The 219,669-nt window shown below is 45.3% G+C and overlaps 1 protein-coding gene and 2 long non-coding RNA genes across 10 annotated transcripts; 1 reads left to right on the top strand and 2 right to left on the bottom strand.

Moving 5' to 3' along the window:
• Positions 1–7,582: 7,582 nt before the first annotated feature.
• STON2 (stonin 2) lies at positions 7,583–192,234 on the bottom strand. Of its 6 annotated transcripts, none has more exons than XM_086319352.1 (8): positions 192,095–192,234; positions 184,821–185,014; positions 143,107–143,385; positions 139,041–139,334; positions 110,043–110,237; positions 25,636–27,474; positions 16,738–16,940; positions 7,583–14,827 (listed from the first exon to the last, which is right to left on the bottom strand). In XM_086319352.1, the coding sequence occupies exons 3-8, from the start codon at positions 143,192–143,194 to the stop codon at positions 14,744–14,746; spliced, it is 2,703 nt and encodes a 900-aa protein (XP_086175478.1). In that variant the 5' UTR covers positions 143,195–143,385; positions 184,821–185,014; positions 192,095–192,234; the 3' UTR covers positions 7,583–14,743. The 6 variants fall into 6 exon arrangements, with proteins under 6 accessions (XP_086175478.1, XP_086175480.1, XP_086175476.1 ...); XM_086319354.1 differs by having other exon boundaries at positions 139,050–139,334; XM_086319350.1 differs by lacking the exon at positions 184,821–185,014 and having other exon boundaries at positions 192,095–192,233.
• On the top strand, positions 62,294–63,757 carry LOC147363908 (uncharacterized). Of its 3 annotated transcripts, none has more exons than XR_015133905.1 (2): positions 62,294–62,420; positions 63,584–63,757. It is a non-coding gene; the product is annotated as an uncharacterized LOC147363908 (long non-coding RNA). The 3 variants fall into 3 exon arrangements; XR_015133906.1 differs by lacking the exon at positions 62,294–62,420 and adding an exon at positions 62,714–62,845; XR_015133907.1 differs by lacking the exon at positions 62,294–62,420 and adding an exon at positions 63,046–63,152.
• A 25,225-nt stretch (positions 192,235–217,459) lies between the features above and the next one.
• LOC147363906 (uncharacterized) lies at positions 217,460–218,168 on the bottom strand. The gene is made up of 2 exons (XR_015133903.1): positions 218,038–218,168; positions 217,460–217,772 (listed from the first exon to the last, which is right to left on the bottom strand). It is a non-coding gene; the product is annotated as an uncharacterized LOC147363906 (long non-coding RNA).
• Between the last annotated feature and the right edge of the window lie 1,501 nt (positions 218,169–219,669).

The raw sequence follows: 219,669 nt of genomic DNA, 5'->3' as shown, positions 1-219,669 counted from the left end.
GTTTTAGCCTCTGTGAGACTGTGCCTTTTCTTGCTTCTTCTGTCTGCCCTCTGATGGATGAGGCTAAGGGGCTTGTGTAAGCTTTTTTAAATTATTTATTTTATAATTGAAGGATAATTGCTTTACAGAATTTTGTTGTTTTCTGCCAAATATCAACATGAATCTGCCATAGGTATACATATGTCCCCTCTTGAGCCTCCCTCCCATCTCCTTCCCCTTCCCACCCATCTAGGTTGTTAACAGAGCCCCCATTTGAGTTCCCTTAGTCATACAGCACATTCCCAATGGCTATCTGTTTTACATGTGGTAATGTAAGTTTTCCATGTTACTCTCTCCATACATTTCACCCTCTCCTTCTTCCCCGCCACGCTCTATGTCTGTTTTTCAATTGCTTCCCTGTAAATAAATTCATCAGTACCATCTTTCTAGATTCCATATATATATGCTAGTATATGATATTTATCTTTCTCTTTCTGACTTACTTCATTCTGTGTAATAGGCTCTAGGTTCATCCACCTCGTTAGAACTGACTCAAATGCATTCCTTTTTAAGACTAATATTCCACTGTGTATCTGTACCACAGCGTCTTTATCCATTCATCTGTTGATGAACGTCTAGGTCGCCTCCATGTTCTAGCTATTGTAAATAGTGCTTCAGTGAACATTGAGGTACATGTGTCTTTTTCAATTTTGGTTTCCTCAGAGTACATCCCTAGTAGTGGGATTGCTGGGTCATTGGTGGTTTTATTCCTAGGTTTTTAAGGAATCTCCATGCCATCTTCCATAGTGGCTGTATCAATTTACATTCCCACCAACAGTGCAAGAGCATTCCCTTTTCTCCACACCATCTCCAGCGTTTATTGTTTGTAGAATTTTTGATGATGGCCACTCTGATTGGTGTGAGGTGATATCTTGTTGTAGTTTTGATTTGCATTTCTCTAATAATGAGCAATGTTGAGCATCTTATCATGTGTTCGTTAGCCATCTGTCTGTCTTCTTTGGAGAAATGTCTGCTTAGGTCTTTTTCCCACTTTTTAATTGGGTTCTTTTTCTGGTATTAACTTGTATGAACTGTTTGTATATTTTGGAAATTAACCCTTTGTCAATTTTTTCATTTGCTATTATTTTCTCCCATTCTGAGGGTTATCTTTTCACCTCATTTATAGTCTCCTTTGATGTGCAAAAGACTTAAGTTTAATTAGGTCCCACTTGTTTACTTTTGTTTTTATTTCCATTACTCTAGGAGGTGGGTCATAGAGGACCTCGATTTATGTCATCGAGTGTTCTGCCTGTGTTTTCCTCTAAGAGTTTTATAGTTTCTGGTCTTATATTTAGGTCTTTAATCCATTTTGAGTTTATCTTTGTGTATGGTGTTCCGAAGTGTTCTAATTTCATTCTTTTACACATAGCTGTCCAGTTTTCCCAGTAGCACTTATTGCAGAGGCTATCTTTGCCCCATTGTATATTCTTGCCGCCTTTGTTGATAATAAGGTACCCACAGGTGTGTGGGTTTATTTCTGGGCTCTCTATCTTGTTCCATTGATCTATATTTCTGTTTTGATGTCAGTTCCATACTGTCTTGATGACTGTAGCTTAGTAATATAGTATGATGTCAGGAAGGTTGATTCCTCCAGCTCCATTCTTCTTTCTCAAGAATACTTTCACTATTCAGGGTCTTTTGTGTTTCCATACGAATTGTGAAATTTTTCATTCTAGTTCTGTGAAAAATGCCATTGGTGATTTGATAGGGATCACACTGACTGTAGATTGCAAGCTTCTTGATGGGATGGATTGGCCATGGGAAAAACCAGGTCTTGCTCTGGTGTACAGGGCCTTGCTCAGTAAAGCTTTAATCCAATTATCTGCTTATGGGTGGGGTTGCACTCCCTCCCTGGTAGTTGTTTAGCCTGAGGTGACCCATCCCTGGGGTCTTTGGGCTCTTGTTGTTGTTGTTGTTCAGTCACTCAGCTGTGTCTGACTCTTTGTGACCCCATGGACTGCAGCATGCTAGGCTTCCATGTCCATCACTACTTCCTGGAGATTACTCAAACCCACGTCCACTGAGTCAGTGATGCCATCCAGCCATCTCATCCTCTGTCGTCCCCTTCTCCTCCTGCCCTCAATCTTTCCCAGCATCAGGGTCTTTTCTAACGAGTCAGCTCTGCACATTAGGTGGCCAAAGTATTGGAGTTTCAGTTTCAGCATCAATCCTTCCAATGAATATTCAGAACTGATTTCCTTTAGGATGGACTGGTTGGATCTCCTTGCAGTCCAAGGGACTCTCAAGAGTCTTCTCCAACACCGCAGTTCAAAAGCATCAATTCTTCAGCCCTCAGCCTTCTTCACAGTCCAACTCTCACATCCATACATGACCACTGAAAAAACCATAGCTCTTACTAGATGGACCTTTGTTGGCAAAGTAATGTCTCTGCTTTTTAACATGCTGTCTAGGTTGGTCATAGCTTTTCTTCCAGGGAGCAAACATCTTTTAATTCATGGCAGTGATTTTGGAGCCCAAGAAAAAAAAGTCTGTGACTACAGGTTCTGTGGTAGGGTTGATGGTGAACTCCAAGCGGTTTATGCCAAGGGAGCCTTCCAGTGCCCCCGTCCCTGTGGTGAGCCCCTGCCGACCCACACATCCACAGGAGCCCCTCCAACACTAGCAGGTGGTTTTGGTTCCGTCTCCTGTGTGGTCACTGCTCCTCTCCTCTGGGTCTTGGTGTGAACAAAATTTTGTTTGTGCCCTCTGTGACTGGAGTCTCTGTCTCCCCCAGTGCTCTGGAAGACCTGTAATCAAATCCCACTGGTCCTCAAGGCCAGATTCCCTGGGGATTCCCAGTCCCTTTGTTGGATCCCCCAGGCTGGGAATCCTGATCTGGGGTTCAGAACCTTCACAACAGTGTAAGAACTTCTTTGGGTATTACTATTCTCCAGTCTGTGGGTCACCCACTCAGCAGGTATGGGATTTGATTTTATTGTGATTGCGTCCCTCCTACCGTCTTGCTGCGTCTTCTTCGTTGTCTCTGGACGTGGGGTACCTTTTTTTTGGTGGGTTCCAGCAGCCTCCTGTCCATGGCTGTTCAACAGCTAGTTGCAATTTTGGTGCTCTGCGGAAGAACACACATCCTTCCACTCCCCCTTCCTGAACCGGATGTCTGTGGTGGGCCTAGACGTTCACGTACACCCCTGGTTGTGGCCTATACCATGCTCCAGTCACTGCAGGCTGTCTCCATACTGCCAACCCGAGTTCTCTCCCCAGGTGCGGCCTCCGAAGCCTGAGTTTCAGCGCTCAGCCCCTGCCTGCTCCAGCAGACACAGGCCCGAGGCTCAGCACAGAGTGACGGCCCAGACCGTGTGTGTAGGTCTCTGTTTTGCTTGCCGCAAACCAACAGCTGCACTCTCCTCCAAACCTTTGCAGCTTCCTGTCTGTCCTGCTTTGTCTTGAGTACTCTTTAAGTTCATCATTTTAAAGTCTCAGGAGAGAATATATTAGTATATACTTGTTAGTTTGGTAGCAAAAGAAAGAGCAAGTTTTGGATTTTTTAAATGTTAGGTTTCTGATAGGCTACTGGCAAGACTTGCAGGATAAACACACTCAGGTTCAGTAGGTCTAAATTGTTGATTCTCCTTTGCCCCAACATTCAATCTGGTCACCAAATATTTGTATCCCTTGCACTGAGCATTTCTTTTTTGCATTGCAGTTGTCATCCCCTTATTAGATGTAATTATTAAGAGAGTGAAATTGAGGCATAAGTTTTGTACTGCCTAGTGTCATGTATGGATGTGAGAGTTGGACTGTGAAGAGGGCTGAGCGCCGAAGGATTGATGCTTTTAAACTGTGGTGTTGGAGAAGACTCTTGAGAGTCCCTTGGACTGCAAGGAGATCCAACCAGTCCCTTCTAAAGGAGATCAGCCCTGGGATTTCTTTGGAAGGAATGATGCTAAAGCTGAAACTCCAGTACTTTGGCCACCTCATGCGAAGAGATGACTTACTGGAAAAGACTGTGATGCTGGTAGGGATTGGGGGCAGGAGGAGAAGGGGACGACAGAGGATGAGATGGCTGGATGGCATCACCAACTCGATGGACGTGAGTTTGAGTGAACTCAGGAGTTGGTGATGGACAGGGAGGCCTGGCATGCTGCGATTCATGGGGTCGCAAAGAGCTGGACACGACTGAGCGACTGAACTGAACTGAGCAAACTGGGAGAATTCAGCATTCTTGCAGCATTTCTAACAGCAGTAAACCTCTGAGGTGCATAGAGAAAGAAAAGCAGCAGTAGATTTCCCAGACTGCAGAGGCTCAGAAAGGGAAAGAGAAGTTGACTTCAAGAAAGTCTTAACTAAAATACAGAATGAATTTTAGTCATATTCAGTTGCATGTTGATTACACTTGCTGACTCATTTTGGTTTAGGTGCACTTTGGCCATATACTGAGAAAGCAATAATAGCTGTTGCTTTTTAATGAGGAGGATAAAGCCAATAAATATAAAATGTTAAAATGCAGCAGATCAGCATTAAAGGCAGTAGAAAAGATGTACAATGGGGGCTTGTTCAAAAAGAGTTCAATGTGGGAAGAAATAACTGGAGACTGTCCCAGTTTCTGAATTATATATATATCCTTTTCTCTGCTACTGTCAGCAGATTAGTTTGGGCTTCTGGGACTTTATCCCTATTGGTGAAAAGAAGAGAAGGGAGGAGAGCAGAGGGGGCTAAGAGAGAAGTCTTGACCCCTGGGTCCGCTCTTGACAGGTAGAGAATAGATTTCATCCCATTCTTTTCTGTTGAGACCTAGACTGTGTTTGGGAAAAGTACCTGTATTTTGGTTTTAACTCCTACTGAAAAATATTATCTGTAATTTTGAGACCTCTAAATAAAAATCGTGAATAAGTTCTCTTTGAGATCTAACACATAATTCTCTTTGGTATGGAAAGATACTTCAGCATCTTTTCTTGGGTCCATAACAGGATGTGATGGAGTGGAATTAAAAATTGCCTTGTGTAATAAAGTGAAGTATAATGGATATACTTCTGTTCAAGTTACTTGGTCTGCCATTCCACTCAGTGGATCTGTGAGGCAGATAAAAGATGCTGTCAAGCCTGAAACAGTCAATTCACATCGCTAAACTCAGGGAATAATTGTGTGACTCATTTGAATGATTTCTCCACATTGACCGTGAACTGGAAGGCACTTTTCAGGGGGCTGGGATTTTGGGTGGTGATGATTCGGGTGGTATCCTCCATGAAGAAGCTGAAAAATTAAGAGTCACAGAGTGACTTTCATTAAAGACTGACACCCTAGTCTATTTTGTAGACAATTTAAGTGATTTTCAAGAGTGTTGAAACTTCAAAACTTAATTCCCACTTAAGATGGGATTTTAAGAAGAGTTTTCAGTTCTCCCTTGGCAGTGAAACAGTAAGTCTGGGGACTTGAAGGATTGGTGCCTTTACTCAAGCTAGAGCTAAGTGAGAAAGATCTTTAATAAGAATTCCCTCCGTGGGTTATTGGCAATGAACTTTAGAAACAGGGATATGTGATGCTTTGTTTTAGGTTCTTTCCCTGCTGTAAATACTCACCATTGATTTTAAACTAAAGTAAGCATCAATTGTACCACCAGCCTTGAATTATTAGTGCCTTGACGCATGGAGAGAGGGGGCTGCCATCATTAAATAAGATCTAAAATACTTGGTACAGGTGGTGTCACCAGAGTATAAGTACTACCTAAGTGTTCAGTCATGTTATTATGTCTAGGGAGTCAGAAAGTGCCCATCGTGGAGGAATACAGAGCACACAGTAGGAAGTGATGAAAGAGGAGCTGAGAGGAGTTTAGAGTGAGAGCTGACAGGTGACACGGAAGACGTTTAAATCCTCGTCTTCACTTCCTCTCATTCCCAGCCCTTCCTCCCCTACATCCTAAGGAACCCCAGGAAGCATACTTGGCTCCCAAAAGTTACTTGAGTAGTTGCTCCACTTGGATATTAAAAGAAAGGGGGATTTTAGAAAGCTAAAACCTTGTGACAGCACAGGAACTAGACAATTAGGTCTCAACATTTGCTCAAGAGGACTCTGGGCAGATAGGAAGGGAAGGATAAGGGGAAGGAGTAGAATATCCACAATCTAAGAAAACCTTATGCTCCTATTTGGCTTTTCATCCTATTGTATACCTGATAAGTTACTAATATAAATTACTTTTGCGCCGACTAGGCTATGAAACTCTGTGTGTTCTGTTCAGGATAGAGTTTTCTCAAAGTAGGCACCACTGAATTGGCCTGAGTTCTCCCCTTGTGGATAACTGTATTTTGCAATAAGATGTCTATGGTCTGTTTGAACTAAACAAAACACAGATCTCTCTTTCTTGTTTACACCAAAAAAAAAAAAAAAACAAACCAAAAAACCACCCTTTATTTTCCTTGCCTTTAATCTTTCCCCTAGACCAAAACAACCTGCATGTTGCAGACAGATTAGTCATTCCAGAATAAAGCTTTCTTGGCAAGATCCTCAAGTGGCTCCATGGCATTTACGAGACTGAGTCCAGCCACAAGCTGGAGGCCAGCTCTCCCACAGCTGGCCCCTCTGTCACTTGTACCTCTTGGTGTGCATGAACCCCTGACCCAGGTGAGGCTTATCTCTTAATCCAATTATGTTTATATTTGCTTCTTCCCAACTCTAAACCCCTGTTCTCTTGCCACTGAATTCAATTTTATCCCCACCTCCAGGCCTCACTGAAAAGCCGTCTTTCTTATGAAAACCTCCCAAGTATTTTAGTCCATAATGATTTTTTTCCCTGCATTTATGTTGACATTAGTCATTTGGACTCATCAGTGAATTAAACAGTTTTTTGTTGAGTGCTAACAATATGTGTGGATGTGAGAGTTGGAATACAAAGAAAGCTGAGCACAGAATTGATGCTTTTGAACTGTGATGTTGGAGAAGACTCTTGAGAGTCCCTTGGACTGCAAGGAGATCCAACCAGTCTATCCTAAAGGAGAGCAGTACTGGATTTTCATTGGAAGGACTGATGTTGAAGCTGAAACTCCAATACTTTGGCCACCTGATGTGAAGAGCTGATTTGAAAAGACCCTGATGCTGGGAAAGATTGAGGGCAGGAGAAGTGGACGACAGAGGATGAGATGATTGGATGGCATCACCGACTCAATGGACATGGGTTTGGCTGGACTCTGGGAGTTGGTAATGGACAGAGAGGCCTGGTGGTTCATGGGGTCGCAAAGAGTCGGACACAACTGAGCAACTGAACTGAACTGAACAATATGCCAGGAACATAATATAAATAAGTGTGTTATTTGATTATATTCTGTTTTATATTTCTCACTTATTTATATATGTATTTTCTTACTGCCAAAAAAATCCCTATAAGAACTGTTTTCTTACAGAATTAGGCACAAAGTAGGAATGCAGAAAATATATCTTGAATTCACTAAAGTATATTCATGATAAACAACTTAGGATACAAATCACTTGGTTACTTGTCAACTTATGATCACTCACTGTATTAACTGGGTGATGAGTCTTAATAATAAACATTTTTTATTATGCTTGATCAAATTAAATCTTGCATCGTGACAGATTTTGTTTAAAAGTTTTTATTAATAGGTCTTTTTCATAGCTCAAAAAGGGGGTTACAGATGATAATCAGCAGAACAATTGAAAACAAAACCTCACCTCCTTAGAGTTAGCCAGTGTGTAGACTTTATTACATAGGCACATATTTTTTTAAGTAAACTTTTTACATAAAATAAATCACAACACTGAATGAGGATGGATGATGAAGAAAGAAAAACCCAAGCCTTGGACCAGCTGAATCGTTCACTGGGACCCTGGGTCCCTCCATCCTGACATATTGAAATTCACGATGAGCATCACAAGTGGAAAGTGAGGAGGGGGCGCTCTTTTATCACTTCCAGGCTTAACACACTGGTTGTTTCATTTCCTGAATACGGTAAACTTTCTCTAGGTTCTGTTGGCAGGCTGACACAAAGGTTAAATGAACACTGACTCAGAGTGAGAGCTGTTCATATTCTTCCCTCTGCTTCCTCAGTACTTCAAAACCCTTAGACGCTCTGGTCCAACTAACTGCTTGCTGTCAGGACCTGAGTGCACATCTGCTTCCCCAGAGCTGCTCCCATTGGGAACCACATGAGGACACTGACCCTGAAGCACACGGAGGCAAGACCGTGGAGCTTAAGGCGTCAGTCACAGTGCAGCTAGAGGGAGACTGCAGCCAGCGCTGAGGGCTCGATCTGAGGCAGAAGATGGGGCCGGAAGGAGGAGGAGGCTGGAATTTCTTCCTCTGGCTGGCTGGAATTAAGCCATTACATTTGACCAACTCTTAGTACTAGAAACAAAATCATACTAACACATACCACAAAGGAGATGCTACTGTGTAGCTTGTATGTGGTTTTAAAAAAATTAATAGTTATATTTTCCTGTTACTAAAAGATCGGATAGGGAGGACCGGCCCTTTCTCTAGTCTGGTTTTGCCATAACTATGTGACAGATATTCCCAGAATCTTTCCTGTTTTTTCTTCCTTCGATCTCCAAAGTCTTTTATATAAAAGGACATATTTATAAATTGTTGGTCAGCCTTCCATATCTTGGAGGGTTAGACCTACTTCTGTTTCGGGTAGTATCCAAATCCTGTGAAGTCCTCTTCACCCTCACACCACTGCTGTGCTGGATGATGCTAGGGGAACTTCCGGAGCAGGGTGCCAATGAGATTACAATCCACCATGTTTCTCTGTGTTTTGAAGGCAGCTTCTAAATAGAGGGTTGCAGGGTCATGTGGGCAGACGGTCAATGATAGAGACATAAAAAGGGGAAAGATGGGCCAGCTGCTTTCCCCAGTATTCAAATCCTAAACTTCCTGCTTCTCAAGACTGTATGAAGAGTCCTACTGACATGGAGTATGACCAACGGTGGCACCAGAGCACCGTTTATGCAAGTGGAGCTGGAAAGGACCTGCGGGAACAATTAGTCCGGCGTCTTCACTTTTTTAGCTGAGGTTTCTGAAACCCAATTGGAAAAATAGCCAGTGACTTGCCATGATGATTTTCTCTATGACCGTGTCCTTTAAAGATTCCTAGAAACCCCGGTTCTCTTTACATCAGCAGTCCGCAGTGTCCTTAGCTCCCATTACAGAACTGGCTGCTGGGACAGAACCTTGACCAAATACTTGTTGAACTCAATTACCTCTATTGTTTACCCCTGCCAGGCAAACTTAGTATTCCTGGAGCTCCTTACTTTTAAGGGATGACCTCTCATTCACATATTTTGAGGTTTGGTGGCCAGTGCTCTATTTGTCATTTCTCTGTACTTTATATTTTTTGATTCTGTTCTTTCATAACTTTTCATTAAATGCCATTATTATTTGCCTCTCTTCAGGCACTACCAAACACATTACTATGGATATTTTCTGCCTTTACAGGCCTGGAATATTACAAATTCAGAGATACTTTTTTTTTTCCAGTTGTTAAAAGAACTAGACTCTTAACCAGACTTGCTAAGGCACCATTAATAGAAATGTAAAAATTCCATTTTCCTGGTTTAGTGAATACATGGGAGAACACTACTGATACACACATTTATTTTCTACCTTGTTGACTGCCTTAAACATCTCTTTCACTTTTAATTCCTTAAATACATAAATATGAGCCACAATATCGAAAGCAAGTTTCATTTACAAAGAACATAATTAAGAAATGAAGAAACGGTGACTTGTAGGGAATTGGCACTTAAAGATTGGTCATGTTTAGAAAACATGTTTAGAAGTTGGTGAGAGTGCTATGACTAATTTCATAAGAGCTGTCACGGTTCGGATGACACTTATTAGTGAAATGTTAAGAGATAATTCCTTTATTGGATGATATTTTTTGTGGATTTAGTTTTTTGGCCAGTTTTGTTTGAAGTTCCTGTTGCATTTTTAACATGGCCTACACTCTAGATATGCCAGAATTAACTTACAATCATCATTCATAGAAGAGTTAAAGTTACCATTCCCAACGGAGAAAATTTTAAAAAGTAGGCTCGATGGCAGCGCTTCCTATTCACATCAACTTAATATTTTCAAGAGTTGGAGGAAAATTTCCGGATCATTCTGTTTTCCCACCACCATGAAACTTACAAGATTTAAAGCAGTTCTGAAATCCTGATGTTACTTGACAAGTTTCAGCTTACTGTCTCAGGCCTCCTTACTATCAGGTCTCCTTCTTACTATGATAACAAAATAAACAGCGACACTGGTGAGTGGTTACTGTTAGGGAAAACGAAAGACCTAGCACACGAGACTGCCCACGATTCTAGCAAATGCTTCCTTCTCCCACGGACCATTCGAAGAGACAAGGCTCGGGCTCACAGAGCTCTCTGACTTGCCGGAACAAAACTGAATCAGTAATCCAGACTATTGACAGCATCTGTGCTGCTGTTATCTTTGGGCACAAAAATGTTTTTCAATATGAATAAGGTTCACTGTAGTTTAAATTCAGCTGCACATTAAGTGCTTAAGTGCTCACAGTTATTAGTTGACAGTGGAGGCAAGAAAAGAAATTACTTAAGTGCTCCAGGAAATGAAAGCGTGCTTGTATGCTTTAAGGTTAATGATGTTTGATGATAAGGAAGGGTTAGGTAGTCTTGGAGTCTCAGGGTCAGTATTCATTCAGCAAACATTTACTGAATACCTAATAATTTTTCTTTATTACATAAATATGTTTGTCCTATCGGCATGGATTTAAGGTAGCTGAAATTTATTATATTCCAAGTTTGGTGCTAGATAGTAGAAAGAAAGAATAAGATACATTTCTTGCCTCCACGAGTCACATTTCTTGGGAATGTGAATTTCTGGGGACCTACTGATGCTAAAGCCAAAACTCCAATAATTTGGCCACCTCATGTGAAGAGCTGGCTCATTGGAAAAGACCCTGATGCTAGGAGGGATTGGGGGCAGGAGGAGAAGGGGATGAAAGAGGATAAGATGGCATCACCGATTCAATGGACATGAGTTTGAGTGAACTCTGGGAGTTGGTAATGGACAAGGAGGCCTGGCGTGCTGCGATTCACGGGGTCACAAAGAGTTGGACACAACTGAGCGACTGAACTGAACCGAACTGATTTCCAGTATACTCTTGCCTGGAGAATCCCATGGACAGAGGAGTATGGCGGGCTACAGTCCAGGGGTTGCAAAGAGTCAGACACAAATGAGCGGCTAACACTTTGAAGCTCCTGCCCTCATCTATAAGATCTGAAAAGAAATTACTCTCATTTCAAATAAGAAATATTTTACATTAAACAACATTCTCAGGAATTCCCTGGCAGTCCAGTGGTTATAACTGAAAGCTTTCAATGTGGTGACCCAGGTTTAATCCCTAGTCCGGGAATTAAGATTCTGCAAGCCACGCAGTGCCCCCCACCTCCAAAATAACGTTCTCAAGAGTTATGAACCCTGAAAATAATGCAGGATGGTCAGGGCAGGTGGGGGGCGGGGGACAAAATAGAAAAAAAAAAAACAACTGTCCAGATTATATTTAAGTGAAATACAAAATTTTGATAAGACATAACTAGTACTATGTTCACAAGAGTAAGAGTGGCAAAGGGGGGGTTAATGGTCTCCCCCCAAAGTACCTCATATTCTCTTGTCTGATATATCATAATGAGAGCATTTCTTATCTTCCTTTACTATGAAGTCATAAAGCAAGTCACCAGCCTCAAAAAAAAAAAAAGCACAGCTCTTGATATCAAGGGACATCTAATTTATGTTCTAATAGTAACAGTCTGTGTACTGGTAAAATGAATTCACTTCTAATATTTTCACATTACTGGTAACATAGAAAAGGAATATTTGTGGCTATAGACACACAAAATAGAAATCCAGGGTAGCAAACTTACAATCTGCCTATCAAAAAGGTATTTCTCCAACTGTGTTTTCTATGTAGGCTATTAACAAAACTACATAGAAACTATGTCTAAAAATAAGTAGTCTTACATTTTGCAATTCCCTAAATGCTACCCATAAACAATTTCTAAAATACAGAGGAAAAACAAATCTGATGAAATCAAGATGTTAAGTTTTTAAAAATGAATGATAATTTGAATGTAGATAGCATGGAAGGAAGTTTTCCAACCCTTGGTTTTAAAAAAAAAAAAATCCAGGTAAAGCACAAAGGCAATGAGAATTAACCAATAGGAAAAAAGGCTCCAACCACCAATACGTACGCGATGCCAGCAGGTGAAGCGGAGCTCTTGAGAGGGTGCAGGGCTCTAAACTTGGGTAAAGAAGGTGTTAGAATACGCTTGACCTTGACAACTCTTCCAGCCATCTCAGTGCTCCTATGAGGAATCCTCAGGCGCTTTTAGCACAACGGGGGAAGGGCTATGCCTTGGAGTCCCCCCACTTGACAAAGACCTCTAGAGGAACCCACCGTATTTCAAAGAGCATGAAAAGCCACTTACAAACTAAAACCAGGTAGAGTTAGAGTCCTATTACTGCTGAAACTAAACATCTATGTAGAAGGTATCTTGGTAAGAACCTTGCCTACATCCAATCTTAGAGTCCCTTTCATGGCATTTAGGAGAGATGGGTTATTTTAGCTTTTGCTTGGGTATCTATAGCAACTGGAAATTCTACTAGTTGAGTCCATTCCTCTTTAGAATAACTCCTATTACAAGGTTCTTTCTTGTGTTGAAGCAAACATCTGTCATCTATTAAGCTCCTCTTTTTGCCCTTTGAAGCAACACAGGAAAAATCCAGTTCCTCTCCCCTTTTATAGTTCAATGGAGATTTCAAGGCAGCTATTATATCATCCTCTCTTTTTCCCTTTGCAGCTATATCTTCTGTTCCTCAGGGGAACTATTTCCTGGTTCCACATATAATCAGACTCTTCATGGTCCTGGCCACCTGACTCTGGATGCAATAATTTATTAATGTCTCTCTTAAAATGCAGTTCCCAGAAGGGAACCCAGTCCTCCATGCAGATGTGGACTGAGCTGTGCCGCATGCAGGGCTCCCTGGATTTCTGTCACCACAGGCCGAGTGTGTCCGTTTAGCCATGAGATACCCCTAACTCAAAGCTGGACTCACATTTCCCTACGAAAACATTCCTACAAAAACTGCTGTGAAACCAGGACTTTCTAACACCTTTCCCATTAACACACACATCGTACACACATAGGTGCCCTCATCTATACTCAGAAGGTTGCATTTAAGAAACTCAGAATATGGAAGTCTCTCGTTAATGCCTGTTCAATTTTATCCTTTTAGTTTCAGTCTTATGTTCACATATTTCAAAAATTATAATGATTTCTGTATCCCAATGTCAGTACATAGTTAGAATTCAGTGAATATTCATGGGATGAATTCATCCTGAATCTACTAGTCAACAGACTAGATATATGTGTCTACTTCTGGGTCATCTATAAATCTGATAGGTGTACTTTCTGCCCCCCTTACTCTCTTCTTCATCAGAGAACTAAGAAGGCAAATAAAAGCTGCCTTTAAATTGTTGAGCTAGTATCCCCTTTGGGATGCGGAGGTACAGAATGTGAGCAGGAGCAGATAAAGAGAAAGAATACTGAGTGTCCTAGATCCTTGGAATCAGGATTTAAGGTTCCCAACATTAGAAAAATATGGCTTCCCCCTATCTCTACCCTAGAGTCTTCTGCCTTTCAGATCTATTAGAATACTGTGATTATCAAACTGTGGATTTTTAGGAAAAACTCATACAAGCTTAATTTTGAAACAGCTTTTAAAATGATCTTTTCAAATTACATTTCCTGTAAAGTCTGAGTTAGAGACACACAGCTGTCTATTGGCTATGAGGTATAAAATGGAGTTCCCAAAATGCCCTTGACAAATGCCTGAGATAATATGTATCCATTTATTTCAGGAGTCAGAAATGGCATATATTTTTCAGTGTGAATTTAGAAAATCACTGAGCTTGAAGCTGTCTCCTGAATTGAATATTATCTCAAAATGAACGTTCCTTTTCCCCGGAATGAAGAAAAATAGCTCAATTTTGCTTTCCCTTCAACAGCCACTCTGCAGAATACAGGGCTAATTACGGAATTTAAAAGCATCCTATTGTGCCCTTTTCCCCATTGTCTATTGTGACCCAGGATGGTGAACCCTGGGACTGACACTTTAGAAAGATGGAAAAAGCGTTTCAATCTCGAACCCGGAAGAAAACATTTCAGAAACGTCCTTCTTGCATAGTGCTAACGTTTGAAGCACGGAGACACCCATGAAAGGTCTAGCAGACCCAGAGAAGAAATTGGTTTTGTACCTTTTGTCATTTTTTCTCTAGAGGGAATGATGGAGGTGGAGTCTTGGTTAATTAACTTCTCAAGAAACTGTTTTCCAGAAATTGATTGACAGATGAACATCAGGAAGGAATTGCACCAATGCTGTAGGGGGCGGCGGGGGTGGGGGGGTCTTTTCCTGACTATTATCAGTCACGACAAGCAACACGCAAGAGCCGTGAGATAAGCAAGAGTGGAGATGAGGCTTAATTATACGGTAAGCTCCACAGGCCAGGGGACCCGAGAGCTTCAAGCATAGTCAGAGCCTCTCTCAGGCAGCCACCTTAGGGTTCCTGTTAGAATACAGGTAACTGCAAACAGGACACTCTATACCCTGTTCCCCACAGGGAGGAGCCATGCTAGGTACTGACTTGAATTTCAGCTATTCAGGAAGACATCCTATCGGGCTGCTTGGGTCAGGAACCCCTGCAAGACAGGCTCATCACTGGACCCCGCACTCCTTGGGATTTTCCATGTCGTCTCCTTCCAAGTCCAGCTTCAAACTCTTTTTTTGCTCAATTTCCACCTGTCAAGGAATAAACATCGGAGAGAAATAATCAGAAAGAAATATCAGGAAAACATCCCAACAACTAACCAAAAGAGAAAAACCTCACTAGGTTCTTTGAGAGTGCTCCTTATAGTTTGGTTAATGTTCTGGGGTTTAGCCACACCAAGCTACTGGGCCTGTGTACATCATGGCTTTGAATGTGCACATGCCCTTGGCTTGGTCTGGAATTGCTCTCCCTCTCAGTCCACCTGGGAAATCCTTCTTTGCCTTGCACAGTTGCTCAGAGTCTCCTGTAAAGCTATTCTTGACTCCCCAGGTAGAATCAGGTGCCCCCCTGGGTATACTTCCCCTGCACCCAGTACACTTGCCCAGCCCCACCACACCACAGGCTCTGTAAGACAGGGCAGGCCCTTTTTAACTGTTAAACCCCAATAATACAGGCATACACAAAGGTTTATCAAATGAATGGATTTCTTTGCAGTTGGCTGTTTACACTCTCTATGACTTTGTCCCTTTAAACAGTCTGCGGAGAATTCCCTGGCAATCCAAAGGTCAGGACTCTGCACTTCCACTGCAAGGGGCACAGGTTCGATCCCTGGTCAGTGAACTAAAATCTTACCTGCCATGCGGCACAGCTAAAAAAAAAAAAAAAGTGTCCAATAGTATTTACAGTTCTGCCTGTATCTTTTGCAGAATACTATAGCTGTTAATTATAAAGGGACTAATCAATTAATCTTGTCTTGAGAGTGACACAGCTCATCCGAAGCCTTTTGAGAAGTCAGGCAGGGAATCTTTTGCGTTACGGAGCTTCATAATGAAAGCTGCTTCCCTCAATACCAATATTTATAATAATGAGGGAAAGAATTCAAGACAAAACAGCTGACTATGGTCATGTTTGAAGTGCTGAGTTTTTTTTTTTTTTTTCCTGGCCACAAGATGGAGTATTTGTTCTTTTCGGTAGTTGAATGTTTTGGATCACACAACTAAGGAAACATTTAAAGAACAATTAAACGATGGTATAAATCTAAGCATGTTATTATGAATAGAAAATTATTAAACCACTTTGCCAAATCCTTCTTCAGTATGTCCCCCCCTCCCCATTTTCCATCCCCTTTGGCATTTAATCTCCCGTGTGTGTACTCAGTTGCTTCAGTCGTGTCCGACTCTTTGCAACTTTATGGGCCTTAGCCCGCCAGGTTCCTCTGTCCATGGGATTCTCCAGGGAAGAATCCTGGAGTGGGTGGCCATGCCCTCCTCCAAGGGACCTTCCCAACCCAGGGATGGAACCCGAACCTCGATGTCTCTTGCATTGGCAGACGGGTTCTTTACCACTAGAATCTCTTCCTACTGAATCTCTTAACTCCCCAGGATATAATCACTCTTTATGTCAGAACTCTCCAGCTTCACGGCCCCCTATGCAGCCCTGATCCTGTTACTACTATAAAGGTTTGCTTGGCTTTTGAGATTGCTCTGTTACAGCCCAGTGACCAGGTCAGATGTGTCTTAATGTCACTCAGATCCACTTCATCAACATCTGCAGCTGAAATATATGCTTAGAGTTAGCATTTTCCTGAGCCTGCCTGCACTTCCAAGCCCACTCCACTGCACATAAATTATATGATAAAAGAGTAATAATAATCCCCTTACCCCATGACTCTTTTGTTGTTGTTCATGACAACTGAGACATTATATCCTCCTCTTTCATTAGCCTCTATTTCTCTTTCCAGCCTTTCTGTTGCCCACGAGCGGGATTATTCATTTAGCTCGGAGCAGACTCAAGCCCAGCTATGCACGGTGGGCCACCTCCACGGTGGCCGGAGCGCCCGTCTGCACCCCGGGCGGGCATTGCTAAAAGGAATGGGAGCAGGGAGCGTTTGGGGGTAAATAGACAGACTTGGAAGCATTAGCCAGATGCCCCCCGAGGCTACCTTGTAGCTGTAGTGTGCGGAATAATTGACCCACTTCCTGACGTCCGTCTTGTCTTCCACTGAGATGGATCTCACAGCAGCTTTGGAGGCAGACGTTGTAGGCATGCTGAACTCGACGTTCACATGATTGGCAAATCTGGAAGGCACTTCCCGGTCCGAGCCAAGTTCAAGGTGGCAGAAGAAACAGTGTGGGTGACCAGAAGCTATAAAAGAAAAACAAAGAATCTAGGGTTCGGGTTCTTTGGCGAAGAAATGGAAGGAGAGCCTGAGCAACAAACAAAGGAGGCCTGGCAGCCTTTCAGAGGGTCCAACGCTGAGCAGAGGACTGGCCTCGGCAGAAACCACACTGCGTGTATATGCCTCAGACCGTTGGATGTAACACTGTCTCATTTTGGTAGCCTGGTATCCTAGCAATAAAACGCGGGACCTGGGAAATGAGGCTCACTCCGCCTGCTCAGGTCAGAGTGCCACGTGAACACAGCACAAATACCAAGAAACAGAGATTGTAGATTGGCAGAAAGGAACAAAAGAGATCAGCACTTAGCACCTAATAAAACATCCAAGACAGCCACCTGGAGCAAAATCATCAATTTCTCTTGAAAGCTGAATTGAATTTTCTTCATAGCCGTTCATTTTTTTTTTTAAATGCTTTTGGCATGTTTTCCAGGTGAATGAAATATGTAAACAACAAAGCCCTTAGAAACTGCACATAAGCATTAGGGAAGCATGGTTTCCCAGCTGTCTCCCTAGGAAGACATCTTTCCCAGTGGTCAAGAATCTGCCAATGCAGGAGACCCGGGTTCCATCCCTGGGCCACGAAGATCCCCTGGAGGAGGAAATGGCAACCCACTCCAGCAGTCGTGCCTGGGAAACCCTGTGGACAGAGGAGCCCGGTGGGCTACAGTCCATGGGGTCCCAATGAATCGGACACGACTGAGCATGCAGTCATGCCCATGGAACACCCGAGCGAACACAAGACTAACAGCCAGGACCTGTTAGTCCTGGATTTGACTTGCAACTCTTCTAAGTGTGAGGACCACACACCCAAATCCTTTGTTCTCTCCAGGCTTCTTCCTCAAGGATGAAGTGCAGAGTTGGGGGTTGGTGGGAAAGGGTGAGCTGAACAAGGCCAGGCATCGGCCCTTACTGCTATTTAACTCTGTAAATCTGTGGCTGGTTCTGCCGTATCTGGAAGGCAAACTTATGGTCTGATTTTCATCTGAAGATTGTTACCAGATTATTTGAGGCAGAAGAGCCAGAGCTGAGTTCCCTGCCTCGCCACGGACGCGTCGCCGCCGCCACTGGTCAGATGCGGCAGGAGGCATTTTCTGAGAACCCTGAGCCAGGTTGTGAGCAAAGAGTTTGCTGCAGATTCTCTCACTGCATCATCACAACCGTCCTCTGAAGCTGTGCTTTGTTTGTACAGATGAGGAACTAAGGCTTCGGGAGGTGAGCTTGGCCGCCCAGGATCATAGTTAGCAAGTGGCAGAGCCAAGAAAACTGGACCTAGCGGTCCGCCTCCCAGACGCTCTTAACCGATTTGTCTCTGTGACAGCCTCACAGTCCTCAGACCTCGGTACCAGGTTTGCAGGGTGACAGGGGTGGAGAAAAAGCCTTAAGGACCCCGTAAAGCAACTCACTAGGGATAAACAGTGTGCCTCTGACTTCATGATGTAACTGAAACAGCCCTTGGTTATCTGAGTTTCCCCAAATAAACAATTCCAGTTTCCTCTATTGGTCTGGGCAGGACTTTTTAATCTCGGAGAGTGAGGACATACACACCCGCTCTCCAAGGAAAACATTACGGAGTGAAGTATTTGTTTTGCTCTGTTTCACAAATGTAACACATTTCAGTGGTTCTTTCTAAAAAGCAATACTTAAGAAAAAGATTGCAGTTTTTTCGGAAAGGAATTTAAGATACATGTAGTAGTAAAAATTACATTATTTTAAAATGAATTGATTCAGCTTTTTTTAAACTGTATAACCACAGATGTCATTATACAGCCATCACTTACTGAACTTTTATTATAGGCCACAGACTGTGCTAAACACTTAAAAGCATTATCTAATTTCATTCTTATTAATGAAATAATAATATTAATGAAATAATAAGGGTATTAATAACGCTGTTTCATAAAACAGGAAACTGAGATTTCTCTGAAAGGTTTAAGTAAATTGACTGAGGTCACAGCCATTAAACTGTAGAACTGGGAATAAAATTCATATCTAAGTGCCTCCAAATTATGTCCTAGACTCCTCTCAATATATTGCTATTCAGATCAGATCAGATCAGATCAGTCGCTCAGTCGTGTCCGACTCTTTGCGACCCCATGAATTGCAGCACGCCAGGCCTCCCTGTCCATCACCAACTCCCGGAGTTCACCCAGACTCACGTCCATCGAGTCAGTGATGCCATCCAGCCATCTCATCCTCTGTCATCCCCTTCTTCTCCTGCCCCCAATCCCTTCCAGCATCAGAGTCTTTTCCAATGAGTCAACTCTTCGCATGAGGTGGCCAAGTACTGGAGTTTCAGCTTTAGCATCATTCCTTCCAAAGAAATCCCAGGGCTGATCTCCTTCAGAATGGACTGGTTGGATATCCTTGCAGTCCAAGGAACTCTCAAGAGTCTTTTCCAACACCACAGTTCAAAAGCATCAATTCTTCGGCACTCAGCCTTCTTCACAGTCCAACTCTCACATCCATACATGACCACAGGAAAAACCATAGCCTTGACTAGACGAACCTTTGTTGGCAAAGTAATATCTCTGCTTTTGAATATGCTATCTAGGTTGGTCATAACTTTCCGTCCGAGGAGTAAGCATCTTTTAATTTCATGGCTGCAATCACCATCTGCAGTGATTTTGGAGCCCAGAAAAATAAAGTCTGACACTGTTTCCATTGTTTCCCCATCTATTTCCCATGAAGTGGTGGGACCGGATGCCATGATCTTTGTTTTCTGAATGTTGAGCTTTAAGCCAACTTTTTCATTCTCCACTTTCACTTTCATCAAGAGGCTTTTGAGTTCCTCTTCACTTTCTGCCATAAGGGTGGTGTCATCTGCATATCTGAGCCTATTGATATTTCTCCCGGCAATCTTGATTCCAGCTTGCGTTTCTTCCAGTCCAGCGTTTCTCATGATGTACTCTGCATAGAAGTTAAATAAGCAGGGTGACAATATACAGCCTTGACGAACTCCTTTTCCTATTTGGAACCAGTCTGTTGTTCCATGTCCAGTTCTAACTGTTGCTTCCTGACCTGCATACAAATTTCTCAAGAGAGAGATCAGGTGGTCTGGTATTCCCATCTCTTTCAGAATTTTCCACAGTTTATTGTGATCCACACAGTCAAAGGCTTTGGCATAGTCAATAAAGCAGAAATAGATGTTTTTCTGGAACTCTCTTGCTTTTTCCATGATCCAGCAGATGTTGGCAATTTGATCTCTGGTTCCTCTGCCTTTTCTAAAACCAGCTTGAACATCAGGAAGTTCACAGTTCACATATTGCTGAAGCCTGGCTTGGAGAATTTTGAGCATTACTTTACTAGCATGTGAGATGAGTGCAACTGTGCAGTAGTTTGAGCATTCTTTGGCATTGCCTTTCTTTGGGATTGGAATGAAAACTGACCTTTTCCAGTCCTGTGGCCACTGCTGAGTTTTCCAAATTTGCTGGCATATTGAGTGCAGCACTTTCACAGCATCATCTTTCAGGATTCATTACAAGGTAGACAGAGGAGTTTCTTAATTCAATAGCAACCTCAACAACAGTTTTATCTCATTGCCCTTATTTACATATTGTTGGAACATTGAAAATCATAACTTTCCACAAAACTGACCCTCCTCTTCTCACCCCACCAAAGAGTATTCACAGCAAATTCTATGAAAACAACAGTCTTTCTTGAGTTCTAGCATCAACCAATGGATGCTGGGGCTCGTGGACAGACGTGCTGTGTGCTCAGCTGTGTCTGACTCTGACCAGCAGGCTCCTCAGTCTCTAGCCTACCAGGCTCCTCTGGCCAGGCAAGTTTTCAGGCAAAAATACTGGAGCAGGTGGGTTTCCCTGGTGGCTCAGCCAGTAAAGAATCTGCCTGCAATGTGGGAGACCCAGGTTCAATTCCTAGGTCTGAAAGATCCCCTGGAGAAGGAAATCGCAACCCACTCCAGCATCCTTGCCTGGAGAATTACATGGACAGAGGAACCTGGCGAGCTATAGTCCACGGGGTCGCAAAGAATCGGACATGACTGAGTGGCTTAAACTTTCACTTTCACTAGAGTGGATTGTCATTTCTTACTCCAGGGGATTTTTTCTGACCCAGGGATCAAATCTGCGTCTCTTGCATCTCCTGTATTGGCAGGTAGATTCTTTTTTTTTTTTTTTTAATATAAATTTATCTATTTTAATTGGAGGCTAATTACTTTACAATATTGTATTGCTTTTGCCATACATCAACATGAATCTGCCACAGGTGTACACGTGTAACCCATCCTGAACCACTCTCCCATCTCCCTCCCCATACCATCCCTCTGGATCATCCCAGTGCACCAGCCCCGAGCATCTTGTATCATGCATCAAGCCTGGTCTGGTGATTCGTTTCACATATTATATTATACATGTTTCAATGCTATTCTCCTAAATCATCCCACCCTCGCCCTCTCCCACAAAGTCCAAAAGACTGTTCTGTACAACTGTGTCTCTTTTGCTGTCTCACATATAGGGTTATCGTTACCATCTTTCTAAATTCCATATATATGCACTAGTATATTATATTTGTGTTTTTCTTTCTGGCTTACTTCACTCTGTATAATAGGCTCCAGTTTCATCCACCTCATTAGAACTGATTCAAATGCATTCTTTTTAATGGCTGAAGCAGGTAGATTCTTCACCACTAATCCATCTGGGGAGCCCAACAGATAGGGAAGTGCAATTTTGAAAGCTAGTATAGTTTAATTCATTGGAATTAAATTAAAATTGAATTCATTGACTCATTGGAAAAGACCCTGATGCTGGGAAAAACTGAAGGCAGGAGGAGAAGGGTTCGACAGAGGATGAGATGGTTGGATGGCATCACCGACTCAATGGACATGAGTTTGAGTAAACTCCAGGAGTTGGCAATGGACAGGGAGGGTTGGCCTGCTGCAGTCCATGGAGTCGCAAAGAGTTGGACAAGACTGAGCGACTGAATTGAACTGAACTGATAGTTTAATTCACAGTAATGTACTAATTAGCTCACAGATTATGTCATCTTATTCAATGACGTTGAGAAAATTTAACATTAAAATTCAGCCTGCTATTTCTCATGGAAGGGGAGCCCTACTGGAATTGTTTTCTCTTTATCTGATCTAACGAGAACTGTAATTCCAGCAAAGAAACCTACCTGTGCAGGACAGAATGTTTTGTTCCCCGGCAGACAGCCTGGGAAAGCACAAAACTTGTTCTGAGTGCCTTCTAGGAATCAGGAACGCCCTTGGGGTTAGAGTGAGAACGCGGACGGGCCCCGCCAACGGGAGCCATGTAGGAATCTAGTGGGGGGCTTGTTAGCCTTTTGCTGGCTCGTTGGGATTGCCCTGCTGTGGCTGCAGGCTTGGGGTGCTGGCAAGGCCTGGGATGCCGGCTTGGCCATAGCTGCCTCTCAGCCTGACCATCCCGTCTCCAGGAGCTAGGGTTACAGGGCCACCACAAGTGGGATACACAGGCAGAGGTTCAGTCGTCTTCCACTGCAGAGACGTGAGGATTCTGACAAATAATAGCCTTACAAAGGCACCTTCCCAAAGCTATCTCTAGACTGAGACAGAAGAGCTCAGAAAGGCGACAGTTACTAATAGGTCATCACCAACTCTCTGGGTTCATGGGTGGAGCCCCGGATGGGGAAGGCAGGGGGCTCAGAACACCAGCAACGGTAAGACCCTGCAGTCTGCCTAGAATTCAGATCCTGTACATTTCCAGTTGCCAGAAATGGGGTGCTATCAATTTCCTGAACCGATACAGAAATATACTGTTAGCCGAAGTAAAATAAGAAGTTCTCGGGGCGGGGGGGATTTCACTTCTAAAAACATACAACCATGACAGCAAATCAGTAATTGAGGAGGCGGCGGGGGTAGGTTTAAGTGAGAAACATCCCCAGATATTCTTGCCATGTCGTGTATTTTAACAATCGTTCACAAGTAAGGTGCCAGTAACCCGGAAATAACCTACTCGATATATAGGCTGTACTGACCTGGCCTTGAGCATGCTGAATACTTCCTGCCGTGGGAAGCCTTAAGGAGACTAGTTGCTGTTGCTTGAGGACGATGTATTCCCTATCCTGTATCTACTCCTTTTTTAATCTGGTAACAATCTTCTTTTTGTTTTTTTTTCTTCTCTCTCTCTGAGAAATACTCTTCCCCAGCACGGCATCTCGGGAGAAGGAAATGGCAACCCACTCCAGTACTCTTGCCTAGAGAATTCCGTGGACAAAGGAGCCTGGTGGGCTGCTGTCCACAGGGTCGCACAGAGTCAGACATGACTGAAGCAACTTCAGCTGCAGCAGCAGCAGCAGCAGCCCACTGTGTGTCATCTTGGTGGTCATGTCAGTCACGACCTTCAAGCCTTGGGAAGTGACACGAAACGGCTTGCAGTGGTTTGTCCCAACGGCTGCTGCCTGAGGACACCTCCCAGGGCTCCTGCCTTCCAGAATTATCCTTTCTGAAGCCTGCTTGATCCTCTAGTTCTCCGAGACCACCTGTATCTTCCGGTCTCTCTCTTTTTGCTGAAAGAAGCCAGTCAGTCTCTGCTGCTTATAAAGCCCCTCATGTGGTACCTTTCAATATTTGAGAGAAGGAACTTTGAAGCAAAGGAGGTATGTGAGGAAACTGCAAATCCCTGTGCTCATAATGGAAGTTACTTCAAGTTTGTGTCTGTTTTGTATGACCTAGCTAGAGGCAGCGGGGGTATCGAGAATAAAAAAAGACCCTGGATGTGATGGGTCAGGTCACTCCTGGTCCTTAATTTTCTTGTCTGTGGAAGGAAGAGGTTTGCCTAAGTCATCCCCCAGGTCCCTTCCAGCTTGAAAATCCAGTTATTTCATAAGGAAGTGACCTGAATCCAGGCTTACTAAATTGCAGAGCTGAAAATCCCAGTAAACAGAAACCAGAGGCCCTGTTTTTTGTGATGTCACCCCTCCAGCAGGTTAAACAGCGATTTCCCCTCTGTGACCTTGGTTCTGTTCTCAGGGGGCATCTGTGCCACAGGAGAGGTGAGAGGTGAGGGCCTCTTCTCTCTGCCATCAATTCAGATGGGCCAAGACAGAAATCCCGGTGCTGTCAGCCAGGTGATACCGTGCTGGCCTCAGAGAAGTGAATGAGCAGGCGCCGAGAGGAAGGCTTTAAAAATCCTGCCCGTTTAGCAACAGGGTGTCCAGTCCAGCCTCAAACACAGAAGCCCAATTGTCCCTTCAGTCTGCACCACTACACCAAGCGTCGACACAGAAAGCCCTGGTGTGTGTCCCCCGCCTGTCTCGCTGGGGGAGCTGACATGATCGTATTGCCTCTTGGCTTCATGTCATATGGCATCTAGGGTAAAACACAGCCACTCCACACTCCCAACAGGAAAATGAAGACTCTAATTATGTTGTTAGGATTTAACAGGGAGAATGGAATAAAGAATATCTGCATAAGGGAAACTTTAACCAACAGTTTTCCCAAATATTTGTTGTTGTTGTTGGCCACAATACCCACTTTTGTTTATTAGAGATGAGAGGTGGTTTCAAGGACCATGGGTTTTATTGCCTGCCATTGGGATCGCCCAGACTTACTCTAAGAAATAAAACTATTAAAGCTGGTTTGCTCACTCCCGAGTTTTGTCATTCCACCAAATCTCACCGGATCCAAGAGGAAAGCCATTGCCTTTGGGCTCACCCAGGCAGACAAGCACCCCTGCTCACTTGTGTAGGCCAGCAAGGGCTGGTGAGCTGTCTCCTTTGATCAAACACTCCTTCCCTTACTTTTTGTCAGAGTTCCAGTCCTTCTGGACTTCATGTCCTGGCTGTCTTCAGTCTGACCAGAGGCCCCTTCTCTCTCTCCCTTTCTCTCTCTCTCAAAGTCGCTCAGTCGTGGACGAGTCTTTCAACCCCATGCACTGTCGTCCAGCCTTCTCCATCCGTGGCGTTCCCAGGCAAGAATACTCAAGTGGGTAGCCATTCCCCTCTCCAGGGGATCTTCCCAACCCAGGGATTGAACCCAGGTCTCCCCCATTGCAGGCAGACTTCTTTACCATCTGAGCCACCAGGGAAGCCCCCGGAGGCCCCTTCCCCATACCCAAATCCCAGCTCTAAGCTTGGGACATTATGATTGACGGGCCTTGCACAGGATTGCTGGAATCATAAATCCAACTCCCCGCCTACACTGTACACGATTGGCCATCACCTGGCCCTTTTACCTGCACCCAGGCAGGGAAACCTGGCGTGCAGCAGCCCGTGGGATGGCAAAGAGCTGGACATGACTCAGCAACTGAATAACAACAACAGGATGCAGATGTCTCTTCAAAACCCAGAAGCCTTCTAGGGTCTGAAAAAAAAAAAATAGCTTCCAACACCAGCTAAAATTTTGAGTCAGAAAACAAATTCATAAGCTGTCTTAGAAATGTGCTTGGCAACTCCGCTAAGAAGAATAACGCATTGTTTCAGGAAAGAAGTGTGAAGAAGGTAGGGGAATAAAAAGATGGAGTGACCTGGGTCATGCAGGTTTGTGACTTAACCTCACTCAAATAACTTGTGCTTCCTGGCCGTCCATTCCCCTGACCCTGCCCACTACCATTCCCCTCACATAGCACAAAACCAGCACTTTGCAGGGGAAGAGAAAGCGGGCACTTGGATCCCAGCTCTTTCGCCCTGTGTGGCAGCTCTCAAAGAAGATGGAACTCTGCCTACCTGAGTTTTTGTCGGGCAGTCGGTTTATCCTCCACACGATGGCATTGAAAGCGTGCTCGTACTTGGCAGTCCCCAGGGTGACTCTCATGACCGGCTCAGAGCCGGAAATGCTGGCTGAGCCAAAACTTGCCCCCCGGTTCACTTTGGCTTTCAGAGACTTCTCCCCCAGGACGCTTTCCCTGCGGAAGTTTTTCACCCACTCGCTGGGCACGGGGTAGCGGACCATCACATTCTCGCAGGGGACCTGGGTGAGGGGGTCCCAGTTGGAGGAGAAGCCCGCCGACATCCTCAGCCAGCTCTGCACCTCCACCTCCGCCCCGTGGATGCTCGCCGCCGTCCTGAGCGTGAAGGGCAAGGTCTTCTCAGCGAACACGGTCCGGAACCGCATGAGCTCGAAGCGGCAGGCGTCCAGAGGGTTGAAGAGGATGACGCGCGAGCCGCGGAACACGTCCTCATCCACGCAGCCGTGGAAGCGGCACTCGTGGAGCCGGATCCACTTGGTGGTAGTGGTGGGCACGATGTCCTGGCGGGACACCACCTCGTTCCCTTTGACCAGGACGTCGTTGAGACCCAGCCGGCACTCGGCCAGGCCCGAGAGGAAGCTCAGCACGTGGATCCGTGTCAGGACACGGTGCTGGAGGATCTGGTTGTCTCCCTTGCTCACGAGGCCAGAGAATTCATCTTGGACGTCCACCGTCATCTCCTCTTCCAGGTAGTTCAGGCCGACCGTGCTCAGCTCCGTTGACAACACCGGCAGCTCCATGAGGCGGTCCTGAACCGCACGGATGAAGCTCAGGAAGTCCTCGTAGTTGGTGGTGCCCAGCTTGATGACTTGCTCCCTCTCGGCCAAGTGGGCCACGGCGGGTTTAGGCTGGTACTTCTTCTTCTCCTTGTAGGTGACCCGGTCTATCCGCAAGCTGTGGATCCTACCATTCTCGTCGTAGTTTTGGAGCCGGGGTTCAGAAATCTCATGGTACATCTCCAGCTTGAACTCACGGAATGGCCTCTCCAGGCCCTGCTCGTAATACAGCTGCAGGTAACCACCGTCCGTCAGTTTGATGTAGATGGGTCCCCAGTGCCTAGAGGACATGATGTTCTTCTTCTCGGGGATCCTAAGCATCATGGGCCACCCATCCCTGGGTGGGGACTGCTCGGAGCCTGCTGGGTGGGCATCCAGTTCAGCCCAGGCGGCCGGGTCATCATCAGGGAGTGTCACACCACCCAAGTGGTCGGAATCCTCGATTTGGAGCCTCTTGAGTTTTTCCACAGCATCCGAGCGTGACTGGTTTCGGCTCGAGTCATCAAAACTGATGGCGTCCCGGTAGACGACAATGAGGGAATCTCTCTGGCTCTTGCCTAGGGTACTGGACACAGAACTGCTCTGGGCTCGCCTCTCCTGCTCCTCAAAGAAAGCCCGGAAAGGGTTGATGGGGGAGGGCTGTACATCCTGTAGCGTCTCATTCAGAAAAGGATTGGTGGCCCGCCACGGTGGAGCCTCTGGCACGGCAGGCGGACGGCTTACGGAGGACACGTCTAGCTTCTGAACTTTGGAGAAGTTCATCAAAGAGCTCTTGGGCCGTTCCCTCTTCTTAAATGACCCTGTTGAGTTGTAAGGTCCATCTGGGGTCACAGAGGCGAGAGGCAGTGTTTCTGGCTTCAGAGGAGACGTGATGGGGGACAAAGGGCCGCTGACTTCATTGTCATCAAAAGTGACCCAGCTGGGGAAACGCGCAGAGGTCACTGGTGTGGTGGGGTGCCCGTTCATGGCCGGGCTGCCGGCCTGCCAGCTGATGGCCTCCATCTCTACCTCTTCATCCTCCTGAAGAGAGGAGGAATTGTCTGAAAGGAAAAGGAGAACATGTGAGGGACTGCTGTTCAGGGCCTCTATGAGTATGGGGACGAGGGAGTTTTGCTAGAATTTTAGCTGGAATCCAGTAAATTCCTAAGCAGTTCATTACCTATCTCAAGTGTTTAGTCTGGCACAGCTCTTAACAGTTTTGTAGTAAGCACACCAGAGAAAGTAGAAGTCGCTCAGTCGTGTCTGACTCTTTGCAATGCCATAGACTATACAGTCCTTGGAATTCTCCAGGCCAGAATACTGGAGTGGGTAGCTTTTCCCTTCTCCAGCGGATCTTCCCAACCCAGGGATCGAACCCAGCTCTCCCACATTGCAGGTAGATTTTTTACTGTCTGAGCCACCACAGAAGCCCACTAGGGGGCCATACCTTAAATGCAGTAAGAATGCAAACGTCAATACAGAAGCACTGAGAGAACCCAGGTCCGTCACAATTTAACTCTTATACATTCTACTTTATTTTATAGAAGTTTCTGGAATAGGTTTCTTTTTTCTTTTTGACTCTAATGTATGTACTCTTAATTTTTAAAAATCAAAACCACCTCTTACATAAAATGATATAAAGCTGATCACATTGAACAAAACAAGCCATATGCTCTAAGTCATGATATGACTGTGAACAATGTAATTAGAGGGATTTTTACCCAAATGTGATCAATAAATACTAAAGACAAAATGCTAACATCCTTAATATGAAATAAGTTTCATATACAAGTGAATAAGAAAATATAAAAACTTGAAATAAAGGCAGAGGACAGATAGACAACCCAGGAAAGAGAAAGCAAAAATGTCTAATAACTACGTGGGAAATGTTCAGTTTCACTAGCAATAAGAAAAATGAAAATTAAATTCCCCCCAAATAAAGTGAAGATTTTCCAAGTTTTAGTATTTGATGAGGGTAAGGGTGCTATAATATAAACAGTAAATAGATCCTCAGTGGGACCATAAGTTGCTACAAATTCTCTGAAAATGGTTTGGCCGTTTGTATTAAGGGTCTTACAATGACTTAGTAATCTTACCCTAAGGAAATGAATCCAAACTGTGAACCAAGTTTGGGGTGAATGTTAGGAAACTGAGGCACACAGTGGAATAACACACAGCCATTAAAATGTTTACAAGTCCGTAGAAACATAAGAAAATGCTCCTGATATTAATCTCTTCTTTTTTCTCTAAAATATTTTTTCCATCTTGGGGTTTATTTTATAAAGGACAACAAAGACTATTATAAATAAAACTCCACTCTTGCAGAGCCTTCAAGGAAGGAGCTGCAAAGTTGAGTTTCAAGGCAGGAAAAATCCACACCTTTTCAGTAAAGACCCTGTGCATCTGCTGTGGTTGTGCAAAGGGAGAGGGGTGTGGGGCCTTTACAAAGCCAGGAGTGGATTCTGATGAAGGAATGTCCAGGAAAACAAATCAGTGTCTGGCACAGAGCCATTGCTCAGTAAAGGGTTGTTGACTGAATGAGTGAGAAAAGAAACTCTGCTCTGGAGCAGTTGTGTTCTCTCTGTCTCCTTAGAAATGTGTATCGGGATCTCCATCCCACCCACCGTCTCCACCTCCAGACATTTGGACTCAAAGAGAAATGAATATTCAAACAGTTGAGTTTTCTTACCATCCTGCTAAATCTTCATGAATATCATACCCAGCCACGCCAAATCAGCAGTGTGACATATAATTAGACACGTAATTACACATGGATGGGATGGCTACCTGTCATCCATCTTTCAAAGTATATTTATTCAAACAAATAGTGATTACCTCTACTGAAAGCATCAGTTTGAAAATGTAAGCTGAATACATGCGCGCACACACATACGTACCCACACTCACCCTAGAAATAAAATGAGCAAAAAGTATTTTCTGTATGTACAGCGTCACAAAAGAATTTCAAAGCATTTTAAAATTAAAGAGGAGGCTCTCCTTCAAATTAATGATTAGTGTAGTTTGTAGATGTATAAGTGATTTATTTTCTGGAAAATGAAGGGAAAAGAATCAGAAAACAATCAAGGTTTGTAGGACATATTTTACTACTACTACTACTACTACTATTGTTATCATTATTATTACAGTGAGGTGGTTGTAATGAGGGCTAAAGGGAACAATGTAGCCCTAAGTAAAATATAATCACTTCCTTGAAATAGTAACTGAACCTCCCTAGGGAAGGAGATGTATCACAAAATGTATCACTTTCTAATGAAGCAGCTCTATGGAGCTTTTGTGGACAGTATTTTCACTCAGACAGTCTGGTGCTGACTCACCCCTTGTACCAGGGATATCCTTTCTGCCTTGGAGCTCAGGACTACTCCCAAGCTTCACATGTACCCTAAGTCCTTTTTGCTTGGAGTGGATTCAGCCAAAGCTGTTTATTCTTGCTGCCAAAGGGTTCTCTTCTGTTGGGAATTTTGTCCCCAAAATAGCACTTACCATCCTCTCCCAAACTGAAAAAAAAAAAAAAAAGGAAAAAAAGGCCTTTGTCTCCACTGAAGATAATTTAACTTTCTTACAGTAAGTCTTAGAGTTTTAAGCCAAGTTACTTGAAATCACACCAAGTTCTAGACAGTTTTGAAGCATCAGACTCAGAATACAATTTAAATGAAGTTATCTTTAAATTTGGGGCTTCCCTGGTGGCTCAGACGGTAAAGAATTTGCCGACAACGCGGGAGACCCAGGTTTGATCCCTGAGTTGGGAAGATCCCCTGGAGAAGGAAATAGCAACCACTCCAGTATTCTTGCCTGGAGAATTTCATGGACAGAGGAGCCTGGTGAGCTACAGTCCATGGGGTCACAAAGAGTCAGACACAACTGAGCGACTAACACACACACATCTTCAAATCTGGAGGCAAACTTTTTAATTAGATCAATTTCTAGAGATTCTATATTCATTAAATAGTATCAAAAGACTGTTACAAAGCTACCTCTTCTTTGGCATCTTCATCTTCCATGATTACAAACTGTTTTAAAAATCCATCTTTGGGGATGGTGGTAGTGTAGTAGGTCAAATTTCTGAAAATGAGAATTTGGTTTTCTACAAAATCATTTATAAGGAAAAAATAATAAAAGCATTTTTCTAGATGAAAAACAAAATTGGTTCATAGTTCACAGAGGTGAACTATGGTGGTTCATATTTTCATATGAAAATAAAGCATTTCTTGAAGTGAACCTAAGGACTGCCAAATACTATTTTTAAAATTCTCCCCTATTAACACAGAGTTCTCTTCCCTGCTCGGGAAGATCCCCTGGAGAAGGGAACAGCTACCCACTCCAGTATTCTTACCTGGAGAATCCCATGGACAGAGAAGCCTGGAGGGTTACAGTCCATGGGGTCACAAAGAGTCGGATACGAATGAGTTAAAGAACACTTTCACTTTCTAAATATCCACTAATAGGAGACTGGTTATATCCACTGTTATATCCTTAAACTGGAATCCCATCAGTCATGATGACGCTGTTGATGATGTTAACTCACATGGAAGCTGATCATGATATCTATATTACTGAGTAAATAACAAGAGCCCACAATGTGGAGTCAGACTGCCTGGGTTTCAATTCCATATCCATATATAAGCCATATAGCTTATTAGCTATATGGCTTCGGGCAAGTTGTTTTAACTTCTGTGTCTCCACTTTCCCATCAATGAAACTAGAAAAATATTAAATCCCACCTAACAGCGTTGCTCGGAAAAATTAATCCAGATGTTAGAATTGTGTTTGGTAAACATTAAGTGTTCATTAGACATTGGCTGCTATACCTACTGTTGTTGCTGCTGCTAGAATGATATATGCTCATGATATAAAGTATATAAACACATTAAAAAGCTTTTTGATGTGAAAACAAATATGTGGGGTAAGAAGTGATTTTTGATATTCTAAATCTGTAGTCTTTTTGTCTTTCAAAAATGCTGTATTGCTTACAAAATAAAGAAATACCAAAAGGTCAAAATGTATCTTTATGCCTCCCACTAACTAACCTTAGAGAAAGAAAACCAAGAGCTTTGCTGTAGTCTGTGTTGATAAAGCCACAGTTAGATCTTTCCTAAGACACTTGTGACTGGTGTGGCTGGTATTGGAAACAATCGGGGGAAGGGAAAGTCTGGCAAATTTCTCCACTAAGAAACAAGCAAAATGAAATCTCTTCAGAACAACACTATCATCCACAATTCTGTTTTACTGACTTATTAAAATATAACCAAAATCCAGCTTCATTTTACTTACTCTCTTTTCCACTCGCTACCTCCAAATTACTTTTAGTATTATGAGTTGTTGGTGGTGGTTTAGTAGCCAAATCGTGTCCAACTCTTGTGACCCCATGGACTGTAGCCTTCCAGGCTCCTCTGTCCATTGGGATTCTCCAGGCAAGAACTGGAGTGGGTTGCCATTGCCTTCTCCACAGGTGTTATGAGTTGGGCTGCTGCTAAATAAAAGCCATGGATGAGGGTTAGGTTTTCATCCTACATCACAGGGATAATTTCCAGTACCTTTCCAGTAGTCATGTGTGGATGTGAGAGTTGGACTATAAAGAAAGCTGAGTGCCAAAGAATTCATGCTTTTGAACTGTGCTGTTGGAGAAGCCTCTTGAGAGTCCCTTGGACTGCAAGGAGATCTAACCAGTCTATCCTAAAGGAAATCAGTCCTGAATATTCATTGAAAGGACTGATGCTGAAGCTGAAACTCCAATATTTTGGCCACCTGATGTGAAGAACTGACTTATTGGAAAAGACCCTGATGCTGGAAAAGATTGACGGCAGGAGCAGAAGGGGACAATAGAGTATGAGATGGTTGGATGGCATCACCGACTCAATGGACATGAGTTTGAGTAAACTCCGGGAGTTGGTGATGGACAGGGAGGCCTGGTGTGCTGCAGTCCATGGGGTCGCAAAGAGTCAGACACGACTGAGCGACTGACCTGAAGTGAACTGAAGAGCTTCCTTAGTGCCTTTACCAATATAAACAAAAAAGAAATGGTGGGCCCTTTTGATGTTAGTCCACAATCGATTTTAAGTTCCCCAAAGATTAAATTAATTGATTACAATGGCAATCAAAACCACCAAACTGCAGAAAAAGTAAGCTCTGTGGGGGAAAAATGTAAGGTTATATAATATTTTTGAAAAAAGCAGATGAGACTTGCCATCTTCCTCCCCCATTTGTTAACCTAATTTATTAAATGCAATGACAAGTGCAAAACACTTATTGAGAGCTGTCCCTTGGAATTTATGAGCAGTGGCAAAAACAAACAGATTACTGCAGTAACAGTTACTGTTGCACAAGAGCATGTACTGCATGACCAGCCTTGGATTATCAGTGGGCACCTAAATATTTGTGTGTGTGTTCAGCTGCCAAGTCGTGTCTGACTCTTTGCAACCCCATGGACTGTGGCGTGCCAGGCCTCACTGTCCCTCACCATCTCCCAGAGTTTGCCCAAGTTCATGTCCATTAAATTGGTAACACCATCCAACCATCTCATCCTCTGTCACCCTCTTCTTCTGCCTTCAATCTTTCCCAGGATCAGAGTCTTTTCCAGTGAGTCAGCTGTTTGTATCAGGTGCCCAAAGTATTGGAGCTTCAGCTTCAGCATCAGTCCTTCCAATAGTATTCAGGGTTGACTTCCTTTAGGACTGACTGGTTTGATTTCCCTCCTGTCCAAGGGACTCTCAAGAGTCTTCTCCAGCACCAGAGTTCAAAAGCATCAATTCTAGCAAGAAGAGGAACATAGAATTTTCTGACTTGAAGGGATTTTAGAAATAAGAAAACCTGACTCCTTCATTTTGTTGAGAAAGCTGACACTCAGTGAGTTTAAGTCAACTGCCTAAAATGAAACTGAAAGTCAAGTCCTAATTTTAATATTCAGTAACTCTGGTATTGTCTTAACGCTTGTTCATTAAGTTAAAATCTGGTTAATTTACCTTTGAGATTGGCAAGAGTTATCTCGACACACAACTTTTTAGGAGCACTGTTCAGCGGGAGAAAAGAAGTTAAACAATGACTGACATTTCCAGAGGGAAGCCTTTCGGCATGAAGTCAGCCCCTGATATGTGAAGGTGTATGGGTGAGAGAAAGGAGTTATTCGTTTAAACCTTATCAGGGAAGCTTCTTAACTTGGATAAAATAAGCTTAGTCGTCGCAATACACTGATAAAAAGGGGAGTCAGAGGGTCTGAGTCTGTTTATCTGTCCTTAGCATTCTTAGCATTTATTGTCCTGGAGAGGGGATGTTTGGATGCTGGTCAGAGATATATCAAAGTGAAGAAGTGAGTTCATCAAACTACCACTTACCACCACTTGACAGAATCTCTATCACTTCACACTAGGTTCTGGTTTTTATTCAGTGAACTGAACTGAACTGAACTGAAGAGGGACTAAGAAGCAGTACTGAGCACCTTCCAATGACTGGTCCAGCTCACAGGCCAACTCCCTCCCTGCTTATCAAGATGGGCTAACATATTTCATCACTTTTTTTCCCTCATAAAAACAAGCATCAGACTTTAAGTTTGATGAATGGCCCAGGAACATCCCCAGTATTTTGGGTGTGCCTACCTAGTCTGTTGGAGAAGGTGCTATCACCCCACTCCAGTACTCTTGCCTGGAAAATCCCATGGATGGAGGAGCCTGGTAGGCTGCAGTCCATGGGGTTGCGAAGAGTCGGACATGACTCAGCGACTTCACTTCACCTAGTCTGTTCTAAATTTTTAAAATCTGGTTCTAAACATCTGGGCTTCCCAGGTGGCTCAGGGCTAAAGAATCCACCTGCCAATTAAGGAGCCACAGGAGATGAGGGTTCAATCCCCGGGACGAGAAGATCCCCAGAGGAGGCAAAGGCAGCCCACTCCAGTATTCTTGCCAGGATAATCCCATAAACAGAGGAGCCTAGAGCGCTACAGTCTACAGGGTTGCGAAGCATTGTACACGACTGACCACGCACGCACGCATGTCTAAACATTTCCTGGTTTTACCATTACCCATTTCCCCATGCATCTTCAACACTCAGCACTTTGGATCCGTGCTTTTGGCTTCTTCCTCTAACAACTAAACTTCCAACTCAACTGGCTCACCAGTTCTCTGCCTTAATGTGCCTCTCTGATGTCGGCTTCTCATGTTGTCTGAGACGAAGGCTCTAGTCTCCAACACCCACCTGGGCAGAGATCCCACTGTAACACCTTGCTGTTGTCTGAAGGGGCCAACTTCAGTTCCCCAGCAGAGGTCACAGGCAGGGGAGCAGGGCTAGATTCCAGTATCTACAGTAAACTGAAAAACTGGCAATCCATTTTACAAATTAGTCTCTTAACATTTTAAATATCAGGGCATCTCAGAGACTTAACTAGTGATGCTACCTGATGACCTAACCTAATCCGTGTTTTACTTATTTTTCCATTCCATAGTGAAAAAGCCTCCTGCATTTCTCTCCCATCTTAAACTGTTTTCAGAGCCCACCAAAGAGGAGCGAACTGAGAGGAGTTTCCAGGGTCTGAGCCCTTTTGGACAGTCTGTGAAGCTCTCTGCTTACTGACCCATCACAATCTTCCATGTGACAAAGTAGTGGAAAGGGCTCTTCTGGTTCAGGAGCTAAAAAGAAAAGGAGCAACGTCCTGGTGTTACTGTCAAGGAGACCATATAGGCGGGGCAAGAGAAACGAAGGTGTCCATCCTGACTCTGGTTTGAGCACAGTTCTGTCCTGCCAGTGCCAGGCCTGGGGACCTGGGACAGGACTACCTAGAGGGGCACTGGGCAAGTTCCCACACGCCTTCAGTGTGGTCAGGACGGATCGCTCATCAGGACTGCCTGCGTCGTTGCCATCGTGGGAGTCTCACCTGTGTGTGTCCCCACAGCCTCACACACGATTCACCTGGTCACCACGTGAAGACACACCCCAGTCACGAGCCAGGATGCTCATAAGCTCCAAGGGACCACTGAACCCACAACGGGGGCAATGGTGCAGTCAAGGTCCGGACTTCAGTGAAAAACTAGACATCCTAAAGCAGTGTTAAAAGGGACTGAACCCTGCTGTTACATTTGGTCAGAGATCTCAGTGTCTAACAGCCTCACCCCTCTTATACAAACAGGTAAAAACCAGGTGTCAGGTTTTGTAGGTTGCTCCCCCAATCCTGGAACTTCTTCTGATGAAGGTAATGACACACCTCACCACATTTACCATGTCTTACTGCAACACTGAGAAATGGAGAAGGTCCAGATCTGTGAAGAATTAGGGAGCACCCAAAGAAAGCTGAGCGCCAAAGAATTGATGCTTTTGAACTGTGGTGTTGGAGAAGACTCTTGAGAGTCCCTTGGACTGCAAGGAGATCCAACCAGTCCATCCTAAAGGAGATCAGTCCTGGGTGTTCATTGGAAGGACTGATGTTGAAGCTGAAACTCCAATATTTTGGCCACCTGATGTGAAGAGCTGACTCATTCGAAAAGACCCTGATGCTGGGAAAGATTGGGGGCAGGAGGAGAAGGGGACGACAGAGGATGAGATGGTTGGATGGTATCACCGACTCCTATATGCAGTAAGTCACTTCTTTTCAACTGAATTTGGAATAGTTTGATTTCATTTCAGTACTTGTCCAGCTCCCTTTTAGTCAGCAAGATCAAAGGAGACATTCTTACAGACTGGTGGTAGGTGCGACTTATAAACTGTAAGTTCAGTTCAGTTCAGTCGCTCAGTCATGTCCGACTCTTTGCAACCCCATGAATCGCAGCACTCCGGGCCTCCCTGTCTATCAACAACTCCCGGAATTCACCCAGACTCTCGTCCATCGAGTCAGTGATGCCATCCAGCCATCTCATCCTCTGTCATCCCCTTCTCCTCCTGCCCCCAATCCCTCCCAGCATCAGAGTCTTTTCTTCTTGCATGCGAAGAGTCAACTCTTCGCATGAGGTGGCCAAAGTACTGGAGTTTCAGCTTTAGCATCATTCCTTCCAAAGAAATCCCAGGGCTGATCTCCTTCAGAATGGACTGGTTGGATCTCCATGCAGTCCAAGGGACTCTCAAGAGTCTTCTCCAACACCACAGTTCAAAAGCATCAATTCTTCGGCACTCAACCTTCTTCACAATCCAACTCTCACATCCATACATGACCACAGGAAAAACCATAGCCTTGACTAGACGGACCTTTGTTGGCAAAGTAATGTCTCTGCTTTTGAACATGCTATCTAGGTTGGTCATAACTTTCCTTCCAAGGAGTAAGCATCTTTTAATTTCATGGCTGCAATCACCATCTGCAGTGATTTTGGAGCCCAGAAAAATAAAGTCTGACACTGTTTCCATTGTTTCCCCATCTATTTCCCATGAAGTGATGGGACCGGATGCCATGATCTTCATTTTCTGAATGTTGAGCTTTAAGCCAACTTTTCACTCTCCACTTTCACTTTCATCAAGAGGCTTTTGAGTTCCTCTTCACTTTCTGCCATAAGGGTGGTGTCATCTGCATATCTGAGCCTATTGATATTTCTCCCGGCAATCTTGATTCCAGCTTGTGTTTCTTCTAGTCCAGCATTTCTCATGATGTACTCTGCATATAAGTTAAATAAGCAGGCTGACAATATATAGCCTTGACATACTTCTTTTCCTATTTGGAAGCAGTCTGTTGTTCCATGTCCAGTTCTAACTGTTGCTTCCTGACCTGCATACAGATTTCTCAAGAGAGAGATCAGGTGGTCTGGTACTCCCATCTCTTTCAGAATTCTCCACAGTTTATTGTGATCCACACAGTCAAAGGCTTTGGCGTAGTCAATAAAGCAGAGATAGATGTTTTTCTGGAACTCTCTTGCTTTTTCCATGATCCAGCGGTTGTTGGCAATTTGATCTCTGGTTCCTCTGCCTTTTCTAAAACCAGCTTGAATATCAAGAAGTTCACGGTTCACATATTGCTGAAGCCTGGCTTGGAGAATTTTGAGCTTTACTTTACTAGTGTGTGAGATGAGTGCAATTGTGTGGTAGTTTGAGCTGTAAACATAAGTTAAAACGGTGGTTTAGCCACTACGTCGTGTCTGACTGGTGTGACCCCATGAACTGTAGCCCTCCAGGCTCCTCTGTCCATGGGGTTCTCCCAGCAAGAATAGTGGAATGGGTTGCCATTTCCTTCTCCGGGACATCTTCCTGACCCAGGGATTGAACCTGGGTCTCCTGCATTGCAGGCAGTTTCTTTACTGAGCTACCAGGAAAGCTCCTAAATTAAAATAATCTGTTAGAAAAACAACAAACAACTAATTCCTACCATGCCAATAGATTTATTCTAGCAGGTAGAGATCTATTTGTACTCTCGGACCTGTCAAGCTTTTTGGAAGACCTCAAAGGCAAATGGAGTGTAAAGCTCCTCCAGATGATTTGCACCCACACTCAGCGTTTTTCCTGGCTGGCCCCAGTACCCTCTTCATCCAGCATATGAACAGCAGGGTCCCCTGGGTGGACACAAGGTCTATAATAGAAAACATAGCTTCAGGGTGGTTTATACTAATGCTGCCTTGAGTTCCTGGCCCCATGCTCATCCTCACCACTTAATCTGTGACCCTGCAGAGAAGGTAAAGGACTTTGATGTCAGACTGACATGGCCTTGCTTTGGAAAATTGCAATATTGGGCATGTTACTGAACCTTCTCTAAGCCTCATGTTTATCAACTCTTCAAGGGAATTAACAGTACCCACTTTGTAGTGTTGTGAGGGTAAATGAGATCAATTAAGGACAGTGAATTTAACTAGTCCACAGCACAATAAATGTTAGCAATCATGATAAAAATATGTAAATATTATCATTATTTCAGAGTCCTTAAGCAAAAAAAGGAGTGAGTTGGGGGGGAAGCAGGGAGAAACAACTGCCTTGGAAGTTTTATCACTATCAAAGGAAAGGGGGGAGTGGAGAAAAAAAGAAGAATGTTTGTCTCGGGCTACAATTCCATGAATCTGAATCTTCCCACAATTATTGCAAAGGCTTAGGAATTACAAGAGATGTGAGAGTCTGCATTCACAAAGCCACCTTGATTATCACAAAACAGCGCTAGAATCAGCTACATAAGGGAAGTGCGAAGTCATGAGTGCACTTTGCTCAAGACAGGACACAAAACTTCCTATTAACCCTCTAGTACTAAGAATTGCCTTTGCAATTGCAGGCTGAGTCTAAGATGTTTTAGTGTTCCAGGGCAGCAGGCCCCAGAGAGGAGGAGTGCACCCAAGTATGTACACAGAATGAGCCACTTGGACATGAGAAGAAAAATACCAGAACTTCTGTTTTTGTTGACTTTTTAACCCATCCTTTAAACATTTCTATTTTTTTGTTTATATTAGAAAACATATACTAAAAATATCTAGTATGTTTGTAATTTAGAAATACATTTATAATATAGTATATTTATAAATATACAAATATTAGAGGTTCATGATCAAACCTTTGGAGAGACATGACCAAACATTTAGAGAAGGCTGGATCAGTGCACTAGGCATATTTTAAATACTTATCATGGGTGCACACACACACACACACACACACACACACAGATACCACCTCTTCCCTGTCTCCGTCAGAGTGGGCTACTGTAATCAGAAATATGGTCTTGGTTGTCAGTCAAAAGGGAAAGGTACTTTGGCAAATAAGAAGGATGTATTACTCTCTGAAGCTCTCCTTTTGTTTGGGCAATAATTGAATCGTAGATGCTCCAGCTCCCTGGTGGTGCTAGCAACCTATATCTTAGCCTTTTCACGTTGCATAGAACCCAGTTAAGCTTGACTTGATCATCACCCACCTTGCTCTCTAGGAAGTTTTAAAACCAGTCTTCCACCTCTTCAAAATGATAAAACTCATCTAAACAAATAACTGTTGGACTTGCTGCCAGGGCAACAAGTTCAACCTCACTATCACAATACTGGTCTTTTGATGTCTCTCTCTTGGCTATACACTTAGTGCCCAATAAACATATAGCAATGCTAGAAAGAGGGGCTGTCTCAAAAGACACTGAATAGCCAAAGCAATCTTGAGAAAGAAGAATGGAGCTGGAGGAATCAATCCTCCAGACTTAAGACTGTACTGCAAAGCCACCATCATCAAGACAGTTCAGTACTAGAACAAAAACAGAAATAAAATGTAGGGTAAGGGAGTTAGAGAAGGCGAGGTTCAGACAAAGAACAAGACGAGCACTTTACGGGAACAGATCCCCTTTAATGAGGCGAGAATGCGCAGCAGTCAGATTAGTGAGCTGCTGCACTAACCCAAGAAAAGAGTAAGTATATATAGGCATGTATGTGGAAAGCTACTGTCTTAAGGGGGCCTGTTCTTCTCCAAGGTTGTTCAGAGTAGTTATCTCTTAAACGGCTGGGGCAAGGAATTTTGGAGATCGGCCAGAGGCTGGACTGTGGGAGCTGGGCGTAATCAGCCTTAATGTCCAATTTTTTTTTTCGGTTGAGAGAGTTCTTTGTTTTGCATAGAATGGTGAGGAGGACCTGGAGGGGAGTTTTAACTCCAGGCTATTTTGAGCCATGTAACTTTCCTTCTTATAAACCAATGGAACAAGATGGAAAGTCCAGAGATAAACCATACACTTATGTGTACCTTATTTTTGACAAAGGAGGCAAGGATATACAATGGGGCAAAGATAGCCTCTGCAATAAATGCTGCTGGGAAAACTGGACAGCTATGTGTAAAAGAATGAAATTAGAACACTTCTAAACACCACACACAAAGATAAACTCAAAATTGATTAAAGACCTAAATGTAAGACCAGAAACTATAAAACTTTTGGAGGAAATCATAGGCAGAACACACTATGACATAAATCACAGCAAGATCCTCTATGACCCACCTCCTAGAGCAATGGAAACAAAAATAAACAAGTGGGACCTAATTAAACTTAAGAGCTATTGCACAGCAAAGGAAACTATAAACAAGGTGAAAAGACAATCCTCAGAATGAGCGAAAATAATAGCAAATGAAACAACAGAAAAGGATTAATTTCTAAAATATACAAGAGCTCACACAAGTCAATACCAGAAAAATAAAACTCAATCAAAAAGTGGGAAGAAGACCTAAACAGACATTTTTCCAAAGAAGACAAACAGATGGCCAATAAACACATGAAAAGATGCTCAACAGCACTCATTATTAGAGAAATGCAAATCAAAACTACAATATTACCTCACACCAGTCCGATTGGCCACCATCAAAAAAATCTACAAACAATAAACGCTGGAGAGGGTGTGGAGAAGGGAATGCTCTTGCACTGTTGGTGGGAATGTAAATTGATACAGCCACTATGGAAGACGGCAAGGAGATTCCTTAAAAACTAAGACTAAAACCACCATATGACCCAGCAATCCCACTACTAAGCATAAACCCTGAGGAAACCAAAATTGAAAAAGACACGTGTACACCAGTGTTCACTGCAGCTCTGTTTACAACAGCTAGAACATGGAGGCGACCTAGGTGTCCACTGACAGATGAACGGATAAGGAAGCTGTGGTACGTATATACAATGCAATATAACTCAGCCATAAAAAGGAATGCATTTGAGTCAGTTCTAATGAGGTGGACGAACCTAGAGCCTCTTATACTGAGTGAAGTAAATCAGAAAGAGAAAAACAAATATTGTATTCAGTTCAGTTGCTCAGTCTGACTCTTTGCGACCCCATGGACTGCAGTACGCCAGGCCTCTCTGTCCATCACCAACTCCTGGAGTTTACTCAAACTCATGTCCATTGAGTCGGTAATGCCATCCAACCATCTCATCCTCTGTCATCCCCTTCTCCTCCCACCTTCAATCTTTCTCAGCATCAGGGTCTTTTCAAATGAGTCAGTTCTTTGCATCAGGTGGCTGAAGTATTGGAGTTTCAGCTTCAACATCAGTCCTTCCAATGAATATTCAGGACTGATCTCCTTTAGGATGGACTGGTTGGATCTCCTTGCAGTCCAAGGGACTCTCAAGAGTCTTCTCCAACACCACAGTTCAAAAGCATCCATTCTTCGATGCTCAGCTTTCTGTATATCCAACTCTCACATCCATACATGACTACTGGAAAACCCATAGCTTTGACTAGATGGACTTTGTTGGCAAAGAAATGTCTCTGCTTTTTAGTATGTTGTCTAGGTTAGTCATAGCTTTTCTTCCAAGGAGCAAAGAAAGAAAAGAAAGATAGCACTAAGTCATCTCTGACTCTTGCAACCCTATGGACTGTAGCCTGCCAGGCTCCTCTGTCCACAGGATTCTCCAGGCAAGAATACTGGAATGCATTGCCATTTCCTTTTCCAGGGGATCTTCCTGGTCCAGGAATTGAACCTTGGTCTCCAGCACTGCAGGCAGCTTCTTTACCAACTGAGCTACATGGCAAGCGTCTTTTAAATTCATGGCTGCAGTCACTATCTGCAGTGATTTTGGAGCCCCCAAAATAAAGTCTCTCCCTGTTTCCATTGTCTCCCCAACTATTTGCCATGAAGTTATGGGACCTAGAGCTACCAGGGAAGCCGCAAATACTGTATATTAACACATATATATGGAATCTAGGAAAATGCTACTGATGAAGGTATTTGCAGGGCAACAATGAAGACAGAGACATAGAGAATAGACTTATGGACACAGGGGCTGGGGAAGAAGGCTAGTGTGGGATGTATGAAGAGGTAACGTGGAAACATACATGACCATATGTAAAATAGACAGCCAGTGGGAATTTGCTGTATGACCCAGGGAACTCAAACCAGGGCTCTGAAACAACCTAGAGGGGTGGGTTGGGAAAGGAGGTGCGAGGGAGGTTCAAGAGGTAGGGGACTTCCCTATGGCTGACTCATGTTGATGTTTGGCAGAAACCAACACAATCAGATCAGATCAGATCAGATCAGTCACTCAGTTGCGTCTGACTCTCTGCGACCCCATGAATCGCAGCACGCCAGGCCTCCCTGTCCATCACCAACTCCCAGAGTTCACTCAGACTCAACGTCCATCGAGTCAGTGATGCCATCCAGCCATCTCATCCTCTGTCGTTCCCTTCTCCTCCTGCCCCCAATCCCTCCCAGCATCAGAGTCTTTTCCAATGAGTCAACTCTTCACATGAGGTGGCCAAAGTATTGGAGTTTCAGCTGCAGCATCATTCCTTCCAAAGAACACCCAGGGCTGATCTCCTTCAGAATGGACTGGTTGGATCTCCTTGTAGTCCAAGGGACTCTCAAGAGTCTTCTCCAACACCACAGTTCAAAAGCATCGATTCTTCAGCGCTCAGCCTTCTTCACAGTCCAACTCTCACATCCATACATGACCACAGGAAAAACCACAGCCTTGACTAGACGAACCTTTGTTGGCAAAGTGATGTCTCTGCTTTTGAACATGCTATCTAGGTTGGTCATAACTTTCCTTCCAAGGAGTAAGCGTCTTTTAATTTCTGTAAAGCAATTATCCTTCGATTAAAAATAAATAAATTTTTAAAAAAGATTAATAAGAGGGGCTGTCTGTGAGATCCTGACCTATGCCAAAGTCACCACTAGCTTTATAGAAAATGTCTTTGAATTAATGCTTTAAATCTCTTATTGTTCAAACAACAGGTTGACACTATGGTTTTCAATGAAGTTTTAGAGGAAAAGTCAATCCCCATGGTTCAGAGGGGAAGAACAAAGTCAATATAGTGAGCAATATACAGGGAAGGAACATTGTATTGTTACCTGTCCCCGGCATCCCTCCCCTGATACTTGGGGTAACAACATCGCAGATGAACTTCTCTCCTCTCATGCAGGTCTTCCTGGAGTATCAGTCAAGGTACTCCACCCAGGATGCATATGACCCAGGTAAAGTCAGAGTCTTGTTGGAAATTTTGAATGGACTAACTCAAGTGCAGGAAAATGGTGGGGGCTGTTATTCAGATGGACGCACCCTGAAGAGTCTACACGGAGGTCCTGACCATCTGTTGTTGTTGTTCAGTCGCCTGGTCATGTCTGACTCTTCCTGACCCCGTGGACTGCAGCACGCAGGCTTCCCTGTCCTTCACTCTCTCCTGGAGTTTGTTCAAACTCATGCCCACTGAGTCGATGATGTCATCCAACCATCTCATCCTCTGTCGTCCCCTTCTCCTTCCACCTTCAATCTTTTCCAGCATCAGGGTCTTTTACAATAGTTGGCTCTTTGCATCCAGTGGCCAAAATATTGGAGCTTCAGCATCAGTCTTTCCAACGAGTATTTGAGATTGATTTCCTTTAGGATTGAGTGGTTTGATCTCCTTGCTGTCCAAGGACTAAGCTGCCCATCTGTGGGAGACAGCAAAAATGGCCACAGAATCTTTTCTCTACCCATGCTCTCAGGCAGCCCCCGCCCCACTGACTTTGAGACAGAGTACACAACTTGTTTTATTCTAGATCAAATACCTTGCTAGCAGAGAACTCAAAAGTGCAGTGAGCTATGACTTGTCGTCTTCTGCTCTACTTGGAACCCACAGATCATCATTCGAATGAGGCTGCAGGTGGATGAGTGGCCAGGTGAAGAAGTTACCCAAGTCAACCAGGCAACTGACTACAGACGCATGCGTGACCCCCTAAGGAGATGAGTCAACTCTGCTTAGACAGAGAACTGCTCAAGCTTGCCCAGATTGCCAAGTTGCAGAATCTTGAGCTAATCTTGAACAAACGGCTGTTTTGCGGGGAGGCACTAATTTTCAGGGTGCTTTGTAACACAGTAAAAGCTAACACAGCAACTTCCAGGATTTGAGTTTTTAGCATTTCTTCTGATTCTGTAAACAACTATATCCTTAAAATAAATTCCTTTCCTTTAAAGGTAGTCAAGTTGGCTGCTGCTGCTTGCAGTCCAAGCTCCTTAGCCGCCAGGAGGAAGAAAGGTGAAAAGATCTTTGTTGGAAACATGGGCGGATATAAATTCCTAGAATCTTCCAAATGTGTCTGGCTATTGAGCAAAAGTGTTTCCATTTATTGCTTCTATCTCCTTACTCTTTCTGCAAGGAAGTAGGACAGTACTCTTCTTGTTTAAATAATACAAGACACATACCTTCAAACTCTGCAAGTTTGGAGGAAAGGAGTTTCAAAGGCTCTTATCCCTAAAATTGTCATCTTTGGCCCTGGTCACACACAGGTGGAGGATAGATCCTGACTGCCCTGTCCCGTGGTCAAGAGTATGGACTCTGGCTCTAGGCTGGCTCCTATCCTAGCTCTGTGACCTTGGACAAGAGCACTAGTTACTACTTAGTGCAGCATGACAAATTCACAAAGCCTCAGTACCCTCAACTGAAAACGGAGGTCATAATAGTACTGACCTCTTAAATTGCGGTGAGGACTGAGTTAATGTATTTAAAGTTTGCATAGCAAATATTATATAAGTATTAGGAGGATTATTATCACAATACTCCTTAGGGTCCCAGTACCCTTGGGAAAGATTTTGAAAAGAGACACTTGGCACTGCGGGATCTTTGATAAAGCCCCACCACAGAAGGGTTTTCTTCTAGCCCTGGCTCTGCCACAAACCCCCGGTGGTCTTAGGCAAGTCTCTCGGTGCCATTTCCCCCTCTAACGTGGATAAATATAATCCCTCTTCTGGGTTGGAAGCAAACATGAAATAACACATGGGAACAGGCTTCTACACACCCAAAAATGCTCGACCCTGTTTGGGAAGGCCTGTGATTGCTTTTCAGATAGCCAGGTGGTTTGAGGTTCCAAGTGAGCCCTGTAGTCCCTCATGCTGTGTGAGTGGATCCGAGGTGGGCAGTTATTGCATTTTTTAGAAACAGAAGACCACGGACATGCAGAAAACAGTCTTGGATTAAAGACTTATTTACAGGACTCCCCTGGGGGTCCAGGGGTTAAGAATCCACCTGCCAATGCAGGGTGCACGGATTTGATCCCTAGTCCGGAAGATCCCACGTGCCATGGGGCAACTGAATCCACAGGCCATGACTACTGAAGCCTGAGCACCCAGAGCCCATGCTTGGCAACAAGAGAAGGCACCGCAAGGAGAAGCCCACACCCCACAACTGGAGAGTAACCCCTGTTCGCCACAACTAGGGAAAGCCCACACACAGCAACACAAACCCAGCCAAATAAATACATCTCTAAGAGTAAATTTTTATAGACTTATGTACAGAGACATTAAACTCAAACTTGTGTGTTGAGAGACTCAGTTGCATATCAGATCAAAGGGGTCCTGGACTTTTCAAAAGTCTCCGAGAGACCAGTGAGTGTTTCTGAGCAAGGACATGAAATGAAATAAGCAGAGAAGAGGAGAAAGTAGATGAGCGATCACACTTTCACACCTTTATACCCCTTGAACTGACTTAAGATGCCCCTTAAGTGATTTTGCTCCCCAACTGTGCCTGGGACCAGGGTTGAGTGTTCTTTACCACCACTGGGGACAATGCAAGATTTAAGGCCCACAGAACTTAATGTACTCACATTTGAGTTCATTTTATTATTTTTTAAATGTTTATTTTTATTTATTTATTTGGCTATGAAAGTGAAAATCGCTCAGTTGTATCTGACTCTTTGCGACCCCATGGACTATACAGTCCATGGAATTCTCCAGGCCAGAATACTGGAGTGGGTAGCCTTTCCCTTCTCCAGGGGATCTTCCCAACCCAGGGATTGAACCCAGGTCTCCCGCATTGCAGGCAGATTCTTTACTGGCTAAGCCACCAGGGAAGCCCTTATTTGCCTGTGCTGGGTTTTATTGTCGGCATGCAGGATCTTTAGTTGCAGCATGCGGGATCCAGTTCCCTGACCAGGGATCGAACCCAGGCCCCCTGCATCGGGAGCACAGAGTCTCAGCCACTGGACTGCCAGGGAAGTTCTGTTCAATCTGAGTTCAATTTAAAGCACACCAGTTTTATAAATGTTCCAGCCACCAAATCCTAAAGCAAATAAAAGTTTATTTCTATAATACAAACAAGGCGAAATTTTTGATAATTTTAAGGAAGAAGTCGTATCTTAGAAAATTTGGATGGTGCAGAAACACAGACAGTTAAAAGCACCCAAATCCTGCAGCCACCTGAAACGATCGACGTCACCATCACAGCATGCTTCCTCCACGCTGGGCACTCTGCTCTGACATGTTCATGAACACATGCCTCTCTACAAAGCAGGGCTCATTCCACACATGCAGTTTTAGGGTCTAGGTTTTTTCGTTTAACGTTCTCAGATGAGACTTTTCATGGGACAATACTCACAACGAGTACGTGCCAGTAGTCTGGCAGGATCTGACCGAGCCGTTAGTATGAGCGTTATGTTTGCTACAAGGGTTTGGAATGCAGAGCATGCAAGTATATTCATTCCAGTCCCTAAATGCAATGTCTCGCTGCCTCTGTAGGGAGGCGCAGGACATGTGAAAAGTAATAAGAAAGTATGACACTGCTTGAAGGGTGATCAATGCTGATGATTTGTTTCAGGAAGTAAATGTGCCTCCTGTTGATAGTTAGGGGCTGCAGAGATGAGGCAATGGGATCAGGACTATTTCCAAGCCTGAAGCTTCTAGCCTGGCTGTGACACAGAGAAATGTTGACAAACATCTGTGTCTCACTTTGTAAAAACAGGAACTTTTCTGTCCTCACTGGGGGCCTTTCCTGGGGGTCATAATGAATTTCCTCTGCAGTTGGATGCACAGCCAGCCAACCAATACATGTGGCTGGGACTTCCTCAGAGATCCAGGGGTTAAGACTGAGTTGCTTCCACTGCAGGGGACACCGGTTCAAAGTCTGGTTGGGGAAAAGAAGATCCCACATGCCTTGCAGCGCAGCCAGAAAAATGAAAATCAAACAAACAAACAAAAAAATACACGTGGTAACTTGTTACAGTGTTGTGGAATCCGGAGTCGCAAAGCACACCTTGGAGGACACTCAAGACAGTGGAGTACAGTTTATTACACCAGGGGGTCCAAGGGGAATCAGTTCCCAACAAGGACCCTGATGTTTCTGAGACCCAGTTTTATACCCCACACTACGTGACTGATTACATGTTAGCAACCTCTTCATTGTATATTACTGAGTTTTACATCATGTAGGTGCTAGGAGAACAAGCAATTAAGGTTTAAAGCGGGGAACAATGATTATACATCAAGGGGGGATGTCTCCATGGTTAATCTAGCAGGGGCAGCCTGACCTCCACTAGAAATCCCTGTTTGTTGTCTGTAGGGGAGGAAGTCTCCAGGAGAGCTGGTTTTCACCAGCAATGGTTTCCTCATTCTTGGGCAGGGTTTAGGCCCAGTTCATATCCTGTCTTTAAGATGGATGACAAGCTTCAAGGTGGACTCTCTCCTGCTTTTCTCACGCTGACCCCAACAATAGCTTCTTTGCGTATATGAGAGAAGTTAAGCAAAGGACCTAAGTCCAGAAGCATGTTGCAGGGATCACAGTTCCCCTACCAGGGATTTGAACCCACATCCTAGACAATGAAAGTACAGAGTCCCAACCATTGCACTGCCAGGGATTTGCCACTATACAGTCTATTTTCATTATTACTGATAAAAGGAAAAGAAAGAGGGCACTAATTTCTTCTTCTTTTGAGGTTTTCTTTCTTTCTTCTTCTTCTTCTCTTTTTTTTTTTGCTTAGTATAAAAGTTTTAATTTTAACAATCAACATAAAGCAATGAAAATAACTAATATTCACTAGTAGGCGAATCTGCAGGGACATCTGTAGGGGAAGGCAGGTACATTAAGTATTGATCAAAAATCAGAAACACTTCCTGTATCAGGAACCTATGATTAAGAAAGAAAAGGAAACAGGACAATGTCTTAGAATGGCTCCTTGCGGGGCTGGGCAGCTCTGGTGATAAAACTACTCTACTGGCAGGCAGGTGACAGTTCCCTTTCTGGAAAGGGAGATGAACTCTCAAGGGTTTGTAACTCTCCAGATAATGACTTCCTGCTCCACGAAAAACAAAGCCCAGCCTCTGGAAATAACGGCCTGTCTCTGGTCCCTGTTGTCTATCCTGGGGCTTCCAGTCTAGGTCTGGTCTGAGGGAGGCTTCTCAAGCTTCAAGCCTCCAAAGCTTCCCTGTTTCAGAGACACACAAAGATACCAGGCTTCAAAGCCAAGGTTAGAAAGAGTCACCTCTGGGTGAAGTCACCCTGGGCTCAGACTCTGTCTGCTGGAAGTCATTAAACACCCAAGCAGGCCTGGAGTTCCTGGTCTATACTTCTATTCCAACACCCACAGGTGGGACCTTTGTGTTTATTTTCCAAATATGGTCAGTAAGTTCCTGGAGAAGAGAGGCTACATAAAAGCCTTTTGGCAGGGGGAGGAAGCTCCCTAGTGGTCCAGTGACTAAGACTCCGAGCTCCTAACAGAGGGCACCTGGGTTCAATCCCTGGTCAGGGAATTAGATCCCACAGGCCGCAAGTAAAGATCCTGTATGCTGCAACTAAGACCCAGAGCAGCCAAATGAATAAAAATAAGCTGTGCGGTTGTTTTTTTTATAAAATTTTTTTGAACTGAATTGTACTGGGGACTTCATCTAGGCACCCAACATTGGGACAGAGGGAAAAATGAGCATCTCCTGTAATTACATGGTAAAAAAAAAAAAAAAGACCAACAAAGAAGCATTTAGTCATCCATTACTAATGGTTTGTGAATGTGCTGCTCTCAGAAATTTAGGAAACACCCAATACTAATCGAAGGTGACTTGGGTATAATTTCAAAAAGATTTGATAGGAATGGGTCTAAAGTTTACTATCCATAATCTAATTACATAGAAGTTTAAAAACTTTTTTTTAACACAAGTAATTCATGTCCATTGAAGAAAATTCACAAAATACAGAAAAGTGAAATAATAAAAAGCATCCAAAGTCCCACCTTTACCATCAAAATAGAAGACATCTGTGCTGTCATGAAGGCTGATGAAGGAGAAACAGAAAATTCCAGCCACAAGTGCTCAAAAGTTAACTGTCATGTGATGCTAAACCTGCATGGCACTAGGAGCTGGTGGTCATGTTAATACACATGCCGGGAATCTGTCCTCTTAGGCAACTCCTCTTCACTTCGCAGGAATATTATGAACGTTATCCACATGTGCAAGGGATAGTGTTGTGCAAGAATATTTTGCAGCATCACCTCAATAAATTAAGAAAAAGTATCTAGTAAAATGTAAGACCCGTTAGTGATAAAAACTTTCAGCGTGCTAGGAATGGAAGAGAACTTCTCCATCTGATAAAGCGCATGTGTCTTAAAAAGACCAGCTAACTTCACATTGGTGGAATACTGAATGCTTTCTTCCAAAACTCATCACTTTATTCAGTATTGTATTGGAGCCCTTAGGCATTGCAACAAGGTAAGGAAAGGGAATCAAAGAAGCTATACAAATGGCCATATAACACATAAAAACGTGCTCAACAGCATTAGACACCAAGGAAGTATCTTATGATGAAGCTACAGTGAACAACAATGAGATGAAGCAACAATTAGATACAACAATGCGATACAACAAGAAAGGCTTAGAAAATGTGAGAACACTATTACAGCGATAAACATGAACTATTTAGACATGCAGAAACATAACGAATCATTAAACCGCTATCTGAATCTCAAGTCACTATCACACCATTGCTCACCTTGGTTTCATTCATTCATTCAATCTCATACCAACCCTATAAAGTAGATACTATGACCCCTATTTTAATAATGAAAAAGATTCACAGATGAAAAGCAATCCCCAAGATTATGTTAACTCATTCAGTATTTATTGAGCATATGATTTGTGCAAACAGGCAGTGCCGCATGCGCTGAGTGTATAATGTCAGCAAAAGTGAGCCCAGTTCTTCCTCTACACAAAACAGCTAGGAAATGTGATGGGCCTGTCATGAAAAAATAAGACACTGTCACTACCTTTAAGGAGCTCAGAGTCTAACTGTACACTAGAATCTACCACAGTATTGTAAATCAACTATTTGGTGGTGTTGTCCAGTCTCTAGGTCATGTCTGACTGTTGGCAACCCCATGGACTGCAGCACGCCTGGCTTCCCTGTCCTTCACCATCTCCTGGAGTTTGCTCAAATTCATGGCCATTTAGTCACTGACGCTACCACCTAACCTTCTAATCCACTGCTGCCCCCTTCTTTTGCCTTCACTCCTTCCCAGCATCAGGGTCTATACTCCAACTTCAGAATCTAGGAGAAGAAACAGGCAGATAAATAAACAATTACAATGCAGTGAAAGAAAGTGAAAGTCACTCAGTCGGATCTGACTCTTTAAGACTCCATGGACTATACAGTCCCTGGAATTCTCCAGGCCAGAATACTGGAGCGGGTAGCCTTTCTCTTCTCCAGGGGATCTTCCCAACCCAGGAACCGAACCTAGATCTCCTGCATTGCAGGCGGATTCTTTACCAGCTGAGCCACAAGGGAAGCCCAACAATGCAGTGAAAGCAATTACAGATCAGCACGAAGTGCTCGTATAGTATACGCAAAGTGCTATGTGAAACCAGAACAGGAAATGACGGATACTTCTGCGGGATTCGTTGAAGCCAAACTGGCAAACATTTGAGTTGATAATATAACAACAGACAGAATGCCTTCAGGCCCTGAGGAAGAGCTCAAGATTTGTAACTGAATACACCTGGCTAAGATGCCAGCTCAGGATTCCCATGTGTGAAATGTGAGTTTCCAAAAATTTGAAAGGTTGTGTGAGAACTAAAAATAATACCTGTAAAGATCGAAGTACATACATAAGGAACTCGATTCATAGTATTAATGGCTTTTAGTTTTTGAACAAATCACTAGTGACAGTCATCTTGCTCACAGACATCTCCCATTGTAAACATGTGTCATTCCCAAAAGTCTCAGCTCCCAATACAAGAATGATTCACTTTCTGAAGCTGCAAAGCTTAAGTTGTTGTTCAGTCACTCAGTTGTGTCCGACTCTTTGCGACCCCATGGACTATAGCACGCCAGGCTCCCTGTCCATTACCATCTCCCAGGGTTTACTCAAACTCATGTCCGTGGAGTCGGTGATGCTATCCAACCGTCTCGTCCTCTGCCGAGTGCCGCTGAATACTGAGTCATTTACAGAGAAGAGCTCCGAAGTTTTGTGCAAGGCTGACTGTCTCTTTATTGCCATTTCCAGTCAAAGCAGAATGGTGACAGCGAGAGGTGACCACGGTGCCCAGCTCCCTTCTGACTACATGAGTTTATATGCACACAGTTGACAAACTGATGCAGAAGGGTGTTTGCATGATTTAACTATTCGAGCAAACCCTGAACAGCTCTACCAGGAGCCCAGCACCCAGAGACAGAGCTGGCTCGCACTGTGCCACAGATGGGCTGTGGGTGATGCTGGGCAAATTATGCAAGCTATCCAAGCCTCAGGTTCCTCACCCATAATGTGGGATAATGATGCCTGGAGGATGTCATGAGAGTTAAATGATGTAGACAAGAGCCTGGCATAGTCCCTTGTGTGTAATGAACACCTAGTAAATGGCTATTTCTGTTACCATAACTAACGGAACACATGGTCATCCACAGTGTGGGGGAGCCAAGGAAAAAATATATTGGGTTGGCCAAAAAGTTCATTTGGGTTTTCCTGTAACATGTTATGTTAAAATCTGAACAAATTTTTTTTGCCAATTCAATACTATGCTGCCTTGATTGTTTTGTTAGATAGAGGCCATGATAAATAGCCTTTAGCCTGTGTACATGGAGTTGAGTGAAGGTTGCGTGTGTGTGTGTGTGTGTGTGTGTGAGTGAGTGAGAGAGACAGATGATGATGAGAATGAAAATGTGAGAATATGTACCTGGTGAGTAGAGGATACCAGAAGAGAAGGGAGGAAAAGCTTTCAGAAGAAACATGCACATATTTTTACTAGACTATAAGCTATTTGCAGGCAAGGCCTCTGCTTTATTTTACTGCACGTGTGGCCCTGTTTTTGTCACTACTGCATGCTCCATCAGAGTCTGCTGGAACGCCTGGTACCCAGCAAGCACTCAGTAGACAGCTCCTGGGCCAGGCACTGCCCTCCCACTTGCAGGTGTGGCTGTGACTACACAGGAAAAGGAAAGCAGCAGTGGGGGGGGCACCTGTCAAGCAGTGGCTCTGATAAGCAGAAGTGCCCTTTGTCCCCGGAGTTGAGTCACTGCACCACCACTCTGTGCACTCTGGCAGGTTCCATTCACGCCAACAATGACATGAGGTCATTCCCCCAACAAAGCAATAAACCCCAGGTGGAGGCCCCAGATCTTAATGCAGGAAATGTCAGCCTCTACCCTAGGGAACCGATCAGGGGCATGAAATATTTTGCCATTCCACCCTGGAATAGGTATCGCACATAACCTGCTCCCAAATCCTCATGACAACCCTTTGGGAGGTTAACAGTCCTAGCTTAGAGGTGAAGATCCCCTGGAGGAGGGCACAGGCAACCCATTCTCCAGGCATGCCTGGAGAATCCTATGGACAGAGGAGCCTGGCGGGCTGCAGTCCGTGGGGTCACACAGTCGGACACGACTGAAGTGACTTAGCACCCATAGGTGAAGAAAATGAAATTCACAGAGGTTAAGTAGCTTGCTTGAGGTCAAATATCCACCAGGTTTCAAAACCAATGCCTTTTACATATACTTGAAGGAGAACACACATACAGAAAGGTGCACAGGCGTGTACAGCTCCATACATTTTCACAAACTGAGCTCATCCGTGTAACCAACACTCACATAATAAACAAGTCATCTGCATCCTTTTTCTTCACTCCCCCTCCATCGGCAGCCACTACTCTCACCTCTCTGTGAGTTTCACCCAGAACACTCTATGACCATCTCTTCTTCCAATGAATCCTTAGGCTTTTCTTATGTGTACCTCTCATCTGGAATTTCCCAATACTCCCTTGTAGTGTCAACTATTTATTCTTTTACCCACTTTTTCTTTTCTAATTACTACTATAAACTCCTTGAGGCCAGAGTTTTTATGCTTCTTGCTGCTGCTGCTGCTGCTAAGTCGCTTCAGTCGTGTCCCACTCTGTGCAACCCCATAGATGGCAGCCCACCAGGCTCCCCCATCCCTGGGATTCTCCAGGCAAGAACACTGGAGTGGGTTGCCATTTATGCTTCTTGACATGCCCCCTAATACATTTGAAAGTGAAAGTGAAAATCGCTCAAGTCGTGTCTGACTCTCTGCGACCCCATGAACGATACAGTCCATGGAATTCTCCAGGCCAGAATACTGGAGTGGGTATCTGTTCCCTCCTCCAGAGGATCTTCCCAACCCAGGGATCGAACCCAGGTCTCTCACATTGCAGGCAGATTCTTTACCAGCTGAGCCACAAGGGAAGTCTTTTTTGGTATGGAGCAATTACTCCACAATCTATGTACCTGACAGTTATTGTCTGTACATCTGACACTGTTTCCAGCACTTTATCTGATCTCATTTAATCCTCCCAACAACCCAATAAAGTAGGTGCTGCAATCATCTCCCTTTGATGGACGACAAAACTGAGGTACAAAGAGGTAACCGGCCCAGGGTTACACAGGTAGCAGGGAATGGAGTAAGGTTCAAACCCAGGCATCATTACTCCAGGCCACACGTGGACTGGAGGCCTTTCATTATCCTGGTCCCCTTTCGTAAATTGTTTACTGAACAACTGAGAAAGAAAACCGCATAAATCACACACTTAAAGTTCCGCAAGTTTTCACAAAGTGAACGCACCTGGGTAATTCACACCCAGATCAACAGACAAGGTGGCCAGGAGCCCAGAAGACCCCTTCATGACCCGCCTCAGTCACCCCCAGGTTACCTGCTGTCCTGACTCCTAACACATTAGGAGTTCACCTGTTTTTAATTTCAATTCTAAAAAATGCATTAGTTTACCTGTAACTATATAACTGAATTACACAGTACGCCTCTTTATAATCGTGAGATTCGTTCATTTTGCTGCACGTGGTTTTATACAAACACTAATTTGTATTTCTGTGATGTATTTAATTGCGTGAACATGACATAATTTATCCATTCTGTTAATGGTGTTAATGGACAGTTAACAGACTCTAGATTTGAGTACCTATAGCTAGTGCTTTTATGAACACTCCTATACATGACTTTTGGTACATATATGCCTTTTTAGCATACATATCCAAGAATGGAATTCTTCTGTCATCAGGAATGCAAGGTGACCATGGCAACTGACATTCTCGTTCACAGTGTTGGAGAGTTCCGGTAGCTCTACACCTTTGCCACTGGCACTATTATTTTCGGTTTAGCTATGCTGGTGGGTGTGTCACGATGTCACATTGTGGTGTTAGTTGGCCTTTCACTGATGACTAATGAGGTGATACAACTTTTCACGTGTTCGTTGGTCATCTGGATATCCTGTTTTGTGAAATAGCTTTTCAAGGCTTTTGCCCACTGAGTGATCTGTGGCTTTGTAGAAGGTGATTTGTAGAAGCTTTATGTATTCTAGATATGAGTTCTTTGTCAGCTCAGTTCTCTATTGTAAATACCCTCTTTCACTCTGTGGCTTATCTTTCTCTCTCTTACCAGGGTCTTTTGATTGACAGTCTTTATACTAATGTAGTCTAATTTATCAGGCTTTTTTCCCTTTATAGTTAGTACTTTGGGATCTTGTTTAAGATGCTTCTTTTGGCCATGCCACATGGCATGCAGACCTTAGTTGCCCAACCAGGGATAGAAGCCATGCCCTCTGCAGTGGACCCCCAGGGAATTCTCTAAGATGCATTTTCTAGGGACTGTCTCATCAGATTCACTGGTAGGACTGTCAGTAAAGGTACATTGCCTTCCTATAGCCACGTGAGTTAAGCTCAGCCACTGTAAAATTCTTTCACTGAAATTTAAGTCTTATTTGAAAATAAAATTGAAAATGGTTGTCATTCATTCATCATGATAGTAGCACTGGAAGAAACATCTGCAAATCCTTTCCAGAGACCCAAATACTATTCCAACTACTGCCCTTTTCGGGTCTGGCTTTTCAGCTTGATTTCTCAACCTTCCCTTCAATTCTGTGAACACAGTCTCTTGTCCCATATCTTTTCAACAAACTCTCCTTTTTTTATTTCTAAGTAGCCAGAATCTACTTCTGTTGCTTGCAACCAAAAAATCCTATTGATTCCTTCTTTCACTTTCTCTATGTTGACAGTTTTTCTCTATTTTTATATATGGTACTAAGCACAGAAGCACAGCTTGACCACTCACACACACTTTCATGATTTCAGTATAACTTTTCACAGCTTTTTGAAAATATTTATTTATTTGGCTGCAACAGGTCTCAGTGCAGCATGTGGGATCTAGTTCCTCTGCTGCTGCTGCTGCTGCTAACTCGCTTCAGTCGTGTCCGACTCTGTGCGACCCCACAGACGGCAGCCCATCAGGCTCCCCCGTCCCTGGGATTCTCCAGGCAAGAACACTGGAGTGGGCTGCCATTGCCTTCTCCACTAGTTCCTCTACCAGGGATCAAACCCGGGCCCCACGCATTGGGAGAGTCTTAGCCACTGGACCACCAGGGAAATCCCAGTTTCAGGACAATTTTTGAAGACTATGAGCTTCCTGACATCCCAGAGCTGGCTCTGACTTGACACTCACCACGGTAGGAAAAACAATGGCATTTTCAACACATTGGCTCTTAGGGAAATGAAGAAGGGGAAATCTAGCTAAAACTGGATGTTCTCCAATAAAGCTGACAATAAAAAGGTACAATAGGGCATGGACCCCTTAAATTATCGAGCAAAGGCAGCCCTGCAGCTGTGTCTAAGCATGATAATTGCTATCTTTTCTACTGGTAGCTATAATAACGAGCACTGATAATTTAAATGGAAGAGCAAACAATACTGTGGGTGGAATATTGTTTAAATAAGGAGCACTTCTAAAAATCAAATTTATCCTGAAAAGCCAATCTATAGGAACACTTATTACCGGAAGGGTGTCTGGGGAATCATCTCAAAGATTGCTCTCTTAGACCCTTCACGTTTCACAAAATATGAACACAGGCCAACATTAACAAGAGAGATAAAAAGAAAAAGAAATAGAAGTTACAACTCCAAATAAATCTAAGATGGTCCAGGCATCGTGCATGCTAAGTCACTTCAGCTGTGTCTGACTCTTTGTGACCCTATGGACCACAGTCTGTTAGGCTCCTCTACCCATGGGATTATCCAGACAAGAGTACTGGAGTGGGCTGGCATGCTCTTCTCCAGCGGATCTTCCCAACCCAGGAATCGAACCCATGTCTCTTCCGTCTCCTGCATTGGCAGGCGGGTTCTTTACCACTAGTGCCACCTGGGAAGCCCCAAAGATGGTGAGCCATACATGTATTGCACTGACGCAATTATAACATTAGGTGTGGTGGGTTTCATCTTCTGGAAGTGTTTTCAGAAGCTGTGGTGGTATCTTCAGCATGACGCAAGAGCTGGCATACCTTTATTACTCAAGGTCAACTGGGTTTGATTTTGCAAGACAATCAAAACTCACTTGGAGTGAAAGCTAGTAAGTAAATTTCTATAAATCTCTCTTCAAAAAAAAGAGAGAGAGAGATAATACAACATAGTAGTTGAGAGTACTGACTTTTAGAGAAATCTAGATTCTAAATGATACTTGCTGGTATGATCTTGAATACAAACAGCCTATTTGAGCCTCAATTCCCTTATGCTTAAGAAGGGACTAACATGGAATAAGGATATACTCTATAGCATAGGGATATATAGCCACTATTTTTTAGTAACTTTAAATGGAGTATAAACTATAAAAATATTGAATCCCTATGTTGTACACCTGAAAATAATATAATGTTGTAAATCAATGATATGTCAATTTTTTTAAAAAAAAGAAGGGACTAACAGTCTATCTGATTGATGGGTGTGACTGGTAAATGAGATCATGCAACTGAAGCTATTACAGCTTTAGCTTTTATTATTACAACTAAGGAAGAAGAATGACTTTTGCCTGTGGAATGTAAATTGATTCTGGAAGAACTTCCCAAACAGAAGTGTATGAGTTTTACACATTAGCATAGTCATTTGTGAGTGTCAAGACTTAAACTGTCTCTGAATTTATGGAATGGAGCTCAGACCCAGAAATGTCTTTTTAAAAGAACTTACAGAACATGATCACAGGGTCCATGTCCTACCACAGCTGGGGTATTTATTCATAGGTGTGCTTCCTGGTGTTTGACAAGGCCTAGCCACTCATGCTCTGAGTTCATCATTAACAACCCACGGGAGGTGAAGGGGGCCATGAAGACAGGGTGACCTGGGGGCAGGGAAAAATGAAAGAACTGATGGAGGAAACAGACATTCTCAAGGGACAGTCAGACTTACCTAGAGACATTTGTCTATGTTTTCCCCATAGACATATACTCTGAGAAACTCTGGAAGGATTCAGAGCAAAAAACCCCCCTTAGATAGGCAAAAATCAGAATTTCAAAATTCAGAAGGGCTGGTTTCTAGGGTAGTGCTTACCAGGTAGAACAGGCGGATCTTCTAAAAGGAAAGCTTTATTTGATTCAGCAACGGGCTGAGCGACCTTTCCTTATGTTTGCCTAAAACTTCTGCTCTGCCTAGCTTCGACAAGAATAGAAATCAGTCATCAAAACAGCCACAAAATTGTTACCTTACCCCTGAGCCTCAGTGTCCATATCCATAAAATGAGACAACTCATACCTACCCTCACAGTCCTGTGCAAATTAAATGAGAGGTCATGAAAAGCATTCATTACAGTGTCTGGCACATAGCAGTTGCTTAATAAGTAACAGTTATTACTATTATTGGTTTTAAACAAACAAAAAAAGAGCTGCTAAATATTTGGATTCCGAACTATTAGGAAGATAATAATCTGTAGGTTCAGGGAAAAATTAGGTCTAGTCTGGATAATCCTAGAACTTGCTGAATCTTGGTTTGAGCTATCATAGCCTGAATGTATATTTTCTCAAAATACATTCTCTATAACTTTTTGTTTCTTTACATATATCACACAATTTTACTTAAGATAATTTTTTTAACCACTTAATCAATTCTAAAACTATTCATAAATTTCTGGGTCTCATGCTCTGCAGATCTGAGCCTTTCCTGGAGTTGCAGAGCTGGAGAACGGCATTCCACTGTGAAGCGTGCTTTCAATCAACCCCTTGGACCGTGTATGGAGCTCAGGGATCTGGATCTTCTCGGATCATGGCTCTACCTACAGGCACAGTCTGTGGAGGAGATACCCTTTAGAGGGAAAAACAGGAACTGTTCACGTTGTCGTGCCTGCCACTGTCACATAACAGACAACGTGCATTTCCTATGGAGAGTCAGGGATACCGTACCAAGGACAGGAGGAGACTGGGTCACAGGGGGTGTTGTTTTGTTTGTGAATCCCCCACACTGATGACCACGTGCACATTTCAAAATGATGACTCAAATGTCCCCGGTTACTCCGGAAGGGCAATAAACCGAGAGGCCCCGTATTCAGGGCCTGAATTGGGGTGGAAGACCTGTCCTTCAGCCACTCAGAGAATTCATCAAGTGCCCATGGGCCTCAATCTCCACACCTGTGAGTGAAGGGACTGCATTAGATGATCCAGAATTTGTCTTGTCTTTAAAACGCAAAATTCATCTCCATTCTTCTACTTTTTCATTGTGAAAGAAAACAGGGTAAGCCACCTCACTTCCACTAGAATGAAGGATATGACATTGCTTTGACGAGACCGCAAATAAAAGACGTGATAAACTGTGGATTCGTGTTAAAGAAAGAAATACACACAGTGCCATCCTGCAGTTGTTAACAGAGAGCTGTCTGCTTACCATATCACGGGCCTGCTTGTCACATGCTCTTTCTCTCTCGTCTATGGCAGTGATCGAAAAATAGTTCTGAACTCTCAAAATGGGTCATTTAATTTCCATTTAAGAACTGTCAAGACTAACCAGAGCTGCAGACAGTGCACCTCCATGGCCAACAGGTGGGTAATGGCAGCCTCAGGGGCAGGTGGTGACGTCTAAGTTATACAGACTGAGAAATCCAGTTAGTGTTATTCACTCAGTTCTGTCCAACTCTTTGTGACCCCATGGACTGTGGCCTGCCAGGCTCATCTGTCCACAGAATTCTCTAGCCAAGAATACTGCAGCATGCCCTTCTCCAGGGGATCTTCCCGACCGAGGAATTGAACCTGGATCTCTTGCAATGCTGGCAGATTCTTTACTGTCTGAGCCACCAGAAGTCTCAGTTTAGTTCAGTTCAGCCACTCAGTCGTGTCTGACTCTTTTCGACCCCATGAACCGCAGCACTTCAGGCCTCCCTGTCCATCACCAACTCCCGGAGTCCACCCAAACCCATGTCCATTGAGTCGGTGGTGCCATCCAACCATCTCATCCTCTGTTGTCCCCTTCCCAGCATCAGGGTCTTTTCAAATGAGTCAGCTCTTTGCTTCAGCTGGCCAAAGTATTGGAGTTTCAGCTTCAACATCAGTGCTTCCAATGAACACCCAGGACTGATGTCCTTTAGGATGGACTGGTTGGATCTCCTTGCAGTCCAAGGGACTCTCAAGTCTTCTCTAGCACCACAGTTCAAAAGCATCAATTCTTCAGCATCAGCTTTCTTTATGGTCCAACCCTCACATCCATACATGACCACTGGAAAAACCATAGCCTTGACTAGATGGACCTTTGTTGACAAAGTAATGTCTCTGCTTTTGAATATGCTGTCTAGGTTGGCCTTAACTTTCCTTCCAAGGAGTAAATGTTTTTTAATTTCATGGCTGCAGTCACCATCTGCAGTGATTTGGGAGCCCAGAAAAATAAAGTCAGCCACTGTTTCCACTGTTTCCCCATCTATTTGCCATGAAGTGATGGGCAGATGCCATGATCTTAGTTTTCTGAATGTTGAGCTTTAAGCCAACTTTTTCACTCTCGTCTTTCACTTTCATCAAGAGGCTCTTTAGTTCTTCTGCCATAAGGGTGGTGTCATCTGCATATCTGAGGTTATTGATATTTCTCCCGGCAATCTTGATTCCAGCTTGTGCTTCCTCCAGCCCAGCATTTCTCATGAGTCTAATTGCCCTCTAAATAGCTAAGTATCCAGGTGTTGTCCATGAGCTAATTGTGGCTAACATTTACTGAGTACTTATTAATACCTGGCCTTAAATCCATGAGCTAAATGTATGTATAAGTAAGTTTATGTATGTATGTGTGTGCATATATATAAAATCTCATTTTATGTTTGATTATCACACTTATTTTGTGGGCCAGGAAACTAGAGCTATGCAGGCCCAGGGTCCTGGCCATGCTACTCAACCCAACTGTACTGACAGCTGGTGAACACGGTGGCGATGAACAGGACATCTCCTGCTTCCTTCCTTGTGTGCCTTTTTTCCTGGCCCAGTAATTCACATCCTTTTCTCTCAAGTCCTGAGAGGTTGGATGACTCAGGAAGGTTGATACTTGATCTACCCTTAAACTTTTAAAAAGTGCCCCTGAACATGAAATGGTTAAACAACTAGCTCTGTCAGCCATGATCAAGTCAGCTGGTGCCACTGATACCCCTACAGGGCTTGCTATGTGTTGGGCATAAGTCTGTGTGTTTGGGTTGAACAGCGAGCACATGTAAAGCAATGGTCAATGATCTCTGCCTGCTTGCCTCTCCTCCCACCACCCTCCACAAAACTGGAATTAAAAACCCTGATACTCAGGAGCATCAAATGTCAAGCACTGTTTCTAATTCTGGAGGGGCAAAGGAGAAAAGGCTGAAATCTCTCTTATTGGAATTAAAAAAAATTATAATTTTTAAATTTCTACCATGTGCCAGGCACTGTGAAAGTGCCTTTTCAGGCTGGTCTTCTTTGCTTCTCACACAAATCCTGTGAGGGTGATGCTATTACTGACGCCACATGAAGAGGAAGAGAAAGAAGCAGAGAAAGGCTGAGTAACACGCCCATGTGTCCAGTTAGGAAGTGCCAGAGCTGAGATTTAAGAGAAGCTGAAAACGTTTGTAAAGAATTTTGTCGGGACTTCCCTGGTGGCCCAGGGGCTAAGAATCTGCCTTCTAATGTGGGGTACGTGGGTTTGATCCCCGGTTGGGGAACTAAACTCCCACGTGCTGAGGAGCAACTAAGCTCATGCACGCAGCAGCAACTGAGCCGGCAAACCACAGCTAGAGAGCCTGCAGGCCGCAGGGAAGATCCTCTGGCTGCAGCGAAGACGAGATGCAGCCGAATACATAAATGAATAAATACTTTTTTCTTTCTTTTTAGAAAATTTTGTTAAAGTGATATTTGTCCTGACAGCTCTTTAAAAAAAAAAAAAAAAGGTAAATCTCCAGGAAACCCAAGAGATTGCTTATAGCTGACCTTCTCTGAAACAAACTGGCCAGGAGACATCAGATAGTAAAGTACCCTATCCCCACAGATTATCCTTGCTGTGTCTATTCTTGTAAATAAAGGAGTGGGCAATTTATATTGCCCAGGGAGACATGAGAGCCTGATGCTTGGCTTGGCTGCATTTTACTCCAACACAGTTATTTCCTGGTTTTTGGCCAGCACAGCATACCATACTGTCTCTGCTTAACTATGTGAATAAGCAAAGTGGATGTGTGTGTGTGTGTATAGTGTGGTGTGTGTGTATGCGGTGTGTGTGTGTGTGTAGTGTCTGTGTGTGTGTGTGGTGTGTGATGTGGTGTGTGTGTGTTTGTGTCTTAGGCAGCACAGGCACAAAGCCCACAGGCACACCTTGCATTCTTGGCTGGCGTTCCTTCCTCCCCACGGAGAAGAGAGACTCATGGTTTAGTCCTTCCTCGCTTCCTGAAATGGCTTTGGGAGGAACAGCCGGGTTGGGGTCCACGCTCCCAGCTGGACCGAGCACAGCGCAGCCTGTTAATTGCCTCTGTGTCTGGGCGCTGGGGAGAAAGGGAGGCAGGTGCAGCCACACAGGGAAAGGCTGTCCTCTGCCAGTAAAGGGGGCCTCTAGGCGCAGAACCGGGAGAGGGACTACCTGCCTTCACCTGCCTGTATTCTCTCTATATATACCTCTTCTCGAAAGAAACTGAAGCTGCTTTGGCTTTTTGAAGCTACTAATTTCATGCTTCCTACCAAAATTTAGTAAGTAAAACTCCCCTAAGCCCCTTCCCCTACAAATTGCAAATTCACTGAGACCAAAAGGAGTTGCATCTTCTAATTCAATCTCTTCCCCTGCCTCCTGCACCTGGCTGACTGATGAGCATCCATTGCACCTCCCAACCTAAGGAATTCTTGCTCTTCCCTCCTGGCATCATCTAGACCTGGCTTGCTGTTTAAAGTCAAATTGCTCCTGGCTGTTTTATTGTGTACTGGCTCGCTCTGTTTCACAATGCAGAGGCCTGTTATTGATCACAACTGTATGGGTTTACAGGAATCCACCAATCCTTCTGAAAATTAGTATCTTTCCGGTAATTAAAGCAAAGAGATTTCTGATGTCCAGTCAACTTTTTGTGTATTCGTAATCACCTTTTGTTGCCAACTCTCCATACCATGACTCAACACTTCGGGTAAGAATTCTATTGAAGAAACATGTCTTTGCTTGTAAAGCCTGGCAGTCAAAAAAAGAGGACACTTACCAGCAAATTAATTAAAGAGACACAGCTGAGGTTTTCACTGCCCTTCTGGTCTCTGCCTCCTCTTCCTCTTCATCTCCTTCTCCCTCCCTCTCTTTCTTTCCTTCTTTTTTTTTTTTTTTTTTTGGCCACCACTGCCGTTCTATATTGTTGTTGTTGTTTAGTAACTATGTTGTGTCAGACTCTTTGCAACCCCATGGACTGTAGCCTTCCAGGCTCCTCTGTCCATGAAATTTTCCAGGTAAGAATACTGGGGTAGATTGGCATTTCCTTCTCCAGGGGATCTTCCCGATCCAGAGATCGAACTGGTGTCTCCTGCAATGGCAGGCAGATTCTTGACCGATGAGCCACCAGGGAAGCCCTCCATTCTATATAAGTAAGTAAGCGTTAGTCGCTCAGTCGTACCCAACTCTTTGCGACCCCATGGACTGCAGCCCACGAGGCTCCTCTGTCCATGAGATTTTCCAGGCAAGGATACTGGAGTGGGTTGCCATTGCCTTCTCCATTCTATATACTATCTTCTAAAATCTCCTTTCAGAGTCTTGGTTCATTTCATGGATTCTGACACAAGAGACTAATTGGTCCAGTCGAGGAAAAATAAAGTCTATTGAATGAATACACAGATCAGTGACAAGAACCCAGGGTTTTTTGTTTGGTTTTCATTTCTTGCAGCATATTTTGGGTGTAGACTGGGATGATGCTAGAGAAGAGGAAAAGCGAGAGCAAATCTGAAGACCCTTGAGGGCAGAGGCTGATCCAATCACTTCTCACGCTCCATGGAACCTGTCAGCCACACAACAGTATTCACTGGGCAGCTTCCACGTGCAGAACCAGCGGTGAACAAAACGCACTGGGTACATGCCTCAGAGAGCCCTCAGGCTCATACCAAGAAAGAAAATTAAATGAGAAAAATAAATAAATGGGTAATTACAAGCCACGGTAAGTATGGTGAAAGAAAAGAACATACCATCAGGGAACATGTGCCCGGGGCCTGATCTAGTCTGGGGGTCAGTGACACTGAAACAGAAGCCTAAAGTCTGAGCAGGAGTTAAAAGAGTTGCAAATTATAAGACAGTCAACAAAGCAAAGGGCTTTTCTACTTCTAAAACAGCTGCAGTACCACTTCGTGTGTGGGAGAGACATGAAAGAAATGTTAGGAATGTCGTCCAAATCTTTTACTTTACATGTAACAGAGTTAAAAATCCCTGTATGAGCTGCCCAAGGCCCCTCCAGCTAGGACAAGACCCCAGGCTCCTGGTTCCCAGCCCGGAGCTCCCTGGAGCACCCTGTGACTACAGCAACAAGAAGAGCAGTTTCAGTGGCCACAAAGGACTTAAAGGCTACTGGAGTGGGGAGCCTTTCCCCTCTCCAGGGGATCTTCCCAACCCAGGGATTGAACCCAGGTCTCCAGCATTGCTGGAGTATTCTTTACCAGCTGAGCCACCAGGAGAGCCCAAGAATACTGAAGTGGGTAGCCTATCCCTTCTCCAGAGGATCTTCCTGACCCAGGAATTGAACCAGGATTTCCTGCATTGCAGGCAGATTCTTTACCAGCTGAGCTATGAGTGAAGCTAAACACAGTTACGGCCAGGACTCTGAGATGTAAAGATCAAGGGCTTATCCCATATTCAAATGGTATGTAGTGGGTTCTCCTGAAGAAGGAAATGGCAACCCACTGCAGTATTCTTGCCTGGAGAATCCCATGGACAAAGGAGCCTGGCAGGTTACAGTCCATGGGGTCATAAGAGTCGGACATGACTTAGCAACTAAGGAGAGAGTGGGTTGGGAATAAAAGGTTTTTAAGCTTTTAATAAAAAAGGGATCAGTGCTGCTTCTGAAGAATGACTTGATATGGGATTTTTTGTTTTTTGGGTTTTTTTGACCAAAAGGTATTTGTAAATCAGGAACAAAGAGTGAGCCAGGCAGATATCCCCATCCGCAAGCAAAGTGCAAACCAGGGGTGGGAGTGATAACAGTGGTAACAGCAGTGTGGCGACGCGATAAATCAATCTGAAGTGACAGTTAAAGTCTAGAGACTTCATCTATCAGCCCAGCGAGAACTACAATTAGCCCTAAACTCAGATCACCCCCACCCCCACCCCCAGATGGCAAGCATCACCCCGAGTGACACATGGGGCAATTTTCAGGTGCCTGTGAAGCCTCCTAGGAAGTCAACAGCACCTAAGCACCTTTCTCAGCAGATTCTGTTTCCTTTCCTCTCCGTGACACCAGGGGAAAACAAACGTCACCACTTATCTTTCCTGATTGGCTTGAGGAGAGCTCTCAGAACAGAGGTCTCATTAAAAAGGGGGAAAAAAAAGATTCTATTGACGAGAGATTAAACCTCAATTCTTCCCGCTGCCTCACACCTCTTCAAGGGACAAGAGATTGGAACTGTTGCTCCAATCAAAACAAAATCTCTCTCTGCCTTTCCGTGATTCTTAGCCCTTGCTTTGTGTTGGCCTCTTGGTCTCTGCCAAAAAGCTGCTTCATCGAAACATCGCAGAGAAAAAAAGACAAAGCCGTTGTCCCCTCCACCAGACAATGAAGTCGCCTGCACTCGGCCATCTCCGATGTAGGCAGAAGACAAGGCCCGGCAGAATTCTCAACCTGTTGCTATAGTAGCAGAAAGAATGTGATTCCAGCAGCTCTGCAGAGAACCATATCCAAATCCCACCTGCTCCCAAAAAGCACATTAACCCTTTGCTGGCCCTTTCCAGGGGCAGAAACACCTGGAACGAATCCTAAAGTTTTCTAGGAGCTGGATGTTACAATCTTAACATTCACTCACACATTCATTTATCAAATGGCCATTTATTTTGATTCCTTTAGGCTGGTTCCTAGGTTTTCCCTGGAAAACCATACAGACATGGCTCTTGGCATTATGCAAGAGGGTGGAACAGGATATTAAATCACTGCTCAAAGAACAATATACTCTGCGGCAACAGGGTTACAAGGGAGACACCTTTTTCAAAAAAGCCATCACCAGAATGGAAACAACCTACCCAAGAAACTAGCTGGAACATTAGTTGTAGCTGCTGCTGCTGCTGCTAAGTCACTTCAGTCGTGTCCGACTCTGTGCGACCCCATAGACGGCAGCCCACCAGGCTCCCCTGTCCCTGGGATTCTCCAGGCAAGAACACTGGAGTGGGTTGCCATTTCCTTCTCCAATGCATGAAAGTGAAAAGTGAAAAGTGAAAGTGAAGTCGCTCAGTAGTGTCTGACTCTTAGCGACCCCACGGACTGCAGCCTACCAGGCTCCTCCATCCGTGGGATTTCCAGGTAAGAGTACTGGAGTGGGGTGTAATCGCCTTCTCCGTTAGTTGTAGCAGACCCTATATATTCGAGACGACTGCAATTCTTTGATAGTTTACATGTGTTGCTTTGACAAAAACACCACTAGCAAGGCACATCTCAATCACATCATGCCTCCTAAAAAGCATTAGTTTAAATGAGCTATTTACTCAAATCAGTTGTCCAGATAGAATAGAAACTATTCGTCAGAGAACACTGCAAGCAGTTGCTGAGCTGTCACCTGGGAACAGAAACAGCAGGTGAGGGCTCAGAAAATACACAAAAGAAACACTGTCCTAAGGACCCTGGGAGCATCCTATCAACAGCCCTCATCCCAATTTATTTCTGGGATCGACAGAGTAACAAAGAAACCTCAGGAAATACAATTTAGAAATGGCCTCTAATCCAGCTTACTTTCTCTAACCTTGTGGTGTGAAATCTCATGCCACTGAATACCTTCCTACTAGACTTGCTTGTTTCCCATGGACAATAAATACCAGAAGGGCAGGGTTTCTTAGGAGGATAAACTCTGTAGGTAATGATATCCTTATATGTATTTTTGTGAAATGAGGCAGCATGGAAAAATCAAGCAAAAGCTGAAAAACCAAGAAGACAGGTTACTAATCTTGGCTGGCTAGTAAGACATGGTCTCAGGGAAGTTACATAAACCTTTGTACCTCAGTTTCCTCGGAGGTAAATTTGATACACTACATGGATCCAAAGGCACATGGATCAGCAGCAGTGCTGGAAATAAAGTACTCCGTCATTACGCTTAGTAACACTGTAAAACGGGCTCCCCAGGTGGCTCAGTGGTAACCTGCCTGCTAATGGAGGGGAGAGACACGAGTTTGATTCTTGGGTTGGGAAGATCCTCTGGAGAAGGAAGTGGCACTGCACTCCAGCATTCTTGCCTGATAAATTCGACGGAGAGAGGAGTCTGGTGAGCTACAGTCCATGGAGTCACAGAGTCAGACGCGACTGAGCAACTACACCACCACCACCACCCTGTAAAACAGGCTCTCTGTCCTGAGAACCTCAATCATCTTTTAGAACCCTGGCTTCCTATCTGAACCAGACGCACAGGTACAAGTCTTGCACAGAACACATCAGGGAAAACGGACCATCAAGGAAGGGTCCTCACCCAAATCTCATTTAACCACTGCATTGCTAGAGAAGGGTTTAGGGATATAAAGAAAAGAATGTTACCCACCATTCCAGTTTTATAAGGATCAAGTAACTGGTGACCACTGTCTTCCACCAACAGTGTGCCCTGAGGGGAATTCACGGTGGAGTAAAACAGGAAGCATTCTGGGCTTTGGATATACCAGCCCCTAGATAAGATCCATAGAGAAGTAAAAAATTCAGTGACTCCCGGATTCCTGCATCTTGCCACACATAGAGAAGCACAAAATCACTAAGTTAAAACCATTAGCTTGAGACGTGTGTTCTTTGTGATTAGCAGTCATCATTGGATGTTTGACTACACAGGCTTTTTTTTTTTTTCCCAGCAAAAATAAAAAGATTCATATATATTCTGGCTCCTCCTTGACCTCTTCCGAGTAGTTCCTTAGAGATATCTGAGAGGCTGTCTCCCAGGCTAAGGTAAGGTCCCCAAATTAAACTGGAGTCACCACTTTTACAGGGTGCACTTTCATTTCCGTCGAAAAGCAAAAGGTCCTAAGTGTTCAGACTACACGGAAACCTGGTCTAAGAGAAAAAGTGACGATAGCAAAGGGATGTGTGAGGTAAAGTTATGACTCCACTCAAACAGTGCCGTCCTGGAAATCCATGGCCAAGCCCAGTGACCCCCCCCCACCCACATACCCCTTTGCATTTTGGACGACAGAGCAAGAATGGAAACGCAGGCATTTTGTTGGAATTCCGGTGCCATGTCTGTATCTGTCAAGTTTGAAGTCCCTGCAGGAATTCCTTCCCTTTAAAATTCCATTGGCTAGATCCCAGTAGCAGAGAGTCTGATGCTTACTTCCACATTACAAGGAACCGGCTGGTTCCAGGAGATGGACACTTTCTGCCTCCTGTTACTCTGACATCCTGCTATGACTCCACCAGCTTTTCGAAGCAGGCAAAAGGACACACACACACACACACTCACACACACACACCACTCCCCCACTAAGGAAGCTTAACTGTAATAGTCCTGATTCGTCACCCCTCGCAGTATCCCTGCCCTTTGTCCCATGACTTTACGGTCTCTCCCTGCCAATATACTTTTCCCCACCCTTTGACGATGGACTTGGCGATTTGACTTACATTGCTCTCCAGGAGGTAAACATTAATGACATAACCAGAAGACTGAAATGAGTGTGCTCGCCGTGGTTTGCACTCTTGTATCTCTGCCATCGCCATGAGAAGAGCGTGCCCAAACTAACAGCTGGTTCCAGGGGGGAGGAGGAGGCACACGGAGAATAAAGCCATGCCCGAAGCCCAGACAAGATCAGCTGATTCTCCACACCCCAACCTACAGTCATGGGGTTAAAGCATACTGTTGTATGCTGCTGAGATTTTGTGGTTGCTTGTAACACAGCATTAGTACATCAATAACTAACTGATATATCCACCATAGCAAAAATTAACCTGCAGTTTATGAATTAAAAGTTTGCTTTTCACTTTTTGCCGTTTCCTTAATACATAACAAGTCATGGATCTCTGATTTCTCCCATTACACTAAAGCAGGGTCCCATTACATCCCCAACACCCAAGATTTATGTGCATGAAGTCCACACCACGTTCTAAATCCCAGGGGCTACACGGATAAACAACACGCAATTCCAGCCATCATCAGCCTGCACCTGTGAACTTTTCCCCATGTAGGCTCAGGTCAATGTTCTTTTGCTCAAAGATGATTATAAGGTTTACTTAAGCAGCTGGAAGTACACCGAGTCAGTGGTGAACTCTGAACCACTTGAGTGTTCTATGCCTAAGCACAGGTGATCTGGAATCATAACATCTTTCAGTAATGGAAGGAATTGACAAGACCACTGGAGAGTGGCTTTCAATATTACCCAATCACCAGAGCTTCTAAATTACAGATTCCTAGTTCTGATCTGTAGATATTCAGTTGACTACTGTGGTACAAGGCCCAGCTGGCTGTGTTGTTAAAAAGGTCTCAAAGTAACGCTGACAAAGATAAGAATTGAGACTCCCCCCATCCCTGCTCCCACACCTCATAAAACCCCTCCCTCCAATGACTGAATCTCTTATGTTGAGTCTCACTAAGCATTTGTGATGACAATAACAGACCCAAAAGTGGACACTGAGGGACTGTTTCCAGAGGACCACATGCATCCACCAGTTAGTGTTAGCATAATAAACCATCCCACAACTCAGTAGCCTGAGCTACTACTCATGAACTATGAACCTGGATCAGTTTGCCTGATCTCTGCTGGACCTGCTCATGGGTCTAAGTCAGCTTGGCTGGTCTAGGATTGCTTCATCCACATGTCTGGTACAAGATCACTATCGGCTAGGGTGACAAGGGTCTTAGGGCCACAGCAAGTGAGTCCAGGAGTGTCCCTGTGGTGACTGGGCTGGATTCCAGGGAGCAAGCAGAAGTTTCAGTAAGCTCCAGGAGTTGGTGATGGACAGAGAGGCCTGGCGTGCTGCGGTCCATGGGGCTGCAAGGAGTCAGACCTGACTGGGACTGAACTGAACTGAAGCAGAAGTGTGTGAGGCCTCTTCAGACCTAGGCTGAGGACCAGTACACGAGCACACCTTTCCTTCTGCAACGGTTATGGCCTAAGTCACTTCGGAAGCCAGGCACAGACTCAAGGGCTGGGAAAACAGACTCCACTGTTTGATAAGAGAAGCTTCAAAGTCACATCACAGGGACTACATCCAAAGAGGGAAATAACTGGGGCCATTATTTGCAATCACTCTATTACACAACCTAATGAGAAAAAACGTTGGCTCCAGCCAAATGGGGCTTCCAAGCGCGGGCCGAAGTTTTCACCTTCATCTCACAATGTCCTAAAATCCCCAGGTTGAAGTTCCTTCTGACGTTCCTCATTTCTATTCCTGCCTGCAGATGCGTGCGCACACACACCTTAGTCCTCAAGATCTTGGTCTCAAATGAAAGCAAAAGTAATCTATTTACTCTCATCACATTTTATTTTATCCTTTGAGGCTTTTAAAGATGAGGCTGGGTGGCGTGCTACCCTCATGAGGATTTGCTCAGGGCAAGTCTTTCTGTGACACGTCTTCCTCGTTTAGGACGTCCGTACAGATGAAAGGTGAATGAATGATCACCAGGGTTACAGCCTCCAAAGGACCCCGCAACATTAACATGAAGAGCAGCAATGCACAAGAAGTATTACAGAAAAAAGGAGACACCCGAGAGCAGCAAATGGCCTTGAGGAGCAGGAAACCGGAGCTCCCTGAAGATTACAGGCTGAGGCTAATTATATTTCAGCCCCCAGCTGCTGGCGAAGCCCTCTTCATTCCCACTTCCCCCCTTGGTTACCCTTGCCCTGTGACCATTTAAGAAATGCACTAAACTACAGCGTCTGAGCTACAGTTTTTCCATTAGTCATGTATGGATGGGAGAGCTGGACTATAAAGAAAGCTGAGTGCTGAAGAATTGATGCTTTTGAACTGCGGTGTTGGAGAAGACTCTTGAGAGTCCCTTGGACTGCAAGGAGATCCAACCAGTCCATTCTGAAGGAGATCAGCCCTGGGATTTCTGTGGAAGGAATGATGCTAAAGCTGAAACTCCAGTACTTTGGCCACCTCGTGCTAAGAGTTGATTCACTGGAAAAGACTCTGATGGTGGAAGGGATTGGAGGCAGGAGGAGAAGGGGACGACAGAGGATGAGATGGCTGGATGGCATCACTGACTCGATGGACGTGAGTCTGAGTGAACTCTGGGAGTTGGTGATAGACAGGGAGGCCTGGCGTGCTGCGATTCATGGGGTCGCAAAGAGTCGGACACGACTGAGCGACTGAACAACAGTGGCTGAATCCACAACTGTCTTCCCTGACCCCGCCCCTCATGTGTGCAGCAGCTATTAGAGCATCCCTACCATTAAGGTGCTGCTTTCTGTGTTTTAGAAAAATTAGCACGACCTTTCGGGGCACTCCACTCAACTTCTCTCCACACCTGCTTGTGAGGTCTGGGGCAGCGGGAGGTGCTAGAGAAAGGAACTGCAGAAAGCAGAAAACATAGAGTGGCTGGGGTTAGGCAGGGCCTGAGGCTCTCTGGGGAACGTGGGGGAAAGCTCAAGGGCAAGGCCGGCTCAAGTGCATGGTTTGGTTCCTGTTTAACAGAGTCATTTTTCATGCTGCCTGGTTGGAGCACTGCTTCAAAGACTAAGAAACAGGAGAGGATGAAAAACACAACGAAAAAAGCAGCGAGAAATTCATCATAAAGATGCCTCAGAAGATACTGCACTCGATCTATGAAGAAATTCTAGTAAGTTCTGAAAACGTTTAGAACAGGACTTCTATAAGAAGAAATGTTGTCTACAGTCTTCAGATCTGTATTCTATTCCTGAGCACTGAATCTGGGAGAGGAGGAGGTTTGGTAAGAATGGTGACGGTTTTATACCGTAACACTTAGCATCCAAAGCACAAATGCCTAGGAGAGCCAGAAGGGCTGCAGCTTCTGCTAAGTCCACAGGTGGCCTGGAGGAGCATCTGTTTTTTTGATCACGACTGTAAAGAGTCACACGCTGAAACCTTGCGTCACGAGGTAAAATCATCATAAAGGTACCCAGCCTCCCCCATCTCTTGCTCCCTTGGCTACAAAGTAAGTGGCATTCTCGGATGCCTTCTATGGGCTGGTTGATCGGACTGCAGTCAATCTGTGCATTTGATTAATTAGCCAAGGGGAATCCGGAACTGTAAAAAAGCAAACTAAATGGCATTATCACCACAGGAACATTGATAATGACAATGATGACAAATCGCTGATTTCTGTTCAGCAAAAGCCATCCTGTACTTTCTGAAACATAAAAGAGGGGTATGCTATCTAAGGAGATATTCACCCTGTCTGTGCCCCTCCCTACTTCAACACACACACACACATACACACACACACACACCCCCCAACTTCACCCCCTTCCGGGTACACTACTTTTCAGGACTATTATTCACTACTGCTCTAAAACCCTAGACATGCTAAGTACAGGGTGCTCCTTATAGAGAATCCTTCAGTTGCTTGCAGAGCCAAGAAAGAACCAGGGCTGCATTTGCAGACACCTGGACACCAAACTCTCACATGTGTCTTGGAAGTGCTTCTGGCTTGGGCAATTTCTATTGCAGTTTCCCTTGCCATTCTCCTACAAAATCACTTAGCTCATCATCTCCACACTCTAATTTAATCATGGTATAACTCCTCATGGCTATTAAAAGAACAGAGCGTCTCAGATATACTGGTGAAGTATCAGAGCTTCCCAGGTGGCTCAGTGGTAAAGAATCCCACTACCAATGCGGGAGATGCAGGAGATGTGGGTTCGATCCCTGGGTTGGGAAGATCCCTTCGAGGAGGAAATGGGAGCCTACTCCAGTATTCTTGCCTGGAGAATTCCATGGACAGAGGAGCCTGGCGGGCTACATTCCACAGGGTCGCCAAAGAGTCGGACACGCCTGAGCACGAAGCACGCCCAGTGTAGTATCAAATTCACGTGACACTTACACAAATGTTGTCTTTCCGACAACATTTTTCTTGAAATCTCCTTAGGTATTAAAGTTCAGGCAAGGCAAGGACCCAGAGGCAGCCGTTTCATTCCTACGCATGCCAGTGCAGTCAACAGCTTGTGTTCAGAATAAATATTTGGAACTCAGAAGCCTGTGAACAATGCAGCGCTTGATTGCTCTGAATTACTCTCACCCCCAGCAATCGAGGGAGAAGTCCTTGGCACCAGCTCCATGCAAAAAAACCTGCTTCCCAACCTCCTCCATTTGCCTCGAGACTCTCCCCTCACAGACTTCTCCTCACACCACACAAAGGTCTCAGTTTTCTCCCCGAAATACCACATGAATCCCACATTGAACATCTGACTTCTCTCTTCCCAGAGCACCACAGACTTACACTTCCACGTTCAGATATCCTTAACGAGATCGACTTATCTTCTAACCCTTTGACCGACTTACCTTCTAACCCTTTGACTCAAACCTTTCTGCTGGCATCTTTCATTCAATACTGAAAATACGGCTTTCTGTTTACCAGGTTTGAGAGGAAATGTCATTTGGTCTATTTTAAAGCTATGCTAATGATTCAGCTACATTTCAATGAGTCAGGGGTGCCCACGGGATTAAAATGCCCACAATTCTTACCTGCCTTTCCTTCTCCAAAAACCTATTTGGTAAGCAATGCCATTTTCTTTCCTACGGGGGCCAAAAGGTAAACTCAACTAACCAGAAGTAATAAGAAGGTGAAATGTTGCTCAAGGCCCGGCTATCAGATTACAAGTTCTGATAAACCCTGCTGGGAGGACTTGCCTTTGTCTTGGGACCACTGAGAATGAGCCAATCAACCAAACCAAACAACTTCGATTCTATCTGAAACTCTCCCATCTTAAACACGATGGAAAAGGAAAGCCAACACCAAAAGCAAATATGATGAATGAAGTGGTCCCACTGCTGGCAGCCCTTACCATGGGGGGCAGAGGCCCCCTGCAGACCCTTGCTGGGGCTCAGGCTCCTCGTGGGGTGCTGGAGGGTGGCGAGGGGTCCAGACGTGGGTGCGGGAAGAGGTATGCCGCATGCATGCTGGAACAGGACTCCCTGCCTCCTGCCTGCTGCCTGTCTGCCACTCCGTCCTCCCGTCTGGGTGGGAAGGGCCAAGAAGAAAAAAAAAAAAAAAAAACCCTGCAGGTTACTCACTGGCCTTCCCAGGCGGGGCGGGCGCACCCAGGAGGAGGGAGAGGCCAGGCACAGACAGGGAGGGTCTTGGAAATATTGCTTCTGATTTCCTTTGTGAATACTTCCTGAACTTCAAACTCCATCTGCACAAGCCTGGGTACTCGGGGAAGCAGATAACACTTGGGAAGTTAGATTCCAAAAGCTCAGTGCAAAGCTTACTTTGAGAAGGCCAGGCTTTTGTGCACATACTTTCACATGGAACCCTGTAATTTGTTTCTCCTCTGTCTGAGCATCAATCCTAGCACAGAAAATGAGAGGAAGGGGGCAACCTCGGTGCAGGGGCCTGGAAAGGCCATGAGTGGGAGAGCCTGGATGCAATTCAGAGAATGAATTTCTCTTTTAGGCTCTCAGTTTCAGAAAAGGAAGATTCCTTGCCTTGTATAAGAGGCACATTCTTGAAACGGGTATCAGAAAATCAAGATTAAAGGAATGGAGGCACATGGAAAAGGCAAGAACTTGTTACCTGAGAGCTTGGCTGTTGATCAGTCCTGAAATGAAGTCTTTCATAAATGGGAGGGATCCTGCAGTTGACCGAAGGCTTAATTTTTTTATATACCATTTCCAAAACTGATGTGCCATGAAATGTACTTCTGCAAGATACTAACAGGTATAATAAAAGTAAAAAAACCCAAAAATGTGCTGTACAGGTTTCTTTACTGTTGTTGTTCAGTTGTTAAGCTGCGTCTGACTCTGTGATCCCACAGACTGAAGCCCGCCAAGCTCCTCTGTCCATGGAACGTCCCAGGCAAGAACACTGGAGTGGGGTGCCACTTTCTTCTCCAGGGGATCTTCCCGACCCAGGGATCAAACGCAGGTCTCCTGCATTGGCAGGTGGATTCTTTACCGCTGAGCCACCTGGAAAGCCCGAAGCTCCTCGAAACCATTGCTGCTAAGTCGCTTCAGTCGTGTCCGACTCTGCGTGATCCCATAGATGGCAGCCCACCAGGCTCCCCCGTCCCTGGGATTCTCCAGGCGAGAACACTGGAGTGGGTTGCCATTTCCTTCTCCAATGCATGAAAGTGAAAGTGAAGTCGCTCAGTCGTGCCCGACTCTTAGCAACCCCATCGACTGCAGCCTACCAGGCTCCTCCGTCCATGGGATTTTCCAGGCAAGAGTACTGGAGTGGGGTGCCATTGCCTTCTCCACTCACAACCTTTAACATGCAGCTATTGTGAATCTCCAAGATCAGGACTTAAAGTGTCAAGTTTCATTTTCCAGATGTTTTCTACTTGGGACCAGGAGGTCTTTGAGGTTCGAGAAATACAGAGATGGATTACTGGCATAGTTTTCGTCTGAATGTTTAAATCCTCCCCAAATTCACATGCTGGAATCCAACGCCCAAAGCGATGGGGTTAGGAGGTGGGGCTTCGGGAGGTGATTAGGTCGAGGGTGGAGCCTCGTGAATGGCACTGGCGATCTCTGATAAAGGAGCCCTTCCTCCACGTGATGATACAACAAGAAGTCTGAGACTCGAAAGAGGACCCTGACCTGATCTCAGCCTTCCAGCTTCCAGAACTACGAAAAATAAATTTCTGTTGCTTATAAGTCACTCAATCTGTAGTATTTTGTTATAGCAGCCTGATTAGACTAACACACCTTCCTTTTTCTTTTTTTAATTTTTTAAACTTAGAGAAAAATTCAAGACAAAACATTTCAAGCAGTCTGTAAGGATATAAAATAAAAAGTAAATATCTGCCTATTCTAACAACCAGCCACATTCCCCAGAGGCTAGGAATTTCTTATGTATCTGCTTCAGAAATATTTATGCATGTAAAGCACACATAAATAGCCTTTTAAAAATAACACAACCAGAAAAATAACACAACTGGAATTAAAGTATACAGTATATTTAATTTAATATTAAAGTATATTAAAGTGCTAAGGTGTGCAGCAGTCCATGGGGTTGCAAAGAGTTGGACAGGACTGAGCGGCTGAACTGAACTGATGTGTTCTTATATTTTCAGGATTTTCCATAATAGCACACAGAATGACTACTAGCAAGTCAGAGTCAAAAAAAAAGTCAAAGGTAGATCTATAACATGGGAATCCTGCTTTACTAAAGGGTCCCTTACGTGGGTCACAGGACACTTTGTGACTCAATGTCAGAACGCCCACTTCCTTTCCCTGCTGCTGCTGCTAAGTCGCTTCAGTCATGTCCGACTCTGTGCGACCCCAGAGACGGCAGCCTACCAGGCTCCGCCGTCCCTGCAATTCTCCAGGCAAGAACACTGGAGTGGGTTGCCATTTCCTTCTCCAATGCAGGAAAGTGAAAAGTGAAACTGAAGTCTCTCAGTCATGTCTGACTCCTAGCGACCCCATGGACTGCAGCCTACCAGGCTCCTCCGTCCATGGGATTTTCCAGGCAAGAATACTGGAGTGGGGTGCCATTGCCTTCTCTGACTTCCTTTCCCAGCTCTGTCTAAACCCCACACGTGACACCTGCGTCCAGAATGGAGAGGACCCGAAGACTGAAAACACACTACCAGTCACTGCGAGGATCAATAACAGTGACAACGGCACCTCAGCTGCCACTCTGCACATTTTTTAATGCTTTGCACTTGTTAATTTCATGAAGCCTTACTCTCAACAATCTGATGAAGCGGGGCTATTACTAACCCGTTTCAGATTGAGACAGCCATCTCAGAGCGCACACCCAGCACACAACAAGTGCACAGTAAGGGCTGGTCCAATGTGTTCTCAGTGGACTTAAAGGTTCTTTCTTCATTGCAAGAGAATTCAGGGATGAAGCTAGGAGGCTAAGAAAGTGAAGTGAGAGTTGACTTAAGAAAGAATAGACCCTGAGACAGAGAGCAGGCGGAACAGAAGAGGAGCTGCCGCCCTGGGTTTCTTCAGCAAGCCGGTTATGTGGTTCAGTTGCTCAGTCATCTCAGACTCTTTGTGACCCTGTGGACCGCAGCATGTCAGGCCTCCCTATCCATCATCAACTCCCGGAGTTTGCTCAAACTCATGTCCAGTGAGTCAGTGATGCCATCCAGCCATCTCAGCTGTCATAGTCAGCATCAGCTGGTGATGAGGGGCATGCAAATGAGGGGGCGGGATAGTCACTGGGGGAGGAGGAGTTTGGGGGCTGTAACTCCTGATTTTCATCCCAGCTCCAATCTTTCCAAGGGGAGGAGGGGCTTTGTCCTTACTCAGATCAGAAAAGTCACCACTTTGGTGCATGATGAGTGTTTCTTATCTGTAAGGCTAATTTTATTGTAATGAGAGCATCACAAACAACAAGTTACATTTGGATAAGAGAGATTCCTGACTTTTCCCGCCTTTCTTTGTCCACTTCCAGGATACTTATCAATCAAAAAATGTGCAGCTTCCTGTCAGTCTGGAGGTTCCTGTTTTTCTTTATCTACCCAAGGACCCTGGCTATTTACAAAATGCCGTGATCTCCCGTCACCTGGTCCCTGGCCCCATTTCTCTGCTCGTACCTAGCTACCTGCTGTAAGGCCTGAAGTTCTATCCAGGAAGGAAACACGATGTTGGCAACCCTGATCTTTGGCACAGCACATTCCTCACGGTGGTACTAGAAAGTGGTGCCCATGTTCCCTTAGAGATAATGCAACTGGGAGTTCCATTCCCAAACCTGCCTCTGGCTTCCTATTCACGCCAGATATAAGATCTGGTAAAATGAGAGATACAACAAATCTCATTTGAATAGCAGAATGATGTTCTGTGAGCTCAGAGATTCTGAGAGGTTAGCCTCTACGATCCTTCCTTTTTACTGATCAGTGAATGAAATAACATTTGGAAAATGTGTGGGTCACCTGTGGCTGACCTAAACCTGTGGATCAGGGTTGCCAACATCGTGTTTCCTTCCTGGATAGAACTTCAGGCCTTACAGCAGGTAGCTAGGTACGAGCAGAGAAATGGGGCCAGGGACCAGGTGACGGGAGATCACGGCATTTTGTAAATAGCCAGGGTCCTTGGGTAGATAAAGAAAAACAGGAACCTCCAGACTGACAGGAAGCTGCACATTTTTTGACTGATAAGGTACTGTGGGCACGTACCTTATTATATTGTCTCAGTCATAAAACAATGCTTAAATGTGCACAGGGACACCAAGATATTCTATTGGTATCGCACACACAGAATATACGGTATCACAAATCTGACATAATGTTAGTACACAAGTTAGAACAAGCATCAAATATTTACTTAGAAATAGCTTGTCTCGCATTCTTAGAATTTAAAGGTCACTTGAGAAGTGATTTGACCGATTCGTTTCTCTTAGAAAAACTGTCTAGGGATATCGGGAATCAAATCTCCTTAACTCTCTGAATCTATTTTCCTTTAAAAGCCAGAGACCTTCAGGATCAGTCCACTGGGTTCTTCTTCCCCTAGGACAGCTACAGAAGCATCCCTATGGTTTGGGACATCACTCTGGGCCTTAGCTTGATTCCAGGCGCTTGGATCTGATTCTCCTGCCAATCTCTCTCTCTCTCTGTTCCCCATCCTCCCTTCCCAGCAGGAAAAGCCTTGAAGGTGAGCTAAGTCTCGGAGAGGCCAGCAGAAAGACGGGAAGAAGAGGAGAGACACAACTGGCTACAAGCGATGCATTTTCCTCTAAGGGTTAAAAGAAAAAGAAGGACAAAGAGCCTAGCTTCTTCCCTCCTCCCCTTTGACTCTGACCCAATGCTAGACGGTCGCTTTCAGCAGGGTACCCAGAAGATGGTAAGGAGCTTATGCATTTGGGGCCACCTGTCCCTACCCTGCCCTACAATTTAGCATCATTTTCATGCCCAATGCAGTGTTTCTTATCCTTAATTATATTCAGCAAAGACTGTCCATCCAGAAAGAAGTCCACACCAGCAGAGGTAGCACAGCCCTCCTCTGACAGAGGCATGCATTTAAAAGACAGAAATGTTTGCTTTGGCTGGTGCAGGGTCAGGAGGGCTGTGGGGAAGGAGCCTTCTTGACGGCACCAGAGGCAGGGCTTGGGCCCCAGCTCAGCTACGTTATGCTCTGGTCCCGTTACAGGCGGGGACTCAGCTTCTTGGTCTCTCAGGTAAGGATAATATTATCTACTTCACGAGCCTGTGATTGAAGATTAACCAAAAGAGTACATAAAACGTTCTTTAAACAGCAGAGTTCCAGGTAACAGCATGAATACCGGGTAGTGACCATCGCTCTAAAGGCCTCGGTGGTGGAGCATGACGATTGCTTTAATAGAGAAATAATGTTTCTGTGGTTCATGACCCCTCAGCCCGGGGTCTACTCAGCTGCTGTTCCCAGGTCCATCAGAATAACTAGTAAATGAACACAACTCCAGTAGGAAATGGACCAGCTTATTTTCATGTGGACGCTGATTTTTTTTTTCCTTCATCCTTTTCGATTTATCAGCTCTTCTGAACTACTTCCTTTTGGCAGAACTATTTTTAAATCTTTTTTTATGGAAAATTTCAAACATACACAAAAGTAAGAGAGAAAAGTCTAACAAATCGCCACGTAGGTACCACCAGCTTCGATAATTATCAATGTATTCAAATGTCCTTTTACCCTACCCGAATGGAATAAGCAAATTCCAGTATCATATCATTTTATTCAAAAACATTTCTACATGTATATCCAAAAGATAAGGAATAGGTTTGCAAGCATACCCAAAAATGTTACATCAGAAAACTATAATTACTTAATATCTAGTCAGTATGAAAATTTCTCCAAATATCAAAGATTCTTTGGTTCCTTATTCAAATCAATCCTGTAATTAGTTGACAAATGTTGCTTTTTTAAATATAAAAGTTCTTTTTTTATCTTTCCATCTTTATTTTCTTCCTGGCAATTCATTAAACCTGGTTCTTTTGTCATATAGATTGTCCCACAATCAACATTTTGATGATACTGTGATTTAACAAGTTCCTCCACCTCCTGCGTTTCCTGTGAATTTATAGTTAGATCTAGGGGCTTGCAAATATTCAGATTTAATTTCTGGATAGGATATTAAATTGATAGGTGGTCTTATGTCCTTCCATCAGGAGGCAATTCATATCAACTACCTCTGGTTTTGTGAGCTAAGCAACCATTGAGAATCAGGGCCTAGTTATACCTGCATAGAGATTGGAAAACGGTGATTTTTTTCCCCATCATTTCTCACATTACTACTTCTTATTAACTGGGTGCTATTATTATTAAAGGTTTACATTTGCCAGAAAGTATATAGTTCCCACTTCTGCTTTTGGCCATGAGGTGTTATGTTAGACAAAATATCAGTTCCTTTCTATCTACATATTTTATTAAAATCCATTATACTGAAAAGATGACCTAGTTTTAAAAATACTCTATTCGATTTCTGGGGAAACAACTGGGAATACTATCCAGAAACCTTCACTCCAAGGCAGAGAAAACGCAAGCCCACAGCAACCATTCAAGTTCAAGCTCGATTCTTGGCAGCATATTTTAGTCAAAGTGTAACAGTTTAACACCCAGTTTTTTCATCTATAAAATAGGGATATAATACCAACTTTGTGGATTTTGTGAGAATCCATGATAAAGTATGCAAAGAGCCTGTTCCAGTGTCCAGAAAAAAAAAAAAAACAGTAGATGCTCCACAAAATGCAGTTACTACTGGTTTCAGCTCTGTCTCCCCCAGACCCAGCACAGATTCTGGCCAAGAGGAGTCACACAATAAATGCTGGATAAATAAATAAAGGGCTGCTGGGCTTACTCTGTCCCACGTTGATGATGGCTTAAAGATGCTGAGAATATAGAAATGAATGAAACAAAGTCTCTACTCATTAATTTACATTTAATTGTGTGAAGGAATGGAGATGGGCATTATTTGCTCCAGGATAATTATCCCAATTGGCTACTTAGAAAATAAGTACTGTTGGTAACTCACAGGGTGGGGCAAGAGAGCGGAACAGGATCGACTCAACTACATCACCAGACACATGAGAAGACATCAATTTTCTCCATCAGAATGATAAACCAGTACTATTATTACCTTTGACTTATGCAGTAGACACTTATCTAGCACACTGGGCTCAACTGTATCTTCCCAAAAGACAGGCTGATGTCCTAACTCCCAGAACCTGTGAATGTGAGCTTATCAGGAAATACAGTCTTTGCAAATGTAATCTATTTAAAATGAGGCTTCCCTGGTGGCTCAGATGGTAAAGACTCTGCCTGCAGTGCAGGAGACCGGATTTCGACCCCTGGGTCAGGAAGATGTCCTGGAGAAGGGAACTGCTATCCACTCCAGTATTCTTACCTGGAGAAGTCCATGGACAGAGGAGCCTGGAGGGCTACAGCCCAAAGGGTAGCAAAAAGTTGGACATGACTGAGTAACTGACACTTTCGCTTTTCACTTTCACACTGGACTAGAGTGGGTTTTTAATCCAGCCACTGGTGTCCTCACAAGGGACAGGGAAACTCGGATACACAGGGAAAACCATGGAGAGATAGATTCAGAGATTGAAGTTATGCTGCCATAAAACAAGAAAGGCCCAGAACTGCCAGTAACTATCAGAGGCTAGAAGAGGCAGGGAAGGACTCTTCCTTGCAGTCTTTTGAGCGAGCACGTCTCTCCTGATACACTGACCCCAGGTTTCTAGCCTCCAGAACGAGGAGAGAATGGATTTCTCTTGTTTTAGGACACCCAGCTTGTGGTAACTTTTTTGGGCAGCTCGAGCAAGCTAACACACCCAGGAAACCCAACCAACGATCTGGACCAGTCAGCCTACTTATGGCTCCAACCGTTTAGTGGAATAAAGAGAGGCGAGGAGAAGGGAGGGGGTCCTGGACAGGAGAACCGGAACCAGTTTTAGTCCATCTTACATCAGCGGGGCCCAGGACTGACTCATCGGAGCTGTGCAAGTACCAACAGGTAAGCCTGCTTTACCTGAAAAGCAGGGAGACAGAAGCCACAGAACTTGCTGACATGGATACCTTGGGAATGAGACTGCTCTTTGTGAAGTCTGGCAAGGGAGATACTGATGGCCTCTTCCACAGGATAAAGGGGGAAACACAAACACTTCAGACACCGCGGGAGAAGCCTGTGTCCCAGGCACCCACCTCTCTACCCTGACGGGTCTCGAGAAGGCTCGATGGCCTAACAGAGAAGCTGCCAAGCGCTCCCTAGTTACCCAGCCCCTGCCACCTGAGCCCTGAGCTCTGAGTGCCATGCGGAGCCTCTGCCACCCACCCCCTCACACTCAGTGCAGTAAAGAACTCAGCCTGGGAGAGGTGCTAGTCTGGTGCTCTTTATAAAGTCCTTATCTGGATACTGGGCTTCCCTGGTGGCTCAGCTGGTAAAGAATCCACCTGCAATGAGGGAGACCTGGGTTTGATTCCTGGGTAGGGAAGATCCGCTGGAGAAGGCACAGGCTGCCCACTCCAGTATTCTTGGGCTTCTTCTGGTGGCTCAGCTGGTAAAGAATTCACCTGCAATGCAGGAGACCTGGGTTCAATCCCTGGGTTGGGAAGATCCCCTGGAGAAGGGAATGGCTACCCACTCCAGTATTCTGGCCTGGAGAATTCCATGGACTGTATAGTCCATGGAGTCGCAAAGACTAGGACATGACTGAGCGACTTTCACTTTCGCTTGTCTGGATCCTGGGGTAGGACCAGTGGCCTGGCCATTCACAAATGCCTTTGCAGCCCCCTTTCTGTGCCAGCTGCTGGGCTCGATGCTGGAGTCTAAGAACGAGCTACCACTTCTGATAAATCAATTATCTTAGGGATGAGGGATTCTCAGTGGGTCAAGAATCTGCCTCCAATGCAGGAGACACAGGAGACACAGGTTGGATCCCGGGGGCAGGAAGATTCTCTGGAGGAAGAAAATGGCAACCCACTCCAGTATTCTTGCCTGAAAAATCCCATGGACAGAGGAGCCTGGCGGGCTACAGTCCTTGGGGTTGCAAAGAGTCGACACGACTAAAGTGTATGGGATTAGGTATGGCTCCTTTTCTTCCTCTTACACTCTCTTTTAATTTTATAATAATGTTTTATAATGAAATACTTAAAACTCTGATCTAAGTTTAAAAAGAGATGTGGGAAAAGCTACATGTATGTGTATATATGAATGTAGTTTATATATCATACATACATATCTCCCCCTACACACACACACACACACACACGTGCACAGGCACACATGCGCGCACACTGCTCAATCTCCCCACAAGGCACAGCACTAGGAACTAGGAAGCCAGGGCCTGCCCTCCGGTCCACCCACCCCCACACCACACTGCCTACCACTGCTTCGCAGCACATGAGTCAGTCCTTAATTGGTGGCTAATTATCTCAAGTGTGCCAGTCTTATTTCCCCAGACGAGCTCCCCGAGGGCAGGAATCCCCTCCTTTCAGCCCATCTATTAGGACCTGCTCAAAAGCCCACCAGGCCCCAGGATTAGCAGGCCTTACAGACTGGACGATGCAATAGACATCTCTGGACATTCCTGGAAAACAAGGACGAGCTGCCTGGGGATTATATTTGGGCAAGGAAGGAAGCAGAAGAGAGCGGGCCTGAGAGCTCTGCTCACATGTAGGGTCTGCTTATTCATGACCTATCCGTTCACCATATGGCACCACCAAGACCGCGGTGTAGAACAGGCAAACAGATTAAGAGAGAGGCACCTGTGAGGCACCAGCACCTGGGGAACAGATGTGTGTGCATGCACACGTGCACATGTGTGTGCATGTGTGTGTGTGCGTATACACATATGCACACTGGCATGTGTGCATGCACACGCATGCCCCCTGGCATGCATACAACACTGGGAGGCTACAGCAAATAAAAGCCTCTGTGGTGGGTTCTGGAATTGTATTGCTCCTTCATGATTGCCATGGGTGCTTTGGAGGCCTGCTGGGAGCAACCAGGATAATTTAGTCCCAAATGTCTTTGGAAATGTGGAGTACTACGTGCCAGCCATGGTGACTTAGTGGTAAGGAATCTGGAAGAATCCACTTGCAATGCAGGAGACACGTGTTTGATCCCTGGGTCAAGAAGATCCCCTGAAGAAGGGAATGGCTACCTGCTACAATATTCTTTCCTGGAGAATCCCATGGACAGAGGAGCCTGGCGGGCTCCAGTCCATGGGGTTGTCGAGTCTGACACGACTGAGTGACTACAACAACAACCACCCGTGCCAGACTCTGAGCTAAGTCCTTTATGTCTGTTCCTTGATGTGTCCCATTCAGAGGCTCTGCCTCCGGGTACTACTATCCCTGTGCCAGTGGCTGGGAAACTGCCGTGAAAGCACAGGTCTCCTGTTTTGGTGACACCTGCATAGATTTTCTCGGAGAAGGCAATGGCACCCCACTCCAGTACTCCTGCCTGGAAAATCCCATGGAAGGAGGAGCCTGGAAGGCTGCAGTCCATGGGGTCACTGAGGGTCGGACACGACTAAGCAACTTCACTTTCACTTTTCACTTTCCTGCATTGGAGAAGGAAATGGCAACCCACTCCAGGGTTCTTGCCTGGAGAATCCCAGGGACAGGGGAGCCTGGTGGGCTGCCGTCTATGGGGTCGCACAGAGTCGGACACGACTGAAGTGACTTAGCAGCAGCAGCATAGATTTTCTGCATGACCGCAGTTCAACACTACCGGGAGGGAGGGAAGAGGAAAGTACTAAGGGACGTTGTGAGTCCCAAGCCCTTTTTCTTCTCCGCTTGCGTCCATCAGGCAGCAATATGAGCGAGGAGCTTTGACCAGAGACCCTGAAATGATTCCACAAAGCCATCTCCATGCATCTCTCTGTCCTTGAGCAGAAGGGGAAAGAGAATCTCCCTGAAGCTGCTGAAGGAGGGTTAAAAGCGTATGACCCTATATTCGAGACAGCAAAAGAGACACAGATGTAAAGAACAGACTTTTGGACTTTGTGGGAGAAGGCGAGGGTAGGATGACTTGAGAGAATAGCATTGAAACATGTATATTATCATATGTGAAACAGATCACCAGTCCAGGTTCAATGAATGAGACAGGGCACTCAGGGCTGGTGCACTGGGATGACCCTGAGAGATGGAGTGGGGAGGGTACGGGGAGGGGGGTTCAGGATGTACACCTATGGCTGACTCATGTCAATGTATGGCGGGAACCACTACAATTTGTAAAAATAATTAGCCCCCAACTAAAAAAAAAAAACCTGCATCCTCCTTCCTCTCCATACAGAGCGGCTACTGGAGGTGAGAGCCATAGAAACCAAACAAAAGGCGCCCAGGAGCCACATATCCTCGCCCGCCTGCTGCCAGCCGCTGTGGGAAGGGGAGGGGGCGGCTCTCCTCAACAGCTTAATGCAGATCGGGGCTGTCATCTTCCCAGGGAACAGACTCCACGGCTGGCTGAGAGCGAGCAAGTGTTATCCTCAGGCAACACAGCAGACAGATTCTCTTTTGAATCCAAAAGTCAGCAACAGAATGGATCACAAACGTGTGGATGAGGTTCTAACCCCCCCACCTAATCTAAGGAGGCTGGGTTCCTCCCAGAACCGGCCCCATCCACCCACCCATCCTCACCCCCACCCCCAGTCTCTCAAAACCAGGCTCCCAGCAAGTTATCCCATGTCACAGCGGGAAGGGGCGAAGCTGGGGGTGGGGCGGTGCAGGCGGCTTTCCTGGGTTCCAGCCACAGACGGCACTCTCAGGCCACGTCCCCTGGGGTCTCATGGTAATGGGCGAGTCTGTCTGACAGCATCTATTAGCAAATGAGAATATTCAGCTTGCTGTGCAGATTTAAGAAGATTGTGAAAAAAAATCACAATCACACCCTAAAATGTCCAAGATGCTAAGTACATCAATGACCCAAAAAAGGCAAGTACTTTGCATACATCACAAGCAAGCACTGCGTTTTAACCCAGCAAAGAAAACAGAGCCATTTCCTTGTTGGGCTTATTTTATTTATACCCTTTAAAATCGCTCTTCTGGGGATATAAATTCCATGAAAGAAGTCATCATTTTTTTTGGACATTAAACATATTTTACTGCTGAGGTCTCCAAATGGGCTTGAGTGTATTAAACCTACCTCAGTGCCTAGGACTTCTTTTGTCATCTTTGTAGAACTAAGCTGAACAGTAAGCTGTTCAAGTAAACAGCTTACAGGTCAACTGTTTCTGGGACTGAGGCTGCCATACAGAAAACAGATGATCTATCCTTTATCAATCCAAGGCATGGTGATAATAACTATAATAATAATAATCACTATATTATTATACTAGAAGAGCTGACAAGAAGCACACCTATAGTATCAAGCACTTTTCTAAAAGCATTAAGTACATTTTTCGGCCCTCTCATCAAACCTATGAAATGATTAACACCACTATGATTGTTCTGTGGTTTCCCCGTGACTCAGCAGTAAGGAATCTGCCTGCAATGCAGGAGATCCAGTTCGATCCCTGCATTGGAAAGATCCCCTAAAGGAGTTCACAGCAACCCACTCCAGTATTCTTGCCTGGAGAATCTCATGGACAGAGGAGCCTGGTGGGCTACAGTCCACGGGGTCGGACACACACAGAGCTGGACACGACTGAAGTGCCTTAGCAATGATTCTTCTAATTTCGTAGACAAAAGAAACCGAAGCTCAGGAAAGTTAAGTGTCTTGTACAAGGTCAAACTGCTCATAACTACAGAAGCCAGTGTTCAACCCAAGCAGTTGGTTGCCAAAGGACTAGTGGGCAGATAGCAAACGTGGCTTGAACATGGAAGGGGCTGCCTCTCTAGGTAGAGCATCCTTCAACGTGAGGTGTTCAGGCAGTGACCGCTGTACCAAGGACCCATATACACACTGCTCAATATAAAATGGAGAGCCAATAGGGACCTACTGTATGGCACAGGGAACTCTACTCAGTAATCTACAGTGACCTATATGGGAAAAGAATCTAGAAAAGAGTGGATATATGAACATGCAAAACCGATTCACTTTGCTGTACACCCAAGACTAATACAACATTGTAAATCAATTCGTCTCCAATAAAATTTATTTTTAAGAGCTTCACTGAGAACATGGGCTAACTACCCGCTCTGGTCCCTGGTGATACTCAGTTCTTCACATTCCATTACTCTGAGCTGTTAAGTAGTTACACTGAGTAGGTATCACTATGGCCAAGCTTCAGATGAAGAAATAGAGGCTTGGAGGCATTAAGTGATTTCTTAAAGCTTGATCACTGCTAAGTGGGAGAGTGAAGCCTCCAATCGAGGTCTTCTGACTCCTAGTCCAGGGCTCAGTCCAGCACGCCAGGGATCCACATCACTGGAGGTAACATGAAGGGGAGGACGGGCCTGGAGAAAACCTAGTCAAGGGCCAGAGTCAGCAGTACACATGCACGGCCTGGGCAGAGGGTGGTGGAAGTGCACTCTGGAGGCTTATTTAAAATGTGGGATGGTGGCAGCCCACAGTGGCATGAAAGTGACCCAGGGGAAAGGACATGATGCCCATCCTTCCAAGGGTGAGGAACTTAGGATCACAGAGGAGGAAGGGAAGCCAGACAGCTTTAGGACAAGAAAGTCAAAGGAGCAGGTCTTCCTCAGAGGCTAAAGAATCTGCCTGCAATACAGGTTTGAGCCCTGGGTCAGGAAGATCCCCTGGAGGAAGGCATGGCAACCCACTCCAGTATTCTTGCCTGGGGAATCCCATGGACAAAGGAGCCTGGAGGGCTACAGTCCATGGGGTCACAAAGAGTCAGACATGACCAAAGTGACTTAGCACCCATGCAAGTACAAGGAGCACAAAAACGGGTAGAGAAGGTGAACTATTTTCTCACTATCAACAAGAGTTTGAAAGATACAGGTGACTGAGGATGGAGCATGTGCTCAGTCACTCGGTCGTGTCTGACTCGGGCTCCTCTGTCCATGGAAATTTCCAGGCAAGACTACTGGAGCAGGTTGCCATTTCGTACTCCATGGGACCGTCCTAACCCAGGGGTCCAACTCCCATCTCTTGCGTCGCTGCACTGGCAGGCAGATTCTTGACCGCTGCGCCACCTGGGAAGCACAGGATGGAGTCAATGAATGAGGAAAAGGCGGAGCGGGGCAGAGGGGCTCTGGCCTCAGACGGATGACGAGTGGCAGCGGGGATGGGGGAGGCGGGGGATCTCGAGGGGTGGGGCTCTAAAAGGAAAGGTGTAGCTGCTGCAGAAGCTGGGGAACCTTCCCAGGGTTCCATGTCCTAGTCCCAAAGCTCTCACCAGAATATTAGTATGAGGATGGGAGAGGCACTGTGAGTTTTAGATGAGACGACATGTGTAAAAGTACCTGATGGTGCCTGGCAGAGAGCAGGGACCTGAGAACTTTTTGCTGAAATTAAAGCTGAGTCCTGTAGACCTTCCCTGGTGGCTCAGATGGTAAAAGCGTCTGCCTACAATGCGAGAGACCCGGGTTCGATCCCTGGGTCGGGAAGATCCCCTAGAGAAGGAAACGGCAACTCCCTCTAGTACTATTGCCTGGAAAATCCCATGGATGGAGGAGCCTGGTGGGCTACAGTCCATGGGGCTGCAAAGAGTTGGAGATGACTGAGCAACCTCACTGTCTTTCAGTTTCACTTTCCTGTAGACCTTGGGAAATTTTCTCCTCTCTGTTGGCTTCCGTCTTTTAGCCAAATACTTACCGTGTATACTGTTACGGGCACTGTGTTTGAGGTGATCTGAGAATGACTCGATGGACGTGAGTCTGGGTGAACTCTGGGAGTTGGTGATGGACAGGGAGGCCTGGCGTGCTGTGATTCATGGGGTCGCAAAGAGTTGGACACGACTGAGCGACTGAACTGAACTGAACTGAAGAATGAATCAGATATTGACACAGCTTTCAGTCTCACTGATAGAGACTATACTGCAAACTGATGGTCAATATTCACTTGTTCAGCAAATAATTACTGAGCATCTATTGTGTGCCAGGCACTTGGTGATGTACCAGTGATGACAGAAAGTCCCTTCGAACAAGGAGCTCGTATGCGGCTAACAGACGATATCAGAAACAGACAAATATCAAGTGAGGTTAAGGGCAATGGAAAAATACAAAACAGGGTAGGAATACAGAATGAAGACCGGAGCACAGGAGGCCCTATGTCACATGGGGTGATCTGGGGAGGCCTCCCCGAGGAAGCAACTGAGCAGAAACACGAATGCAGTAAGGGAGGGAGGTGTGTGACCATCTTGAAGAGTGGTTTTTCCAGATAGAGGGACTAGCAAGAGAAAGAGTCCTGAGGCAAAGAACAGCACATGAGCCAGTTCTGTATGAACATAACAAAGCAGAAAGGAGTGAGGGATCCAGTGGAGCTGCTGTGGTAGAGAAGTTACTCCTGCTGGGGGAGTGTTGGTGTATTTCGGGAAAGCATGATGAGGAACCAAGGCAGGCTTCCTGGAGGTGCTGACGTCTGAGATGGACCTTGATTGAGGGACCATATGGACCCCTGGCAAAAAACACTGACAACCAAACCCCAAAGAGAGGAAAACAGAGGATGTGCATGGGGAACAAAGAAGCATTTGGTTTAGACGGACAGTGTAACTGATAGAAGGTGGTGGTTGACAATCAAGCAGGAAAAGTAAGACCAAAAAATGGAGGGAGAGAGAAAGGGAATCATACTTTATACGATTTCACTTAATTACTATTTACTTCAGTAAATAATCATTTTTTTCCATTAGATGAAACAAATATTTCTCTTAGTAAATAGCTCCCAATACACACTGCTGCTGCTAAGTCACTTCAGTCGTGTCCAACTCTGTGCAACCCCATAGATAGCAGCCCACCAGGCTCCCCTGTCCCTGGGATTCTCCAAGCAAGAACACTGGAGTGGGTTGCCATTTCCTTCTCCAATGCATGAAAGTGAAAAGTGAAAGTGAAGTTGCTCAGTCGTGTCCAACTCTTAGCGACCTCATGGACTGCAGCCTACCAGGCTCCTCCGTCCATGGGATTTTCCAGGCAAGAGTACTGGAGTGGGGTGCCATTGCCTTCTCCGATACACACTGCTAAGCTCATTTAAAGATGACGAACTGTGGGACTTCCCTGGCAGTCCAGTGGTTGAGACTCCTTGCTCCCAAGGCAAGGGGCAAGGGTTCGATTCCTGGTCAGGAAACTAAGATCTGAGTTCCTTACGGCTCACAGCTCCACCAAAAAAAAAAAAGACAACCTGAAGACAGGTTAAACCTGAGACTGAGCCATGGATGACAGAGTAAGGAGGTCAGAGTTCAGGCAGGGAAGTCCTAGAAGGTTTGTGAACACAGGCGGCACTGTGCCACCCTGGGGTGAACACAGTGCAGACTGAGGTTGCAGGGTCAGGGACAAGCAAATGATGGTACAGACCTCAGACTACCGACTTCCGGGATTGCCTTCTTTCTTTTGAAGAGTTGGCCCTTCCACATCCCCGGATGAGAAACAGATATGGCGCTCGGACTATACTCATTACATCACATCATTTTACACATGGTATTTTAGCATCCTTGGGTTTTTGCATCCACAGGGGCTCCCGGGGTCCCTGCAGAGATCAGGCATGCAAGCATGTATGCTCGGTCGTGTCCAACTCTTTGTGGCCCCCTGGACTGTAGCCCACCAGGCTCCTCTGTTCATGGGATTCTCCAGGCAAGAATTTGGGAGTGGGTTGCCATTGCCTACTCCAGGGGATCTTCCCAACCCAGGGATCGAACCAGCATCTCTTGCAACTCCTGCCTTGGCAGGTGGATTCTTTAACCAACTGCGCCTCCTGGGAAGCCTGCAAAGACGGGGGGGATGACGATATTCCCAAGGTCACAGGGCACAGTGATTGGCCTATATTAAGTTTCTAGTACCTGATTACTAGCCCACCCAATAAGAAGTTCGGAAACAAGAAAAGCACAGACCTGCGCAACCTAGTCCTCTTTTTCTTGTGACTCATATTCTGGGTGACACACTCAGGACCTGCCCACAGAAGGCTGGGCATTCTGAACTTTTTCTAACTGTCACAAGGCAAAGTGTCAAGAAGGTCCTCAAACTTTGAAAACTTGGATTTGGGGTTTTTAAAAAAAACAAAATAATACAAATTGTGGTATATTAATAATATAATTAAGCACTACTCAGCAATAGAAAGGAATGAATTATTGATACATGCAACATGGATGAACCCCCAAATAATAATGTGTGAGACAAGCCAAATTACAGAAACTGCGGTACGATTCCACTTAGACAAGATTTTTAAAAATGTAAGCAAGTCTGTGTAGGCAAAGTAAGGGGTGCCTGGGGCAGGACTTGGGGGTGGGGACAATTAAGGAGAAAAGGAGGATTACAAATGGACACCAGGAACTTTCGAGGGTGGCGGATGCATTCATCATCTTGATTATGGTGATGGCTTCACCGATGTAGACAAGTGTCAGAGCTCATCACACTGTACCCTTTTAATGTGTTTCGTTTATTGTATGTCTATTATACCTCAATAAAGCTGGAGGAAAAACAGAATGTTCTGTCTGCGGATCTTAAACAAAGCCCCTATAATCAGGGGAGAACTACACATTTCCATGAACTTTGTGGCACAGATCTTGTGTATTCACGAACAGCTGTGTTCTCTGCTTTCTGGGCACGAAGCGAGACCACGTTTTCCAGCCTCTCTGGCAGGAAGGCATGGCCAGGCCTTGAATTCTGGCCGGCAGATTGTGCACGCCCACCTCCCACCCACCACCTGAATGGAGGAGACTCTGAGGGCAAGTGGGTCCCCGAACTCTGGAGCACAGCACCCTGTCACCAGTACCCACGGTGGCGAGAATGAGAAATAAACCTGAACTCTGCTGAGCCACTGAAATCTTCAGAGATGCTACAGCAGTTAGCCTCCTCGCCAAGGCATCATATAAATTACTTAAACATCATGAACATATCTCAATATTTGACATAAAGTATATAAAATATATATGACACATAAGACAAAATATATCATTAACACATGTATCGTACAATACATGCATGCGTGCTCAGTCACATCTGACTCCTTGAAACCCCACAGACTTTAGCCTGCTAGGTTCCCCTGTCCGTGGGATTATTCTGGCAAGAATACTGGAGTGGATTGCCATTTCCTACTCCAGGAATATTCCTAATACCAATACTACTATTGGTAGCTGAAGAGAGAGCAAATCATTGGAACTTAAGAAGCCTTAGTTTTGCCCTCTGTGAAAAGGCAGGACATTTTTCTTCTTATCTCATGGACTATAATAAAGAGTGAATAAATTTATATATGTATTTGAAAGCTTTTTGAAAAAAAGTATGTTTTTCACCTACAATATAATTACTTTAACTGCCATTACAAATGTCCGTATTTGATAGCCTTAGGACAAGCTCACGGTATTACTCCTATCCAGGACTAATTTGTGACTTTTCTTTGTTCCAAATCAGATAGTCTCAGCTCCAGCAAGTCCCTCATATTTGATATAATCTGAGCAGCCAGAGGACGAGATGGTTGGATGGCATCACTGACTCGATGGACATGAGTTTGAGTAAGCTCCAGGAGTTGGTGATGGGCAGAAAAGCCAGGCATGCTGCAGTCCATGGGGTCACAAAGAGTCGGACACGACTGAGCGACTGAACTGAACTGAACTGAGCAGCCATGACCTGAAAACCATTCACTGGGATAATTCTTAGCAATAATAATAATGCTAAGCAATAATGTTAGCAATTCAGGAACAGCAGTGAGAGCAACTGGGTGCCTATGGGGCCCAGATGTGCCCAGTCACCCGCTCTGCTTCAGAGGGTGCCCCCAGACCCTGGGTTAGACCTGGTTTTGGTGCTTTCTCTGGCTTCAGTTGTCCCCACACTCCAGCTTCTAGACCACAGTCCACTTACCCAGGACTCTAGAGTCCTTTGCCTAGATAGCCATGGGCCTGCTCTCTGATCTCTTCTCCCAAGATTTCTCAACTCCCAAGATTTCTTCCAGACTCTTCCAGGTAGCACTAGCGCTGCCATGGGAAAGTGAAAGTGTTAGTCACTCAGTCGTGTCCAGCTCTTTGTGACCCCACAGACTATGGCTTGCCAGGTTCCTCTGTCCATGGAATTCTCCAGGCAAGAATACTGGAGTGGATTGCCATTCCCTTCTCCAGGGCATCTTCCCAACCCAGGAATAGAATCCAGGTCTCCCACGTGGCAGGCAGATCCCGTGCCAACTGAGCCACCAGGGAAGAACTACCATACGTACAATAACAAAAAGTTCTGCCTATAATACTACATTTCAAGCAGGTGAGATCAGACATCTTCATCGAATGTCACCTCTTCATTTTGGAATTAGTGATCTCAATCTAAGTTACACCATTGTAACAGACAACTCCAAAATACTGTGGACTTATAATTATGAAGATTTATTTTTCCCATAACATCCATCGAGAATTAGCTAAGCTTGGTCCACATCCTTCTGAGGCTCAGGCTGAAATGCAGCCCCATCTCATCTGAGCATTCGTGGGAACTGCCCAAGCAGTTCTGATGCAGGCCCATGTAACAGATATCCAAGTATCTCAGAGCAAGGACCAAGCTAAAACTGTTTTAATAAAGTATGTCTCATCCTCCATGACCAATGCATGTTCATACCAATCCAGAAGGCCAAGATGGAACTGTGACTTCCTAGCCTCCTCAGAGCATGACACAGAAACCTCTCTGTGCAGCTAGAAGAGAGCCCCGGCCGGAGGGTCCTTCCCTTCTCTCTCCCCTCCCCTAGCCTCCTCCATTCCCCACTGTCCTCAGCTCCAGGCTTTATTCCCAGCCCCTGCAGGCCTAGGGCTACACATGCCCACAGTGCGGGCTGCATCCGGGCACACAGATCTGGAAAGAGATCAGAGAGCAGGCCCACGGCTATCTAGGCAAAGGACTCTAGAGTCCTGGGTAAGTGGACTGTGGTCTAGAAGCTGGAGTGTGGGGACAACGGAAGCCAGAGAAAGCACCAAAACCAGGTCTAACCCAGGGTCTGGGGGCACCCTCTGAAGCAGAGCGGGTGACTTTGACAAAGGGAAAAGCACATGGAAATTTATGCTGGAAATGTGACTTCTACCTGCATTGCACTGGTCAAGAAGCAGGTCCCGTGGTCAAGCCTGACATCAATGGGGCAGGAATATCATCCTGTTGCAAAGGGGCCTCTGTCATGGGGAGGGATCAGGAATGTTTTGGCCACTGATACAGGCCAACTTTGTTTTTATTGCATTTTGCTTTATTGCACCATACAGAGGTTTTGTTTTTTTTTAACAGACTGAAGTCTTGTGGTGCCCCTGCGTCTAGCAAGTCAATGTTCCAATAGTATTTATTTGCTTACTTTGTGTCTCTGTGTCCTGTTTTGGCAATTCTTACAATATCTCAAACTTTTCCATTATTACATGGTTATGGTGGTCTGTGATCAGTGATATTTGACATTACTATTATAAGTGCAGATGTGGTGGAAACGGCAAGAGAACTAGAAATGGAGCCTAAAGATGTGACTGAACGGCTGTCATCTCATAATAAAACCTTAACAGGTGAGGACTTGCTTCTTATGAAGAGCAAAGAAAGTGGTTTCTTGAGATGGACATTCCTCGTGGTGAAGATGCTGTGAAGACTGTTGACATGGCAACAAAGGATTCTGAATATTAGGTAAACTTAGTTGATAAATCAGCGGCAGGGTTTGAGAGCACTGACTCCCATTTGGAAAGAAGTGTTACTATGGGTAGAATGCTATCAAGCCTGCTATAGAGAAATCATTTGTGACAGGAAGAGTCAATCAATGTGGTAAACGCCATCGCTGTCTTATTTTAAGAAGTTGCCAGAGTCACCTCAACCTCCAGTCAACATCGAGGCAAGACCCTCCACCAGCAAAAAGATGACAACTTGTCAAGGCTCAGGTGTTGATTAGCATTTTTTAGCAATAAAGTATTTTTGAAATTTTTAATCTTTTATTAATCTGGCTGCACCAGGTCTTAGCTGTGGCATGCAGGATCTTCAGTCTTCCTTGAAGCATGCAGAATCTTTAGTTGCAACATGCAGCATCTAGTTCCCTGACCAAGGATTGAAGCCAGGCCCCCTGCATTGGGAGTATTAGCCACTGGATCACCAGGGAAGTCCCCCAAAAGTATTTTTTTAATTATGGTATCTATCTTGCTTTTTAGACATAATGCTATTGCACACAAAATAGACTCTAGTATAGTGTGACTATAACTTTTACTATACTAGGAGACCAAAAAATTTGCATGATCCACTTCATTGCAAAATTCACTTTACTGTGGTGGTCCGGAAAGGAACCTGAAATATATCCAAGGTCTTCTTTCTTTAGACATCAGTTATTGCTGTCATTGTTGCTGTTATTGTTGCTGTTGTTCAGTCACTAAGTCATGTCTGACTCTTTGTGACCCCACGGACTGCAGCATGCTAGACTTCTCTGTCATGCACTACCTCTCAGACTTTGCTCAAATTCAGGTTCATTGAGTCGGTGATGCTATCTAACCATCTCATCCTCTGCTTTCAATCTTCCCCAGGATCAGGGTCTTCTCCAATGACACCAGACACCATTACTGAGGGTTCAAAGAAGGTGAGCAAAGCCCAGGGGTTGAAAACAAGGATTAACAGCTTACAACTGGTTGCTTTCTCAATGCTTAATGCCTTGCCAGAAGCAGACACTCAGTGTAAGGGAGGTGGAGGGGGGGTGGGTACTGAGATATGCCAAAGTGGAAAATGCCCCCACAATCCCAGCATCCTCTTTGGGAAAAGGACAATTACTTGGCAAAAGGAAAGCAGCAAGTCTCCCGGGATACATTCTGGCTCAAACTAATAATGTGTTGCTTGAGGCAACCAATTTGTACAAACAAACCAACCCTGAAGAGGAGGAGGGGGAGGCCCTTCATGAAAGTAACCCTGGCACTGGCTTCCTGCCCCATCCAGCCCTCTCTCTCACCCCACCTTCCCTCCCACCTCTTTTCAGGAAAGCATTTTATTCCTGATTCTAATTCTGCAGGAAAATGCCATAGACACAAGTGGTTTCCCCAAGCATGCTGATGAGCCCACCCTTCAGTCAGTAAGAAGAGAACAGATAAAAGAAACTGCCTTTCTCTAAAGGCAGTTTACACAAATTAGCCAGCAACATAAAGTGGGACTTCTTTGGGGTTCCATTTAGCCGTTTTTCCAAAACATGAAAGAATTTTCCTCCCAGAGACTCAGTCTTGGATCTAAAACAAGAGGAATTCTGAGAACCACTTGATATTGCTACCATCATAATAACTACTCCTTATTTTATTCCAGAAACTTTCTGTTCCAGATCTCGTGGAACCTTCAGAATAAACCTGCAAGCTCAGAGTTATCATTATTATTTCCATTCTACAGTTGAGGAAACTGAAGGTCACTGAGGTTAAAGAATCTGCCAGATGTCACAGAGCAGAGAAGCAGCAGAATTGATGTTTGGTCTGTCAAACTCAGAAGATTACGGCTTTCCATTACACTATATTTACTTCCTGCAAAGAATAAGCAACTAGCATTATGCTAGTGAGAAATCAAACACAAGTGCGTGACAGCAAAACCTGAAATTCTAGCCTCCTGTCCAAAGCAAAAGAGGCTAGCACTCAACCCCTCAAAAAACCAGCCTCCAAACGAATGCATATATCATAAAAGAAATTTTAAAATGCTCCAGTAACATGTCTAATTTTCTAAAAGGAAGTATTTTCATGCTTATTTTTTCTGATTTTTAGAATTATCTATGGTTATTATAATCTAGATCCTCCAGAAATAAATGTAGTAAGGAATGGAAAGTCCACTACCCCAGTATAACCAATATTAGCAGTTGGGGATATATCCCATTAATATTTTTTCTATATAATTAGAAATATACATACACACACACAAATATAGCAAAAGTATATATACAGACTGGGGCTTCTGTGGTAGCTCAGTCGGCAAAGAATCTGCCTACAATATAGGCGACCTGGGTTTGATTCCTGGGTTGGAAAGATCCCCTGGAGAAGGGCATAGCAACCCACTCCAGTATTCTTGCCTGGAGAATTCCAGGAGCAAAGGAGCCTGGTGGGCTTCAGTTCACAGAATTGCAAAGAGTTGGACACGACTGAGAGACTAACATATACATATATAGACCAGTATAACAAAATAATCATACATCCTATTCTCTAGCCTGCCTTTTTCAATTAATATAATTGGAACACTTCCCATGCCTGCATAGCATTTCACATTGACATTTGGGCTTTGTTTGTTTGCTTTGGCTAATACAAATGGTGCTCCTTTGCACATATAGGCACATATCGAATTATTTCCTTGGGATAAACTGATTGTTAAAAAGTGACATTTAAATTGACATCAATAGCGAGAATGCCCTCCAGAAATGTCTTTCTGCGATCCTTGTATGCAAATTCCCAGCTCTCCACTGCCAACACGAGATACATCCAATCATCTGAACTTTACCAAGCTGATGGACATCATTGTTGATCTGCACAACTGATTATAGGCATCATCATCTTTTTGCATAACATCCGAATTTCTTCTTTTGTGAACTATTATATTTACTTTTGAGTTGGCATGTAAGCCAATGAGTCCAGCAGGATAAACCAACCCCTTCATGAACGAGCAAGCCATTCAACAGGTAAGCAGGCGAAAAGGTTGACTGAGGGGTTTATGAAGCATAAACTCCTTTCTCTTTACTATAACTACGGGAAGTGGGCCTTAAGTGGAGTGTCGGAGCCCAAAATCCAGTTTCCATAGCAAGTAGCATGGGCAGTAATGACTCCAGGAAGACGATACAGGACAGGTTCGTAACGTCAATCTGCCTGCCTCGGGCAGGGCAGGGAGAGGACTTCTTCCAGACTGTGCTTGCATAGTGTTATGGCCTGAATTATATATCCTCCTCAACATTCATATGTTGAAAACCTAACCCTGAGTACCTCAGTATGTGATCTTTTTTGGAGACAGAACCTTTAAAGAAGTCTGTGTATGCGTGTTAAGTCACTCAGTCGTGTCCACCTCTCACAACCCTATGGACTGTAGCCCGCCAGGCTCCTCTTCCATGGGATTCTCCAGGCAAGAATACTGGAGTGGGCTGCCATTTCCTCCTCGAGGGGATCTTCCTGACCCAGGGAGTGAACCCACGTCTCTTATGTCTCCTGCATCGGCAGGCAGGTTCTTTACCACTAGCACCACCTTTAAAGGAGTAGCTAGGCTAAAATGAGGTCATTAGGATGGGCCCTAATCCAGCATAACCATCCTTACAAGAAGAGATCAGGACCCAGACAGACACACACACACACACATACAGGCAACACCATGTAAAGGACCGGGAGAGAGGCTTCAGAAGGAACCGACTCTGCCGATGCTTTGATTCTGGACATCTAAGCTCCAGAATTGTGAGGAAACAAACGTCTGTCGTTGAAGCTGCCCAGTATGTGGTAACTGTCATGACAACCCTAGTAAACTAACAGGCCTGGCACCCCACCCAAGACTCAGGAAAAGCCACGTGTCCACTTGACAGCCGACGCACACCCTGGGGCTGCCACTGTCAGGAGGGCTGACATCTTGCTGCTGTTTATAATGCCGTGTAGAGCGCGTCTCTGTGTTTCCAAATGAACCACAGGGTGGTGACAGGAATATGTTCTGGAAGCTCATGGCAGATGTGAATTCTCCCAAGGACAGCTGCCCTTTTACAGCAGTATCATCCATTTCCTCACTTGACCCAAGCTACGTTGCAAACTCATTGTCTCCCTTGAAATGAACATGAAAAATTAAGCCCCATTTTTTGAAGAAAGTCTATTTTAACTAAGAGTCATCTCCGACTCTTTGTGACCCCATGGACTATACAGTCCTTGGAATTCTCAAGGCCAGAATACTGCAGTGGGTAGCCTTTCCCTTCTCCAGGAGATCTTCCCAACCCAGTGATCGGACCCAGGTCTCCCGCATTGCGGGTGGATTCTTTACCAGCCAAGCCACAAGGGAAGCCTCAGAATACTGGAGTGGGTAGCCTATCCCTTCTCCAGAGGATCTCCCCAACCCAGGAATTGAACTGGGGTCTCCTGCATTGCAGGCAGATTCTTTACCAATTGAGCTATCAGGGAAACCCCATTTTAACATTAACCAGGAGCTTTTCTAAGCTCTGAGAAGTGGAAGGAAGAGATGGCCCCAAGGCAAAGTCAGGTGGGGGGTAACAGATCTGTAAGAAAATCTCAAAGAGAAGACAGCCAGCAGGTTATTGCCAAAGAGCCCCCAAGATGAATCACAGAGACCAGACCATGTCCCACCCAAACCTCAGCACCAGGACATATTTGCTTGGGAGTCAAGAGACCTCCTATGGTCACAGCTCATTAAGGTGTCAAACTTCCCATTAAGGGAAAAATCGCCTTCTTGGATCTCAGGGCTTCCATCTCCACTCGTTCCACAGGGTTTAAATTTTTAGGAGTGAACTGAAGCCTCAAGAAAGAAGGGTTCACTGTTTAATTCAGGAAAAGGAAGAAAAGAAGGGAGGGAAGGAGGGTGCGAGGGAAGAGATGAAACATTCAGAGAGAAATAAAAGGAAAAATTATCGTTATGCCTGGCCAGTCTTTTAGAAATTTTTTTTAAATTTTATTTATTTATTTTTGGCTGTCCTGGGTCTCTGTAGCTGTGTATGGACCTTCTCTAGCTGCAGCGAGCTGGGGTCACCCTCCAGTTGCAGTACTCAGGCTTCTCCTTGCGTTGGCTTCTCTGTGTTGCGGAGCGCAGGCTCTAGGGCAGGGGCTCAGTGGTTGTGGCACACAGGCTCAGGGGTACCAGAGCAGGTGGGATCCTCCAGGACCAGGGATCGAACTCATGTCCTCTGCAGTGGCAGGTGGATTCTTAAACACTGGGCCACCAAGGTAGTTCTTAGGTTTTCAAACGAGTCACAGAATGGGCGAGAGACCAGGAATGACAAAGCCTGACTCTGTTGCTAATACTTTCTAGGCTTTGATTTTCTTGCCTGTAAAGTGGGAGAAATTCTACTAAATAATCTCTGACATTTTTTCTAACTTTAATGGCTAAAGAATCCAAACCAACCCCTATGATTCCAAACCAAACATGAAGACATCCATTTCCAGAGGCTCAGGGCTAATAACACACCCTGGAGAGGGCCCGTGTGCCAGCCACCATGGTTTGAGCATTTTATGCCCACTGTTATTTTGTTGAGTTCCAGTTAAAATCTTATTATCAGGGAAAAAAGCAGAGCCTTCCCTCTTGGAAGCCTCACTTTGCTAGGTGTTGAATGGTTTGCACAAAAGCTTTAGTGAGCAATTTCTATCTTAAATCAAATTAGTGGTGTTAAATCACTCACCTGGGAAGCTCCTTAACAGGGATGACACCATCCTTCACAGGTGGATCCAATAAGCTTATATTTAAAATAGTGAGTAAATTAATTCAAACCTGTGGCCAGAGGAACTCACTTCTAGTGAGTAAGCCAAAAATCTCATTCAGGTTTTTCTGGAACATCTAGCAGAAAACCCAAACAGACTTTTTGGCCAACCCAACATTTTTCTTAATTTCTTTTTCTAGACTTGAGTATCTGGGACCAAAGTATTTTGAGGCAAGTTTCCCCACCTCCCTACCCCTGAGGTTGTAGGCAAGGGCATAATGCTGATGCAATGTGGCAAAAAAGGAGAGAAATAATGAAAAACATGCATCGGATGCCTCCTTCATTCCTGCCATTGTGCTGGAGACCAGACTGTAGGAATGATTCAAACATGGAAACATCCTTGTTGCCCTGGAGGACCTGAGCCTGTAGGGAAATGACTTCCATGCAAAGATCCCTCTACCAAAGGTAGAAGAGACGGTAGACACACGGGGGCCTAAAGTAAAGCTCGGAGAGAACCCGCTTGGGGTGGCTTTGTTGGAATGCCATACTTAGCACAAAGTAAGGACTTGGTGTGAAAAACCATCACTTGAGTTTTATTTTAAACCAGGAGTAGGTTTGTCATATTGGGGGGGAATGAGCTATTCAGGATAATAATCAAGAGTGGAGGCATGGAGGTGGAACCATGTGATGGGGACTCTGTCCCTTCTAAACCCTAAATGTCTGTTTTTAAAAGTGTTGCCATTTGTTTATTTATGGCTGCCCTGGGTCTTTGTTGCAGTGCACAGGCTCTTCAATGCTGCGTGTGGGCTTTCTCTACTTGCAGTGAGCAGGGCGGGCTACTCCCAAGATGCGGCACTCGGGATTCTTGCTGCTGTGGCTTCTCTTGTTACGGAGCACGGGCTCTGGAGTGGACCCAGTAGATGTGGCACATGGGCTTAGATGCCCCGTGGCATGGGGGATCTTAGATCCTGGACCTGAACCCATGTCCCCTGCACTGGTAGGTGGATTCTTCACCACTGGACCACCAGGGGAGTCCCCTAAAGGTCTTTTGAATCTGTTCAGTTCTTAACAGGGCACTAACTGAGCTCAGGGCACTAACCGAGTTCACTGCCCTAGTCCAAGCCACCATGTGTGTTACCTGGATGACAGCAGAATATTAATACCACCATTAATACGGCCACTAATACAGTCAATAACTACCACAGTTTCTAAGTTGCAATGAGATACATGATACTTTGAGATAATCTGTCTTATAAACTTATAATGTGTGAATATCTATGATTTCTGTGGATGATTAAGGGGTACTGCAAATGCTACTATAGTTTGCTCCCTGCACTAATAAGTGAAGGAAAGCCTCCTTTTACTAACCTCCCTTGAGGTGAGAGACAATAACAACCTGTTATCCAAGGTCATGTGCTCAGTCGCTCAGTCCTGTCCGACTCTCTGCGACCCCAAGGACTGTAGCCCGCCAGGCTCCTCTGTCCATGGGATTCTCCAGGCAACAACACTGGAGTGGGTTGCCATTTCCTCCTCCAGGGGACCTTTCCAACCCAGGGATCAAACCCGCATCTCCTGCATTGCAGGTGGATTCTTTACCACTGAGCTATCAGGGGAGCCCCATCCAAGTTCATGGACTCTTTCAATTCTAAGTGGTATCTAGTTTAGATCACCTGTTTGGCACTAGAGGAACACAGCCTCTTAAGTTCTGCCCTGTAGGAGTGGATGCCATGACATGGTCCTTGCAGAGAGCTCTGCTACAGGACGGGCGGAGCTGCACAGCGTCAACAAGCCTGGACATCAATCCGAATTCTGTCACTTAACTAATGTGTGCCTCTGGGTGTCGTCATCTGTAAAGCTGAAGATCACAACAGTACACAGAACACTTCAGAAGGTAATCAATAAAAGGCACTGCAGTTGTCACTTCCTCTTCAGGACTAGTGCATTAGCAATTCTAAAAGGGATTTGCAAAATCTCTGGTTGGAGGTCACAGTTTTTTGTTTTTGTTTGTTTACCAAGTAGTTGTCAAAGATCTGGTTTAGATCATCTGTATGGAGCACAGCATCTAAAACTCTGCCACTCCTTCTCAGATTTTGCTTTACACAGATGGTTCAATAGTCACAAGGACTGTCACAAAAACACTTTCCCCAAATCACCTTCTTTGCACTCTGACATATTCTGGGTAAGTGAGATTCTGAGATACCAAACAGAGAGACAATCCCCCACTGCACACATATACATTCACATACAATTTAAAACATCCTTGTTGTTCTTTAGTCACTGAAGTTGTGTCTGACTCTTGCAACGCTATGGATGGTAGCTCACCAGGCTCCTCTGTCCATGGGATTCTCCAGGCAAGAATACTGGAGTGGGTTGCCATTTCCTTCTCCAGGGGATCTTCCTGACCCAAGGATCAAACCTTCGTCTCCTGCATTGGTAAGTGGATTCTTTACTACTGAGCCACCTGGGAAGCCCAAAAGGTGATAATAAGATGCAAATAAGAAAACAAAATGAATGGATACCACTGGATAAATGCCTAACATTTGAAAACACAGGGGAAAAAGTCATCTTTTCAGACTAGCTGTAACTATTTGTTCTCTTTTACTTCTTCCCTGTTATGAAGTTACACTTCAATTAGCAAATACACTTAAGCCTAGATAATTGGAGAGTAGGATTGGGAACACAGGCCGTCCAGCCCTTTATCAGAATAGTTAATTTATTCTACGAGGATCCACTGTGTAATTTCAATGTGCCAGGCACACTATGGGAACATAAAATGAATAGGATGTGGTTCCAGCTTCCAAAAAGGTCTCAGTCTAGTGGGGACTCCTGAACAAGTCATTGCCATCCGGTGAGATCGACCCAGAGGGAGGTTTGTACACGGTCCCTGGGATGTAGAGGAAGCAGTGCCAGGCCCCAGGAGGGCTGTCTGCAGCCCCTGTCCACACTCATTGAACCCACAAACACTAGCCTCTCATTCCCAGGAACCAGGTGGGGAAAAGGAGGAGAGAGACTGGGACTGAATCCCAACGCTACTCTTTAGAGTCATGTGTCTTTGGCCAGATAATTTCATATCTTTAGCCATGTTTCTGCATCTATAAAATGAAATAGTAATATCTACTTCAGTTCAGTTGCTCAGTCGTGTCTGACTCTTTGCGACCCCATGAACACCAGGCCTCCCTGTCCATCACCAACTCCTGGAGTCCACCCAAACCCATGTCTATCAAGTCGGTGATGCCATCCAACCATCTCATCCTCTGTTGTCCCCTTCTCCTCCTGCCCTCAATCTTTCCCAGCATCAGGGTCTTTTCAAATGAGTCAGCTCTTCGCATCAGCTGGCCAAAGTATTGGAGTTTCAGCTTCAACATCAGTCCTTCCAATGAATATTCAGGACTGATTTCCTTTAGGATGGACTGGTTGGATCTCCTTGCAGTCCAAGGGACTCTCAAGGGTCTTCTCCAACACCACAGTTCAAAAGCATCAATTTTTCAGTGCTCAGCTTTCTTTATAGTCCAACTCTCACATCCACACATGACCACTGGAAAAACCATAGCCTTGACTGCTGCTGCTGCTAAGTTGCTTCACTCGTGTCCGACTCTGTGCAACCCCATAGACGGCAGCCCACCAGGCTCCCCCATCACTGGGACTCTCCAGGCAAGAACACTGGAATGGGTTGCCATTTCCTTCTCCAGCCTTGACTAGATGGATCTAAAAGATTGTAAAGATTAAATGTGTGTATATGTGTGTGACATACTAGATTTTCTGTAGATGAAAATTATTTTCCGGCACATACTAGATGCTCTATAGATAAAAACTATTTTTAAAGTTATATATAATAATCCTTTCAAAGGCAAAAATTTGCCTGGAAATTATCCATTCTTCATAGACAGATGTCATATATCTCACTCTTCTCTATATTTGCGATGACAGGTAAAACACCAGTTTTACTCAAAAAGAAGTTTGTGTTTCTGAGAAACTTTTGAACCTCTCTGGAGAAACTTTCAAAGAAAGCAATCATCAAAGTTTTAAAACACTGATTTAAATCCAAAATGTACAACCTAATGGAAACAAACCATAGCACAGGGGGGGAAAAAAGGTACAATCTGTTTGTAAGCCAAATACTAAGTTACATCTTAAAAATGCATTCCAGTATACACTGTGCGTCCTAAGTCGCTTCAGTTGTGTTCAAGCCTGTGCGACCCTATGGATGGCAGGCCACCAGGCTCCTGTGTCCATGGGATTCTCCAGGCAAGAACACTGGAGTGGGTTGCCATGCCCTCCTCCAGAGGATCTTCCTGACCCAGGGATTGAACCCATGTCTCTTACATCTCCTGTATTGGCAGGCAGGTTCTTTACCACTGCTGCTGCTGCTGCTAAGTCACTTCAGTCGTGTCCGACTCTGTGCGACCCCAGAGGGGGCAGCCCACCAGGCTCCCCCGTCCCTGGCATTCTCCAGGCAAGAACACTGGAGTGGGTTACCATTTCCTTCTCCAATGCATGAAAGTGAAAAGTGAAAGTGAAGTCGCGCAGTCGTGTCCGACTCTTTGCGACCCCATGGACGGCAGCCCACCAGGCTCCTCCATCCAAGGGATTTTCCAGGCAAGAGTACTGGAGTGGGTGCCATTGCCTTCTCTCTTTACCACTAGGTGTACACAAATACTGTTTGATTCTACTGATTCTACTTATATGAGGTACTTAGAATAGTCAAATTCATAGAGTCAGAAAGTACAGGGGTGGGGAGGTGGGGAGTTGGTACTTAATGGGGACTGAGTTTCAGGTTAGGAAGATGAAAAATTCAGGAGATGGATGACGCTGAGAGTTGCACAACAATGTGAATGAACTTCGTGCCACTGAACTGTACAGTTAAATATGGTTAAAGCAATATGTTTTATATCATGTGACTTCTACCCCCTCCAAAAAAAATTTTAAAAAGAAGAACATCAAGGATCCTGGGCATCCTAAAAACAGAAATGGGGACAAATTTATATTTGTTAATGAAAGAGAAAGGCTTTCCTGATAGCTTCCCTGGTGGCTTAGATGGTAAAGAATCTGCCTGCAGTGAGGGAGACTTGGGTTTGATCCCTGGGTTGAGAAGATCCCCTGGAAGAGGGCATGGCAACCCACTCCAGTATTCTGGCCTGGAGAATCCTTGCAAAGAGTTGGACAAGACTGAATGACTTTCACTTTCAATGAAAGAGAAAAAGATGTAGTTTGTTTAAAAGTATGTTCTACTGTCCTTTAATGTTGAGGAGACTAATGCTCAAGAGGAATATGAGTTATCACTGATATTTGTAGCTGGGTAAAGAATTTCTAAAATAAGTTAACTCATTTCGTCTTCCACACAAAATATATTCAAGGCGAAAAGAAAATCATAAAATACAAATATGCCTTAGGAATAACCAGAATCGTGGACTTGGCTGATGGCACAGTGGTTAAGAGTTCGCCTGCTAATGCAAGGTCACGGGTTCGATCCACGTGCTGCAAGCGAGCGGAGTCCGGGAGCCACAATTAGAGAGTGCTCCCCACTCACTGCAACTAAAGAAAGTCTGTGCGCAGCAACAAAGACCCAGAGCAGCCAAAAATAGATATATAATAAATCAAAAATTAAAAAAAAAAGAATAACCAGCATCCCCTGTAGCCCCATCATGCTCAATGATAATCACCGTTTACTGGGACTCTGGGCCCCTGAACCTAGTCTTCTACCAGCGGCAGCAGGATTATGAGAAAGCAGGCAACAGAGAAACATGTTACATCCTGCAAAGAGCCACACGGCCCCTGTGATGTTTTCACATCATCCTTAACCAGTCATTGAAAACAGAAACTTTCTGAGCATCTAAGAAATGCTTGTCACAAAAAAGTGAATTATCCAGTCCAAAGCTTTCTACCCATCATAAACATTTGTGTCTGAGAAAAGAAAAAGTCCAAAATCCCTGGGGATATCCTACTGCTCTGGCAGAATTCCACTGTGATCAGTTAAATGCAAATAAATCAAGAACATCTGGTCTACATTTATTTTACAGCCCACAAGGGCTTTAAATACAAAGAATGTTTGGCAAAATGTAGTCTTGAGTCTATTGAATGAGAATTTTAAAAAAGGCCAAAAGGTATAGCAGAGCGTGAGACAAAGGAGAGCGACCTTTGTAAATCCAGAGAAGTTTGTCCAAGTATTTCCTTCTGGTTTCTCTGGATTCCCAACACTTTAGCAATGGCATGTGCTTCCAGCACAAATCTGCGAATTTATGTATGTTTGGGTTTCTGTACCTTGAGATCTGCCCAGGTAGCCAGGTAGGCACTATGGGTGAATGTAAGACCAAATTTATTTGAATACATATATAAACATAGGTGTGTGTACATATACATACATTGTTGCTGTTTAGCTGCTGAGTCGTGCCAACTCGTGACCCCACAGCCACCAAGGAAGCCTGGATATACATGTATACACACACAAATATAAATTATACATATATGTAGATCCATACATAAACATATATCATTTCAGGAGGCTTCAAAATCTTTAACAAGCTAATACATGCTATGACTCTATCTTTAATAAGCTAATACATGTTACGACTCTCCGGAGAGTCCAGCATTCTGGCTTTTCTTAGGCTTCTGCATGGGACACACTTGGGCTTCCCTGGTGGCTCAGATGGTAAAGAATCTGCCTGCAATGCAGGAAGACCCGGGTTCAATCCCTGGGTCGGGAAGATCCCCTTGAGAAGGGAATGGCAGCCCACTCCAGTATTCTTGCCTGGAGAATTCCATGGACAGAGTGGCCCAGCAGGCTACGGTCCATGGGGTCTCAAAGGGTCAGACACAACTGAGCAACTAACACACACACGTGGACACACCTGGGAGAAATGCTGGACTCAGATCCACGTGGGATACAGATGTCTGGGATGCAGAGGAGTCTCACCACCTGCAATCCTACTCCTTTCATCCAAGGAGCCATTCAACAGACAAGGAGTAAACACCTGCTGTGTGCTTCACCCAGCATGACACGCCTCCGTTTGCACACAGGACCGAGCACTCTAACCGCACGCTAAAACAACACCTTTCCTGTGCATAAAACAAAACCAAAATGCAGACCCACCACTTGGCGGCAGCCTGTGCGACGGCGAACGTTTCTGTATTTTCTCTTCCCTGGGTTGCCATGGACTTCTGAGGCAGAAGGCTGATTTTTTATTTCTTGGCCCCTCTATTTATCAACTCAGGTAAAACTAGCGGCCTTACAGAGGTACTCTGACCGCTGAAGACAACAGGGTGTGCCTGTCATCTGGAGGAAGGGGACCCTGGGGAGACAGGGTGTTACTGGGGGATCTGGCCTGTTCCCACCCGTGCCATCTGCACTGGCAAGTCGAACCCCAGAGCAGACATCCACACGGCTCTCCAGCTCTGCCCTCAGCCTGTGATTTAACCAAGGTGAGGGGATTTGGGGAATGTTTGCCTTCCTCCTTCTAATTATCCCCTTGGTGAGAAAATGACAAGAGAGGGGTAGGCTGATCACAGAGTCTCTCTTCCACAATTACAGTGGGAATCGGGGGCTGCCTGGAGTCGCTGCCAATCCGCTACAGAACAGCTGCCCTGGGGGGCAAGGAAGGGCCAAGGCTTGCTGCGGGGGGTACAGAGCAACAGAGCCAAAGTAAGCCGGCCGGGCCCACCCGGGGCCACCGAGATCCCACTCCACACAGGAGAGGGACCACGAGCATCAGCCTCGCCCCATCCCATTCTCCACTTGTTCACCTCACCCCTCACCCAAAGCCATTCTCCACCCACCAAGACCTGCTGCGTGGTCTGGCGGCTGACCGCTACGAGCTTTGTGCCCTTTGGTTTCTGATGAGGTCTGCCGATGGGAGCACCAGCACAAGTTCGGGGGGGTTATTTCCCTCGCCCTCCCCACTTCACCGAGCCCCTGGCAGGGGTGCTATTCTTGCAACCTATGGGATAGTCCCTGTCTCGTGACTCTAAGCTCTCGCTGCCTCTGTAAGCAGTCCTTGCATTAAACTCCCTTCAGATGAACCCCTTTGAGGGCACCATCCATTTCCTGCCAGGACCCCGACCAAAAGACACGGGGGTAGGCCTTCTCTACAAAAAGGTAGATACTGAACATAATTATAAGCTTTGGGGACTGATGAGCAACATTCAATTCAGCCTAGGACTCTGATCTTCATCATCTGAACCTCTAGGAATGAAAGCAATTTTCACATAAGAGGAGACTGAAAAAATTCAACCTGAGGCCAGCGATTTTGACTCTTCCTGCAGTGAGGAGCCCACCTCTACTTCTTTTAAGCAACCAGAACCCTGGGGCAGGAGTCAGAGGAAATTATCCTCGATGAGCCTTTATTCTGTGTCAGGCATTGTGTAATTGTTATACATAAACTGTCTCACTTGGAATGAGTAGTAATTTGGCAGAGGTAAGTACTATTCTTATGGCCATTTTTCAGATGGGGAGACTGAGTCCTAAAGCTATTAAGAATCTTGCCTGAGGTCACAACGGCCGAAGGAGGATGCAAACCTGAGCAGTCTGACTCCAGCGTCCGTGTGCTCTTAGCAAATACACTGCATGCCTCCTCCTCCTGGGGAAGGCTGGGCCAGGAGATTGGGAGCAAGGAGAAGCGAAGGGAGCCAAGCACAGCCGCAGCTTCTGACTTCCCATCCACGAGATGGTCCCATCCATGAAATGCTTCCCATGGGGGAGATGGGTGTGTATTCTAGCCGCAGACCAAGACACAGAGCATCAACCAGAACTGAGAAAATGTCAGAGCAAACAAAACACAATAAAGAACTGTGGCTTCTTCAGAAAGAGATCATCATAAACCAGGATTCCTTGCAATATTATCAAATACCAAACCAAATCCTGTCTGAACCCTTTAGTCTGCAAGAGGGATCACTCTCTCCACTTGTGGAAACCCCCAGGAGCACACAGCATGATGGCAAATGTTACCCCAAATTTGAAAACGGATCCAGAGACACATTCCCAAAGGACAGCTTTGAGAAGGAGAAACAAATATTGCCAGACATGCTGGGTAAACTCATCCACAGAGAAACCATTAGTAACTCTATCCCTTTCAAAGGAAGGCAATCCCTGGGGCCAAATGGCCTAAACCCTAAGCACAGGCAACGTCCTTCCAACACTGTTGTAAACCCAAGCCACAATCCAGAGCGTAGGGACAGGCCGGCAACCTCTACCTGCAAAGCCAGCAAGCATCCACCTTACACACCTACCGGAAATGCTATAAATGAGAACATGGGATGTTTCAGACTGATGCACAGCTAGCTCAATATTCAGGCACAAAAGAGTAAACAGACAATGAAATTATCTGCAGCCTAGACACAACGGCTGCAGCCCGATTCTCATTCCGCTTCACATAACGTTGACTTTTTTCTCTGCTTAAATCTAACCTCCCTTTGCAGAACAGGGGAGGTGCGTGGGTGGTGGGATGAAAGCTTCAGCCTTGCGCACATCACACACCGTTCAGTTACCCAAGGAGAAAACAAGCCGACACGGAACTGTGCTTGAACAGAACAGTCAGAAGACAGCCCCTTAAGACAGCATGGCAAATGGTTTCCCAGGTGTGCGAACCTGCCAACCAACCAGCCAGTCTGTGCGCGTGTTTTCCCCAACACAATTCTGAAACACTGAGGGCACTGGCTTTCTCCACTGGATTACTATGCCTCACTTCATTCTGCAAACAAAGCTGGCTGCAGAGATTTGATGAGAGGCAACCAAAAATGCCGTGCAGAGCCCTCTGGCCTGGGGCTCCCTCTTACCTGTCGAGTCGGCCCCGGAAGCCAGGCCACTCTGCTCCCCAGCACTGACGAGCTGCAGGTCTGTGTACGAGGGGCCAAAACTAGGACTGCTGGTGTCTTCAGAATGTGTGGTCCAGCTGCTCTCGGAGGGCAGTGGGCATCTCCCCAGGGAGTTGAAGGAAGGGCAGGTCCAGCAGGGCATGGCCAGTGATGTGGCTGGGGACAGACCGAAAGCATGCAGGGTAAACAGCTGCACTCTGCTCATCTTTAGCGCTTGTCTGACTTTGATGCTGCTCTGATCCTATGACATCTCAACAATCATACAGGGCAAAGAAGGAGAGGGAGTGTCACTCCTGACACAGACAGGGAAAACTAATTGACCGAGACCCCACCAGCGAGTCAGGATCAAAACTGGTGCTATAAGTAAGGTCTCAGCACCCTCAAATAAAAAATTAGCTCTTCAAAGAACATGTGTGATTTTAGGCTCTACTTGTATTTCCTCATCTTCTTTAAAATTTGTCTTGGAGTATAGTTGCTCCACAATGTTGTGTTAGGTTCTGCTACATAGCAAAATGAATCGGCCATGTATCCCCCCTGCTTCTGGATTTCCCTCCCAGTTAGGTCACCGCAGTGCGTTAAGTAGAGTTCCTTGTGCTATCCAGTATGTTCCCCTCAGGTGTCTATTTCACACATTAGGCTTTACTTAGATTTCTAACCTAGGCTGCAGCTTCCTTCAGATCCAAAGTGCACGCAGTTTCACCCTTACCCTTACATTTTCCTCCATTTTTAGTGGCGCGCCAACAATCTCAAGAAAACTCACCAACCTGCACTGCAAAATTAGAGCTAGATTGGGTTAAGGGACAGGAACTTGAATATCTATCTATGTATGCGCCTAGGAATGCGATATGTGTCTGCTTGCCTTGAGTTTGACTGTAACTGGAGTCTGTAGTCTGTTACAAATACAAATTGAGATCTACCAGGGCTGCTGACCTGCTGGACGATGAAAAATACCTTTAATGGGGAAGTGCACAGGATCTGGCTTTATCTCTGTAACACTACACACTGAATTCAGCAAAAACCATTTTGCAGAGTCCCTTTTTTGAGTTTTCTGATGTTCCTAAGTTGTTTTTGCTCAATTGGCCATCACATGGCTTCTCCATGGTGTTTCCTGAGAGGCTTATTGCAAGTTTACTGACAAATACTGAAAGCAAGTGCTGAAAAAACTGAGGACAGGGAAGGAAGACTGAAAAAGAAAGAAACTCAGCTTAATGACTTTGACGTTCATTGACACTGTTGAACGTATCAATGCTTCCTTCCTTTTTATTGCTGAGCAGTCTTTCATGGTGTGGATGTACTACAGGTAGTCCCACCATTCATCGGCCAAAGGACACTTGGGCTGTTTCCAGTCCTTGGCTCTTATAAATAAAGGTGCTATGAACATTCATGTACAGATTTTTGTACAAACATAAGACTCAATTTCACTGGGATAAACACCCAAGAGTACAATTTCTTAGATATATGGTAACTGCGTGTTCGGTTTTATAAGAACCTACCAAACAGTTTTCCAAAGATGCTGGGCCATTTTACATTCCCATCCGCATACATGAACGTCTCCTTATTTTCTTAACAGGGTCTTTGCAGAGCAAAAGTTTTAAAAGTTTTACAAGTCTTTAACCAGCAAGAAAACAATATAGCATCTATAAAAGCAACACAAAATAGGAAGCATCTGTAGTACTAAATTTAACAAAAGAGGGGCAAAGCCCCAGAGGAGATACTTGTAAAGTTAAGAGACCACTGAGAAGACCTACATAGATGGAGAGATTCTATATTCATCGATTGAAAGAACTGAGGATGAAAAGATGTTTGTTGTTCTTATTTTGTTGCTCAGTCGTGTCCAACACTTTGTGATCCGATGGACTCCAGCCCGCCAGGCTCCTCTGTCCATGGAGTTTTCCAGGCAAGAATATTGGAATGGGTTTCCACTTCTTTCTCCAAGGGATCTTCTCCACCCAGGGATTGAATCTGTGTCTCCTACATTGGCAGGTGGATTCTTTACCACTGAGCCACCAGGGAAGCCCTTGTAAAAGATGTTAATTCTCCCTAAATTGGATTATAGAATTTTGCACTCTCAATCAAAATCCTAGCATGGCTTTTCTCCCCTCCTAGTAAGCAGAATCACATGATTTAGATATGAATGAAATCAAAATTTTAATAATACAAATTCATTGTAAATACACATTAAAATAAATAAAGTGATAGAAATAACATAGAAAAAATGCTACTATAAGAAAAAAATTAAATTAGACTCCGACTTCACACTATATAGAAAAATCAATTCTAAATGGGCTGAATGTCAAAGTGTGAAAGCCTACATAAGATGTTCTTTAGAAGGCATATATTGGGTTGGCCAAAAAGATCTATTACAGCTTATGGAAAAATCCAGCGGATGTTTTGGCCAGCCAAACAGCTTAATGTGGTCATGATTTCAGAGGTAGTAAAAGATTTTCTTTACCGAGACCAAGAAAACACCAAGCATAAAAGAAAAATAAACAAATTTCATAGCATTAAAATTAAGTACTTCTTTTTACTAAAAGTCACATAGCACCCCACTCCAGTACTCTTGCTTGGAAAATCCCATGGATGGAGGAGCCTGGTAGGCTGCAGCCCATGCGGTCGCTAAGAGTCGGACATGACTGAGCGACTTCACTTTCACTTTTCACTTTCATGCATTGGAGAAGGAAATGGCAACCCACTCCAGTGTTCTTGCCTGAAGAGTCCCAGTGACAGCGGAGCCTGGTGGGCTGCCGTCTATGGGGTCGCACAGAGTGGGACACGACTGAAGTGACTTAGCAGCAGCAGCAGCAGCAGCAGCACCATAATGAGTAAAGGGGACTTCCCCAAAGACTGAGCAGGTAAAGAATTTGCCTGCAATGCAGGAGACACAGGAGACTCGGGTTTGATCCCTGGGTAAGGAAGATCCCCCGGAGAAGGAAATGGCAACCCACCCCAGTATTCTTGCCTGGGAAATCCCAGGGACAGAGGAACATGGCCGGCGGGCTACAGTCCATGGGGGGTCACAAAACAGTCGAAAACGACTGAGCTACTAAGCACACACGAAGCGTAGAAAGACTCCCCACAGGGCGGGAGATAATATCTGCTGCACATTGTGTCCGCAAGGAACTCCTAGAAATCAGCAAGAAAAAGGGAAATACCATCAAAAAATACTCTCCAATAGGCATTTTATGAAAGGAAAAAACTAAATGGAAAAAAAAGGAAAAAAAAACAAACTCAACCTCATTAGTAATCTAGGAAATGCAGATTAAAACCACATGAGCATTCACTGGTCTTCGCCCTTCCCTTCCTCCCTGTCTCCCTGTGACAAAATTAGTGAAACGTGCCTAACCCGGTATAGTCAGGGCAGTGGAGCCACGGCTGCTTTTCTGTGTGGCTGGTAGGAAAGCAAACTGGAAGCACCGCATAAAACACGTTGCTGTTAAAGTCATCTGATCGATTGGAGGATAAACACACCCTGCAGCACAGCAGTTCTCCTCAGATGTTTTTAAACAAGAGAATCACTTGCACTTGCACGTGTTCACTAGGATAGGAAGGCTCACTGAAAAGGCAAAATGCATGTTCACAGAAACACGTTCATAATTGCTCCAAAGTAGAATAATTCTAATATCCATCACACTGCACAGGTAAATGAACTGCGGAATATTACTAAGATGGAATGGGCTTCCCTGGCGGCTCATTTCAGTTCAGTTCAGTTGCTCAGTTTTGTCCGACTCTTTGCGACCCCATGAATCGCAGCATGCCACGCCTCCCTGTCCGTCACCAACTCCCAGAGTTCACTCAGACTCACGTCCATCGAGTCGGTGATACCATCCAGCCATCTCATCCTCTGTCATCCCCTTCTCCTCCTGCCCCCAACCCCTCCAAGCATCAGAGACTTTTCAATGAGTCAACTCTTTGCATGAGGTGGCCAAAGTACCGGAGTTTCAGCTTTAGCATCATTCCTTGCAAAGAAATCCCAGGGCTGCTCTCCTTCAGAATGGACTGGTTGGATCTCCTTGCAGTCCAAGGGACTCTCAAGAGTCTTCTCCAACACCACAGTTCAAAAGCATCAATTCTTCGGCACTCAGCCTTCTTCACAGTCCAACTCTCACATCCATACATGACCACAGGAAAAACCACAGCCTTGACTAGATGAAACTTTTTTGGCAAAGTAATGTCTCTGCTTTTGAATATGCTATCTAGGTTGATCATAACTTCCCTTCCAAGGAGTAAGCATCTTAATTTCATGGCTGCAGTCACCATCTGCAGTGATTTTGGAGCCCAGAAAAATAAAGTCTGACACTGTTTCCACTGTTTCCCCATCTATTTCCCATGAAGTGATGGGACCCGATGCCATGATCTTCATTTTCTGAATGTTGAGCTTTAAGCCAACTTTTTCACTCTCCACTTGAGGCTTTTGAGTTCCTCTTCACTTTCTGCCATAAGGGTGGTGTCATCTGCATATCTGAGGTTATTGATATTTCTCCCGGCAATCTTGATTCCAGCTTGTGCTTCTTCCAGTCCAGCGTTTCTCATGATGTACTCTGCATAGAAGTTAAATAAGCAGGGTGACAATATACAGCCTTGACGAACTCCTTTTCCTATTTGGAAGCAGTCTGTTGTTCCATGTCCAGTTCTAACTGTTGCTTCCTGACCTGCATACAAATTTCTCAAGAGGCAGATCAGGTGGTCTGGTATTCCTGCCCCAACCAGTAATGCTGAAGAAGCTGAAGGTGAATGGTTCTATGAAGACCTACAAGACCTTTTAGAACTAACACCCAAAAAAGATGTCCTTTTCATTATAGGGGACTGGAATGCAAAAGTAGGAAGTCAAGAAACACCTGGAGTAACAGGCAATTTGGCCTTGGAATATGGAATGAAGCAAGGCAAAAACTAATAGAGTTTTGCCAAGAAAATGCACTGGTCATAACAAACACCCTCTTCCAACAACACAAGAGAAGACTCTATACATGGACATCACCAGATGGTCAACACCGAAATCAGATTGATTATATTCTTTGCAGCCAAAGATGGAGAAGCTCTATACAGTTAGCAAAAACAAGACCAGGAGCTGACTGTGGCTCAGACCATGAACTCCTTATTGCCAAATTCAGACTAAAATTGAAGAAAGTAGGGAAAACCACTAGACCATTCAGGTATGACCTAAATCAAATCCCTTATGATTATACAGTGGAAGTGAGAAATAGATTTAAGGGCCTAGATCTGATAGATAGAGTGCCTGATGAACTATGGAATGAAGCTCGTAACATTTTACAGGAGACAGGGATCAAGACCATCCCCATGGAAAAGAAATGCAAAAAACCAAAATGGCTGTCTGGGGAGGCCTTACAAATAGCTGTGAAAAGAAGAGAAGCGAAAAGCAAAGGAGAAAAGGAAAGATATTCCCATCTGAATGCAGAGTTCCAAAGAATAGCAAGAAGAGATAAGAAAGCCTTCTTCAGCAATCAATGCAAAGAAATAGAGGAAAACAACAGAACGGGAAAGACTAGAGATCTCTTCAAGAAAATTAGAGATACCAAGGGAACATTTCATGCAAAGATGGGCTCGATAAAGGACAGAAATGGTATGGACCTAACAGAAGCAGAAGATATTAAGAAGAGATGGCAAGAATACACAGAAGAACTGTACAAAAAAGATCTTCACGACCCAGATAATCACGATGGTGTGATCACTGACCTAGAGCCAGACATCCTGGAATGTGAAGTCAAGTGGGCCTTAGAAAGCATCACTACGAACAAAGCTAGTGGAGGTGATGGAATTCCAGTTGAGCTATTTCAAACCTGAAAGATGATGCTGTGAAAGTGCTGCACTCGATATGCCAGCAAATTTGGAAAACTCAGCAGTGGCCACAGGACTGGAAAAGGTCAGTTTTCATTCCAATCCCAAAGAAAGGCAATGCCAAAGAATGCTCAAACTACCACACAATTGCACTCATCTCACATGCTAGTAAAGTAATGCTCAAAATTCTCCAAGCCAGGCTTCAGCAATCTGTGAACCATGAACTTCCTGATGTTCAAGCTGGTTTTAGAAAAGGCAGAGGAACCACAGATCAAATTGCCAACATCCGCTGGATCATGGAAAAAGCAAGAGAGTTCCAGAAAAGCATCTATTTCTGCTTTATTGACTATTCCTGGTGGCTCAGCTGGTAAAGAATCCACCATAATGCAGGAGACCCCAGTTCAATTCCTGAGTTGGGAAGATCTGCTGGAGAAGGAATAGGTGACCCACTCCAATATTCTTGGGGTTCCACTATGGCTCAGCTGGTAAAGAATAATGCGGGGGTCCTGGGTTCGATCCCTGGGTTGGGAAGATTCCCTGGAGGAGGCCATGGCAACCCGCTCCAGTATTCTGGCCTGGAGAATTCCATGGACTGTATAGTCCATGGGGTCGCAAAGAGTCGGGCACAACTGAGAGACTTCCACTTTCACTAAGATGGAATACACTGCAATAAACACTATACCCACAGGTAATGAAACGGAAAAACCTCATAAATAAAGTGTAAAAGGAGTCGGCCACAGAATAATACATACAGTATTGTTCCACTTACATAAGGTTCACAAACAGATGAAACGCAATTCTATCATTTGAGATGCATGTGTAGGAAAGCTGTTAGGAAAAGTCGAGCAGTTATCACAAAACCCAGGGAGAGGGTGACAGAGGACAGAGGGAAATGGATGACTAGAAAAAGGATGTCATGATCAGTGGGGAAGCAGAGTGCTTCTGAGCGATGCCAGTGTTCTATTTATTAAACTGGGGGGTGGGCTGTACTATCGTCCTTTGTAATTTAACACACACTTTAAACGTGATCCTTAGTGTTTACTCAGTAGTTAATAAAGCTTATTAAAGCCACATATCAAAAGACTATTCAAGAAAGGAATCTAACTATTCGTATTTTCACATTAGCTCTTCTTTCTTCCTTTATGTAGCTGCACCTGGTCTTCGCCGTGGCACGCGGGATCTTTAGTTGCAGCATCTGAACTTTTAGGTGTGGCATGTGGGGTCTAGTTCCCTGACCAGGGATCAAACCCAGCTCCCCTGCATTGGGAGTGTGGAGCCTTAGCCACTGCACCACTAGGGAAGTCCCCAGATACAGCTTCTTTACATTTGTTAGCTAACACTCTCAAATTTCCCTCGAAAGAAAAACTAAGAATAATAAAGCTGGGAGAAGACTCTTGAGAGTCCCCTGGACTGTAAGGAGATCAAACCAGTCAATCCTAAAAGAAATCAACCCTGAATATTCATTGGAAGGACTGATGCTGAAGCTGCAACTCCAATACTTTGGCCACCTGCTGCAAAGAGCCGACTCATTGGAAAAGAGCCTGATGCTGGGAAAGATTGAAGGCAGGAGGAGAAGACGCAACAGAGGATGAGATGGCTGGATGGCATCACTGACTCAATGGATATGAATTTGAGCAAACTCTGGGAGATGGTGGAGGACAGAGGAGCCTGGCGAGCTGCAGTCCGTGGGGTCGTGAAGAGTCAGCCACGACTGAGTGACTGAAGAACAAAAACCAAAGTAGCTGGGAGAGGTGATGTCTCTACATCCTACCGTCTGTTCTCATTTGATCTCATACATTTTATTTATCGGCTTAGCAAATTTGAATATATCATGGTGTCTAGTTTCTGGATTGAATATCCTCAGGCCACATGATCAGTTGAACAGTGAGAGAAAGTTCTCAGTCTGGAGTTGACTCTTCTCCCAGAGGAAGACCAGACCTCTGACAGCCAGGCCGGTGAGCAGCAGGTTGCTGTCATCATGATGCTTCACATCTGATTTGCAAGGAATACAGAGAAACAAAGACAGAAATCTGCCTTCTCTCCTTTCCTATGAGGTTGTATGTAATGACTCTGGGTCCAGACTGCTTGCTGCACACAGCCCTGTAGCCTGGGACAAGTTACTCAATACATCTGTTCTTCTTTGTTTTCACCTGTAAAATGGAGCAGAAAACAGGGCCCCCCTCATAAACGGATTAGGCCAATACTGATGAAGCACTTGGCAAAATGCTTGGCACAAAGGAAGTACTCCAAAAGGGTGGTTAGTCGCTCAGTCTTGTCTGACTCTGTGCGACCCCATGGACTGTAGCCCACCAGGCTCCTCTGTCCACAGAATTCTCGAGGCAAGAATACTAGAGTGGGTTGCCATTCCCTTCTCCAGGAGATCTTCTGCACCCAGGGATTGAACCCAGGTCTCTCTCATTGCAGGTGGATTCTTTACTGTCTGAGCCACCAGGGAAGCCCCAAACAGCGTTAAGTGGTAGTTGCTACTTCCAGACATAAACTTATATCCAAATTTACTTGAAATCTTAACTGACATCTCTACAAGTTGGAAACTAAGTTCCTCTTCTCCCTTCCACACCAGCTCGCTCTCCCTTTCCGATGTTCAGAAGGACACCTTGATTCTTCTCACCTTTGGCGCCTCACAGCTTCTGTTAATGTTACCTTCAAAGGACACTTGGAATCCAATCACTTCCCACCGTCTCCAAGCTACCACCCCAATCCCAGACCCCATCCTCTCCGCGGTCATCCCAGTGGCTGTCCTTGGTCTCCCCACTTCCACATTTACCCTCCTCCTCAGTCTGTTCTCCACATAAGAGCCCCCCAGTGTGAACAGAATCACCTGTGTGTGCAAGCCTAGGCTGCTCACATCTCACCTCAGGTGCAACCCCTGCCCCCCTCCCCACATACACACAGCTTTCCTCCTCACCCACAGTCAAGGTCCACGTCCTCACTGTGCCCTTAAAAACCTACGCCATCCAAGACCCCACAATTTCCCGACTCGCTGCCTTCTCGAACTTCTCCCCCATTCATTCCACTTGAATCACACAACATGAACATGGCCACCTCCCCAGGGTCCCATCGCTTGTTGCTCCTTCCTCCTAGAAGACTCCTTCCCCAGTTTCTGCAAGGCTCAGGCCTCACTTCCCTCAAGTCTTCATGCCAAAGCTACTGCTCAGAGTAGCTCCTGGACCTTCTGTAAGTTTCACATCCTCTCTCACCCGGCTCCCTTTCTTTGCCTCGTTTTTCTCCTCTTCCCACTGAACACGTTATCTGACACACATTCATCTACTTCTCGATCCAGTTTCTGCTGTGGCTTCCCCCGGCAGAATGGATCAGGCAGGACTTCCTGCTGTATCCCCAGTGCCTTGAATAGTGACTGGCCCAAAGTGGGGGCCCAAAGCTCCATTGGTTGAATAAATAATAGACAAGCTGTCAGGGCTTCCTTGATGGCTCAGCAGGTAAAGAATCTGCCTTGCAATGCAGGAAATGCAGGAGAGGTGGGTTCGATCCCTGGGTGAGGAACATTCCCTGGAGAAGGGAATGGCAACCCACTTCAGTATTTTTGCCTGGGAAATCCCATGGACAGAGGAGCCTGTGGGCTACAGTTCATGGGGTCCAAAAAAGTCAGACATGACTGAACAGGGCACAACAATAAGTTATCAGCTAAAACAATTCATACAGCAAATACTCTTCTCTCTTTTTATCCCCTGGGATCCTGAGCAGACTAAAATTTAAAATACTTATACACACTTTGATGTCATGTGCTTTATTTATACTTTAATGCTTACTCAGTTCAGTTCAGCCGCTTAGTGGTGTCTGACTCTTTGGAACTCCATGGGCTGCAGCGCACCAGGCCTCCCTGTCCATCATCAACTCCCCGAGTTTACCCAAACTCATATCCATTGAGTCAGTGATGCCATCCAACCATCTCATCCTCTGTCGTCCCCTTCTCCTCCTGCCCTCAGTCTTTCCCAGCATCAGGGTCTTTTCCAATGAGTCCGTTCTTCACATCAGGTGGCCAAAGTATTGGAGCTTCAGCTTCAACATCAGTCCTTCCAATGAACACCCAGGACTGATCTCCTTTAGGATGGACTGCTGGTTGGATCTCCAAGGGAATCTCAAGAGTCTTCTCCAACACCACAGTTCAAAAGCATCAGTTCTTCGGTGCTCAGCTTTCTTCATAGTCCAAATCTCACATCCATACATGACTACTGGAAAAACCATAGCCTTGACTAGATGGACCTTTGTTGGCAAAGTAATGTCTCTGCTTTTTAATATGCTGTCTAGGTTGGTCACAGCTTTTTTCTTCCAAGGAGCAAGCATCTTTTAATTTCATGGCTGTAATCACCATCTGCAGTGATTTGGGAGCCCCCCAAAATAAAGTCTGTCACTGTTTATTTGCCATGAAGTTATGGGATCAGATGCCATGTTCTTAGTTTTCTGAAAGTTGAGTCTTAAGCCAGCTTTTAAACTCCCCTCTTTCACTTTCATCAGAGGCTCATTAGTTCCTCTTCGAATTCTGCCATAAGGTGGTGTTATCTGCATATATGAGGTTACTGATATTTCTTCCAGGAATCTTGATTCCAGCTTGTGCTTCATTCAGCCTGGCATTTCACATGATGTAGTCTGCATATAACTTAAATAAGCAGGGTGACAATATACAGCCTTGATGTACTCCTTTTCCTATTTGGAACCAGTCTGTTGTTCCATGTCCAGTTCTAACTGTTGCTTCTTGATCTGCATACAGATTTCTCAGGAGGCAGGTCAGGTGGTCTGGTATTCCCATCTCTTTCAGAATTTTCCACAGTTTATTGTGATCCACACAGTCAAAGGCTTTAGTGTAGTCAATAAAGCAGAAGTAGATGTTTTTCTGGAATTCTCTTGATTTTTCTATGATCCAATGGATGTTGGCAATTTGATCACTGGTTCCTCTGCCTTTCCTAAAACTAGCTTGAAAGTTCATGGTTCACATACTGTTGAAGCCTGGCTTGGAGAATTTTGAGCATTACTTTGCTACCATGTGAGATGAGTGCAATTGTGCGGTAGTTTGAGCATTCTTTGGCATTGCCTTTCTTTGGAATTGGAATGAAGACTCACTTTTCCAGTCCTGTGGCTACTGCTGGGTTTTCCAAATTTGCTGGCATATTGAGTGCAGCACTTTAACAGCATCATCTTTTAGAATTTGAAATAACTCAACTGGAATTCCATCACCTCCACTAGCTTTGTTTGTAGTGATGCTTCCTAAGGCCCATTTGACTTCACATTCCAGGATGTCTGGCTCTAGGTGAATGATCACAATATTGTGGTTATCTGGGTCATGAAGATCTTTTTTGTACAGTTCTTCTGTGTATTCTTGCCACCTCTTCTTAGTATCTTCTGCTTCTGTTAGGTCCATACCATTTTTGTCCTTTATTGTGCCCATGTGTGCATGAAATATTCCCTTGGTATTTCTAATTTTCTTGAAGAGATCTCTAGTCTTTCCCATTCTATTGTTTTCCTCTATTTCTTTGCACTGATCACTGAGGAAGGCTTTCTTATCTCTCCTTGCTATTCTTTGGAACTCTGCATTCAAATGGCTATATCTTTCCTTTTCTCTTTTGCTTTTCATGTCTCTTCTTTCCTCAGCTATTTGTAAGTCCTCGTCAGACAACCATTTTGCCTTTTTGTATTGCTTTTTCTCGTGGATGGTCTTGATCCCTGCCTCCTGTACAACGTCACGAACCTCCACCCATAGTTCTTCAGGCACTCTATCAGATCTAATCCCTTGAATCTGTTTCTCACTTCTATTGTATAATCATAAGGGATTTCATTTAGGTCATACCTGAAAGGTCTAGTGGTTTTCCCTACTTTCTTCAATTTCAGTCTGAATTTGGCAATAAGGAGTTCATGATCTGAGCCACAGTCAGCTCCCAGTCTTGTTTTTGCTGACTGTATGGAGCGTCTCCACCTTTGGCTGCAAAGAATATAATCAATCTGATTTCAGTATTAACCATCTGGTGATGTCCACGTGTAGACTCTTCTCTTGTGTTGTTGGAAGAGGGTGTTTGCTATGACCAGTGTGTTCTCTTAGCAAAATTCTGTTAGCTTTTGCCCTGCTTCATTTTGTACTCCAAGGCCAAATTTGCCAGTTACTCCAGGTATCTCTTGACTTCCTACTTTTGCATTCCAGTCCCCTATAATGAAAAGGGCATCTTTTTTGGGTGTTAGTTCTAGAAGGTCCTATAGGTCTTCATAGAACTGTTAAACTTCAGCTTCTTCAGCATTACTGGTCAGGGCATAGACTTGGATTACCATAATATTGAATGGTTTGCCTTGTAAATGAATAGAGATAATTCTGTTGTCTTTGAGATTATACCCAAGTACTGTATTTCAGACTCTTCTGTTGACTATAAGGGCTACTCCATTTCTTCTAAGGCATTCCTGCCCACAGTAGTAGATATAATGGTCATCTGAGTTAAATTCACCCATTCCAGTCCATTTTAGTTCACTGATTCCTAAAATGTCAATGTTCACCCTTGCCATCTCCTGTTTGACCACTTCCAATTTGCCTTGATTCATGGACCTAACATTCCAGGTTCCTATGCAATATTGCTCTTTACAGCATCGGACTTTAATTCCATCACCAGTCACATCCACAGCTGGGCACTGTTTTTGCTTTGACTCCGTCTCTTCATTCTTTCTGGAGTTATTTCTCCACTTATCTCCAGTAGCATATTGGGCACCTACTGACCTGGGGAGTTCATCTTTCAGTGTCCTATCTTTTTGCCTTTCCATACTGTTCATGGGGTTCTCAAGGCAAGAATACTGAAGTGGTTTGCCATTCCCTTCTCCAGTGGACCACATTCTGTCAGACCTCTCCACCATGACCTGCCCATCTTGGGTGGCCCCACACGGCATGGCTTAGTTTCACTGAATTAGACAAGGCCGTGGTGCATGTGATCAGTTTCTAGAACTGCCATAAGAAGTTACCACAGACTTCACTGCTTAAACAACAGGAATCAGTTTCTCTCACATTGTTCTGGAGGCAAGAAGTCAGCAAAACTGGTTCCTTCTGTGTGCTGGGGGGGAAGACTCTGTTCCAGACCTCTCTCTTCGACTTGTAGATGGTCATCTTCTCTTTGCATCTCTTCAGATGACAAACCCCTCACTTATGTGCATGTCTCCAAATTTCCCCTTTCCATCAAGGCACCTTTATTCCCCTTTCATCTGATATTCCTTGTCCTGGGTTGCGTTCTCTGGAAGCAGCTGCTGAGATGGTATTAAAAGTTTGATATGTGTCTTAGAGAGTAATACCTTCCGGAATGTTTTTTTCTGCTCATCATCCTCTGAGATTTGAAGGCGGCCTGGGCAGAGATGCCAGGTCAGGAGAGCCAAGGTTACCCCTGCTAGAGTCTTCCACTTTCTGCTTCTAGTTAGATGTTCACTAACTAGGGCTAAATGATTTCTCCAATGTTGTAAACACGGTCATCCATGAATACAAAATAGATCTCATTTAACTCTTCATTTGTGGCTTTCACAGCTTGCGATACAAAGCAGTGGCCCCAGGACGGGTTCAGAGAAGCTTTGGCTCACCCCAGAAGGCTTCATGGGAAATAGGCTGCTGGACTGTTAGGTAATCTCAGCTTGGGGAGAAGAGGGACTGTGTCCAACTTTCTTATAATTGCATTCCCAGCACCTAAATATGCTTTGCATGAATGAACTGGTTAATTGATGCATGCTTGGGCAGCTGATTGTGTTCTGTGTCCCAGACTGAGGGTGGATGGGTCACATGGCCCCCTGGGTGAGTTAGCATATTCTCTGGAAGAGGAGAACATCGGGGTTGTAATACAATATGTACATGTTATGCTAGGTGTATATGTAATATGTGTGTATGTGCATGAATGTCAGTGTATATGTTTTATGTATGTATGTAAATGTACATTACTATGTGTATGAGTACATGTTAGCTGCATATGCTATGTCTGTGGATCTATGTGTACGTATGTGGTAGGTGGGTATACATACTGCGTGCACAACAATGGAAAGCAAACAACTAATGATACCAAAGCAAAACAAAAAAATCACTTTCCTGTGATTTACCGAAGACGGCATCGTTCAAGTTCCACCTAACAGCTCATTAGCCACATAAACAGGAGTCCTTCTGCAGTAGATTTCATGTCCACCTTTTACCTTTTCCTTCATTTATCCGATAAATACAAAGAAGGCCGCTACTAAGTTCCATGGACCATGTTCTGGGATAAAGAGTAAATGAGACAAAGTCCCTTTTCTCTAGTGGGGAAGACAGACAGTAAACTCATAAGCACACAGCCTAATTTCAGGGAGAGACATGTAAGGGCCTTCCCTGGTGCTCCAGGGGTTAAGAGTCCGCCTGCCAAGGCAGGGAACATGGGTTTGATCCCTGGTCTGGGAAGTTCCCTCATGCTCTGGGGCAATTAAGCCCGCCTGCCAGGACTACTGCGGCCCGCGCGCCTTGAGCTGGTCTCCGCAGCACGAGGGACCACCGAAAGAGAAGCCCGCAGACGCAACCAGAGAAAGCCCGGCACGACTACAGGGCACGGCCAAGAAAGGAACAAATACAGACTTACAGAAAGCAAACGAGGGCCTCACTTAAAAACAAAGGATGAAGAAGCAGAGAGGGGCTGGGGGGCGGTGGTGCTGAGCAGAGCTCGGAGAGAACTTCGAGAGAGAGCCTCAAAGGCTGAGGGAGCCGGCAGGAGCGGAGAGGCACTCGGGGGAGCAGCGGGAGAGGCGACAACCGGAGCAGAGCGGAGTTCTGTGGGGACGCGCAGGCCCTGAGGGAGGCGGGCTCGGTTAATAAAATTCATTCCGGAGAGCATCCCGGGTCTGAGGTGGAGTCCCGGAAGGTCATGAATTACCTTTACAAGCAGAGAAGAACCATGCAGGGTATTAAAAGAAAGCGAGACCCAGAGCCGAAATACACGCAAGCCTTGCGGGGCGCCTGGCCTCCATAGTCAGCAAAAGGCTGGGATCTTATCCCACCCCCGCCCACCACTCTCCCCCAACAACCTCACAGAAACTAACCGCTGGGCTCCTCTTCTTCAGGACTCTCAGCTGCCTCCTTCTTACATGGCTGACATCATCTCTGGTCCTCCCCCAAACAAGCGGGTCTTTCTCTGGTCAGACAGTTAGCTTCCCTCTGCTCCCCCAGACACAATGGGAAGGCCTCAGTCCAAGCTCTGAGGGAAGACATTTGAAGGACAGGGGAAATAAAGGTTCCGGAAATCAAGGTTTTTTTTTTTTTTTCCATGTTCGAAATTATGCATATCCTGCAGGATCCGCATAATGGGTCCAATTCAGCCTCGTGGCCTTGGCCTTGCCACAAAATCACTGTGTCCCTGGAAGAAGGTCAGTGCACAACACGATGAGTGAACAGGAAGCTTCCTGCAGATAATAGCGCCTTAATTTTTTTTTTTAATTTCGGGGATGAACTTTGCTCTTTCAACTTGGCTGCATGCATTTGCAAATGTATTCTAAGCACACCCACACACTTGAAAATGCACATTGGCCTTGTCTCTGAGACAATCTGTGTAACAATTTTAGGTGACAGCGAAGCTGACATCTACATTCCTCCTGGTGCGTGGTACAATTTAGAAGTCTGAGGAGGTAAAACATTAAGTTAGGAAAATTCTGTGCAACTGGCCCACTTCAGAAACACTACTGCTAAAGCACAACACGGGAATAAAACACACCTGGTGTAGATCCATTTTCAAAAATGTTTCTTTGAGAGAAAAACATAAAGATTCAATTTTGATTTGAACAGATCCATCAGAATCTTTTTTTTAAAAAGCACTTTGGTTCCTCTCATGGTTTAACAGAATATCTTTGCATTTACTTCAGAGTTCAGCAAATGAGTTTTCAGTTGTTTGTTTTTTTTTTTGACATTTTTTACCATGTAATTCAGACTGATCACACAGCATTTTCAAACCGGAACAATATTTCCAAGGTGTGAACAGTATTCCTACGCTAATTTAAGTCCAAAGTGTAAGTGTTCCATGGGTTTCCCTTGTGGCTCACCTGGTGAGGAATCTGGCTGCAATGCGGGAGGCCTGGGTTCGATCCCTGGGTTGGGAAGATCCCCTGGAGAAGGGAAAGGCTACCCACTCCAGTATTCTGGCCTGGAGAATTCCATGGACTGTATAGTCTATGGGATAGCAAAGAGTCAGACACAACTGAGTGACTTTCACTTTACTTTAAAGTGTTCGACGTTCAGTTCAGTTCAGTCACCCCAGTCGGTGTCCGACTCTTTGCAACGCCATGAACTGCACACCAGGCTTCCCTGTCCATCACCAACTCCCAGAGCTTGCTCAAACTCATATCCATTGAGTCGGTGATGCCATCCAAACATCTCATCCTCTGTAGTCCCCTTATCCTCCCACTTTCAGTCTTTCCCAGCAGCAGGGTCTTTTCCAATGAGTCAGTTCTTTCTTTGCCTCAGGTGGCCAAAGTATCGGAGTTTCAGCTTCAACATCAGTCCTTCCAGTGAATATTCAGGGCTGATTTCCTTTAGGATGGACTGGTTGGATTTCCTTGCAGTCCAAGGGACCCACCACAGTCTTCTCCAACACCACAGTTCAAAAGCACCAATTCTTTTGCATTCAGCTTTCTTTATGGTCCAACTCTCACATCCAAACATGACTTCTGGACATTATTTGTTCTAATAAAAAATCTAAAGAGAATATTTTGAAAGTGAAAGAGGAGAGTGAAAAAGTTGGCTTAAAGCTCAACATTAAGAAAACTAAGATCATGGCATCCAGTCCCATCACTTCATGGCAAATAGATGGGGAAACAGTGGAAACAGTGGCTGACTTTATTTTGGGGGGCTCCAAAATCATTGCAGATGGTGACTGCAGCCATGAAATTAAAAGACACTTACTTCCTGGAAGAAAAGTTATGACCAACCTAGACAGCATATTAAAAAGCAGAGACATTACTTTGCTAACAAAGGTCCGTCTAGTCAAGGCTATGGTTTTTCCAGTAGTCATATATGGATGTGAGAGTTGGACTATAAAGAAAGCTGAGCACCGAAGAACTGATGCTTTTGAACTGTGGTGTTGGAGAAGACTCTTGAGATTCCCTTGGAGATCCAACCAGCAGTCCATCCTAAAGGAGATCAGTCCTGGGTGTTCATTGGAAGGACTGATGTTGAAGCTGAAACTCCAATACTTTGGCCACCTGATGCCAAGAGCTGACTCATTGGAAAAGACTCTGATGCTGGGAAAGACTGAGGGCAGGAAGAGAAGGGGACAACAGAGGATGAGATGGTTGGATGGCATCACCGACTCAATGGACATAAGTTTGAGTAAGCTCCGGGAGTTGGTGATAGACAGGGAGGCCTGGCGTGCTGCAGTCCATGGGGTTGCAAAGAGTCAGACACAACTGAGTGACTGAACTGAACTGAACTGAAAGAGAATATTTGGGCTTCCCAGGTGGCCCAGTGGTAAAGAAGTGAAGTGAAAGTCGCTCAGTTGTTTCTGAGTCTTTGCAACCCCATGCATTATACAGTCCATGGAATTCTCTAGGCCAGAATACTGCAGTGGGTAGCCTTTCCCCTCTCCAGGGGATCTTCCCAACCCAGGGACCAAACCCAGGTCTTCTGCATTGCAGGTAGATTCTTTACCAGCTGAGCCACAAGGGACGCCAAAGAATCCCCCTGCAAAGGCAGAAGATGCAGGAGACTCGGGTTCATTGCCTGGGTCAGAAAGATCCCCTGGAAGAGAAAATGATAATCCACTCCAGTGTTCTTGCCTGGATAACCCTGTGAGACAGAGGAGCCTGGTGGGCTACAGTCCATGTGGTCACAAAGAGTAGGACACAACTGAGAACACACTCACACACACACACACACACACACACATGTACACAAAGAGAATATGTATCAACATGGCTTGAGCCAAACTGATCTTAAGTCAGATATGTGAATTTCACATTGGCCTTCACCAAATTTCAGGGGTTTTAACAGAGGAAACAACTTTTCCAAAAGATTCAAGAGGCATGATTTTATATGCCCTTTCATTCCTAACATCATCAGGTCCAGGGAACTGGTGCCCATTCTTTTTCCTGTATATGTGTTTTTAGAAAGGCTCCATATTTTATCTATATTTTTTATCCATATTTTTCTGAAAAAGATCACACAGCCCCTTTTTCCCAGACCAACCATAATGGCACTCCACATTCTGCCCTCGCTGATGTCCAAAGAAAGTCGTCTCCTTGATGGATTTAAGCGTTTCTGGACCTGTTTTCCTTCTAGCTGTTGCTCCTAGTTATTCAGTCACCCTTGGTACGCATCAGTGGTCAGTGAACAATGAATTAAGTGGCCAGGTCACCAGGGTGGGGACACACCACTCTCTGGCTCCTCTGAGTCCCCAGTGCAGCTTCTGGCATTCAAATGCCACAAAAATAAGAGATTTACCACTACTGACAGTCTCTTTGTCCCTTCCTTTCCCTGCCTACAGCCTCCTGCATTTTAATGAAGGCAAATTGCACATTCTCCTGCCAGGCTAAAATCCAATGCCCCCTTGGCTTTATTCTTAGGTGGCACCGCTTAAAAGAGAAATTCTTTTGTGGGGTTTTGGGAGGGTTTTTTTTTTTTTTTTTTTTTTTGGTTTTCATCTCTCAGGAAAACTGTGGAGGTGCTGAGGAGCAGGGACCGAGGGAGAGGAAAGAGTGTCCCAGGGAACATTTCTCTCCCTACAGACTCCCCTGTGATTGCTTCTTTCCCAGCTTCTCTTTGCAAGCCAGGATGTTAAGGTAAGGGACAAGCTGGTGGAGTAAAGCTCCATTTTTTTGCTTCCAGGAATCCAGGCACTCATCAGTTCTCCTCTGTCACCCCCCCGCCCCTCCCCCACCTATTTCTCTGAGGCCAAGATCATCCTTTTTCTTATAAAAGTATATTAGTAGAGAGGTCACATGGGATGAGTCCAAGACACACATTTTTCCATTTTTTCCTGACACAAAGACAGCAGATTGGAAAGTGCTAGGCATTTGCTAGAAGCAAATAGAACAGATGTTAAGGAATAAAATGAGAATAAACTGAGAAACTACAATCACATTATAGGTAAGAGTCAGTTTCCATGGGTGATGCTTATGTGACTGGGAAGAGGGCTGAAGTCAAAAAATCAGTTTCCATGGAAACTTTGTTCTTGTGGAACGTCACACCCTGCCTGCATGCGTGGGGCTGTAAACTTTGGAGGTAAAGCATTGTGGCTACCACAGAACATGCACTTAATAAATGGCCTGCCCTATTAGAGGTGCTCCCCTAGACCAGCTTGACTTACTCAGCCTGCCTCCACATAGAGAGGAGGGGTATAGATGTATACTTATGGACACTTGCTCCTTGGGAGAAAAGCTATGACCAACCTAGACAGCTTATTAAAAAGCAGAGATAGATATCACTTTTCTGACAAAGGTCCATATAATCAAAGCTATGGTTTTTCCAGTAGTCATGTATGGATGTGAGAGTTGGACCATAAAGGAGGCTGAGCGCCTGTTGGGGGCCAGAGTGAGGTACTCCGCCCGTGACAAAGGTCATGAGGAAGGAGGCTCGACATACGCAAAGGCGGGATCGAGCCTCAGGAGTCCCCCTGGAAATCCTCGAGCGTCTACCCCCATAACCAGAGCCTGCCTACTTTACTACTTTGTGCTCTTACCTACACCTCTGACTTTACGGGGGGCTGTCCCCCACCACCTCTTTCGGAGAAGGAGTTAACCTAGAGCTCCAGTCAATAAAAACTCTTGGGTGTGACAAGAGTGTTTTAACCTACAAACTCCTCTGAAGTTTCTCTAGCCTGCCTGACAGGCTCGTCGGGCCACATGTGATTGCTCACAGCCTCCCAACCGTGAGAGGCACGAGATGCTTTAAACCCTCTAAAAACAGGTTCTTTAGAGAAGTTAGAAAACTATAAGTATAGTGGGCTAATTAGAAATTGTGTTGGTGAAGGGTTTTTCATTTGTTGAGCCGATGTTTGTTGCTAAGTCTCCATATCCCCTGCCCTTACACACATTAATGAATATATAGAAGGAATAAGTATTAACCTTTGATATTAATCATGTTAGACCTTAGGCTAAGTAAATTCTTTCCTTAACTAAAACCCACTACACCCTCACCCTGTAGGAATGTAACTTTATTTGGGTGTAACTTTATTTATCTGTTTTGAGAATAATCAGCCCTGGAGAAATAAGTGTCCTGATTGACTGACCACTGTCACAAGGAGGTCGTAAATTGTCAGCAGGCCCCCCTGGCCAGAAGATGATGTAACACCCCTAAGACCTCTGTATACATTTGTCTGAAGCACCTGACTTTAATAAAAGTCAGGACTGCTGTCCCCACGTGACTTTTGTATAACATCTCAGTGTATAAAAACAGACTCTGGAAAATAAAGAATTGGGATCAGTTTCTCGAAATACTGGTCTCCCCATGTCGCTCTCTCTCTCACCCTGGTTGAGTCTCCATCTGGAGCGCGGAACCCACCATGCTTACTAATTATGCCTGGGCTTCTAAGATCCGACCGGGGAGGCCTCAGTGTCTCCTCTCCTTCGGGAGAACGGAAGGACGCCTGCGGCCTATGTAAGTGGTGCAAACTTCTTGTCTTGAAGTTTTATTGGTCTCCCGCGTAAACCAAGCTACTCAGCCTCTTTTCTCCACTGAATTTTCCTACTGAGCTATCCTCATCCTATTACTCTTTATATCTTTGATAAAATATTTAAATAAATAGGTCGCCGACGCCGTCCCCGCTTCGAATACCCTGGATCAGCCGGGGCAGGACCCCGGCAAGCGCCGAAGAATTGATGCTTTTGAATTGTGGTGTTGGAGAAGACTCTTGAGAGTTCTTTGGATTGCAAGGAGATCCAACCAGTCCATCCTAAAGGAGATCAGTCCTGGGTGTTCATTGGAAGGACTGTTCCTGAAGCTGAAGATCCAATATTTTGGCCACCTCATGTGAAGAGCCAACTCCTTAGAAAAGGTGCTGGAAAAGATTGAAGGCAGGAGGAGAAAAGAGGGTACAGGATGAGACAGTTAGATAGGACCACCTATCTGGAGATAATGGAGAGGAGGAGAGAGGAGCCTGGCCTGCTGTGGTCCATGGGGTTGCAAACAGTCAGACATGACTGGGCGATTGAACAACAATGTGGCTGATTCACAATGTTGTACAGCACAAACACAGCCCTGTAAGCAATTATATTCCAATAAATAAAAGAAAAGGCAAGAAAGTTAAACAAGAGATTTTTTTTTTTAAGTTAAAAAAAAAAGAAAGAAAAGTGGAGGGAGGGAAAGAAAGGGGGAAAATATTTTAGAAACTTGGTATTTAAAGTAACCATGGCTGCTGCACCAAAAACCTGGTGTGTTCAAACAGCAGAAAGTTGTTCTCTCATAGTTCCAGAAGCTAGGAGACTGAACTCTGAATCACTGGGCCAAAGTTAAGATGTCAACAGGGCAAGGCTTCCTCCAGAGGCTCGAGGAGAGAATCTGTTCCTTGTGTCTTCCAGCATCTGGTGGCCACTGGCATTCCTTGGCTACAGCCTCCTCACTCCAGTTCTCAGGGCCAGCATCTTCAAATCCCTTTCTGTTCTGCCTTCACACTGCCTTCTCTATGTGAGCAACATCTCCCCCATGTCCCTCTTATTTATGTATGATTATACTGCGGACCCACCCAGATAATCCAACACAATTTCCTTATCTCAAAATCTTTAGCTTAATCCATGAGCAAAAATCCCTTCTACAAATAAGACAAGGTTCACAGGTTCCAGGGCCGAGGACCTGACGGCTTTAGGGCCCACTATTCAGGCTACCACACCAGGAAAACTCAGTATTACCCAACGAACAGAGCCAGCAGCAGCGACTACAAGAAGTCTCGGTCTGTTTCTATCACGGTGAAGATACTTGCTGTAAAACACGGCACCACTGTCGTGTAATGCCTACAGTTAATGTATGTGATGTTGCTGACATAGCACAAGTACCAGAACCTTTTGGATTCAAATTAAAACCTGAGTTGCTCAACAGCCTCCAGGATGGAAGCTGGGGAGATGTCTGCATTATCTGTGTTGAGTGCGGTGAAGCCTCACTTCTCCTGCAAGTACCCTGACCTGAGCTCTACCAACCCCTCACTCTTCCTTACTGTTAAACACAGCTTATGTGAGGAAACCCATGAAGGAGCTAGTCTAGTCGGTGAGGCTAGTTGGGGTAATAGGGATGTACCCAGCAATCCTTTACTTGGTAGGTTCCTTGATGGGCAAGAGAGGGCTCCTGGATTTTTTTTTACTTTTTATTGGAATATACTTGCTTTACAATGTTGTGTTAGTTTCTGCTGTACAGCAAAGTGAATCATCCATACATATATATATCAGTTCAGTTCAGTTGCTCAGTCATGTCTGACTCTTTGTAACCCAATGGACTGCAGCACACCAGGCCTCCCTGTCCATCACCAACTCCCAGAGCCTACTCAAACTCATGTCCATTGAGTTGGTGATGCCATCCAACCATCTCATCCTCTGTCGTCCCCTTCTCTTCCCACCTCAATTTTTCCCAGCATCAGGGTCTTTTCAGGTATGGTAGTGATGGTGGTTTAGTCACTAAGTCGTGCCCAGCTCTTGCGACCTCATGGACTGTAGCCCGCCAGGCTCCTCTGTCCATGGGATTTTCCAGGCAAGAATACTGGAGTGGGTTGCCATTTCATTCTCCAGGGGATCTTCCCAACCCAGGAATCGAACCCAGGTCTCTTGCATTGCAAGCAGGCAGATTCTTTACCAACTGAGCTATGAGGGAAGCCCTCATACATTCCCAGTGTATACACATATCCCCTCTTTTATAGAATTCCTTCCCATTGAGGTCATCACAGAGCACTAAGCAGAGTTTCCTATGCGTAGGCTGTCATTAGCTATCTATTTTATACATAGTAGTATATGTATATGTCAATCCCAATCTCCCAGTCCATTCCACCTCCCCTTCCCCCACTTTGGTATCCATAAACTTGTTCTCTACATCTCTAGTTCTGCTTTGCAAATAAGTTCATCTGCATCATGTTTCTAGATTCCACGTATAAGCAATATTATACATTTGCTTTTCTCTTTCTGACTCACTTCACTCTGTGTGACAGACTCTAGGTCCGTCCATGTCTCTGCAAATGACCCAATGTCATTCCTTTTCGTGGCTGAGTGATGTTCATGGCAGCACTACGTGCAATATAGCCAGGACACAGAACCAGCCTAAATGTCCACCAACAGAGGAATGGATGAAGATGTGGTACATCTATACAAGGGTCCTTGGATTTACTACCATTTTCTTTGCCGCCCTGTGGCTCTGCACAGTCCTCCAGGTACTTGGGTCTCTGAGCTAGAAACACGGGCTGAGGCAGGCCTGATCCTACACGTCCAGCCTCACATCTGCTGGGAAACCAGTTGATAAGACTCTTTCTGCAGAGGAGAGTCCCACCTCCACAGAGCTCAGTTAAATGTTCATCCATGGAAACAGATGGAATTAGTAATGAATGTCTGAGCCAATGTTCTCAGGCCAAAATTATGCTTTCAACACATTTCAAAGTTGTCATTTCTTGATTCGTTCTCTAGTAACATCAATAAATCCCCTGTCCTTAGTACAATGCAAGGCTAGCACAAGGGTGAGGCAAGGGAGGCACTCACTGTGGGTGCAAAATTTAAAAGATAACTTAAATAATTCAGTAATTAAATAATATTTTAAATGCAACATTTAAAAAATATAGACTCAGCCAACCGCAGCCTATAGGCTAGCTATCTATTTCTGTATGCAGAATTTTACTGGAAAAAGAGCTAGGATTAGGGTGGAGTATGGCAGTCATCCAGGTTTTAGTTGGATTTTGTCTTTAGTCTTTAAAATGCTGATATTTTGTTCATTAAGGAATTTTTTTTGCATTGTTTTTTACTTTTTCAAATAATTTTGGCTTTTAAATTTATTTTTTTAATCACAATATTTTCAAGCCTAATTTTTTCAAGATAGCTATTTTTCTTAAGACAACCATTATATCTCGATACAGAGCACAAATATTTTATATATATTTCCCAATTTATCACAGAGAATAGTAAAAAGATGTACTTACAAATCCAGATTCAATAAAATTAGTCTTTACCACTTTGCCAAGGATATTAATGAAATTAACTTTATTTTTTACTATATGTACACAGTAGCCATAAGTTTATTTGCCATTACTTTTATACTATTAATGCAAATGCCAATATAATAAAAAAGGCAAAAAGCATCTTAGACTTCTTATGAAAATATTTTTGATCCTACACATCCCTTGATAGGATCTTAGGAAAACCCAGAGATCTATAGATCACACTTTGAAAACTGCTGACTTAAAGGATAAGGTTTTAATGATTTAAAGTTAAAACCATTAAAGGTCAAAACCATTATCAATAACGAGCTAAGGTCCTCAGTCAGATGGGGGCAACATAATTATGACTAACTCCAAAGTTAGCTTTGCAGAAACAAGCCGAGAAGAGTTAAAGTAAATTGATCCATCTGTCGTATAACCAGTTCTGAGCAATTAGGAAATCTTTAAAGCTCAAGGTATGCACAAGATGTGAAAGAATCTGAATGCTTTGAAAATAATCAGTGATCAAGCCGGCAGGGCCATTTTAGGGCAACCGAGCAGAGAAAACTGCCCACCGCCTTCGTTTCTCGCCTCTGCTGTCTCCTGGGAATGAGGCAGCAAAGGAAACTATCTCAGTAGCAGGAAGATCGAGGCAAATATACCACACAGGGCACCCCTAGGCTGTTCAAAGGTCCTGGAGCCAGTCTGCCTGGTGGGAAACTCTCTTGCCACTTCCTAACATATAACTGTAGGCATATTCCCAAACCACTATCTGTCCCAGTCTCCTCATGGGTATTCAGTTCAGTTTAGTCGCTCAGTTGCGTCTGACTCTTTGCGACCCCATGAATTGCAGCACGCCAGGCCTCCCTGTCCATCACCAACTCTCGGAGTTCACTCAAACTCACGTCCATCGAGTCAGTGATGCCATCCAGCCATCCCATCCTCTGTCATCCCCTTCTCCTCCTGCCCCCAATCCCTCCCAGCATCAGAGTCTTTTCCAATGAGTCAACTCTTCGCATCAGGTGGCCAAAGTACTGGAGTTTCAGCTTTAGCATCATTCCTTCCAAAGAACACCCAGGACTGATCTCCTTTAGAATGGACTGGGTCTCCTTGCAGTCCAAGGGACTCTCAAGAGTCTTCTCCAACACCACAGTTCAAAAGCATCAATTCTTCGGCACTCAGCTTTCTTCACAGTCCAACTCTCACATCCATACATGACTACTGGAAAAACCATAGCCTTGACTAGACGGACCTTTATTACAAATATAATATTAAATACCTTCCTCCTATGACTCTTGTAAATAGGTCATGAGATGATGTAGAAAAGCACTGAGCACAGTGCCCAAAAGAGTAAATATTTAGTAAATGTAACATTAAAAACAAACCTACTGGGACTTCCCTGGCAGGCCAGTGCCTGGGACTTCACCTTCCAACACAGGGGGTTTGGGTGTGATCCCTGGTTGGGGGACTAAGATCCCACAGGTCTCATGGCCCAAAAAAGCAAACGTAAAACAGAAGCAATACTGTAACAAACTCAACAAAGATGTTTAAAATGGTCCACATCAGAAAAAAAAACAACTTAAAAAAAAAAACCTTCTGTACCAATTCATTGCCCTGTGTTCAGTAACTTTTCCCCACCAGCACAAATGCTCAACCCATTGTCTTATTGGTGTTAGGTGTTCTGTAAAGGTTAAATCCTCCTTCCAGCCAGGTTGGGAAGCCTGTCTGGACCTGTCATTTATTTCATCCATGCTGCTTTGAGCATCATGGGTTTTTCACCAACAATTCACTGAGAAAAATGATGCTTAAATACTAAAAAATATACTAATATGCAAATTGTTATATAGAAATGAAAATTTTATATGATAGAATCATGCTTGATATTTGTTTAATGATGTTGAAAACCCATGTGAAAAAGGGATTGTTTTAAAAAATCCAAACTAGCAAAACATTTAATCCATCATGAGAAAAACATCCCTTTTTCTAGGTTTCTGTGGTAGAAAAAATGTTTGCTCCCCTACAAACATGTCTACATCCTAATCCTCAGAACCTGTGACAATGTCCTCTTACATAGCAAGAGACTTTGCAGAAGTGATTAGGTTAAAAAACCTGGAGATGGGGAAATTATCCTGGATTATCCTCGTGGGCCCAGCATCATCACAAGAGCCCTTAGAAACAGGAGAGGAAGGCAGAAGTCAGCCAGGGGACGACCTGACGCCTGAAGAAAAGCACAGAGAGAAGCAACACTGCTGCGTTTGGAGACTGAGGGAGAGGCCACGTGCCAGAAACACGGGCAGCCTCCCGGAGCTGGAAAGGGCAGGTGAACAGAGGCTTCCCCAGGGCCTGCTGAAAGGAGCGCAGATCAGCAGCTTGATTTCAGCTCGGTGACATCCACGTCAGACTTCTGAGCTACAGAATTACAAGACAATCAAGCCGTGTGGGCTCCTATGTATAAAATAGATAACTAATGGGAACTCCACCCGGTGCTCTGCGCTTAGTCACTCAGTTGGGTTTGACTGTTTTGCGACCCCCTGGACTGTAGCCCGCCAGGCTCCTCTGTCCATGGGATTCTCTAGGCAAGAATCCTGGAATGGGTCGCCAGTCCCTCCTACAGAGGATCTTCCCGACCCAGGGATTGAACCCAGGTCTCCTGCATGGCAGGTGGATCCTTCACCGTCTGAGCCCCCAGGGAAGCCCACACTCAGAGCACTTTGCTGCACCCACGCTTGGCGATCTGCGGTGACCTAAATGGGAAGGAAATTCAAAAAAAGAGGGGACATATGTATGTCCGGCCGATTCACTCTGCTGCACAGCAGAAACTGACACAGCAGTGTAAACAGCTGTGCTCCAGTATGTTTTTTTTTTTTTTTAATGTGGTACATGTATGCAATGGAATACTACTCAGCTGTAAAAAAAGGATGAAACATGCCATGTGCAGCAACATGGACGCAACCAGAGATTATCGCACTAAGTGAAACAAGTCTCAAAGAAAGACAAACGCCATAGGCTATCACTCATATGTGGAATCTAAAATATGACACAAGTGAATCTACCTACAAAACAGAAGCAGACTCCCAGGCACACAGAACAGACGTGCGGTTGCTACGGGGGAAGGGGAGAGGGAGAAGGAAGGACTGGGAGTTTGGGATTAGCAGATGCAAACTGTTAAATTTAGGATGGATAAAAACAAGGTCCTACTGTACAGCACAGGGATCTATATTCGATATTCAGTGATAAAACACAATGGAAGACAATTAAAAAAAAAAGAATGCATAAAAATAAGTATGTGCTGCTGCGAATCTTGTTATAAATAATTTCAGACATAGTAAGTAAATAAGTTGTGTTGGTTAAGCCACTAAGTTTGTGGTAATTTGTTATAGCAGCAAATAGAAAGCTAATACAGTCCTGAAGGTTATCCCACATCCCCCCTGGCAAGCTTCAGCGCCCAAGAAAATAAGTAGCCAGCTCACCAGGGTGGGAACTAACCAGTCCCCTGGCTTCACCCAGCTTCCCAGTGCAGCTTCTGGCCGTTCAAATGCCACAGAGTCAGAGACTTGACCATTCATGACAGTCCCCACTCCTGAAGATTTGGAGTCTTAAGGTGTGGGATACAAGAACATCCACGTGTAACTGGTGACCCTGATAGAGATGGTTAGCGGTCCACACTTTTAGAGACATCCGTTTTACTCAGAGGGAGCTTACAAGTTAGGTGCTGAGTAAATACAATTGCAATCCGTAATAGATGAATCCATACGCATCCTTCCAGGGAGAGATGAACAGCCAGGAACAAAGGTATGTGGGGAGCGAGCTCCGCCCGTGGCAAAGATCATGAGGAAGGAGGCTTGACATACGCAAAGGCGGGATCAAGCCTCAGGAGTCTCCCTGGAAATTCTCGAGCAATCTACCCCCAAAACCAGAGTCTGCCTACTTTCTGCTTTGTGCTTTCACCTACACCTCTGACTTTACGGGGGGCTGTCCCCCACTACCTCTCTGAAAAAAGTTAGCTTACAGCTCCAGTTAATAATTCCTGGGTGTGACAGTGTTTAACCTACAAACTCCTTTGGAAGTCCTCTAGCCTGCCTGAATAGGTTTTTCCGGCCACATGTGATTGTTCAGAGCCTCCCAACTGTGAGAGGCAGGAGATGTTCTAAACTGTCTAAATACAGATTCTTTTGAGTAGTTAAAAGATTGATTAGAAATTGTATTGGTGAAGGGCTTTTCACTTGTTGGGCCAATGTTTGCTGCTAAGTTTCCATATCCCTTACCTGCTGTGTCCCTGGCAGTGTATTGATTAATATAATTGGTGTAAGTAGTAGCTTTAATGTTTGTAACCTGGGACCCTTGAGTTAATTCTTTTTCTTGTTGTAGCCCACCACACCTTTGCTCTGTAGGAATGCAACTTTATCTAATGCTTTTGGAGGGTGGCTCCTGACCAATCACCTTTAGAGAAAAATAAGTTTTCTGAAGAAAAGGTCTTAAAATGTTAACAGGCCTCCGGGCCAGAAGATGATGCAAATCACCTAAGCTTTTGCATATGATAAGTTTGCAGGAAGAAAGCCTGGCTTGCTGCATGACTCTACCCCTTCCCCCATTATCCTCTATGCATAACTTAAGGTATAAAACTACTTTGGAAAATAAAGTGCGGGCCTTGTTCACCGAAACTTGGTCTCACCGTGTCGTTCTTTCTCTTACCTTCTGGCTGAATTATTCAGCCTCTTTTCTCCACTGAATTTCCTTACTGAGCTATCCTTATTCCATTACTCTTTATATCCTTAATTAACGTTTAATTAAGCAATTGTCTCCTGATCTTCGCCTACGCCGTCTCTCCTTCGAATACCCTGGATCAGCCGGGGCTGGTCCCCGGCAAAGGTAAAAGGCTAGAAATGGCCCAGAACACATAGATCCTTCCACAAGGTGCAGAGTCAAGCCCAAGGAGACCTCCGCCTGCTGTCTCCTAGGCAGCCAGGCTCAGGGCCCTGGAGCAGGCACAACAGAATCCTGGCAGCCCCGCAGACCTCTCTTGGGAAAGTATCCCTGGGAAAGCATCCACAGACCTCCATCCCAACCCTCCCCAGCCCCTCACCTGGCCTACCTGTCCCCCCTGCTTCTTTAGGAGGTGGTGATGAGCTGGCCCAGGGTGCATCGTCTTCAAACTGAACCCAGCTGCTGATGGCCGAGACCAGCTCAGGTGGGCGCTGCTCGGGGCTCCCGGGAGGGGAGGCTGCTTCAGAGATGAGGCCCAGCTTTTCGGAAGAGTCATCATGCTCCGAGTGGGAAAGGTCCTGAGAGCCTCCATCCAAGGCATGATGCTCCCCAGAGGAGCTCTCTGACTGGTCTGAGGAAGAGGATGCTCCTGGGAGGTGCTCTTTGGGGCCCCCTGAAACAGATACCAGAAACTGCCATCACCTCACAGGTGGAAGGTCACTCTAAGAACTGTCTCGTGGAGGAAAAAAAAGAAAAGGCAACGGTGATCAAAGGACTCACCATGACAGGGTGTGAGAGCAAAGAGACAGCCGTGCCCACCTGCTTCTATGCTAAAGTGTTTTCCTAAAAATGTATGAAAACTACACCCTAGGATGTGGTGCTGGAGAAGACTCTTGAGAGTCCCTTGGAGACAAACTAGACAAACTAGACTCTTGAGAGTCCAAGGAGACAAACTAGTCCATCCTAAAGGAAATCAGCCCTGAATATTCATTGGAAGGACTGATGCTGAAGCTGAAGCTCCAATATTTTGGCCACCTGATGAGAAGAACTGACGCATTGGAAGAATCCCTGATGCTGGGAAAAATTGAAGGCAGGAGAAGACAGAGGATGAGATGGCTGAATGGCATTACCGACTCTATGGAGATGAGTTTGAGCCAACTCTGGGAGAGAGTGAAGGACAGGGAAGCCTGGCATGCTGCAGTCCATGGGGTGCAAAGAGTCAGACATGAGTTAGTGACGGAACAACAACAAAGGTTGTCCTAACAGTCTCCATGCAGGCTAAGACTGGGAGTCTGGTCTGGTTCACTATTCTTATCCTACCATCTACTTCAGTGTTTGTGGCGGGGGGGGGGGTCACACACAAAAAATTGTTGTGAAGGCCAAGCAAGAAATAGAACTAGGTCAAATTGAAAAGCAAACGGCAATAGGGATTGGTGGAGACTGTGGCTCAACAGGCAACCTTCTGTCTGGACTAAAAACACTCAAGTTCAAACTGTACAGTCCAGAGGACATTCATTTGTGGGCCACCACATGCAAACTCTCCACCAACGACTAGTTCAGTATGGCACAGAGACCCTTCCTCTAGCTTTGTTTCACTTTATTGGTCCTAGAACAGTTAACAGCCTTCAAATATTTGTTTTTAAATAATACAATTGACCCCAATTGTGGTGGTGATTACATAAATCTATACAGGTGTTAAAATTCATCAACTGTAGACTGAAAATGATCAATTTTACTGTATGAAAGCTTTGAAAAATAAATGTACTGATACGAAACTGCTTTCTCCCATCACTAGCCAAACAAACTGGTCCACTTGAATGTAATCAAAGCCTTTAGATGAGAGCTGTCCCAAAGAAATAAAAGGCAGGCCACATACATAATTTAAAATTTTCCAGTTCAGTTCAGTTCAGTCGCTCAGTCGTGTCCGACTCTGCAACCCCATGAACCGCAACACGCCAGGCCTCCCTGTCCATCACCAACTCCTGGAGTTCACCCAAACCCATGTCCATTGAGTCAGTGATGCCATCCATCTCATCCTCTGTAGTCCCCTACTCCTCCTGCCCTCAATCTTTCTCAGCATCAGGATCTTTTCAAATGAGTCAGCTCTTCTCATCAGGTGGCCAAATATTGGAGTTTCAGCTTCAACATCAGTCCCTCCAATGAACACCCAGGGCTGATCTCCTTTAGAATGGACTGGCTGGATCTCCTTGCAGTCCAAGGGACTCTCAAGAGTCTTCTCCAACACCACAGTTCAAAAGCATCAGTTCTTCGGTGCTCAGCTTTCTTTATAGTCCAACTCTCACATACATGACTATTGGAAAAACCATAGCCTTAACTAGACGGACCTTTGTTGGCAAAGAAATGTCTCTGCTTTTTAATATGCTGTCTAGGTTGGTCATAACTTTCCTTCCAAGGAGCAAGCATCTTTTAATTTCATGGCTGTAATCACCATCTGCAGTGATTTTGGAGCCCAGAAAAATAAAGTCAGCCACTGTTTCCACTGTTTTCCCATCTATTGCTAAATTTTAAAATTTTCCAGTAGCCACATTTAAAAAAGAAAAAGAAACAGGGGAAACTATTTTTAATAATGTATTTCTACTCAATTTGTTGAAAATGTACAATTCCAACATTTAAGTGATAAAAAATTGTTAATGAAACATTTAACTAGGTCCTCGGAATTTAGTGTGGATATTTCACATTTCTTGAAGTGACAGTGTTAGTCGCTCAGTCATGTCCAACTCTTTTGACCCCATGGGCTGTAGCCCACCAAGCTCCTCTGTCAGTGGGATTTCCCCAGGCAAGAATACTGGAGTGGGCTGTCATTTCCTTCTCCAGAGGCTCTTCCTGACCCAGAGGTCAAATCCTGATCTCCTGCATTGCAGGTGGATTCTTTACCATCTGAGCCACTGGGAAAGCCCAGTTTATAGTGCGTCTCAATTCAGACTAGCCGTGTTTTAAGGACTCCATAGTCACATGGCTAGCAAGCTGGACAGCACACCTGTAAACCCTGCTTTCCAGGTGCTGTAAATGGAGCTGGGATGATTCAGGTGGCAGTAGCAGTGGCCATGGAACAGAACCAGCTGACAAGGCTCCGTAAAAAGCTCCTGCATCCTACCTTGATCTTCATCCTCGAGCACAGTTCCACAGAAGTCAACCTGGCCACCTTCACCATGATCACAAGTGACAATTACTGAGTTCTCTGCATTGCCCATCACTGTTGTAAGTGGTTTTTTAATATGTTAATCACTTAATCCTCACTGCCACCCTCAGGTCGGCACTGTGATTATCCATATTGCTCAGATGAACTATCACACAGAGAGGTAAACAAATCATCCACCCAATTATCCACATCCATGATGGAGCCAGGATTTCAGCCCAAGGGATCTGGTTCGAGTGCCTGTCACTCTTTTTGACAACTATCCTTTGAAAACTGAAACAATCCGAATGGCTGTGGAGAGTAATAACCAAAAAGACTGAGTGTAAAGTACTTGGTAAATAGGAAGTTTATATTCAGGGCTTCCCTGACAGCTCAGTTGGTAAGGAATCAGCCTGTACTACAGAAGACCCTGGTTCGATTCCTGGGTCATGAAGATCCCCTGGAGAAGGGATAGGCTACCCACTCCAGTATTCTTGGGCTTCCCTTGTGGCTCAGCTGGTAAAGAATCGGCCCACAATGCAGAAGACCTGGGTTCGATCCCTGAGTTGGGAAGATCCCCTGGAGAAGGGAAAGGCTACCCACTCCAGTATTCTGGCCTGGAGAATTCCATGGACTCTATATTCCATGGACTTGGTAAATATGAAGTTTACGTTCATTGAAAGAAAGCAGCTAATACTTCTGGTTCTTCCAGGTCTTTGGGGGCTTCTGGTGTTTCCAGGTCTTTGTTTGGGAGCTCTGAGATTCCTCAGATGCTTCCTTTGAGCCTCTTAAGTGAAAAACATCTGCATCTGAGGAAGGTGATAAACTGACTTTTTCCTTATCAATATCCCACTGAGGACTTCCTGGTGGCACAATGGATAAGAATCTGCCTGTCAATGCAGAGGACACAGGTTTGATCCCCGGTCCGGGAAGACTCCACATGCCATGGAGTAACTAAGCCCGTGCACCAGCACTGCTGAGCCAGCACTCGACAGCCTGCACACCACAGCTAACCAGCTTCCGTGCTGCAATTACGGAAGCCACACGCTCCGAGGGCCCGTGCTCCACGGCAAGAGAAGACACCACAGTGCTAAACCCACACACTGCAGGCTGATTGAGAGAGTGGCCCCCGCTCGGCACACCTAGAAAAAGCCCATGCAAAGCAACCCAGACCTAGCACAGCCAAAAAAATAAATAAATAAAATGTTAAATAAAAGATCCCCTGGAAAGAACACTCCAATAGAAGCCACAACACACAGGTGTGGTCCTTCGTTAATTTCTCCACGTAGGCAATGAAAGCTCTCCTTACCCTCAGAAGGGACGGGAAAGAGTGGCTCCTCATTGAAGGAGACCCACTCGGACTGGTGGGTGGCGATCACATGGTCCAGGGTCGTCATGCTAGGAAGGTGCTGGGCATCTTCACACTGCAGGCCTCAGGCAGACCCCAGAGCGATGTCTGGGGCTGGGTGGGGGTCTGGGAGCACAGTGGAGTGGGCCTGGGGTCTGTCGTGGGGTCTCGCAGAGAGCAGCATGCAAAAGGCGGACAGAGTAGCTTCTCTTGCCTTTGGCTAATCTGCCAAGCAGAAATCTGTTTAAAAAAAATAATAAAAATTAAAAGGGGATAACCATCACATTATAACCAGTCCACACAGATCTGGGCTTGCCACAGTGTCCACCAGAAGACCCGGGTCGTTTCCAACCTATTTCCCTTTCTCTGTCCCTGTCTTGCCCTCACTTCTCATGTAGAAATATCTTCCATGAGCACGGAGATCTCTGCATGTACCTTCATATCAGATTTACAAATGTTGTTGCCATTGTTCAGTTGCTCAGTCGTGTCCAGATCTTTGCGACCCCACAGACTGCAGCACGTCAGGCCTCACTGTCCCTCACCGTCTCCCAGAGTTTGCCCAGATTCTTGTTCATTGCATCGGTGATGCCATCCGACCATCTCATCCTCTGACACCCTCTTCTCCTTCTGCCCTCAATCTTTCCCAGCATCAGGACAGATTTACAAATAAGCACACACATTTTAGCAAACAGATTCTCAAATGTTCCCAATTACTATATTTTGAAAATAATTTTTATCTATAATATAATACCATCATTGTAAAACTAATACCAGCATTTTTCAAAGAGCTTTCACTTTCCTTTACCAGATGGCAAAATAAAAGCACGTTCTTTCCTATTAAATCAGCGTAGTTTCTTGCCTTAGGCAGGTAGCTCTTTGCAAGCCTGATTTAAACCTTTGGCAGAAACCCAACCATCTCCAGATGGTATCTCTGAGCACAATTTACCAGTCAAGAAAAACAGAAATGGATTTATTTTGTTCATTTGGAGTAAGGGGGTAGGGCATATTTGCTTTAGTGGAAAATATGAGTTAAAAAAAACACATTTGCATTCTAGGTCGATTTGAATTAGCATGTAAAAGGGTAGCCTGTACTCATGGTGCAATTATGTTCCACGGAAGGATACTTAATAGACTTCTAATATTGTTTGTACTATTAATGACTTTTTTTTTTACAACTTCTTTTTTTTTTAATTGGAGCGTAATTGCTTTAAACGTTGTGTTGGTTTCTGCCATACAACAGTGTGAGTAAGTGCACACATGTCTCCATGAGCCTCCCTCCCACCACCCCCATTCCACCCCTCTAGGCCGTCACAGAGCACTGTGTGCTCAGCTCCGTGTTACACAGGCAACTCCCCCCAGCGATCTACGCTACGTACAGTAATGTATATATTTCCATGCTACTTCCCCGACTCATCCCACCCTCTCCTCCCCCACTGCTCTCTTGTTTGTGTCTCTATTCCTGCCCTGCAAATAGGTTCATCTGTACCGTTTTTGTAGACTCCATATATAAGCATTAACATATGATATTTGTTTTTCTCTTTTTGATTTACTTCACTCTGTATCACAGGCTCTAGGTTTATTCACCTCACTAGAACTCATTCAAATTCGTTTCTTTTGATGGCTGAGTAATATTTCATGGTATATGTGTACTCCAACTTCTTTATCCATTCATCTGTTGAAGGACACCTAGGTTGCTTTCATGTACTGGCTATTGCAAGCTGTGCTGCAGGGTGGTTTTATTCCTATTTTTTAAGGAATCTCCACACTGTTTTCCATAGTGGCTGTATCAATTTACATTCCCACTAATAGTGCAAGAGGGGAATCTAACTCTTGATCTTGCACTGAATTAGTAAAATCTGAAAATGCAAAATTAATGTCATTAATTAATCCCCAGAATTAATACAAAATTAATGTTTCCACATAAGAGTTACTATCCACCTTGAACAGTATCAGTTCTTATTAACTGGATACTCAATATCCATTTTAGTCTAGAACAATTTAACTCATAGCCTTCTAGCTGGTGCACGATAGAAAGAAAATGTTGAAATTTTACTACAGGTTATTACCTGCAGTAAATATTCTATGCTGAGGATAACCAGAACAGAAAAGTTTAATAGCTTTTGTATTTTTGGTAATTACAACAATTAATTTTGCTGCATGATACTTCCTAAAATTAAATAATGTTTCTTATAGAATCTATAATTTTCAGAAACCTATTTTCATACCATACTTTGATTCAATAGAACTGTAGTTGGGTAAGACAGGTTATTACCATAATTCTTTCACAGATGAAGAAATGTGGGCTGAGGGAAGGTAGGCGACTTATCCAAAGCTTCTGTTGTTTTGAGGCTTTTGTATGGTACACTAAGATTCCTCAGATGTTGCCTCCAGGTTTCTAAGTGGAAGAACTCACATATCCTAGGATAGTGACATAGATTCTTCTTATTCCACAGTAAGAGACCACCAAAAATGAGTCAAGTAGAGGTCACCACAAGCAGGTGTGTTAGATGCTCCAAGCTAGAAAGTGACGGATGCAACACTTGAACCCAGGTCTTCTGATGCCAAATCACTCTGATCTTTGGGTCACAGCCACAGAGAAAAATACTGGAAAATATATATATAGACTATCCCCCAACTGAAGCACTCTAGAGACATCAATTCCAATGGAACTATAATGAAATGATTGGTAAAACTCCTCACTGGACATCCGCGAGGGAATCCAAGCTGTGCAGAGAATTGAAAGTTCTCTTTCAAGTTCTTCTCCTAAGATCCTTACAAGTCATGGGACCAGACATGTGCAAAGAACCTGGAGAATGACTGCTCCAACCAGATCTCACCAGATAACCATGTAGAGCTCACAGACCCAAAGAGCTGAGTCTGGTGGGCTTCCTCCATAAGCCTCTCTCCAGCCCGTCAAATGCTAGCATCGCTCAGTGTGGTAATGGCTGCAGGCCAAGCTAAGACAGTAAAATTGCAGAGTCAGATTCCCTCTCTCCAACAACAGCAGCGTGTAAACTAGCTCCAACAACGACCACCACAAAGCCACAGTACAAATCCACATGCTGACACACGCGGCCTCATAGCTCAATGGGGAAAATATGCCGTCCATCCCGTGATGATGAATCCCGTGAAATTCACGGATGAAAGTGGGTGGGTGAGGGGAAGCAGAGAAAGACAGGGAAAAGGGTGAAGATAATGGACAAAACAGCTAGAAATTTTAGAACTCAGAGATTTTAAAGACCAGTAGTCCAGCTTTCAACTTCTACAGATAAAAAACAGACAAACAAACAAAACAAAACAAAAAAACCAAAACTGAGGCCCAGGGAAGTCAGGCAGAACAACAACAGAGACTGAGATAGGCTGGGGAGTCCCACCATCTGGATTTGAATCACGTATAGTCTGTAAGCCTCAGCTCACCCCGGTGCAGCAAGAAAAACAAAACACAGCAATAGTGTAAGGATTAAGTAAGATATCAGACATCGAGTGTGTAGCACTAGTGCTAAAGAATGCTCTGTAACAATGGTGTGATCATAGCAGGTGAGTTTCCAGAAGGTTTACTGTGTGCGCCAGGCTCTAATGCAAACTCTTTAAAAATGCCAGCTATGGCCATCACTACGCTAGGTAAACGACTTGCACAATGGTTCACTGCTTACTAGTGGAAGTTTTGAGATCAGAAAGGAAAATTCGTGAAACCACCCCATTTCTGTCACTGACCCGTTCAAATTTTATAATGATTTCCCTTTTCAACTCCTTCTTACAGCAGTTCTCCCAGATGCTAAGTGGAGTCAAGCACAACACCCTCTTCCCAGATGCAAGCTCATTCTGGCTGAGAAACCAAGACACCTACTCAGAAGTATGAACAAAAGAGGAGCCCCCAAGATTTATCTCCCCTTTCTAGTCCATCCCAGATCCAGACTTGAGCTCGTTGCAGATCATAAGAAGTCTCAAGAAAGCCTGAGGGACAGCACTGAGTACCAGGAACACCCTATCCTAACCCTGTAAAATCGATTCTAGGTGTCTGCCACAAACCAGCCACATCTGGGGAACCCTGAGATGCCTGACCTTCAGGAGAGCTGGGCGCCCCCAGAGGAACCTGATCACCGTGAGGCCACATTCAGACCGGAACTGGCTTCTCTGCAAAAACCTCACCCCATTTTTAGAACATGAATCATGAAGTGAGGCTTAGACTCACCACAAATGAGCAATGACTCACCATCAGCAACAGGGTTGACCAAGAGCCACTCAAAACCTCACTGAAGTTTCTGTGCTGCCATTGCAGAGAGAAGCTTATTCCTCAACTTCCCTAACAACACTCAAATGTGGGTGTGGAGAATGCAGTTGACGGAGAAGATGACGGCCTGAGAAACAGATCCGCCTTATGGCAACCTCTTACTATGCATTCATGAGCCCTAGGTGTCCAGAAATGTATTAGGCACTGAGATACTGAGAGATCAGGCAGCTCGCAATCTAGCTGTAGAGGTGAAGATGCTCAGAACAGCAAACACAACAAATCTGGGAGTAACTGCCTGCTGGAGGACACACCGGAAATGCTGCAAAAGTTTGGTCACAGAGAGATCTGCAAGGGCTAGAACCATCAGGGATTGAGCAGGACTTTGGATTTGAAAGATATCCTTGGCTGAAAGATATCAGGGTTTCCCTGGTGGCTCAGATGGTAAAGAATCCATCTGCAATTCAGGAGACCAAGATTTAATCCCTGGGTAGGGAAGATCCCCTGGAGACTAGGGAATGGCTACCCACTGCAGTCCTCTTGCCTGGAAAATTCCATGGACAGAGGAGCCTGGTGGGCTACAGTCCATGGGGTCACAAAGAGTCGGAGATAACTGAGCAACTAATACTTGCACTTTTTTCACTTGGCTCTGAACCACCAGAAGGAAAAAGTAAGGACACCCTTGGAACAAGGGTCAGCCTAAGTAACAATTAAGAATCAGACCTTCGTGGGGCTTGTTTCTGGGCCAGTGAAGAAGTCAGTCTGATGACAACTGGGGAAATGTGGGGAGAAAGGACCGATGGATCTTAAATCTGAGAAGAAGATTTCAGGGGGCCATGGGAAGCTTATGAGTAGAGAGTGACTCAAGAAATGTGCTTTAGGGAGATGGACAAGCCTTCACTGAGCAGGAGTCTGGTGATGGATGCTACCAGCTGCACCTGGACCCCAGTGTGTCCCACAAAGCCGGGGGTCAGCATCATTGGGAACATGTACAGGGTACTGTGCGGAACCCCACTCTAGGGCCTGACAGTACCCGGGAGAATGAGAAAGCATCGGTAGACCCCAGTAGCTTACAGGAGGTTGTCATTAATGACAGTGATGTTAAAACAATAAACTTCCTGGTGGCTCAGAGGGCAAAGAATCTGCTTGCAATGTGGGAGATCCAGGTTCGATCCTTGGGTCAGGAAGATCCCCCGGAGAAGGGAATGGCCACCCACTCCAGTACTCTTGCCTGGAGAATCCCATGGACAGAGGAGCCTGGTGGGCTGCAGTCCATGGGGTCACAAAAAGTCAGACACGACTGAGCAACTCACATGTGTCTACAGGTTCTTTAACCTATTGTGACAAGTTAGCCATAAAACACTGACAGCACCCGGGCAGAGAGTTAGGCTGTTAAGAGACCATCCAGGGCTTGAGTGGTAGGTGGTCACGAGCTACATCTTAAACGAGAAGGGAGGGATCTAGCCAAATAAGCAGAGGGGCAAAGGCATTCGGGGAACAATAGGCAGAAATGGCATGTCCAGGTCACCATAAGTCAGGCTCTGTTCATCTGAAGAGGGTGGCACTGAGTTGAGTGCACTAGGAAAGGAGGGGCTGGAACAGTGACAGTCCTGAATTTCAGAGTTTGAACTCTTAAAACTACCTTTTCTGTTTCCACAGCCATTGCTGTGGTTCAGCCCCTCAGTCTCTCATTCAGACAATTACCAGTCTCTTATCTATCTCCTTCCCTGGTGGCTCAGCTGGTAAAGAATCCGCCTGCAATGCAGGAGACCTGGGTTCGATCTCTGGGTTGGGAAAATCCCCTGGAGAAGGGAAAGGCTGCCCACTCCAGTATTCTGGCCTGGAGAAATCCATGGACTGTGTAGTCCAGGGGGTTGCAGAGTCAGACACGACTGAGCGACTTTCACTTTATCTATCTCCCTGCCTTTAGCATCATCCCCTCTAAACCTGTGGTCCAACCTACTATGCCAGTGTGGTCTGCCTAAAACCTGAAAATGCCCACGCCAGAGCTCTGCTTAAAATTAAGTCCTCAGGGGCTCCCTGCGGGGAGCGAGCTCCGCCCGTGGCAAAGGTCATGAGGAAGGAGGCTTGGCATACGCAAAGGCGGGATCGAGCCTCAGGAGTTCCCCTGGAAATTCTCAAGCATCTACCCCCCAAACCAGAGTCTGCCTACTTTCTGCTTTGTGCTTTCACCTACACCTCTGACTTTACGGGGGGCTGTCCCCCACTACCTCTCTCTGAAAAAAGAGTTAGCTTACAGCTCCAGTTAATAATTCCTGGGTATGACAGTGTTTAACCTACAAACTCCTTTGGAAGTCCTCTAGCCTGCCTGAATAGGTTTTTCCGGCCACATGTGATTGCTCAGAGCCTCCCAACTGTGAGAGGCATGAGATGTTCTAAACTGTCTAAATACAGATTCTTTTGAGCAGTTAAAAGATTGATTAGAAATTGTATTGGTGAAGGGCTTTTCACTTGTTGGGCCAATGTTTGCTGCTAAGTCTCCATATCCCTTACCTGCTGTGTCCCTGGCAGTGTATTGATTAATAGAATTGGTGTAAATAGTAGCTTTAGTGTTTGTAACCTGGGACCCTTGAGTTAATTCTTTTTCTTGTTATAGCCCACCACACCTTTGCCCTGTAGGAATGCAACTTTATCTAATGCTTTTGGAGGGTGGCTCCTGACCAATCACCTTTAGAGAAAAATAAGTTTTCTGAAGAAAAGGTCTTAAAATGTTAACAGGCCTCTGGGCCAGAAGATGATGCAAATCACCTAAGCTTTTGCATATGATAATTTTGCAGGAAGAAAGCCTGGCTTGCTGCAGGACTCTACCCCTTCCCCCATTATCCTCTACGCATAACTTAAGGTATAAAAACTACTTTGGAAAATAAAGTGCGGGCCTTGTTCACCGAAACTTGGTCTCACCATGTCGTTCTTTCTCTCACCTTCTGGCTGAATTATTCAGCCTCTTTTCTCCACTGAATTTCCTCACTGAGCTATCCTTATTTCAGCCTCTTTTCTTCACTGAATTTTCCTACCGAGCTATCCTTATACTATTACTCTTTATATCCTTAAGTAACGTTTAATTAAGCACTTGTTTCCTGATCCTCGCAGACGCCATCCCCGCTTCGAATTCCCTGGATCCACCGGGGCTGGACCCCGGCAGCTCCCCACCGCCAGAGAGTCCTTTCCCCCTTGTGTTAGCCAGAGTCCATTTCTGTTGCTTGCAGTGAAGAACTCTGATGTAGGGTACCCTTTCCCAGCTCCCACTAATCCCACTGGTTCCTCATTACCCATGTCCTCTGCATGCTGACAGTATCTTACCTACACTCATTTACCAAATGATAATGAACTGGTTGGCTAGTGGGACTATCATGTCAATTAGCCTGTGAGGAAAGGGACTGGATTTTATTCTTGTGATGTCCTCCAACTCATAGACGAGGGTCTGGCGTTTAGTAAATGTTTATTGGGTAAATAGATGAATGAATGAACAGATGAACTTATCTTACCATGTAGTAGGTGGCCTCTTCAGGCCTTCTGAACTGGTAAATATCTTAGAAAGGTTAATTTAAACACTATGTGTAAGACAGATTAGGAAACAACCTGGATACAGAGCAACTTGTCCATTCTCCTTTCTCTTTGACCTAAAACTAGGCTATTCGATTCCAATACAGTAGCCACCAGACACGGATAACTATTAAAATGTGCTTAGACCAAACAGAGATGTTCTTCAGGTATAACATACACACCAGATTTCAAAAAATATAAAAATGTAAAAAATATCTATTTAATAATTTTTATATGGATTTCATGTTAAAGAGGTAATATTTTAGAATATACCAGGTTTAAAAATATGTTGTTAAAAATGAATTTCACCTGTTTAAGGTTTTTGAATGGGGCAATTAGAAAGTGTAAAACAGTACATATGCAGCCTACGCTATACTTCTGTTGGACAGAGCTGCTCCAAAACAGTCCGTTATTCATCTTTGTTTTTGAAGGATACTTTGCACTAGACATGAAATTTGAGTATAACTTTTTTTTTTCTTCAGTATCTTGTCTTTTTGTCCCTGTTGTTCTGATGAGAAGTTTGGTTGTAATTCTTATTCTGTTATGAAATTTTTGTTTTTCGTTTTGAGCAATTAACTATTGTATGTCTAGATGTGGTTTTCTTATAACTCATCCTACTTGATGTGTAAGATTTTGAATATGTTTGCTAATAGTTTCATTAAATTTGGGGACATTATGCCACTATCTCTTCAGGTATGTTTTTCTCTATCTCTTCCTTCTCCTATTGATCTGTCTTCACGTCCACTCTCTCTTCTGTCATCTTCTGTTCTCCTCTTAAGCCCATCCTGTGAATTTTTCATCTCAATTATTCAACTTTTTCACTCTAAGATTTTCATTAGATTCTTTTATAGGTTCTACTCATCTGCTGAGATGCCTTTATATTCACTCATTCTAACAACATTTTTCTTTAGTTCTTTAAACTTTTTTATAATAGCTGCTTTAAAGGCTTTGACTGCCAAATCCAACATCTAGTCCATTTGGAGATTACCATCTATTGACAACTTTTTTTTTTCACTATGGGTAATATTTTCCTATTTCTTTGTATGCCTCTGTGATGAAAGACTGTGATGAAAGACTGAAGACATTCTGGATTTGATCTTCCTCTGCAGAATTAATTTCTGTGGGAGTCAAACTGTCTCCCCTTGATCTTGCATAGGCTTGGTCTTCCATTTCATTGGATGAATTTGTGTAAGGTCAGAAATGTTCCCCAGTTCCTCTAACTACTGCAGGACTCAACTTCCAAACTCAACTTCCCTTGCAATTTCCTTGATAGCTCTTGGCTCAGGGTAGATTTAAAGTAGGCCTTTAGTTCAGTTCAAAAGCTCAGTTGTGTCCGACTCTTTGCGACCCCATGAATCGCAGCACGCCAGGCCTCCCTGTCCATCACCAACTCCTGGAGTTCAACCAAATTCATGTCCATGGAGTCGGTGATGCCATCCAGCCATCTCATCCTCTGTTGTCCCCTTCTCCTCCTGCCCCCAATTCCTCCCAGCATCAGGGTCTTTTCAAATGAGTCAACTCTTCGCATGAGGTGGCCAAAGTACTGGAGTTTCAGCTTCAACATCAGTCCTTCCAGTGAACACCCAGAACTGATCTCCTTTAGGATGGACTGGTTGGATCACCCTGCAGTCCAAGGGACTCTCAAGAGTCTTCTCCAACACCACAGTTCAAAAGCATCAATTCTTCAGCTCTCAGCTTTCTTCACAGTCCAACTCTCACATCCATACATGACCACAGGAAAACCCATAGCCTTGACTAGACAGACCTTTGTTAGCAAAGTAATGTCTCTGCTTTTGAATATGCTGTCTAGGTTGGTCATAACTTTCCTTCCAAGGAGTAAGCGTCTTAATTTCATGGCTGCAATCACCATCTACAGTGATTTTGGAGCCCCAAAAAATTAAGTCTGACATTGTTTCCACTGTTTCCCCATCTGTTTCCCATGAAGTGATGGGACCAGATGCCATGGTCTTAGTTTTCTGAATGTTGAGCTTTAAGCCAACTTTTTCACTCTCCTCTTTCACTTTCATCAAGAGGTTCTTTAGTTCCTCTTCACTTTCTGCCATAAGAGTGGTGTCATCTGCGTATCTTACCCTAGAGTAAATGTTGGCAAACTACAGTGATGACCCAAATCGAGCCCTCTGCCTTTGTTTAAAAAAAAAAGTGATATTAAAACAAAACCATACCCATTCATTTACACATTATCTATGAATGCTTTTGCTCCATAACAGCAGAAGTGAGGAGCTGTGAGAGAGATTGAATGGCTCACAGGGCCTAAAATAATTACCATCTAGACCTTTATTTATTTATGTTTAATTACCAACTCCATTTGAAATCATAGCATTTGCCCCAAAGATACAGATTTCTTGTGACTTTTCTGGATGCTCAGGGTGTTATTAAGGCGGCCTTTCCACTGTGGCTGGGCTGCATCCCCAGTATCCCTCAGGATCACTTGACCTTTGGTCTCTGTCTCATCCTCAACCCTGGAGGCACCACTTTTTGATAAGTCTTACACAGTTTTGATACATAAATGTGCACATGAGCCTGGCCAAGGACTCCCTGGGTACACCAGACACACTTCTGTTCCCTCCTCGTGCCCCAGGCAGCCCTCTGCTCTCTAGAGCCCTGCCCTGTGAATTCCAGTTGCTTCCATTGCCCCAAACTCGAATCTGGGTTTGCTTAGCTCAGCAGGACTGCTGTGCTCAGCCAAGACTCTAGCATACTGTGCTGCACTCAGGAAATTCTTTCCCGGAAAACAGCGACGGGGAACCCTGGGCTCATCCCACGAGTTGCCCTTTGCTTAGTAGCATCGAACTGTCGTGCTTCCTGTTACCCAACACCTGAAAACAGGCCTGCGACACTTTGCTGGGTTTAGCGGTTGTTTACTGCAGAAGGACCAGTCAGCTAATCAGAGCAAGAAGTGGAAGTCCTCCTTGGAATAGTCTCTTACTAACGTGTTCATTTCTTTAAAAAAGGAAAGAGACTAGTTCAGATCATCTAAACTAGGGGGATTTTATACTGTCCTAGAAATAAAATTAGAAGTTTTATAGAACTTTTATAAGTCATGTGAAAAGGAAAGGAGGGTTTCATGTAGCTGTATGGATTAAATCCATCCCTTCAGAGCTGAGGGTTTCAGGTTTCAAGTGAAAGCTGCCCAGTCATGTCCTACTCTTTGCAACCCCATGGACTATCCAGTCCATGGAATTCTCTAGGCCAGAATACTGGAGTGGGTAGCCTTATCTCCTGGGGATCTTCCCAACCCAGGGATTGAACCCAGGTCTCCCATATTGCAGGTGGATTCTTTACCAGCTGAGTCACAAGGGAAGACCAAGAATACTGGAGTGAGTAGCCTATCCCTTCTCCAGTGGATCTTCCCAACCCAGGAATCAACCTGGGGTCTCCTGCATTGCAGGCAGGTTCTTTACCAACTGAGCTATCAGGGGAGCTGAGACAATGGTTTATTTTGTTAGGTTAGGTACGCGACATAGGAGCTTCCCAGATGGCGCTAGTGGTAAAGAATTTACCTGCCAACGCAGGAGATGTGCCTTCGATTCCTGGGTCCAGAAGATTCCCCTGGAGTGGGAAGTGGCAACCACTCCAGTATTATTGCCTAAGATGATTCCATGGACAGAAGAGCCTGGTGGGCTACAATTCATGAGGCCTCAAAGAGCTGGACTTGACCGAGCGACTGAACACACACATGCCACCTAACAACCTAACATAATTTATTTAAATCTGAGAATTTAGGACTTCCCTGGTGGTCCAGCGGTCAAGGATCCACCTGCCAATGCAGGGCATATGGGTTCGATCCCTGGTCAGGAAAGACTCCACATGTCGTGGGGCAGAGAACAAGAGAATGCAATGAGAACTCCATGTGCCTCAACTAGAGAGTAGCCCCCACTCACTGCAACTAAAGAAAGCCCACCCACAGCCACGAAGACCCACTGCAGACATGTACAAATAACTTTTTAAAAAATAAATAAGCAAATCTGAGAATTTAGTGATCTTCCTTCTATATCTCCTTGTCATATGTATTCAACTAGGCAGCTACTTTAAAAAATCTCTGCATCCACTTGTTGGGTTTTGAGGTTACTGGCAAATGCTATCCAGCCGGTTATTAGGGCTTCCTGCAGAAACATCTTAAACTAGATCCTGGTGCCAATTCCAAACCCCAAAGTAAAACCTCAACTTTTTCCTGATCAAGGAAAAGCAACTCAAAGTCAAAAGGAAAACTGGGAAGAAAGGAAAAATAAGACTGTAGGAATTCTTTGCATTTCTTTAGAACTTTCTTATAAAACTGGACATTCAACCAATTTACACCAAGCATCTACTGTGTGTTCAGAATGGTGCTCAGAAGAGAGATGCAAAATAATATCAAGCATGGTTTTACACTCTGCAGCCTTTGTCACAGTGGGCTGCAGAAATCACAGAAGTTTAATCAGGAAGTTAAAGTAACAATGCTGCTTGCTTCATGAATTCTCAGAATAAACAGAAGCCTGGAAGGCCTGCCTATCCTGCACCAAAGACCCAAATCAGATTAAGGACTTGGAACATGGTTTCTTTTCCTTCTTCTCTCAAACTTTTTTCCTTTGTGAGAGAACAGAGTTCATGTTCACAGAACCTGAGCAGAGTTTACTGGAAAACACACACACACACACTCACTTTAATTAACAGATGCCTTGATATTCTTAAAAGCATAAAATAGGATGGCCCTGGTTGTTTGTTCTTCCTATCTTGCACCATTTTTTCTTTCATTCTTTCATTTAAATATCTCATTTTTTAAAAAATAAAAAGAGACTGATACCTCGTCTTCCATTGGAAACTGGTGAATAGAATGAATACCCCCGTCTCAAGTCACACATAAAGGAGAAAGAGCTCTAAAAGGAAGGAAGACAATAAATATTTCAACTATTTATTGTTGTTCAGTTGCTCAGTTGTGTCCGACTTTTAGTCAGTATATATCCATGACTCTCCATAAACTCACTCCATCTACTTGTCTCTTTCAATCATGTACACCACAATCCACCAGCCCTAGATGTCAGTTTTTGCCCCACCTAAAGTCATATTATTTGTGTGTGTGTGTGTGTGTGTATACACACATGTATACAAATACATACACATATAAATGTATGTGTGTACATGCATATGTGTACCCCAAGATTATAATTATAAATATAAACAATTACAAAAATTGATTTTTCTTCAAAATAAACACCCTTGATGGCTGTGCTATCCAACAACTTCAAGGCTCCACATTCGGAGTCAAGGGTCGAAGTCACACTTGACTTCCACATTCGGAGTCAAGGGTTGAAGTCACACTTGACTTGCAAAACAGGTTGCCTCTGATCTTGGTGCATTCCTGAGGCAGTGACCCTGAATGGCATCCCTAGGCAGCTGAACAGTATGTCATGTTCAGTGAATGACCCTAGTAGGAGGTCAAGCTGTCAAGTTTGCAGAACACTTTCTAGCACCTTTAACTCTTAGAAGATGGCTTATTCCATCTTGTAAACCCATCTCAGCTTGCTTCAGTTTTGTATCTGAAAGAGAGACACTAATATCCCCCTGTACGAAAGCAGGAAGTAGGCATGGGTAATTTCTTTTCATTTACATTTCGGATGTTCTATCCTGAGAGTGTCAGTTTCCTAGGAATCTTGAGGAGTCTGCGCATCCCAATGGCCACATTTCCTAAGCATAACCTTAAGATCTTCCAAGAAGCTTAACAAAATATTGTTATTATATTTCACTGAAACTGTCTTGGATTGTAAAATATATCAAATTTCAGAGATTATAACTATCAAAAATTGTCTATGAACATAAACAGTTCTTAGAATCCATGAAATACATTCTTATTTTTATGCTGGTGCTTTAGTCACTCAGTTGTGTCCAACTCTTTGCAACCCCATAGACTGTAGCCCACCAGGCTCCTCTGTCCATGGGGTTTCACAGACAAGAATACTGAAGTGGATTGCCATTTCCTCCTCCAGGGGATCGTCCTAACCCAGGAATTGAACCCAGGTCTCTTGCACTGGCAGGCGGATTCTTTACCAACTGAGCCACCAGAGAAGCCCGATTTTCTTATACCAAATACTTACCGAAACCCACAATTAGCATATATTTACAGGGTGCAAAGAAGCTCATGGGTTATTTTGATCCATTTTTATAATAACACTGAGATAAGCAAAGCAGAAATTTCTCTCACTTGATAGATAAGGGAACTGGCTCAGAGAGGCTATGTGACTAACCTAAGGCCACACAGCTAACCATGGCATGACAGAGGTGGGACAGGATCACAAGCCTCTTACTCTAAGTTCTGTGCTTCCTCCCCTATGCCACATTCTGCCTTCCAGAAAATAGGTACCACAGACACGTTAGCTATGGTGTCAGCATCCATTTCCTCTTATCATCCGGCTTTGGAGGAGAGGTCATTATCAGCATCACGGTAATTCTTATTCCTGCTTTCCCAGCCTCCCTTGAACCTAGGGGTGGCCGCTTGGCTAAGTTCTGGCCAATGAGACAGAAATGGAAGTACAGTCAGAAATAAAGCCCTGAGAAGTGTTTTCTGTCTTTGTTTTGCACTCCCAATGAAGGTAACAGGTAGTACTCACGCTGTCCTAATTGTGCTCATGTTCTCTTGATTACAGTCATGATGGCTGGAGATACTAAACCACAAAGAAAGGCTCAGAGGGTCACAGAGTCATTGATCCTGATGTCACTGAGCCTTTGAACCAGTATCAATGATCACTCATCTCTGTATTTATTGTGATGTGAAAAAAAATTAAGTTATTAGAATCAAGTGTTCTGATACTTACAGGCAAATGCAATTCTAACTAATAAAACAGGGAGAGGAAAAAAATGTGGCAAGCAAATTTCTACAGGAGACGCCTGTCATCTCCACACCCTGGTGTTACTATTGTGATTATGTCTTTGTGCATGACAAGGCAAAAGAGGAAGGGGGCGGCAGAGGATGAGATGGTTAGATAGCATCACCGACTCAATGGACATGAATTTGAGCAAACTCCGGGAGACAGTGAAGGACAGGGCACTCTGCAGTCCATGGGTTGCAAAGAGTAGGACACGACTTAGCAACTGAACAACAACGTAAGTCATGGCAAAGGGAGTTTTGCAGATACAAGAATGTCACTAATCAGCTGACCTTAAGATAGGGTGACTATCCAAGAAACTTAACATAATCAATGAGCTCTTTAAAAGCAGGGAGTTTTCTCTGGTAGCAGAAGAGGAAGTCAGGGAGCGTCAAAGTGTGAAAAGAAGTTTCTCCACTGCTGAGACAGAGGCCACAGGGCAAGGACCTGAGGCAGCCTCTAGGAGCTGAGAGTGGGACCCAACTGAAAGCCAGCAACAAAAAGGAGACAACAATCCTATGACCACAAACAGCTGAATTCTCCCAACAGCAGGCATCAGCTCGGAGGAGATTCTGAGTTCCAGATGAGAACTCAGTGGCCAACCCTTGATTTCAGCCTGTCATACACTGAGCAGAGAATCTACCCAGGCTGGGCCAGCACTGTGGTTTAAAAATGGGAGAACTTATTCCAAAAAGATCTCAAAATCTTAGAGCCTGGGCATAAATTCTTCAGAAAATTTCCCAATATAGATTGGAGACTGAATTTCAACAAAAATCAACATCACCCATAGTACACAGTAAATTAAACAACAACACAATAGCAAAAGATTCAATTTCACTAAGTTTTATTTATAGCACTTTGAGAAATATTATGTCAATTTCTCTCTCCAGAAGGTTTAATTTCAAGAAACTCTACTTAATACACTGTGGTGACCTAAATGGAAAGGAAATCCAAGAAAGAGGGGACATATGCATCTGTATCGTTGATTCATTTTACTATACAGTGGAAATTAACACAACATTGTAAAGCAACTATACTCCAATAAAAATTAACTTAAAAACCAGAAAACTTGATTTCTTTTTCTGCCTTGCTTACTTCAGTTCAGTTGCTCAGTCGTGTCCGACTCCTTGCGACCCCATGAATTGCAGCACGCCAGGCCTCCCTGTCCATCACCAACTCCTGAGTTCACTCAAACTCATGTCCATCGAGTCGGTGATGCCATCCAGCCATCTCATCCTCTGTTGTCCCCTTCTCCTCCTGCCCCCAATCCCTCCCAGCATCAGAGTCGTTTCCAATGAGTCAACTCTTCGCATGAGGTGGCCAAAGTATTGGAGTTTCAGCTTTAGCATCATTCCTTCCAAAGAACACCCAGGGCTGATCTCCTTTAGGATGGATTCATTGGATCTCCCTGCAGTCCAAGGGACTCAAGAGTCTTCCCCAACACCACAGTTCAAAAGCATCAATTCTTCAGCGCTCAGCTTTCTTCACAGTCCAACTCTCACATCCATACATGACCACAGGGAAAAACCATAGCCTTGACTAGACGGACCTTTGTTGGCAAAGTAATGTCTCTGCTTTTGAATATGCTATCTAGGTTGGTCATAACTTTCCTTCCAAGGAGTAAGCGTCTTTTAATTTCATGGCTGTAATCACCATCTGCAGTGATTTTGGAGCCCAAAAAAATAAAGTCTGACACTGTTTCCACTGTTTCCCCATCTATTTCCCATGAAGTGATGGGACCAGATGCCATGATCTTAGTTTCTTGCTTACTTAGGTCACTGCAAAATTAGCTTGTCTTTTTAGAGACATGGAGCAAGGCTAGAAGGGTGCTCATTTTCAGGGTAAAAAGTTAAAACAATTTTGGGTACCTTTCCTTTGAACAGCAGGAATCCACGAACATTCAACCAGTTTTCTAAAGCAAGAATGATAATATCATGCCCATGAGTCTTCAGGGAGGGATGTGAGCACTTTGGAAGGTGGTAGAGGTGGGATGTGGAGAAGGCAATGGCACCCCACTCCAGTACTCTTGCCTGGAAAATCCCATGGACAGAGGAGCCTGGTAGGCTGCAGTCCATGGGGTCACAAAGAGTTGGACACGACTGAGCAACTTCACTTTCACTTTCATGCATTGGAGAAGGAAACAGCAACCCACTCTAGTGTTCTTGCCTAGAGAATCCCAGGGACGGCAGAGCCTGGTGGGCTGCAGTCTATGGGGTCGCACAGAGTCGGACACGACTGAAGTGACTTAGCAGCAGAGGTGGGATGAAGGAAGAGGGAGCAAAAAGGAAGGAAAGGAAAAGCAGAACCAATTGTGGAATCTCCACCCAAACATCATAAAAAAAATAGGCTATGTCTTAATTCATTCAAAAAAATTGTTAGTAAAGACCTGCTAGATATTCAGGATATAAAATAGATACAAACCCTGCCTTCAAAGGGTTTCTATCCAAGAGCAGAAAATAGCAATGGGACAAAGCAACTATAAACAAGTAAGAACACCTGCAAGTCAATAAAGGGTTTAGAAAAGGAATAACAAGGGGCCTTTACAACACATAGGGTGACAGGAGCTCTCTCCAAAGAGGTTACATTGACTACTACCTAAAGGATGACAAGCAGGAGAATGTATTCATGGTAGAAGGAACCAAAGACACAAAGAGTCTGAGACGGGAAGAAAGTTAACAAGAAAGAACTTGAACTGAGTGGGCTTCCTTGGTAGCTCCGGGGTAAAGAATCTGCCTGCTATCGCAGGAGACACAGGTTTGATCCCTGATCCGGGAAGATCCCACGTGCCGTGAAGCAACTAAGCCCATGCGCCTCAACTACTGAGACTGTGCTATAGAGCCAGGAGCCACAACTACTGAAGCCTTCACATCCCAGAGCCCACGGTCTGCAACAAGAGAAGCCCGCACATGGCAACCAGAGAGTAGCCTCTGCTCGGCGCAACTAGAGAAAAACCCACACAGCAACAAAGACCCAGCACAGCCAAAAATAAATAAAATCATTAAAAAAAAAAACACTTGAATTGAGTATAGAGGGAACCAGGAGGATGTGGCATGGGATAAAGTTGCAAAGCCAGTTCACTTTATGAACTATGTAAATACAGGGTCTTATGAGCCAGATTTGGAGAAGGAAATGTCAACCCACTCCAGTACTCTTGCCTAGAGAATCCTGCAGACAGAGGGGTCTGGTGGGCTGCTGTCCACGGGGTTGCACAGAGTCAGACACGACCGAAGCGCCTTAGCATGCATGCATGCTTTGGAGAAGGAAATGGCAACCCACTCCAGTCTTCTTGCCTGGAGAATCCCAGGGACAGAAGAGCCTGGTGGGTGGCCGTCTATGGGGTCGCACAGAGTTGGACACGACTGAAGCAACTTAGCAGCTGCAGAAGCATGAGCCAGATTTAGACAGTTAGATTTTATTCTGAGCACAATGAAATGTTAATGAAGAACTTAAAGAAGAATAACAAAGTTCAATTTGCAGTTTCAGACTTGAGTGGAGAGCAGATTGGAAGATGAAAGAGTGGAAGCAAAGAGAACAATTAGGAAGCTACTATCATAGCTGAGACAAAAGACAGTGAAAGCACTCAAGCATCCGTCAACAGACGAATGGACAAACAAAACGTGGTAGATAATACAAGACAGTACAATGGAATATTAGCAAGGCTTGAACGGGAATGAAATTCTGACACGTGCTGAAACAGGGATGAACCTTGAGGACATGTGCTAAGTGAAAGAAGCCTGTCACAAAAGGACAAACACGGCATTATTCCACTTATGGGAGGGAATCAAGAGTTGTCAGATTCACAGCAACAAAAAGTAGGATGGTGGTTGCCAGGGCCTGCAGGGAGGGTGGGGAGAACGGGAGTTATCATTTTAACGGGTCCAGAGTCTCCGTTTTGAAAGATGAGAAGAGTTCAGGAGATGAATGGTGGTGATGATTGCGCAGCAATGTGAATGCCGAATGCCACAGAACAATACACTTAAAAATGATTTAAACAGTAAATTTTCATATATATATTTTAACACCATGACATTCCATCCAAGCCCTCAGACTTGGTGACAATTCCAAATGGACAGAAAAGGGAAGGGAGCCCAAGGAGAGTTGCCACACAGTTAGGGAGAGCTGTTCCTCAGTACAAGGGCACTCTATATCTGACTACTCAGAAACTGGTTGGAAATGGGGCTTTTCTCTATGAGATTCTTCTAATCTCAGGCTTGGGGGTAGGGTGAAAAGAAAGAAAATGCCGCTAAACAACTCCATAAATATAGAAACAAATGTCCCTGGTGAAAACTCTATTATCAGGAGAGGGGCCAGTACCAGGCATATCATAACAAGGGGAGGAATTTCCTGAAACCACAGACAATTTTACAATGCTGAAAAATTGTTAAGCAAGACAATGTGGGTGAGAGTGCTCTGTAGACTGCAAAGTAAGCTCGGCATATCATTGTCAATCTCGCTGCAGAATGGGGAAAGGAAGAGGGGCCCAGAAAACCAAGTCAGAGGCTTTGCAGACTCTCCTGGGGCCACCAACCATCCATCCCTCCTGGCTGATCAGGGAAGCAAAGGTGCAGGGGAGGGAAGCAGCTGGGGGCTCTTGCTTTCCTAACAGTGAGGCCCACAGACCTGTCTTCCACCTCCTCACCTGGGCCCAAGCACTACGCATGTGCAGGCTCACCCTTGTCGTCCCACCGATGACCTCCCACCGTCCTTCCGAGGGAGGTTCTGTTGGTATTAGCACCATTCCTGAGATGACAAAAGCTGAGGCCAGAGAGGTTACATAACCTGCTCAAGGCCAAAGAGCTATGAGATAGACGTAGGTGCTGGGGTCCCAACAAAAACCTGCTCCGACTTCCAGACTTTTCTAAGACCATTCACCAACTCATTCAACCAATCAACCAATGAGGAATACCAGCTTACAGTGATTCATGTATATAATGGAATACTACTCAGCCATAAAAAAGGAACAAAATTGGGTCATTTGGAGTAATGTTGATGAACTGAGAGTCTGTCATACAGAGTGAAGCAAGTAAGAAAAGAGAAAAACAAATATTGTCCATGCATCTTTAAAAATGATACTGATGAATCTATTTGCAGGGCAAGAATAGAGATGCAGATATGGAGGATGGACATATGGACACAGGGCGGAAGGGGAGGGTGGGACAAATTGGGAGGGTAGCACTGGCGTCGATACACTGCCACGTGTCAAACAGATAGCTTGAGGGAAGCTGCTGTGTAGAACAGAGAGCTTAGCGCGGTGCTGTGAGGACCTAGAGGATGGGATGGGGCAGGGAAGGGAGGGCCTCGAGGGAGGGGGTATATGTATGTAAATATAGCTGATTCAGGTCGTACAGTGGAAACTAACACAACATTGTAAAGCAATTAGCCTCCAATTTGAAAAGAAAAGACAGCTGATAGTGTTCCCAGTCCTGGCTCTGTTCTAGAAGTTACCAACAGAGAAGCAGATAACACAGAATGCAGAAAGGCCAATTAGTCAACGGCCTCATACTCATGAAGGACTTTCAGTTCAGTTCAGTTGCTCTGCTGCTGCTGCTGCTAAATCGATTAAGTCGTGTCCGACTCTGTGTGACCCCATAGACGGCAGCCCATCAGGCTCCCCCATCCCTGGGATTTTCCAGGCAAGAACATTGGAGTGGGTTGCCATTTCAGTTGCTCAGTCGTATCCAACTCTCCGCGACCTCGTGGACCACAGCACGCCAGGCCTCCCTGTCCATCACCAACTCCCAGAGTTTACTCAAACTCATGTCCATTGAGTCGGTGATACCATCCAACCATCTCATCCTCTGAAGGATTTTAAATATTATTAAAAAGGAAAGAAAGTATGTTTAGTCACAGAAATACACAGAAAGGATTGAGAGATGTGCCTCCTACAACCTTAAATTCAAAGTTCCATTTACCATGCAACCCTTCACAGAGAGGTTGATGAGTGTCACAGCTCCTATAATTACCTTGTATGTACCAAAATTAGATTATATTGGGGGTTTCTATGTGCTTGAGGAGACATTAAACATGTGACTTTGGTTAAATGCAAATACACACAAAAATACCTAATACTCTTCTAACCCTGTCTTAGAACCTTTTCGGTCTTTACTGGGAACCTCAGAAAAAGGAAGAATAGAAGTCTTTCTCCACCACCTCGAAGAGGCCCTGAACTTGAAATGACAGCAGGCGTTACTGGGGACGATGACCAAAGGTTGCAGGGATGGGGTGGGAGGGTCACTCAGGGAGGCTTCCTGGAAGAGGCTATATCTAACCAGGGTCTTAGGAAGACGGCTAGCAGAAATTCTGCACTCAGGCGGGCCACCCTCACCCCACTGTCAACTGCAATCAAGGGCAAGTCTCTTATTAAACTCTCTAAACCTGAATTTCACCGAACAGCTTCAGAGATTCCTGTAAGGACGAAAAACGCTGCCTGTCAGACTTCCAGCACAGCCAATATGAAGAGTCCCACTGCTCCACGAGTGTTATCTAGCTCCACGGCGACTTCCACTAATAAAGGCGGAGTAGGAGTCAGCCTGCTAAAGAAACACGGCACAAACTTGCTGATGGCGTTCCTGCAGTCATGGAGTTCAGGAAGTGAAAGTGGAGGAAGGGGCAGATCTTAGAAATTTGGGAAGAAAGGGAAGCCAGTGGTGTGAGCTTCAGCCTGAGACAGGAAACGGCCAGCTCAGCTGCATGGCAGGCAGCGGGGAGGTCTAGAGAGTGAAGGGACTGCAGGCGGAACCCCGTGCGTGGTCACCTACGTGAGCGGAGTCTGCGGACTATGCACAGGGGCAGAAGTGGGCCCTGCGCTGTCGCCCACCTCTTTGCGGAACCCCGTGCGCGGTCACCTACGTGAGCGGAGTCTGCGGACTATGCACAGGGGCAGAAGTGGGCCCTGCGCTGTCGCCCATCTCTTTGCGGAACCCCGTGCGCGGTCACCTACGTGAACGGAGTCTGCGGACTATGCACAGGGGCAGAAGTGGGCCCTGCGCTGTCGCCCACCTCTTTGCGGAACCCCGTGCATGGTCACCTACGTGAGCGGAGTCTGCGGACTATGCGCAGGGGCAGAAGTGGGCCCTGCGCTGTCGCCCACCTCTTTGTGGAACCCCGTGCGCGGTCACCTACGTGAGCGGAGTCTGCGGACTATGCGCAGGGGCAGAAGTGGGCCCTGCGCTGTCGCCCACCTCTTTGCGGAACCCCGTGCGTGGTCACCTACGTGAGCGGAGTCTGCGGACTATGCACAGGGGCAGAAGTGGGCCCTGCGCTGTCGCCCACCTCTTTGCGGAACCCCGTGCGTGGTCACCTACGTGAGCGGAGTCGCGGACTATGCACAGGGGCAGAAGTGGGCCCTGCGCTGTCGCCCACCTCTTTGGACCCGACGGAAACTCTGGCTAAAGGAGCCCAGCTGTGTCGAGGTAAAGTGGGACTATCACAGTTTACAGCACAGCTTCAGGAACTTGCCTTTTAGAAATTCCTGCCAGTGGTCCCTACACCAAGAATAAGAAGGACTGGAGGAAACAGCACTTGGCCACAGATCTCAAGTTTGGTGGCTCTGTAATAAAGCAAGCTCGGTATGGATTTGTGTAGACAAGCACAGGACTTTACTCGCCCAGGTAGACGACAAACAGAAAAACGATGACCCTATATTGCCTTCTTGCGCTGAAATGAAACTTTCCTCCTGGGCTGAACTGCCAACTCTTTAAAAAAAATTTTTTTTGGCCATGTGCAGCATGCGGTGTCTTAGATCCCTGACCAGGGATCGAACCCAGGCCCTCTGCGTTGGAAGCATGGAGTTTTCACCACTGGACCACCAGGGAAGACTCTGCTGCTTCTTGGTTAGTCTTTCCATTGCAGTGGTCAGAATCCCTCCCGCTCAGAAGCCCTCCCACCTGACACCTGCCCAGTGCCGTGCTGCACAGCTCTGGGTGGCACCATTAACATACCATGCAAAGAGGACACGTCCCCTGACCTGAGTGCTGCCCTACGGGTACAAAGTCCAGCAGCCCTGAGACAGTGCACGTCCTCCCAGCCCACCATCCACACTTTAAAAAAAAAAAAGAAAGGCAAAGTCAAACGTTCAGGAGAAAATTGCACCGGAAAACCAGATGAAAGTGACTGCCTATGGCCATAGGAATCCCTGGGCTCATTCCTCACTCTCCAGAATAAAAACAGCAACAGCGATAGGAAGTAACAATCAAGCCTGGGTAATGAGGGGAACGGGCTTCCCAGGTGGCTCAGTGGTAAAGAATCCACCTGCAATGCAGGAAACGGGAGTTTGATCCTCGGTCTGGGAAGATCCCCTGGAGAAGGAAAGGGCAACTCACTCCATTGTATTCTTGCCTGGAAAAATCCATGGACAAAAGGGTGAGCTACAGTCCACGGGTTGCAAAGAGTTAGACAGGACTTAGCGGCTGAACAACAGTTAGGAGAATGGCAGTTGAACTGAGGGCAGAAGTGAATAGCTTAAGGAAATTAGGAGTACAGAATTAATTTGGAGTGATTTGCCACCCACTACAGTATTCTTGCCTGGAGAATCCCAGGGACGGGGGAGCCTGGTGGGCTGCTGTCTATGGGGTCGCACAGAGTCGGACATGACTGAAGCAACTTAGCAGCAGCAGCAGAATATGTCACGATTCAAGGCCTGTGAAACCAGAAGGTAGATGTAGAAAATAGGCAGTCACTTTCATCTTGTTTTCCAGTGGAATTTTCTCCTGAATGTTTGACTTTGCCTTTCTTTTTTTTTAAAGTGTGGACGGTGGGCTGGAAGGACGTGCGCTGTCTCAGGGGGTCTAGAGAAAAATTAGGGGTAAAAGCTAGATTTTTTAGAGTCATTAAAAAAAAAATGATGATGTATGAAGCCAAGGGAATGAATCAATGGAGGACGTAAAAAGACGGACAAAAAAGGATGGTTGACTCGGACTTCCCTGGTGGTCCAGCACTTGAGACTCCATACTTCCACCACCAGGTGCGCAGGCTTGATCCCTGGTCACAGAAGTTCCGCACGCCAAGAAGTAAGGCCAAAAAGAGAGAGGGGGAAAAAAAATGAAAGGTTGCTGACTCTTGGAGTGTGCCTACATATAGCGGGGGTGAGGAGTCTATCAGATGGATAGAGGAAAAACAGAGGCCTCTAGGATCATGAAGACAAGAGAGATTTCAAGAAAGCAAGCTTCTCTAGTGTTAAATGCTATGAAGAGACATTATGGGGGCTGGGAATGTCACTGCCGACCTTTCAGAAAGTTAACTGGAGTGAAGGTTCCTTGAGGGAAGGCCCATGCCCTATCTCACAGTATTGCCAAAGCTCCAAGTGGCTGCACAGAAGGAAAGGGACAAGCATTCGTGGAATACGGTACGGCAGCTACACTGAACGCCCAATTGCAAGGAGTTAATAATATACTGTGATCATGAGGGACTTCCTCGTGGTCCAGTGGTTAAGAATTTGCCTTTCAATGCAGGAGATGTGGGTTCTACTCTGGTCAGGGAACTAAGATCTCACATTGTTGTTGCTGTTGTTCGGTTGCTCAGTCAAGTTCAACTCTTTGCGACCCCATGGACTGCAGCAAGCCAGGCTTCCCTGTTCTTCACCATCTCCCAAAGCTTGCTCAAACTCATGTCCATTGAGTCAGTGATGTCATCCAACCATCTCATCCTCTGTTATCCTCTTCTCCTCCTGTCTTCAATCTTTCCCAGCATCAGTGTCTTTTCCAATGAGTCAGCTCTTCCCATCAGGTGGCCAAAGTATTGGAGCTTCAGCTTCAGCATTGGTTCTTCCAATGAATATTCAGGGTTGATTTCCTTTAGGATTGACCGGTTGAATTTCCTTGCAATCCAAGGGATTCTCAAGAGTCTTCTGCAACACCACAGTTCAAAAGCATCAATTCTTCGGCACTCAGCTTTCTTTATGGTCCAACTCTCACATCCATACATGACCACTGGAAAAACCATAGCTCTGACTGCTGCTGCTGCTGCTGCTAAGTCGCTTCAGTCGTGTCCGACTCTGTTCGACCCCATAGACGGTAGCCCACCAGGCTCCCCCGTCCCTAGGATTCTCCAGGCAAGAACACTGGAGTGGGTTGCCATTTCCTTCTCCAATGCAGGAAAGTGAAAAGTGAAAGTGAAGTCGTTCAGTCGTGTCCGACTCTTAGCGACCCCATGGACTGTAGCCCACCAGGCTCCTCCATCCATGGGATTTTCCAGGCAAGAGTACTGGAGTGGGGTGCCACTGCCTTCTCCGATAGGTCTGACTAGACAGACCTTTGTTGGCAAAGTAATGTCTCTGCTTTTTAATATGCTGTCTAGGTTTGTTGTAGCTTTTCTTCCCAGGAGTAAGTGAGTGAAAGTTGCTCAGTCATGTCTGACTCTTTGTGACCCCATGGACTATACAGTACATGGATTTCTCCAGGCCAGAATACTGGAGTGGGTAGCTTTTCCCTTCTCCAGGGGATCTTCCCAACCCGGGGATTGAACCCAGGTCTCCCACATTGCAGATGGATTCTTTACCAGCTGAGCCACCAGGGAAGCCCATTCCCTTCCAAGGAGCAAGTGTCTTTTAACTTCATAGCTGTAGTCACCGTCTGTAGTGATTTTGGAGCCCAGGAAAATAGTCTCTCGCTGTTCCTATTGTTTCCCCATCTATTTGTCATGAAGTGATAGGATCAGATGCCATGATCTTTGTTTTTTGAATTTTGAGTTTTAAGCCAGCTTTTTCACTCTCCTCTTTCACCTGCATCAAGAGGCTCTTTAGTTCTTCTTTGCTTTCTGCCATAAGGGTAATATCATCTGCATGTCTGAGGTTATTGATATTTCTCCCAGAAATTTTGATTCCAGCTTATGCTTCATCCAGCCCGGCATTTTGCATGATGTACTCTGCATATAAGTTAAATAAGCAGGGTGACAGTGTACAGCCCTGGTGTACTCCTTCCCTAATTTGGAACCAGTATGTTTTTCCATGCCTGGTTCTAACTGCTGTGTCTTGACCTGCATACAGATTTCTCAGGAGGCAGGTCAGGTGGTCTGGTGTTCCCATCTCTTGGAGAATTTTCCACAGTTTGTTGTGATTTACACAGTCAAAGGCTTCAGGATAGTCAATAAAGCAAAAGTAGATGTTTTTCTAGAATTCTCTTGCTTTTTCTATGGTCCAACAGATGTTGGCAATTTGATCTCTGGTTCCTCTGCCTTTTCTAAATCCAGCTTGTACATGTGGAAGTTCACAGTTCACGTACTATTGAAGCCTCACTTGGAGAATTTTGAGCATTACTTTGCTAGCCTGTGAGACGAGTGCAATTGTGCAGTAGTTTGAACATTCTTTGGCACTGCCTTTCTTTGGGATTGGAGTGAAAACTGACCTTTTCCAGTCCTGTGTCCACTGCTGAGATCCCACATGCCGTGGGGCAACTAACCCCTTGCACCACAATGAAGAGCCTGCAAGACACAGTGACAATCCCATGTGCTGCAACTAAGACCTGAAGCAGCCCAAAGCAAAGATTCTTATTTAAAAAAAAAAAAAATATATATATATATATATATACACCATGATCACAGTTTACATTTTATGACTCTAAATACAGCTTTTGTAAAAGAAGGCAAAAATTCCCTGCATATACAGTATTAATCTTGATTACAAGGAGGAAGCACTTTTACTATGGAGGAAACACTTTTCTACCTACTTGGCACAAACTGAAACTTATCACTGGGGAGGGGAAAGCTTTTTCCTGGGATCTTCCCTGGGAGGAATTCTCTGAATGACCATAGCACAACGAAAACTTCTTATTTAATTTCCACACATTTATTAATTGGGGATTGATATCAATCTATTCACAAAGACCTTGAAAATACTTGGAAAATGGGAAATAGACTTAACTAGTCTCAAGTCCTATGTGATCCACCCATGTTCTCCAATAAAACAGTTTGCAGATAAACACTTCTTCCATGGAAGCTTTTTACCAGGTCCTTCTACTTGTTTTAGAAAGATTGAAACTAGGACTGAGAATTATCCAGAAAATACTTCTTTAAAATCCAATAAAACCCAAGAACTACAAAATCTCACCTTGAGCTTGTTTTCCATTCAGAGAGGCGCAGTCTATCGTTCCCAAGTTGTGCTTTAAAACTAGAGTGATAACTATAGCAAATGTCTTTGACTGCTTCTTCTGTAAGACGCTGTGCTGAGGGCTTCACGTGCATCATCCCATCTAGTCTTTATAACTATTCCAGGCAATTAAGTGCAAGTATTAATGTCTGTTTGCCAAATAAGAAAACCAAGGCTTGGATCTTTCTCAAGACTACATGAGAAGTAAGTGGAGCTAGGACATCCCAGGATATATCATAAATCCTCCTAAGGATCAATTTTCATGGCTGTATAATATTCTACTGTATCGCTGACTCATGAGGCTCAGTTTTCATAGCTGCATAATATTCCACTGCATCACTGCCATTTAAAGATACACATTTGATGTTTTTTTTAATTAGAAAGATATCTTAAAATAGGAAATCATGGGACTGATGGCCAGCTTGCATCAGAACAAGGTAACAGGTTCTAAATGATGGATCTTTTTCTACTAACAGACCCATCATTCCAGTTCGCCTAGAATGCAGCATGGACAAGGAAGAACAAGGAATTCATGACTGAAGGCTCAGACTCCCAGCTAAGGCCTGCTAGACCCATACACCAGAGAGCACCTGGCCTGTGGTGTTCCTCTCTCTTCTACCTTTACTAGCCCCCATTTTTCTAGAGACATAGTGGTACATGTGAAGGTATCAGGCTGGATTCCTTAGAAAACAGAGGCTGAGACTAAGCTTCTATGCCAGGGCTTTGGAGGAATCCCAGGGACGTGAGAGTGAGGGAAGAAGAGAAATGAGGCTATGAAAGCAAATGTAAGATGGCGTGGGGCTAGTGGTGGCTTCACAAGAATCACAGCTTCTTGCTTGGCCACCCGGGACTTCCCCAGAGGGCCTGTTGGGAACTCAAAAGCTTCCATCAGAGGAAGTGGCGTGAAAGGAGGGCATGAATCTGCCAGTGCCTGCCTGTCTCTTGTTCCCCATTAGCAAAGTTCACTCTGTGGTGACCCAACTGCCCCCCTCAACTGGGGTGTGTCAGCTGGTCCTTTCTGCAGCAGATGGGGAAGCCAGACCCTGCAGGGCACACTTCATTGGAGTCCAGAAGCAGTGAGAGGAACCCAGCATGGCCTTGGATGGCAAGATGGTAGAGATCTGGGCTCTACCACTCCCAGAGACAGATGAGGCTAAGAAGATCTGAGGTGGTACCTGAGTGGGAACCAATACAGGAAAGTTAAACCTAGACGGGAATCAACGCTGGTACGTAATCCCACATACACTGAGTGCAGAAGCGACGCTCTGTAGGTATTTCTGAACTCTGGGCTATTTGTGTTCATTGAGTTTCTGCAGATTCTTAGAATTCTGTCACAGGACATCATCCATTCATTTCTTCTTTATTCATGTATTGAATAAATGCCATTCGATAGCATTTATTCAGCATCTTCTATGGCAAGGCATACTCTAGTGAAATTTGAGGGACAGAGAGAGGACTAAGACCCACACTCTGCCTGGGAGAGGAAGACAGGCAAACCAAAGACGGTCTCAGTACAGTGTGACCAGGGCCACCCCAGGGGAACCGAGTAGTGCCATGAGAGCACAGGGGAGCTGCATCTAGCCCCATTCTGGGGTCAGTGAAGAGTAACTGACGGAAGACGACACCTGGGCAGGGGCTTGAAAGATGAACAGAAATTAGGTGCTGGTAGGGGATAGGAGTGGCAGTACGACATCTAGAAGAACAAAACAGGACAATACAATATGGTCAGTTCAGTTCAGTTCAGTCGCTCAGTCGTGTCCGACTGTTTGAGACCCCATGAACTGCAGCACGCCAGGCCTCCCTGTCCATCACCATCTCCCGGAGTTCACTCAAACTCACGTCCATCAAGTCGGTGATGCCATCCAGCCATCTCATCCTCTGTCGTCCCCTTCTCCTCCTGCCCCCAATCCCTCCCAGCATCAGAGTCTTTTCCAATGAGTCAACTCTTTGCATGAGGTGGCCAAAGTATTGGAGTTTCAGCTTTAGCATCATTCCTTCCAAAGAAATCCCAGGACTGATCTCCTTTAGAATGGATTGGTTGGTTCTCCTTGCAGTCCAAGGGACTCTCAAGAGTCTTCTCCAGCACCACAGTTCAAAAGCATCAATTCTTCGGCGTTCAGCTTTCTTCACAGTCCAACTCTCACATCCATATATGACTACTGGAAAAACCATAGCTTTGCCTAGATGGACCTTTGTTGGCAAAGTAATGTCTCTGCTTTTTAATACGTTATCTAGGTTGGTCATGCAAAGTCACCGTTTATTACCAAAAAGGGTGTACAACAGACATCCCTGACTTTTACACATTCATCCTGAGACCTCCCCACTACCTAAGCCCATCCCTGAATATCTCCCATCACTGACCCCAACTCCTAAAGCAAGTATCAGAGGTGGGATCTGGAGATAAGGGAAGGCACGGTGTGAAGGGAAGATGTGGCTAAGAAATGAGCTTCCAGTTCAGGGATGGCCTAAGATTCAGGATTAGTGTTGGGAATGTGGCGAGCTGGGGATGCAGAGCCAGAATGATGGTGTCTGTTTTGTACACAACTTCTACCCTTGAAGACAGAAAAAAGTCCCCCACTCAAAACTGCTGCAATAAAGTGTAATTATATTCATACAAAACCTAGGGGATGAATAAAAGCATGTTGTGTCTTCTGAACTATAGATAATTCAGTTTAACTCACTGACGCAATAAGCCGGAGAAGGGTAGCAAGAGAGGAGAATGGTGAGACTGAGAGTCAGATCAGACGGGTCCTTGGAGGCCATCCCGAGAAGGCTGGGATCTGGCATAAAGGGAATGGAGATTAGTGAAGCACACGATTTGACAAAGATCCTTCTGGAAGCAATGAGGACGGTGGGGTGGAGGGTGGGAAGACCAGCTGGTAGTTATAGTGATCGGGCATTGCAAGATGAGGGGTAAAGAGGGGGGATGTTCTTTATGAGTCACTTAGGAGGTAAGATCATCCAGACACAGGGATGAAGTCTATCTGGGGTTCATTTAGATCGAAGGGGTAGTGGTCAGTGGATAAAAAGGACCCTGGAAAACCAGATAGATTTTTAGTGTTGTCCTCCAAGATAAGGATTTTCGGGGGAAGAACGGCTGAGGGGTGGTAGGGACAATATGAGTCCACTTTTAGACCCAGTGAGTTCGATGGGCATTCAGGACAACCACACTGAGGCGACTATGGGTCCACTCAACAGACATGTCCAGAGACGAGTGTTCATCCCACAGACTGACAGGTCAGTCATGGCTCTGGACTAGGTCACCCAGAGAGAATGTACAATACAAGGAGCAACAGGAACCAAGGGTGGGAAGGTCAGCTGGGCTCAGGATAAACAGTCAGGCAGGACTTCACTATAAATGCCTTCTCTAGTCGGCTTCAGCAATATGTGAACCGTGAACTTCCTGATGTTCAAGCTGGTTTTAGAAAAGGCAGAGGAACCAGAGATCAAATTAACAACATCTGCTGGATCATGGAAAAAGCAAGAGAGTTCCAGAAAAACATCTATTTCTGCTTTATTGACTATGCCAAAGCCTTTGACTGTGTGGATCACAATAAACTGTGGAAAATTCTTCCAAGAGATGGGAATACCAGACCACTTGATCTGCCTCTTGAGAAATTTGTATGCAGGTCAGGAAGCAACAGTTAGAACTGGACATGGAACAACAGACTGCTTCCAGATAGGAAAAGGAGTTCGTCAAGGCTGTATATTGTCACCCTGCTTATTTAACTTATATGCAGAGTACATCATGAGAAACGCTGGACTGGAAGAAGCACAAGCTGGAATCAAGATTGCCGGGAGAAATATCAATAACCTCAGATATGCAGATGACATCACCCTTATGGCAGAAAGTGAAGAGGAACTCAAAAGCCTCTTGATGAAAGTGAAAGTGGAGAGTGAAAAAGTTGGCTTAAAGCTCAACATTCAGAAGACGAAGATCATGGCATCAGGTCCCATCACTTCATGGGAAATAGATGGGGAAACAGTGGAAACAGTGTCAGACTTTATTTTTCTGGGCTCCAAAATCACTGCAGATGGTGACTGCAGCCATGAAATTAAAAGAAGCTTACTCCTTGGAAGGAAAGTTATGACCAGCCTAGATAGCATATTCAAAAGCAGAGACATTACTTTGCCAACAAAGGTTCATCTAGGCAAGGCTATGGTTTTTCCTGTGGTCATGTATGGATGTGAGAGTTGGACTGTGAAGAAGGCTGAGCGCTGAAGAATTGATGCTTTTGAACTGTGGTGTTGGAGAAGACTCTTGAGAGTCCCTTGGACTGCAAGGAGATCCAACCAGTCCATTCTGAAGGAGATCAGCCCTGGGATTTCTTTGGAAGGACTGACGCTAAAGCTGAAACTCCAATACTTTGGCTACCTCATGTGAAGAGGTGACTCATTGGAAAAGACTCTGATGCTGGGAGGGATTGGGGGCAGGAGGAGAAGGGGACGACAGGATGACATGGCTGGATGGCATCACTGACTCGATGGACGTGAGTCTGAGTGAACTCTGGGAGTTGGTGATGGACAGGGAGGCCTGGCGTGCTGCTATTCATGGGGTCGAAAAGAGTCGGACATGACTGAGTGACTGATCTGATCTGAGTCACGTTGTGGAGGCCCCAGGCTGCAGTCCACCTTCCACTGTGGGGTTGGAAAACCACCTGCTTTGCTTAGAATCAAGAGGCGTGCGTGTGCGCTCAGTCACTCAGTCCTGTCCAATTCTTTGCAACCCCATGGGTTGTAGAATCAAGAAGAAGAGCAGGTAGGACAGATTTTAGTGTTCACGTCAACTAGCGAACGCTTCAGGTAACACCAAGTTGAGGGGGCTCTGGAGGCTCCAGGATGAGACAGAGAGGCAAAAACACAGGCGGCGTTAGACAGAACCACAGGAGTTGTGTATTTCTAGTTTTCCAGCCCTAGGGGAAGTGAAACCTTCCTCACTTGTTTGCACCATGGATTTACTTATGTTTTATGCACTTACCCTGGTACTTCCACTTCATACGCAATTCACCTGTCAGGAAGGGGTCTCTGGTTAGGGCTAAGGCCAGGAGGCACTCAAACTTGAAGCTCTCCCCCTAGGAACTGATTCTTTACCTTATGTTTTTTTTTTTTTTTAATTGCAAAGTAAGTAATTTTTATTTTTGTCATAAATGTATGTATTGTGACGTACATACATACAATAAAAGGAACGTATCTGCAAACATTAGCTGGCTAACTTCTTACAACGATGAACACTATTGACATTTGTGCCAGATGATTCTTTGCTATGGGGGCTGCCCTGTGCCATGTATGATGTTTATCAGCATCCTTGGCCTCTACTTTCTAGGCACCCGTAGCATGCCCATTGAAATCATGACAGCTAACAGTGTCACCAGATTTGTCTGCTGGGACAAAATGACCCCCAACTGAGAAGCACGATTAACCTTACTTAAAAAAAAAAGTCTGACTCTCTGGATCTCTTTGAAATATAATGTAAGTAAGAGACCCTCCCCTCCAGGTAAATACACATACAGGCAACATTCTGTCTAAATTCAGGAGCTTCAGAGACATCTCTCCTAAGGTCCTTGTATGTGAAATTCCCAGCTAACAGCTCCAACCAAGAACAACTTATCTAGTTCCCGCTGCTGTCAGACTTTTCAAAACGAAGCAAAGCCACTCCAGGGGAGCAGAGCAGAAGGAAGCCAGGCACTGTGGCTTCTTCTGACCCTGAACTGATAAAATTCCTTATTTCCATTTTCAGCACTGCAGAGGGTATCTCCTTCCCTTTTTGAAGATCCTCTCCCCTCCCACTTCCCCCAACAAAACAAGACACACAGGCATAACACCAAGAGAGTCCACCCAAACGCTAAAAAGTAGGGCTGCCTCGCAGGCTGCGGGCCCTGGAGCTGGGCACCTGGCTGACTGCAAAGCTGTCCCTGGGCCGCAGGCCCCTCACAAACAAGAAACACCCCAGTGCAGGCTGCTGACGAAGGCAGGGAGGGGTGCCTGGGTGTCTCAGATGACCAGGGACAGTGGCGAGGAACCAGGCATGCTGGGTGGGCTTGGCGTGGTGTGACAGTTGAGTAAGAATCTGTCCGCTGAGGGCTGGCCCTGTTTTCATAAATCAGGCCTTGGGCTTTGATGGATGACATGCACTGATAGATGCAGAGAGCAGATATATTAGGAAATGTCATGACTTGCAGACAAAATAATCCTCACGTTATGAAATGGGAGTAACTCGGCCTCTTGAAATAGTGACGACTCACCCACCCGCCGTCCTACTCTATTTCCTTCTTTTAAACTTATTCCTCCAATTTTTAATCTAGTTATCTACCTTTTGATTTCTTTATTATAAAAGGCATGCCCTCTCACTAAAGGAAATTGGGAAAATACAGAAAACCGGTATAAGCACTGAGGTACTTCTGAAATTATTTCTAAAAACTCCCTCTGCAAGCACCTTTCCAGCTTCCCAGGAACACTTCTATTGTTTAAGGGGAAAGAGTTCCTCTGTGGGAGCAGGGGGAGGTGTCCCCACAGACAAATGGGACAGAACCCTTTGACCCCGTGATTGCCTGGGCTCTCACCCCGTGGCTGAGCATTATTTATTCTATTGTTTTTTCCAAGTGGACGGAAATTTCCCACAGTTGGTGCCTATTCTCCTTACTTCCTCAACCTGAAAGACCAGAAAGAAAAATTTCATCACCGCAAATTCTTTCCTATTAATTCTTCCCCTTGGTTATTTCTAATGTTTTTTGCGTTCAGTCCTCACACCACCCACCTCCATCTGGACAAGGTCCGTCCAAAATTCTTGGAGGGATTTAGAAACGAGCCACACGGCTCCATACATTTGGTCCACCACTAATAGCAGTGTTCCCTTCGGTAGACGTCTCACTGACCGTAACTTTTGCAAAACAGAGAAGCCACAAATTCAGAGCCTGTAAACCACATATGCAAACACAGCAGACATTCTAATTAGAGAATTGAGAGATGAGACTTCAGAATTCTATGCTCCCTACGTCTTGGTTCTTACTGAGCTTACATTGAGAGTAAGGCAAAAAAAAAAAAATTCAGAATTGCAATGTTGAGTGAAGCCAAGTGTCTTAGGTTCATTTTCCAACCAACTGTAAAACTTGAATTTAAATCTTAGATGCATTTTCCAACCAGCCGTAAAACGAATTTAAAACTGGGAGGCCCAGTTCATGTACTGGAAAAGAGTGAGGACTTTCTTACAAGGCTCACAGTGGTAAAGAGCACATACGATGTTAGCATACATTACGCAGAAATGCTGACACTGCCAGGGGTATCCACTTTCTCTGTTTTTTGGGTTTCTGAATGCCTGCGCATCTGCGGTTCACGTCCCAGTTGCCACATTCAGAGGCCAGATTTGATCTCTGGATGCCCTGTTTCCATTACAGGGGAAACCTAAGTGGCTGACGTGTGTGTAGAATTTATTGCAGTACCTCCTTGACCTCTCTCTTTTATTTTGAATTTAAAAAAAAAGGAAAATAGCAGCAGTGTGGGTTAAATTAAAATGTGGTTTTCAGTTCAGGGAAGATTCAAAGGACTTTAAAAATGTGTGATCCGTCACCGTTCCTCACTTCTCACCCGTTGGCAGGGACGGGAGCATTTTACAGCGATAAAGTGATTAACAGCTTCCCAGCATGAATACCCCTGCACTTCCTGAGCCCTCCAGTCTCAGAGACGGGCATTTTTACTCCCAGTTTCCATCTCAAGCAAGGTCAGGAAACACAGAGTGTCAGAGAGTAAGTCGCTTGCCCCAGAGCCTAAAGCCAGGTTGAGGCCAAGCGGTATCTGACCTGAGAACAGTGACTCCGAAGTCCGTGAGTTACAGAACTCAAACAACAAACTAGCTAAGAAAACACCCGCATCAGAGAGGCCCACATGTCACTTTATACAGGCAAAGGGAAGAGCAAACAAGTGGGAATTCCCTGGTGTCCAGGGGTTAAGACTCTACACTTTCAATGTAAAGAGTGTGGGTTCAATCCCTGGTCTGGGAACTAAGATCTCACACGCCACAGCCTTTAAAAAAAAAAAAAGGAACAAACCAGAAAACTGGAAGCAGCCTGACTTTTCCACTAGAGCTGGAATAACTCCTGGCTCAGCCCTCAGACCCCTCTTCTTGGCCTGCTTCCTTTCTTTCCCGATGGCTTTGGATCCATCCCCAGCTGGGGAAGCACCACCCAGAGGCCTCCAGCCCCGACTTCCCCCAACACTGCCGAAGCACCTTCGTTTCATCATCCAACAGGCCTCTCAAACTATCACATCCAAAATTGAACAGCTACTCTCTGTTCCCCCAAACTACTCCACCAGAAGCTTTCCCAGCCCAGAACGATGGCAGCTGTTTTCCAGTTGCCTTGGGTTGGCGGGGGGGCGGGGAGCTGGAAATCAAGTTATCCTGGACTTCCCTCTTCCTGTTACACTGTTTCATTCATTGAACAAAAAAGGCATTTTATAAACATATTTATCAATGATTCCTTTGGCTGTGGCAGGTCTCAGATGCCGCGTGTGAAATGCAGGATCTAGTTTCCTGTATGTATGTGTGCGTGTTAGTCGCTCAGTCGTGTCTGACTCTTTGCGACCCCATGGACTGTAGCCCAAGAGACCCCTCTGTCCATGGGATTGTCCAGGCAAGGATACTGGAGTGGGTTGCCATGCCTTCCTCCAAGGGATCTTCCCCACCCTGGGGTTGAACCCAGGTCTCCTACATTACAGGCAGATTCTTTACCATCTGAGCCACCAAGGAAGCCCCCACTTCCCTGACCAGGGACTGAATCTGACTTCCTGCCTTGGGAGTGCAGAGGCTTGACTGTGGGACCACCAGGGAAGTCCCTCTCAAAGGATTCTTTGAAATGGCAAATTCCACTAGTACACTTAATAGCTGTGTCATTTGCATGCAAACTGGTCATGAGGCCCTTCACTAAAGCAGTTCAGATCAGATCAGATCAGTCGCTCAGTCATGTCGGACTCTTTGCAACCCCATGAATCACAGCACACCAGGCCACCCTGTCCATCACCAACACCCGGAGTTCACTCAGACTCACATCCATTGAGTCAGCGATGCCATCCAGCCATCTCATCCTCTGTCGTCCCCTTCTCCTTCTGCCCCCAGTCCCTCCCAGCATCAGAGTCTTTTCCAATGAGTCAACTCTTCGCATGAGGTGGCCAAAGTACTGGAGTTTCAGCTTTAGCATCAGTCCTTCCAAAGAAATCCCAGGGCTGATCTCCTTCAGAATGGACTGGTTGGATCTCCTTGCAGTCCAAGGGACTCTCAAGACTCTTCTCCAACACCACAGTTCAAAAGCATCAATTCTTCAGCGTTCAGCTTTCTTCACAGTCCAACTCTCACATCCATATATGACTACTGGAAAAACCATAGCTTTGCCTAGATGGACCTTTGTTGGCAAAGTAATGTCTCTGCTTTTGAATATGCTATCTAGGTTGGTCATAACTTTCCTTCCAAGGTGTAAGCTTCTTTTAATTTCATGGCTGCAGTCACCATCTGCAGTGATTTTGGAGCCCAAAAAATAAAGTCTGACACTGTTTCCACTGTTTCCCCATCTATTTCCCATGAAGTGATGGGACCTGATGCCATGATCTTCATTTTCTGAATGTTGAGCTTTAAGCCAACTTTTTCACTCTCCACTTTCACTTTCATCAAGAGGCTTTTGAGTTCCTCTTCACTTTCTGCCATAAGGGTGGTGTCATCTGCATATTTGAGGTTATTGCTATTTCTCCCGGCAATCTTGATTCCAGCTTGCGTTTCTTCCAGTCCAGCGTTTCTCATGATGTACTCTGCATATAAGTTAAATAAACAGGGTGACAATATACAGCCTTGACATACTCCTCTTCCTATTTGGAAGCAGTCTGTTGTTCCATGTCCAGTTCTAACTGTTGCTTCCTGACCTGCATACAAATTTCTCAAGAGGCAGATCAGGTGGTCTGGTATTCCCATCTCTTTCAGAATTTTCCACAGTTTATTGTGATCCACACAGTCAAAGGCTTTGGCATAGTCAATCAAGCAGAAATAGATGTTTTTCTGGAACTCTCTTGCTTTTTCCATGATCCAGCGGATGTTGGCAATTTGATCTCTGGTTCCTCTGCCTTTTCTAAAACCAGCTTGAACATCAGGAAGTTCACAGTTCACATATTGCTGAAGCCTGGCTTAGAGAATTTTGAGCATTACTTGACTAGGGTGTGAGATGAGTGCAATTGTGCGGTAGTTTGAGCATTCTTTGGCATTGCCTTTCTTTGGGATTGGAATGAAAACTGACCTTTTCCAGTCCTGTGGCCACTGCTGAGTTTTCCAAATTTGCTGGCATATTGAGTGCAGCACTTTCACAGCATCATCTTTCAGGATTTGGAATAGCTCAACTGGAGTTCCATCACCTCCACTAGCTTTGTTCGTAGTGATGCTTTCTAAGGCCCACTTGACTTCACATTCCAGGATGTCTGGCTCTAGGTCAGTGATCACACCATCGTGATTATCTGGGTCATGAAGATCTTTTTTGTACAGATCTTCTGTGTATTCTTGCCATCTCTTCTTAATATCTTCTGCTTCTGTTAGGTCCATACCATTTCATTTCTGTCCTTTATCGAGCCCATTTTGCATGAAATGTTCCTTTGGTATCTCTAATTTTCTTGAAGAGATCTCTAGTCTTTCCCATTCTGTTGTTTTCCTCTATTTCTTTGCATTGATCGCTGAAGAAGGCTTTCTTATCTCTTCTTGCTATTCTTTGGAACTCTGCATTCAGATGGGAATATCTTTCCTTTTCTCCTTTGCTTTTTGCTTCTCTTTTCACAGCTATTTGTAAGGCCTCCCCAGACAGCCATTTTGCTTTTTTGCATTTCTTTTCTATGGGGATGGTCTTGATCCCTGTCTCCTGTACAATGTCACGAACCTCAGTCCATAGTTCATCAGGCACTCTTATCTATCAGATCTAGGCCCTTAAATCTATTTCTCACTTCCACTGTATAATCATAAGGGATTTGATTTAGGTCATACCTGAATGGTCTAGTGGTTTTCCCTACTTTCTTCAATTTCAGTCTGAATTTGGCAATAAGGAGTTCATGGTCTGAGCCACAGTCAGCTCCTGGTCTTGTTTTTGCTAACTGTATAGAGCTTCTCCATCTTTGGCTGCAAAGAATATAATCAATCTGATTTCGGTGTTGACCATCTGGTGATGTCCATGTATAGAGTCTTCTCTTGTGTTGTTGGAAGAGGGTGTTTGTTATGACCAGTGCATTTTCTTGGCAAAACTCTATTAGTCTTTGCCCTGCTTCATTCCATATTCCAAGGCCAAATTGCCTGTTACTCCAGGTGTTTCTTGACTTCCTACTTTTGCATTCCAGTCCCCTATAATGAAAAGGACATCTTTTTTGGGTGTTAGTTCTAAAAGGTCTTGTAGGTCTTCATAGAACCGTTCAACTTCAGCTTCTTCAGTGTTACTGGTTGGGACATAGACTTGGATTACTGTGATATTGAATGGTTTGCCTTGGAAACGAACAGAGCTCATTCTGTCATTTTTGAGATTGCATCCAAGTATTGCATTTTGGACTCTTTGGTTGACCATGATGGCCACTCCATTTCTTCTGAGGGATTCCTGCCCGCCATAGTAGATATAATGGTCATCTGAGTTAAATTCACCCATTCCAGTCCATTTCAGTTCGCTGATTCCTAGAATGTCGACATTCACTCTTGCCATCTCCTGTTTGACCACTTCCAATTTGCCTTGATTCATGGACCTGACATTCCAGGTTCCTATGCAATATTGCTCTTTACAGCATCGGACCTTGCTTCTATCACCAGTCACATCCACAGCTGGGTATTCTTTTTGCTTTGGCTCCATCCCTTCATTCTTTCTGGAGTTATTTCTCCACTGATCTCCAGTAGCATATTGGGCACCTACTGACCTGGGGAGTTTCTCTTTCAGTATCCTATCATTTTGCCTTTTCATACTGTTAGGTAAGCTTTATCCATGGCAGCACTGTCTACCTACAATGATGATCATGTACTACTTTGCTTTTGTGTGCTATTGGATAAACATGTATGTGACACCTCCTGTCTCCCAGAGACTGACCTCAAAGTGCCTTACAACTCATTTAACTAAGTAACTCATGTACTCCTCAAAAGAGCTGTATAAACTAGATACTTTTATTATAGGAAACTGAGGCACAGGGAAGTTAAAGAATGCCCACCACTTAAACATGGATAGTCTGGCTCTCGAGTCTTAATAATCCTACAGCTTCATCCGGTTTTCTTGCGGCCAGGACCCAGCTCTGCCAAGTGTCCAGGGTGGACTGCGTTTTCTTCACAGGACAGAGGCCACCGGAGGATGGGGCGCAGAGCCCCTGGTCCCAAGAGCACAGGGCTGCTGTGTGTGATGGTGCAGCTGGAAGTGCAGACACACCCGCCCAATTAGGCTGATGTGAGTGACAGCCGCTGAACTGGCGCAAAGAGGTCCCCCTCCCAACTCACCCCCTTTCTAGCTAATACTTTATAACGAAAATTTTAAGGAGGAAGAGATAGGGAAAAGAAAGAAGGAAGTGTGCTTCAGCAGTCCTGCTGATAGTGCGAACCCAGAGAGCAAAAACAAGGGCCCGTTTCCTCCCACCGGGATCTCTGCGGGTGTGGTGGACAGCACAGACCGCCCCCCCCAACTCCTGGCCTTAATTCTTTCTAGCACTTTTCCTTTTGTTTCCAGCTACAGCAGGGACTAAAAACTCCGGGAAATGGTGATGGACAGGGAAGCCTGGCGTGCTGCAGTCCACGGGGTCACGAAGGGTCAGACACGACTGAGCGACTGAACAACAACAGAGGATCCGGAATTAGCAAAATTCAGTGAATGACAGCTATCGACCGTGATTTTGATCATTTCGATTTCAAAAAAGCTTTTTCCCCATCTTTCAACTGCCAGAGTCTAAAGTGGAGGGAGATCTAAGAACAAAGAGTATTGTTAAAAAATTAATACTTTGTACTGGGTGAAGACACAAGCCAAGCTATTTGTGACAACTCTGGGTTCATGGAATAGATGGTGTTTAAATAATGTGTCACTGAATAAGCAAGCTATGGATCACCCCAACCTTATTGACTTAACTGTGGCATTACAATTACTCTCTTAACAACTGAAGTCAGGAAAGACAGACAAACATATTCGATTCCTAAAGCAAACAGATATAAAATCTGTTCTCATTTGAAGCAGCTCACATTTTTAAAAAAAAAAGAAAAAAGCAATTAGTTAACTTCAAAAGGCAGCCAATGGAGGGATTCTATCTTGCCGGTAAGGGTCTGGTGTCTCACTTCAAAGTTCAGGCAGATTGAAAGCCACTGACAGTCCTGTTATACCGCTTGGCATCTGGCGTGAAAAATGCTGAGACTGCCATTTCATTCAGATGGTGTGTTTGCACAAACCCACAGCACTGAAATGGTACCTCCTTTCAATGAGAGCCAGGGTTCAGCCTGAAAGAGAAGGGTGTAATTATCTCATCCCCCAAATTAAAATTAATGAGGACCTTTTGCGAGACAGTTGGAAGGCCTCCGTGGGGTACAATAATAGATGGAGAAAATCTTAACTGGATGTCAAGGGCCCAAGTTCTGAGAGCCACCATCCCGACGGGAAATCTGCGAAGCAACTGAAGCTGGGCAGCACCACATGCCAGGGAGATGGCATCAAGGGGTGTGATATGCCAGGGGATTCCTGCACGACTTTCAACAAGTCGTTTGACCTTCCCAAGTCATTTTTCGAAAGTGGAGAGAGACCGACCTCCTGCAAGCTTGACAGAGTTTATGATGGGATTAGACGGTATTTATAAAGTGGTTTGTCATCCTTCATTCCAAAGCGCTTTCCTATTAATAAAGTAAAATGTTAAGCTCAGATGAGAGTCCGGCGTAACTTATCTTCTAATGAATCACTGAATGGCTTTGTTTTTCAGGAGGTGATGCAAACAATGGAAGCTGTCAGGATATCCGGATTACAGGGTCAGATGGGGATCGAGAAAGAAGACTCGAAGAAGCTCAGGTTTCCCTTTTCCCCTCTCCCTTGATCCCTTCACTCAGATACAGAAGTTGAGTCACAGTCCTCAACAAGCCTGTGCTGACCATCAGAGCCACAGTTCACTTGGGTCCATTCCCTAAAGCCCGATGGTGGTGGTTTAGTCAAGTCGAGTCTGACTCTTGCAACCCCATGGACTGTAGCCCGCCAGGCTCCCCTGTCCATGGGATTTTCCAGGCAAGAATACTGGAATGGGTTGCCATTTCCTTCTCCAGTGGATCTTCCCGATCTACGGATCGAACCTGGGTCTCCTGCACTGCAGGCAGATTCTTTACCGACTGAGCTACCAGGGAAGCCCCCTAAACCCCAATGCTCCCACCCAAATGCTACTTCTCCCTCCAATCCAGTGCAACTGCTCCTCCATGAGCCTTCCCAGCCCAGGACAACCTCAGAAAAGACCCCGTTTCTGGATTCACAGCATGCGTGCCCCCTCTGCGTATGTGGCTCCTCTTGGCCTTGCTGTTATGTATCTATTATTAATTCTGCACAAATACTATACCCTTTCTCAGATCAGAGCACCAAGTGTTACCCTTTTCTGAATTCCTCATGTCTTCTTCAGAGCCTTATACTCAGGAAACACTCAATGCCATTCATGCGAAGCCACCTTCCAAAGATATTACTGGGCAGATTAGCAATCTGCCAAGTAGCTTCACACTCCTCACTGTGACTGAATACTATAAAGGACACTGACCACCTCTTGCTGCTAGTGAGGCCACCTCCAAGCACATAAATCTGGGTTATGTGGGACCAACTGCAGTGACAGATGTGTATACAATGAATAAAAACATTCAAGGAACTCTGAGTTTTCAATCCTGCCCTTCTATTATCCATCTATAGAAATCTGGCTGTTTCTATCTAAGTTGTCACATTTCAGAAAGACAACAACAGCACCAGAAACTTACCACCAGAAATTGCTAGACATGGAAAAAATATACACGGTATATTCCCAGGTGGCTGCTGCTGCTGCTAAGTCGCTTCAGTCGTGTCCGACTCTGTGCGACCCCATAGATGGCAGCCCACCAGGCTCCCCCGTCCCTGGGATCCTCCAGGCAAGAACACTGGAGTGGGTTGCCATTTTCTTCTCCATTGCATGAATCTGAAAAGTGAAAGTGAAGTTGCTCAGTCGTGTCCGACTCCTAGCGACCCCATGGACTGCAGCCTACCAGGCTCCTCCGTCCATGGGATTTTCCAGGCAAGAGTACTGGAGTGGGGTGCCATTGCCTTCTCCAATATTCCCAGGTGGAGCAGTTGGCAAAGAATTTGCCTGCCATTGCAGGGGACGCAAGAAACTCAGGTTTGATCCCTGGGTCAGGAAGATCCTCTGGAGAATGAAATGGCAACCCACTCCAGTGTTCCTGTGTGGGAAATATCATGGACAGAGGAGCCTGGCGGGCCACAGTCCACAAGGTTGCAAAGAGTCAGATATGACTAAGTGTGCATGCACACACATGACATGATCCATAACATTTATTCAATATAAACATACAGAGAGTATGCTATTTATGTAGTTATTTAATATCTGTGCTTTTTAAATGTCAAATATCTGGATAAATGCTATCCAACAATGAACAAAAACACTTTCTAATGAACATGTTCAGTGTTTCACATCCCTCCTGGCTAGTTTAAGTGTCCCTTTCCTCACTGGTTCTCACTCATGTCTAGGGTTTGGTTTGCTACATCTTTTGAAACTGCAGACCAAGTTTCCTGGAGACCTGAGATTGAGGGAACTGTGGAGTTCACTGTAGAGCTGATCAAGGGAAGGTAACACTAAGGCCAATTCTGCAGGAGGAGGAGAAACAGCCGGCCTTCCAAAATTACCTGGACAGGGTAACAGACAGATCTGACCAACGGAGCTGGCTGCAGGCCTCCTGGACACAGGCTACAGGCTTTCACATCCTTCTGGAGGTACCCAGAAACCTAGGGAATTCTCCTGCCTCCAAGAGCACACTTTTATTTATTTTTAATTCATTTATTTTAATTGGAGGCTAATTACTGGACAATATTGTGGTGGTTTTGCCATATACCAACATGAATCAGCCACAGGGGTACATGTGTCCCCCACATCCCGAACCCCCCTCCCACCTCCCTCCCCATCCCATCCCTCTGGGTTGTCCCAGTGCACCAGCTTTGAATGCCCTGCTTCATGCATCAAACTTGCACTGGTCATCTATTTCAAATATGGTAATATACATGTTTCAAGGCTATTCTCTCAAATCATCCCACCCCTGTCTTCTCCCACAGAGTCCAAAAGTCTGTTCATTACATCTGTGTCTCTTTTGTTGTCTCGCATATAGGGTTGTTGTTACCATCTTTCTAAATTCCATATATATGCGTTAATATATTGGATTGGTGTTTCTCTTTCTGACTTACTTCACTCTGTATAATAGGCTCCAGTTTCATCCACCTCATTAGAACTGACTCAAATGCATTCTTTTTAATAGCTGAGTAATATTCCATTGTGTATATGTACCACAGCTTTCTTAGCCATTTGTCTGCTGATGGACATCTAGGTTGCTCCCATGTCCTGGCCATTGTAAACAGTGAAGGGTACAATTTTAAAGTGTCATTTGTCTATCACATTTCTGTTAGGAAAATGATCTTTTTCAAATCTCACTTCATTTGATAGCACAGGCACACCATGCTTTCAAGTTGCGGTATTAGAGAAGACTCTTGAGAGTCTCCTGGACTGGAAGGAGATCCAACCAGTCCATCCCACAGGAAATCAGTCCTGAATATTCACTGGAAGGACTGATGCTGAAGCTGAAGCTCCAACACTTTGGCCACCTGATTCGAAGAACTGACTCATTGGAAAAGACCCTGAGGCTGGGAAAGATTGAAGGCAGGAGGAGAAGGGAACGACAGAGGATGAGATGGTTGGATGGCATCACCGACTCAATGGACATGAGTTTGGGTTAAATCTAGGAGATAGTGAAGGACAGGGAAGGCTGGCGTGCTGCTGTCCATAGGGTCACAAAGAGTCAGACATGACTGAGCGACTGAACTTAACTGAACTGAATATGCACAGAGTTTCTAGTATATTCAGCCCCACAACAAACCATTTTATACTCATGACACCTTGAAACAAATACTGTAAATTGCGAGCCAGCACTCAAAAGTTGACCCTGAGAGTATTTCATTCATTCACATGATGTCCATTGGGCAGGACTATCACTGATTAGACTTTTGCCGCATCTGGGATTTATGAAAACACAGTGAAAAGAAAACAAACCCTCATTATGGTTTATTTCTTGTGTCATGTTGTACATGCCAACATATTTTCTCCTTAACGTCTGATCTTGGAATGCTTTCTCATTACAGGAGCTGTGAGTCACAGCTAAGGGAACTGTCACAACTTCCTCCAACCAGAAGCATGATCCAAACTAGGAATGACCTTGGGTTCTCAGGGGGTTATTTATCCAGGGGGCGGTGATCACAATTTGCATGATCATATGGTACAGATGTTTATTCATGAAGACCCTCAAGGGAAACGAGTAATTTTTTCGACTATTTTAAAATTCAGCCAAATGTCCACCCAGTGAGCAAACCCAGCTCTGGAAGAAATCAAAATCGGGATGACAAGAAGTGTGACGGGTCAGGACTGGAACTGCGTTGACAGACTCATGGATTGGACAGGGCGTGGGGGCAGAATGACAAAGGCAGGGTGGCACATTTCTCGCCTCTCCGAATCGGAGCTGTTCTCCTCTCCTGACGAGAGCGCTGTGCCTGCAGTTCAGTGTAGCCCAGAGACTCAGTCACTCTTACAGGCCAAAGCTGGCCTCCAGCAAAACTGCCACATGGATTATCCTGGGACCTTCCAGATTTTCTCCTCCTTCCACTAGGCCCTTCCTTTCAGGTCTTTCCCCTCAACTCTGTCATAATTCCTCCCTGTAATTCGGTGACTTTCAGAGTGTGGCGTCTGGGCCAGCATCATTATCACCTGAGTACCTCTCTGAAATGCTCGTTCCCAGGCTCACCCTGCTGTACTGGTTCAGAGACTCTGGTATGGGGGCCCATAAATCTATTTTTTCAAGCCTTCTAGGTGATTCCAATGCACCCTAAATTTTGAGAACAGTTGCTTTGGATGATAATTATGAAATAAGGACTTTAATGTGAGAGAGACGCCCATTTTAGAAGACCTGTGAAGACCTGTGGGCTTCCGTTGTAGCTCAGTCAGTAAAGAATCTGCCCACAATGCTGGAGACCTGGGTTTGATTCCTGGGTCAGGAAGATCCCCTGGAGGAGGAAATGGCAACCCTCTCCAGTATTCTTGCCTGGAGAATTCCATGGACAGAGGAGCCTGCCGGGCTACAGTCCCTGGGGTCGCAAGAGTCAGACATGACTCAGCAACTAAACCACCACCTGTGAAGACAGGCCACCCAAATGAGCCACTTCTAGGAGTGGACTCTCAAGTCATGTGACAGACAGTGAGAGGGAGAGATCTGAGATCTCAACTGCTTCAGTCTCCCTACATTGCTACTAGAGATGCACTCACCCTGAAAATTTGATCATCTCAACCACCTTAAAACCCTTCGAGTAACACAACCTTCTAAATCAACTATATGTCAACTGGGCTTCCCTGGTGGCTCAGATGGTAAAGAATCTGCTTGCAATGCGGGAGATCAGGGTTCGATCCCTGGGGTCAGGAAGATGCCCTGGAGAAGGGAATGGCAACCCACTCCAGTACTCTTGCCTGGAGAATCCCATGGACAGAGGAGCCTGGCGGGCTACAGTCCATGGGGTCGCAAAGAGTCGGACAGGACTGAGCGCCTAACACTACTACTACTATATAGGTCCACTGAAAAAAAACCTTCAGTGGCTGCTCCCCACCTATAGGATAAAGTCCCAGGCTCCTGGCACATAACCCTGTATCATCTGCCTCTGGGACACCTCCCTGGCCTTGTTTCCTTCTGTGCTTTCCCTCCTAATCATCTCTGCCTCCTTTGCAAGAGGTTACATGTGCCCACACCACCAGCATTAGCTCTGGCCACGTGGCTTACCTTGGCCAACAGCATGAGGGCTAAAGTGACACCCGCTCCTTCTCAGCAGACCTTTCAGGGCCATGGTCATCTCGTTCTGTCACGTTCTCTTTTTCCCCCTCTCCCATAAACAAGATTAGTACGTCCAGCAAGAGGCTGTTTCTTCAGCCTTGAAAGTGAAACTCACCCAGTCTTGTCTGACTCTTTGCGACCCCATGGACTGTACAGTCCATGGAATTCTCCAGGCCAGAATACTGGAGAGGGTATCCTTTCCCTTCTCCAGGGTTCTTAAGCCTTAATGGGCCCCAAAATGGAGACACATGAGGAGCAGAACCATGAATGCCCTACCCTGGACATGTAACATGGGTGAGAAACAGACGGCGGTTGGTAATAAGCCACTGAGACTGGGATGGGGTAGGCGGGGGTAGGTATTTGCTGATTTTTCCTAAGATGACTATTATAGCACTTCTGATATCCCGTACCCTCTCTTTCTGGAATCCTCCCCTCTGCCTTACTCTTCCTTCCAATCCCAGCTCAGTTCTGTCTGCACAAGAGAATTGCCTGTTAGTCTACACTCAGCTCAGGTGTATCCCCTCAACAAAGTCTCTCTCTCTCCAGAGAGACTTTCCCAGGTACAGTTCATCATTCTTACCTTGTAGACCTCCTCTGTCTGCTACTGATCTATAACCACATCCCTGGAATGGCACTAGGGGTTTCTATTCATTAGCACCATCCTTAGAACAATTCCTCTAAAAAAAAAAAAAATTTTTTTTTTTGAGCCCTCATTTTGCAATGTGAGAGAGACTTTGGCTCAGAAAAAATCAAGCAACTTCTCCAAGTTTCCCAGCTGTCAGGGGCGGGTGTGGCTCTGAACTCGGCAACCTGCCCCCTGCCCCACGTGCCTCTGTGTCTCCTCCAGCACAGCTTCCAAATCCCCCCACTCAGGTGCAGAGGGAGGGTCTTCTCACCAACAACTGAAAGGGCTGGTGAATTAATCTGACATTTGAAACATATGACTTCCCTGGTGGCTCAGATGGTAAAACATCTGCCTAGTTCGATCCCTGGGTCAGGAAGATCCCCTGGAGAAGGAAATGGCAACCCACTCCAGTACTCCTGCCTGGAAAATCCCATGGACGGAGTAACCTGGTGGGCTACAGTCCATGGGGTCGCAAGGAGTCAGACATGACTGAGCGATTTCACTCACTTTGGAAGAATCACATCTGGAAGTTGGCTCCTTACCCTCTCAGATGATAGTCACGTTCTCTGAGTGGATGTATTTATTCTAAGGCTCCTGGTAAATGTGCCAGAGACCCTAGGAGCACTGGGGCACTTTACCTGCGCCCTCTCCCCAGCTCTCAGGTTGTGGGGGTAATGTTCTGAGAAAGACAGACAGGTTCCCACTAACATTACTCTAGAGCTGCCCTCCCCAACCTGTTTGGCACCAGTGATAGGTTTCATGGAAGACAATTATTCCACAGACCAAAGTTAGGGGTTGGGTTTCGGGATGATTCAAGTACATTTACTACGCACTTTGTCTCTATTATTGTTTCATCAGCTCCTCAGATCATCAGGCATTAGATCCCAGAAGCTGGGGACCCCTGCCCTAGAGAATTTCTGGGAAGGCCCTTTGGGATTTGTCGGGGGGTAGGAAACAAGTAGCAGAGGGCTCAGAAATCCAAGCGAGTCTGATATATATTGATATTTTAGCTTTGAAAAAGACACATTCAGGGAGTGAAACATTTATCTGACTCTTCAAATTAAACAAGGAAAGTGACACAGTGGCAAAGAACCCAAGCAGACCACCCAGGTCAGAAACTGGAAAAAAAAAAAAAAACCTCAAGTGGGAACTATAATTTTAGGTTTCTGTGAGCCGTTGGCATTTTGTTGTGTGGTTGGGCTTTTGTTTGCTTTTCTCTTCTCTCTCTTTTAAAATTCACTTGTTTTAAGGGAGGAGTAGGGAGTAGAAGAACGTTCAAAGTTTCCCCCTAAATCAGCCATAGTAATGAGGCAACACAGTCTTTTCACATGACATTCATACACTTTTTTTTCCAGGGTTACAAAGTTTTCTCAGTTACTAGTTGGAATCCATTTATCTCTCACCATTCCAGTGAAGCAGGCTTGTTTTTCTTTTTTTAAATCCCTCAAAGGATATAGTACCTTTAAATGATACCATCAGTAACATTAGTAAGATTACTTTTCCCCTTCAAGTGTAAAGAGCTGTTCAGAACTCCAAAGAGTCACTGGGCCCGTTTGGACACGTCTGATTTACTCTTTAAAAAGGCCATCCGCTCCCTATAATGAACACTAAGCCAGCGTTTATGGAATACTTAAGCGCTGGCCTCAGTGTTTTCCAGCTTGGCTCACTTACTCCGCAAAGCCACGCCATCGGGCAGGTAAAGGCAGTGTTTTGACTTTACAGTCTAGAAGAGTGAAGCGCAGGAGACCACGAAGGACCTGCCTCAGAGAAAGAGACGGAGGCCACTAGCTGTACAGAAACCAGTTAATGATTGACTCACAGCCCTGGGGCAGCTCCTTTTAGTACAGGCTGCAACAGAGGCACACACACACCAACCACATCAACTCTCTTCATCTCAGGGAGAGGGGCGGGTGTCAGGCAAATCGCTTGGCAACGCGAGGAGGAAACTCCATCCAAAGGCCGGGTCCAGGCCGCCTCTGGGCGCTGTCCAGCGGGCATCGCGCCTGAGAGGCCAGGCTGGGGTCCCTGTATCCGGGCACCCCGAAAGTGGGGCGCAGAACGCCAACGCAGTTTGGGGGAGGGTTGGGGTGAGGAGTGGACGGTGGAGAAAAGCACCGTCCGCAAGGACACCTGTTGTCGCCTCTCTCGCTCGGGCCCCACGAAGATGTCCCGGGGACCCAGATCTCGGGGCGGACACGCACGGGCAGACAGCGCCTGTGTGCGGGGCAGGGTGTCCAGGGACCACGTCTTCCCCCCCGACCCTGCACCCCTGCCCGCCTTAGCGGACTCCCCTCGCTCACTCTCACCGCTGGAAGCCCGCGGTGGGGAGCGGCTGGGGGAAGCGAGTCTCCCCGGGGCATTCCAGCCGAGGCAGCTTCGGGGGGCTCCAGGGGTGCTCGCGCAGCTCCCGCAGCGCTACGACCTCGCGGCCGGCCCGGCCCCCGCCCGCTCCACCCGCGGGGGCCCGGAGCGCGATCGGCCTCCCAGCTCGGGGAGCAGCTACCTGCGGCGCGGCGCGCAGAGTCCCGAGGGTCCGCCGGAAAGTGGCCGCGGCTCAGCGGGAGCGGCGCCGGCCCCGGGGCGCCCCCGTCCCGCCGCGCGCTCCTCCCTGCCGCGCTCGCTCCGGGGCGGCCAGGCCGCCGGCTCCGAGTCCGAGCTCGCTCTGCGCCCAGCAGCGCCGGGCGCCGCTCCCGCCGCTGCGGATTGGCCGAGGCGCGAGCCTGAGCCGCGCGCTGACTGGCCGGCCGGGCGGTGGGCGGGTCCGACGCGGCGCGGACCCGCCCCGACCCCGACCCCCCGCGCCGCAGCCCCGCGGCGCCTCTCTGCGCCCGGAGCCCGGAGCTCAGAGCCAGACGCTGCAGCCCGGGCCCTGCCGCGCGGCCAGTGCAGCTCAGGCGCGCGGCCCGGGGGTGCAGGGGGGTGGGGACCGCCCAGGAGGCTGTCCCACAGCCCGTGTCGAGGCTGCATGGTGCGGATTGCTGCTCTCCCGTCTCTTATATGAGGTTTTGACTCCGCATTCATTTAACGCTTTTCCTCTCAGTTCGGTTCAGTCGCTCAGTCGTGTCCGACTCTTTGTGATCCCCTGGACTGCAGCATGCCGGGCTTCCCTGTCCATCACCAACTCCCGGAGTTTACTCAAACTCATGTCCACTGAGTCGGTGATGCCATCCAGCCATCTCATCCTCTGTCGTCCCCTTCTCCTCCTGCCTTCCATCTTTCCCAGCATCAGGGTCTTTTCCAATGAGTCCGTTCTTCGCATCAGGTGGCAAAGTATTGGAGTTTCAGCTTCAGCATCAGTCCTTCCAGTGAATATTCAGGACTGATTTCCTTTAGGATGGACTGGTTGGATCTCCTTGCAGTCCAAGGGACTCTCAAGAGTCTTCTCCAACACCACAGTTCAAAAGCATTGATTTTTCGGCGCTCAGCTTTCTCACATCCATACATGATCACTGGAAAAACCATAGCTTTGACTAGACGGACCTTTGTTGGCAGAGTAATGTCTCTGCTTTTTAATATGCTGTCTAGGTTGGTTTTACTATATATACATATATATATATATATATATATAGGCATACTCTCTCTCTATATATATATATATATAAATATAAGCTATAGGATTATAGCTAATAATGCTATTGGCCACCTGAATCGTTGGAAAAGACCCTGATGCTGGGAAAGGTTGAAGGCAGAAGGAGAAGGGGATGACAGAGGAGGAAATGGTTGGATGGCATCACTGCAGTGATGGACATGAGTTTGAGTAATCTCTGGAAGTTGGAGATGGACTGGGAGGCCTGGTGTGCTGCAGTCCATGGGGTCGCAAAGAGTTGGACACAACTGAGAGACTGAATTGATATATATATATATATATATATAGGCACAGGACGCAGGGCAGTAGCTCATAAACAGTGGGCACCAAATTGTGTTTCTAGACTCAGATCGTACTTGACACACAATCTTTGTGGAGCTTGCAAAGGGTAAGCGACTTGTCCAAGGTCCTAATCACGTTAAGAGATTACTAAGGACGAGAAGGACAGCGAGGTCTTCCTCGACAAGGAATCTTTACCTAGCTATGGAGATGAGTCTGAATAATAATAACAACAACCCTAACGTTTCCATGATGCATAGTATTCGCCAGTCAGGTTTCCAAGTATTTTGCATATATTAATTCAGAAATGCATATAACAGCTGTCATAAGTATGTACAGAGGTCCTTTGTGGACAAGAGACATCAGCTCTGAGTGCGAGAGATTTTCATCTGGAAGACAATCGCCCTGCATTGCGATGGAGAGGCACAAGTTAGAATGGAGAGCAACCGTCAGGAATTAAAACTGTCCACATCTTCATCTCTCCTCCCATTTTACAGTCTTCAGTCCTCCCAACATTCTCTCACACCTGCAATGAATCTTTCTAAAGAATAAAAACAATCACTGTAAATCAGGGTGCTCCCAGAACTTTGTTCTACCACTCATCAAAGGACCCCAACCCCATCCCCAAACACCCAGCTAGACAATGAATATAAACAAATAGCACAGTTTCTGTCTTACCTTTGACTTTGGTTGCAGTAATGTCTTCTTGACAGCAAGTAAATAACCATTTTCCTACAGGTATTTCCCCCTAGTTCTTTTCTCCTGTGTTGACAGAACCCTTGAGAAAGAAATTTAGTTTAATAGAGAAGTTAAAAGACCCTGGTGAAAGCCAGTATGACTCATTCTAAAGAGCCTGATTTTTGCCCTAAGGATTAAGTATTACTTCCTCAGTCGTGTCTGACACTTTGTTACCCCACGAACTGTAGCCTACCAGGCTTCTCTGTCCATGGGATTCTCCAGACAAGAATACTGTAGTGGGTTGCCATTTCTTTCTCCAGGGGATCTTCCTGTTCCAGGGATCGAACCCAGATCTCCTGCATTGCAGGCGGATTCTTTACCATCTGAGCCATCAGGGAGTGAGCTGAAACACACTTACTTTGAAGAGCCCAAGACCCTTGGAGAAAATGAGCTCAGTTTTCTCCAGTTTACATTAGTGGATAAGCAATCAATTAACTTCATACTGAAAAGATGTATTGGTATAGTGAAGCCTTACCTGGTAAAAAAGAGGGCACAGCAGATTGTATGAGGAAGTCCCTTTCACCAGCATCCCTCCCACACACCATGGGTGTGGCTTTTGGTAAAGCAGAAATTCCATCTGGATTGATCATGCAGTCACTCTGAAGAAAAGAGGCTCCTTCAGCCAAAGAACTAGGCTCACCCCAGATGATTTCTTAAACTGATCAACCTTGGTCTCATCACAGTAAACTCAGCCCCCCTGGAAGGACACATGGAAGACTCTGGTTTCCTGGACTTCCCTGGTGGTCCAGTGGCTAAGACTCCTGGCTCCCAACCCAGGGGGCCTGAGTTCAACCCCTGGTCAGGGACTAGATCCTGCATGCTGCAAGTAAGAGTTTATAAATAAATATATATTTTTAAAAATCTGGATTCCATCACATTCACTGTGAAATCCCCCTTTGGCAGGAGCTTTTTGTGTATCCATCTCTCATCCCTGTCTCCTCTAGCAAAATGCTTTGCTTGGTTCTGCTTCCTGTGTGGCTTTTCTTCCCTGGCTACTTGGCACTCAAGATAACTAAAATAGCTCTTCCTCCATAAGGCTGTCATTAGCTCTCCCAGGCAAAGGTAGAATCCCCTCACCTGTGTTATATCTGCATGACAGCATTCTAGTTTACATGGTTGTCAGCCAGTGGGAGGTAATAGGTATTCAGTAAACATGAACTGATTGCCTAAAGTCCTTAACAGGGTAACAGGGTGGCATTAAGGAGACTGGGGCCACACCCTTATGCTGGTCAACAGGGCATCCTCCAGGTCCAGACTGGTGTGGGTCAAAGTGATCACCAACCTGACCTGATAGTGAGCAAGCAGTTTCTGCATGTCAAGCACTATCAAGTAAAGAAAAGAATAGTTCTCTCTTAAATTTATGCAAAATAAAATGCTGCAGCTGATTTAGAAAACACTTCGGCAGTTCCTGAAAGAATTAAACATAGAGTTACCTTATCACCCAGTAATTTTGCTTCTAAAGTATATATTCAAGAGAATTTAAAACATATGTGCATGCAAAAATGTGTACACTGATGTTCTCAGAAGCATTATTCATCATAGCGGATAAATGCAAGCACCCCACATTTATCAACTGATGAATGGATAAACAAAATGAGGTGCATCCATATGATAGAATGCTATCCAGCTATAGAAAGGAGTGGATACAGATACACGCTACAATATGGATGAACCTTGAGAACACTATGCTAAGTGAAAGAAGCAGAGACCCAAAGGGCATCATATTGTAGGATACCCCTTAGATGACATTTCTACAATGGGCAGATTTATGGAGACACAAAGCAGATTAGTGGTCATCAAGGGTCTTGGGGAAAGAGAAATGGGGAGCGACTGCTGAATGGATCTGGGGTTCCCTTTTGCAGTGACGAAAATGTTCTAAAATTAGATAATGATTATGATTGCACAACTTTGTGACTATATTAAAAATCACTGAATCTTTTTTTCATGTCCATAGCATGCATTCCAAGAGTGTAGAAACTGTCAGGGAAGGCAATGTCAGTTAAATCCTAAAGTGTAGTAGCTAAAAGTATAAAAGTGTAGAGAAACAGAAAAGCCTATGAAAAAGTCAGATTGTCTTGCCCTCGTGTTGCAGCTTTCAACAACAGATCTTTTTAGATCTGCATTGTCCAACTGAACATTCTATGGTAACGGACATATTCTCCATCTGAGCTATTTGTTATGAAAGCCATTAGGCATATGTGGCTATTGGACACTTGCAATGTGGTTAGTGCAAGTGAAGAACTGGATTTTCAATTGTATTTAAATAGCTACGTGTGGGTAGTGGCTACTTCCCTGGCAGGGTAGCTTTTGCAGGTTTAGAGGACTAGAGCCATCTTCACTGGCAGTTTGGTACGACACTTCAGGGCATGGGAATGGGAAAGCCTATGTCCTTCTGTCCCAAAGCTTAGCTCAACCCTGTATCCAGGAAAAATCCCTCAATACAATCTCATTCCTCCTGATCTCCTCCCTTCTGTGAACTCTTAATGAACTTCTATCAATAATACAGTGTTTAGTTTTGTCTTTATGCAAGGTGCTTCCATTCCACAAATATTAATGGACCAAGCGCCATGAAGAATTCTGGGGAGAGCAAGGTCTGTAGACAATGTCAGCCACATCTAAGGGCTGGCCTCAAAAAGGCTGAGAAAAAGAAAAGATAAGAGAAATCCTCTACTGGGATCTGGTTGCTTCCTTTCCTCCAGCATCTCCTGCTCACACACACAATACTCTTCCAAGTGGGAAATTGTGCTACTAAGATGCTGAAGAATCTTTATTTAGATTTCCAGTTTCCCACTCAAGCCTTTTAACGTCCTTAATTCCTTCAACACACCTTCCAATTCATGTAGCTTTTCTCCTTCTATGAACTTTCATTGACTTTGAAATTAATAGAACATAATGGCTCCAAAATCACTGCAGATGGTGATTGCAGCCATGAAATTAAAAGACGCTTACTCCTTGGAAGGAAAGTTATGACCAACCTAGATAGCATATTCAAAAGCAAAGACATTACTTTGCCAACAAAGGTCCATCTAGTCAAGGCTATGGTTTTTCCAGTGGCCATGTATGGATGTGAAAGTTGGACTGTGAAGAAAGCTGAGAGCCAAAGAATTGATGCTTTTGAACTGTGATGTTGGAGAAGACTCTTGAGAATCCCTTGGGCTGCAGGGAGATCCAACCAGTCCATCCTAAAGGAGATCAGTCCTGGGTGTTCATTGGAAGGACTGATGCTGAAGCTGAAACTCCAATACTTTGGCCAGCTGATGCAAAGAGCTGACTCATTGGAAAAGATCCTGATGCTGGGAGAGATTGAGGGCAGGAGGAGAAGAGGATGACAGAGGATAAGATGGTTGGATGGCATCACTTTCTTGATGGACATGAGTTTGGGTGGACTCTGGGAGTTGGTGATGGACAGGGAGGCCTGGCGTGCTGTGATTCATGGGGTCGCAAAGAGTCGGACACGACTGAGCGACTGAACTGAACTGAATGACTTTCTAAGTGTTCTTCTGTTATGTGGTGTCACCACTGCAAGATTTATTTGTTACAGAAATCCTTACTGAACTCCTGCTTATTTTTTGCTGGAATAGTCGTAGAGGGCATGGATAAAAAGAAAGACAGGGTCACTGGGAAGCTGAGAGCCTAGCAAGAAGGCCCACAAAGACACTGTTCCATAGAGTTTGGCTTAATATTTATTTCTTTATTGCCATACCATATGCCTTGTAGGATCTTAGCTCCCCTACCAGGGATTGAACCCCAGGCCCCAGCAGTGAAAGCATTGAGTCCTAACCACTGGACCACCAGGTAATTTCCAAGTTTGGCTTATGTGTGTTGGAAGGTTCACTGAACGCACAGGGCAAGGAACAAATGAGTAGACATAGAGAAATCAAGGAAAGCTTCTCAGAAGGGGTGATGTTTGAATTGAAGGAATTTGAAAGATGAACAAGAATTTTTGAAACATTTTTTTAAAAGTAAGATGCTATTTTTATTTTTTTAAGTGAAGTATCAGTTCAGTTCAGTTGCTCAGCTGTGTCCAGCTTTTTGCGACCCCATGGACTGCAGCACTCCAGGCCTCCCTGTCCATCACCAATTCCTGAGTTCACTCAAACTCATGTCCATTGAGTAGGTGATGCCATCCAGCCATCTCATCCTCTGTCGTCCCCTTCTCCTGCCTTCAATCTTTCCCAGCATCAGGGTCTGTTCCACTGAATCAGTTCTTCAAATCAGGTGGCCAAAGTATTGGCGTTTCAGCTTCACCATCAGTCCTTCCAATGAATGAATATTCAGGATTGATTTCCTTTAGGATGGACTGGTTGGATCTCCTTGCAATCCAAAGGACTCTCAAGAGTCTTCTCCAACAGCACAGTTCAAAATAGTTAACATTATATTAGTCTCAGGTTAACTACTGAACAACAACACCACCACCAATATAACGAACCAATGTTTGTATAGATTGTGAAATGATGATCAATTCTTAAAATGTAAGATGTGATTTTTTTTCTTTATAACTTAAAATTTTTTTAAATTCATTTATTTATAATTTTATCACCCAAAGTTGGATTTGAGGCAGCATGTCAGGGAAAGCTTTGGGGACCAATGTTTGAAAGAATACATTAACATCAAAGTCCAGCTCATCATCTGTGGCAACGGTTTTCGTTGCTAACAATGGTGTTAACTGGACAATCACTCTGGCTGCCCTCAAGGCTTAATCCTGAGAGCAAAACAAAATAAATATAAGACTCTAATCAGAGGAAGTTGAAAATGTCTCACCTGTATTATTGCAATAACCTTCTTACTGGTCTCTTGTGTTTAATCTTACTTTCTTCTATTCCAGTGTATCTTAAATTCCAGTCATCTGTGTTTGACTGTACATTCTTGCAGATGTACAAAAGTCTCCATGTATCAGCTGTACTTGTTGCTATTGTTGTTGTTTAGTTGCTAAGTCATGTCTGACTCTCCTGTGACCCCATGGCCTTCAGCCCACCAGGCTCCTCTGTTCATGGGATTCTCCAGGCAAAAATATGGGAGTAGGTTGCCATTTCCTCCTCCAGGGGATCCTCCCAACCCAGTGATGAAACCCAGGTCTCCTGCATTGCAGGTGGATTCTTTCCCACTGAGCCACCAGGGAAGCCCCTATCAGCTGTACTAAGGTTCTACTTAGTATACACTTAACTGTTTCTTAACAGTATACACCTATTTCTTTAAATTCGTCTCATTTTGCTCAACTTTATTGAAAAGGAATTTTTATATCATTATCATCAATGAAAAAACCAGTATCATTTGCCATAAATAGAACATTAACCACACAAAAAATAGTAGAATGAAAATAAGCTATGTTATCTAATCTTAGCAGGATACAATTGGCTGCTGAAAATTTCAAGTTTGAGGTCCTACTTTTTCTTTGCTCAAAAAGAAGAGTATCAAGATTTAGGGCTTCCCTGATGGCTCAGATGGTGAAGAATTCACCTACAATGTGGGAGACCTGGGTTCGACCCCTGAGTTGGAAAGATCCCCTGGAGGAGGGCATGGCAACCCACTCCAGTATTCTTGCCTGGAAAATTCCATGGACAGAGGAGCCTGGTGGGCTACAGTCCATGCAGTTGTAAAGAATCAGACCAGACTGAGTGACTAAGCACAGCACATCAAGATTTCAGTTCAGCTCAGTTAGAGAGGTATTAAAGACACACGGCCACCACACTGATCATTTCTTCTTGGCTAAATCAAGCAAACAGACTGAAAGATAATTGGAAAAAGAATAATCCTCACACTATGCGAGCCAATGAAATTTATTGCCCCTTTTGCATACCACTTAAAACCTGCTTCTGCATCAAGGAAAACCAGCTCTTCACAGGTACCACATAAACATTGCTCTGATCCATCCCACCCAGAGCTATTGATCTAACCTCTCAATGTCAAGAAGAGGTGGCAAGAATACACAGAAGAACTGTACAAAAAAGATCTTCACGACCCAGATAATCACGATGGTGTGATCACTGACCTAGAGCCAGACATCCTGGAATGTGAAGTCAAGTGGGCCTTAGAAAGTATCACTATGAACAAAGCTAGTGGAGGTGATGGAATTTCAGTTGAGCTATTTCAAATCCTGAAAGATGATGCTGTGAAAGTGCTGCACTCAATATGCCAGCAAATTTGGAAAACTCAGCAGTGGCCACAGGACTGGAAAAGGTCAGTTTTCATTCCAATCCCAAAGAAAGGCAATGCCAAAGAATGCTCAAACTACCGCACAATTGCACTCATCTCACATGCTAGTAAAGTAATGCTCAAAATTCTCCAAGCCAGGCTTCAGCAATATGTGAACCATGAACTTCCTGATGTTCAAGCTGGTTTTAGAAAAGGCAGAGGAACCAGATATCAAATTAACAACATCCGCTGGATCATGGAAAAAGCAAGAGAGTTCCAGAAAAACATCTATTTCTGCTTTATTGACTATGCCAAAGCCTTTGACTGTGTGGATCACAATAAACTGTGGGAAATTCTGAAAGAGATGGGAATACCAGACCACCTGACCTGCCTCTTGAGAAATCTGTATGCAGGTCAGGAAGCAACAGCTAGAACTGGACATGGAACAACAGACTGCTTCCAAATAGGAAGAGGAGTATGTCAAGCCTGTATATTGTCACCCTGCTTATTTAACTTCTATGCAGAGTACATCATGAGAAACACTGGACTGGAAGAAACACAAGCTGGAATCAAGATTGCTGGGAGAAATAGCAATAACCTCAGATATGCAGATGACACCACCCTTATGGCAGAAAGTGAAGAGGAACTCAAAAGCCTCTTGATGAAAGTGAAAGTGGAGAGTGAAAAAGTTGGCTTAAAGCTCAACATTCAGAAGACGAAGATCATGGCATCTGGTCCCATCACTTCATGGGAAATAGATGGGGAAACTGTCAGACTTTATTTTTCTGGGCTCCAAAATCACTGCAGATGGTGACTGCAGCCATGAAATTAAAAGATGCTTACTCCTTGGAAGGAAAGTTATGACCAACCTAGATAGCATATTCAAAAGCAGAGACATTACTTTGCCAACAAAGGTCCATCTAGTCAAGGCTATGGTTTTTCCTGTGGTCATGCATGGATGTGAGAGTTGGACTGTGAAGAAGGCTGAGCGCAGAAAAATTGATGCTTTTGAACTGTGGTGTTGGAGAAGACTCTTGAGAGTCCCTTGGACTACAAGGAGATCCAACCAGTCCATTCTGAAGGAGATCAGCCCTGGGATTTCTTTGGAAGGACTGATGCTAAAGCTGAAACTCCAGTACTTTGGCTACCTCATGCGAAGAGTTGACTCATTGGAAAAGACTCTGATGCTGGGAGGGAATGGGGGCAGGAGGAGAAGGGGACGACAGAGGATGAGATGGCTGGATGGCATCACTGACTCGATGGACGTGAGTCTGAGTGAACTCTGGGAGTTGGTGATGGACAGGGAGGCCTGGCGTGCTGCGATTCATGGGGTCGCAAAGAGTCGGACATGACTGAGTTTCTGAACTGAACTGATAAACATTATCATTTCTCTTATCCAAAACCATTCAATGGCTCTTTACTACCAGGTCTTCTCTTGAACTTCAGGTTCTAAGCACTGCATTCTTAGAAGGTGCTCTCTCTCAGTGTCAGCCACACCCCTGCCTGCCTCCTACCACCCAGAGGGGAGGACAGGGTGAATGAACAAGCTTATTCACATGAGGAATGTCCATCCTTCATCCAGACAGCTTAAGGCCTGACCAGGGAGAGCACGATGTCACCACATTGAGCAGAGGCAAGAGAGGACTTCAACCAGAAAAGCCTGTAGGCATTGTGAAAATGGGCTGGAGAGCCCCAGGAGAAAACAGGCATCGCCACCCTGGGGGCTGGTGGGAGAACACAGAAAGGAGGGGTCACTGTCCCGGGTGCCAGCTCGGAGTTGAAAAAATGCCTCAGGTAGCCCAGAGGCAGCACCGTAGCTGGAATATTGCCAGTCAATACCAACGCCTGGGCTCACACACGCAGCTCAACCAAAATTCCAGAAGTGAACTGTCCACCGCCCTGATCTCTGAGCTTATCCAGTGTATGATGTGAGTGAGTCATCCTGAATCAGCATATCAGGACCACTCTGGCAGTCCGTCTCATGCAATCCTGCAAAAGAAAGAGTGCACAGGCCAGGGAAGCAATCCATGCTCCCGGCCAGCCTCCTGGGTAGAGAAGACGGCTACAGGGTACCAAAAAGACCCCAGCAGGACGAAGAAGCTAAGAGCTCCTTGGGGCTCCGGTCAGTTCCATGTGCACCTGGAGAGCCCCAGGGCGCTTGTGTGCATGTGTGCCAAGTCACTTCAGTCGTGTCTGACTCTTTGCAACCGTATGAACCGTAGCCCACTAGGCTCTTCTGTCCATGGGATTCTCCAGGCAAGAATACTGAAGTGGTTGCCATTCTCTTCCCCAAGGGACCTTCCTGAACCAGGGATCAAACCCGAGTTTCTTGTGTCTCCTGCATTGGTGGGTGGGTTCTTTACCACTAGCACCACCGGGGGAGCCCCCAAGAGCACTTACAAGGGGAGAAAAGGGGACAGACAGGGCCTGACCCAGGCTCAGGGTGCCTACCCAGACAGCACTTTCAGCCCCGCCAGTCTCAGGCACAAAGTGGAAAATTGTGAGGAAGGCATTCTGAAACAGGACCCCGAGGCCTGGAGTCTGGGGCAGTACCCCCTCTGCCTGCTGTAAGGACAGTACTGTCAGTCATATAGCTACTTTTCACTGTTGAGGCTGAAAAACTCATATACTGGACTAATTTGTCCAGCCTCCTTTGCCCCTAGGGAAGGCCATGTGGCTTAGTTCTAGTAAATGAGATGTAAGAGGCATTTTACCAGATGGGGAGGAGTGGGTGTTTGAGAAAGATTTTCCTCCCTGATTTAAATGAAAGCCTCTTTCCCTGCCCAGTCTACTTTCTTCCTTCTTTGAATATACTTTTCTGAAGATGAGATACCTGGAGCTGTGGCAGCCATTTTGTGCTCACAAGGCAGCAAGCCTAAAATAAAGCCAAAAAGTCAAGGATGAAAGAGCAGAAAGAAAGAACCTAGCTGCTTTTGCTGTCACAGAGCATCATACCTTGGAACTTCTGAGACCTGGTTGGAAGATGTGTAATTCTATCTTAATAAGGTTGCTGACATTCAAATGAGATTATACACCCGTGAGTCCTTCATAATGTACATGATGTGTGGAAATATTAATTATTTTTATTTGTCTCATTTGACAGATAGGAAATCTTTTTAGCTTTTTAGAGGAAAATTAAATGACCCCATCCCCTGGCCCCCAACACACACACACACACACACACACACACACAGAATAAAGAGACACTATAGGATTTTTGTTGAAAGGGAGAACTCATTTCAGACAGCCTAGAATTGACACCCAGCTCAGCCACCTCCTGGTATCATCCTGGGCTGGTTCCTGAGCCCCAGTCCCTTATTTATAAGTGGGGATAATAATATACCTACATCCCCAGAGGGTTTGGGGAAGTATAAAATGAGAAGATGCCTATAAAGAATTTAGCACTGTGCCTATGTTCGGAGAAGGCAATGGCACGCCACTCCGGTACTCTTGCCTGGAAAGTCCCATGGATGGAGGAGCCTGGTGGGCTGCAGTCCATGGGGTCGCTAGGAGTTGGACACGACTGAGCGACTTCCCTTTCTAGCACATAGTGGGCTTGCCAGGGGGTGCAGTGGTAAAGAATCTACCTCTAATTCAGAAGATGTGGATTTGATCCCTGGCTCAGGAAGATCACCTAGAGAAGGAAATGGCAACCCACTCCAGCATTTTTGCTGGGATAACCCCACAGATAGAGGAGCATGGCAGGCTACAGTCCATGGGATCACAAAGAGTCGGACATGACTGAGTAACTGAGCACACAAACACACTGGCACGTAGTAGGTGCTTGACAAATATTTAATATTAATTATTCTTTTACTCCACAGATGTCTGTAGCTACAGATCTCCTGGATCAGCCCTGCTGTGCACTAAAAAGGAGTTATGAGAAAACATTTTGAAAGGAAGCTTGCCTGAGGCTGCAGTGATATATGAGTATCTGGCATTCGAGAGGTAAAACAGCAGGTGGGCAAGAGCAGAGCGTTGGGAGCCAGGTGGCTTGGCTGTGAATCCTGGCTCAGTCACTTAATGGTTATTGACAAGTTATTTAGTCTGTGCCTCAGTTTCTTCACCTCTGAAATGGGTTCTCGTGAGGAGTGAATGAGATAAGGCACATCAAGTGTTTAGGGTGGTGGCTGGCACATAGTGTTAGGAATTACTACATACCATTCATATTAAATCTCTGAGTTAATTTAAAATTCAAAATAAAGTTTGTTCTTGAAAATCCCAGTTGGCTTTTACTTCAAGATGATTGGGCCGGGGGAGGGTGGATAAAAGAACACAGAGATACATCTGATGTCTTTGTCTTAGGCCCCTTTGCCTAAAAATCCACCCTCCCCTTTTCTGGCCCATAAAACCACCACATATTCTCCACTGCCCCAAGGCCAGGGCTTGCTCTCTTATGCTTCTGTCCCTCAAAAAGGCCTCATCTCTCCTTTTACTGCCCATCTGTAAATTTCCCAACGTCTTTAACAAATGTTTCTTCCGCGGAGAGGTGAAAGTAAGGGGGATGTTTTTAAAATCTTGGCAGTTTGCGGACAAATACAGAGCCATAGTTCACACTGGAATTCGTGCCTCCCTCTCCAAAGATGAAGGGATTATCAGAGGACTTGGGCAGACGGGGCTTCTCAACACCAGGAGGAAAAAACACACAGAATAACAATCTGATCTTCCATGGGAAAGAGCGCCAGCCCCCACGGCCGTGTCTTGAGGAGGAGATGTACCCTTGAGTGAGCGCGAGTAAGGTTTGGACCCTGCACAGCCTCTGTCTCAGTCCCCATTCTGGCATTTAACAGCTATGTGACCTCTGAAGCAAACATCTCTGAACCTATTTTCTCACCTATAAAATGAGGGTAATACCAGCCTCCAGGGGTAATTCTGATGATGAAATGGGATACTAATGCAATGCCTGGCACTAAGTGCTTCATGTTTGTTAAGCAACTGAAAAGGGCTATGAAAAACCAGTACCGTTGTTGGATGGATGTATGCAAAGCCCGAAAGCCCAACAAGGCTTCACGTTGCCCACCCCTTCCCTGATCACAGACCAGTCCCCAGATTGTCCCGGAGGCCTTCACACAGCTCCTCCTACCCTCCATCTGAGGTTGATCTGCAACTGAGAAGCCCAGACGGGCGGAGACTTGGCATTCACCCCCTTCCCCAAACCCTTCTCCTCTCCAGCTGGCACAGAAACGCTCCACATTTGCAGCCTCCACGGCAATTACGAGAACCTACTCCCTTGTATTGTTTTTCTTCTCTGAACGAGGGAGCAAGCGCGTGATTGCAACAGGAAAAACAACTCTGGAATTGGACACTGTCTGGACTGGTCCCCGTGTCTGAGCCCCTGGAAAAATGTTCGATGCTGGTGGGATGGGGGATGAGCTGGACAAGCAGCACATGCTCACCGTAGGCTGGCCAGCAGAGCAGCTTGCATTTCAGGATGAGAAATAGTACAATCCTAACAAACACAGAGAAGGCGATGGCAGCCCACTCCAGTACTCTTGCCTGGAAAATCCCATGGACAGAGGAGCTTGGTGGGCTGCAGTCCATGGGGTCGCAAAGAGTCGGACACGACTGAGCGACTTCACTTTCACTTTTCACTTTCCTGCATTGGAGAAGGAAATGGCAACCCACTCCAGTGTTCTTGCCTGGAGAATCCCAGGGACAGGGGAGCCTGGTGGGCTGCCGTCTATGGGGTCACACAGAGTTGGGCATGACTGAAGTGACTTAGCAGCAGCAGCAGCAGCAACAAACACAGAACTCCTAGAGTTAGTTTACAGGGCAAATGATCAGCACTTTGCGGGCATCGTCGAGCTTAATCATCGTAGCTGTCTCAGAGAAGCATTTTTTATCTTCATTAGATCAGTGAGGCAAATGAGGCTCAGAGAGGTTAAGGAGGTCTTTGAGGGCACACAGGAGTCAGGGGTTTTGTGAACGTTCCACTCCTTTTTGCAAGCCCTCAGAGCCTATTTATCTCCCAGCCCCTGCCTATAGCAACACTTCCAAACCCCTGGGAGTGCTAAGTCCTGTCTGACTCTTTGTGACCCCATGGACTGTAACCCGCCAAGCTCCTCTGTCCAGGGGATTCTCCAGGCAAGAAGACTGGAGTGGGCTGCTATCCTCTACTCCAGGCATCTTGGTGACCCACGGACCAAACCCCCCTTCTCTTATGTCCATCCTGCATTGGCAGGAGGGTTCTTTACCACTAGCGCCACCTGGGAAACCCCCAAACCCTCAAGAAAAAAAGAAAGTGAAGTCGCTGAGTCCTGTCCAATTCTTTGCAACCCCATGGGCTGTAAACCCACCAGGCTCCTCCCTCCATGGAATTTTCCAGGCAAGGGTACTGGAGTGGGTTGCCATTTCCTTCTCCAGGGGATCTTCGTGATCCGGGGATTGAACCTGGGTCTCCCTGCATTGCGGGCAGACACTTTACCATCTGAGCCACCAAGGAGTCCAAACCCTCAGGTGCACTCCTGGGACCTTGTGGAAAAGCAGGTTCTGATTCACTAGAGTCGCAGGTGGGGCCTGAGATTGCATTTCTAGCACATTTCCCAGGGCTGCTGCGGATTGGGGCACTTGAGTTAGACCAGTGGTCTGGACCTTGGCTGCCTGTCCGAATAACCTGGGAGCCTGCAAAAGGCTGATGGGCGATATCACCCGAGAGATTCCGATCCTGCAGGTCTGGGGTGCAGAGTGGGCAGATGACTCCCCCCAGCGGGAGTCTGTGTCACCAGGGCCGAGCCTGCCGTTCTGGAGGGAGGAAGTGTCTGTGGGCTCCCGAGTATACCGGGCCACCCCAGGTGCCCCTTTTGGCCCCCGCAGAGGCGTCCAGGGCTGGGGTCGCCCTTGAGGAGGCCTCTGGCAGCCAGCTTCCAGAGGGGAGGAGGCCAGAGCCGCCACCTGTCTCCTTGAAATAGGTCGCAGCTGTGCGGGGGTGATGACCTCACCGCCTCTGGCTTCTGCCACCGGCCAAGGGGCGATCTGGAAAGCTCTCTCCGCAGATCCCAGATTCAAGGCGGCTCCGGGCTCCCCGGGAGGCGTCGGTCAGCGGAGAGAGAAGGGCAGCCGCGCAGGGGCAGCTGCGGGGCCGGGCGGGGGGTTCCGGGGAAGGGCGCGCCCCGCCCCCGCCCCCCGGGGACTCCCGGCCCCCTGCCCCACATACACACACCCCGGGGCTGCGCTGTGAGCACCAGTGACGGCCTCAGGCAGCCTCCCTCCCCAACACTGGGGGATGGTGAAATCACAAGTCCTCCTCCTCCTCCCTTTAAAGTGATGCCTGAACAAACAAATGGGCTTGGGGAGCTTCCCTGGTGGCTCAGACAGTAACGTCGTCTGCTTGCAGGGCTGGAGACCCGGGTTCGATCCCTGGGTCAGTAAGAGTGGGAGACGACTGAGCAACTTCACTTTCACTTTTCCCTGGTGGCTCAGCTGGCAAAGAATTCGCCTGCAATGCTGGAGACCTGGGTTCTATCCCTGGGTTGGGAAGTTCTTCCCTGGAGAAGGGAAAGGCTACCCACTCTAGTATTCTGGCCTGAAAAATTCCATGTACTGTATATAGTTCATACTCTTGCAAAGAGTCCGACACGACTGAGTGACCTTCACTTTCAAACAAACAAATACCAAAGTCTGTAAGTAAAAATGGAAAAATCCATCTTTTCTTCCTCTTCCACTTCCCCCAGGCAACCACAGCTAACAGTCGGGGATCTTACCTTCCACATTTTTTTCTATGCCTAAATATGTCTTTGTACACACACTGTTGTTTAGTCATTAAGTCTGGTCCCGTTCTTTTGAGACCACAGGGACTGTAGCCAGGCTTCTCCTTCCATGGAATTCTCCAGGCAAGAATACTGGAGTGGGTTGCTATTTCCTTCTCCAGAGGATCTTCCCCACCCAGAGATGGAACCTGTGTCTCCTGCATTGTAGGCAGATTCTTTACCACCAGGGAAACCCTTGTACTCATATACACACATGTAATACTATTTTTATTTTTTAAATTTTATTTTATTTTTAAACTTTACAAATTGTATTAGTTTTGCCAAATATCAAAATGAATCCGCCACAGGTATACATGTGTTCCCCATCCTGAACCCTGCTCCCTCCTCCCTCCCCATACCATCCCTCTGGGTCGTCCCAGTGCACTAGCCCCAAGCATCCAGAATCGTGCATCGAACCTGGACTGGCAACTCGTTTCATACATGATATTATACATATTTCAATGCCATTCTCCCAAATCTTCCCACCCTCTCCCTCTGCAACAGAGTCCATAAGACTGTTCTATACATCAGTGTCTCTTTTGCTGTCTCGTACACAGGGTTATTGTTAGCATCTTTCTAAATTCCATATATATGCGTTAGTATACTGTATTGGTATTATTATATATTCCCTGAATGCTCAGTGGGTAAAGAATCCGCCTGCAGTGCGGGAGACCCAGGAGACACAGGTTTGATCCCTGGGAGGGGAAGATCCCCTGGAGGAGGGCGTGGTAACCCAATCCTGTATTCTTGCCTGGAGAATCCTATAGACAGAGGAGCCTGGTGGGCTACAGTCCAATGGGTCACAGAGTTGTACATGACTGAGTGACTAAGCACACAGCACACATATTATTCTAAACACTGTCATGGATATCTTTTCCCTATAGTTACATGTACTCATAAATTATTTTAGTGTATGTCAAACATCTGGAAATCAGAATCTCTTGAGGACATTTTTAAACATAGAGATTGAGAGGTCTCATCTCAGACAGACTGAACAGAATAAGTATTCATATGTAACATGGTATTCATGTTGCTGCTGCTGCTGCTAAGTCACTTCGGTCGTGTCCGACTCTGTGCGACCCCATAGACAGCCACCCACCAGGCTCCCCGGTCCCTGGGATTCTCCAGGCAAGAACACTGGAGCGGGTTGCCATTTCCTTCTCCAATGCAGGAAAGTGAAAAGTGAAACTGAAGTCGCTCAGTCGTGGCCGACTCTGAGCAACCCCATGGACTGCAGCCTACCAGGCTCCTCCGTCCATGGGATTTTCCAGGCAAGAGGACTGGAGTGGGGTGCCATTGCCTTCTCCGGTATTCATGTTAGGTATCCGATATCTCTAGTGGGTTTTGTGGAGAATGTCTTGCCTTTGTAATAATGTTGCACAGAAGCAGCTGGGCCGCAGTTCCTGAACATTTAGGCTGTTCCGGCTCTTTTCTTCGTGCTACAGACAGTATCGCAAACATATGCATATTGTACAGGCACCTGCATGTGTGTGTTTCTGTAGGATAAATCTGTGGAAGAGCTAAGTCTTAGGCTTACCTAGAACTTCTTTTCCTTCTCAGAGTGCTCATGGTTAAAACAGAAACTCATAGCAGGACAGACACTGAAAACCTACATTGTCAGGACCGGTACTGCCCAGTGGAAATATAAGGAGTCAGATACATCATTTAAATTTTTCAGTAGCCAGAATCATGTTAGTAATATACTTTTATTTAAGCTGATGTATCAAAATATTATCTCAACATATAGTCAAGAATTATGAATGAAATATTTTACACCTTTTTTGTTGTTAAATCTGTGACAATTGGTGTAGATTTTATACTTTACAGCACACCTCAGCTCAGACTAACCACATTTCAAGTGTTCAGTCCTCACATGGGCCAAATGGTTATTATTATAATGGACAGTTCAGATCTAGAACATTTGTTCCCCCCCCCCCTTTTTTTTTTTTGAAGAACTGTTACTTGGGAGATAGTTATAGGAGACAAAGAGAAAACAACTGTGGAGTAGATACAATTTGCTTTTAAAGGAGCACTTAACATCCATTATTGCTAACTGCTCACAGAGAAGTGTGGTGGAGAGAGAGGTGAGAGTTTTGCAGAGGATTAAGCTGAATAATATATTAGGTTAAAGACATTTTCTCTTTGGAACAACTCTATGAGGAAGACAAGGAACATGTTATTTTAATTTGAACTTAATAATTTGCCAAGATCACACAGCCAACAGACACAAAGGCAGAACTAGAATCATGTCTTTTCTTTGATCCCACAGAAGTCTCCAAAATAGTTATTCAAAGTCCATCCTTACATTAGCGGTGCAGGGAGAGCTGTCAACAAATTAGGTGAATTACTGGAAGTCACAGGTGAAACTAATTTCATCTCCCCTAAATGGTTGTCGATTTTGTATTGTTGAAAACCTGGGCACTGATGCACCCTGGTGGAAGTGAGAGTTATTGCAAGCCGCCGGTAAATGCATTTGTGCGCCTTCATTGTTCGTTAACTGTTTTTATATACAAAAGTATGACAACAATTACATGGTGGTCCTTGAAATTTGAAAAAAAAATCATACTGAGAAAAGTTGGGACTCATTGCAGGAGATTCTTCTGTCTCAGACTGTCAGAGTTGTACAGTCGCTCCGTCGTGTCTGATTCTGCGCCCCCATTGACTGAAGCCTACCAGGCTTCCCTGGTCTTCACCATTTTCCGAAGTTTGCTCAAACTCATGTCCATCGAGTCAGTGATGCCATCCAACCATCTCATTCTCTGTCACCCCCTTCTCCTGCCTTCAATCTTTCCCAGCATCAGGGTCTTTAGTGAGGCTCTCAATCAAGTGCCGGGCCCCACCCTGGCTGACGGGTCAGCCTAGAGATTTGAATCATCTCCGACAGTGGGGCTCACACTTTCAATCCCAGCAGACCCCACCCTTTTTGGTACCAGGGACTGCTTTCGTGAAAGACACTTTTTCCACGGACGTGGGGGAGCAGGGTTGGTTTCAGGATGATTCAAGCACATCACATTTATCGTGCACTTTATTTCTATTATTATTACATCAGCCCCACCTCAGATCAACATGAATTAAGTCCCAGAGCCTGGGGACCCTGAGCCAGACCATGAGAGCTGCCTGCATCTTCAGCTTTTGTATCGATTCTGAGACCTACCCCAGACCCTCGTAATAAATGTCTCTTTTATTATTTCCAGCATGAATCTCAAAGATAGACATACACATTTTAATTGAATTCTGCTTCGGTTTGGAAATTTGAACAAGCTCTCATAAGCATCCAAGGAATGGAAGACTTTCACTTGCTGAATATACAACTAGCTCTTTTCTCTGGAGGGCAAAACGATGACCAATGATGAATTGGACCAAAATTGTCCTTGGAAGACCTCCCTGGCAGTCCAATAATTAAGACTCCATGGGCCCCACACAAGGTGCACAGGTTGATTTCTGGTCGGGAAACTGAGGTCCTGCACACTACTTGACGTGGCCGAAAAATGAAAAAAATGTCTTTGGAAAGAGAGACCCCCAGAGGTCAGCTGCCCCTCTAACTGCAGCCCCCGCACACCCTCTTTGATCCCTCCTTTCTTATCAGCTCCTGACAACCCCCACGCAGCCCAGCACTTCAGTAGGAAGGGCCACCTCCCATCCTCCACCCACAGGTCTTCAGCTCTCATCTCCACTCTTGGCCAGTCCACACTGACCAGATGGAAGCCTGGCTCCTTCCACCAAACCTAAGGTGTGAGTTATTTCTTAAGATCTTACTTGCAAGCATTCAAAAATTGAATACTGATGAATTAATGGAAGGAAAGTTATGAGCAACCTAGATAGCATATTCAAAAGCAGAGACATTACTTTGCCAACAAAGGTCCATCTAGTCAAGGCTATGGTTTTTCCAGTGGTCATGTATGGATGTGAGAGTTGGACTGTGAAGAAAGCTGAGTGCCGAAGAATTGATGCTTTTGAACTGTGGTGTTGGAGAAGACTCTTGAGAGTCCCTTGGACCACAAGGAGATCCAACCAGTCCATCCTAAAGGAAATCAGTCCTGAATATTCATTGGAAGGACTGATGTTGAAGCTGAAACTCCAATACTTCAGCCACCTGATGCAAAGAACTGACTCATTGGAAAAGACCCTGATGCTGGGAGGGATTGGGGGCAGGAGGAGAAGGGGACGACAGAGGATGAGATGGCTGGATGGCATCACCGACTCGATGGACGTGAGTTTGAGTAAACTCCGGAAGCCGGTGACGGACAGGGAGGCCTGGTGTGCTGCGGTTCATGGGATTGCAAAGAGTCAGACATGACTGAGGACTGCACTGACCTGAATGGTGACAATTCTAGTGCAACAACATCACCGCTGCTGACTTAGCTGCTGCAGACAGGCCACCACATTCACAGAGCTTCCACACCCTGTAAAAAGGACATCAGTGATTCGCCACGATTTGTGTGTGTGTGTCCACGATTCTGTACGAGTTAATCATCGCCAGAATGCCCCTGGCACTTGCTTTTGGACTGAAGCCAGGGGCTCGCTCAGGAGTGGAAACCGTGCAGAGCCCACGAATCCACACTCGGCACTCCGTTACTATGTGTTGGTGGCAACCGGACGACTGGATTTAGATAAGAGTTTAATGAGGCGTCATCCAACTGCGTGACAGCCTTAACAAGAGAAAGGGGCAGGACCCAGGAAACTAAACAGGCAAAGGGCTCCTGGCTGCCTGACGCTTCTTCATGCTAGAAGATGAGTCACCGGAGGCAGGAATGTTTGGGGGAATTTCTAGCTGCAGGATATCCAGCAAACTGTGCAAGGGTACTTTGCCTGAAGAAGACATAAGTGTGGCAGGTGTGAAAACGCAGTGTAGAAACCACAGTGGAGGTAGTCCACACACAGCTACGCAGGAGTCACTGAGGGCTTGAGGAGAGAGGAAGATGGGGAGTCCGGGAAGGTCCGCTTTCAAACGCCATGCAGAGTTGGCGTCCAGTCGTGGAGGTATTATGGAAAACCCCATGGTGGTGAAAAAAACAAAACAAAACACCCAGTCCAGTGTTGCAGAAACAGAAAACTGAGGCAAAAGCCACTTACTTGCTTGTCTATCGTGTCCTTAAATCCCACTCATGAGAGAATCTTTCAGCTGGTGACGTGAGAGTGAAACACGACTGATTCTACTAGCACCAATATTTTAAGAACATATGCCAAAAAGCATAAATGCTAACTTAACATTCAGATTTTTTTTTTTTTGCTTTTAATTTAACATTTGAACAGGCAGCACAGTGCCATGGTCCAGGGCACACAATCAAAAGTTGATTCCCCATCGGGGCCACTCTGTTTCCTTCCCTTTAAGCACACCACTGTCACCAGTGTAATATGTATCTTTTCTGTGATACTTCAGTGGGTCAGCTGGTAAAGAAGCCACCTGCAGTGTGGGAAGATCCCCTGGAAAAGGGAAAGGCTACCCCCCGCTCCAGTATTCTGGCCTGGAGAATTCCATGCACTGTATAGTCCATGGGGTCACAAAAGTTGGACACGACTGGTCGATTTTCACATACAGATACATATTCTTCCTCTCTGCTTGTATAAGAATGACACCACTTTGTAAATGTTCTGCTCCTTGCACTTTTTTACTTAATGTATTTTGGAGATCTTCTACTAGTACACAGAAGGACTCCTCCTGTGTGTGTATGTGTGTGTGTGTGTGTATTGTATTCCTTGGGTGTATCACAGTTCATTCAAATAGTCCTCACTGATAGACATTTAGGTGATTTCCAGCCTTTTGGTATTATCAAAAGTGTTGAAATCCCTTCCACTATACATTCTTAATGGGATGATATTGCCCACCCCCCAAGGGGTGAAAGTGGATTCTTGACAGGGGCTGTGATTTATTTACAAAGCACAGCCATGCATGCAATACATAAGACACATATTCAGTCTAGACTTGGATACGGGCCATGGGATTTGAACATCCATTCAACTCACTTTGGTATCAGTAGCGGATCCCAGAACCAATGCTCTATGAATACCAAGGGTTGACTCTGCCAGGGGTATTAAAATTCCATGAGGGCAGAAGGATGTGATTAGGGAAAAAATATCTAAAATGATTCCTTAGGAAGCCAGCAATGAAAAAACCTGAACACTGTGTTGTAAGTTTAATCCCCAAGTCAACAGGATACAGGATGCAGTGACTGGCTTAGACCTGACACATTACTTTGCCAACAAAGGTCAGTCTCCTCAAAGCTATGGTTTTTCCAGTAGTTTGGATGTGAGAGTTGGACTGTAAAGAAAGCTGAGCACCGAAGAATTGATGCTTTTGAACTGTGGTGTTCGAGAAGACTCTTGAGAGTCCCTTGGACTGCAAGGAGGTCCAACCAGTCCATCCTAAAGGACACTGGTCCTGAATATTCATTGGAAGGACTGATGCTGAAGCTGAAACTCCAATACTTTGGCCAGCTGATGCGAAGAACTGACTCATTGGAAAAGACTCTGATGCTGGGAAAGACTGAAGGCGGGAGGAGAAGGAGATGACAGAGGATGAGATGGTTGGATGGCATCAACTTTTCTTCCAGGCAGTAAGCATTTCTTTATTTCATGGCTGCAGTCACTATCTGCAGTGATCTTGGAGCCCCAAAAAAGAAAGTCTGTCACTGTTTCCACTGTTTCTCCATCTATTTGCCACGAAGTGATGAGACCAGATGCCATGATCTTAGTTTTCTGAATGTTGAGCCTTAAGCCAACTTTTTCACTCTCCTCTTTCACTTTCATCAAGATGCTCTTGTAGAAAAGAAGGAGGAGCCTAAAATGCCTTTCCCTGAGGAAAAAAAGTTTAGGTTCCGGCTATATTTTGCTTTTCTCTCTCTTTTGTAACATCTTAATGTTTCCTCATGTTGAAGTGGAGAAGGACCCTGTGGTCCTTGCCATCACCCCCTCACCCCCACGTCCTCAGCCTGCCTTTTGCCTGTGGGAGTGTTAGCCATTCAGTCATGTCTGACGCTTTGCTATCTCGTGAACGATAGCCCACCAGGCTCCTCTGTCCATGGGATTCTCCAGGCAAGAATCCTGGAGTGGGCTGCCTTTCCCTTCTCCAGGGGATCTTCCCGACCCAGGGATCGAACCCGGGTCTCCTGCATTGCGGGCAGACGCTTTACCATCTGGGCCAGCAGGGAAGCCCTGTGGGAAACTTCAGTCAAGAATAATTTTCATCAGAGAAGTAAGAAAACACAGAAACAAAGGGAAATAGTCAAAGGAGACCTAATAATAATAATAACGTAGTCATTAAGCATAGTCGAGGACCTTTAGTTCCTTCTCAAGGGCTGGAGATAACATTCTGAGTCATATCCTGGGAGTTGTCTTATAGATACTGAATCCGACCCCCTCCCCCAAGGTGGAGAAGTCAACTATTATCACACGATGACCAGACTGTAGCCATGACAGAAGCTGCCACAGTTCTGAGAATTGGCCTCAAGCGAATGGGACCAAACCTTCCATGGAACTGAGGATTTAGCGCACTTAAGACAGGATGGTGCTGGTCAGACCACTGATGACCAATTTCAAGATGCCTCTCAGAGCTGACTGTGCTGTTTCTACATGTAGGCCCCTTCCTCAGCCTATGAAAGCGCTAGCCCCCTGATTTTCTGGGTTGGGGGGCATCTCCTCTGCCTTTGCTGGCATCCAAAACAAAGCAGATTTTCCTTTCCACCAACCCATCCTCTTTAATGGCTTTTGAGTGGCAAGTGGCTGGATTCCACTTTTGATTACAATGTAATCTTAAAAATTAAAAGTAGCACTGATGTGCCGGGGTCCAGCCCCGACTGATCCAGGGTATTCGAAGGAGAGACAGCGTAGGCGAGGATCAGGAAACAATTGCTTAATTAAACATTAATCAAGGATATAAAGAGTAATAGAATGAGGATAGCTCAGTGAGGAAATTCAGTGGAGAAAAGAGGCTGAATAATTCAGCCAGAAGGTGAGAGAAAGAACGACATGGGGAGACCAAGTTTCGGTGAACAAGGCCCACACTTTATTTTCCAAAGTAGTTTTTATACCTTAAGTTATGCATAGAGGATAATGGGGGAAGGGGTAGAGTCATGCAGCAAGCCAGGCTTTCTTCCTGCAAACTTACCATATGCAAAAGCTTAGGTGATTTGCATCATCTTCTGGCCTGGAGGCCTGTTAACATTTTAAGACCCTTTCTTCAGAAAACTTATTTTTCTCTAAAGGTGATTGGTCAGGAGCCACCCTCCAAAAGCATTAGATAAAGTTGCATTCCTACAGGGCAAAGGTGTGGTGGGCTATAACAAGAAAAAGAATTAACTCAAGGGTCCCAGGTTACAAACACTAAAGCTACTATTTACACCAATTCTATTAATCAATACACTGCCAGGGACACAGCAGGTAAGGGATATGGAGACTTAGCAGCAAACATTGGCCCAACAAGTGAAAAGCCCTTCACCAATACAATTTCTAATCAATCTTTTAACTGCTCAAAGGAATCTGTATTTAGACAGTTTAGAACATCTCCTGCCTCTCACAGTTGGGAGGCTCTGAGCAATCACATGTGGCCGGAAAAACCTATTCAGGCAGGCTAGAGGACTTCCAAAGGAGTTTGTAGGTTGAAACACTGTCACACCCAGGAATTATTAACTGGAGCTGTAAGCTAACTCTTTTTTCAGAGAGAGGTAGTGGGGGACAGCCCCCCATAAAGTCAGAGGTGTAGGTGAAAGCACAAAGCAGAAAGTAGGCAGACTCTGGTTTTGGGGGTAGATGCCCGAGAATTTCCAGGGAGACTCCTGAGGCTTGATCCCGCCTTTGCGTATGCCAAGCCTCCTTCCTCAAGACCTTTGCCATGGGCGGAGCTCGCTCCCCGCACTGATGTGTGTGCAGCATAAGTGTAGAGGAGTGATTTTCAGTGTGGGGAAAAAATGATCATTCCCATAAGGAGCCTTGGTTAGATTTTTTTTTTTTCCCCCTGGTTTTATTATTTTTAGTATCACAGATAATGGTGGCTCAGTCGGAAAAGGATCCATCTACCATTACAGGAGAACTGGGTTCGATGCCTGGGTCAGGAAGATCTCCTAGAGGAGGAAATGGCAACCCACTCCAGTATTCTTGCTTGGAAAATCCCATGGACACAGGAGCCGGGTGGGCTACAATCCATGGGGTTGCAAGAGTCGGACATGATTTAGCAACTAAACCACCCACAGATAGACTGCATATCTGCTTGTATACTGCGGTCCTTTGCAGGGCGACAAATCACTGCAGTATCTCAGATTTATTCATGCATTCCCTGCCCCCTTCCAAGAAACAATTTCCTCCTCCCTGGGGGCCATTTCACCCCTTCTGAGAATGTGCAGTATGACTATATTCGTCTTCTAGGATTGTTGTAACTTATTACTACAAGTTGATGGCTTGAAACAATAGAAATTTACTTGCTCATGGTTCTGGGGCCCAACAGTCCAAAGATCGAGGGGCGCTCCCTCCAGGGAGGGCCCCGGGGAGACTCCCTCCTTGTCTCTTCCAGCTTCTGTGGCTCCAGATGTTCATGGGCTTGTGGGTGCATCCTCCAGTCTCTGCTTCCGTACTCATGTGGACTCTCTTCCCTGTGTTCCCTCTTTTGTCTGAGCCGAATTTTCCTTCTGCCTTTCTCTTATAAGGACTGCTGTCATCGGATTTAGGGTCAGCTCCAATTATCCAGGAAATATCATCTCGAGACCCTGAAACTTTTCCAAACAAGGTCACACTTACAGGTGCTAGGGCTGGCATGAAAATGTCTTTGGGCAGCCATCACTGGGCCCCCTACAAGGACTGAAATATTTGGGGGAGGCTGGGGACATCATTCGTGCCAGTGACACAGCAAGAAAGCTTGGTGTGCATTTCACAACCCACACTGCTGGTGCAGGGCACTTGCTAAGTCCTGTGATGCTTCTAGCAGTTACAATGGTGTCACTGTGGAAAGCATGGGAGCAGACCCCTCTAGGATCTTACCTGGCCAAGAAAGGACTTTTCCAGCCTTCATCTTCCATCAGATGTAGCCCTTTGGCGTCCTCTAGGGGAACCTGTGCGAACTGTAAAGTTAATTTTCAGAGGAAATTTTCGATAGATTTGAAATGATTAGCTAGGCAGGACATAGGATAGAAATGAAACAACAAAAAAACATGACTTAGAGAGTCTGAATTACAGCGCAGTTCAATTTACCATCCACCCTGGAGACAAGTGATACCAGGCACAGTAGGAGGAGATGCCTGCGTGTGAATTCAGGTTCTCCTGGATCTTGCCCTCCCCGTTACACAAAGAAAACCAGTCAAGGGAAGTTACCTGCAGGAGGGAAATAGGATGAATATGGCCGGATAACCGCCCAATATCCCCGGAGAGGAGTGAGGTGCTTCAGTCATAAAGAGATATTTGCAGACTTCTTCATTGTCAGTGATTTTGTTGTTGTTGTTCCTTTCCTTTTAATGTTTGTTTTTTTTTCTATTTATTTGGCTGCGCTGGGTCTAAGTCCCAGCACGTGGGATCTAGGTCCCTGACTAGGGATGGAACCTGACCCCCTACATTGGGAGCAAGGAGTCTTCGCCACTGGACCAGCAGGAAAGTCCATTTAGCCATCAGGTTGTCATAGCAATGTTACTTGGAAAGACTTCTGAAAAAAACCCGAAGTGAATTCCCTACCTGTTTCCTTTGCCAGGTTTTTATCATCATGTTCTCATGATGATATCTGTCTATCGGATGAAGGAAGATTCGTGGGGAAAGGCCCGTTTCCCAGACAACTGTATGCAGGTGGACCTGAGACAGCAGCAGCTCAGGGAGCACCAGCGGCCCAGTTACCCCCCTCTGCCACATCTGAGCGCTGCTCTCTCCTGGCACAGGGTCTCAATGAGCGTCCAGGTAGTGAGCGGACCTGCCCCTCGGAGGACACTGTGGTTTCTTTTCAGTGGTGGCTTGTGAACTATGGGCTTCCCTGGTGGCTCAGATGGTAAACAATCTGCTTGCAATCAGATTGGGAGATCTGGGTTCGATCTCTGGGTCGGGACAATCCCCTGGAGGAGGGCATGGCAAACCCCTCCAGTATTCTTGCCTGGAGAATCCCTACGGACAGAGGAGCCTGGCAGGCCGCAGCTGATGGGGTCACAAAGAGTTGGACATCACTAGGCGACTAACACTTGGGCACTTTCACCTACTAACATTTCCTGCTTCGTCACTTCCCGTGAGCTGCCCCCAGCGTAGAGCTCTCCTGCCTCTGTTTCTGGGGCACAGTTCCCCCCTCTGCAGGGTGGGAGTTTGAGGACCTTCCATGGGCCACAGAACCCAGTTCCAGACAGACCAATTTTCCTCTTGCTCACTTAGAGCTGTGTCCAAGCAGGGATTTCCCCTCCCTGTGTGCGGATGGGAAGAACCACGAAAGAGAACAGGGAAAACTTAGACCACGCGGGTGAGCCACACGGTAATAAACCTTTCACATATGTCTGCGTCGAGGCTGGTTTTCTCAAGAGCTGGCTCTGGATCATAACTCTTTTCATAATGTTGCTTTTAAGTCCCTCCACTAACTCAGTTCAGTTCAGTTCAATCGCTCAGTCGTGTCTGACTCTCTGCAATCCCATGGACTGCAGCACGCCAGGC

The sequence above is a fragment of the Bos grunniens genome, chromosome 10, assembly GCF_055505025.1.
Source record: "Bos grunniens cultivar Pamir isolate PY7600 chromosome 10, Bosgru_T2T1.0, whole genome shotgun sequence".
NCBI lineage: Eukaryota > Metazoa > Chordata > Mammalia > Artiodactyla > Bovidae > Bos > Bos grunniens.
The sequence above is the reverse complement of the archived record's forward strand: the minus strand, read 5'-3'. Positions and strand labels throughout refer to the sequence as shown.

Coding starts and splice junctions, on each gene's coding strand:
- STON2 (XM_086319352.1), bottom strand. CDS start 143,194: ATGACGACCCTGGACCATGTGATCGCCACCCACCAGTCCGAGTGGGTC. Junction 110,238..139,040: donor AGGGGGGACAGGTAGGCCAG/GTGAGGGGCTGG, acceptor GTCTGTCCCCAG/CCACATCACTGGCCATGCCC. Junction 27,475..110,042: donor TTCCGGGGCCGACTCGACAG/GTAAGAGGGAGC, acceptor TTTTCCTTTCAG/ACAATTCCTCCTCTCTTCAG.